Source organism: Lycorma delicatula, chromosome 12 (assembly GCF_047948215.1).
Source record: "Lycorma delicatula isolate Av1 chromosome 12, ASM4794821v1, whole genome shotgun sequence".
Taxonomy (NCBI): Eukaryota; Metazoa; Arthropoda; class Insecta; order Hemiptera; family Fulgoridae; genus Lycorma; species Lycorma delicatula.
This window is the reverse complement of record NC_134466.1, coordinates 25,247,021-25,528,104: the sequence shown is the minus strand read 5'-3', so window position 1 is coordinate 25,528,104 and position 281,084 is coordinate 25,247,021. Positions and strand designations below refer to the sequence as shown.

The 281,084-nt window shown below is 32.4% G+C and overlaps 5 protein-coding genes and 2 long non-coding RNA genes across 7 annotated transcripts; 5 read left to right on the top strand and 2 right to left on the bottom strand.

Annotated features, from left to right (window-relative positions):
* Positions 1-59,321: 59,321 nt before the first annotated feature.
* Positions 59,322-126,735, top strand: LOC142333065 (alpha-tocopherol transfer protein-like). Its single transcript, XM_075379887.1, has 7 exons — positions 59,322-59,445; positions 88,019-88,120; positions 102,925-103,084; positions 105,697-105,952; positions 116,189-116,299; positions 123,795-123,900; positions 126,112-126,735. The coding sequence occupies exons 2-7, from the start codon at positions 88,039-88,041 to the stop codon at positions 126,252-126,254; spliced, it is 858 nt and encodes a 285-aa protein (XP_075236002.1). The 5' UTR covers positions 59,322-59,445; positions 88,019-88,038; the 3' UTR covers positions 126,255-126,735.
* A 16,448-nt stretch (positions 126,736-143,183) lies between these two features.
* Positions 143,184-202,682, top strand: LOC142333220 (uncharacterized). The gene is made up of 8 exons (XM_075380204.1): positions 143,184-143,342; positions 163,786-163,908; positions 173,256-173,385; positions 177,285-177,376; positions 178,049-178,155; positions 178,877-178,961; positions 192,419-192,576; positions 198,732-202,682. Exons 1-8 carry the CDS (start codon positions 143,283-143,285, stop codon positions 202,504-202,506), a joined length of 4,530 nt encoding a protein of 1,509 aa, XP_075236319.1. The 5' UTR covers positions 143,184-143,282; the 3' UTR covers positions 202,507-202,682.
* Positions 202,683-221,719: 19,037 nt separating this feature from the next.
* LOC142332703 (uncharacterized) lies at positions 221,720-235,653 on the top strand. Its single transcript, XM_075379272.1, has 4 exons — positions 221,720-221,880; positions 224,359-224,518; positions 227,878-228,308; positions 234,907-235,653. The coding sequence occupies exons 2-4, from the start codon at positions 224,360-224,362 to the stop codon at positions 235,463-235,465; spliced, it is 1,149 nt and encodes a 382-aa protein (XP_075235387.1). The 5' UTR covers positions 221,720-221,880; position 224,359; the 3' UTR covers positions 235,466-235,653.
* Positions 235,654-236,962: 1,309 nt separating this feature from the next.
* Positions 236,963-237,566, bottom strand: LOC142332704 (putative HIT-like protein Synpcc7942_1390). Its single transcript, XM_075379273.1, has one exon. The coding sequence runs from the start codon at positions 237,564-237,566 to the stop codon at positions 237,186-237,188; it is 381 nt and encodes a 126-aa protein (XP_075235388.1). The 3' UTR covers positions 236,963-237,185.
* Positions 237,567-246,127: 8,561 nt separating this feature from the next.
* Positions 246,128-246,958, top strand: LOC142333372 (uncharacterized). Its single transcript, XM_075380393.1, has one exon. The coding sequence runs from the start codon at positions 246,128-246,130 to the stop codon at positions 246,956-246,958; it is 831 nt and encodes a 276-aa protein (XP_075236508.1).
* Positions 246,959-259,499: 12,541 nt separating this feature from the next.
* LOC142333072 (uncharacterized) lies at positions 259,500-276,637 on the top strand. The gene is made up of 3 exons (XR_012758511.1): positions 259,500-259,616; positions 271,657-271,727; positions 276,313-276,637. It is a non-coding gene; the product is annotated as an uncharacterized LOC142333072 (long non-coding RNA).
* LOC142333071 (uncharacterized) lies at positions 266,918-276,707 on the bottom strand. Its single transcript, XR_012758510.1, has 3 exons — positions 276,625-276,707; positions 274,054-274,152; positions 266,918-267,207 (listed from the first exon to the last, which is right to left on the bottom strand). It is a non-coding gene; the product is annotated as an uncharacterized LOC142333071 (long non-coding RNA).
* Between the last annotated feature and the right edge of the window lie 4,377 nt (positions 276,708-281,084).

The window sequence follows — 281,084 nt, the reverse complement described above, 5'->3', positions numbered from 1 at the left end:
TACTATACCATCGCGAATTTTTAAGTGCTCTAAAAGCTCGGCCATCAGATATTTGTAATGTTTTTAAAAAATGGTTTTTTACAAACATTTATATTGTCATCTGCTAACTGGATATAGTACTTGACACTTATCCCTTTAGTATCTCTTCTACCATTTCTTGGACGATGTGGCACAGTTTGATGCCAATAATGTAAGCATTTTGAGCTTGAAAATTTCCCGTTTTGTAACGCATTAAACAAAGAATTACTTTGCTGGCCAGTAATTTTCTCACTGCATTTTAATTTATATAGGCATTGTGAATTACAAAATTCTTTCTCAAAAACTATTTTTCCTTTGTAAGCAAAATACTCTTTCAGAATTATGATTTCGCTTACACTGTTCTTTGACATTAATATTTCTTTGCCGCTTTTGGCTTTTCGTTCAGTTCATCTGTTTCAATAAACACTGTTAGGATTTTTATTTAAATAAATAACTTTATTAAAATTAAAATATAGTAGTTGGATATTAAAATTAATTTACAAGATTGACACATTAACACCTGATTGATACAGTAATAAAGACAGTAGACAGGTGCTCAAAATATTTTAAAAGCTGTGGTTCAAAATACTGATGTAATAAAAAAACTATTTTAAAATTAATAGTTTTAGCACGTTAACTTTTTTCTTTAAACTCTCACCATATCTTCATTGCCACAAGCAGGTGAGTGTGAGAATCTGCTAAAAAAGCCAATTTGACGTAATTGATAGAAATATAGCCTACTTTTATAGTTAAAACAACAATAAATAATATGAAGTACAGTTTCATAGTAATGTAACCTGTTTATGTGAGATTAGCCAGGAAAACCTTTGAGGTCAACTGCATTGACGCTTTCATAAGTTAAATAATTATTTTAGTGCTACAAACGTGTTTTACTCACAAAATAAAACAGATTGTATTCGAAAAAACTTACCTGAATTTTCATTTTCTGATCATTTATATTCTGAGCCAGAATATTGAAGAATAGAAGGTTCAGACTCGATACTGCCCATCTCATAAAATATATTTAATGTCCATTATATGTTTATCAGTTTAATTCAAAATAATATTTAAATATAAATTTGTTACCCAGTTGACTCCCTAATGTAGGTTAAAGAAAGAAGAAGTAAGTTAGAGTTGCATCACCATTCCTTAAGACAAAACAGCTGTTATCTTCTATAGCATAACCAATGCCTTCTATAATAAAAAAATGTATATTGATCTTTAAGGTACATAATTACTATAGTAGTAGGAACTTCAAAATTTTTGACTTGACGTTTTCTTTCATTGGCTCAGTTAAAAAAGAGTAATTATTATACAATAGGAAAAAATGATACATAAAAAATAGAATCATTATTTATTACATTAAAATATAACACAGTGAGTTTCTGAACACTAAACATCTTTGTATTTATTATTTAAAAAGATATATATATATATATATATATATCATATGAATATATATATATATATATTCATATTGCAATTTCTAATAAAAAATTCTTATTAATTACAGAATACATATTTGTAGGTAATAGGTTGTGCATATATATATAATCAGAAATAATAATCTTCTTAAAGATTGTCTTAGTATTTTTATGATTAAAAATTTAAAAAAACAAATATTTTTTTAACCGTTTAAAGTTTTTAACTAAATATTTTAGATTTTTTAATGAAGAAATATTTTTAAGTAATACTACATAAAAAATAAAAAAATAAAAGAAAATTTAAAAAATTTTGAGATTTCATGTAACACTTTTTGAACTGTTTATTAATATAATATTTGATAGTTTGCAGAACTTTACAATTATAAATTTTACTGATAATAAATTGTGCTATTAAAGAAGTTTGGGTTTTATTGACGAACTATATTCATCCAAAGTAGACAACTGAACTTGGAAGAGAAAGAGATGCTTAATCATTTGCTATAATATTTTTTGTAACATTTAATTCATATAATAATTTAAAAAAGTACAACTCGCTCATACAACATATTTATTCAATTTGTTACATTAATTTGAGAATTTTAAATCATTTTTTTCCCTGTAAACTGTAAAGAAAAGGGAACTCTATTTAAAATAAGTATATATAAATAAATAATTTCTTATTTTTTTCATTTGTGTAGAGTAATGGTAGCCTCTCTGTTTTTCATCTTGAGGATTCAGGATTCAAGTCCCAATCAATGTGGCATTTTTCATACTATAAGAAATTCATTATCTTCAATAATTAATTATTTAGAGCATCAACATATTGGTGTATAAATAAATTATCATCTAGAGCATGTATAAATTTATAATTTAGAGCATGGATCTTTGAACTACGATTAACATAAAGGTCTGGACTGTGAATAAAAAAAAAAAAATAAATTTTTTTTTAATTTCATTCACTATTTGTAGAGTTTGTAAATAGCACAGAACTGAACTTAGTGAATATATAACTATTTAAGGATTTTGTAGTTTTCTTCTCAGATAAAATATTTTAAATAAACAATAGTATAATTATTTATAAATAAATTATATAAAATAAAGGATTTAAATACGATAACATAAAAAAAATTTAGAAAATCTTCCATAGCTTGAAAGTTTGCATACTGAGGTGTAAATTTTTGGCTGAAGACAGCACTATAGACCCGTAAAAGTATTATAAATATTTGTATATTCGATAATTTACACAGGTTAAAAATATTGGCCTGAGTGTGAATACTACTAAAGTTAAAAAAACCTCTAATCTAAAGGCTTGGCAAGCCATAAAAACTATCATAATTACTGTGCACTCGTGTTTACAGATTGGTTATCATTTTATGGTGAGATTAGTTAAAATGAAATCAATAGCAAACAAATTGAATTTTTCTAGGAAAGAAAAATAAATATATAGGGACAACAGTCGGTTTCAGTATTGGTTATTGTGGATTGATGATCAAATAAGTAAAGTAATAAAGAAAATCAAACCAAATTTGGTTGGGAGCAATTAATATTATTATAAAATAGGAACAGTTGACTCATTGCATTTATACATTATTTCAGTGGTTTTTTTTTTTTTTTTAGTTAATTTCACATCAGATATTTTAGTCATTAATTTTTACTAAGTAATTACTATTTTTTTAGTAATACTAGAAAGAAAGCGGGTCTACAGACCGCCGAAAAAATGTTACATGGCAAAATGTTTACGTTTCATGACACATGATTTTTTAAATGTTTTTGTCAAAAATTGTAACTAAATAAAGTTCATGAATTTAGTATACTAACAAAGCAAAAACGTTTACTACGAAAGTTTCAAAATGTTGAACATTTTTAGTTTTTTTTGAGTTGTGATTTTTAACACGGCTCCTTTTTTATCACAAAATACAAATATAATTTTAGATAAATTGTTCATATCAAGAAGTATAAATTGTTCGAACTAATGAATCATTCATGTGCAGCCACCCAGTGCTCCACCATTGGTCCCCTCTGCCCCAATAACAGGTAAAATAAAAATGTTAGTACATACAACAAACAAACCCACACACCATCTTTTTTTATGGGAAAGACGAACTAGCTTTTTTTCAGTATTGTTGTATACTTGAACGCTTTTCATAATTATTACTAAATCATCAGATGTGTTGTATATTTATTAAAAAAGAGATTAATTTTAAAATAGGGGACTAAATCTGTACACTTCCTATCATTTAATAACACTACTTTAGATTATCTACTGTAGACAGTAATCTATGGTAAATTATCAGAAGACAACAGACATCTTTATATATATATGTGTGTGTGTGTGTGTATTTTAGTATAATGAACTTTAAAAATTGATAATAATAATAATTTATAAAAGATCAGGTTTTAATTTGTTTTAAAAATAAAAAAGAAACCACGTTGACTGACAATGTTAAAACTTTTATTTTTTAAATTAAATTAAAAAAAAAATTGATTTCTACTAAAGGCATCTCCAAAGGATATTAAATGATTACTTTAATTTTAAAGTAATTTTAGGTAAAATTTGCTGTTTAGTTAGTCATAAGAATCTATACATGTTATAGAAGTCAAAGAGTCTTCTATGTATTATCTTAAAACACAGAAATCATTGGACAGTTTTTGATACAGTGTTCACAATTCTGTAGAACATTTCTTAGGTAATATTTAGATGTATGATAATGTTTGAAAGCCAGAAAAATTATACAGAGAATATAACTTTCCTAATTGAGATTGGATATTTTAAATTGATTACCAACATGAAAAAACTGTAAATTGAAAAGAGACTGTGTAAACATAAATCCTGTAAACTCTACCCTAGATTTTAAAAAAACTATTGAAACATATTGGAAAGAACAAATAATACTGATTGTCCTAAATGAAAGTATGTATATACTAAACATATTGAATTTATTATATTAAAATAATAATGGTAGAAACAAGAATAATACTTACTATAATGAATTTTTATTTAGATGTGCTTTGAAATGAGCCTATCCCCAAAATTTTCACATAGCAAATTTAGTGAAATACTGGTGGTGTGTGTTGCTCCATATTGTTCGAAGTTCCCTCTCGCAGTTTCTTACTCATTTAATCAGTCAATGAAAGGATTACAATATCAAAAAACATGTTAAGTTGAATTTTATCAACTGAGATCTAAAAGCTTTTGCTTAAGTACACACTTATTTTTGGAACATCTAAAATCAAACATTTTCTTGTTTGTGTCCGTAGCAATGATTGTGCCCCCAGATAAAGCCTAGTACATTGTATTGTAATTATATTTTTACACTATCAATATGTATTTTCTGTGTTTGCATTATTATTTCAGTTGTTTGTTGACTAGTTTGTTCTTATTTGATTATTGTCAGTTTAATTGTTGGTTCTACTTCTTATAGGTTGTATTGATAATATTCTCCCTATTTACTTTTTTATTTCTTTATAATAAAAAATTACAAAACATTTTATAAAAATTAAATAAAGCAGTTGAAAAAAACAACACAAACTACAATCAAAACTGATCTCAAAAAGATAAAATTGTGTCGACAGCAAGAGCAGCAGAATGTAGTTGAAATTTGATATTTTGTTACAAGAAAAAGTGTAAAAAATAAAATACACTTTAAAATCAAATACTACAGAAAATAATTTCAAATGAGATCAAATCAAAATTGGATTTATATAATCTTATTAGAAAACAAATACAAAGAATAAACACTTAAAATTTACAAAAATACAGTTTAAAGATAAAACAAACATATATTACCCAAAATAAAAAAAAAAAAACAAATGAATAAATCAATTCACTGATGTATTAATTTAAAAAATCAAAAACTTATTAGGTTGTAACAGTATTTAAATGATACATGTCACAATGCCCTACCAACAACCAATTATAAAAAAAAATTAATTTTACAATAATAATAAAATTTCTCATATAAACTGTGTTTATTTTAACCTCATTCACATTTACTGTAATAGGTGATTTTATGGTGAAGATATGAAAAAGTATCGATTTCAATACAGAGTACTAACAATAGTCTGCTGGTGGTATTATTGGGACTCTTTTTAAACAATGCTTTCCTACAGTTAAAGTAATGTTAGCTCTTTTTAGAATGTAAGTAGTTATATATGAAAAAATACAATAGAAGTTAAATGAAGTTTTATATTTATACGCAAGTAACAGATTTTTAATTTACAGATATTTTAAATTATTAATATGAAATAATGAATAAAGAGATTGTTTCAGATAAAGATATGGTTTACATAAACATATTTTTAACAAAGTACTTACTGACATAATTAGAGAATGTAACATTTGTTTTCTAAATTACTGCAAATGATGATAATAAAAATTCAGCTAGAGCATAATAAACCATTCTTAGCTATTACCGACAGATTTTTGTGTCATCTTTATTTCTAATAATAATATTTTGCATGATTTTTTTTTTATGTCCTGAATATGTGTGTAAATGTTTTTCATTCGTTATTTTTTAATTTCATTTTCTTTAAAAATTCTTGTTTAATTTAATGCACATATAAGATAACAATAAAAAATATTTATGATCATTTGAAATTACAAAGTTCTGCCATTATCAAATTGATTGTTATAAAAATTCAAGTTCAAGAAACAGAGGAATATCTCAAAATTTTTCAAAATGTGTATTAAAATTAAAAATAATTTTTATTATCATTAATTATTTTTTATATTATTATTCTCATGTTTTTTTTTTTTAGGTAGAGAGATTAATAGAACGTAAAGTTATTCTGTTTACATGAGTAATTCAAGAATTTTTTATGTATATTTAACCAAATATTTTTTAAATATTATATACTGAAACTCTTTACTAAAAAAAAAAAAAAGTAGCACCAAGTTTTGTTGACTGTATTCTTATTTCACATTAATTCTTACATAAATTAATTTATTTTTCTTTACTTTTACATTTAGCAAGAGTTATATAAATTACTTCTCCGCATCCTTCATCCCAAATGCCAGTTGCTATCCTACACCGTCTATTCATGTCTTTTTGGGATAACCTCTTCTTCAGCACATTTTTAGATAGTAGTCCAAAATCTTCTTCTTTCACTCTCTCCTCCATCCTTCTAACATGGCCGTACCACATTTATTGGCATTTTTCCACTGTATGAATAGCAGATCCCTCAATTCCCGATCTCCTCTTTATAATCTCATTCCTAATGTCCTAAATGATTCTAAAGAGAATCTTAAATAATCCATCTTAAAGCTTCTGGCATCTTAGTCCTATTGGAATGTGCGATATTCAGATTTCATCAGTCTTGTACAACAGTTTATAACTAAACCTCATTTTAGTGGACTGTTACAGAAAGTTCAGCCCTCCAGTTGTACCTTTGGTGTTACTCTCCAATGAATTTCCATTTCGATTTTCCATCAGATGTAGTAACAGTTCCAAGGTATACTCTTGCTGATATCTTACAATCTCTCTATCGATATCATCCAGAACATCGAAGGCTGTCCCATCAATAATTATTCTGATTTTCCCAAATTTACCTTTAATCTCCATTTTTTGAAATATCAGCTTGCACTCCATGTTCTCAACTTCCTCTTCATCATTAGTCATTATCACCTGCTTGTCAGCAAATAACAAAGTTCACAAGTAATCAGTGATCTCGGTTCCTATCCTTACACAATCTTACAACCATTCCTTCAATACTGCCTTTTCATGTGTGTGTTGTAGGACAGGAGAAAGACAACATCTCTGTTTAAGATAATTTTTTCTGTGTGAAGGGCTCTGTTCAGATGCTATCTTCATTGTACAAATATCAGCTTTGTACATGTTTTAAACAGCTATTACAATTAACTTGTTAATATTACTGCTTTCCAACACATTAAACAATTGTAGCGACGTATGACTGTGTCATAAGTCTTCTCAAAATTTATAAACACCTTCCTTTAAGTACAAAGGCTTTTCTCTGTATCTTCTCAATGAGAATATATTGTCAGTCTAAGATTACCAGTGCAAAAGCCACTTTGCTCTTCTATTTCTCTTTCTGTCCTCTTTTTTAGAGTTCAGCTGTACAATAATATATATATATATATAATATACGTGATTAACATTTTGTTATGAACAGTGCTGATTTTAATTAATAGCTTTCAAATCAATATTAATTCATCTAAGCAATCTTGTTTTTTTATTGAATAATTTTTTTGTGATACATCAGTTTTCTGTTCTTTTTAAATACCAATAACTTTTCAAATCTTACATTTGTTTCATGAAATTAAATTTTTAATTTAAAATTACCATATTTTGTTGTGAAATTTAATTACACCATTAGTATTTATTAAAACTCAATGTGAGCATTATGATAATACTTATTAAATTAATTCTTTTTTATTTAATGTTTTTAAATAATTCACCTTGGCTGTTAATTCATTAATATGGCATAATTATTTTTAAGAACAATCAGAATCGTGTGCCATATTAAGATGAGAGTAAAATAATAATAGGGAATTATATAGGAAAAAACTTTTATTTATTTTTTATTTTATGGTAAAGGTTTGCTGAAATTCTTTGTTTTTTAATAAGGAGCAGAAGCTATAGTTTGAAAATTTTCATTATTTTTAGTTTTAGACCATCCTGTTGGTGTAGTGTTAAAATCTGTTATCGTAAATCAGCTGATTTCGAAGTTGTGTCCAAAGTTCAAATCTTAATAAAGGCAGTCACTTTTATTTGGATTTGAATATTAGATTGTGAATACTGGTGTTTGGGTATCAGTTAAGCACATGATTCGGGTATGTTTGGTCCGAGTCTGTACAAAACTCACATGTCACAAACAAGAGACATGGCTACCCATGAGCCCTGAATCTAGAAATCTTCATGGGATATCTGTAGACTTACGGAATATTAATAAGTAAATAAATTTTTAGTTTTTGGACCTTTATTTAATATATTTTACTTATTTATCTATAATACTAAAGTACTCTTATCTAACATATTTTGCACATGTAAAAATTATGTACCATTTAGAAAATATCTGTCGGTGTTATTAAAAATCGCTTTCATAGATAAATTAATTATTTTTTTTTATTTTAGTCTCCAAAATATTTATATAAGCAATAAATTAAAATTTAAATTTTAAATTAATATTTTAAAATAAATCCTTTAGATATTTTTAACTTTCTTTTCTTGTCGTTTGCCTTAGCTACATTAATATTTTATTCTTTTTAGATGAATATAAAGTTAAGTATGTTTAATATGTATAAATAAATAAATGTGATCATTCATTTACATAATTATATTGCTACTTTATCGGTCTAGTACATTTGATAAGAAGGATGATCCGGCCGAATAATCCTGCTAAGCCCAAAAAATATAAAGAAAAATGGGTATTGAAACAAAAAAAAAACATATATTTTACATAAAATAACTTTTCTTGTTGCAAAATAATAATAAAACTAAAGTTTTAAATTATGTAAAAAAAGGGAAAAAATTTGTGAGAATGTATTTATTTATTTATTTTTTAACAATTTTTATTATTAAGCATCATTGGTTTTGTTGCATATATAAAAAAATGTTGCAACTTATAATTTTATGTATATATATATATATATATATTGATGAGTTGTAATCTCTGTTATTTAAAAATAATTTTTGTTCTTTAAGAAATAAGTAGTGCGAGATATAAATTATCTAATATGAAAATGAGATATTTTGTGATATTGGAAATTTATCTAAATTTATTATTTCATGGTTTTATGTATATACATAATGCATACCATGATATGTTACATGAATTCAATTTTTAGAAATATGTAAAAAAACACAAAGTTATTTATATTACTTTCAAATTTGTATTGTAAAAATTGAATTTGGTTTACCATTTATAACTGTTTTGCAAAATTTTGTAAATTGTTAAAGACACTTAATCGATTAATTAACTGTAAATCTTCAGTAAGCTTATTTTATCATACAGCTGTAATTAGTGAAAAATCTGTATTTATTAAACCCACTTTTCTAAGAATATAAATGTTTTTTTTTTTTTTTTTTTTATTTTGGAGGACGCCTACTGTTACTTGTTAGATATTTAAATTGCTGGGCTTTTTGAGTAGTTACTAAATAAGAAATGTTGAGTCTGTTTTCAAGCAGTCCGTTTACCAGATACCAAGGATATATTGCCTTCTTAGGTCTTGACAATCTAGTACTGGGTTACTTCACCCATGACCTAAGAATCATTTATAATGTTTGAGAATTAGATTAATCTTTAATAAGATTTTAAAATGTTTTGTTCAAAAAGTAGTATTTAAAGTTTATTGTCGTTGTTAAAGTTTATTGGAAGTTTCATTTAAGTTAAATATCAAAAGTAAACAAAAATTGTTATGTTTGATTTAGCTTTTGGATATATCTACTTTTTTTTGTGTAGGAAAATGCTTTTTTATTGTACTGTTTGAGTAAAATTCCTCTGTCTAGGATTTTAAAACTATAGTTTTGAACGCCATTCTTGAATTATTAATACAATCATTCAAGAAAAAAAAATTACTAGGTTTTTTCTGTATTAAAAGATATATATTGAAAAATAAGTATATTTATTTTTCAAATGTATCCTAATATAAAAACAAAATATAATAAAAATTGTTTTCAATAATAATAACTACAATAATACTTGATAGAAATTACTGATCTCCATGGCAGAATGATAGAATCGTGATCTTTTATCCAGAGATCCCAGGTTTGAATCCTGATCAAGCATGGCATTTTTCATATGCTAAAAAAATTCCATTTCCATATTACCATGTACAAGTTTCGCAATATTTACTCAGTATAAAAAGATAAATAAGATATATGTATAAATAAAGGTAAAGTATATAAATAAGGTCAAATCATGCCCATGGTCTGGAGTGAAGATTTTGTAAAAAAATTCAAATTTAAAGTAATAGATGTGGTTAACTCAATGGAAAATTAGTAAAATATCTATCTAAACAGTAAAAGAATGTTATGAAAACTATAAATAGTTCTATGAAATAAGAAAAAAAAAAATTTAATTATCCCCAGCAAGAAAAGTAACTAACCAGATTTTAGTTGTTTTTTTTTAATTTTTATTGTATTAAAATAATACTAAAAAAATAAGTTGGACAGAAAATAAACTCCTTTTTTAAAAACAAATATTATTTGGTTTCAGTAAATGTAGAATACATCTTCAACAAATGGGCTTGTGTTATATTACAAAGTATTACCATGTTTTATTGGTTCGACAAAGGATTACATAAGTTGAAATTCTTAAAAATTTACTATTTCTTTACTCTTTAATACCTAACAATTTACAAAATAAGTAAATTATATATGACAAACACTAATTCTGATTCTATTAGGAAATTGCAATATTTAACTTCTTTATTATATATTAAAATAATTAATGTACTTTCATACATTTTAGACCGTTCTGTTTCTAGTTCAATAATGTAATTAGAGAAATTATATGGCAGCCCAAATTGTTTTTTTATAAAATATTTTCAAAATTTTTCATAAAAATCATCTATTGCTGGTAGCCCCATATTTAAGCATGGTAACAAATGGATTTGGGAATAGCCAAAAATTTTGCAAAACCTGTCTTTACTACTAATAGTTTCACATAAGATTCCACCCAAAATTTTATTTTGAAGATAAATTAACTTCCATATGATTTGACACATTCAGTTTTTAAAAGACGCCTTTACCCATTGTAGTCAAAGACTCATTGTAGTTTGAATGCTTTCAGTTATGTACATTATAACTTAACGTCAAATTGGTAAGAGATTTTTTTTTTAGTTTAAAATTATATATATAAATGAATATTACAAAAGCAATCTTTATTTTGTAATATTACAATGTCTTTTCATTAGTTGTTCTAGATGTACAATTATGTTATTGAAATATAAGTACTTGAACACTAGGTGATAAATCTGAGCTATTATTAAATACTTTTTATTTAAATTATTATAACAAAGCTCGAATTATCAACATGGCATTATCTGGGTTAAGCATTATCATGTACAAAAATGATACTAGGGCTAAAGCAGTGGAATAATGTTTTATAAGGAGTTTTAAATTCATATATGAATTGTTTTTCAGAATTTTGTAAAACAAACTAATACGGTTTCTCTTTTGTCCTTAATAATAATAATAATATCATATAAATCTGTTAATATTTTGCTTTTATATTAATATTTGTTGTAAAGGGAAATGCAGTCCACTTTAAAGATGTTTTTTTTTTAGTATTTCAGTTGTTGAAATATCTTCTTTTTTAAATGTATAATTATCAACTAATATTTGGAACTAAGAACTAGATTTTAATTGCATTTCTCATTAAGTTGATTTTTTTTTTTTTTTAGTAGGTTGAGAAATGGATAAGGTTATATCTTTACAAGTAAAATTTATTGATGTTGAAATATATTATCTACTACGTACATGTATATAAAAGTTATAATATTTGTTTGTTTGTTTGACTTTTTATTTTATTCACATTTATTATTTCTGTTATTAATATAAATTTCTTTATTATTATGTGTATAAAATATGTATATTTTAAAAATATATATATATATATTTTAACATTTATTTTTCATTTATTTATTTTATTTTTAAATTATCCAAATTACCTTAAATTTCCTTGATGTCATAATAAAATTAGTCAGATGGATCAGTTCATAATATTTGTTACAAAATAAATAGATTAATTTTGATTTGTTTATTAAGTTTTACTTTCCGATGTCCTAATATAAATGTACAATAGAAGAAAGAATTGCTGATGTTCAAGAAATAAAAACTCTTATTATTTTGTATCTCTTTATGGTTTTAGGTACTGTTAATTAGCGAACAAAAATTTAGTTTAATTTTTTTGTTTGGGTATCACAAAAACCAATAGAATCACAAATCATTTGGATGTATTATCTTTCTCTGTCTAACTCATACAACTACTGCTTGTTTTTTGCGATAAATTTTTATCTTTAATGAGTCCATCTGAATAAAGAGTATTGTGGTGTGAGATATAGAGAATGTGAGGACTACTCATTGCTATCTCTACGTGTGATAAAATTGTTCACTATATTTTCATGTAGGTAGGTGTCATATCATGACAGTAGTGAATTCCACCAAATTATTTGAAAATAAATACTCCCTTGCATATCTAAATTCCTCATGATTTAATCATAATATTAATTCCTTTAACATTTTACAATGGAAAAAAAAAATGATCCAATTAAACTCTTTGCAGATAGACTTGCTTCATTGTAACTCCTGGTAAATTAACATATATCCCTCTAAAATTATTTTGTATTTTCTGTATTATTGTGTATTTTCAAAAGCTCATTAGTTACAATTATAGCAATTTAAATGAACCACTCAATTTTAATTAGAATTCACCCACCGTATTACAAAAAGGTTTTGATTGAAAACTACTTATTGTGCAAATTTTTACTAACTACCACTTCAAGCTTCATTCTTTATTCACAATCATCATTGATAATCTGGATTAATACTGGAGTATAATTTAAAAACTTTTTCCAATACATTGGTTTCTCAAAAATGTTTACTGAATAAATTTTTATTAAACTCATAAAGAAATTATCAGAAATGTTTTCTTATTTTCTTTAACATATGTTGTTTTAAATACTCCTAGTGGAAGTCTTGATTAATTTTAACCACTTCTAATTGAATAATAACAAATCACATAGTTGAAAAAACTCCATTTAAAATTAATTAATTTCTTACTTAACATCAAATGTTAATTTTTGAAATAAGTTTCATGTTAATAAGAATAAAAATTAAGGCAGTCATAAATTTTTATTAGTATGTATACATTTTTTTAACATTATATCTAAATTTTTGGTAAATCAGATTATAGTGGATACTAAATTTTGAGATTGATTGATTTCATATCCTTGTAACTAACTCCAAAATTCAATTTTGGAATGTTTCTTTAGCTTATCTAGAAAAAAGATAAGTTTCATAAAAATTAAAAACTTAATTTTTATAAATTTGTTGCTGTTTCGACGTATATCTGACTTGTAATTTCTTTCTCTTATTGTACTTTAAATGAAACATTATCAGGGTGAAAATAGTCGTCTACTGTTATCATTCATTCATAATAACTGTATAATTTTGACTACTTCTCAAATTACGTTTTTAAAGATTAATTCTTTATTTAAGTTTTATATAAAAATTGAAATTATGAGATGTTTTTACTAAATTTTAAATGAGTTTTTGCTCATTTCTATAGTTTAACTCTTTAAAAAATATATTTTAGCTTGTTTTATTATATTTGTATTCTTTAGTTAATAAAAATAAATATGGAAATTAGTAAAATGATAAATGTAATAACAATTTTCAATGTTGTCATTGAGGATGGTTAAATTTCAAGCTGTAGACAAATTCCAGGAAATTTCATCAACATGGCTGCCAGTTTAATCACTAGTTTTCAAATTTAACCTTGTATTATTACAACCTATGCGTAAAATTCATTTATATAAATGTATATTATTAAGAAGTTTTATCAAACCTTTTCAAGATATCAATATATCTTATCACGTAACTTCAGAATAAACACTTATATTTACATAAAAATATATATCTATTAATGTTTCAACTATTTTTTATGCATTTAAAATAAAAGAATTCAGATTAAGATATAAACGAACTATCATATATAGAGTATAGAACGACACATATCGAATATTTAAAAAAAATATTTATATAAAGCATTTTAAAAATTACTCAATTGGGTACTTTTAATTTAATTTTTACATTTAAGATTTAATATTAAGAGTGAAAATGAATACTGTTTCTAACAGGGGGACATTTCTTTTGATAGATATGTATGTATCTGTTTATCAGTCGGAAGTTTTTCCTACTTCACCATTATTTTGAAAAAAAAAAATAAAAACTTCAATTGGTTCTTCTAACTTTTTTTTAGTATTGAATATTTTTTCTTTTTTTTTAAATTAATTATGTCTTCTTTTATTAAGCATTTCTTTGTTTTAAATTTCTTGCGAGTAATTCAATATCAAAAATTTAATCATAATTAGATTTATTTTTTTATAATTATTATTTTTCATGTAATATAAATTGTTATACATATTAAATGTGGAGGTAAATTGCTCACTCCAAACAAATCCATTTTTTAGTCACTTAGTTTTATTAATTTAAAAAATAAATTAAAAACATTCACATATATAAACTATGTGATACAAATAATTATACAAAAAGAAAACAAGTAGAAAATAAACACAAATAAATTTACATATATAGATTATAGAATAAATATGTATTGTTCTTTATTTATAAAGAGTTCAATAAAAAAAATATTTTTTAATGTTCACCAAATACCAATAATGGCTAAATGTGAAAATTACAGATAGGAAAACAAAATATTTTCGGTAATTGATAACAGGAAAAAACATTAACTAACAGGAAAAATAAGTAAATTAGTGTTTTTAAAATTATATATGGATTTAATTTAAGAATGAAATCAGTTTAATATTATAAGAAGCTTTTTAAAAATTATAAATGAAAATTAATCTTTTTGGGAGGTCACCAGCAGATGTGACACTTTGTGTTAGAAAAAATAGACCGTCCATATGACACACATTTTATTTTTTACAAATTATGTTTAACCTTCTAGTAGGAAAATTATATATTTTCATATAACCAGACAGGGTATATAAAACAAGTGTATATAACAATTACATTAAATTACCTATAATTAGTTGTTTGCTTTGAACTTTGGTTTTGTACTATTAAAGACTTATTCATATTTAAAAGCAATTAAAATATTTTTAGCTTAAATATACTGAAAATTATAATTAAGAGAAAGAACAGGTTTTTTTTTACATTCAATCAATCTTAACTACAAAAAATACACACCCATCATTCTTTTATAGAAGTATACTTAATAGAAAGAAGACCAAAAATTTGCCTCTGGCATCGACCCTAAAAGAAAGGACTCTCTCTAAAACTTTGCTTTCAGCCCACTTTGGCCAAAAAGAGAATGTATCATGGTAAGATTGGCATAGTAAGCACATCAGTCCATCAGAATCCTGTCAACTGAAAACTGTAATCTCTTTTAAAAAGCAGAACAATAGTCTATCATTCTCATTCTGATTATTAAATTAAAATTGCCCAACAGTAAACTAGACACGTGTAAGAATTTATTATTGAAATTCTATTGAGGTATTCTATTATTATACCTGGAAGTGATCATTGACAACAGACTGAACTACAAAAAGTATACTGCATTTTTGAACTATAAGAATTAAAAAACAAATTTACTTGTTTAAGTAAAATATTACGTGGGAGTAAATAGTGCTAATGATATTTTTAGATCAGTACCAAATTGTTATATGTAATCCCCAAAAAATTATGCTTAATCTGTATTAAATAAGAACTGATGATGTCCATCAGAATTAATATTTAATGAAATGAACAATAAAATTTGAAGTTTATGAGTAACACAACTTGCCTGATCTGACATTCTACTATCATTTTAGCACAATATATGGTTCTGTCTTTTTTTGTTATACTGTCCATTGTTCTGCTAATTTACTGAACAATAATTATTTGCAGTAGTAGTAAATGTATGAATACAGTAATTTTACAAGTAAAATGGTACTAAAAATTAAAACATTTAATTAAATTCCAAAATAAAAATTAAATATGTAATGCACACAATACTTTAATTAGATTTACACATATTCCTTGTCATCTAATTATCACTTTATTTATGTATATTATGAAAGTGATTTATTTGTGGGGTTCTTTTCATTATTCCCATATTGAAATAATCTAGCTCTGTGACAAAATATCCTTGTACTTCATGTTCTGCTAAAAGAAGAGGAAACCTCCAACAGGTTATGATGTAATTTTTTAAATTCATAAATCTTTTTTTTGTTTCCCTAGTCTCTGAACTCAACATCATGATACTTTATTTGCAACTGATATTCTTTCTTCACACTTCTGAATCAAAATAATATGCCGATCACCTTTTCACAACTTTCTAAATCTATCTGGTTATTTTTTCGTGAAATTGTACATGTTTATTGATTATCTCATAAGCTTGCAAATTTAATTTTTTATACTTCACCAACAGGTTTAAGTTTATTCATTTTGTATGAAACTGAAATAAAAATACAAAAAAATAAACTAAACACTTACTTTAAATAAATTCACCCTATATATTATACGCTTATCACAATTGTTATAACTTGTTAACTATTAACTTGTTATGTCTAATTGTTTTACAGATTCTTATCTATATGTCAAACTATTATTTTTTTTAAATAATAGATTTTGTCTAGATTTTCCATTTACTACTTTTAAATACCGAGTAAGTAATTTGATTAATGTATTATTTTGCCTAACAGGTTTTTGTGAAAACTGGTTTAGGGAATGTTATTAGAATGGTGATACACAATGTAACAGCTATTGAGCAGCAAGCATCAAACTCTATACACCTGTTCTTCTGGTGCATATTATCAAAAATTGGGGGGGGAATATTTGTGAATATACAATATAAACATTTTATACATTCAAGTTACTGTTCATAAGATTAATGCTTTTACATTTCTAATTATTTTATAAAAAAATTACCATGTAACTTGATAATTACTGGCGTATTTATTGTGGAGTAAATTATAATTATTATTACCTAAAAGTATGAGAAAAATATTGAGTTTTGGTAGGAATGGGGTAAAAGAATTACTGGCTCTGAATGTATTTAAGAAATTTATCTGTTGTTTTTTTACTATATTATTATTTTTATATTTTACTTAAGTCAATAAATACAAGTTTTAGAAGTTCCTGAAATATAACTTTATTCTCATTACATTTTTTACTTTTTTAAATTTTATATTACAAATATTTTATTTTTTTTATTTTGAGTAAATTGCATGTATATACATTAAAATTTATAAAAGCATAAGTGCTTTTTTGCACTTATGAATTATCTTACTAGAAAAAAGGCGAGCCTGTGGCTCGCCGTGAAAATGTTTATGTTTCATTATATGTGATTTTGTTAAATGTTTTTGCCAACTGTAACTGAACAACGTTCATGAATTCAGCATCTCCCCCCAATGTTTTACAACAATAAACACTTTTACAACCAAAAGCTTTGAAATCTTTAACATATTTAGCTGTTTGTTGAGTTGTGATTTTTAACACAACTCTAACCCCAATGTTTTATTTTTTATACAAAAACGCTAATATAATTTTAGATAAATCGTTTGTATAAAGAAGTATAAATTGTTCAAAAGACTGAATTGTTTGTGCGATGTGCGCACCTGCCTGGCGCACCACATGGTCCACTCTGTGCCAACAGCAGCTAAAATAAAAAGGTGAGCACATACATCAAATAAACAGACCCACGCACCATTCTTTTTTATGGGAAAGATTTAATAATTCAGTTTTTTTTCGATTATGATAATTTCTGTTGTTATTACAAAATTTTTATTTATAATATTCTTTAAAAAAGGTATTTTGTGGATGTAAAAAGTAATTTCCACCCTTAACAGCCTGAAGCTCATGTGGGAGTTCTTTACTGTATTACATTAATCCGATATTTGTTTGAAATAAGTAAATGCTAAAGTAAATGCTCTGTTTCATACAAACATTTCAGGTTCAAATCAATTAGGCACTGTATTTTTGAATGTTACAAAATTTCTTTATTATCCATCAATAACTGTTATTGAATGTCAGTCTGTTGTTGCTGTAAATATTACCATACAATTTCAAATTTATTAAACATTTTTACATTCTTAATGTACATATTTAATTTTTCATTTATTTTATTGGCCTAGAATAAAAATGCCTTCTTTTCCATTTTAACATAAACAATTTTTTTATATATCTGATGAAGTAGTGATCACTATAAAAGGGCTTATATAGGCAAAATATAATTTTTATCATTGATGATAATTTTTACTTTCATCTGTTCCATCACATACTCCCTCCTTTCCAGCATTACTTTTATAACACTTTTATTTATAATTTTTATAATAAATCTGATAATTTTACTGTTTACAAAAAGCAAAACATTTCAACAGGAACCTTTTTTGCTGTAGGTCTAACATTTGGAACACAAATTAAAATGCTTTCCCTTAGAGTTTTAAAATTTTGTTTAACACAGTTAATTACTACTCGCTATTTTTATTTATGATTGTCAATAATGAAATCAAATTAATTACCTTTTATAATAAAAAGATTAACCAAGCAATATAATAAAATGTTTTTAGAAGACATCAGAAAGCTTTCAAGTCACTTATAATAAACAGAAGATAGCATGGTCATAACGATGATTGAAAATATTTTGAAGCAAGGTTTATTTTTGTAAAATTTTATAAAGTTGAAATTAATTTATATGTAATTTTATGGTGTTCCATATTTATCAATTAATACTCCTTGTGTTGAATTGCTTGTGACTTAAACTTGTACCACTTACTTAAATTATTTCCTCATAATTAAGTATTTCTGTATGACTTGACTACTTCAATCAAATTTCCTTTCAATATACTTTATAGACATGCCAATATTCAGGCATTGTTTTCTTCCACAGAGAGCCTTTTTTAAAAATCATTAAACATTTCATAAAATAAATTTTAATATATGATAAAAAAATTTTAAATAATATTTGAGTCGTTTAGTTTCATAACCAGACACATCACAATAAGAAAATTTTTCAGGAAACAAAAAAAAACATTTTTTTCGATTATCTTGCGAACTCAAAATTTGGAATTATGTTACCTTATTGAGTTTTGTGATCACTATTATTTGGCTAAATTTTAAGGAAAGAATTATAATTATTTTTCCAGAAAATTGAAATTTTGTGTTTGACGTGTCTGGTTTTGAACCTAAATAATTGATGTGTCTGGTTATGAAACTTAATATGTGGATTTGTCTGGTTATGAAAGTAAAACACTGTTCACAAAAAGAAAATGTTGTAATATTATTACCGTTGAAAAGATTATAAAACATTACAGAAAAGTGAAAACGTTTAACTGAAATATCTTAAATATATTATCATGAATTAGTCGTTTTTGAAAAGCTTAAAAATACAATATAAGTATTATAAAAGAAAATGTTTTTCATTAGATTCCAATTATTATAAAAAAAAGTTAAACAATTAATTCATCCACCTCACAATTAAAATTATCACATGAATAAATAATTTCGTCCTCAACATAATCTTCCTGTAAATTGTTATTTTGATTTTCTATAATATTCTTATAATACTTTAAAGAATTTAAATCAACACAGGATTCATCAAAGTGTTTTGCTAGCAATTTCTTAACATCATCTAATTTTACTTGTAGTATGGCCTTACCAACTGGTATTTTCTTTGGAAATACAATGCTTTAAATGTTTTTGAACGTTTACACACACTTTTGTACACTCCTTCTTGTTCTATAATGAACTTCACCTTTTATGAGGACATTATCTCTCTTATGATTACGTCTGAAAAAAACCGTTTCGAAGGATTAAATTTAAAATGCCACTGACCAGGAGGGAGCATTACTTCAGAGACGGACTGCTTCCAATCAAAAACCTTATCGTGTAAAAGTATTACAGTTCCAAAGAGGGAAAAAATATTTGTGCACTCGATTGGGTTTAAAATAATCCTGAATTTTTTAATTACCTTTTCAATTCGTCCGAAAATTCTATTCGGTGGTAGGAACGAATGTCCAACCGTAGGAAAAATATATTCAATTAATTTAATATTTTTTGGAGCATTATTTAATAACCAAGCACTAAGCATTCCCATCATAAAATGATTTTTATTTTGGCCGCCACACCCATCTGACGCAAGGCGGACAACTTTGATGTGCTCCGGAATTTCAATGATTGAAAGACAATGGCATACAGCTGAACATATTTCAGTAAAGCTTTTTTCATGTTCACTTTCGTTCCACTGACAGACAAATGCATTTCTGTTAGTTTGTCTGCTTTTTGAATCACCCAAAACTACAGTGAGATTGTAATTATAAGCTGTCGTGAATAATAAGCGCTTTGGTCTGGGACCTTCGGTAGCACTTGATTTTTCTGCATATCAAATGTTACTGTCAATAGGTCAGCACGTTTTTCTTTTAAAATTGAATAAAACGCTTTGGCTTTTACTTGTGACTAACTGAAACCGACTAGAAAAAACAAGAGCTTTACCGACAACTAATTCACAACTGTTGTAGATCACAGCACTGTGAATGGATGTGTCTGGTTTTGAAAAAAACAGCTGATACTTGTCTGGTTATGAAACTAAACATACATTTTAAAGCCTCTTTACAAAGCGATGTGTTTACGTTTGAAAAAAATGATTTTCACATATGATATAAAATGTTATAGAGATACTAAAACTGTAAAAATCCAAATTACAAAAAAAAATGATGTGTCTGGTTATGAAACTAAACCACTCATTTATAATAAAACAAATTTATATCTACATTCATAAATATTACTATAAAAAGAAAAAAAATTAACAGTAAAATGTAATTAAACAAAGAGACCATTGCAAGTAATAAACCACAAAACATCTATATTCAAGTATGTAGGATGTAAGAGACACTTAAGTCATTTTTTAAGTATGTTTACAAACTGAGTGATATGACGCAAACTGAATGTAATTGTGGATCTTCATGTTCTTGTGGAATGTATATACCCTAAAATATTGACAGAGATTGATCATTGACTGTGATTTATAAAAAAATCATCAGAAATTTTTTTTTGAACCCATAAAGCTCTTTGAAAGGTTAAAACATAAAATATTATTTTCTAATTTTCCTTAATTATTCAAAATTTTTATTTCTATTATTTAAACTTAATGCAAAATCAAAAACTATTATGTAGCAAAAAAAAGATCAGTTTGACAATCTTATTATTAAATCAAACTATAAAATATTTTTTTTTTTTTTTTAGTTACTAAATAACATTTAAAAACATGGACTTCCATTACCAATTTATATAGCAAATTTATCAATAAAATAAAAAGTTTCTCTTAAATTGTAGTTAAAAATAGGTAGACTGATTAAAAAAATGTTTGGTATGCGAGTATAAATATTTTCTTAGGCTGGAAATAATGTTTCACTTATCACCATGGTGGAGTGGTAGCGTCTCAGCCTTTCATTCGGAGGTTCTGGGTTCGAATCCTAGTCAGGTTTGGTATTTTTCATATGCTACAAATTTACATTCTCATAAAGCAAAATGACCAAAGCAGTTGATGCCCGTCATCTCATAAAAAAAGAAAATCTGTTTTTAAGTTAATACGAAAGCATTTTTTCTTTACTTATTTTTATTTTTAATATTGACTAAGATTATAAACCGCATTCAGTGTAACAGTTCCACAACATTTGGAACATCTCAGGGAGTAGTAACCTGGAAGCTGAATTGTGTGAAGTAATAAAAAATACCAACAACCAGAATCATGATCAATGAACCATTCTTACAGATCACCAAAATTAAGAACACCTGGTGCAGTTTATTTTATACTATTACAAGTTCCTAGTACTATTGATCATAATAATTTAACTTTAGAAAAAAAAAGGAAGAAATGCAGAAGCTGAAAGAGTCAGAAATGAAGAGATGCAGGATTCTCTTAAGAGTGTTAACAATTTCTTTGAAGATATAAATTTTTTTAATGTATTAAATGACCTAAACATAAAATGGCATTTCCTAGTCAGGAATTGAATCAGAGTCCAAATGTCGTAAAAGCAAGCACATTAACCACTACAATATTTGGATGATCATATTTCATAGACCACTAAAAATAAATGGAATCCTGGAAATATTGGAAGAGTAGTGATTGTGATGACAAGACCTTAACCATGAGGTAGGCCAAGGACAAGATGGAAAAACATGGTTAATTCTTGTACTGGTTTTACTGCTGATTTTTGAAGTCGAAGGTTCTGAGGTTCAAATCCTAGTAAAAGTTAGTGACTTTTAAACAGATTTGACATACAGGTATTCTTTAGTAGTTAGGGTTCAATTAATCACACATCTCAGGAATGATCAGCCTTAATTTATACAAGACCTACATCTCATTTACATGTCATACATATCATCCTCATCTCTTTGGGCTGTTTGGAGGTTGCTAATTATTCATTAGTTGAACAGATTGCAATATACACACTAGGAAAAACATTTTAAAAATTCTTATATGTATTTCACTGAGGAAAATATTTAAGATCAACTACAATGGTAAAGACTGATCAGGCAAGTACATGTTGCATTAACATATCTTAAGAAGTAATATTGATTAAATTTAAAAAAATTAATAATAAAATAATTATAGATAAAATAGTAATATTTGATAATAGTAATTAAAAACTGTTCTTATTATCTCTGTATTAATTTTTATTTTTATACAATCGCATCTATAAACTGGATATTTATAAATTAAATTTATTCACATCTATAAATTTCTGACGATATAATAAATATACATCCAGAAATAACATTACTTTCATTTAGATGAAAACAGCAAGATCAATCATTGAAGATGACTGCTTTATAATAGAATTTTAAAAACATTATATTTAATAATTTTGGTTTTGTGTATCATCTCAAAGACGTTTATAGATTTTAACTAATTTAAACAAAAAATATTCTGTAAATAATTATTTTCTTTATTATGTCATTTTTTAATAGAGTTTCATATAGAATTGCATGCTTCAAAATTAGAAAAAGAAAGCTGGCAACAATGTTTCTGAAAATTTCTTGGCATTTGTATTAAACTTAAATTTTTTTTATTTTCGTGATTAATTTAGAGAGAATTATTTATTTATTAACTTTTTGCATGATAAATAATTTGAACTTGTACTTGGGAATATAAAAAATACAATGAAAATTTGGGATTTGAATCCATTATTTCTGGATGAAAGACCAAGATGCTATCATATCACTCTTCTATAGAGACAAAAATGGTGGTCCTTGCTTTTACATATCTGTAGGCAAATTGTGACAAACCCACCGGGTTGGTCTAGTGGTGAACACATCATTGCAAATCAGCTGATTTCAAAGTCAAGGGCTAGTAAAGGTAGTTAGTTACTTTTATTTGGATTTGAATACTAGATCGTAGTTACCATTGTTCTTTCGTGGTTGGGTTTCCATTAACCACACATTTCAGGAATGGTTGACCTGAGATTGTACAAGACTATACTTCATTTACATTCATACATATCATCTTCATTTATCCTCTGAAGTAATACCTTACAGTAGTTTCAGAGGCTAAACAGAAAATAGAGAGGCAAATTGTGACAAAATAAGTTGTTAAATATCAATTCACGAAAAAAGGTTACATTTGACATGAAAAAGATAAGTTTTACTTCTTATCAATGTAAACATTAAAATGAATATGTATCTTTCATACTGTTGTAATGTAGCTAGTTGCCTGTGGCTATAAATAACATTTTTGTGGACTGCTATAATACATAATCAAACATTCCAATAATGGAGAATTTACTAATACGTCCTTATACAAATTCAATTTTTTTATAAATTAGGTCAGGACACACACACATACATAGAGTTAAGTTTGCATACAGACATTTACAACCTAGGTTTTATTATTTTTAATGAAAGGATCTCAAAATATTTTAACTGATCATAAATATCCTTTCTTTCACTCTCTCTCTCTCTATCTATCTCTTAATGGTGGTTTAATTTTTTCTATTTACATCCACTAAGTAGTTATAGTCTCAACTAACTCGTTGAAACAGTGAGCAGAATTATTAACGGTTGAGTAGTACTGTGAAATTTTATTGAACTAATTATTCTATTAAAAGTGCAATTAGTTTTTGTTTTTACTGGATCAAAATACCTAAATTGCAGATGTTTTGTGGTTGTTACCCAAAAACTGTGACTGTCATAATAATGCTAAAAACTAATGTACTGTTGATAAAATTAAAGATATGCTATGTATTTGCTTCCATTCTGCGAGAATATATTTTTTTTAATGATAGATTTCTTACCACAAGAAAGGATGTCTATTTTATATTTAACAGAATTTCGATTTATTTGTGATTTTTTTTTTCTAATAATAAGTCATAAACTTTGTATTATAATATTTTACAACAAAATTATTATCAAGTAAAATAATCTGTCGATAGTTCAAGGCAGCTCTTAATTTCTATTTAATGTTAAAACATTTTTTTAAATGTGTATTGCTTAATGCTGTTAGCAATATCACATTTGTTTCAACAAAATTACTATTATCAGAAAAAATATAATAATAAAAATAATTATGTGGATAATTTTTTTATCTGTTAAAAAAAATACATCTAAACACTGTAGTATACATTCAGTATTGAATTTATGCTGTTACAGTAACTTACAGTAGTTAGTTACACTAACTAAAATTATGTTGTTTGGATATATTAAAAATACATTAATTAATAGAACTGGATATATTTTAATAAAATAAACCCTCTGGTGTTGTAAAAAAAAAAGTTTAATTAAAATTTTACTTTTTTCAATATAAATTATATTACGATAGTTGATGAAATTTTACACATACATTTTACAAAATGAAAACTTAGTTACAAGTCGTCTAAATATCAAGAAATAAATAAATATTTTATTCTGACAAGTAAATAAGTTATATAGATCTTGTTTCAAATGAGTAGATATGCCTCCATGGAACTGTACCGATATTCAGTTGGATGAATTGAGGGAAACCATAGTAAAACCTTGATCATTCATCGTGTTAATACTGCACAATTATAAAATAAGAAATAGAAATGATTAATTCTACATTAATCATTTAAAATATAAATATCTGAAATAATGTTTATGTAAATATATGTAAACATTAAACAATTTTCACTAATATCTTCTGAATTATGAATTGTTTTAAATTATATTTAAACACACATAGTTGAACAAAAATGAAAAAAATTCTAGATTTAAAAAAAAATTAATTAGTTTTTCTAAAAATTCATTAACAGAATAATATTGTTTCCATAAAAGAGAAAAATATTTAATTTTATTTTAAATAAATTCAGAAGAATATTTTTTTTTATAAATAGTCCAATACTTTATTAAAGGCCTTTTTCATCGGTTGAAGTATTTTTGTTGAGTTATACGAAAATAATTCTGTTGTCTACAGGTAAGTTTTTGTATACTTAAAGAATAAATGACTATTCTTTTTAGCAAAAATATATATGCATAAATATAAACAACACAAGGATAAATTAATATTTTTAAATTTTTATAGGTTACACGATTTGTACTTATGAGAGCCAGATAATGATCTGACAGCCCATTTTAGTGTCTTAAAACTTGTTCAGATAGTCTAAACAAACCCCAAGAGATGATGCTATTATACTTATATGAGAATAAATGTAGGCATTATAAATGATGACATGTTTAATGTTTTATTAAAAAATTTCAAAGTGAAAGAGTATGGTTTGACTTTGTTAAAAAAGAAATCAATTTGATCATTTCAAGAGAATTTATCATCCAATAAAACATTCAGAAATTTTGCTTTGTGGTGAACAGAAGTACTATTGTTATCATGAATGAGAATTCTATCCAAGTGATCAAGAGAAACCATGGTGTACCTTGATCAGAACAGCATCATAAAATACACAATTAATTATAAAATAAAAAAATTGATGTAATTAAAGTTAATTATTTAAAATATAAAAATACATGAAGATATGCTACATATAAAAAACAATTCACAATTAGATGATATTAATGAAAAATTTTCAAAATTCATCGACATAATAATATTGTTTCTGTAAATGAAAATTGTGTAATTGTACTTTAAAGGATTCTGTAATTTATTAAAAATGACAACCAAATTTAATTAAATTCTATTATAATATAGTAATTTACAAAATATATATTAAAAAATCTTTTCAAAACTGAATAAAATGGAATTTTTTATATGTAGAAAATTATTTGTAATTATGTTATCAATTTAGTAATATTTAAATATTAAAAGAATATTTATGTATATTTTAAGTTATATTAAATAAACCACCTAGTACAGAATATTGAGATAAGAGATTCTTAGCTTAATTTTATCATGATAAAATTAACATAAGATATGTCTTATCTCAATATTCTGTACTAGGTGGTATATTTAATAGAATTTAAAATATAATTTTACAGTTCAGAGGAATAATATGAATCTTTAAAGATTAATTTCAGTGACATATTTATGTATATATAATTTAATATAATTATTTTTATTATATTTAATGAGAATAATAATTACATTTCTACGCATACATTATAAAAAATTTTAGTATAATTAATAGAAATAGATTAATTACAGTTTATTGTTTATAATTTGAATTAATTTAGTAAACTTTAGTTTTTTTGTTTAATTATTACTGCTAAACCAGTGTGATGACATTAATCTTCATGAAAACATTATATTATGTGTTACAGTAGAATCTAGATAATTATTGTAAAAAAAAGTCTGGCAAAGTATTACATGACTTTCATGGCTACAATGATCAAGTCATACAATACCTTGCATAGCTTTTTCAAATATTAAAGGTCTGATTTTTATTTTTGTAATAAACGTTTGAATATGAGTAACAAAGTTTTTTTCAGATTTTTTATCATTTTGGGGCCCCTGTATCAGCATGACTTTTTATTGATTATAATGATTACCAAAATAAAATTTTAGCATTAAAATTTTCAAGTTTTGAATAAAGAATTTTTGATTTTTTGGACTTGCTGACTGTGTGGGAAAAATTTAGTAAAAATCTATTTATTAAAAAGTGATCCTTAACAAAAAAATAATTTAAAAAAAAGAATTGTTTAATAATATTGAAAAAATAAGGTATAATTTCTGTGATTGTTACAGAAAAAATTACTTCTTATCTTGAATCTGGGGTATATTATAGGGGTCAAAACTACTAAAATTTTAATTGCCCTTAAAGAAAAATAAAATTTTAAATAATTAAAATAATTACAGAATATTATACTTTTTAGAGGTGGGGAATAAATTTTTAAATAACTTTTTCCAAAAATATTTGCATAAAATCTACTATAAAATTTTATTCTGAGTAATGATAACACCAAAACATTTTTCATCCACAAAAAAAAAATAGTTGTTGGAAAAGTAAAAAATTAGTTCATGGAGTAAAATAATTGGATTAGAAACAACTGTAAAACATTTACTGAAAACAAAGATAATTATGAAACAATTTTTTTTTTTATAAAAAAATATCTCAAACATAATATATATACTGGTTTTTTTTTGAGGACGAATGTTAAATATCCCGTGTAATTTTTTTCTCATTAGTTTAGTTTTATCATTTACTCTTTCTTACCATTCTAATTTAATTAATCCCAAATAAATTAATATATGGCTCTCCAACATACACATTTTTACTTTCCTAGCTATATAATATTGTACTATGTAGCTACACATAAACAAAAGTGTGTTTAATCAGGTCAAATTTTGAATGTCAGAGTTTTTATAGATTTCTATTTCATGACCCCCTTTTTTGGCCTTGAAAATATGGCACAATTTTGGCATTGAAAAATTCTGGAATGCAATTTTAGCCTGTTTTTGCTCCAGTCTGGATCAACCAATGCAGATGAAATTTTCCATAATGATTTCTGTATATGGGGCAGCATGTTAAAATTTATGGTTAAAATTGTTGAAGGGGCAAAGAAATATGATCACTATGAGTGTTGTATCTTAAGTAGCTAAGATATTTTCTTTGATATTTGGTCTTAATCAAACTCTCACTAAGGGATGGAGACAAAAACCTTTCTTTTTTCTGGACTCAAAGTCACACTATTATATTAATTATATGAATCCATTACTTTATTGTATCACTTCAATTATGTATTTGGGTAATTTCATTAAGAGTTGGTGAACAGAAATGTAATTTTTTTTTCATTTTTCATTAGTTGTTTTACTTCATATCTTGATACTGGATTAACCAACTTCTATAAAATTTGTACAGTAACTTCTGCATTTAATTTTGGTTAGTCAGTCAAGAAGATGGAGCGATACAGTCACTATGGGTACCATGAGTTTAATCAGAGTAGAATAATTGTTTTATTTAACTTTACTAGCATACTAAATATTTAAATGTTCCACCAAATTTTACTCTTATATAGTAGTATGTTGAGAGTGGAGTCGGGAAAGTTATGCAGCTCTTTTAGGGGTTTTTACAAGTTTTTACTGTAAACTTCTTCTCATACAACACCATAATGCAAAAGGCATTACTACTTTAATTATGATTTTCGTACTGTTTAGGTTTTGAGTGTAAGTGTATACTAATACTCATATTTATAAAGAAATGCTTTTAATTTTGACATTTTTGCGTGGTTACAGCATATTACTTAATTTCATAAATAGCTACCAGATTCTTTTTACTGTTTACAATTAGTGTTATATTTTTTCATGACTCTACATTTTTAAAACTGTTACACTTGTTATAGTTTGGTTAGGTTAGTTTATTGTGTACTTAGCACATTTAAACAAAAGTGCCGACTTCCATGGAAGAATCATTGCACTTTTTTTCATCTGCTAGATTCTGGGTTTAAATCCATTAAGGGTTGACGTTTTTCAATTGCTATAAAAATTCGTCTTTTATCTGTGCTATAATTGGGAGGTTATCCTGCAGTAGCTTGAAAAAGGAATTAAATAAATAAGTTGTATACGCTATATATCAAGCACAGAAACTAAAGATCAAGTAGGTGAAAGAATTTTAACTGTATAATTTTAACTCTAGACCTTTTTGGGGGTATCAAGATTCTACTGTAATTGTCTTAACTACATGAGTGTGTGTGATAATTATAATACTGCAATTTTGTTTATTTTTTCGTAAATGTAATTAATATAGCTTTAAAATTAATGTGAATATTATCCGAGTACTTCTTAATTGGAAATTTTAATTAATTACCATATCATTATATTAATGTATTAGACTAAGCTTTAATTTTTCAGTAATGTACAAATTGTTGCTTTGCTACAATACTAAAGAAGTTATGACATACGATTTTATTGTTATTATTTATGTAATGTATACTTTTCTGTTGTTTATTGAAATAACATACTTTTCTCCATAGAAAACTATAACATTTTTGTTTCTAACTTTATTCACTCTATAATGAATAATAAGAAAAACAAATAAAAATAGAACAGCGTGTAAGATAGAATAAGTAGAGTTACAGAATTCTGTTTCAAGCAACAGATTTTTTTACTTTGTCAGAAACTGATTAGTTCTATGCACATGAACTACTCCCAGAAATGGAATCTCCCATCCCTGTAATAGTTAACATTTAGTATGACTTACGTATACGGTAAGATTTGATTGAAAAATACCTTTTGTTTATCGGTCAAATGAAAAACCTTGCGATTCCTAAATAATGTACTTTTAACTTGCCCTATGGTGATAAAATTAGTAAATTTTACAAAAATTAATCGAATGCAATTACTTTATTGGAATACATCCGCAGGGCAACCTGAAGCAAGTATAAAAAAAACGTACGATGAATCATACGCGTAGACTGGTTATTCATGTATGATTTTAAGTGTACTGTGATTTTTTTTTCTTTATAAATTGTATTTCTATTCATGAATCATTCAATTTCAGTACGGGACTAAGATTATAGATTTAATGATTGACATTGTCTTATAAGCAATAAAACGTAATTTTTTTTATTTTTTCTTGCTAAGAAATGTGAACTAATATTCGAATTTTCATAATTACATTATTATATATATTCTTTCCGAAGCAATTAATACTGCAGTACAATAGCAATACTGTCACACAATCTATTAGTAAGTGAACATTAAAAAATAACTGATTATTCATATAAATCTACTGTTAAGTAAAAATTTCAAGAAGCATTTTGATTTATATTCAATGTATAGGTTGCACTCTCTTTGTCTTTGCTTATTATTTGGGTATAGTGCGCGTCCTGGCGGTGAAGTATGTTAAATGTTGATCGTTTGACCGGTGTGAGGCTAAACTTGGTGTTTCGCGCGTTTCCCTGTTATCTGATTATAAATGTTCTCGGTTTTAAACGGCGCCATTTATGCGTTTAGTTTGTTAGTGTATTATGTTTTTATGATGATGTTTGTAATCACCTAAGATGTGATATAGTTAAGAAAGAAGATGATTACCAACTTGTGTGGAGAAAAGCGTTTATGATTTGTCAAAGTAAGAATTTTAAGTTTTAGTTGCTAGGTTAATTTTGTTATTAAATAATTTTGAATTACAACTTACTATTTGTGAAATTCGTAATTTTTTCAGGTTTATCTTCCTGTTTTCATAAGTGTACCTAATTTTTATCTTACAATTATTATTAAATTATACAAGCCTTTAAATGAAATAGAGGAGGGTGTCCATAAAGTCTTTCCATGATTATGGAAATGTATTTCAAAGAAACTATTACAGTTACAGTTGTGTGGTTTGTGGCAAAAGAAGGAAAAAAATTGTCAAGTTTTTTTTTTACTGTCAATAAACTTCAACAAGTGTGCCTTGTTTGTCGCTTGTAGAACAAACTGTCGCTTGCCCAACCTGTAATCAATTTTACATCATGTGTTGGTCAATATTTCTTTGGTAACACTAGCAACAGCTTCAGTTATTTTCCGTCTCAATTTGTTTAGATCAGATATGGGTGTTGCATAGACTCTGCCCTTAACATAACCCCAGAGAAAAAAGTCTAAGAGAGTTATGTATGGTGATCATGGTAGCTAGGGAGTGGAAGCATCACACCTAATCAATCTGCCATGAAATGATTCATAAAGAAAATCCCAGAACTAGTAATCCCTAATGCGGTGGTGCGCCATCCTGCTGGAAAACCACCCTAGGTTATAAATCATTTATAGCAAAGTGTTGCAGTATATCCAGGTAAATGTTAGCTGTTATTGATTGCTCAATGTAAAGAAGGGACCAATGATTCTGTTATGCATCAAACCCCACCATACATTCACTTTAGGGGAATCTGTAATTTTTTTTTAGTGGTAAAGTATGTATTTTCTGCGCCCCATATTCTCACATTATGTCTGTTTACTTTCAACACCTACTTTCCACACCTGAGGTGTGGAAAGTAGCCTTGTCTGAAAAACACTCACTGCAGTTACCCGTTGTTATCAATCCATTGTAAAGGCAGCATGACGAGGGCTCTCATCTGAGTAGATGTTAAAATATCTTAACTTTTTACGCATGCAACCTTAGTTTCTTGTGTAAAATTGTATGCACTGTTGACTGGGGAATCCCTAATTCATGAGATGCACGATTGACAGATTTGGAAGGCTATGTAGAAATGCTTGCTGCACAACCTCAACCTTCTCTTCACTAATGGATGGCCATGCTGTTTGCGGAAGGTTGACTACACTTCCACTCTCCTTAAACTTTGCATACCATGCAATGATACTCTTGCTAACAGGTGCTGGTCAAATGTATTCTCTTCAAAAATTTTTGTTGCACAACAATTTGTGATTTTGACTCATGATACCACAACACACATTCCGCTTTCTCCTAGAGTGGTACAATTTTATAAAAAATTGATCACAGTGCTCTCTACTCTGCCTCAACCTACAACACACCAATATAAAAAAATACTTGATAATATTTTTTAAACGCTGATTAAAACAGCATTTGTTTATTTTTAACAAAAAAAGAGCTTATATGTTAATTTTTGTGTGGATGTGCACTTTTATCATCATTTCAGAACAGATAAATCAATTTTTAATGTGGTTTTTGTTTTAAATACAAGATATATATATATTTTTTTTTTTGAAAAGGCGTGTTTTTTTTTTGAAAAGGTCTCAGTTTATTATTGTGAGTTGACAGAATTATTGTAAATTTTCTTCTGTAAAATGGAACATTTTTTAAATGAAAAATTATTTTTTCTTCATGACGGTTAAATATTTTTAATGTTTTTGTTGCTTGTAATTGTATAATGTCATAATGATTTTATACTATTTTTATGTAAAATATAACAAAATTAATCATTAATCAATTAAGTAATTGTATTTTAGATTAAATTAATTCAAAAATATGTTAATAAACTTTTTAAAAAAGTAAAACGGCTTTAAAACAATGTACTAAAAATCTGATGTGGACACTACATGACTTCCTTGTACGCTTATTAAATTACGTATACACATTTTTTGCTGCACTTCATTTAATTTCATTTGAAATTGAGATAAGATCCTCCAATTCTTTAATAAAGTGAACAGTTGCAGAATTGCTTTGTGGTGTACACCACATTTTTTTGTGGTGTCCGTATCAGCATTTTATATTAGTTGTATATTCAATTTTGTTTCATGTCACTTTAAGTAGTTAATGGTGTAAGCGAGATGTGTCGGATCCGTAAACATGCGTACATCTGTTCTAATTAGACTACACATATTTTTTTTTTTTTGTAGTTTAAATATATTGATTTATTAATAATTATTAACCGTCGTAAAAATTTTTTATTATTCAATTATTGTTTATTGTAATTTTTTTTACAATCAGATGTTAATAATTATTAATAAATCAATATATTTAAATTTAAAAAAAAGTTAAATAAAAGTATATGTACATGAAGTTGGATTCGAACCGATGTGCTTTTCCCTTGTAAGATCCACATATTTCATTAATTAAAACTTTATTTGGCTCCAAAAAATTTTTTTATCCAAAGTTTTTGGATTTTGGGCTTTTTTGGACATTTTTAGTCACCTAGATGTTACAACAGTCATAAGTACAAAATTTCAACATTGTACGGCCAATAATCGTTTTTGAGTTATTCGAGATACATACGTACGTACAGACGTCACGCCGAAACTAGTAAAAATGGATATTTCCGTTGAAATCTGAAAACCGAAATTTTTCGCGATTACAACATTTACTTCATTCAAGGAAGTAAAATTTAGAAGATAATATTTTTTCAGTTGTTAACAACTGAAAAAACCTTAATTAAAAAAAAATACAATTTAAAGAATTGTTGAAGAGAGTTTATTTTCTATTAAACACATTTTGAAATTTAAAACATAGACATCTTATAATAAAAAATCTGGAACACTTAGCAAAATATTTTTAGAAAGGTTGGGTTTTAGCTCTGCAATGAGGAAATACATTGTTGGTAAAATATTTTATTTATTATGTGATTCAAAAATAGAGTTTAATTGAGTGGAAAGTTGGAAATGAAAAGTTTTTTTAGATAGAATATAATTATGTAATGTGTAGGTAACGTAATAAAACAAATATAAAAAAGGTAGTTCTCTGTAATATGGTAAGGATTAAGAAAAACATAAAAATTGACCAAAGTAAAGAATAATTAATGAATAGAAAAGAGAAGAATTTGTAGTGTTTATCTATGCAATAAAATTGAATAATTATACAAAATGATGTAACTGTGTAAAATAATGAACAAATAGAAAAAGTATAGTTTTTTTTTTGTCTTCAGTCATTTGACTGGTTTGATGCAGCTCTCCAAGATTCCCTATCTAGTGCTAGTCGTTTCATTTCAGTATACCCTCTACATCCTACATCCCTAACAATTTGTTTTACATATTCCAAACGTGGCCTGCCTACACAATTTTTCCCTTCTACCTGTCCTTCCAAAATTAAAGCGACTATTCCAGGATGCCTTAGTATGTGGCCTATAAGTCTGTCTCTTCTTTTAACTATATTTTTCCAAATGCTTCTTTCTTCATCTATTTGCCGCAATACCTCCTCATTTGTCACTTTATCCACCCATCTGATTTTTAACATTCTCCTATAGCACCACATTTCAAAAGCTTCTAACCTTTTCTTCTCAGATACTCCGATTGTCCAAGTTTCACTTCCATATAAAAGTAATAGATACAAATATAAAAAGTATAGATAAAAATAAATTTTGAAGGTGTTAATTTTGAAATATTTACTGATGTATTTGTCTGTACTGAAGTACTTGTTAAACGTATACAAAAAGATCAGGTGATATCTACCTAATTAATTATTTTTTATTTATTTTTGTTTTCTTTACTAATAAAAAAAAAAACAGTGTTGTTTTTCTATTCTCTGCTTTTACTTATCAATCTCATCAGTATTCATAATATCAAAATATGTCATCTATTATGTGGTTACAAACATAAAAATATGTAAATGAAACAGTGCAAAGAATGTAACATAAATAATTTAGTTTAGAAGTCAGGTTCATCATCAGAATTAGGATTATTACTGACAAGTAGTTGTTCTTCCATGGGTGGATTATCATTATACCCTTGTCCAATAGTTTTAAATAAATAGTGAATCCTTTTTTTCAAGTTATTTTTTCTCTGGAATGTAAATTCTGCCAAATGCCCTATGAAGTGATGTAAAGATGTTGATGTCCACAATCTTTTAATGTGCTGAGCACCTGAATTGGGGTGTACAAAATTGTAGCTATGGTTGATAGTAAGCTGTGTTGGTATCTTTCAAATTGTTCAAACTGAAGGCAATTGTACGTTGTTCAGCAGTCTGAAGTAATAGTTGTTACGTGGCATATTGATGAATGCTAAGAAGTAATGTTTCATGATAACGGGTTGCAACACTAGGATAAAAAAAATTTGTTTCCCGTTCATAGTTGCTGAACATCTTCAAATCACCCAAATTTTTACTTTGTTGATTTTAACAGTTTGGCCTTCACCTTCGACTACTTCAGGTTCCTGCAAATAGTTGATCCAATCTACAACTGTTGTGTTGGCCATATCAAGTTCATTTAGGAGCAGTCTTTGTCTAGGAGATCTAAGCAATGTCTAATAAATGACAAATCTGCAAATAATTTTTTTACTTAAATTATGGTGTTCAAACAAACTATATTTAAATTATGGAAATATAATTACGACACTGCACTCTCCCTTTTTTTGTATTTCTATTGTTTGAACACAATTAAAATACCGAAAACTAAGTTTTTGTTTATTTAATTTCACATTTGCATCACAGTATGGACTTTTTTTTTATTTTGCTTTAAAACTATGTTATCATAGAAAAAATTCAACTATTTATAATCACTGGATAATTCTATGAAACTTATTCTATTCTCACAAATATTACACAGATACACATTTTGATCTTAAAAGCATATCATTCCACTAGGAAATGACAGTATTTAATAACAAGAAACCACATAAAAAAGGTTGACCTTTAAAAGATCTAATGCTTGACACTTAGAATACTTTGCAAATCCCGGTCAGGCATATTATTTTCACACGCTACAAAAAATGGCATTCATCTCAGCCTCTGAAGTAATACCTAATGGTGATTCTGGAGGTTAAAAAAAAAAAGAAGTAATTTGCTGCGTCTAAAGTATAAAGAGACAACATATTTTGGTAGTAAGAAAATTGAGGTTGATATAGTAATAATAGAGAATTACCAAAATATTTTTTTTTAAATCTATTTTTAAATAAATTGATCAAAAGATATTTTTGATTATTTTGTAAAAAAAAAGTTACTGAAGCACAATAAGATAATTTTTCAAGGCCAAAATATTACGCATTACATAATATGGGTATGTATGTATCTTGGTGCTACAGCCCGGCATGGGTTTTGGCCTCGACAATTTGCCTCCAATCTTCGCTATCTCTCACCACCTCTCCATCGTCAGACCCTGATCTTATTTGTTTTGACACATCCACTTTCGTTATTTTGTTATTCATAATTCCAATCCTGATCAGAGGCTCATCATTAGTAAAAATAGTTTTATATAAAGGAAGGAAATCATATTAACAGTTAAGTAAAGAGAGTTTAATATTTTTAAGATTTGGTATTCAAAATAAAAAAAAATGAAATCAAATAAATGTAGTTACTTTTACTCAGATTTGAATACTAGATCGTGGACACCGGTGTTCTTTGGTGGTTGAATTTCAATTAACCATACAACTCAGGAATAGCTGGCCTGAATTTGTTCAGGATTACACATTTGCTGGTACAGTTGCATTGCATTAATAAGTTGCTAATGACTAATTGTTGTTGCAACTATAAATAAAAGTATTAAAAAAAAAAATGAACAAAAATAAAAATAAAAAAATTGTTAAATTTAATTTAACTTTTTATTTCTTTATTTATTTGATAATGAAAAATTACAAAACTGTTTATGAAAATCAAATAAACAGTTCAAAATAAATTACAATTAAAGATGCTCTCAAAAAACAAAAAAAATGTGTAACCAGAGTGTAGTTCAGAGTTAATTAAATCTTTCAATAAACACAGAAAAAATAAAATACTTTCAAATCAAAAACCACATTGAAGAATTAAAAAATTTTCAATTAAGATAAGTCAAAAATGAGTTTTTATACATAATGAAAAATAAATTAAAAAAAGGTACAACTAAAAATCAAACAAATAACAATACTAGGGTGCCATGCCACATGGTAATCCAGTTAATCATTCATTACCTAAACTCAAAAACAAATCAGTTCACCAACCAATCGATTTAAGAAAAATATCAAAAACTTATTAAATAAGTTATAACAGTGTTTATTTAAATGATGTACCTCACAATGATCAGTCATTATATAAAAAACTATCTAATATTACTATAATAATAAAATTTCCCAAAATGATTGACTAGACATTATTATTGAAATAACTAATTTATTATTCAATAAACATTATTTTTCTTGACCTCATTTATATTTTTACTAATAATATATGATTTTGTGCTGAAGATTTGAAAAAGTGGATTTTAATGTAGAGTTTTAATAATAGATGGTATGGTTAGGTAGACTAATGTTAGGTCTTTTTAGAAATGAAGCAGTTTTATTGGAAAGAATAAAATAGAAATTAAATGAAGTTTTATTTTTATTAATAAATAACAGATTTTTGTTGTACAGATATTTTTAATTATTAACACAAATGGTGAATAATGTGATAGAGTCAGATGAAGGTACGGTTTACATAAACATATTTTTAACAATTTACTGACATAATTAAAAAAAAAAAAAATGTAATTAAAAAATGTAACACATTTATCTGAATTACTCCAAATGATGGTAATAAAAATTAAGCTAGAGCATAATAAACCATTCTTATGATTTTTTGTGTCTTATCTTTATTTCTAATAATAATATTTTGCCTGATTTTTTTATGTTGTGAATATGTGTGCATATAGCTTTAATTCATTACTAATTTCTTGGTTTTACCATTACTGCTGCTGCAACAGCATAATTATAAAGGAAAACTATAACGATTGACTAAATTTTTTATTATCAGGATTTTTGCAAATTTTTTCAATGTTTCAAGATCACATTAATTCAAAAATTACAAAAAAAGGTTACATAAATTTCTGGAAGCTGATATGTACATATGTTTGCTGATTTTGGTTAACACCAGACTGATTCAACATAAATTTTTCAAAAATGGTTCAAAAAAATTCTATATATGGAGCATTGGTGCATTAAATTTTGGACAAAATTAAATTAAAAAAGAGGGTGGACAGTATTCGTAATTTTTTACTTTTTGTATAGTGTTAGAAGAAAATGACATTTAGTACAGTAAAATATTCATTAACTTATCTGAAATCCCAAAGTTTTAAATACAACAGATTTAAGGATGGGGGATATTCAAAATTATTTCTAAACAGGTTTTGAAAACCTGGTGAACAAAAAAGTTGAAATTTGGCTGTATATATCACAGCTTTGGCCTGATTTTTGACCGCATCAGACAAGGGAGCATCTTGGTATCCTAATTATTATTTTTTTTTTTTTGTTTTAGTTTTGTTGAATAGAATCGCACTTAATCTGGCCAACATGTTGAAAAGTAAATAATTATTCCAATAAATTAACTTTTAACCTCTCGAAAAACAAGGGGGTTGAATGGAATTCATAATTAAAATATCAAATTTTTAAACTTTTATTTTAAAAATTGCAATCTAACTACTAGTATTAATGCAGACATGGGAAATTTTTTTAAAAAAGGGATTCCACAGGACCTAAATTTTGATTTTTTAGCAATTATGAGTAATTTGTAAAGTAAACACATTATTTGATCAAGGAGGTCAATTTGGATCTAAATTCTTTTTCTTAACATTTTGATTTTTTCCCCAATTGATCTCCAAATATTCTATAATTGTTATAAATGTCTAAAAACCCTATGCTAGGTTTTTTCAGGTGGAAAGAAATAAAAGTGATCTGATTTTTTTGTAAAATACAAGAGTTTTGTAGATATATTTATATAAAACAAGTTATTTAAAAAAAATATATAGTGAAACTAGCCTTTAAAAATAAGTTAACACCTTTTATTCCTTATTTATTGCCGATTAATTTGTAAAATTAATTAATTAAATTTTTTTTCCATATATATAATATTTTACTTTTGCATTTAGTGGGGATCACAGATTCTTTCATTGTCTCCTGCTTTTTGATTGCCAGAGGCACCTATTGTCTCACTTGCTATCCTGTAATATCTTATCCTGCATTATTTCCTTTACATCCTCCAACTATGTTTCTGTAAGATGATTTGTGCATTTTTCCTTACTTTAGGCCAATATCTAGATCACTTCCATCTCAATTTTTCAGACAGAACCGTATCACATTAATTTGCATATTTTTTCTTTCCTATATCCTGCATCCCGAATGCCAGAATCACTTATCATCTGAATTACCATCCTCTAATTCCCAATCATACATGGTATCTCACTTATTAATGTGAATTGAATTTCATAATTTTATTGAATGTAATGGCAAAATATTTTATAGAATTTGCAAACTTTATTTTGTTACAAGTAGCCAATGAATTCAGAACACAATTGTTATACTGAACACAATTAAATTATCAGCGTTAGGTACTGAGTTTTAATCAGTGGTTAATCTTTATTTATAATACTCTTATTATCTAATGATTTTGTTGTTAATTTCAGTTATATTGGATGTATTTTTATGATTTTTTTTCATTTCATTCATGTGTCATAGCTTCTTAAATTTTAAATGTCATACATGTTATATTATATAAATATACATATATGTTTGTAATGATGGGAAATATTGGCTGTGAAATGATTTGCTGTGAAAAAATATGTTGTAAAATATATTCTTTAAAATTTAAAATGTTTTAAAGGTTAAAGTTTTATAATTTGTATTTTTAAATATTTTTTTTTCTGTCTAATTAATTTCTCATATTTTTTTTTTATATAATAATTTTAGTTAATTTTCTTATTTATTTAATTAAAATAAATTACTGATTTTGTAATATCTTGATCTGCTCGAAGTGTAATTATTAATAACTGCAGTGTAATAAGCTTAGATTTTGAATATATATGCGTGGCTTTTATTTGGTATTTGTTTCGATCATTTAAAGTTGAGCTTTTAGAGACTATTAAAGATTAAGTTCTCAGATAACATTATAGACAGATTTCTATTTTATCAAGCTGGGTTCTGTTTTTTTAATATTACAAATAAAACTAATTACAGTAGACTTATTTATTGTAATAAACGGAACATCCAAACTTTTAGAATTAGAATGATTTTACTAGAAATCAATATCAGGAAAATTGTACAGTTAGAGAGGTCCAATCAGTTTCATATGGAGTCTTGCCCAACGCAGTTATAAAAATATGTATTGATTTCTTAGTATGCAATTATGGTTGTGATATTAATCTGTATTACTTTTGTTCCCTTTTTATTTTTTATTAGTGTTTTGATATATTTATATTGTATTTTTCCTCCATAATTGTATGTGCTTTCCTATTTTCAGTAAGTTTTGATCTGATTTACAACACAGTCCCTTTTTTCATTTACTTTTGGATCTTATCCTTTTACTGAATTGAATTAGATTACATTTTATGAGGAATTGGCTGCATATCCTGCTTTACCTGTGTTATCCTTCACCTACATCCTAAATATTGCTACAAATTTATTAACAGTTTTCTTGTTGTAACCGGGCTGAAATTAATTCCTGTCATAATAACCTCACTTAGGGTAGTCAGTCTCATTTATTCAAATACTTTTTTGATCAAAAAGTATTGTTACAGCCGACATCTCTTAAAGAAATTTGAATAGTGTAAATTTGCACATCTAAAATGATGGACTGAAAATTGCATTTAGCAGCTTAGTTCATATTTGTTTCTATCTGCTAAAATTGCCTCTATAAACTACACGTTGGTCATCTTTGTGTACTGGAGAACAAATAAAACAATTTTCTCTCTTACTCTTTCCTAGAAGTTTAATCATAGTTATTAAAAATATTTAAATAAATACAGTGGATTTTACATTTAGTATAATTTTTTTTATAATATGCAGTTTATACCTGCAAGAATGACAGAAACTTTTGCTAACTTCAAATAGAAAAACTATTTCACATTGTAATTACAATAAATTTCATAAGGCAAATATTTTATTTGAACATATCTTACTTGATACTAAATTTTTGGAATTTTAAAACACCCTTTCCCTATTTTGTTGCCCAGAGGTTTGTTGGATTTAAAATATAAGAATCAACAGTTTAGGTTGTACTAAATAAGTTTATAAAAATGTAGGATCAGTCGGTTTATAGTTTTCAAATGTTGAACTTTTTGGAACCCCTGAGCACATTTTTGAAATTTTGAATGCCCTAAAACCTAACTTGGTTCACGTTAGAACCGTCTTGTAAGTTTCATAAAATTTGGTTGGATGGTTCAAACATGATACTCTAACAAACAAACTTTCATTCTTATTAATATAGAACAGGAAGCTCTTCGTTACCCTGTAGACTTGTAAGTTTATATTATGGCTTTTTGTGCAATCTTTGAATAGGAATCAGAATCGTTAAAGCGTTCCAAAGTCAGGGAGTTGCGATCTGATTGAGCTATAATGAAGAACTGATTGCCCTGTTGATTATTACAAAGTGCCATTATAATGCTATAGATAGAATCAGGGTGGCTGACCCTATTCCTGTTGTACATTCTAGAAAAGATGAGAAGATGGTTGTCAGTCCAACAGGGTTGTGATAGTTAATGTTATGCTTAGGGATTCTTTTATTACCAATTTACACCAAGGATGCTCTAGTCCTTAAGAACCTAAGGACCTTAATATGGTACCTGTTCAACACCCATAGAATCCAAAAGAAAATATTCCAAAGTCAGGAACAACCCCAGATTTAGACACAGAGGATTCAAAGCATAAAAAATAACTCCAGTTTGAGAAATGCTTCAAGGTTTCTTTCACATCAAAGGTTCATTCGACCTGCAGTCCTTAAAGAGATCATGGAATTTTTAGCCAGAATGAGAATAGAAAATTACTGTCAAATGATTTTGTATTGATCTTCTTACTTATATATGCTGAAATAAAAAACAGTCTTTATTCCAGAAATTATATAACTACTTGAGAACAGACCCAGTATACTCATCCTTGGAATTGATTGGGACCTGGTAGATAATATCTGACTGAACTATTCAACCAGATCCTCTGAAAGAGCCATCTATTCTTATTTGATATTTGGTACTTCGTTATTATAGATACATCAACTGTAAATTAAAGCATTCTACTGTTGTGCATCCTACTGTTGTTTCTTATTTATTTTGTATTGATATTCTCTCTATTTCTGTGTACTATTTCTGTGACTATTTTCTGTAACTATTTCTGTGTATGGCTTTCTGGAATTTCTTTCATATTTTTAACTCCTGCCTGTTCTTACTGTATTTCTTCCTCCCATTAATATTTCGTTATCCTTTTTTTTACTAATATTTTGTGTTACATTCTAATTCTTGTTTTGTTTTGTCTACATGTACTTTTTTAGTGTTTCTTGTTTTTATTCTTTCATAGTACTCTTTTTTAAAAGATTGGAATAAATATTTTTTGTGCAAAGAAAATATCTATTTTTAAAAATTAAATACAAAATATATGTATATATCCACCCACATATTGCTAATGTATTGTAAGATTTTATATATATCTTTGTTTTGTTATGTATGTGCTGTAACATTATATATATATATAATGGTATAATTATTAATATATTAATTGCTGCTTTTTGTTTGGAGTAAAAAAAAATTAACTATTGTACTGTATGTACACTGCATGTTATCTTTTAATCTAGGTATTTACTGTTAACTCCAAATGGACTTATTGTTGTTTCATTGCCCTTTAATTGAATTCGTTAAAGATTAACTAACTGGTCTGTCATTGTATATTGTATTTATCAGACAGTATTTCTAATCAATTCCACAATATGATTATTAATGAAGACAGCTGCTATGATTAATGTTGTCTCTATTTTGTGATCTAAAAAAAATATTTTTAATAATAAAATTCTGTCTTTTTTTTGTAAATAATTACAAATTTATGAATAAAGTAACATTAAATGAAAATATGTTATGAAATGCTTTTCTGGATATAATAAGGGGTACAAGAATACGTATTTCTCAAGAAAAAAGATTAATGTTGAAATTTTCAATAATTGAAATGTCTTTTTTTGTTGTGATGTAGCAATTTTCTTCTCTTTTTAGATTAATGTGTTGCCTCTAATCAACAACCATATGATTACGTAGATTTATTGTAAATGTCGCATATCAAGCTTCACTCAGATTTCTCAAAACAAGGGATTCATTTTAATTAAATTTAAAAAAAAATGTTATTAAACTTAGTGTAAGTTTAAACAGAGTTAATTTAAGCAGTTTTCTAAAAACTGGATTCAATATTCATACATGAAATGAATACAGAGAGAACATCTAACTTGATGTACTAACTGATGTAGGCAGTTGAATATAAATTAGACTTATATTAATCCTACAGATATTGAAATTACACCAGTGGCTTATTGCAGCTACATTCCATGTGGTTAGTAAGATGCATTTTTACAACTACTTCATAAGAATACCAATATATTTACAAACTATTTATTTTGAAACCGTACAAGTCCATGATATGACCCGTGGCCCATGCATAACATCTTGTGGGTTGTAGTCATCATATAGCAGGATGGAAGGTGAAAAAAATGGTACCATTTTTCTTATAAAAATAGTAATTGTACTAAAATGTGAAAAATTAAAAAAAAATTATTGGCCGACATTTAGGTAGTTTTTATATCACAGACTGAAGCCCTGATCCTGTAAGATTTTATCCGATTTAGATGTATTTACAAGATAATAATTTTGTTAACTTATAATTGACCTAAGATAAATCCCCCCCAAAAAAACAATCTGCTGAGATTTTGGTTGTTTTTAATATCAAAAGCCAACAGATTGTGTAAAAAAGTTTTGTTTGTTTTTACGTTTACTTAACAATCTTATAATTTATCTAAAATAAAAAAAACAATCACCAGATTTTTTTCTTGGCTAACAAGAGTACTGGTGTGTCTCATCTGCCTTTGCTCCTTTGGGGGTTGGGCCAATAATTTTGTCTGAATTCATTTAATTATTTGCTCTTAATACAACCCCAAAGAAAATCCAAAATCTCCCTTCCAAGCAATTACATGCTCGTGCCTCCTTCATATAACTTTTATCTAAGTAAAGCCAAACTTAACTTTTTTCTTAACTTTAAACTATATCCTTTGGCCAAAAATAATTTTTTCTTAATGATACTGTCATACCTAACCACTACAAAAAAAATCAACCCCAAAAACTGACTACATCCCTGAGGTTTTAATTCTAATGACAAACTTTGAAATTTTACTATAAGTTAAAAGATACAAATACTTATAAAAAAATTTACTTAAGTTGGAGGATCAAGATAAGAAATAACTTAATCGCTTAGAAAAATTTAAAACAAAGTATGTCGAAGTTATTAAATACTTGGATGTGTCATCTTCATTATTTGTCGATAAATGAAGTTAATACAAAGATGGAATTCATATATCTCTGTACTTGTATGTTGTACTTCTCAGTACTATTGCAATATGTGTTCTAATTTCAATTTACCATAAAATTTTTTTAAAATTAGTTTTGGTAATAAAATATATTTTTTAATGATTATTAAAAAAAAATTAAAACTTCTTATCAATTCAAATATCTTTTGAAATAAGGCATTGATAACCTATTTAATAAAGCTAATGAAAATTTTAAAACAAACAAGAAATTTTTGAAGAGATTTTTTTTAAGTTGCACAACTTAAAAAAAAAAAATTATTTTTTTTAGCTTTTGTTTACTGCTCTTGATTTTTGTCTAGTATATTTATAATTGAATTAAAACAATCATATAAAACATTAAACTCCATCTGCTTTTGAATTTAACGATTGTCTATAAAAACTTTAAAGGATCAGGATGTGTGCCTGTGATCCTGAATTGACCAAAGTGTCGGTCGATTGATTGTTTGTTTTAGTTGATCAATAATTTGTTAAGAAAAAGAATAAATTTGTTATAAATAAATAAAAAAATCACACATATTGTTAAAAATTTATAATCCTATTATTGATAAAAGCAACTGCATCACAACATTTTCGTATTGACTTTTTCTGTTGGCATTTACTAAACTAAAAATTTAATATACTTCCATAATGATATAAATTAGCTGTGAAAATGTTCATTAGCTCCAGGACAATCAGGGTTTCATTCTATTTACTATATGATGTGTGACAATTTAATTAAAAGACACACCTGCAAAAAACTTATTTTTAGAACTGAAGTTACCATTATTGTCTTCAAAGTATTCCGCTTGAGGATTTTCGTATTGATTTAGATGATATTTTGAAAATGGACCTGGGATTTTTTGAATTACAGTACTTTTAAGTTTTTTTATTACATGTGTTTTCAATATCAGTACCGGTGAAAAATTTTTGTCCTTTTACTGCAGTCTTTAATTTTATGAAAAACTAATTTTGTTGAATAGATAAAACGATCTAATTCGGTAATCGATTTTCAGCCAGAAATTCTTGTGATGATTGTTCTCATTGTGGTGGTCTTTTCCTCTTAGCAGAATCTTATAAATTTTTTTTTAATAGACATTAATGAATGCATATCTCTCCCTCTGTCCACCACATTTTGTATCTATAACTTTTTCTCTTTTTTCTGTCTACTGAGGATATAAAAAAAGGAAAAAAAAAATATTTTTGTTAGTTCTAGCGTCATTATTTACAACTTCTTACTAATCTTTGAATCCTTATGTGTTTACTTTTTTTGACTGCTAATAGTCTAATGCTCTAAAACAGCTACTGATGATAATAATTAAATTATATAGCATTTAAAAAATTGTCGTGTCTTATTGGAACTTGAATCTGGAACATTTGGATGAAAGGGATGCTGAGGTTCCATCAGAGAAACCTCAGAACCTTCGACTTCGAAAATCAGTTTTAAACAGTTGATTTAATTTTAAAATTGATCTGCTTACAAATGTCTGTCTGTTTATTATAATTAAACAATTGATTTCATACAGGACCACCATTCTCTGCATAATGAATGTGAATTATGATTATTCTCTAGAATATCGGTGTAAATTTTATACTGCATACTGTGTTTTCAGAATAACTGTACATTTTACATGTTAATCTTATGGCATTTTGTGGTAAATGGCCTGTCTGTTCAAATATTGTTATAAAGTCTTAGAACGAGTTAATAAATTTAAGTACCTTAATTGCAGATTATGTTATAATTTAAAGTATAGCGTAGTAGGGAAGAATAATAATTTAGTACAGTATGTTGAATAATAAATCGCTATCTTAAAAGAATAGGTTAAAAAATATCTGTTCAAAATTTTATTACACGATGGATATTCCATGATTGTATCCTACGTTTATCAGGCAAGTATTTGTCGTTAATTAAACGCCAATTATAAAATATGAGTAGTAGACAAAATTTAAAAAATTAAATGGATGAAATTTAACCGGTATATCAAGGTCAACTTTCTGCATTGAAACGCTTCTACTTCTGTCAGTTTGTGCAGAACAATTAACTGGAGTAATTACATGAATTGGTAATAAATTGTAATAAAGTTAACTAAAATTATGGATTTGAAACAAGAACTTTGTGATCACAGAACGATTGTAATAATATCTGATATTTGGGATGCCTAACAGAGACTAATTTTTTTTTTTAAGTATGAAATTGTTTTTTTTTTTTATCTAGAAGTATAAATTAATTTTTTTATTATTATTTTTAAAAACATTTCTGTATCAGCATTTAATTGACCAAGGTCTACGTCCATATTATGACTGTTTAATAATTAAGATAATTAACTTAACTTTTTATGCAAATTAATAATATGTAGTTTTCACTATAAAAAAATTTATTATTAAAAAGCAATATTTTTTAGAAATATATATATATATTTAATTAATTTGTAAATTAGTATTTACTGTAATTCTTTTAACATTTATTTTTAGTATTTGTTTTAATGTAGAATTTACTAAGATTTTTAATACATGTAAAAATTTATCTTTATTATATATATGTATATATATATATATATTAAAGATAATATATGTGTTTACTACAAATACGACCTTAGAATTATAGATAAAAATAAATTTATGTATGTTTTATTTACAAAAAAGTTCTGGTTGTATGTATAAATGGAAATTGAAGTAAATGAAATGGAAAAAAGTTATGAAAGATAAGATCATAAAGAGTTTGTTATTGGTTCATCAGAAATGAAAAATTTCTATGATCGGTGGTTGAAATGTAATGTACACTAGAATGTAATGGGAGAAGATGTTGCACAAAGCGACAGATACTGCATTTTGTAGTTTCATTCCTGTACTACCGACATTCCGAAACATTTTGATCCATTCTTATGTCTACTCTCTAAAACCAAGTGCAACAAATGAATTTTTAACTGCGGGGAAAAGTGAATGCTAATGATTTTCATTAACATCTGAAAGCCACTTATGATCATGAAACTGTTGATCCAAGCACGGAGTAGGTGGATTATAAACTGTTATGAATCAGGTGTTAAAATGAATATTGAGGATGAATCTTGTGTTAGCCTGTTTCTGTGACTGATGAGAAGTCCCAAAGGGAGGTGGAAACAGATTGCATGTGATTGTTGAAGGTCCTTGTAAAGTTTAAATTTGAACCCATAATCACCATATTTGATTCTCTTGAGATTTTCATTTTTCTGCAATTAAAGTAAGATATTAAGTGTATTCATCTCACCGTGGATGATAAACTGAAGGTCGTAGTGAGGTTGTGAATCTAGGAAAGATAACATACTTCATTGATGGAATGATAAAATTGAGTTACTGTTGAGAGAATGTGTAACTGTAAATAGTAGCTACATGGAAAAATAAATGTACGTTTTTGTAGCAATTAAAGTATACTTTTATGCCATATTTGTTTCATTTGAATATTTCTCTTCATTTTTGAGTTATGAGTGACTATGCATTACATTTCAAACACCTGTCGTACATTTTTTTTTCTGATAGGAATTTTGTTTACAGTTTATGTATTAAGAGTGGTTTTATTCAATGAACATCTGAGCCCCAGGTTGGGCATTTTTGGTCGTTCAGAAACAAAATCCTCAGGTATTACTTAGTCTAGTCCAGTAATTCAAACATCATCATATATAGTCAAAGTAAAAATTTCAATGACAAATATCTTAGGAAATGTTGATTAGAAAGAAATGATTATTATGTAGCACGATGGAAGTTAAACTTGATAATTGAATTCAAATAAGCCATCACAATTTTAGCGTAAATACTGATACTCATACATTCACTTAATAATCATAGATCACTGTTATGGAAAGGACTAAAGAAGGATAAGGAAAAAGAATGTATAATGCGAAAGAGATAATTAATTTTTCCTGAATCCAAATGCGGCTACAATACGAAGGGGTTAGGTAGATTGATGTAAAGTTATATAGATTGATGGTAAACAATGAGTACTGTTATTATTCATATTAAAAAAATTATTTGATGATTTTTTTAAAATTAAACATGTTTTTACTTCCTTTGTATTCTCTGAAAACAAAATTATTGTCTTTGATGTAATCTTAGATTAAGATTTATATTTAAAATATATATCTTAGATTTTGTTAACTAATATGGATTTCTGTTTTACTTGTCAGTTATTTTAGTGTTTTTTTAATACATGATTTATTAATGAATAACTCCTTATTCTGATTGGGTTATAATAACATGTTAATATTATCTTAACAAGATAAATTATAAATATAAAAACAAACTATAAGACAAAAAAATAGATGTGTTTAAATTTCATATTAATTATTTAAATAATTATATAGTCATGAAATAATGTTAAGGCAAATTTGTTAAATTCTAAAAATTTATTACAAAATAATTCACAGTTTAGAAGCTGCTATTGAAAACTATTTTGAACACAATTATATACACGATGAAGGGGATGCTGATAAATCTTGTTTTTTTTTTAATTCGTATTTAAAAATTCATCAATTTTTACCTGAAAAAAAATCTTTTAATTATATTTTAAATGAATTGGAGGAAAGATTTTTAAAATGGTTGGATTATTTATTAAATCATAATAATGCCATTTCTTGTAAGCTGAAGTATCAGGTTATTGAATTGTACGAAAATAGATTCATTGTCTGGTTTGATAAAGATGATTTTTATTACATTTTAAGAATAAGTGACTATTTTTGTTTTCTTAGTGAAGATTGCACATTCATAAATATAAACCACAAGGATAAGTTAATGTATTTAATTCTCTAAATCTAGATTTACGTGATTTGTATATATGAGCACCAAATAATATGACAGTTCATTTTTATTTCTATCTTATAAACTCACCGAGAACAAATGCAGGCGTATTAAATATTTAATAATGATGACAAGCTTAGAATTCTATTAAGGCGCTTCAGGGCAAAACAGTACAGTTTGATTTTGTTACAAATGAAATCAATTTTATCATCCCATGAGAACTTTTATAAACACCATAAAATTTTAGCTTTGTAGGCAACAGAAATATTGTTATCATTAATGAGAATTCTATCCTCGCGATCAGTAATTTACATCTATCTGAGAAGCATAATGATTTTATCCATATTTAAAGTTAAATGGTTACAATCCATCCAGAATAATTTTTTGAAATGCAATCATAAAATTTTCAGTTCTTTTTAAATAATTATTGGGAAATGTTAATATGTTTTTTCTAAGGGTTTATTCAGTTAAAAAACTTTTTTCGTTTAATTTCCTTTTTAGTTTTTAGGTTTTATTAACTCACTTTTCATGTTTCATCTAAGTTATTACTATTTTTAACTGTATTTGTATCTTTATTTATGTTTTTATTAGGAACATATATTGAGTTTGTATGGAGGGGCAACAACTTGCTCTGTTAAATCTTTTCTTGTAACAAAGTCAATGAATCAATCAGTTCCATATCACAGACGCTTGGAAAGATTTCTTTACTCAGAATTTGTTCCACACTTGACTACGAATAATTTTTACTTATGATTCCAAAGATCCTCTTGGGAACAGGCTAAATTTTTGATAACAAAATTCTTGCCATTATTATAATTGTCTTAACATGTTGAAAGATCTAGCCGATCAATAAATTGTTCTATCAGACCTTGACTAAAAAGAGTTTTCAATGTATAAGAAGATGAATTTTTCAAAATTACAATGTGTAATAAATAATTATTATAAAAAAAAAGTGGTGTTGCATCCTAAAATTCAGTATTTTTTATTTTGTAACCTAAATGGATGTTTTAGTGAAGACTTTCTATACTGGAAATAATTAAATTTTTTTTAACTAATCTCTGTAAAATGGTTAATTATAAAACAGAAAAAAAAATTGTTTTTGTAGTTGCAAATATTTTAGTTTTATTTTATTACAATTTATGATGTATAAGCATTTTTTTTAATTTCATAATGTGAGGTTAATTATGTTGGTATTAAGAAGTATATTTGATATACAGTACGATTTGAGTTCTAAATCTTGGAATTTGCCCAGAAGTATCACAGCGTGTGATGGGATATGAACCCTGAATCCTTCCAGGTTACTTTTATCCTTTTATCTGCTTACTGTTATACTCGTATATTTTTTTAATTTTTAATAGTAAATAATTCAAAATGGGATCATCAGAGAAGCAACAGTTTTTCAAACATTTTTACAAGGGTTTTTTTTTGTCTTCAGTCATTTGACCGGTTTGATGCAGCTCTCCAAGATTCCCTATCTAGTGCTAGTCGTTTCATTTCAGTATATCCTCTACATCCTACATCCCTAACAATTTGTTTTACATATTCCAAATGTGGCTTGCCTACACAATTTTTTCCTTCTACCTGTCCTTCCAATATTAAAGCGACTATTCCAGGATACCTTAGTATGTGGCCTATAAGTCTGTCTCTTCTTTTAACTATATTTTTCCAAATGCTTCTTTCTTCATCTATTTGCCGCAATACCTCTTCATTTGTCACTTTATTCACCCATCTGATTTTTAACTTTCTCCTATAGCACCGCATTTCAAAAGCTTCTAATCTTTTCTTCTCAGATACTCCGATTGTCCAAGTTTCACTTCCATATAAAGCGACACTCCAAACATATACTTTCAAAAATCTTTTCCTGACATTTAAATTAATTTTTGATGTAAACAAATTATATTTCTTACTGAAGGCTATCTTCGTCCATCTTTAGTAATTCTACTTCCCAAATAACAAAATTCTTCTACCTCCATAATCTTTTCTCCTCCTATTTTCACATTCAGTGGTCCATCTTTGTTATTTCTGCTACATTTCATTACTTTTGTTTTGTTCTTGTTTATTTTCATGCGATAGTTCTTGCATAGGACTTCATCTACGCAAGAAGTATTTACTATTTACAAGGGTAAATCTTTTTAATTTTTTCATATTTAAACTTATTTTTAACTTTAAATATTTAATTTCTTTATGATTATGCTATATGGCAAACAAAACTGCCATGTTGTCTTCATGTAATGGATAACATGAGTATTTAGTATTCTATAAGCTATTACAGTATTGTGTGTATATCGTGAGACAAAATTCAAACAGTATCGTCATTCAAAGCTTTAGGTCCCATTGCATGTGGGTTTGTAGTATTATAATAATATTTTGTGTTGATTTTTTTCTGAATACTGTTACAGTGCAAGGTAAATGCTATTCAGGATCATTTTCATTTATCCTTATTATTCAAGAAAAAAGATTTTGCCCTTCAATGTAATTCATCTTCATGATGGCAGTAGACAATATGACTCGTATAGAAGTTAATTTTTAATTTCTTAAAATCCTGAAAATGTAGAGTTTAATATGTAATAAGTAAATGATGATTTTCTTAAGATATTTACATGATTTTTTTTTATATCTAAAACTTTTATTTTTATTTTTCTGGCTATATACCGTGTAGATATACTGTATATAAAGTATACTAATCAGGTCAGATTTTTTGTGTAGGGGTGTTACAAATCTTAATATTTCTTGACCAACTCTAACCTGCAATTTGTAGCATTGAAAAATTCCAGGATTATATATGTTGGCCTGTTTTTTGCTTTTTAACTTGAAACCAGATAGACCATTCAGATGAAATTTGACATGGTAATTCTACATATGGAGCATTGATGCTATTTTGATCTTTATCGTTGAAGGAAGCAGGGAAATATATGTATAATCTAACGTTCATATCTAAAAATTTTACTCAAAGGATAAGTAAATTTTGTCATATGATTTATTGCTGTTTTGATAGCTAAGATATTTTATGATGGTTTGTAATCTTATCCAAATCCCTATAAAGGAGTAGAGTCAAAAAAGTGTTTTTTTTTTTTTTTCATTTTTGTACTGGAAATCACATTCTACTAATTAGATGATTCCATTATATTCAAATATAACTTTGATTGTGTATTTGGGTGATTTCATTCAAGGATTGGAAATAATAAACATAATTTTTTTCTATTTTTTCTCTTTACTTATTATTTCGCTTGGTATGCTCAGAATCGATTTACTGATTTTTAAGAAATTTTGTACAGTGATTTGTAATTGTAGGTTATTGATGCCGTTTAACATCTGTTACAATTTGTTAAGGATGTATAGAGATATGATCATTTTGGTCCTTTATCTCAAAATTTTTCAAAAAAAGTAGATTAATTTTTCTTTTACATAATTCTCTGTTTATATATTTACATATTTTAATATTCCACTTAATTTTCTTCTAAGTAATAGTCTGTTGAGAGTGAAACCCACAGTAACTAGAGTTCTTTATTATACTGTTTGTTCCAGTAGAGAAGTTTTTATGACTGATATTTCTAATGAAGGATCAGTACCAATATATAGGTTCTTGAGCAAAATATTTTACAATTACTTGCCCCACTTTCATTTTCACTAAATTTTTGTGAAATTATTGGTGATTATTAACATCATTATTAAAGCTATAAAAAAAAAAATGGAAATAGCTGTTTTTAATAGTTGTAAAATGAATTACAGATGATATCAGTAAAAAATATGATTTTAGCTAATTGAAATTTAAAAATAAAGTTTTGCTATGAAAGGTTACAATCTTTTTTGAAAAAAGAATTGGATATATATATATATAAGATGTAAATCTCCTTCTTATATATGTACATTTCCTTTCTTATATATATATGCCCATTGCAGCTTCTCCCATGCTACAAGTTGTTTTTTCTCCTGCGTAGTCTCCCGGAATCACCATCAGGTTTTACTTCAGAGGATGAATTTGGATGATATGTATGAGTGTAAATGAAGTGTAGTCTTGTACATTCTCAGGTCGACCATTTCTGAGATGTGTGGTTAATTGAAACCCAACCGCCAAAGAACTCCATTATCCACGATTTAGCATTCAAATCTATATAAAAGTAACTGCAACATGCGAAGATGCATTCACCACTAGGCCAATCCATGCTACATGGGTGGGTCCCATGCTACATGGCTATATGTATTTTCCATCACAGTCAGGGAATGCTGAAGAGTATTTGCAGATGCCCCAATGAAGTGAATATCTTTTTAATGTAGTTGGAAGTAGGGAAAATTTGCAGTCATTTTTTTTTAACGTTTTTTTAATCTTTCTTCACCCTGTTCCAAGTCAAAGTTCAAAAAATTTTAAAATTGGTTTTTACATATTCTTATTAAGATTAAACAGACAAAAATCAAGTTGATATTTTTATTTGTTACTAAGAAATTAAAAAAAAAAAAAATTGTAAATTTCATTGTTACTCCATTTTAACTTTTTAAACTCAGAATTTCAAAAAAATCCTTTCTTAGTATGTATTTGCACCATAAGAAGAACATGTATAAAAATTTTCATTAATTTATCTTCGGTAGTTTTTGCTGATCGTTAATTATGAATCGCTTACATGTTCTTTTATATGTATAGATATACATTCTTAATGTAACTCGCTGTGATGAGGTTGTCTTGTCGTATAATAATAGCATTTAATGTTAATACATGCATTATTAATATTATAAATAATTATTTATTATAAACATATTTTATAATTGTAAAATAAAGTATTCTAATTAATATATGTGTTTATATTATGTATGTTAATTGTAAGATTAATTAAAAAAAAAAGCTAAATCAATTTAATAATGTTATACATGATGCTGTATCCTAAAATTATCTGTAAATATTATGTATACAATATTAAAATAAAAAGTTTTATTAAAATTTGAATGGAGTAGTTATTGAATTACAGGTGAAACTGTAAATAAAGTTACACAGAGTAATTACTATGTACGCTTCTGTTTATTGATTAACGTGATAATTACAATTTATAAAAATATTATTTAAACACCATCTCGAGATATCTCAGTACTGAGTACAGGTATCTCAAAAGTTAAATGTGATATGATTCATATGTATAATTTATTGGTAATTATTTAAAAAGATATGATTCACAATCAAAAGTCAGTGATCTTGATGACGTATGTTGATTTGGTTATCATTAACGGACAACATAAAAATGCCCTCTAGTTTACTGTAGTTTTTAAATTTTATCATCTTTTGTTGTAATAATAACGATGGATTTTTTTACTTCTTTGTATCTATGAGATGAGAATAAAAGTCAGTTATGACAAACATTATTATTCAAATAATTATATCCTTTACTCTATTCTAATGGAAATGATTCAGATATAGCATTTGAAAAGCGTCAGTTCAATGCTTTCACCTAAATTACAACCCTGTAAGTTACACAGTACCCTCACCGTGAATTTTGTAATACAAATGTAATATACATTATTTTCAGACTAAATAATCGGTTATTAATACAATTACTGATTCAGCCTAACGATCAGCCAATTTAATATTTAAGATTAATTAGATGAGGTTAGTGACAAAGCAAGCATTGGGTTATATTTGCTGATACTGTACGAAATTCAGAAATTTGTTTAAATTAAGTTTGTTTAAGAATGAATAATAAACACTCGTTATGGATTATATGAAAAATAAAAAAATAGAATTGTATCGATACAAATTCAAAACATTACCCTCACCGTTACGGGGATATGTAATTTTTTGATTTAAAAATTTTTATAAATCAAAAACTACTGTAAAACGACACCACTTTTTTGTGCATTTACAATCAGTGTGGTGAAAACATCATATGCCAAGATTATTGACTTTTAAATGAGCCATCATTCTAAATGATTACAAATTTATTTACTTTTTTTTTCATTTATTATTTTTTTTCTATTGAAGTTTTCAATATACATGTGCCACCATTTATCTTGAAAACTAGAATAGCCAGAAAAATATTTAAATGGGGAGAGAACTTTTCATCGATTTTTGAGTTCATTAGTAAAACTACTGTACTGACTTATGTTTTCAAATCTTTCCAGTTTTATAACATCAACATGGCAATTGTTATAAAATGTTATAACCTTATTTCCATTTGTATCTGTCGATAATATGCACACTATAAGTTTAACCAAAGTCCACAGTGTTATCATTTTACTATTTTGTTATTTTTTTCAATGGAATTGCATTTTTTTTTTTTTTAGTTGGCTTTTAAAAGCATGCACGTTTGCCTTAACAGTTAAAAAAAAAAAACTAAATTTGCGATTTAAATTTCTGCAGTATTCTTGTTTTTATAGTGAATAAATGAAAACAAAAAAATTCCTTTCGGAACGCCGGAAGGCGGAGGTAGATTTCACCAGGGCAAAATAGGGGTAGGCAAACTCGGATTGTACGAGCTCGTATCAAACATTACTTTCCATGTTTTCTCATTAGGCTACAAGCTATTGCTAAATCTATCAAGACTTCCTTATGGTTTTTTTTTGAACTGCTTGACAATTCACCTATTTCAGGATTAGTGGGAGATTCTATGTTTGTCTCTTTGTATTGATGAAAAAAGACAAGGTTTTTAGAAAGTTTTATTTAAAGACATGTATAAATGTAACAACAGTAATGTTGAGAAGATGATTTAAAAGTACAATAGGCCTACATTACTAACATTAAGTATTACAACTTACTTTGACACCTACGTTGTTTGAATTTACCGAAAAGAAAAATCTATTATCCTGTCTTCTTATCAATTTAGGAACTTTAAACGAATTCAATATTTTACTTGATAATAAGGTGATAGCGATATTTTGTTTTTACTGGTTTTTTTTTTTATCCAAATTCTCTTCAGCATGCTACTACGGTGCAGGAGCCGTTCGCATACGAACACCGTGTGTTGTGCGGAATCCTCCTCCCCGTAATAATCGCTTCGCGGACGTTTTTGGCGTCCGCGCGCACAAATATGCCTAAAAAACACTCCTAATTGGGTTAACTGGTACCACCTCAGTTCCTCTGTTTTTGGCACAGCCATCTTTGAAGGTCCAGGGTCAGTCTGTAGTTCCATCTGCCTCTCGTCAGCTGATCCCATCTCTCCTGACACCTCCACATCCGCCTTACCCACTCTCCTGTAAGTCTTTTCCCTTTTCCTATTGAGGAGTGTGTATGTTACTACTCTCGTCTATTGTTGTCAGTTGTAAATTGTTCATGCTACTTGCAGTACAGCTTCGTTCATTGCAGTTGTGTTTTCCTAAAATGTCTTATTCGATCGAGGAAAGCGGGTGCTATAGCGAAAGCTTATGTGCGTTTTGGATCCTTTCGAGGAATTCATCAAGTATTCGTGGAAAAATTTCCGAATATCAGTATCCAAGTAAAGAATATCGTACACGATTCGTTTAAAAAATGGCGTGCACGGGATCCGGTTTAAGCTTGAAACGAAATAGGCGATCTTTTGTTAGGACTTGAGAGGCATATCCGATATTCAAAGAAGAATTTCTGCCGGTTCGAAAAAAGAGTATACGTAAGTTATCACAACAAATCAGTGTAAAATACATCTTGCTTAAAACTTTTGACGATTTAAATTATAAACCGTATCGTGCAACTTTAGATAACAAACAAATCGAAACTTATACTAATTATTGCGATCGACTTATCAAAAAAATTGCCAACGGACAAATAGACCCGGTGGTGTATTTCATGTTAGAAGAAGTACGGTTTCATTTATTTAGGCATGTTAGTTCGGCTAACAGTCATTGTGTGGTTGAAAATTCTCACCGGTTTTTTGAGCGTTCACTCGACGATGTAAAAATCGGTATGTTTCTGGTAACGTTTAGCGGAGGGCCAATATTTCTTTAGTGTCGAATACAGAAGTGTACCTTTTAATTTTTTGTGGAATTCTATGCTCAGTTAACAGATCGTGAAAAAGAGTACGGCTTCTTCCAACAAGACCGAACAAAGTGTCACACATCAAACGATTCACTAGCACCGCATTCATGCGGCTTTTACAGAATTACGAACTGTCAGCAGAGGGTAGTGGTTTCCGCGTTCCCCAGATTTTTCTAGTTGACATTTTTTTCTTCGGGATTATTTGAAGGATGAAGTTTATGAATCGAATCCCCACACTACGGATGAACTTAAGGGGAAAATCATCAACAAGAAATCGATGTCATTGACAACACATTTTTTGCATAAGGTGACAAATTTTAAACGTCGTAAATGTGTTTATTCAGTAGGTCGGTTTTAAGTTATTGACTCAATACCAAATTATACTCTTTTGTATCTGATATTCGAAGATATTGTTTACCGTATAAATAAGTTATATTGCTCGTTTAAAAGTGATTGTGTTAATATTTTAGTGTACAATGTTATGTAATGAATAGATTTTTCTTGTCTCAGTTATTTGTTGGTGTAAAATAAAATAAATTCTTTTTGTTTCATTGTTTTGAAATAAAACTTGTTATTTTATTAATGAAACGCAATGAAACAATAGAAAGTATCTATTTAATTAAAAAATGAAATTTTAGTTCAGTTAATAAAATTATCTGTTATTATTTTCTTAATAACAACAGATTTTTATTTTGTATTTTTAATTTGGTAAATTGTTTTTTACTTCCTTGTAAATTATTAAATCACCAAATAAGTTCTAAGCTTGTGCGTGAGAATATGGAATGTTCATTTTTACTTGTACGAAGTAAAGGAAATATTGTGATCGCGAAAAATTTCGGTTTTCAGATTTCAACGGAAATATCCATTTTGACCATCCCTGAATCCATTTTGACTAGTTTCGGCGTGATGTAAATATGTATCTCGCATAACTCAAAAACGATTAGCCGTAGAATGTTGAAATTTTGGATTTAGGACTGTTGTAACATCTAGTTGTGCACCTCCTCTTTCGACTGCATTCTACGGGACCAAAAGTGCCCAAAATCCAAAACAATTTGAATTTTGGACTTTTTCTTAACTGCAGTAATAAGCTCTCATTGAGAGCTTTTCAACGGTATGTCGTAAGTGGTATTTATTTTTGTCGGTTCCAGAATTGCAGCCAAGTAAAATTTTAATTAATAAAATATTTGGATCTTACAAGAGAAAGGCACATTAGTTCAAATCCGACTTCATCTCCCTTTTTTAACTCTTTTTTTTTAATTTAAACATATTGATTTCTTAATAATTATTAACCTCTGATTGTAAAAATAAATATCTGAAGTTATTAATGAAATAAAATTTTATGTACTTTTCATTTAAAAAAAAAAAAAAGTGTACATGTTATTTAATAGGCGTACAAGGAAGTCATGTGTCCACATCTGATTTGTTTACAATCAGAGGTTAATAATTATTAATAAATCAATATATTTAAATTAAAAAAAAAAAGTTAAAAAAAAGGAGATGGTCGGAATTCAATTGATGTGCCTCTCTCTTGTAAGATCCAAATATGCCATTAATTAGAATTTTATTTTGTTATAACTCTGTAACAGATGGAAATAAGTACCGCTTATAATACATTGTTGAAAAGCTCTCAGCTAGGGCTTATTACTGCAGTTAAGAAAAAGTCCAAAATTCAAATTGTTTTGGATTTTGGGCACTTTTGGTCCCGCAGAATGCAGTCAAAAGGGGAGGTGCACAACTAGATGTTACAACAGTCCTAAATCCAAAATTTCAACATTATACGGCTAATCGTTTTTGAGTTATGCGAGTTACATATTTACATCACGCCGAAACTAGTCAAAATGTATTCAGGGATGGTCAAAATGGATATTTTCGTTGAAATCTGAAAACCAAAATTTTTCGCGATTACGATACTTTTTTTACTTCGTACAAGGAAGTAAAAATATTAAAACTAAATTGAGTTAACGAAAAGTTGGTCTTGCGCAAGATCTTTTATTTAATTATTTTTTTCTACAATGATTTTATTACTACACCACATTTGCTAACCAGCACATGTGATTGACTTTTGATATGGCGGGTTACTGAAGTATAGTTTTTAATGTGTTTATTTTTTATAAATTCTTTGTAACTTAAAATAAAATTAAAAAAAAAAAAAATAGAAAAAACAGAAAAAAAATCTTCAAAATTATTGCTGAATTTTTATTTTTATAACTTTATTATGTCGAGATAATAGTTTTTAAAAAAGACAGGCAGGCTTTTTCATTTTACTCACTATGTAAACTGTTTCTCGTTTAGTAGTTTACGTTTAACGTTATGCTACAAGTATCTAAAATAATGTAATATATTACAGAGGATGTTGAAGATGTATGATAGAACTGGTATATGAAAACAGTTTCACTACAACATTTTTTTTCTTCTACTTTCACAGCGGTAGAGCGGCCTGAATGAAGTTGTATTCAGTAAGTCAGTCAACGAAGTGGCTGCGTGTCAATCCTACACGTTTGGAATAGTACATTTCTACTCGTAGTAACATCTGATTCATTTTACTTGTACGAATATATTAAAAACCTGTACATCCGTTGTTATTGATTTGGAAACATCTGAACGTATATTCGGTAAGAAAAATATATTTTTTATAGATTTTTACTTTTATTTATTTATGAATAAATCATGTCATTTATCATAAATTAGTTTTCATAAACAATTTAATTTTTCTCGTAAATAAGTCACGTTATAGATCACGTCATTTTTGTTTGTTTGTATATATCTAAAGCTTACAAACTGTTAGACCGATTTAAATTATACTTTTATTACCGTATTTATTGAACTTTAATATAAATTTTAGATTTTAAATTTTTACGAAAGCTTGATCATTTTGCATAAGATTTAAGGTTTAAATTGAGAGTATGATGTCGAATTTGTACATTTTAAATTTTTTAGGTGGATTTCATAAGAAAACTACCTATGGGTAATGGGTACCATGGTCGACTTCCGGAAAATTGATAACATATCTTCGCGTTTCACATCCCCCAGACCCCAAAACCACTGTCACTTCAAATTTTATATGTACGTTTATATATATATATATTTTTTTTTTTATTTATTTATTGTGGACAAGATAACTGCCGTAATTTTGCGCTTGTTACTTTCAAATTGCTCCTTAAGAATAACTTGTCCCAAAATCTCGGTCCAGTTCGTTAACGGTCAAACTCGGAGCAGGGGGTTGAAATGAGGGGGCTTTTTCGAAAAAAAAACAAAATATCGAATTCGTTGAAAGTCCCTACTGTTTTCTGGATAAGAGCCTAAAACTTAAGTAAATAAAATTTTTTGATATCACCAACCATTGGCCTAGGGGATGGAAAAAATGGGGTTACGAGGACAAAAATTTCATACTTCCATTAATAGGCACAGTATCGAATCGGTTTAAAATTGTCGTTAGTCCTCTAAACATTACCTAAATCTTTTGTTTGAAACAACTTTTATATGGCCAACCCTTACGGCAAGGGATGATGAAAATGTTGCTGGAATTGTAAGAAGATACAATTACATACTTTTCGTATGCTAAACATGTGAACATTTTTTTTCATATGCAATTATTGTTTTGAGTAAATGTGAAGTTTTTCTTAACTTTAATTTGAAAATCGTTTTTATCATTAACTTAGCACCGGTGAAATCTAATTCCGCCTTCCGGCGTGCCGAAAGGGATTTTTTTTAATTATATATATTCTTGAATTTTGAACTAAGTCATTTACTATGAAAAAAGGTGAAAAAAAAGTTGTAATATTTTCCTGACATTGGTTATTTATTCTAATCGTATAATGAAAAATAATGATACATGAAAAAGTTACCTGAAGATTCTATTTGGAGTGGGGGGGGGGTATGTATGTGGTAAAGTTTTATAGTAAAATTATATCATATCTTTAACTAAATTAAAAAATGTTATAACGATTTTTAAAAAAATCTGTATTTTTTAATTTTTTCTGCTGCCCCAGCTTCGAAATCACCTTCCAGAATTTTTATTTTTTTTTTTATGTTTAGTATTTTAAATGGAAGAAACTAAAAAATATTCCCCTGTAAAATGCATACAGCCGATAAAAAGTTACCTAAGATTACTTTTTTGTGGGTGGGAGTGAATTATGATGAAATTTTATTGTAATATTACTACTGAAACTTTAAACAAAAAAAAAATTAATTCAAATAATCGTTATTTTTAAACTTCGATCAGCTTTCCCGTCTGCAATATTGCCACCAAAGTATCGTTTTGGGTCATTTGCACTACCACTATTCCTAGAAGATATAAAAAAATTCGTTTTAAAAATATTCAATAAATAAAAAGATAGCTTTTGGATTTTTGTGGAAGGGAAAGAATTTGGTTATACATTTTTTTTAAATTGTAAGATGAACATAAAGCATGTTTTTGTTTTTCTTTAAACATTTTTGCAGTTACTGCCGGGTCTGGGTGTGTGTACATGCGCGCGCAGACGTACACGTTGTACATACATACATACACGTTGTATGTATGTATATATGTGCGCGCGCGCTTGTGCGTGTTTGTGTAGACATATACAATTACTGCTACCGGCTTGCCAAGCTTGACGTAGATGCAGATGTAGTGCAATGCAAGTGTAAATGCATCGGTAAACATGTAGTCTGGTACAGACTCAGATCGACTACTCCTTGAAACGTGTGGTTAATCGAAACCCATCCACCAAAGAACACGCCCTCTAGCATTTAAATCCATATAAAAGCAATTGCCTTTACAAGAACTCGAAACTTAGAACTCTCGACATCGAAAATCAGCTGATTTTGCGATGATGAGTTTAATTACTAGACTAACCCCACGGATTCATGTACGTACGTACTAAGTTTAATATCAAGTGATTTAACGTATATTTGCAAAATTTTGAGAAAATTGACCCCGGAAAACGTACCCCCTTGGAGATATTGATTCCAAACTTTTACCAAGAAATTGTTCTATATGTATATATAAACCGATTTTGACAAAATTTGGCACATAGACTCGCGTATATATATATATAACCTCAACTTCATCCACAAGGGCTAGGGCCTTGGTCTATTGCTTAAAACCTTCCCTAAAATAACATAAATGTATTCTGCTAATTTGAAAGCATTCGGTTGGTTGGTTAAGCGTGATGCGAGAACAAACAGAATTTCAACTTTACATGAAAGACATCAGATTAACTGTTGTAGAAAATACAAATTTAATAAAATTTCTTTTTTACATTTTTTGTTACGTAGTCGAAGGTCTAATATGAAATCAAATTGTTTGTAGTTTATTAGAAGGCGTATTGTTTATTGAAAAAAAATTCTTTTTTTATGAATTTTGAGAAAAAAATGTAAAAAAATGTCAGTTGTACATTTGTAAGCTCAAAATCAAGAGCCTCTTGCTTTTTTTTTACATGCGTGTTTGAAAGTTAATAACTTTTGACTTGAACCGATTTTTATGAAATTTGGCTCAGACTCGTATACTTGGGGGAATTTGTTGGTAAATTTTGAGGTCACTCTCCAGAGGGGTATATTTGTGGTCAATTTTCTTAATATTTTTTAAACAACCCTAATTTGTATTAAGCTCAGTATATGCAAAAGTGCTTATTTCTCTCTCCAAGGGGTCGGGTAGCCCACCGGGCTGGTTTAGCGGTTAACTCGTCGTCGCAAATCAGCCGATTTCGAAGTCGAGAGTTCTAAGGTTAAAATCCTAGTAAAGGCAGTTATTTTTACACGGATTTGAATACTAGATCGTGTATTCCGGTTTTTGTTTGGTGGTTGGGTTTCAATTAACCACACATCTCAGAAATGGTCGACCTGAGTCTACACTTCATATCATCATACATATCATCCATATAGTCATACATATCATCCTCTGAAGTAATACCTTACGGTGGTTCCGGAGGTTAATAGAGAAAAAGAGGAGGGCGTCGGGTAGACAGTGTCTTTCAGTTCAATTTTCTCAAAATTTTATCACATAATTCCACTTTATATTAAGCTCATTAAGCTGCATTCAGGCTTATTTTACCATTTAAAAAAATATTTACTCCAAAATTTTTACTCTTCCCTAAAAATTAAAAAAAAGTTTTTATTTTATTTTTATTGTATATTTTTTAACCGAACTTTTTCTTTACGTCTTCTTAAGCACAGTAGATGTGCGAGTGGCCCCCCAAAAAATAAATATTGGCGGGAGGGAAGAGCCGCCCAATGTTTGAAAATATAGATCTTTGGAATTTTTTAAAACTTTTTTCAATGTATAATTATTTCTCTACTATATAAAAATAAATAACCAATATCGGGAAAGCGTATAACTTTATCATAGCTTTTTTTTGTAAAAGATAAACATTTAATTTTATTTTTTACCCACGATGGAACGAAGACGGTATATGCGTTTGGGGTAAGGGGTTTTGTGTGTGTGTGTGTGTGCGCGCGCGTTACCATTTTCCTCAGAAACTACTGGACCTATTTCAATGCGGTGTTTTGCATTACATAGGTATTCAAAACAGGTTCTGAAATAGGTATTTCAGAGCAGGTTCTTAGTCATGTTTTAGGGTTATAGGCCACCAGGTGGCGCTGCAGCAGATGTATTTCTCTAAAACGGCTGGACCGATTTTGATGCGGTTTTTTTTAAATACATAGATATCACCTCAGAGCAGGTTGTTAGATTAGTTTTACGGTTATAAGCCGCCAGGGGTCGCTGCAATAGATATGTTTCTTCAACGCGGCTTCGTGGGGTTTTTAACATTTAAAATTTTATCACTTGTAATTAAATTTTTAAAAAAAGTGTTCGGTAATTTATTACAGTCCTTAATAAATTTATAATTTCTTGTAAGATAAATTATACTAAACAGTTATGTTGACAGTTGTTTGATAGAAGTGATTGTTAATTTTTTTTAAACTTTAAATGACTATTCTTTTTAGCAAAGATTGCACATTCATAAATATAAACTTACGGGTAAGTAAGTTAATGCATTTAATTTTGTAAATAAATGATTACATGATTCATCCATATAGACATCAAACAGTAGATTTTTGTACTTCTAAAACACGTTTTAATTGAACTTCAAGAGATAATATTTATATACTTCAGAAGAATATACATTAGGTATAAAAAATATTTAATAATAACGATAAGCTAGCGGGTTTATAACGCGGTTCAAGGCAAAACAGTACGGTTTGATTTTGTTAAAAACGATAATTTGATCTCTACAATAAAATGTAAACTTTTCGTTTTCGGTAATAAAATGGCCCCCGGTGTTTCATCAGGTTGCTTGGTTATAGTATATTGCATTACATGTTTATATTAATTAGCCGTTAACTAACAATATGAAGTCAATGACCTTTAGTAACTATCGCGAATAACAGTAATAATAACGAACATTAGTAGAATATGAAAGAAGCTGATATTATCTACCGCAGGATTTTATAATTATTTAAGTTATTTCGTAACATTTATAGTTGTGATGATAATAATAGTAATTACTGTTATTAGAAACCAAATAAATCTACAATTTCATGTTTGATGATTAAATTTCATAAAACAAAAATAATTTTAAATGTGTGTTGTGTTCATTTTATCACGATGAATCTCTCTGTAAAGATTTTATCCGTTGTTATTATTTATACGCCAACAACTTATACAGGATACTTTCTCAACAGATATGACTTTCTTCTGGTGTTATTTATTGAGGTAAAAAAGATTAAATTATCCGCATATCGAATTCAAATATCCATGAATTCGGTATAACCAACTTTATTATTAAGACGATTTCAGATATCGGTTGTGATATTTAAGAGAAAAATTTTTAGACAACTATTTTTAGTCGCTTTTCTAAAAAAAAAAGAGTACGGTATTACTTTGAATCGCATGGTGGGATTGGGGTGTGAAAATATATTTTCTTTACGTTTTGAGGTATGAGGTGTAAGAAAATACCGTTGACTTAAATTTTTTTTTGTTTTTTTTTGTTCGGGGGCGAAAAACGCCTGAGCGTTATTATCGCCCGGAATTTTTATTAATAAAAGGGTAAAATAGCTCCAAAATAATAAAACTTATAATGTGTAAAATTAATATTAATCATATAATAAAAATTTATTAAAACAAGAGTCAAGAAGGTAAAATAAAACTCAAAACTAATTCCGCAGACGAAGTCTTTGAAATATAAAGTTAAAATAATCGAATAAAGAAACTATATAAAACTTACCTAATTCCGATGGGTTGTGCAAAAGGCTCCCTTCTCGGATAATAAAATTAAAGACATAGAACCAAAAAAATCAAAATTGAAAGTAAAGGTTAAAAATTATCAAAAACCCTTGTAGCATAAAAATATATATGCTAACATTAAATTTTTTGCACTAACCTGGTACTATGCAAAAACAGAAACATCCGGTCCAAAATTTCTTTATTATTATACAAGATATCACGGATGTTTCTAGGTACATTAAACTTACGACGCAACGCCGCATAACAGTTCACGAGAACGTGGTGCACAGTCATGCGGCAGTTGCATCGTGTGCATAATGGTGCGGTTCCTCCCGACATTAGGTACTCGTGTGTGATCCTCGTATGCCCTACCCGTAATCGGCAGAGGACCACTTCCTCACGACGAGTTTTCTTGCAAGAGGAGCCCCATGGCAGCACTGAATCCTTAATCCGTCGGAGTTTATTATCGACGGTAGTCGCCCAGTCACTTTGCCATCTTGCTCTCGGTGATTGTTTTACACGATTGATAAAATCAAAGGTAGTAACTCGGGTGGTGAAAGGAGGTTGAAGAGGTTGAATACACGCTTCTTTGGCAGCATAATCTGCTTGTTCGTTACCTAGAATCCCTACGTGGCTAGGGACCCAGCAACAATTTACTTCTCTGTTACGATTACCTAACTCAGCGATTGCATCGTAAATTTCAATGACGACCGGATGTTTGGAATAAAAGTTTTCTAACGCCTTGAGAGCACTATACGAGTCACTGCAAATAATAATGTTTCTATATTTAGGGTTAACGATATTTAGAGCCTTATGTATAACGAGTAGTTCAGGGGTGAACACACTCGTAATACCGGGTAGGCCAAATATATGTTATTTCATTGACAACAAAAGCACAACCAACGGTATCGTCTTGTTTCGATCCATCAGTGTATATCACCGCGTCTGGGTTCGTATACACTGAAACATTTGCCGGAAAAGAGTAGGTGATGTTGATTGTTTATCGTATGTTGTAAGGTCAAATGTAAAATTTACACGTCCACGTAGGATATGAGCACGCACATGATGGAAAGAACGAGGGAGTGTCAACATTTATATGCTGCAGCAGATGTCGGGTACGGACACCCACAGGCGCAGTACAGCCGTTCACTTAAACTGGGATTTCTTTATAACTGGGTTTCTCACGAAAAAAAAGCGGAGCAAATTTCAGGACATGTTCTACTGGTGAAAAAAGTTCATATAAACATTAGTTTGGAAACGCTTTTTTTTTCGAGTTATGGGTAAGAGAAAAGATTTCGTCCGGATTTCAGCTCTTCTTATAAAAAGAAGTCCTACTGTAATTTTTGGCACTCAAAAAATTTATTGGTTTCTCCAGTAGTTTTTATGATATTTGACGTGAAACACAAATTTCGTTATCGAAGAACTAGTTTTTTGTTTTTTTAGGTTTGTAATACAATAACTTTGTTAAATGATAATAAATGCGGAAGATTTAGTAACAAAACTTGTAGAGAATTAAATTATGAGAAATTTAATATAAATACAGCCAATAAAAAGTAAATAATTTTAAAAATCTGTTTTTATTGAAACAAAATAGACGAAAAATAGACAAATATTCTTTTTTTAAATGTTTAAACATTATTCATATGACATAAATTTTCAAATATTGTATTTCTCGGTCAAGCGACTTTTGGGACACCCGGTCTATATATATATATCATTACTATATACATATATATATATACACGCCAATGTATAGAAGTCTCTGTGACTCGAAAATCTCCAAAAAACACTCGATCAATTTTCTTGAATTTTTTAGATATTCTGTCGTAAAAATTTTAATTATTGACCCATCTTCTTTAACCAGCAACATTTGATAGGGCGGGTTACTGAAATATAATTTTTAATGTGTTTTATCATTTGTAAATTCTTTTTAGCTTAAAATAAATTAAAAAAAATAGAAAATTAAAAAAATTAAAAAACTTCAAAATTACTCTTGAATTTTAAATTTTTATAACTTCATTATTTCGAGAATAGTTAAAAAAATAAAAAAAAAAAAAACAGGGCAGGCTTTGTCTTTTATTTTACGCATTATAGTAAATCTAAATATAAACTGTCTGTCGCTTAGTAGTTTAAAAAAGGAAAATATGTTGAAAATGTTCGTTTTTGCACTTCATTTTAAGATTGACCATAAACTAACACAGGTGGGAACAAAAATACGTTTACTTCTAAGTATATCAGTTATCAGTTTATCAGTTTACTTCTAAACTATGCTAAAAGTAATACCTGTCAAATACCAAAACAAAAATAAATCGGATGCGGCTGTGTCGGGGCGCACAGCCGTTGGATTAACGTGAAACGTTACAGATCTTGGATGAAGTTCCTCCGAGCTACAGACCGATCAATGGGAGAGCCACCAACGCATTTTATGAACAAAACTGAAAGTCTTCGATGGAAAATTTTAGTTCCTTTATTTGGCCAACTCTACGGATGAATTGGTCGATCTGTATGTCAGCGAGTCACTTTTAGCGTATCGGATTGAAATAAAAACGAGATATTAACTGCGTACTAAATTTAATTTTAACATAAAACTGAGACTAAATGATACATGATATTTATTTCGACTAATATTCGACAAAAATTTTGTTCGAAATTGGTCTGTGATATGAGGAGTAAGAGGCATAAAGCATAATAAGCAGCGATAGAGGGGCTCGCGCGTCGGCGTCGTTCACTGAGTGCGCTGTGCCAGCTTTTTGACACTCCCGAAACAGTTTCGCTCGCACGACACCGGACATCGGGGTACCTGTGCGTGGTCCATAACGTCCTCTTTCCAACGATATGCGTAATTTATATTTCCGGTTGGTTTTTGCGCGGGCTGAGGCTGACATATTGAATTTTTATACTTTTTTACACGTTTACTTTAATTTTTTACATATAAATATTGTCCAAAATATTATTACTTAAATCGATCTGTCTCGGCAAATTCTAAACACAAACACCCGAATAATCGCGGTATCACGTCTAAGTCGTGATCTACTTTGAATGGAAATGAGCGAGAGCGCCAGTTTTGGTCGATCTCCGCTGTGTCCTCTCCCCGCCAACCCGCTCTACAGTAACGCAAACTCAAAGTCTTATCGGCGAGCTGATCATGTAAGTTATAAAATGACACCGTATGAGACTAATAGTTAGGGAGTTATTAAGGCAGGACGATATAGACCTTTTCGTCACGTTACAAATTTCTGTTCTGGTACCCGTATGTTTGGTGTGATTTTAAAAACGTTTCACGTCAAACTTTGACAGAAGTCCTTCAAAACAAACATAAAGTTATTTATTTATGAAAACCGAAAATACTTTCTTACCAATTCCAATGCGTTTAATTTTAGAATAGAATTTTTCTTACCAAAAATAATTTTTAACATTTAACAGGAAGGGCTTAACGCCTTGATGATTAAAAATTAAAATAAAACAGGTGAACAGGAAAAGCTATGTTATTTTGATAAATGGTTTTCCTTTATTTTTATTAATATGAATTTGTTATTTGTAGAATTGCCGAGTTTTCGAATCGGTTGTTATAATTTTGTAATTGTAATTAAAATGTTACATAAAAAATTTGCATTTAATTATATTAGTTGACTAGTTGAAAAGTCAACTAATACTATTTGACCGGTTTTAGTCAATTTAGTTGGTTTGACAACTTATTTTAGTATTACTTAGTTATTAAAACTAGTTGAATAGTTTTTAATATTTGTTGAAAGTAAAACGAGTTAATTAATTCTAAAATTTTATTAATAATTAACTATTTCCCTTTTATCAAAGAAGGAATTTTATTTTATTTTTAAATATATAAACAAGGTCATTTAAAAGAGACAGTCTTTTGTCAAACGATTTTTCTATTATTTTCTTTTATATACAATTTTTACTTTTCTGGTTGTAGTTTTTTTAATACTGCAGGAGCATAGCTATAAAGGTAAACTATAGAAAATTATAGCGATCGAGTAAAAGGTTTGTTTATCCGGATTTTGAAAATATTGAGGTTTTAAGACTTGCTAAGTAAAAAAAAAAAATTCGGCAGATGTATATACATAATAATGGACATCTGTTGGCTTGTATTTTGATCAATATATCCGCCACAATAACTGCCACAATCTAAATTCTTTGAAAATTGTTAAAAAAATTTCACGTATGGAGCACTAAATTTTGGAAAAAATTAAAAAAAGGGGAGAGGTAGTTTTCACCATCTTTAATTTTTAATTTTTTTTTAATAGTAGTCGTGGAAAATTGAATATTTAGACGCTGCAACTATTTATTCACTTAACAAGAGATAAATATTACAAATTAAAAGCCACGACTGCAAAAAAATACATTACTATTTAATGTAGGATAATTAAAGAAAATTCGGTTGACAATTTTGTATGTAATATAATTTTGTTTTCAATTTTTAAAAATCTATTGAAAGATTTATGTAGCTTTTGGAACTCCCGGTAACGTAAGTAATCCAACGCGGGGTCATACATATAAATCGGTTCAGCCGTTGAGCTGCTACGGTGGAACCAACATAAATACACCCTAAATACATTACACTCCTTTTTGAGCAGACAATAAATTATACTAGCAAATATTCCTTTGAATTTTTGAAATCGAACGATTGTTTACAGAGATATTTTAAGTGCACCCCATTGCTCCTACCAAAACAGTACACTAGGGGCACCCCGTTTGTTACCGGTTGATGGAGATTCTTGGTCTAGCCTCGCACGAGTTGTTCGTATCACCTCACCTCTCTAGCCTCACGTACAGTCACCAGGGGAAGCCCATTATTATTAAACAGAAATTTATTTAACGTTAATTCAATTCTATTATTTTTATTATATTATTCATTTGATTCATTCGAATCATTCAGTTCAAATCCAGCTCGCACAGTCATAGAGGCTCACACATCACACAGTTCGCAGAACATTATTTCAATTAATTATATTTCATATTCATATATATACACGCGCGCGCGTATATATATATATATATATATATATATATAAATGTTAAGTTCGTTTGTGTACGACTTCAAAAACTCAAAATGTTCTGCACCGATTGAGCTCAAATTTTAGCACGATATATAACCCGCATCAAAGATTGTTTTCATCTATTTTTAATAAATTTATCTATCTATTTTTAATTTGGAAATGTAAACAAAGAAAAACCAATCATTTCAATGCAAGATGGCCGCTGTCCATAACGACCAATCACAAAGAGCCCGTATGGCCGTTGCCAATGTAAACAAAATCACAACTGATTAAGTAACAAATTTCTTTGAATTATATTTAACAGCTAAAACACCTGTATTTTATTAAAAAAAAAAAAAAACACCAAAACAAAAAGAAAAGCCACCAAGAAGGATGACTTACAGTAAATAAATTAAAACACCCAACTTTCTTATAGCCCAGATAGACTTAAGACTATGCAAACAAAAAAAGTCGAAATAACCAAATACACAGAAAATAATATCCCTACATAATGACCAAAATATCCTTTGTTAGGTTATTTTTTTACATATATATGACCAAACAATCGTTTATTGGTCATTTAGCGTTCTTTGCTATGTAAAAGCAAAGAACAAAATTCACAAATAGTAATACTGAAACCACACAACTAAGTATTCGTTTTTTTTTCTGACCTCCGAAACCACAGTTATGCATTGCTTCAGATGACGATATGAATGATTTATAGCGTATGAAAATGCCATGCCTGACCGGGATTCCAATTCGGAACCACTGGATTAAAGTCCGAGACGTTACCACTCGCGCCACGGAGGCCGGCAAACATATTCGTTAGGAGCCGAATAAAAACACGACTTACCAATATGGCGTTGTGTGTCGAACCAATTTTATACGGACTATAATTACTTTTAATACGCGAAACCCTTTGCAATGATTGAACATTAACTTAAACCTCTTCAAAAATTATTCCTTTTGAACTAAGCCGCATTTTGATATCATTGTTTTTCTATAACAGGGCTGGAATTCTTTTCGTTTAATGATAAGAAGCGTTGTCGAAGACAATAACCGAATTCTCTTCCAAAGGACATAATACACCGCTAAACTATTTCTAAATAATTCAAATTTGTGTAATTTTTTTACGAATCACGTTTTTATCAAAATCTCACCTTTTTCTCAATTGACCTGCGGGGTTTTGATTTCTTTGGAGACCGTAATTAATTAGTAGATTCATACTCGAGAATCACGTTGTACACTGAAGCAGCACAACTTCTACTTACGTTAGCAGTTAATTAACATCTGAAATCAATTTGATTATTCTGTAATTTGTAAGCATTACTCTGCTTTTGTAAGCATTTAAAATGATGTGTTTTTTCGCACAACTTAGGGCTTTTTTCGCACCCCACAAATCTTTATATATAAAAATGTTAAGTTCGTTTGTGTACGCTTCAAAAACTCAAAATGTCCTGCACGGATTGAGCTCAAATTTTAGCACGATATATAACCCGCATCAAAGATGGTTTTTATCTATATTTCGCATCAGTCACATACCCGCGACCGCGAGAAAACAGTTTTTTTAACAGTCAGCTGTGTACCAGTGACCGCGCCATCTGCCGGAAGCGAGGGGAACACTCGCCATACTAGCTAACGACAACCGCAGTCACATGTGAAACAATACCTGTTCCCAATTACATTGTTTATTAACAAAAAAAAAAAAAAAAAACCGTATCTACTTGCATCTGATTCAGATTATTATACAATCTGAATTAAATATTCACTTTAATCGAGGTACTATTGTGTGATCGTGTCGTGATTGAGCTGCGCCTTTCACCAAGCTCTGAATTTATTAGAAAACGACCAACAGTGGGATATATGTATTAATGACGCGTGCAACGCTGCACATCCAAACCAAATTCGCGCATTATTCGCAATTATATTGACCGCTTGCTTCCGTTCATCTCCCACAGAGTTATGGGAAAGATATCGATCGCATATGGCCGAAGATATTTTGCATAGAGTACGCCTAGAAAACACCAATATGACCGTGGAATTTACAGAAGGCATTTACAACGAAGCATTGATAAATATTGAAGATAAGTGCCTAGCTGTTGCAAATAAAGTTCTTAGTCAATTGGGAATGCCAGCACCCACCCGAGCTGCGATTTCTTCATTTGATGTGGATTTACGCCGTGAACAGAGTTACAACATTGGTGATCTTCAGTCATATGTCCAATCAAACATTCCCAAATTAACGCGTGAACAGAAAGGCATTTATGATCGCATAATGCAAATGATAAATGACGGAGTTGCGGGGAGCTTCTTCTTGGATGCGCCAGGAGGAACTGGGAAAACATTCCTCATTAGATTGAATCTAGCAACGGTTCGATCAAAAAATGACAATTATCCTGTTGCGGAATATTAATCAGCCAAAACTCTGCAACGGCACGCGACTTGCAGTTAAGAAATTGATGAATAACGTAGTGGAAGCAACGATTTTAACGGGGCCTTTCAAAGGTGAAGATGTCCTCATTCCTCGAATACCCATAATCCCGACCGATACATCATTTTAATTTAAAAGATTGCAATTCCCAATTCGATTGGCATTTGCAATCACAATCAATAAAGCTCAAGGTCAATCTTTAGAATTGTGTGGTTTAGATTTAGATGCGGATTGCTTCTCACATGGGCAACTGTATGTTGCGTGTTCCCGAGTCGGCAAACCAGATAGCCTTTATATCTACGCAGACAGTGGAAAAACAAAAAAATATTGTATATCCACAAGTATTGCAAAATTAAACTTCTATGAAACGTATGCTTTGTTTTGTTTCTCATTTGTCATCCATGCAACCACAATGTGCCACAGCGATGCGTGGTGGGTAGAGCTAGTATATATATATATATATATATATATACACACACACACAAAGAAGGAGCAGATTTTAAATATTTATTTCTAATGAACGGCAATAGATAAAGGAGACACATAACAGAAGAGACATCACTGAATAGAGGAAAGTTCAAAGTTTTAAGTGTTAGTTACATTCAATGCCTACAGAGGCGTTGTAGTTTGTTTACAAGAAAATGGCGAACTGGAAAAGTCGTTTTGTATGCTGCAGTATGCAAAGAGTGAATCCATTGTTTCGGTGCTGCGTGCATTTCATTGAAGTTCAACAAAAAGCCGCCTCGTCATTAACAAATTTAAAACTGGTACAAGAACTTCGTAGAAGATATGCAAAGGGAAAAAATTGGTTGTTCTAGCACGTCAGATAAAAATGTTGAGCGTATCCGAACTGCTTTTGAACGTAGCCATAGGAGATCCACAAGCAGAGAACTTTCTTTCTTTTTCCTGTTTAGCCTCCTGTAATAACCTTTCAGATAATATTCAGAGGATGAATGTGGATGATATGTATGTATGTAAATGAAGTGTAGTCTTGTACCTTCTCAGTTCGACCATTCCTGAGATGTGTGGTTAATTGAAACCCAACCACCAAAGAACGCCGGTATCCACGATCTAGTATTCAAATCCGTGTAAAAATAACTGACTTTACTAGGACTCGAACGCTGGAACTCTCGACTCCAAATCAGCTAATTGGGGAAGACGCGTTCACCACTAGACCATCCCGGTGGGTTACAAGCAGAGAACTTGGAATTTCCCTAACAACGGTATGGTGTGTGCTTAAAAAACGTCTGCATTTGAAACCGTATAAGTTGCATTTACTTCAGGCAATGCATCTTGGTGGGTATGAAAAAAGATTAGGATATTGCAAGGTTGAGATGGCAAGATGACACGTTTTCTGAAAGGATAATTTTTTTCTGGTGAATCAACATTTCATATCTCTGGTAATGTGAATCGCCACAATGTCTAAATTTGGGGGACTGAAAATCCCGGCGTAGTCATCGAACATGAAAGAGACTCTCCAAAGCTGAATGTGTTTTGAGCCATTACTGTGAACAAAGTTTACGGGCATCATTAGCCGTTTGAATTAGCAAGAAGTTAAATACTTTCTTGGTATAAAATACTTTATACAATTATTAGTCTAAAGAAAATCAATTAATTGCCAAGATAAGGAGACAATCAAATGAAATTTTCGATAAACTGCTGGTGCGCCATCGTCAAATATCAAATTTTGGCCGTGGATTTCTTCCAGGAAATCTTACAGGAGTTTGATACCGACAATTGCTGGAAAGACTTCCCAGCAATTTATTTATTGATGACTTCTCTTTAGATTTGCGATTGCAAATGTATTTTCAAGAGGATAGAACTCCAGTATACAACTATGGCGAGGTAAAGGTATTTTTAAAAGCTCATTTCTGAAACAGGGGGATCTACTAACCAAGGAAGGATTGCTTGGCCAGTGAGAAGTACAGACTTCCCCGTTAGATTATTTTTTGTGAGGATACGTGACTGTCCGGTTGTACACATCTCAGTATGTTTCAATGGAAGAAATAAAATCTAAAGTTTACATAATATCCATCACAACACGTTTCCGAAAGCTGTTAATGACGTTTTCAGGAGAGTAATTGTCTTCATTTTTATTAACGGTGGCCATTTTGAAAATTTTCTATAATTTACACTGCAATTCCGTTGTAATTCTGTCTTAATCTTACCCTTACTTTATTTTCCGCTTAACTTAATTTTTGAACTTTAAACATATTATTTGCCAACCAGGTATCAATACATTAGGTTTATATTTAAAATAATACATATAGCAACCGTATTTGATTTTGCAATCGTCAGCTCGTAGCTCCGTAACGTTTAGTAAAAATTCCTTAGAATAAAAATGCCTTAAAATAATATATTCTACTCAAAAATGCAATAAAAACATGGGGTTTCCATTTAAAATAATGAAGTTGTCCGCCATATTGGAAAAAGGGTGAAGATTTCAAAAAGGGTACCAGTAATACTGTATTTTTAATGCAAGGGAAAATCTAGGGAAGGTTCCCCATTTAAAGTTTCTTATAAAACTTAAGTTTAACTTAAAAACTCTTAGTTTCTAAGATCTCAGTGGTGGTCAACTTAAATTTATCAATATATATAAATACTAGGATTCCAGCGCGGCTTCGCTCGTGCTATCTGATTATTTGCGTTTCTCTGCGCAGTCAGGAGCCAGGATGCTCTGTCCTCTGGACCCCTGTGTTCATTAAACGCACGCTCGTGAGAATAATAATGATAAATAAATTAAAGCCTGTTCAATTTATAAAAACGATCAGTGTACTGTAATTTCTTCTGAGCAACAAATAAAGAACCCGAAACATTGAGTGATCTGAAGATTGCGGGTTTCAAAATAGTCGGAAAATAATCTCCATCTTAAAAATATTTGCTATAGCTGGTTACCCGTTCTTCAAAGGATAAAAGTGAATTTTCCCCGTTTCGTAGCGTTACCCAACAAAAACCACTGGGAGATGATGACCTTAATTCGTTACTAATTTTGTAAATTTATTTTGTTTTATAGTCAAGTAACCGGAGGCAGGTGCATCCAGTCGCGTCTTACGTACAGTAAAAATGGCCGATGGCTGGTTTGGTTGAGACGCCGTACCCCTTAAAAAATCGAATTAAAAAAAAAACCGAAAATGGTTTTTAGATACTTATCTGATTTGCAAGCCCAAATCTACTGAATGTTTCGCGGTTAGTATAATCGGAAATGGGGGAAAATTTGCAATCATTGTTCGAAATTTTTTTTAATTTTCCTCACCACTTTCAAGATCAAATTTTAAAAAAATCTATAAATTAGTTTTTAGATATTTACATGAAGATTACATTTATCATAAATCAAGTTGATATCTTCATTTGTTACCGAGAAATTAAAAAAAAAAAACTGAAAAAAACAGTTGTAGGACTTTCCCGTCACGTGGCTAAAGCCGCTATTCGGAAAGGTCTTGCAACTGTGGATTATTTCTGAAACACGGCTTACACACCCAATTTAATTAAAAATATTTATAATTTTATATAAATATGTTTTTCGTTTAATTCAATGATTCTAACTAAAGCGCGCGCGCATACCGTATTTATTACGCGTGGGTGTGGCGGTACTAGCGGCGACGGTCGGTACTAACTAAACTAATGTAATTTCACAACTTACATAAAACAAATTTCGCGTGTACGGTCGGCAGACTGGTGTAGTCTCAAGGCTTAACGCGTCAGGTACCAAGTCAACCGGGCGATCGAGTTCGAGACTTAGCCAGACGAGTTACTTTTTGACACTTAAATATTATTTATTTAATTCTACCGTTCACGTGTGACGTCACAACATAGCGGACGACTGCAACAGCTGTACGTCAGTGCTACACTAGCGCTCCTTGTGGTGACAAGAAGTACTATTAACGCAAGATGCTCACTTAGCCACTAGTTTAAAGCATTTTTTGGGGTGGGGGAGCGATTTTGAAAGCTTATCTTTTTACAGATATTTTTATTTTTTAATTGTTAACAAACGTGCCTAATAAAAATGTTATCTTAATTGGGCGAAATCTCGAGATACTGAGGGTGACCTTGCTATACAGCCTCCCCCCTTAGACCTTTTAAGTTGAAGATTTAATGGCATCAATGCCCTGTATTTAGAAGTAATAATCTGACCAAGTTTGGTCAAAATCGGTCGATTAGTTCAGGAAATGTAAGGTGATTTAGAGGGCGACACCGAACGTACACAATTACGTATGAACATCCGGAAAATTTCCATCTGGTTTTTTGGGTCCCTTAGGTGTCAAAACGTCAAGATCCGGTGAAAACCGTATATAACCAAATTGGACCGATTACAACACTTTCCCTTCTAGAGCTATAGTTCTGCTATAACGCTAGATGGGTAAGCGATAGCCGGTTTTCAAAAAAATCCTTTCTTAGTATGAACTGACACCGGAAGAAGAACATGTATACAAATTTTCATCAATTTATCAGTAGTTTTTGCTGGGCGTTGATTATGTATCACTCAATACATGTTCTATATATCTGTAGATATGGGGCTTGATCACATTATTCTTTTTTCAAAATTCGTTAAGGGGAGGATGTCGCCAAAAAAATTTCGATTTTCTTCACTGGCACTTTAGAAAAAGCCTTGGCAGACTTTTTACATACAGTGCATAAATAAATTATCCAACAATTTGTTTTTCTTCAAAAAATCAACTCCACCTTTTAAAACTGAAATGTATGTTTTTGTTCATTTGCTCTATCCCTTTGGTTTAAATATTTTTCAAAGATATTTTGAAAGTTTATACTTCATATGTAGAGCTGTCAAGAGTAGATATAATATGTTCCTTCTAGCGCAGTAGCCAATCAGAGAGCAGCATTCAGATCACGTGACTTAAGCCGTGCACACTCTGTTTTAGAGAAAAAGTTACATATATGCAGCATTTACAGGCAAAATTCACATATTTCACACTCTTTTGCAAACACCATTTTCTCATTAATGATTCTAATAATTATTTAATTATCTAATTAACTAATAATTAGTAGAGACGTCAATGGAGAATACACGATTACGTTACCATCTCGTACATGAACATTTTATACCGCTCGCAATCAAATACAATATCGAAGCGATTTAGCAAAACAGCATTTACAGGCGAAATTCACATATTTCGCACTCTTTTGCAATCACAATTTTCTCATTAATGATTTGACTGGTTACATGTTTCGATAAAATAGCCCATTTAAAGCAGTAAGCATCATTATTGTTAACATTAATCACGGCCTTTTTTGTTTTATTTTATCGGGTAAATCTATATATGAAGAGCCACGTAACGGTTTAAATTGATTGACAGCGATTTTGACAGTTACAATGTGTCAAAATAAGTTTTTGACTTCAAATTCGTGTTCTCCGACCCCCAAAACCCTTATATACGTTATTTTGTAAGTTTTGTGATGAAACATGCTAGCGCTATATCGTCACGACTTGAAAATAACCTAAAACCCACGTTAAATCCCCTTTAAAATTCAAGTGGAGTGGGGGATGGCTTTTTTCGAACGGAAAGGGTTCATCAACGCGTCAAAAATTTTGTTTTTGAGAGTACTTTTAAATCAGGGGGTGCACGTTTTTCGACAAAAATTTTGCCCTATTTGGACCACTCTAATATTTAAATTAAAAAAAAAAGTTAAAAAAAGGAGATGAAGTCTGATTCGAACCGATGAGCCTTCTCCGTATAAGATCTAAATATTTCATTAATTAAAATTTCATTTAGCTATAACTTGGAACCAATGAAAATAAGTACCACTTATGATATATCGTTGCACTCATTGATATATCAATGAGGGCTTATTACTGCAGTTAAGATAAAGTCCAAAATCCAAATTGTTTTGGATTTTGGGCTTTTTTGTTGGACACTTTTGGTTCAGTCGATTGCAATCAAAAGGGGAGCTGCACAACTAGATGTTACAATAATCTTAAATCCAAAATTTCAACATCCTACGGCTAATCGTTTTTGAGTTGAGCGAGATATTTATACATACGTACGTACAGATGTCACGCCGAAACTAGTAAAAATGGATTCAGGGATGGTCAAAATGAATATTTTCGTTGAAATCTGAAAACCGACATTTTTCGCCATCACAATACTTCATTTACTTCGTACAAGGAAGTAAAAACATACATAAGATACGAATTGTGAATCTCCTCCTTTTTTTCAAATCGGTTAAAAATGGGCTGTCAGTTCGTTCTCAATACCTAACCACTGACAACAGAATTGCTTTCGTGTAATTCAGTAACGCAAATGCCTTATTATGTTTTAATAAATTACATTTTAATGCAATTAATAAATTTTGTTTTATAAAGGTTGTATTACTTTATCGATTAATTTCTAAATAATATAAATTCAAAATTTGTTTAATATTCTAAATTTTCTGAATATTTGTTCAACGTTTACATAATATATACTCAAATAATAATATTTATTAATCCATTCCGAGTTGTGGGCATTTTTTTTAATACAAATTTCTTCATGTACTAGTGTTTTTATTTTAAATAATTAATATGGGCTTTAATCACATTTATATTTTATATTAAAATTAATAGTATAATTTGTGTTGCTGCTCTGATCATGGTTTCCCTTCATCCAACCAAGTAAATTCTTTGACAGTTATTTTTACTTTCCTAACATCATAGCTCTCTAGATGTATGCTGCTAAATGGAAAGTAATCAGTCAAAAAACTGGATATGATTTTTTTTGCATTTTATAACCCAGGTACCCCAAAAAACAAAAACAAGTTGGGATAATGTTCATACATACGTGTGTAATAAATTTTTACTGGATAAATCGATCTTGATGATTTTATACTGAGATTCGTGTATGTTGGGCATTTTGTTAGTAACATTTTGGGGTCAATATATTCACCGGGTGGAGTAAATAGTTTTCGGGGTCAATTTTCTCACTTTTGGAAACATAATCCCGCTTTATAAAATTCAGTACATCCGTGCATACTTATTTTACCATTTTTTTTTAAATTCTCCCTTTCCCAAAAATTGGAAAATTACTTTTTGTTCATTGAATATTTATTTTTTAACCGATTTTTTTTTAATTTTAGGCGTAGTAGTAGTGTAAGTGACAAAAAAAAATACTTTGGGAGCAATATTGGGGGTGGGGAGTCGATCAAAGTTTAAGACATCGATTATTTAATTTTAAAAATATTTCGTTTCTTTATTTTCATGTATCATTATTTTTCCAGTATATAGGAATAAATAACCGCTGCCAGGGCAGTTTAACAAATAACTTTATTGTCTGCTTTTTTTCCGTGGAATACCATATCTACCAATTCTTTTATGATTTGTATAACGTATTATTATGAATTGATCAGAATAAAATATTTGTTTTATTTAAACCATTATTATTTATGTACACCTGTATTTTGTAAGAATTTAAAGATCTATGTTGAAATTCTAATTTAGAAATCCTTCGTTTATTTTCTAAATATGTAAAAGCCTAATGAATTAACAACTTCTTACTAAATGCAGAAACATTAAAAATATTAATATCTATTTCGTAGTCGATCGATAATAATTTTTAACTATTAATAGCTAATCGTTTAACCACTTATAAATTTTTATGTAACATTAAATTGACAAATTTTAAATATTACATAATAAAATCAAAACCAGCGGACCTCGGTGGCTGAGTAAATAGCGATTCGGCATTTCGCGCGAAGGTCCCGGGTTCGAATCCCGGTCAGGCATATTTTCATACGCTACAAATTTTCACCCGACTAATAACCGTAATTGTTGATGCCCGCTCTTTTAAAAAAAAAAAATTACTAATTCAACAATAACAACAACAACAAGATTATACCCAATAACAGTAACTGATCTAATAATAAATTTGGAAGTGAAAAAATAAAAAAAGGTACCTGACCGAGTTTCTAACCTAGTAGCTTGGGGTAAAAGGCAGATATGCTGTCACTAAATCACTGAGATAATTGGCATCATAATTAATAAATGATTGGTGTCTTATGTAAGACAGCAGAAAAATATTTGGTAAATGCCCATGAGTTTGAAAATTAATAATTCGCTTTAAAATTACGGCGATAATTGAAATAAAGTAAAAATCGCTTAGTGAACGTAAATGGTATACCGAAAAGTACTTTTCAGAAATGTTTTTAAAATTGAACGAAACGCTGGCATAAGTGTTGTAGCATCTCTGTGATATTATTTTTAGTAGGTCGATATAAAAATATAATATTGTATTTTTTATATCGCATCGCGTACGTATACTTAAGTGAAATCGAATAAACGCTAAAAATCGATTATGTATTTTTATTAATAAGAGACGACTTATTGTTAAATATTTAAATTGAAAAAAAAAAGATTTCGCCCGGATTTCACCTCTCCTAAGAAAAGGAAATTCTACTGTAATTTTTACGACCCAACTTGGGGAGTAAAATTGGTGGTTTCGTATGTAATTTGAGGTGGGAAATAGGATAAAAAATCCTAGAACTTTAACTCCATTTGTTTTTAAGATATCTGACGTGAAACATAATTCGATGTTGAAAAACAAGTTTTTTTTAGGTTTGTCAGTAGGTTTGTTAAACGACTAATAAATGCGGAATACTTAGTAATAAAACTAGTAGAAAATTTAATTCTGGGAAAATTAATGTAAATACAGCTTATAAAAATAAATAAAACCGTTTAAAAATCTGTTTTTTATTGAAGCAAAACAGATGAAAAATAGATAGAAAATTGTATTATTCTTTTTTATACCTATTAAAAATTCTTTTTATTATAGCAAAACAAAAAAATAAAATACATGAAATGATAAATGTTAACAGAATAACAAACTTCAGTTACACTAATTAATTCCCTCCTTCACAACGTAGTTAGCGATCTGCTCGACGTAAAATATATCCGGTGGCTTTTTCCGTATCATCTCAGGATAGTTTCGTATAGAGTCATTAGCATTTCGTAATTTAATGAGTAACTCTTCTTTATTATTAACTTTTTGTCGTTTTCATATGGCCAAAAAATGAAGTAATCCAGTGGCGTTAAGTCAGGTCGTAATTAACAAAATTTAATTTCAGGGAGTATGAGTTCTTTCTTTTTAATTCATGAAAGTCTGTAATAGCTGTAAACGATTTGTACGCACATGTTAGCGTTTCATGAAATTATTCAACAGAGTCATCATCGGCATTGACAGTTTGCGCCCGATCCTTACAATTTTTTTTAGAACCCGCGAAGGATTCCCTGATACGTTCAGCATTTTCTTCTGACACCCTCGGTGGGATCTTTCCTTTACACAGACGTGATCTTTTCAAACCGATAATACCATCGACGCATGTTACTGTCACTCGGAAAATCACAATTAAACTATCGGAACGGAACACACGTTTAACTGTAATCGTAGATTCACATTTAGCAAACTGCAAAGCAGAATAAGCTTTCTGTTTTATATTTCCTTTTGAAATGTCCGAACAAAAACCCTTTTAACATTCATCTTAAAAAAAATATTTTTTAATACAGAATGTCCCATATAAAACGCAACCCATCAATCACTCGTCCATGAAATTTCAAAAGTCAAGCTTACTCCCCTACCCGTTACTGAAATGGACTCGTCCAATATCTGAACATCGCGGCGACGCTTTAGAACACTACCGATAGTAACAACAATGCAATCATAACGTTCAGTGTATTGCTAGAGACAAGATGGTGTTTTCTCTAGATGAACGTGTTTTCATTGTTGAGTCGTACTTCAGTACGAAATCAGCGGTCGCATGCAAGATTTGTTTCGCCGTAAGTACCCAGATAAACCAGCTCCTAACAAAACATCAGTATTAAGGTTAGTTGCAAAATTTTGAGAGACCGGTTCTGTTAATAACAAGGAACACAAAAGATCTGCGTCAGCGTTGAATACATATACAGTCGCTGAAATCAAAGACCGATTACTCGCCTCGCCAAATAAATCGATCAGACGTTTGTCTGCTGAAATTAATTTGTCTTAATCGACTGTTCATCGGGCGACCAAACGATTACAATTACGACCTTATCGCATTCAAACGGTTCATCGACTTCTTGAGCCCGACAAAGAAAAACGGCTACAATATTGTTAACGGTTCCGTCGATTTCTGCGTGAGGGAATTATTATGGATTCGTTATTTTTCACAGATGAAGCACGGTTTCATTTGGATGGCTACGTAAACAGCCAAAACAGTAGAATTTGGAGCGCTGAAAATCCCCCACGTTTATCACAAAAAACAATTACACCCGCAGAAGTCGGGCGTGTGGTGCGCGATATCGCGGAAGAAAATAATCGGTCCTATTTTTTTCGAGTACACCATTAATGCAGAACGATATCAGGATATTTTATTTCAGTTCATCGCACTCTTGCCAGAGGAAGACAGACACTGCTGGCTACAACATGACGGTGCGACATCGCACTACGCAGGGTCAACTTCTGATTTCGTCGAGGGATTTTTTGATAATCGTGTTATCGGTCGAGGCTTGTGGCCACCAAGATCTCCAGATTTGACTGCGTTGGATTTTTTTCTACGGGGCTTCCTCAAAGAAAAAGCCTACAGCAACAAACCACGAACATTTGAACGATTGAAAGTCAATATTTAACAAGCTGTATTAAATATCCAGCCACAAATTTTGAAAAAAGTTGCAAGAAACGCTGTAAAAAGAATTGAAGCTTGTATTCAAGAAGATGGCGGCCTCTTCCAACATTTACTCTAAATGTAAGGTAATGGATGGTAATAATAAAAATTACATTTACATTTACACATGCCTTTTTATTATTTCAATACCTACTAATATGAGGTTGGGTTGCGTTTTATATGGGACACCCTTACTTAAAATTTGATGGAAAATGATTTTGTATTACATCGATCCTGTACGTTTGAATTATTTATAGGTATTTTTACATCAAAATTTCACAAAAAAATCCTTTTTTTTTTACGTCATCTGATGTTCTGCCTGGCAGCAGGTCCCTTACACCACACTTCCTCCATCTATTTTTGTCCCAAGCCTTTTCCTTCGACTCCTTGTAGTCTCCAATCTTCACCTCATGTAATACCTTTATCCTCCTTTCCAGCTTCCTTTTTCCTTCTACTGACCCTTCCGATGCAATTATCAAGATTCCACTTCATCTAACCATAAGTTCTAACCGGTTTCCATTTCTTTTGTGTACTTCCCGCATTAATGTTCTTTCTTTTTTAATCCTTTTCATTACTTTCTCATTCCTCGTTTTATCCGTACGCCTTATTTTTTCCATCCTTCATCATATCCACATCTCAAAAACTTGAATCCAGCCCCTCTCATTCTTCCTTACCGTTCATGATTCATTCTCATTCAACAAAACCCTCCATACATTCCGTTTGTTTAACCTCTTTAAGTCCAGAGTTTTCTACATAGTAATTCCTTCTTACTGAATGGTTCTTTTGCTTTATTGCTATCCTTCCTTTTATTTTCATTGCGCTCTTCCAATCCTCTGTTACCGTATTCTTCAAATATCTATAATCTTTAACTTTTTCTTTTCTTCTTGAACTTATCCTTGCCATTAAACCGGCTGTTTTTGTTTGACTCCATTTCTCTAGTTTTCTTATATTTCTTCCAGGATTTTTAATAATCTGTGAAGCTTCGTATATAATATTTATTTATTGTTAATTGATTAAATATACAATTTTATTCAACTTATTTATCCTTGACGCAGATAGCAAAAGAAACCTTGAGCGCTACCCGCGAGTTCACATTGTTATAACAGGATGAATAATAAAATAACTAATTAAAAATACGATATTTAATTAAATAAAAATACATGATTTTTATAACATGAAACTTAAAAATTTTAATTGAAAAATTAAGTTAAAAAAAACAAAAAACATAGAACTAGAATGTAAAATTATTTAAATTTATATTGAAATAAAATAAAATAAAATAAATTCATAATCAAAAAAAAAGAAAAAAAAAAATAATTTCATCGGAGAAAAAAAAAACATTATAAGATAACGTATGATAAAGCAACAAGAAATATTCAAAAGATAAGCCAACTGAATACTATTATGAATTTATACTGCCTTAGCATTCACTTAAACATTCACGGTTTTATGTATGTAGATTATGTTTAATGTATTAGCGTGGATTATTTTTGTCTTTCAATTTGGTAATGCAAAATATATATTATGTTTCACCCATTCGTCTATTTCTTTGATTAGATTAATATTTATTATTTGGACGTTAAAACGATCGGGGTTTTTGTTAGAATAAATATTAAAAAGGAGAATAAATATTTTACTAAAATGGGTATCATATGTTCCTACCCATATCTCGATTCCATATTGAAAAAATGAATCGGCGTATGGAAAATATATAATTATTATTATTATTTCGAGATCTTTAATTTTATTTATTTTGTAAACAGTATGAATAAGATATTTTAGTATTGATGTTAAATACTGTACGTGGACATTCCATTTCATATGGTCGTCCAATATTAATCCGAGATATGCAGTTTTAGTTGAAATTCACGATGGGGGTGTGCCGGTTTCAGTGGGCGAAAGTGACATATATTTCGTCTTATTTAGGTTGAGCGTAAGAATATGGCTTTCAAACCAACGTTTTACCATAAATAATCAACGGTTAGCGCTGTTATATACTTCATCCCACGTCTCGTCCGAAAAAACCAAAGCTGTGTCATCGGCAAAAGATACTACGGTACCGTTAGAAAGGTTCAGTTTTAAAAGATCTTGACATATATTCGATAAAGTATTGACAAGAAAACAGTACCCTCTGGTAGTTGGAAGGATTTTCTGTGATCAGTTAGAACTTAAGTTCTACTCTTCAAACTGTTCTTTTACTGAACCTTGTATACCGCAGTTACTTTATGTATTAAAATTTTGTGTGGAATCGTGTCAAATGCGTTAACTAAATCGAGGAATATTGCTGTAGTCTTATTGTTTTTATTAAAATTATTATTTATTCTAGTTAAATGTAAAACCTCATCTTTTGTTGATTTTCCAGCTTGAAAACCGTACTGATTTTTATGAATAAAATTATTTTTTTCAAGAAACTTTATTATTCGGTTTTCAATATTTTTCAATTATTTTGAAAAAGTTACTTACCAGAATTTTAGATCTGTAATTTGCCGGGTGGTTTTTATCTCCCGATTTATGTATTGCGATTATTTTGGGTATTTTAAATTTATTAGGGAAATATTCTTCAATAAAACATTTATTTGTTATGTGTTCAAATGGTTTTGCTTTGTAGTTACTTATTTCTTTTAAGCAAGATGCATTAAAGTTATCGATTCCAGGTGACGAGTTATTTAAAAAATTTTTTATTTGTTTTAATATTTCAGTAATATTTGTTGAGATAAGAAACGGGCTATCATTAAGAGGTTGGGATTAACGAAAGAGGCAGATTTAAGTTATTAGTATCCATTTGCATAATTTTCTCCTACATTTGTAAAGAATTTATTATGTTCAGTGTTCGGTTGTGTAATTTATTTTTTCATATCTAATATTTTGTTAATCATACCCACGTTTTCTTAATATTATTTTTATTTTATTGGAACTTATTATTAAAATAATCAGTTTTTTCTTTTTTATTATATTATTTAATGTGTTGCTCTATTTCTTATAATAATTTTTTAATTTTGTATTAAACGGTTGTTTTAATAATTTACGGTGCATTATGTCTCGTTTGTAGCAGTTACCATGCTCAGAGTGATCCATTGTTTTAGCGGTTTATTTTTATGTGATATTTTAATAATCTGGTTACGTTTATTTAAGTAGTCGGTAAGTTTATTAATAAAATTCTTTACTGATGTATTTGTAGTATCAGTGTTATCGCTTATGTCGTTCCACTTTTCTTTATCTAAGCTAGATTTAAGTTCATCATAATTTATTCTATCGACAATATTATCGGTTGTTGTCGTATCTTTTACTAAGTTTGTAAGTTTCATATGAAACGAAGTACAGTAATGGTCAGTGATAGCAGTCTTCAGGATCGTCTCGATCATATCATTCTACCCAACGGACCACTCTAAAAGAAAATATGGTCGATGCAGCTAGTCGACTGCATTTCGCCATCGAGACTGTTTTGTAGTAAAGTTTGTTTGTATATGATTTAAATCCGTATAGTTTCATAATACTAAGAAATTAATTTATCAGATTATTATTATCTATAATGTTTAAATTCGTATCCACCTATTAAAATTACGTTATCATCCGTCTTTATACTCTTACTTTGTCGATAAGCATCTAAGCTAATCGGGCAAGAATGTATGTTATGGGAAGGCGATCGATAAACGGCAATCTGTTTATGGTCCCCGTTATCAATTCTAAAATTAATACCAATTTCTTTCTTTTTCCTGTTTAGCCTCCGGTAATTACCTTTCAGAGGATGAATGAGGATGATATGCATGAGTGTAAATGAAATGTGCAGTCTTGTACAGCCTCAGTTCGATCATCCCTGACGTGTGTGGTTAATTGAAACCCAACCACTAAAGAACACCGGTACCCACGATCTAGTATTCAAATCCGTGAAAAAAAACCGACTTTAAAAATGAATACCAACCGAATTCGCATTTTCTAATTTTACTTTCATTATCTCGTGTTTAATATTTTTATCTATAGATGAACGTATACCGTCACTGTGAATTTATTATTTTTAATGACTACGTATAAACTTCCAAACTGAAATTAAATTCAATGTCATCACCGATCCAAGTTTCGGTCAATCTAATAATTTGAACTTAACTTTACGATTACTTAAGTAAAAAACAAATACATCAAATTTTTTTCTTATATACTTCTTATATGAATGATATTTAGTTCATACTTATGGTTAAAATATAATTTAGGATTAAAATTAAAAAAGTCATTTACTTTTATTGTATCGTAGCAGTCATACGCTACCAAATCATCTAATTCATTATTGAAAGGCATAGTAGGATAAATAATTAAACAAACAAGTTAAAATTACTAGAAAGTCTGATGAGAAATGAAAACAAAACACAGTAATAATAATAACACAAAAAAAATATAAGAAATCTATAAATTTAATTTAAGAATTTATAAACTTCTTTAATTAACCTTCTGACTTTCCATTATACTTTTTCTCTTTCAGAATCTTCATAATTTTCTCTCATTTGACTTTATTTAATAGAGGAAGAATAAAGTAAAGACCTTATAAGTTTAAATATCTCTCTCATACCATCCTTAGTAGCCCGGTGGCATCTCTGATTCCTTTCCATTTCCGTAAGCCAAACTGTTCCTCTCTTGCTCTGGTTATGCTTACCGATCTCCGGCTTAGGATTCTTAACAATATTTTAACGGCGTGGATTATTAAATTCATTCTTCTGCGTTCTGCATATTTTCTGGTATCCGTCTCTTAAAAATCGTTATCACTACTGTTTTTTTTACACTATTTAAGCCATACTCCCGTAATGTATATCCTATTATCCTGTTCAGCTAATTCTTCCGCTTCTTCCTTCTGTAAGCATTTATTGTTGTGCATGACAGTGAATAATATAAATTGTTATGTATAATAGATATCCGGATTTATTCTCAGTAGTGTTTTTTTTTTGCAGGCTGAAAATACAGGAAGACAATGGTAAATATATCACAGGATGATATTGATACTGTTAGGTCATGGCTACAAAAACAAGAACATCTACCGAGCAACAGCGTGGGTAAGACTAACATAAACTTTCAGTGTAGATAAATTTTTGTTTGAAAAATTAACCTTTTCTTTCTCCCTCTCACCCTCACTCTATGGTATAGGTACTTTTTTTCCGTTTAACCTCCTGAACCACCGTAAGGTAATACGTCAGAGGATGATATGTATGAATGTAAACGACATGTAGTCTTGTACAGTCTCAGGTCGACGAGATCTGAGATATGTGGTTAATTGAAACCAAACCAATGAACATCGGTATCCATGATCTAGTATTCATAAAGTCACGCAACACGTATGTAGAACAAAAAATGTTTATTTAATGACAAGATTAATTTAATTATATGAAACGTAGGAAACTAAAACACTATTTTTTTTTCCTACTTACATGTCAAATAAATTTTTAAAAGGCTCACCTTTAGTATCGATGCGTCAACTCGTTTCTTCATGTTCTCTGTAACTTTCCTTGTTGCACTGATGTTATAGATTGTATCTTTAATACTTTTTTTCGATTATCATCGAAATAATTCGGTTTTTTTTTTTAACAGTACTTTTCAGAGGACCCCCATAAATAGAAATCTAATGTTGAGCGTGGAGGCTATTGTCTAAGGAAAATTACCTATCATGGGAAAATTCACGTGACAACCCCATAATTGTATCGGCAGCGCGGCAGGTAACACTGTCATATTGTAACCGACAGTTTCGTTCTTCAGCTTCAAGCGAGGCTACGAAATTTGTAATAATTTCTGAATAACGCTGTATAGTTAATATTTCTCGAAAAAACTGGTCGGACCTCTTTCTCGCAAAATGGTGCACCAAAAACCAACTTTTTGAAAATGTGAGAAAAAAAAACACCAACGTTTTACGAACCTTTAATAATACTTGTGAGATTACGTGTCGAAAACATTAATACAGTTTCGAGTTGAACGTTTGAAGTAAATACACTGTTGAAATCGTCTATTAAAAGTCAGGTTTTAAGGTCAACTTCTCGAATTCGATACTGGCGGTAATTTTAGTTTTTGGTAGCTTTGTGAACAGCCCTACCGAAATTGCAGTTTGTCTAGAAGGTTTCCAGAATAATTTTCCTGGGTTACGTAAAAGCGGTTGATGAGTATCGTGCACACTGCTATCATGTAACACTAATGCACGACCGCTACGTTTACGATCAGCTGCAATTCTCGATTGACGAATTCCAGAGCCTAAACGAAAAATAATCGATTTATTTGGTACATTATTATTGGAAATATTGAAAAAGCAAAATAATTCGCATTCAACATAAGATCGTGAGATTAAATAATGTTCTACAATAAATATACGTTGGGCTTGTAAAGACATTATGCTTTTTATGCTGCTGAAAAATTACTGATAATATTCTACGTTATTTATGTGCTTTGTTATTGTCTAATACTGTATTGTATAATACAGCAAAATATCTGCTTCGCTGGGAATTCTATAAGAAAAAACTTACAAACGTCGGATCGTTATCCTTTTTTGATTGCCTTCTTTATGAACGCACTCACCAAGAAAAAACTGATTACATTCATTCCCTTTGACTAAACTTTTGAGATATGAGACTCAGCATTCATATTTCTTCACTCCTAAACTGATTTTAAGCAGAATTAAATGACATCAATGCCCCACATACTGATATCAACTTTTAAATTTCATCCGAATCGGGTTATCCATTTCGGAGATGTAAAGCAAAAGATAAGCCAAAATCGTCGGTAAACGATCTTCCATCTCTTCAGAACTCCAGAATGACTATTTGAGAGGAAAGCTGTTGATTACTAACAAAAAGCGTTATTGAATCTGAATTATTTATCCGTTTAATAGGTTTAGTAGGGATTTGACCAGAGACTGTGAAACCAAGACGAGTTTCTTGAAGTATAGTACGATTAAAATTACGAGTTAACTGGACAGGCTTAAGCAAAGAAAGATAATATTGAGCTCCTAGAAGAATATCGACTTGCCCAGGGACATTAAAATTAGGATCGGCAAGAAAAAGGTGACAAGGAATTTCCCAGTCGGTTACGTCTATAAAATCATTCGGTAACAAACCTGTAATCGATGGCAGTATATGACATTTCAAGTTAAAATTAAAATTTTCATACCTAGAATTAATATTTAAATCAACACTTAACTTAGACTGAATAACAACATTACTAATACCGGCAATAAAACAGGTTTGGTTTTTAGCCCAAGTTTAGCAGCAAACCCTTCAGTAGAAAGTAAAATCCTGGCTTGAATTAAATTACCTTGTTATCCTTGACATTAGCTACAGGTGTTACAAGTAAAACAGATTTGTTAGGTTCTGATTTTAAGGTACAATACGAACTATTATTCGGAGGACCGTGATTCGGCTTGGAAGATTTATTTCCTGCCTCTTGCAGCGTTTTATCTAAATGAATCGGTGTATGATGCTTTTGTGAGCATTTTTTACATTTACGATTGCTCGGGCAATCTTTTACGATATGCTGTTTACTTAAACAATTAAGACATAATTTTTCCTGAAATACAATTATTTTCCTTTTATTAATATCATATTTTAAAAATTTATCACACTGATACAATTGATGTTTGCTAGTTTCACATAATGCACATATAAATAGAATTATAATAAAAATAAATGCATAAATTCTGCATAATTAATATTTAGATTTTTTAATGCATTAATATTTGAATTAATTTGATCGATGAATTTGAATAAATTTTCAGAATTTTGCTTTTTTAATGGTTTTATATTAATAATTTCTATAGCATGTTTAGCTGTACTTAGCCGTTTGTTGTCATAACTAGCTTTAAGTAATTTTATCAGTTTCATAATTTTCAGATGTTACTGATAAATATTTATTATATCTAGAACATTACCCCTTAAGAAATTTGTAAGGTAGAAAATCTTTCAACATCAGATAATTCCTTGCGGTTATGGACGTAACTATTAAAAAGATAAAAAAAACTTATATCTCACATCACCATGAAAGGGCTCAATTTGTATAGGTTTTAATGTAATTTTATTGGGTTTGTTAATTATTTTATTTGAAACAGTTATATCTGACTTTTTGAAACGATTTTTAAGTTTTTTATGTTTTAATTTCAATGAACGGCATAGATGAAGTCCTACGCAAGAACTATCGCATGAAAATAAACAAGAACAAAACAAAAGTAATGAAATGTAGTAGAAATAACAAAGATGGACCGCTGAATGTGAAAATAGGAGGAGAAAAGATTATGGAGGTAGAAGAATTTTGTTATTTGGGAAGTAGAATTACTAAAGATGGACGAAGCAGGAGCGATATAAAATGCCGAATAGCACAAGCTAAACGAGCCTTCAGTAAGAAATACAAGTTGTTTACATCAAAAATTAATTTAAATGTCAGGAAAAGATTTTTGAAAGTGTATGTTTGGAGTGTCGCTTTATATGGAAGTGAAACTTGGACAATCGGAGTATCTGAGAAGAAAAGGTTAGAAGCTTTTGAAATGTGGTGCTATAGGAGAATGTTAAAAATCAGATGGGTGGATAAAGTGACAAATGAGGAGGTATTGCGGCAAATAGATGAAGAAAGAAGCATTTGGAAAAATATAGTTAAAAGAAGAGACAGACTTATAGGCCACATACTAAGGCATCCTGGAATAGTCGCTTTAATTTTGGAAGGACAGGTAGAAGGGAAAAATTGTGTAGGCAGGCCACGTTTGGAATATGTAAAACAAATTGTTAGGGATGTAGGATGTAGAGGGTATACTGAAATGAAACGACTAGCACTAGATAGGGAATCTTGGAGAGCTGCATCAAACCAGTCAAATGACTGAAGACAAAAAAAAAAAATGTTTTAATTTAAGTTTATCAAAAATATTATCATATATGTCCCTAACCTCTAAGTCTTTATCTGTTGTATCTTTGTGCAATTCTATTTCAGACTGAACTTCAAAAAAGGTTTTTTTCATATTCTAAGAGCTTATTAAATTTTATAGTGAACAGATCACAATCGTCTCATTCAAAATTAAAATTATCAATGAATGTTTTTAATTTTGCTATACGGTTTTTCATAATATTTGTTTTCTTAATTAGATCTTTGAATTCCATTTTGACTGGAACCACGGTATTGATAGAGATAATATTAAATAAATTGATAATAAATTAAATTATTATAAAGTAATATTATTAAAAATAAATAATATGGAATATTAAATAATACTATTAAATTATTTTCGATAATCAGAAGTTGAGTTGAAGTTGTTGTTCCAGTTCCAATATATACTTGATATGAGGTCATCTGTTGATGTTGGCCTTGCTTCAGGTCAAAACAAGACGATAAATGTAACATGAACTGCGACTGCGAGTGCGAATGTGTAACAGTGTAGTTCCAACACAGTGAAGCTCACAAAACCGGTATTAGTGCAGACCCGCAATGCGTATAATCATTATTGTTATAATTTTTTGCGTAACTGCATGTTACAGGCTATTTATCTCTTTTTTCTGTTTAGCCTCCGGTAACTACCGTTTAGATACAGAGGATGAATGAGGATGATATGTATGAGTATAAATGAAGTATAATCTTGTACATTCTCAGTTCGACCGTTCCTGAGAGGTGTGGTTAATTGAAACCCAACCACCAAAGAACACCGGTATCCACGATCTAGTATTCAAATCCGTGTAAAAATGACTGGTTTTCCTAGGACTTGAACGCTGGAACTCTCGACTTCCAAATCAGCTGATTTGGGAAGACGCGTTCACCACTAGACCAACCCGGTGGGTTTAATTAATGATATTTAACACTGTTTATAAATACCGCAAAATCATAATAGTGTAAGATCCGGTTCGGAGACACCACAAACGCTTGTTAAGTCTTTACAGCTAGGATGGACTGTATTGATCGTCGATTAAAATGAACCCGTATTCTTCTACCACAGTTGAATTTATTTTGTACAATACTAAATAACACTAGTCACATTAGATCAAGAAACACATGACCGCGCCAGACGGGATTCTTCACTCGAGTGAATGTATAAAACTGACTCCCAGGCCAGCGCTAATAGAAACTAGAGCGCAGAACTAACTGGTTCAAACTAGGAACGGAACAGAAATTGATTCAGAAATATTTGTTAACAAAAAACAAATCATCTGTAAACTCCCCCCTAAACAATGTCTTCCGGGTACAAAAAATATATTTTTCGATGACTCTTTAAATATCAGTATTTTATTTTATTTGTTCAAATAGTTCAATAACAAAATTAACTCATATTTAAACCTCGCCGTATCTTCGTAGTGGCCAACTCAAACGTTTATGACGTACTCTAACCTTAGTCACATAAAAACACCAAAAAAAAAAGAAACATGATTTTTAGGTACGTATAAAAATATTTTAAAATGGACTATTATATCAAAACGGTTTTGGAAATACACCATATTGTACTTATAAAATGTACTTAAAGTAATTTATCTTATATATATATAAATGAATGTTTGTTTGTCCTGTGTGCGTTCCTATACCATTCACCCGATTGCGATGAAACTGGTGAATAGTGCGTACGCCAGCGAAGGTTTCTGAATTAGTTAGGACCCACTAGGTGGCGCTGGGAGTCGAAATATTTCGAAAAATGTTATTTACTATCCGATTTTGTTCACATTCAGAATATGTTTTACTTAGATGGAAAGAAATACCTCTGCAAAAACTGGACCCGCTAGATGGCGCTAGGGTTTACGTAGTTGGAAAAATTGCATTTACGGTCCGATTTGGCTCATATTCAGAATATACATTAGTTACATGAAAAGAAAAAAATTTGCAAAAACTATACCAACTAGGTGGCGTCGATCTCGAGATATTTACCAAACAAACAAATATACAAAGACTTTCTTCTTCTACATATATAAATGGCAATGTTCGGTTGTTGTGTCCACTATAGACTAAAATACTACTGGTCCAATTTACGCGCGGGAAAAAGGGGAAAGGGGAAAAAGAAAAAAGGAATGTAAATAGGAAAATTTTCTTACAAATAGAAAATATGTTTTAATTTTAAATTAAAAAAAAATCCCTTTCAGTACGCTGAAACGCAGAGGTAGATTCCACCGGTACTAAGTAAGGATGGAAAGGTTTCCACTTAAAAGTTAAGAAAAACTTCAAATTTACTCAATACGACAGTAGTTGCATGTGAAAAAATGTTTCACATGTTTAGCATACGATAAGCCTCATCTTCTTACAATTCCAGCAACATTTTGGTCATCCCTTGCCATAAGGGTTGGTCATTTTAAAAATTGTTTCCGACAAATGTTTTAGGTAATGTTTAGAGAAATACTTTAAACCGATTTTATACTTGCCTATAAAGGGAGGTATGATTTTTTTTGTCTTAGAAACACCATTTTTTCCACCTCCTGAGGCAATGGTTGATGATATCAAAAAGCTTTAATTAGATAAGTTTTAGGCCCTTATCCAAAGAATAGTAGGAACTTTACATGAATTTGATACTTTACTTAATAGGAAAATTATAGCGATAGTTTGTTTTTCGAAAAATCCCTCGCATTTCCACCCACATGGTCCGATTTTGCCCATTAACGAACTGGAGTGAGATTTTGGGTCGTTATATTTTATGTATCAATTTGAAAGCGACTGGTGCAAAATTACGGCAGTTATCGTGTCCACAAGAAAGTGAAATAAATAAATAAATATATATATATATATAAACTTTTGAGCTGACGGTAGTTTTGGAGTCTGGGGGATGTGAAACGCGAAGATATGTCAAAATTTTCCGGAAGTCGTATCATGATACCCATTACAACAGGTAGCTTTCTTATGAAATCTACCTAAAATTATACCGTTTCTATTTTCTCATTTAATCTATTTTACATATTTTTCTTAAGCAAAAAGTTATACAAAATAATTTTACAAAAAATATTATATAAAATAACGAAAAGTCGGTCTTCTTGCGAAAAACTGTGCAAAAGATACTTTTTTTAAACAAAAATTATATATTCATTATAAACAAAAGAATAAATTAAATATTTTAATTTACTTGTTTAATTATTTGGCACAGCTATCTGTTTTTATTTTTTTTACGTAAAACATATTCGTATATGAAGGAAATAATTGTGTAATTAAATAGATAAAAATATGTAATTAAGAAGTTTTAATGTACCAGACAGTAATAATTTTTCATTTAAATAAGTATAATTATGAAAAAAGGAAAGTTTTTCTTCATGAAATCAGAAAGGACAGCAACTGAATCTAAAATAAAATAACGTAAAAGATAATATATTGCAGTAAAATAAATAAACAATTACAGTACATCTTTCTCACTCTCTCTTCGTGTATATATATAATAACTTGTTTGCTACATTACTTTCTCTTTTTTTTCAGTTCGTTGTCGACAACTAATAACTCGTCTATAATCTTTGTAACATAAAAACGTAATCATTCATAAAAAGGAATCTAAAGATATAAAATAAAGTAAAAAGAGTTATACAACCTAAAAAATAGATGATAAGTACTTTAAATTATGTATAAAAGTTTTATTTTATTTTTTCTACGATTTTTTTTTAATTTTTTGATACTATGAAAAGGCAAAAGGAACAAATAATAATTAAAAAAAAAAAAAATTAACTCGGTACCGGAGCATTTAATTTTATATTATAGCAGACTGCAAGAATATAGTCCACAGCCAGAGGCGGCTGGTTACATGACAATATTATAAAAACTTTGTCGTCATAATTGCATCAGAAGGACGAATTTCCGGTTTTAGTTAACCTTGAAATCGTACCCAATTTGTTGCTCAAACTCGTTTCTGTGAACCAATTCGCCTGAGAATCAATAGGGCTCTATTCCCAATAAGTTTACATCACCCCACCAAGTTTCATCAAAATCGGTTCGGATTTGTGTCCGGTAGAGCATACGAAAAGATTATATTCATACATCTATATATATATATATATATATATATAAATAAAAATGAATGTTTGTTTTTTTGTTTGTCCCGTATGCGTTCTTATACCATTCACCTGATTGCGATAGTAAGTTGTTGTGCGCATGCCCACGAAGGTTACTAAATTCATTTGGACAGGCTATGTGGCGCTGGAGTCGAGATATTTGGAAAAATTGATTTTATGGTCCGATTTGGCACATATTCAGAATATATATTAAATGTACCCGCCAGGTGACGCTGGGGTCGAGATATTTCGGAAAATTGTACTTATCGTCCGACTTGGCCCGCATTCAAAATATCTGTTACTTACATGGAAAGAAATACCCATTTAAAAAATGGACCAGCTATGTGGCGCTGAGGTTGAGATATTTTGAGAAATTGTATTTATGGACCGATCTGGCTCACATTTAGAGTATACTCGTATATTAGTTAGGTGAAAAGAAAAATGTTTTTGCAAAAACTATACCCGGTAAGTGGCGCCGGTGTCGAGAAATTAAGAGACAAACAAATATACACACAGACTTTCTTCTTCTATATATATATATATATATATATACATATATAAAAGGCAATGTTCGTATGTGTGTCCGCTATATATAAAAAACTACTGGGCCGATTTACGCGCCGGTTTTTGTAAAGTGGTCTGCATTGTCTGGAGAAGGTTCAAAACTATGAAATCCTTGATCTGACCAATAGAAAGAAAGTTAGTGGTATTTTGAACCGACTACTGTGTTTAGAGAGTAGTTTGAATTAAATCCGATAGGTAGTGCTGTAGTTTTGCCAATTAGATTTATTTACATTCTGACTTTTATAAAGTGAAAAGTTAAATTTTGTGAAGTTCCGTAATTTTCAGTTGTGTCAAACTTTCAATTGTGTTCATTTAATCTCTCTCTATATATATACTCAGTATATATATATATATCTCAATATATATATATACACACTCAAATTTAGCAATAGCGAAGCATAGCTGGGTCTGCTAGTATGTGTATAAACATGACCGGGCGCAATAGCGATTACAAAAGTTTTTGAAAATCCGCTAAAAATGCACATTCATTTTGATATTTATACTGATAAGAAGCAAATCTTACATTGTCTTACTTCAAAAGCAACACATCTCTAAATTACTAACATCTACATGTAAATTTTTATAGATTAAATAATAATAATATTTAATATTAAATTTCTAAAGTTTATATTTGTCATTGTAGTAATTACATTTCATCTTGTCTTATTATAGTTATACCGCTTTGGTCACTAGTCGATGCAGTCAATTATTTCAATACTGTATTGCGTGTATTTGTCACTATTCATTATTTTTAATTCGGTGTGGATTTTATGGAATTAATCAGTGAGGTGCCAGATACAGCATGCTGCTTTTTTTTTTAACAAATCAGAAGAATTTTACATAATCCTAGGTTTAACGTACAAGGTCATGAAATGTGTCTTCCTAATAGGTTTGGAAATTTTCGAGCCACAAAATTACAGTTTTTTTTTGTTTTTTTTATCAATTAAGCTCAACTCAAAAACGACTCGACCAATCTTCATAAAATTCTTACATGCACAACTTCAGATAAACTACTGCAGCATATCCAAATTACAGTGAAATTGATTTTGTAGTTTAGGAAATTTCGAGGCACAAAATTTTATACATGAATGGTTATTTTTGTAATCCTCGTACATAAACAAAATTCATTCTCATCCCCCAATCCCACAATGCAACCGAAAAAATACCACAAATTAAAGTTATGTTGTCTGTTGTCGACCTTAAATTGAACTTAATTCAGGAACGACTCGACCAATTTTCACATGCATAACATTAAATACAGTTGTACAGTTTATCTAAAGTTCAATGAACGTGATATATAGTAGTTTAAGAAATTTCGAGCCACAAAGTTTATACGTAGGCCTATATTTAAGGATATTGTATTCTAAGCGAATGACCTAAGAGAATGTATTCCTCATACCTCAAAACAAAAAAAAAATTCAATTTAACTCCACTTCCCATCATGTAAACGAAAGTATACGTATTTTTCTTTAAAAAGTCGGTAAAAAACCACTTGCTTTAAACCAATGATAGTAGAACACTGGTTTCATGTAAATCAATAACAAATACTTTGGCTACAATAAAAAGAGCCTTATTATGCTTTTAAAAATTAAATTACTGAACCATTTCCAGTACAATTAAAAGATTTTCTTTTACAGAAACAATATTTTTGTATTGATAGATTTTTAAGTAATATTAATAATTTTTTTTTTAAATGATTTTTTGCATCCATTTTAACGAATACGTAAATATGTGTTCAAATAATTTTCTATTAACGCCTTCTGAATTGTAAATTATTATGTATTTATCTCAGTACTATATAATAGGAAAGCAGAACTTTCTTGAGAACTATGCTGCAAGAAAGAAAGTATGGTAATCAATCAAAAAATAGGTTATCGGTTTTTTTGTGCATTTTTTGACATTTCATGACTTCGGGACTTCCAAAAAAACAAAAAAGGCAGAGGTAGTGTACGTATGTACGTTTGTTAGCGTTTTTGAGGCATAATAAGTTTTCAGGATAAACCCATTTTGATAAAACTTGGCACAGAGAATTGTGTAACTGGGGCAGTTTGTTGGTAAAAGTTTGGGGTTAATATATCCAAGAGATGGGGTAGATGCTTTCTTTGAGATCAATTTTTTCAACATTTTGCAAATATAATCCCACTTTATATTTATTATTCTCAGTACATAGGTGCATGCTTATTTTACTATTTTAAAAAAAAAGTTTGCCCAAAATTCTCCCTTCTCCAAAAATTGAAAAAAGCTATCTTTTTATTTATTGTATATTTTTTAATAGAATTTTTTTGTGTCTTTCTAGTCATAGTTGTAGTGGTGCATTTGAACGCAAAAAAAATACTTTGGAGGTAAAATTGATATTGGGGAAGACGATCAATCTTTAAAAAATATTCATTTTTTGAATTTTCAAACATTTTTTTGGTTTATTTAAACTTCTAATAATAATATTACAATAAAATTTTATTATAATTCATCTCCCACCCTAAAAAAAAATCTGATGTGAGCACTACATGACTTCTTTGTACGCAAATTAAATTACACATACAGATTTTTTAAAATGAAAAGTACATAAAATTTTATTTCATTAATAACTTCTGATATTTTTTCATATATATATTTTTTAATTGTTATTATTGTAATTTTTTTTTACAATCAGAGGTTAAGAAATTAATAAATCAATAATATTTAAATTAAAAAAAAGTTAAAAAAATATATGTAATGAAATCGGATTCAAATTGATGTGCCTTCCCCTTGTAAGATCCAAATATTTCATTAATAAAAATTTTATTTAACTGTAACTTTGGAACCAATGAAAATAAGTACCACTTATGATTTTTTAACTTTGGTTGGCCCCCCAATTTCCCTTCCCAAATATTGGCCCCAGTATATCTTTTTTGAGCTTGTTCTGGAAGAATGGGGAGTCTTGGAACAATTTTTTTTTTTTAATGGCAAGATAAGCATGCACGCATGTACTGAGCTTAATATAAAATGGGATAAATTTTGCAAAGTTTTGAGAATATTGACCCCAAAAAAATTATCTACACCACCCCCTGGAGATATTGACCACTAAATTTTACCAACAGATTGCCCATAAGTCTCTGTACAAAATTTCATTAAATTCAGTTTATCCAATCACAAGTTATTAAGTTTCAAACACACAAACATTGGCCCCAACGTTTTTGGGGGTTTTCTGCACCATGAAACATCGAAAAAAAATATATATGTATTCCATTTTTTGACTGATTACCATTTTTTCCATCTTGCAGCATAGCTCTAGAACTAGGATTAAAGAAAAGTAAAAGTACAGCTATCGGTCAAAATCTTGGATATCGGGTTTTTTGCAAATGTCGACGTTTCAATACTGTTTTGTTTTTTAAACTAAGTAAACAGACAAAAACGTTATAGAAACTTCTGGGAGATGTATAGTATGTATGTACGTACCTAAATAAGTACGAGAGTTGGCTTGCTTTTTTTATATTAATATCTCCGTGCTAACTAAACAAAATCTTCAAAAATGCTAAAAAATTTTCTTTCTCATAAAAAGGTGCATGGGTTTGTTTGATGTATATGCTCACTTTTTTATTTTAGCTGTTATTGGCGTAACACGTGGTGCGCCGGGCAGCTACGCTTAGTGCACAAACGATTTATGTCTCGTATTTCTTTTTCCTGTTTAATCTTCGGGACCACTGTTAAGTATTGCTTCAGAGGATGAGATGAACAATTTGTAGCGTGTGTGAATATCTAAAATTATATTTGTGTTTTAGGGATAAAAAAGGAAAAGATTGGAGTTAGGGCTGTGTTAAAAATTCAGAACAAGAAACAGCTAAAATGTTTAGGATTTTGAAGCTTTTTGTTGTAAAAGTTTTTATTGTTAGTACGCTAAATTCATGAACGTTATTTAGTAACACTTGGCAAAAATATTTAACAAAATCAAGTGTAATGAAACTTAAACCACGTATTTTTTTTCTCGTCTTCTAGAAATGGAACATTAGGACTTAACGGCATTAAATTTTGGAGAAAATTTAAAAAAAGAGGAAGTATAATTTTATTATTTTCATTTTTTGTATAGTGGTCATAGAAAATTGAGTTTTAATACGATGAAAGTACTTATTAAGTTACTCTTATTAAAAATTCCAAAGTTGTAGGTCAAGTGGATGGAAGAATGATGAAGTATTCAACATTATTTGAAATAGTTTTTACCTCATCTCTCAAAAATTTGTTGACAAAAAAATTGAAATTTGGCAAATATATTTGGTTGTATATATACCAGTATCAGCCTGATTTTGATCCCATAGGCTAGCTGGTATCACGGTGCCCATATTTTTATTTTTTATGAAAACTATAATTTTTTAGTATTGTGGAATAAAATTGCACTGGAGCGGAACTGAACATGAGATATTTAAAATATGAAATTTCTTTTAACTTTACCTTTCAATATTGAGGTTCCAACTATATCTAATATTAATGTAGATGACAAAGGAACTTTTTAAAGAAAAGGAAGTCTCATGGGATTCCCTCTTCAAAAATATTTTTTGAATTTTTTAAAATTTCTGATACTTTATCCGTTTTCAAACTTTTTTATTAAAAAGTTTGATTTTTTTTAAATTATATTCTAGATGTCTAGAATATAATTTTTAAGATTAAAATGTCATTTAATAAAAAGGATCAAATTTGGACCAAATTGTTTTACTGGACATCTTATTTTTTTTTCAATTGCATCTTAATATATCATAATATCGTCATTAATATTTCAAATCCCTGCGGCATGTTTGAAATAAAAATTTGTCGAAGAGTAATACCAGGAAACGTATGGCATCCTTTGCCAGCTTTTTCTTTATTATCCATATAATAATACATCCTTTGCCAGCTTTTTCTTTATTATCCATATAATAATACATTATAATATATCGATCAGAATAAAAGATTTAATTATTCAATATAACAGAAGATTTTATGTAAGAAGTTATTGTTGCATTTTATTTAAACAAAGTAGTAGATTTAACTAAAGAAATGCTCAAAGTAGGAGGACAAAAACAAAATGCTTTCAAGAGGCAGAAAAGAATCTCAAAAGTTTAAAAAATTGATAAATATCAATATTTGAATAGAGATAAATACAGGAAAACATTAATTTAAACAACGTTTCCAGAAAAAGAAAAGAAAAATAATAATAATAATAAACTTAAAGTGGTTTGGATTGAGGAGAGAGAACAGCAACTCAGTCACAGGATGAAAGAAATTTGGTAGAGAAAAAGTTATAATCCTATTTAACATGATTCCCAGTGACCTGTATGAAAAAATAGATTATCAATTAATTATAAATATACAAAATTATGATCCTGAGATTGATTACTATGGACCAAATCTCCAAATTTATTAATTAGATTAAATTTGTTAATCTAATCAAAAAAATTTTAATTTTAAAATTTAATTAATTAAATTTAGTAATTACCGTATTTATTCGAGTACCCCCCGCTCTTTTTTCTTGGAATTGGAGAGAAAAAATAAGGGTGGGAGACTTACTGGAAACATAGCCTTTAGCCAGGATTATTTATGTAAAGTAAACGTTTTCTTAGAAGTACCTAAATTCAATCACATAAATATAGTTACATTAGGCTTTCGTTTATCATACATCCTTAATTATTAACATCCTGTTCACATTATCGATAGGAACGAAGTTGCGGTATTTTTATAAAACTTGATTCTTTCTGTGTAGGTTGCATCCGGTTCTAATGACACTACAGTTGCAGTATCAGTTACCCATCGTCGTCTTGTGTATTCGCTATAGTAATATGTGTATATATAATATGTATATATTCGCTATAGTGTTTGTATATGTGGACGGTTATGTGCATTTTATCTGTTTAGTATGTCTTGTAAAGTTTAATACGGTGATTTATTTTAATTACGGCATTAAAATGAGTACAACAGGACACCGTCTACAGTAAATGAAAAACTGTATCTTTACAGTAAATGTTTACTGTATCTTTACAGTAAATGTTTACTGTATCTTTACAGTAAATGTTTACTGTATCTTTACAGTAAATGTTTACTGTATCTTTTACAGTAAATGAAAAACTGCGCATTATAGACGAGGCTGAAAAACTCGGAAATCGGGCAGCAGGAAGAAAATTTAACGTAGATGAAAGCTGCAATCGACACTGTGGCGTAAGAAGAAACAACTTCGGGTGAAAGGCACTGGTAATAAAAGGCCTTTTCGTGGCTTAAAACCAAAATAAAAACAAAAATTATTTTGTATATTTTTTCTTTTAGGATAATTTGGAACCTGATTTGTTATTTTGGTAGTATGCATCTATGTTGAATCACATGTTATAATTTATCATTTTCAGATGATAATTTGTTGGCAAGATTCCTTCACTGCTGTGAGAACAATGTAGAACAGTGTAAATCAACAATGGAACATTTTTTTAAACTGAGAGCTGATGCACCAGAATTTTTTACTCAAAGAGACCCATTGGAATCTAATATAAAGAACGTATTTAATGTTATGTAAGTACATATCATCTTAATTTCCTGCATTATTTTAGATTTACACATGTCAAAACTGTACAATCTGATTGTTCCGGTGTTTTCTAGGAAGTCTGGATCAACCTCTTTATCCAATTGATTTACATGCATATACCATCTCAGGTAATAAATAGGTTTTTCCAATTAGCCTAACAAATCTAGTTTGGTTATACCTGCTGATATCAGCAGGTAACATTGTGTTTTACATCTGTAATCTGTTCGCCATTTCAGTTTCAGATGCTGTATGTAGTATATTAATGTAGCTGTTTAATTAAAAAGTACTATTTCCCAAAAATAAACAATAATGCAGTAAAAGGTTTTCAAGCAGGATTATATGTTAAATAAAAAAAAGGAAATACATAGAGACTCAAGTATATTATGACTCCATCAACAGAAGAAATGTTTAATTCTGATGGAAGTTATGAAATTTTATAAATGATTTTTTCTCATTTGCTTTCCTTGATTTCCTGGATATAGCTAACATCACCAGCATAGCTATAAATGAAAATTAAAAAATTTTGGGTATCAGATTTTTTGCAAATGTCAATTTTGTAAAACCATTTTGTTTAAAAAATCGGATGTGGACACCACATACTTCCTTGTACGTCTGTTAAATTACATATATACATTATTTTTAAATGAAAAGTACACATTTTATTTCATAAATAATCTCCGATATTTTTATTATTATTATAATATAACCTGCTGTACAAATCTTTGGTGAGGAGTCGCTTGGAGTACTTGGAGGCAACTAATGTTGTCTCCAAATTACGTTTTTTCTTTCATTTGCACTACTACTGTGCCCAGGAAGACATAAAAATTTGATTAAAAAATAAGCAATAAATAAAAGATACTGTTCTCAATTTTTGGGTAAAATTTAAAAAGAAATTGTAAGATAAGCATTTCACGCATATAGCTTAATATAAAGTGGGGTTGATTGCAACATTTTGAGAAATTAACCTCAAAAAATTATCAATCCCACCCACTGGAGATATTGAGCCCAACATTTTACCAAAAAATTACCCTACATACATGAATCTCTGAACAAAATTTCATCAAAATCTGTTTATCCAGTCAAAAGTTATTAGCTTCAAACACGCCATCATACAAACATATGTACATTACCCCCTCCACATTTTTGTTTGTTTTTAGGAGTCCCTGGGTCATGATACATCAAGAAATGCTAAAGAAACCAAGTCTATTTTGACTAACTCCATACTTTCCTTCTTGCAGTATACCTCTAAAGCTATGACGCCAGGAAAGTAATAATGGAAAACCAATAGGCAATTGAACTAATAAGGATAACTGGAAAAATATTAGGGAAAGAGAAAAAGGAATGTATTTTTTTTTTTCATTAATAAATAAAGAAAATTTGATTGAAAGGCTGATTCAAAAGTTGTATGCGAGACAAAAAATAGCTATGAAAATGAAAATTACAACAGATTTGGTACAAGATAAGTATATTTATTTATTAACACATTATTATTAATGAGAGAATATGCTTTTATTTCTTCCATATATATAGAAATACAAATATTCCTACCCAAAGTGCTGCTTTCCATCACTCTGCTTGTTCTTGAGATGTACACTGGTATTTGAGAAGTCTGCAAAATCGAGAGTTGCTGCTCTTATTTGTGATCATTCTTAGTTTCCTGCATCTCTCTAGGAGCATACACCTAGTTTTATTTGTATATAATTTTGTTATTTGGCTGTCATTTGAGTCAATCAAGTGTTGTGATATTTAAAAATATAAAAGTGAATTAGATTGATGGTCAAAAACATTACTTTTTGAAAGTCAAAACCATACAGGAAACTAAAGCCACACGAAATAAATATTATGGTTAACCACTGTCATTGATTAGAACAATTTATTAGTAGTTTGGTTATTTTCAGAGTGATCACATAAGCATAAATCATGCTGAACATTCTGGACAGACTGTTGAGATTACTGTTGCAGATATTATTGAAAAAATCCATGAAATGGTGGGGATGGAAAATTGGAAGTGCTTGAGATTGCTAAAATGAAAGATCTCAAATAAAAACAGTTGTATTGTATTTTACATGAGTATTTATGTATTAAGTATATATTTATGAAAGATGGTTGTTACAGTCGCTCACAATCAATTAAAAGGGTAAATATCTTTTGAACTACCATTTGGGACTGCTTACACGTAATCGAAAGGAATTTTTATGCTATTTCGTAATAGTGTATGAAATTTTGATGCAGCATTACCAACCTGAACTGAGGAACAGTAAAAAAAAACAGTGAGTTGCAAACTCCTTCCAAAAAAAGGCAAAATGTTTTAGCAACAGAAATGTGTTTGTCACTTCTTTTAGAATTTTTTTACAATAAGGAACTGCTGAAATATGTGCCTGTTTGGAAAACTTGGATAAATCATTATAAAATAATGGAATTAAGAAATTTTAGCACAATTGGACTACATATATAGTCTTAAAAGGAGATAATGTTGAGAAATAAAAAATATTTTTCTTTGAAAAATTGTGTCTGTTATTTTTGTATAGACTTATAAAATAACCCTCATACTTTAAATTATTTTTCATACATATTACTGTTTTTTTGTTTTTTTTTTCAGTGATATTATACCGTTGCCAAAATTAACTGCAGAAGGTTATAAAGTATTCCTGTTCAGATTATGTGATCCAGATCCAGATAAATTTAATTATATGGATTATTTAAGGACATTTTTTATAATAGCAGATACACGAATAAAGACTGAGAAGGAATTTCCAACAGGAGAAGTCCCAATTTTTGATATGTCAGGTTTCTCATTTAGACATTTAACTAAGATGAATCTAACAGCATTGAGAAAACAAATGCAGTATGTACAGGTATTTATATATATATTTTTTAATTCTTATTCTGAATTAGTTATATTTAAAGTGATTATCTAAGATTAGATAATATATAATGCAGTAACTTAGAGTTGAGATTTTTATTTATTAGTTCAATTTCAACATTTCAAACTTTTTTCCAGTGCCTACTATATATTTGTGGTGTGAGACTTTACTATTACCTACAAGGCGTGTTTTTAAACTAAAGTCCATTTTGTATTTGCCACCTTATATACAATGTTAACATATGGCACTTGCATAGCTTATTTCAATCGATAGTCAGTTGCTAACAACAATAGTTTAGACATTTTGTTACTAGTTGTTTATATTTATCCATTTATAATTAGTGCTACAATTTGTGATCCTACCAAGTGTGATATATGAGGAGTAATATAATTTTTGATGGTAAAAACAATTGTACTGCTGAAGTTCACAAGAAACTTTGTGACATTTATAGGCTGAATATTATTGTGATGTTAAAGTAAGACAGTACTGTTCATTTAAAGAAGGTTGAACAAATGCTAACAATGAAGAATGGAATGGCTTGCAGTTGTTTAAAAGATGATTTCACTGAAAAAGTTGAAGACAACCAGTAGTGCTTCACTGTTTCACAATTTTCATTGATGTTTCACAATCTTCAATTTATGAAGTTTTGACTGAAATATTGAGCTATAAAAAATTGTGTGCCAGATGGCAACTGAAAATGATAACCAACTCACTAAACAAAAATGTCTTGCTGCAGGCACCACATGAGTTTTTGTGGCATTACCAAAATGAAGATGATGAATTGTTTGATTGCATTGTTTCCAGAAATGACACCTGGATTTCTTATTCAGTTGTCAATGCGATGTTCGCATTCATCATCTCCTAGATGAAGGAAGTTGAAACAAGAATGGTAAAGAAGGTTCTGCCTACATTTTTTGGGACGAAGAAAGTATCTTGCTTGTCAAATTTAGTAATGGTGGAACTACTGTGAATGCTGGTATGTATTGCGAAATGTTAGAAAATCATACTAGAACTGTAAAAAACAAATGAACATTGCAGGATGATCATCCTGCAATGCCATTATGACGATAATGCTCAGCCATACTTGGCAAATCAGACAGTAAGGCGGTAACGAAAGGCTTAACATTTTAACTATAAAATATATTGTGATAAATTAATTGATATGTAGATTTACATTTTTTTTTAAATTGGTTTGGCAACTTTTTGAAATTTTTAAATATGTTTACACTGCAATTTTTATTTGAGAAAGTTGGTATTATACACATCCTTTATGGGTACCAAATATTATAATGATATTAATCTGAACTTGAGATACAAGTTTTTCTTTAAAAAACACAAAATAGGCAGAAGGAAATGAAAAGAATATTTCATTTAACGTTCATAGATATAGAATCAAACATTGAACATTATCCAAACATGAATATTCAATAGAATCAAATAATGGATACTATGAATGTATAGGCAGGTATATATATTTTTTTTATTCATTCTGTTTATACGTTAATGAATTTTTACATAACATTTATTTGTATTTATTATTAACTAGAGAATAAAGAAATGAAGTTGGTCACCAACTTCAATATTGTTTTTAACTTTGAGGACACACAGCTCCTGAATGGTTGCATTCCAAACTAAAGAAGAAGAAAAATGTATTTAAAATTATTTGTATCTGAAAATAAAATAAAAATTGAGATTTTTATTTAAAGAAATGAAGTTGTTGACCGAAGTGGAAAAACGACACAGATTTCAAACTTACAAATAGGGTATTTTTAATGTCTCAATAATTGATATACAGTTCCCCATTTAAAGATCTTTATAGCTACTAGTCTACAAGATTTCACACCTAAAATGAATGTTTTCTGTTGTAATAAAAAGTTTTGATTGGTTTTCCTTGTGAATAACTCAGATTAAATGTAAAATGGAGCAGAATCTCCGACCAAGAGCCTCAGCATATATATATATGAATATTTTTAGAAAAAATATTTTAAAAATTTATTCCCCTACCTTTAAAAAATGTAATATTCTACATTTTGTTTTTTTGTCTGTAACTTAGTTTTTTATTAAAAAATCTTTTTTTTTTTTAGTTTTTCTTAATCACTTTAAGGACAATTAAAATTAACTATTTTAGACTCCTATAATATACCCTCTCACTCATTTAAGAAACTCTTTTTCATTACTATAAAAATTATATTTTTTCAATATTTAAAAAAATTCTTTTAATTTTTTTGTGTTTTGTTAAAGATCTCATATTTATAATTGTTTTTTTATCTGACATTTGGAAATGTCACTGCTTAAATATTATTTTGGTAATCATTACCTTATATATATATATATAAATTATTAATTGTTTGTTTCTCCCGTATGCGTTCCTATACCACTCATCTGATGGCGATGAAACTTTCATGTTGTGGGCATGCCCATGAAGGTTTCTGAATTAGTTTGGATCCGCTAGCTGGCGCGGGGCTAGAGATATTTAAAAAAATTGTATTTATTGTACGATTTGGTTCATATTCAGAATATGCATTATTTACGTGAAAAGATATATTTCTGCAAAAATATTGGACTCGCTAGTGGCGCTGGGGTCAAGATATTTCGAAAAATTGTATTTACAGTCCGATTTGCCTCATATTTAGAATATATATTAGTTACGTGTAAAGAAATATATTTGCAGTAAATGGACCTGCTAAGTGACGCTTAGGTCAAGATATTTTGAAAAATTGTATTTATGGTCTGATTTGGTTCATATTCAGTATATGTATTAGTTACTTGAAAAGAAATATTTTTGTGAAAAACGGAAGAAGGGTAAAAGCATAGCAGGGAAGTGGTGAAGATTGGAAGAGGGAAAGAGGAAAAAAGGAAAGGTTAAATTTTCTGATGTTCCTTAATGTTCATTTTTGTAATGTTATGCCAAACTTTCATTTGTGTTAGTTTAATCTCTCTCTCTCTCTCTCTCTCTCTCTATATATATATATATATATAATTTAAATCTAGCAATATCAAAGCATTGCCCAGTCAGCTAGTAATCAATAAAACAAAGTCCTGTTGATCCGGGGCCGCAAAATTAAAAAAAAAATTTTATTATCTATAATTTAAATATATATTATATTAAAATTAAAATAACATTTTTTATAATTGAATTGCAAAGACTTTCAGGCTTCACTGAAAAGGTTCTTTTTCTCAACCTACAAACACAAGTTTACATCTTGAAATAAATAAAGTCTCACTTACTGGCATAGATCCTACATCCGGAATAAAAGAGACTATAAAAATTGAGGTTCTTCTTTATTTGAAGCTCCTTTATACTCCAGTTACATATGCCCATCAGTTTCATTATTCTGTGATTGTAATTTACAAATAAGATCTTCTCAGATTTGTCCTGTAGTTTTTAAAGGAGTCCTAAATATCCCATGCCCAGTTATAAAACTATTAGTTAATAAACCAATTATTATTAGACTATCTCTTTAATACTTTGCCAATTTAATCATGATAGAGAATCAGAAAGAACAGTACAAGGATTCTAAATAAGAAAACTGTAAACATTTGTTACAAGTTTTTACAATTTTTTTTACAGATTTACTTTCATTGTTATATTAGATAGACTTATAATAATACTGCAAAAATGTTCAGAACCAATATATGGTATTTTTGCAATATCTGGTTTTTGGCTATTTATAATTGACCTATCTTGTTTGTTATAAGTTATTTAAAAATAAATAAATTGTATTTGTAAGAATTTTTATGTTTGCTATTTCTTAATATCCTTGTTGAAACATGAATATGCGACAATATTATTATGCTTAGATGAAAGAACATATATAATGCTCAATGGAAAATATTTTCAAAGAATGATACTAAGACTAGTTTTGAATCTGGCAAGATAGTGAAAATCCCGACCTGCAAAGTTTGTCATTTATTACCTATCATCCACTACTTTTCCTTACACTTGAACTTTTTGTCCCTATTATTGATTCAGTGAGTGTACATCTGATACTACTTTGTCCTTTTTTTTTTGTCTTCAGTCATTTGACTGGTTTGATGCAGCTCTCCAAGATTCCCTATCTAGTGCTAGTCGTTTCATTTTAATATACCCTCTACATCCTACATCCCTAACAATTTGTTTTACATATTCCAAACGTGGCCTTCCTACACAATTTTTTCCTTCTACCTGTCCTTCTAATATTAAAGCGACTATTCCCGGATGCCTTAGTATGTGGCCTATAAGTCTGTCTCTTCTTTTAACTATATTTTTCCAAATGCTTCTTTCTTCATCTATTTGCCGCAACACCTCTTCATTTGTCACTTTATCCACCCGTCTGATTTTTAACATTCTCCTATAGCACCGCGTTTCAAAAGCTTCTAGTCTTTTCTTCTCAGATACTTCGATCGTCCAAGTTTCACTTCCATATAAAGCGACACTCCAAACATATACTTTCAAAAATCTTTTCCTGACATTTAAATTAATTTTTGATGTAAACAAATTATATTTCTTACTGAAGGCTCGTTTCGCTTGTGCTATTCGGCATTTTATATCGCTCCTGCTTCGTCCATTTTTAGTAATTCTACTTCCCAAATAACAAAATTCTTCTACCTCCATAATCTTTTCTCCTCCTATTTTCACATTCAGTGGTCCATTTTTGTTATTTCTACTACATTTCATTACTTTTGTTTTGTTCTTGTTTATTTTCATGCGATAGTTCTTGCGTAGGACTTCATCTATGCCGTTCATTGTTTCTTCTAAATCCTTTTTACTCTCGGCTAGAATTACTATATCATCAATATACTATATCAGCAAATCGTAGCATCTTTATCTTTTCACCTTGTACTGTTACTCCGAATCTAAATTGTTCCTTAACATCATCAACCGCCAGTTCCATGTAAAGATTAAAAAGTAACGGAGTTAGGGAACATCCTTGTCGGACTCCCTTTCTTATTTCGGCTTCTTTCTAATGTTCTTCAATTGTTACTGTTGCTGTTTGGTTCCTGTACATGTTAGCAATTGTTCTTCTATCTCTGTATTTGAACCCTAATTTTTTTAAAATGCTGAACATTTTATTCCAGTCTACGTTATCGAATGCCTTTTCTAGGTCTATAAACGCCAAGTATGTTGGTTTGTTTTTCTTTAATCTTCCTTCTACTATTAATCTGAGGCCTAAAATTGCTTCCCTTGTCCCTATACTTTTCCTGAAACCAAATTGGTCTTCTCCTAACACTTCTTCCACTCTCCTCTCAATTCTTCTGTATAGAATTCTAGTTAAGATTTTTGATGCATGACTGTCCTATATGTTAAATATCAAGACCAGCTATTGCATGTTTGGTGTCTATTAGGAGGTTTCTGCGAGGACTGATTTCAGGAACTGATGCCAAATAGTTGTATAATAAGCCTAATGGTTGTATCCATCATATAAAGCCTATTCCTCCATAATAGTGTTGAGTGTCTTATCATAAATTCTGTCTCCAGTTTTGCCGGTAATAAAAAAACCATTTGTGTAAAATACCAATTAGTTTTTTATCAGGTTTGGTTAGATTGTACTTCAGACGAGTTGTAATTTTGAATGTTTTAATCCTTTGATCATGTATTTTTAGAATAGGTTTTTTGATATAGCTGCCTTATTTCTGCATTGAGATATTATAGAATTAAGGTTATCCTATGACAAAAATTTAGATAACGTATTTTATTAGATATTGCCTTTGCCTCAGGTAAAATGCTTAAGTGAAATAAATTAGATTTGAAGGTTAGTTGTAGGTGTCACTTTTCAGAGTTCTAGAGATAAAGAAGATTGGTTAATCTTTCTTTAGCTACCACTTTTTAGGCTTTCTTTCAACAAATATTTACTCTATACATATTGTGTTTTAATTATCACCTTAAGATAAAGGTACTGTAAGCAATTGCAGTAATGGTGTAGGATATAGTACAGGTGGAGGTATAGTTCACAGTGTGGATATTGGCAGAACATAGCAATGAAGTGATCTACACTGCTTCAGTCATTCTCGATGAAGCACCAAGAACATCAGTAATATTTTAATCATGATATGTAACACTAGTGATGAGATGTTAGCAACAAAATGGTTCTTAAAGGTACCAATTAACAGAAGACGGCAAGAATTGGGTGAATATCCGATAGTATGATATGTTCCTTCTAAGGAACCCTGCCGAAAATTAATAACCACTGTTTTATTTACTGAAGATCATGAGATGTCACAACTAACCTAACTTAACCCATGATGTCACCTGTATCTTGTCAGCTATGATGCCACTCTAATAGTCACTGGCACTGCAATAAAAGCGAAAGATTGAAATGACCCGCTTTATGGTGGGTGATAAATTGCAACTAATATACGATACCTTTTATCATCTTTAATGATGCATAGAGGATCCCACCAACGATTTTTCCAGTAGTCCACCACCCCTGCTGCTTCTAAGCCATAGGCTTTTGTTAGCAGTCCTCGTAAGCCCTCATATCTTTCTTGTACAATACTGCACTTGGCACTGGGCAAAGATGTCCCCTCTCAGCTTTCATCAAAACCTCAACTGATTTACATGCATATCAGCTGCTGATTCTCTGGCTGCTTGGGTATATTTATGCTTTGTATTGTGCTGAAATTTTGCGTTCTTTAAGACTTAAGACTAGAAATGTCTCTCTTCTTTGTCTTCTCTTCTTCGGTCTTCTTAATGACTGGCATCTTCTCTGTACTCTAACTCCTAACTTCTTCTGATACTCTGACTCCTAACTTGCTGTGTGGTCCATTTACAATTTTTTTTTTTTTCATATCCTAACTAACTAAACTGCTATGGCTCGAACAGAATCCTTACTCTACACTTCCTGTATACGTTTTTCCATTGTCACAGTATCTTTTTGTCCGTACACACCCGATTTCTCAACTCCCTAGCCCTCTTCTGTTATTTCACATCCAGTGGCTTATTGTGTGTGTAGTGATCAGATACACCAAGTCTCCTGATGTAGTTCTATATCCCCTGATTACTGAGCCTCGCAATGGAAGCAAGGTAGCTGGAATGGGACACCACAACCAAGGGAAGATCCCTGTACAAGTTTATACAGGTACTAGGGAGATGGTAAGCCTCAAGTTCATTTTTAAGGGCAACAGGTGCCCAGGTGCTCACCAACCATGTTAATTTGAACCAATATCTGTTTCGGTTCCGCCTGGCAGCTGATGAGCTGCGTGTCTGCAGGGAAGTTCAGTAAAATGAACACCTGATGTTTGACTGCCCTGCTCTTGTAGGGGGGGGGGGGCAGAGATTGGGCCACCCTAGAACTTAAGAGGTCAGGGGGAAAACTGGCCACTCACAAGCAGTGAGTCAGTGTGGCAACAGCCGCATTGTCAGATCGTGTGGGAGTTCCTTGATGCGGTTGTTATGTTCAACTGACATCAGTAGGTTACTTAAGGAAAAGACTTAACGCGCTGCTGTGGGAAGCTAACCTAGAGATATACGGCTGACCACCAGCCAATTAGCATGCTCCAAGTGCTTTAATATGGTGGGGTACTTGCTGACATTCAGCGAATTGCTGTCTAGACAAAGAAAATTTTAATTTACTGATGTCATATATATATATATTTTTAGTAGTTGACGGGGTGTGCCTACCCATTTTAGTAAATATGTGACAAGTGAGCAGTTGGGACATGTAAGCCAGTGGTGTGTGGCACCGTGCTTAGTCCACTTATGCTGTTAGGTAAGCTCTAGGAGCTGTTTAGGATACTGGTCACTAAACTGTTTTGAGACTCAGTAGCTATTTGTAGCACAGACATTCGGTCTTATGCTTTAGGATGACTGATTAGGGTGGTGGCAGGAGAAATGCCAAGCAAACCATCGCCTGATTACTATCAAGAGAATGTATGTACAATGGAATCGTCTAAATTGTTCCAAATCCTTTCTGTGCGTTCAGACTGATGCGCGTATAACATAATTCCATCCGCTAAGCCTTTGTAGAAAATTCTTATAGATACCCAAACCCTCATTTGCTGTTAACAGTTATCCTTCTAATCCTATTAAATGCGTTAAACCCTCATCCACTAACCTGCATCACATGCTCCTTGTAGGTTCTTCTTTCATCGATCACAACACCCAAGTGCTTCTGGGTTTTGGCATACTTGATATTTTTTTTTTCCTGTTTAGCTTCCGGTAACTACCGTTTAGATAATACTTCAGAGGATGAGTGAGGATAATATGTATGAGTGTGAATGAAGTGTAGTTTTGTACATTCTCAGTTCGACCATACCTGATATGTGTGGTTAATTGAAACCCAACCACCAAAGAACACCGGTATCCACGATCTAGTATTCAAGTCCATGTAAAAATAGCTGGCTTTACTAGGACTTGAATGCAGGAACTCTCGACTTCCAAATCAGCTGATTTGGGAAGACGCGTTCACCACTAGACCAACCTGGTGGGTTGGCATACTTGATATTGCTTTCCCTTATCTTCACCAACAGTTTCTGCTGCAGGGAGCCTTTGAGAATCTTCATCGTTGTCTTTTCTGTACTAAATATTGTTTTATGCTGCATGCTCCATTTCCTTAATATCTCTACTACCTTCTCGCACTTCTAGCTTCATCTTTGAATTGGCTTCTACAGTCAGCTGGACATCATTTTTATAGGCTTTGATCTTACATCCTTCAGGTAAATCTAGCCATAGAAATGAATCAAATTCCATGATCCATATCAGCAGTCTCATCACACTCACTTGTGGACACCCTTTGCTGAACTGCTTCTTCCATTCTGCTGTTCCATGACTCAGCATCACCTCTCTTTCGTAGAAGTAGTTCCTCAGGAATCAGAACTCTTCCCAAGTTACCCTTTGCCTAATAAATTGGTGCAATACTGATAACCACCACATTCGACCAATCGCTTCTGAGACATCAAGGAAAATTCCCATGACATAGTTGTTCTCTACCTCATCAACACCTGTAAACAACAATGACACCATGTCTTCTGTGCCCCTACCAGGGCAAAAACCATATTGATGATCCAATATTGATCACCAACATTCAACCTACTATAAATTCATGTAAAAAGGATTTTTTCGCACAGCTTACCCAATACTGGCAGCAACGTAAGGGGCCAATACGACTTTGTTAAAGTTTGAACCTTGTCCCTTATACAATACTTTTACCACCCTGAATTTCCAGCAAGCTGGAAACTTTCCATTTTTCACCAGTACCATTGTATAATTGCTTCAGTTCTTTGTTTTTCAATAATGCCTTGCCATTCTTGAGAGTTGCATTCACCCCACCTACTTCCTCTTCCATGATCTTGTCATAATGTATATCCATCTGTGTATTCCTACACACTCCTATGAATTCTTCTGTGATATAGACCTTCCTTGAACCCATCATCCAGCAGCAGTTCATCTAACAGCTGTTATTCATGGAGAATTGATTTCTCTGAAAACAGTTTGGAGAAAGATAAACCGATCTTATATAAACGAAAGTTTGGATCTTATATAAACCGATTACAGAGCTGGATTTTGGTAAAGCAGCGATGTAAAATCAAATTAGTTTGATATTCAAAGTCATCACGCTGTGCTTCCAAGCAGATTATGAGTTACACCTACATCACGATCTGCTCAGTATATATTTACATTTAGGTTATAATAATGATGATGATTTACAAAGCAGCGGTTAACTGTGCCTTGCTCATCATGTCCTTACCCTTATATACCTGCATATTAGTGGTTTTTCGGATTGTAAGATGTATTCTCAAGAGTTTATTTACATTAATTTATCTTGACCTTCCATAAATTTTTCTAAATATCTTAAGAACAATATTAATTATCTGTCTGAATTGCATTCAGTTTGCATGATTAACTTTATTATACGATGATATCCTTTCTGTGAATTTATTAAATGTGGTTTACATTTCATCCTTGTTTCACATTCTAGTATTTACAGATACTATTTTTATATAGCTACAACATTATATTTGGATGTCACTTAAACATTTAGTAGAATTAGTGAAGTCATGAAGAGATACAGTTTGTTTTGGACCAAGAAAGATTGATTTATTTTTATTGAATGAATATGTACTAGGAAATATTTCTAAAAGTAATGTAAATTCAAAAATTATAAATTTTAATCTTAAGTAAATTATTTTTTTAACTGTATATTATTATTATTATCATCATCTTCATCATCACAATCACCACCACCACCACCACCATCATCAATCATCATTATTATTATTACTATTAATTCTACTGTTTTGATTATTTAGGAAGCACATCCTGTCAAATTGAAACAAGTACATATTATTAATACTCTTCCCATATTAGAACGAGTTATGGTGTTCCTAAAACCATTAATTAAAAAAAATGTGGCCTCAATGGTAAGTATAAGTTTAGTACTTTTCTGTTAGCTGAACTTTAACTACATAATCATTTTCTATTAAATTATTACACAAAATTGGAAGTAAGCAGAACTTTTAACTGCTGAAGGTATATGTTTTTAGAGACTGAAAATCATAAATAACAGTGAAAATGGTCTTCAGTTCTGAGCAATTGATTGTGCAAGAACACTTCTGCTTGTGATTTCAATTGCTGGATAATGGTTCCGCCATTTTCATTTCACCCATCCCCATAATCTCAATATATTTTGAGAGTGTACACTGATTTTTGGGTCAATGAAATTACACCAATGGTTAATTTTAAGGTCTTCAAAATTTAAGTATTACATATGAGCTTGAGTTGTTCAATATATTGTTGAATCTTAAACAATGTTTTTAATGGTTGATTTATTTTAAAGGCTATATTTTACCTGAATTGGTGGGCCAACCATTCCAACTATAAATTTTATTGAATGTGGAATTTTTCCTAAAAAGATAGTCAAGTATTCTTTAAAAAATAACTATCCAATTCTATCGAACCAGACAATGGAACAGTTTTTGTAGAACTCAACGAGACAATCCAAAAATTGGTTGAAATTTAAAAACACACTGCAGTAATTGTTAGGATGACTTGTAGAACTATGAGGCATTTTTATAAATACAGCAGATTTTATTTAAAAGGCTTTACATACTTTTCAAAGTATGATTTTATTAAAAAGGCTCTCAACTACGTAAGGCTCTAACTCGTTAACTGAAGCTCATAATGAGTTAGAGGCTTATTTTGGTTTACTAAATGACAGAGTCATTTGAAAAATCATTCCACCAATTTTTTTAAAGAGAATACAATTAAACAATTTTCTTTTATTGGAAAATTATTACTGTTGATGAATTTTTAAATAATAATTAAATATTTTTAAAAAGCTTGAGTATTCTCCATTCTCTTCTAAATGTACATAATTGTGAATTACTGTAAAAAAACTTTTGATTTTTAATGTATTTACCACAATACTATTTTATGTTTACATTAATTTTTTTTTACATAATTAAACATTTACAATCTATTCTCTTGGAACATCCCAACCCCGTAGGGGAAGACACCCGCCTAGTGATGTTCTGGTTGCCACACTGCCCCTCTCATTCCGTTCAATGCCCTGTTGTGCTTTAACAGGAGTCGTCTATTGCCCTCTGACTTTTTACATCTCATAGTAATAAGCCTGGCCTCGTTGGGATGCCACCCATTTAAATGCCTCAGTAGAATTTGCATCTGTGATTTAATAACAGCTTATTGCCTTTGTTGTAGGCCTTGTTCAGACATTTTGAATGTCCTACATCGTATCCCTCTGAACTAGCTAACCGAGCTCGTGGAAGTGCGAACCCCCTGCGCCTGGTTCTACTTATTATTATGAGCCAATTTCGTGAATGTCTCATAATTCGAGGCAAAATAACAACATACAACAAAATATGTTGATCGCAACAACGAAAATTTAGTCCTAGTTCCTCTAGTGAACTCAACTTAGTTCAAACCTCAGACTTAGGTTAAATTATGGACCCCAGTCTGGTCCAGTAGGGAGAGGTGGACAGACCTCCTACTCCCACTTGGCTCCATCGCAGAGTCTTGCGTGACATTCACCTCATAAACCATTGTCGAGATGCCACTACACCTCATGGCTGCATGGTGTCCATGCCCATTGGCAGTGCACTCGCCGTTCCGCCAACAGCTTATTATTTTATTCACCTCAATTCTAGCTAATCGTGGCTTGCTGCCTAAGCACCTATCTTCGGCCAATCAAACTGTTCAGGCAGACCCTAGCCACCCAGGTTCCTACTCTACCAAATCTTTGGGCAATCCTGTTCAGGGTAAGGAATCAAAGGAAGCCAGCAACAATTGCCCAATTTCTGTGAGCCCTCCAATTGACCCGCAGACCAAAGAAGGAGTTTACTCTCTCAAGTTCCCTAACAATTCTGGTACGCTCAGCTTCGAACTGGCAACAGACATACAGGACATGGTCCACTGTGTCATCGACCCTACACTCTGGACACAAGCCAGAGTCAACCAATCTAAACCTAACCAAACTATCCCTGAAAGCACCATGTCCCAAAAGAAATTTAGTAATATGCTGATGGGAGAAACCCAGCTAATCGCTCGCAATTCCCTAAAATTTGGAAAAATACCATGCATGTATCGAACAGTAGAAGAATCGTTCCACCTAGCTTGCCAAGAATCAAAACTTGGTCTTCAATTTCTCGCATACACCCTGACGTTAGAAGGCCTCCCTTCTTGAAAATATACCGCTGGCTGCGTTCCGTAGCAGAGATGTCATGGGGTTTTATGTTGACGATCACAGTGACTGCCTCTCGCAAGACAGTTCTGTAGCCACCGACAACAGCTTACAGTAGAAGACGCTGGGCTTGTAAAAAAATATCCCTATAACACGAATTGTAAACAATGAGCCCAGATGGGCGCAGCATAAAACATTATGGCCTCACAGACACCTTTGTAAAGAATATGCATGGTATGATAGTTCAAGGGATGAATTACCCTACGGACAACAAAGAAAGCATCGATGACTTTCTTCATTGGACCCTGTCTAAAAGTTGTCCACAGTAGGAAGCCTGTCTAAAGGTTTTCTACTTCCGAACTGTCGTCACGAAGGACGACAGTCCTGTCGCTGAAGTAGCTCGAGAGAGTTCTAATCTCATTTAGCATGCAACCACGCTGCTGCAGTTGAAACAAGGCAGAGGGCCACCACAAGTTATTGAAAGCCCCAGATATGTCCAAAAAGACACCAAGTACATACTTGCACTTGCTGGCTGAAGCCAAATCCACGACCCTAAGAAGCGCGTCTGTGCCCTTGCCAGGGTGGAAACCATACTGGTCACCCATTAGCATGTGGTTAGAAGTTAACCTACTGTTAATGTGGAGGTACAAGACTTTCTTGAAAATCGTACCTACTACAGGCAAGAGCGTCAGAGGACGGTAAGAGGAACTTACAGTAAGATTCTTGTCGCCACATTTGAAGAGCAATTTCAACACACCACATTTCCAACACGCTGGGAAGTGCCCAGCCAACAGAAACCTATTGAAAACCCTAGTCATAGGACCAACAATCACAGGCAATGTGTGAACAAGGAGCTCCGCTGTGATATCATCATATCCGGAGGCTTTATTCCTGGCCAGGCTACAAATTACTTGACGGACTTCAGCCACAGTAATTTCTGAAGACATAATCTCGGACCGAAAACCTACAACTTCCCTTCGGACACATTGATGATACGAGGTCTCACCAACCTCGGTATCATCTGGAAGTAGAGCGTTCATCAAATGAGTGAGGACATGATCTTTATCTATAATAACACCATCCTGGGTCAACAGAAGAATGTCTTTTTTCCACTTATGTCCAAGTACTTGATAAACAACACCCCACAGGTCTTTATTCCCTTGCTCTTGCACAAAAGAGCACCAGGAATCATGTTTAGAAGACCTAATCTTATGAAAATGCTCGGTCCTCTTCCTATGATAATCTGCATTCTCCTGGAACAATGAAGATGTGTGTTGAATGGAAGGAGAGAAAGAGAGAGTGTCTCTTGACTGGAAGGAGAGAAAGCCCAGCACCAATTAATTCCTCTATACTCTGTTTATTCTAGTTGGCATTGAAATAGCTGGTGATTGATGATAATGATATATGAAGTTTATGTAGCTTGTGGAAAATATTTCATGCCGACTGGTAGTTGAACCCAGAACCTCCAGATGAAAGGCAGAGATGCTATCATTCCACTTCAGAGCATTTTTCAAAACAAAACTAAACAGAATTTTACTTTTTTTAACAGACTTGATTTTTATGCACTGTAAAATGAATACAAAATTACACTTCTTAACAGTTTTCTGAAATTTTTATGATAAGAATTCGATGTAATACTGCAAACATGATTGATCAGTGAAAGGTTATTTAACATATTTCCACAATTAACTGACAACAATGAGTAGTATTTAAATAAATTGTGATGAAAAAATCAGTGTTGCCAACTTGTTTTCCATAGGTCTAAAATTATTGTACCTACTAGACACATCTGTTTTCTTTTTTTGTAACATTTTCTTCTAAGTTTTCATCAGTTTTGTCGTTAATAAGAGTCGACATGTTTAAAATTTTATTTGTTTTCTGTTGACATTATTTACATCAATCTTCTTATAATTAAATTCCCTACAATTTATGTTTAGAAAAATGTATGATTTATTGCCAATTTAACAACGTTATTGTACGTCAAATGTAAAAAAATTTGTTTTGACCCTATTTTTGGCGTTTTGCATGGGATATCTTAGAAACTAAGAGAGATACAGTCCTGAGACCTATTTTTTTCGATTTCCCAGCTCAAAAACCATAAGAAACAATTGAATTTGCCCCTTAATTGACCTTCCCAGAATTTAATTTACTCGGAGGAACTGTAACTCGGGCGAAATCTTTCACCCTGTATAACTCGCCAACGAAGCGTTTTCGGAAGTATGTTTATATGAAATTTTTTCTTATTTTTAGTCTCTAGAATGAATTGTCAAAGTATTGCCCTATCCTCCTGAATCACTCTGTATATGTGTGTCTTGTGTTAGTGGGATAGTTACAGATAAACACTACGTAGTTAAAGACTGGCCAAAAAGAAATCAGTTTACCCCAGGAAAGGAAAATGTTGTCAATATTCCCCTTGAAGCAGATCGTATTATTTTAACACCTCTACACATAAAATTAAGCCTGCTAACGTTTTTTTCACAATTAAGTGAAGCCAGATTAAAAGACGAAATATTCATCTGGCCACAGATAAGAAAATTAATTTGTTAAAATATATTTGACAGCAAACTGAATCCTAAAGAACTAACAGCATGGAAGTCATTCAAAGATGTCGTTACTAGTTTTCTTAGAAACAAAAAAGCTAAAAACCACGATCAGCTCTTAGTGAACTACAAAAATTTAGTCTGCAGAATGTCATTGAAAATTCATTTTTTACATTCTCATTTGGACTTTTTCCCTTTACACTTGGATGACATCAGCGATAAACAAGGAGAAAGGTTCCACCAAGATATATTGCAGATGGAACAATGTTATCAAGGCAGATGGGATGAATCTATGGTGAGTGACTACTGCTGGGATGATAAAAAGAGAAGACTTCACTGAACACAAAAGGAAAATAAGAAAAAAGTAATTAAAATAAATGTAAATATCTGCAAAATATAGGTAGGAATTTTAATTTAACTATTATTATTATTTTTGTATTCATTTATTTAAAAGGTTTCTCAATACTTTAAAGGATCATAACTAAAAATCTGAGGATGATGAAAAACTGATTTCATTTTAAGATTCAGCATAAAAAAAAACATTCTAATTCACCTACTTTTATCTCAGTTCCAAATTATTATTTTTTTTGTTGACATATGTAATCTGACAGCCCAATTTTATATCTTGAAAATTCATTCTGACTTTCTGCAGGAGCCCCAAGAGTAACATTATCCTTTTGATAAGAATTCATGCAAGCATAAATATTTTATAATGATGTCAAGTTTAGTGTTTTATTAAGACACTTTAATGCAAAAAAGTAATATGGTTTGTTTTTATTACAAATGAAATCATTTGGTCATCCCAGAAGAACTTGTCTAAAAAAACAGCCAGAAATTCAATTAGGGCTAATAAAAATTCTATTGTTATCATTAACGAAAATTCTATCCATGCAATCAGCAATGTTACATCTATCAGATAAGTATAATGCAACAATAATATTCCGTAGCATTTTAAGGTATGAGAGAAATTTGATTGTATGGGAACTTAGATTTTTTTATTAGTAGTATGTATGCCTTACCGCAATGACTTCTGGCCATTTTTAAACTTTATTTTGTTGCAATAACAGTTTAATTATAATCAGTTAATGTTTTTAAATAAGCTACTTCAAAGATTTTGTTTTTTTAATCATCGTCAGTATAATTAAAATTGCTGTTTTATTACTTGTGTTAATTAAAATATGATGTATTAAGAATATGTTTGAAAACATATGTGTGATTTTGAATTGTGTCTGTTCATTTGGTTTATCATTATTATTGTTTATATTTCATTATGTGAAGTATGTAATGACTCAGTTCTTTTTTGTCTGTATAAAATATATCAAGGTTACTACCATTGTTGGTGGATTGGTGATTTGAATCTATGTAGTAATATTGTGTCTAATAAATGTTAATTTTATGTTACTGTGATGGACGTTTTCTTTGGTGGTTGAAATATAAATGAGAATTTCACTTTGGATCCCGTAGAAATGGAGTATGGTGATGCAATCTTAAGCTGAATTTGGTGGGGATATTAGGCGGCAGTCCCTAATCTGAAGAGCATCAGAGAATTGATAGGGCTGTCTGCAACAGGATGAGCAAGAAAAACTACGAATTCCTGATGAAGGAGAGGGTCCAGCCGATCAAAATTCACCAGAAATTACAAAACCAAATCTGGGAATTCACCCTCTTACAGTCTAGTGTGTTTTTTAGCATAAAAATTTTCTCTGAAGGGCAAAAGAGGATTGGAAATGAGAGTCACAATTGCTGATCCAGGAGAAGTTTGACAAATGAGAATATTTGTACAGTTCGTGACCTTTTTGAGACAGTTACCTTTGATGTCGGGGTTCATCTGGAAATCAAGTAGGAGAATATGTAATAGTGAAAAAAAGATCAGCTTCCATCAAGGTCAAAACTCTATTTTCTGAAAGGAAAGTTTTGGTCACTGTTTTTTCATTCCCAAAAGCCCCTTTTCTTCTGGAGTTTCTCCAAAAACAAAGAACATGTGGTGTGCTGCTGCCAATTCCTTGATCAAGTTATGGCTGTTTTTTTCAGACCAAAAGATGATGACATCCCAAAATGTAGGTTAGTTTGCTCTGTGAAGATGGCAGGTAAAAGTTGAAAAAACAGGATGTAAAAAATTACAGGAAATCTCCAGGGTTGCACTGGAACACCTGCTGTATAGCCCAACCTATTTTGTTTGCTACATGTTTATGATTTGCTGCATGACCGCTAAAAAAGGCAGGATTTCCTCCGCAGTGCAGGAAATCCATTAGAAGTTGGCTCATGACATGCCCCTCTTAACTTTATAGTGAAAGCATCAAAAAACCTTCCAATCTGATGAGAGAAATGGGTTTCCGAAACAACTGAATATGTAGAAAACTGATGTAATTTTTTGTACTTTTATTTCATAGCAATAAAATTTGAAAAATAAATTCTTGTTTATATTTAACCAACCTCCCTCACAAGTATTCTTGTAACTTTGATTAAAACTGCAAACATTATGCAGTCAGAATAGTTTTAATATTTATCATAAACCTAAATTAATTTATGTAGTTTGTGTTTATATTAAACAATAATTGTGTTATTTTAGGAAAAAGATTGTGTTCTATTAATTGTTTTGTTTGTTGCTGCTAATAATAAAAATAAATATTTATCATAATTTTATTAATGCTTAAAAATAATATTATTTCTAACTTTTAGATACATTTTCATGTTCCAAACTCAAATACATTGGATAAATTTGTACCTAGAAGTATTTTACCGGATGAATATGGTGGACAGGCTGGCACTATAAAAGAATTAAAACGTAAGTATGTATAAAGTACATAACATTGTGGGTGTGTAATATAGAAATATTTTATAAAATACATTTTAATATTGTTCATTTTTATTCTTTTAATACAATTAAATATGTTTAATTTGTTCCCCCAGAACAATGAATAGATGTGTTCAATGTCTGTTACTGACTTGAAAGGTAGAAACTCAACAACAAATAGCTCCTCTATATTCCATTTATTCTGGCTGAGACGCCGTAATAACTGCCAAATGATAATTTCATTATCATCAATTGGCAGCAAATTTAATAGTAGAGCAAGCTACGGGGATCAGCATATAAAAATGCACTTATAACTTTATTAACTTTATAAAAAATACTTGTTAAATTAATTTAAAAAAATAGAAAATTAAATCAAACAAATCACTTAATCTACACTGAACTTATGTTTTATGAGTTCTTATACATAACTGTAAACAGTTACAAAATAAATATAAAAATTTAAACAGTAAATCAAGTCCAAAAATTACTGTTATTACCAAGAGTAAACTTAAATATAGGAAAAAAAGGTTGCTATTCAAATTCTATATTTTATAATGATCTTCCAGAAACTCTTTAGAAATTGGATACAGAGAATGAAATTGTTAAGACCAATTAAATAAGTGGATATATGATAAAATGTAAATTTAAAATACCTACAAAAATTGTAAATAATGTTTTTTTTTTGTCTTCAGTCAATGACTGGTTTGATGCAGCTCTCCAAGATTCCCTATCTAGTGCTAGTCGTTTCATTTCAGTATACCTCCTACATCCCTAACAATTTGTTTTACGTATTCCTTCCAAATGTTGCCTGCCTACACAATTTTTTCCTTCTACCTGTCCCTCCAATATTAAAGCGACTATTCCAGAATGCCTTAATATGTGGCCTATAGTCTGTCTCTTCTTTTAACTATATTTTTCCAAATGTTTCTTTCTTCATCTATTTGCCGCAACACCTCTTCATTTGTCACTTTATCCACCCGTCTGATTTTTAACATTCTCCTATAGCACCGCGTTTCAAAAGCTTTAATCTTTTCTTCTCAGGTACTTCGATCGTCCAAGTTTCACTTCCCATATAAAGTGACTCCAAACATATGCTTTCAAAAATCTTTTCCTCTTGTTTAAATTCATTTTTGATGTAAACAAATTATATTTCTGACTGAAGGCTCGTTTCGCCTATGCTATTCGGCATTTTATATCGCTCCTGCTTCGTCCATCTTTAGTAATTCTTCTTCCCAAATAACAAAATTCTTCTACCTCCATAATCTTTTCTCCTCCTATTTTCACATTCAGTAGTCCGTTTTTGTTATTTCTACTTCATTTCATTACTTTCGTTTTGTTCTTGTTTATTTTCATGCAGTAGTTCTTGCGTAGGACTTCATCCATGCCGTTCATTGTTTCTTCTATCCTTTTTACTCTCAGCTAGAATTACTATATCATCAGCAAATCATAGCATCTTTATCTTTTCACTTTGTAAATAATGTAAATAAACTATTATTAACAGAGACATGATTTAAGTTAGGCATTTAGGTTTAAGTTAAGTTTGTAATTTCAGTTAATGTGTAATCTAGTCTGCGTACCAGTAAATAATACTAACTGCAGAGCTAGTCTTATTATTATAAGAGTAGCTGATTAATTGTTGGTACCTGACAAATTAATGTAATTAAACAAATTAAATTAAATGTAATTAAAAAATTAAATTGAATTAAATTATTATTTATATAGTATCATAAGTTATTTGTGAATAGTATATTTTTACATACTCATATTTGTATAATTATTGTACTGTACATTGTTTGAAAGTTTAAATTACATGTTCTTTTTTGTAACTCCTCACGTTTTTATTCAAACTGCACTATTGTAGGATAATAACAGGCTAGATTTGAAAGATTAAATTCAACAAGAAGAAATTCAAAGGAGATTTATATTTGATGTGTAAAGTTAGTGACAGTTTTTATAAAAAAGAAATCATTAGCCTATGAGGAAATTATGATCCTGAGCGACATTGGGTATATAAGTTAGTTTTACATAATTCTTTATCTCGTAGAAGACTTCTACACTTTTGGTTAGTGTAATATCCTGTTGGATCCTAAATTAAATGAGAAGAAGAGTAAATTTCTTTCTTTTTTTTCTAATTTTTTCATTATTGTAAAATTGTGTCCTTGCCAGCTTTTTGTTATTCATTTGTTTTAATTTTTTTTCCAGAACCATGGATAAAAAAAGCTGAAGCAGAAAGAGAGTGGTTAATATCAAATCCTTGGCATGCAATTGATATCAAAAAGTCTCAGAATAACAAGAATGACTTAAAAAATACAGACGAATCATTTAAGTCACTATCAATAGATTAATTTATGATATGTTGGTTTGTTTATAATATTAAGTACTTAATCATATTAATATTGTCTATTAAATCTAATTTTACAAAGTTGTTATCATAAATCCTTTATTTTTAAAAATTATAATAACGTAATCAATTTGAAGTTGTCCTCTTTATTAATATTTATATTAAAACAACTATCTAAGGTGTTTTTTTTTGATCTAGCAGTCCTGCAGTTTTTAATTTACTGTTAAATGTAAAAAGGCTATATTAAAGGTGAAATTATGGTGACCATGTGAAAAATTGAGTATTGCATTTTTTGTGAATGTATATGTTTTAAAGCCCAACTACTTCATCTGTAACAAAACAACATGTGTATATACGCACATATGTACAATAGCCTCCATATAACGGCAAGCTTGGATGATCAGCTCGCACATCACTGGTATACTATTGTTCTCTGAAACATTGGCATGCCATGATTTGTCATCTCTTAGAAGCATAAATATGATGCAACTGTTGCTTACAAAGCAATGTATTTTTGTGTGTTTACAGTATTAAGAAAGTGATGTGATGTTTCAAATACAAAACAATTATTTTTATTTTATTTTATTTTTGTAGTTTCTCTTTTTTTCCTTGTACGTAAAGTTCAGTTCTGTGGTTTTGTCTCACAATATGGTTATTTTGGCATGCGTTGATTATTTTTTTACATAGTCAATTAATGTACAATACAATATTTTGTAAAAAGTTTTTATCATGGTTTACAGTTCAAACTTTTTAAAGTAGTTCATTTTAAGTCTGTTGTGAAACTTTGAAGACAGCCATGTGAAATTGTAAACAACATTTAAGATTTCATGAAGAAAGAATCTTTAACTGTAGGAAAATTAAAACAGTATTTAATCGCTACACAGAAGTGTGAAGAGAAAATGCAGCTGCCTGTGACATTTCCAGGACTCGGGTCCAAAACCTAAGAAAATAAAAATAGAACTTCTTTGATCCGAGGGGCCATTCTAAACCAGTTACTGGATTAGATGGTTTTGATAAAGGTGTGGTTAGGCGAACTGTGAATGAATTTCCCTCAACGATAAGGGAACTTCCAACAGTTAACAAACTCTATAAAGAATTGAAAATTAAAACTAATGTTAATGGGAGTGAAACTAGTTTAAGAAGAGTTATGAAAGAATTAGTTAGGTTTTAAGTGGTGGAAAACGAAAGGAAAAGTTTAGTTGAAAAACATGATGTTAGGTAGAAAATGATTTCATAATTGCAGGCAATCAGTGCTTTAAAGAATTTAGATGTTGTTTTTTCTTTTTAGAAAATGTAACCGGGCAATCGTGTACTTAGATTCAACATTTCATTCAACAGCAAAATCATTGGATGACAGTGATACAGGACTTCATTTACCAATATATAAAGGTGAACACTTAATTATAATTCACGCTGTGAAATGGGCTTTATTCCAAACGCAATGTTAACTTGGACAGCTAAATCAAAAGGTGTCAGTTACAATGATAGCATGAATACTAAAAATTATTTGAAATGGAGTGGAATGTTTGTTGGTGATCGAAACCAAATCACTAACAGCAAAATTTTGTTTGGGAAATTGCCATTTATTTCGTTGCTGCAAATAATAATGCAGATATAAACGAACACTTCCAAATAGACTGAATAAATTTTTGCAACAGTTGTCAGTGTCCTAAACGATTGACTTGAATTTTCTCATAACTGGGCTCAGGCAAGGACATAGAGACCCAATGAGAAAATGTCCCGGTGTTAAAGGCTCAGGTTCTCTATGGTCTGTAGAAACAGAGAATAAGGAATGGGAGTTAAGGTAAGCTTCAATCTGCATTAAAACTGTATATAATTCCTCAAAGTTAAGAATCATTTGACACTTAACTGCATCTTCCCACAAACCACCAAAATGAGATGTGGGAGGAATGAATGACCAATTGAAATCTTGTTTTGTTGAAAATGATTGAATGTTTGATTTAAAGAGTTGATATAAGTTATAAAGTATATTTTTAGCAGAGCGAAAGTTAGTACCATTTTCAGAAAAGATTTGCTTAGGAATATCTCTTCGAGGTATGAATCTTTTTAAGGCTGCAATGAATGACTGCTTAGATAGGTAAGAAACTAGTTCTAAATGTACTGCCTTAGTTGCATGACGTATAAACTTTAGTGAAAGACTTAGATCGCTGCCCGCCATGACATCATAATTGGACTGTCATAATCCACTGCACAAGCAGAGAATGGTCGTGAAGGAACTATTTTAAAACATGGTAGTTGACCAAGTTGTTGAGTTTAAGTTCTTGCATTAAACTTGAAGAAAGTCAAACATTTATTAGCAATTGATGAAATAGTTCTTTTGGTATTTAGTATCCAATACTTCTGACACAGCGAATGATATGTTAACTAAGTACCAGTATGTAGAAGCCGCAAATGTTCAACCTTAATGATTAGTCTTGTGATGATAGCATCAGGTTGGAATATGATAGGATGTTTTACATGGTAGTATAATAAAGAGTGTTACAGTCTGCCTCCTACACGTAGTAAACCTGAGTTATCCAAGAATGGATCCAAAGAGATAAGTTTACTATGTTTAAGAATGATTATTTTTAATACTATGTATCTCATGACCATAATGAATGAACTGCAATTGTTGTAAGAAAAAGGTAAGGGTATGGTTTAATCCCTGTGTAGTCAAAGGACCTGAATTTCATTCTAACTGATTAGACTTGACATTGTAAATGAATCTAAAACAGAAGCTAAATATGCGGAATAGCTTGTGTAAAGATGATTATTTTTGTTTATAATCAGGTATAACAATGGATACACATGACAATAACATAGATTTGTGTTTTTCTGCTATTCATTCTGGATTTGAATTGCAGTTTTAAACGTAAAATTATTATTAATTGGCCAATGGTTAGAAGATCTTGAAAGTCAATTTGGACCATGCCAACAGAATGACATATCAATTAATTTGCTTGAAGGACAATCCCTACACAGTATATCAGCAGGATTATCTGAAGACTTTACGAAATGCCAAATAGCATTTTCCGCATTATGTTGGATTTCTGAAACTCTATTGCTAATAAATATCTCCCAAATAGATGGTTGTCCGTGAATCCAGTAAAGTGCAACCATAGAATCAGTATTCAAGTGTATTTCATTAAAATTTATCTTTAATGCATTAGTTACCTTTATTAATAAGTGAGTAAGTAACAAACAGCCACGTAGTTCAAGTCTTGGTAACATTATTTGTCTTAGAGGGGCCAGTTTTGATTTTGAACACAGTAAATTACATGAAATTGTACTGACAATAAAAAATGTTTGTATATAAATACAGCAACCATAGCCCTTTTTTGAGACATCGGAAAAACAATGCAATTGAATTGACTTAACCTTAATATTATTACAGATCTATTTATTTTTATAGATTTGTTAAATATAACTAATTGTAAAGATCTAGCCATTGAGATAATATTGTTTTGGGTATTATTTCATCCCATTATATAATTTTGAGTAAATTCTTTATTAACCTTTACACGTATGTTCAAAAAGTAATGAGAATTTTTGGAAAGAATTTTATTTATTTGTCTACATTAATGTTATCCCCTTCAGAATAGTCCCCATTAGATATTATACACTTATGCCAGCGCTTTTTCCAATCCTGGAAACACTTACGAACTCGATCTTTGGATTAGCACTTTCAGGTATTCGCTTTTAATTTCATCTATGCTTGTAAAACCACCGCCCTGTAAGATTCTCTTAATCTTTTGATAGAAAAAAGTCACACGGGACCATATCTGGGAATACGGCGGCTGGGGTATCATTACAGTATTGTTTTTGGCTAAAAATTAACGAAAAAGCAATGAAGTGTGAGCAGGCGCATTATCGTGGTGCAAAAGCCATGAATTGTTTCGCCACAAATCCGAGTGTTTTTTTCATATTGCTTCACGCAAACAGCGCTGAACTTGTATTCTCCTTATTAATACTTCTTGTTAATCGTTTGACTTTGTGGCAAGAACTAAGATGTACTATGCCTTTTCTTCTTATCTGTTTAGCCTCCGGTAATTACCTTTCAGATAATAATTCAGAGGATGATATGTATGAGTGTAAATGAAATGTAGTTTTGTAGTTTCAGTTCGACCATTCTTGAGATGAGTGGTTAATTGAAACCCAATCCAAAGAACACCGGTATCCACGATCTAGTATTCAAATCCGTGTAAAAATAACTGACTTTACTAGGACTCTGGAACTCTCGTCTTCCAAATCAGCTGATTTGGGAAGATGCGTTCATCACTAGACCAACCCGGTGAGTTAAGATGCACTATGCCGTTAAAATCGAAGAACACGGTGAACATAACCTTCACATTCGATCGTAAATCTCAAGCTTTTTTCGGTCTTGGTGATCCAGAATACCTTCGCTGGGACGCTTGCGCCTTAGTTTCGACATCATATCCGTAAACCCATGTTTCATCACCTGTTGTGACAAGTTTCAGTAGTTCTGCATCGTTGTTGACTTCATTTAGCGACTCCTGAGCAACTTCCATTCGCCGCTGTTTTTGTTCGAAATTTAACAATTTTGGAACAAATTTTGCTGTCACACGTTTCTACCCAAAACATCCGAAAAAATTTCATGGCATGAGCTAGTTGATATCCCAACATCATCAGCGACCTCTCTGATTGTGATTCGGCGATCATTCATAATCATTTCTTTCACGGTTTCATCGGTTGTTGACGTGCTGGGGCGTCCGGGGCGCTCGTCATCTTCAATGTCTTCACGACCTTCTTGGAAATGCTTACACTATTCGTAAGCCCTTGCTTTACTCATAGCAGACTCACCAAAAGCAATATTTAACATTTTTAAAACATTACAACACTTTATTCCATTCTTACAGCAAAATTTATTACAAATTCTCTGGTTAATAAACAAAGGAGATAGGACGTGAAATAGCTGTGTAATACGTTACTTGGCAACAGACGATAAGAAATCAGCTAGGCTTGACCTGCCGATAAGCTAGCGACAGTTTGCTCTATGAGTCATATGAAGTAAAATTATACAACCCATAGACAAAGTATTAAAATCTGACCAATATATACATTTTTTAAAATAAATCTACGCAGTAAAATAACACTAGCGCTTACATTGCCACTTATAACAAATATACGAGGCATAAATACGCAAAATATTAAGGTCACGTATGTAAAATTCCTTAAACGGTTTTAACAGCTCGCATATTGCGATTTTTACGTTAGCTTTCAGTCCGATCATGAAAACAATAAAACAAACGTCCGTACGGTAATTAGCAAACGTACACATAAATGTACGAAAAGTCACGGAAATTCTCATATCCGGCCCGGAGGACCACAAATAATGTGGGATTAGGAAATCAAAGAAAATAATGCGGTCCGTAGGACCAAAGAAGGACGTGGAGTAGGGAACTAAAGAAATAATGAAGTCGGTGGACCATAGAAATGCTGGTTATAGTGAATGACGGTGATACCACTCAGGTAGAAAATTTATGTTGATTTGAAGATAGTGGACTGTATAGGATAATGCTATTACTGCTGACAAAATAATATGTGGAAAGTCCCTTTTCAACTGGTAGTATGAAGCACAGTAATTACAGCAGATCAGTTTAGCACAATGTTGTCTTTTGCCAGCAAGCATGTGAAGTCAGTAAGTGAACAATTACGTACATCTTTTGTTTTGGCTTTACATACATCTGTTGAAAAGGACTACAGCAGGGGATGTGCTGTGCGGGTAGCGTGGCGCCGTACGTAGAGACTGATGTTGTCTCGTGGGCTTGTGCTTGTGCCACCGTGAGCCACCACTTCGAGCCCCATTGCTTATTCGACAAGCAGAGAGTCTCGATCAATCAGAATGTTTGCCGGCTGTTGCAAACGCTAAGTCTGTTGCCTGTTGAAGGTGACTATCTGGTATCTCCTTGTAGTGCCGTTACGATTTTCTTACAGTTCTGCTGTTGCAGTGAAAGTTTTTGTTTTGTTTAAAACGTTTAAAATATTTTTTTTAAAATGTAACTTGCTTCAGTTCAAATCATATTTTTAATATATTCTAGTGCATTTATTTTCTAAGTACTCAGTTCATTTAGTATAATTTTGGTTTAAAGATTGGTTATGTTATATCAACCAAAAAAATGGATGGATGTAAAAGGCTTAGCAGTGCAAAATACAGAAAAGTAGCAGCGAGAGGAAAATTAAAGGGAATGAAATAACAAATAAAAAAGGTAATTAGATAATGTTTTTAAAAATGAATCCTAGTAAAGGGGAAAATCTTCCTGATTTAATTCATCATTTTGTAGTCAACATGTGTAGTCAAAACGACTTTTCTTGATCCTGTTATGTCTGCTGCCAAACAAGAGGCTTAAGTTGTCAAACAAGCCAAATGGAGGTCCAAATAAAGTTGCATCCTATGCTGAAGAAAAAGATAGACATCATTTTAAAACCTGATGCTCTTATTTCTATTATTACCGATAACTTGAAGCCAAGTAATGATGTACTGTTGTTAGGGATCTTAAAAGAAGTGAAATCCTAAAAATAATTTTCAATAATAGTTGAATCAACTCCTGATGTTACACATAATGACCAGTTATCTTTCATCCTAAGATATGTGAATGACTCTGGATATCCTGAAGAATGCTTTGTAGATTTTTTCTAAAAATCAAGGCCATACAGGGAAAGAACAGGAATGAATTTTTTAAGGCTTATACATTCAGAATTGTCGGAGACAGTTCAATAATGCTTCAACTACATCAGGGAGTCTACTTTGGATTACAAACTAGAGTAAATAAAGTAAATCCATTGATATTTTATGTGCTCTGGCTTTTCCCTTAATTTGGTGAGATCTAGTGTGGCAGAATGCTCAAATCTTTCTAGATCATTCTTTGACTTGTTACAAGGCTTCTAAAATTTTGTTTTTCATTGACCCATCAATGGAACATGCTAGAACCATTTTTCAAGCCTGGTCATAAGAACCTCTCAATAAAATCACTGAGCATAACAAGATGGTCAACCAAGAAAGAGGTATGCAAAAGCCTCAACAGAGATTTTGGGGAATTTCAAAGGTGTGACTAACAGCCAAAATGGAAATGAAACAAAAAACAAAGCCATAGGGCTTTTAAAAAACTTGTTTGCATTGAAACTTTGATTATGGCAGCCTTATGGGTGAGATTTCTCAATAAATTGAACTCTTAGTGAAAAAATACAATCGTGCCTTACGAATGTAGTTACAGTTGTGATGCTGTACATATCTCTGATTGCATTCCTGGATGAAATAAAAGGTCTGTTTAACTTCTATAAGATGGCTGGTGAAAAAACTGAAAAATGTCCAAACTGTTCTTGAAAATGAATTCGATGGTGAATGTGTTGAAAATAGGCCTAAAAGATCAAGAAAAGGAAGAAGTTCTTTGATGAATCTGAACTAGGAGAAGAGAAGAAAACACAGACCATAGTTTTCAAGAAAACTTTGGTATGATCCTTAATAAGCTTCTTTCAGACTTGAACAAAAAATCACTTTCTATATTGAGTTTCTCAACAGACTCTTCTTCTTAACAAGTTTATGCAGCTTGAATTCTGAGGAAATCACCACAACAGTGTCTGCAGAAAATTTATGCAATTGACATTGAAGAATCTTCATTTGTTTTTAAGTGTCTTTATTTAAAAGGAGTTTTAACTCAAGACAAATTAGACAATGCCAATACTGAAGAAATGTCACTCACTGTCAGCAACTTAACAGATTTTTAATTTTGAAACATCTTCAGAACTTATGTAACATAAGTATTTGCCTTATGGTATATTTATGTACACCAGCAACAAACGGTGCAGCTGAAAGATCATTTTCTACACTACCAAAAATCAAAACTTATTTTAGATCAATCCTTTATCAGAAGAGATTGGTTCTTCTAGTTGTGTTAGCAATCAAAAAAGACTAGACTATGAAACTTGATTTTCATGATGTTTTAATGAAAAATAATTAGTAGCTCATATCAAAGCAAGAGATAAGCAGTTTTGACGTACTATAATTTCAATTGTTTTAGAAATTTCACATATATAAGTCAGCTGTTTAAGTAATATAATCTATATTATACTTGAAAATTGTTGTTATCTGTTAATACCTTTTACACCATGTTTTGAAAGGTAGATTTTTTACTTTTATAGTTATGGTAGTAAAGTACAAAATGATAACGTAGTGAGTACGTTATTTTAAAATTTTGAAAGAAAATTATTACAAACTTTTATGATTTATGAAGGTGATTTAGTAGGATAGTTGGAATAGTGTTGGTTAAAAATTGGATCCAGGATGAAGATAGCTGAGGGCAAAAGATGAGATAGGCGGGGAGAATGTAGGGATGGCAATTCAGCCTTGGCCTATTGACGCAAAACATGTAAATCCAGCTTTGTGTATATGAACATAAGAAGCATTTAATAATGATGGCAAGTTTAGCATTTTATTAAGGCTTTTCAAAGCAAAATAGTATGGTTTGATTTTGTTACAAATGAAATCATTTTAATCATCCCAAGAGAACTTATCTAATAAAAACACCCAAATTTTGTTTTGCAGTTAATAGAAATATGATTTTTATCATTTATGCTAATTCTATTCTCATGCTTAAGATATAAACATATTCTGATCAAGATATGAAACAGTCGCAACCAGAGGAAGCCAATCTCTGATTTGATTGCCTCTTTATCCTTTATTACTTCTTCCTTACTTCCATGAGGATATTAGGTCAGCCATACTGGTTTTGTAAGTAGGACCTTCTGGTAGTCGAGCTGAGTGACCACTCTTTATTGAAGATCAGTGGGCAATGGTAAATTGTATCTTTAGAACTTGGGTAAATAAAAAGCTAAATTCATCCTTTTAGGATGGATTAAAATTCCTTTTCCCCTAATTTTATATCCAATTAAGTTTCCTTTCTTCCTTCTGATAGTCGGAAAAAAAACGGAAATGAGTCTGTTGAAGACGAGCAGTGTGCGGGACGTCCAGTAACCTCAAAAACAGTTGAAAATGTGCAAAAAGTGGAAACAATGGTTCGTTCAAACAGGCGAATGACTATTCGAGAGCTTTCGGAAGACCTTAACATCTCGTACGGATTCGTTCAAAGCATTTTAACTAATGAATTGCAAATGAGACGAGTGAGTGCAAAATTTGTTCCCACACTTTTGAATGATGAACAGAAGGAAAATAGTGTGTCAATTTGCACGGAGTTGAAGGGTCGTCTTCATGCAGATCCGGACTTCATGGCCAAAATTGTAACTGGAGATGAAATTTGGGTCTATGGCTATGACCCTGAGACCAAAATGCAGAGTTCCTAATGGAAAACCAGTTCATCTCCTCGCCCTAAAAAGGCACGTCAGTCAAAATCCAACATCAAGGTCATGCTCGTTGTTTTTTTCGATAGTGAGGGCATAGTGCGATCAGAGTTCGTTCCAAGGGGAACAACTGTAAACTCTGAATTTTATAAGGGTGTACTGCAACGTTTGCGAAGCGACCAGAAAAATGGACCAATGGCTTCCTTTTTCACCACGACAACACGCCGTGACACCTCGCTTCTCATTCGTGAGTTTTTGGCCGAAAAAAGTGTTCCTGTTTGTCCACATCCGCCATACTCACCGGATTTAGCGCCATGCGACTTTTGGCTCTTCCCAAAAATTAAAACTGTGCTTAAAGGAAAACGTTTTGACACCATTGCTAACATTGAGAGGGCCACGACCGAGCAGCTGAAAGCCCTTCCGAAAGACGCCTTCTAGAAATGCCTGCAGTCATGGAGTCAACGTTGGGATAAGTGCATTGCTAGCCAAGGACAGTACTTTGAAGGAGATTAAATCGAATTCTATGTAACCTTATTACTTTTTTTAATAAAAAATTATTCACCATATTTTTTGATCACACCTCGTATATTGCTGCAAATTAGTTTTTACTTTTTAAAAAAGGCATCATATGCCATTGCAATTTTCATCTTTATCTCTTATTTACTCCTCCAGTCTTTAGTTAGCATTATCCTGAGATACTTGTATCTGTACCTTTTTACTTGTTCAATCTTTTCTTCTGCTGTTTCAATATTCATATCCTCCCTTTCATTTTTATCCCATGTTCTTTCATCCCTACTTCCAATGCTTTTATAATTCCTTGTAATGTCTGAGTGTCTTTGGCTACAATCAGCAGATTGTAAGCAAATCTGACTAAATTTAAATTTCTTCCTCCTATGCTTACTCCTTTTTGGCCATCCAGTATTTCTTTCAATATTTCCTCGACATAAAGTGTGAAGAGTGTTGGACTCTACCTAATTCTAATCAATTTGTGAGATTCTCATTTATTCTTACAGCCAGTTTTTCCTTCATACACAATTTTCTGATCTCTCTTTTCTTTCAGAATGTCAAATAACTTTTCTCACTGCATTTTCCATATCTATAAAACACAAGCCCAATCTTCTTTCACTTTCAAAACATCTTTCTCCAATCATTCTGATCAGTCCTACAACTTTTCTTGTTCCTTTTCTGAATCCAGACTGTTCTTCCCTAGCATTCTCCTCTGGTTTTGTAATCAACCTTCTATTCATTATTTGTGTTAATAGCACCTAACGTAATAATTTAAAGAATGGTAATTTGTTTGTTTTCTAGGATAGTTAGTGAGTTTTTTGGAATTAATTTGGTACTTTATATTCAATAATTGTCATACAGTATGCATATATTAATTATGCTTATCAGATGTATTACTGCACTTTTTAAAAAAAGTGCAGTAATACCAAGGTAGATGAAATTTTGTAACCCACCGGGTTGGTCTAATGGTGAACACGTCTTCCCAAATCAGCTGATTTGGAAATCGAGAGTTCCAGCATTCAGGTCTTAGTAAAGCCAGTTATTTTTGCACGGATTTGAATACTAGATTGTGGATACCGGTGTTCTTTAGTGGTTGGGTTTCAATTAACCACACATCTCAGGAATGGTTGAACTGAGACTGTACAAGACTATGTTTCATTTACCCTCATACATATCATCCTTATTTATCCGCTGAAGTAGTATCTGAACGGTAATTACCGGAGGCTAAACAGGAAAAAGAAAAAAGATGAAATTTTGCAAATAAAATGGTGCAAAAAAACAGATCCTTGGTGTAATCAAATACAAACAACATTGGCAGTTGTATTAAAATAGACCATTAAAAATTTAATATTTGCAATTGTTGTTTGAGTACAAATAGTGATGAGAAGATTTGAAAGAGCACTACCTGTACTTTCACGGAGAGAGTTGACCAGTGTGATTGACGTTCTCTTTCCACATGATAATGTTGTTAGTCAGAGAGAAATAGTTGCCAACAGTGTAACTAGGTTTACAATGGAGGAAGTGCTATACACAGCGGTAAGATGATGATATGTATGAATGTAAATGAAGTGTAGTCTTGTACAGTCACAGTTCAATCAATCCTGAGATGTGTGGTTACTTGAAACACAGCCACCAAGCACCGGTGTCTACGATCTAGTATTCAAATCCGTATAAAAGTAACTGACTTTACTAGGACTTGAACGCTGGAACTCTCGACTTCCAAATCAGCTATGAAAATATGGATATGAAAATCCACGTCCCCGTCTTTCGTATTTGAAACGGCTCTCCTATCATGAAGATAGTCGTTAATCGTTCCAACCAGGTAATCGTTCAGTCACCGAACCCCCAGTGCCTGTACAATCACCCTCCATGGGACACTATTGAACGCGTTCTCTACGTCCAGTAGTATCACAAGGGGGATCTGTCTTTGGCGCCAGGTGCCGGCCGCCCGTTCCATGGCCCAGTTTACCACATACTTGACGGCATCAACTGTTGATTTCCCTAATACGAAGCCGAATTGGGTCGGAGAGAGCCTTCCACCATCCCCAATTTCACTCCACAGTCGTTCTACAATCAGGCATTCATAAAGTTTGGCCAACTCTTTAAGGAGGCAGACTGGTCTGTACTTTCCTTCTGGTTGGTCTCCTCTTCGTGGTTTCGTTATCAGAACCAGCCTAGCCTCTTTCAGACATCGTGGAAAACTTCTTGTCGCCAGGGTCTCGTCTAAAACGGCCCAGGGATGATGGCTCACAAGGTTCTTAATAATAACTCCAGGGACTATTCCTCACTGCCGCCCATTGAAGTTCATCCTCCGTGAAAGGCCTGGGTGCTGCGCCCAGAATCTCCTCCCAGTCCAGATCCATAGTTTGGAAGAGACTCCTCACTGCCTTTATGGTCTGATCTCTAGATAGGAGAGAGTCGCTTACCAAATCTCTTCATTACGATCTGGTAAACCCTCCCCATGGATCGTTGTTCAAGTCGTCAGTCAGGCAGTCCCAGGCCTTCCTGATCTCGTTCCGGAGTCGTCGTTTCACTTGTCGTAAGACCTCTTCAGCTTCTGCCTGTCCATCCCGTTGCCTCCCCCTGAATCGTAAAAGGGTCCTCCGAGCCCGACAGGCTTTCGCTTTCATTGCAGCAATGCCATCGTTCCACCAGTATACTGGCCGTCTCTTCCTGGGCATCGCATTTGCTTCCATGCGACACATGACTATCAGGAATTCTTCCATCTTATACTGACTTGGATCCCCTTGCAGGGCCACATCTGTCGCCGTGGCATCTACTATACTGACCACCTGCCTTTCCGTAGGTTTCCACCTTTTGGGTATGTGATTGTCCCCTGATATACCCAAAAGTATATCAAAGGCTATGGCTCGGTGGTCACTTCCCTGCTCATCATCAAGCACCCTCCAGTTCACGATTCTGGAGGCAGCGTTGTCCGTTACAGCCGTAATGTCTATAACAGACCCACTATCTCTCCCCAAATATGTAGGGACCCCTGGCTCGTTCATTGTCACTAAGCCCAAAGATGCAAACATGTTCGTTAGCACATATCCCCTAGCAGTGGATCTGTCCCTCTAACTCTACGCACTCAGAGTTCAGCTCCCCAGCCACGACAACCAGTTTCCTGATCGTCAGGATGCGGCGCTCCAAGCCCCGAAGAACCTCCAGGAAGTGAACCTGGGTGCAATTCGGAGATATATACGCCGCCACAAAGCTCGTGAACTCCACGATGACGAAGCCGTCTCCCTACTCCGACCTCAAGACGGCTTAACGTCCTTGATCGCCGCATCTCCTCTCTCGTCCTCGTACCAGCCAATATCCGAGGATTAGGCTCAGTGATTATGATAAGGACTACATCATTATTCTGTGCCGCCTCCCATAGAAGGTCATGGGCGGTTACACTCCTGTTGGTATTCAGGAGGAGGCATTTCATTTTCGAGTAGTACATTTTCGTCCTCCGGTCGGATGTCCAGGTTTATTGCAGTTGAGGTATTTCGATTCAGCCTTACAGGTCGCCCTCCAGTGTCCCGATTTGTTACAGTTATAGCAGCACCTTCTACGGTCCGGCCCAGTGTATGCCGAGGCAACGTGACCACTACCCCAGCATCTGCAGCAGGTGGTGTCCGGCTGCCTTATCGCAACCCGACAGGATTGTCAACCGATCAGCAGTCTTCTCGAAGAGGTCAGTTTTGTCGCCTCCCTCTGCGGCAAGACCACTATCGCATTCTGCATGTCCGCGTATGCCGGGCGTAGGGAGGTCACCCGTACCTGGGTTTGCTCCCCAATTACCCTCACGATAGCCCGCAGAATCTCTTCTTTGGTAGCTTCGCTGCGCAGGTCGTGAAAATGCACTATCGTCATTCTATTCTGCCAATCTCGTTCAGCCACAACACCGTCGATGTCACCTTCTGCCTGATGTTTTGGACAGTCTCTGTACCTCCCTGACCTTCACCTCGATATTATCTCCACGGCCTTGTCTTGTCTTACGGACAAAATGTCCGCAGCCATTTCGACACTTACCGAGTTTTTGACAATCTTCAAGAGGCTCGCGTGAGAGACCCCTGGCTGGCTGAGCACCACCATCTTGGTCTTGGTCAAAGGTTGTTGCACTTGTCTTGGTACCGGACCGTTTCCATACAAGTATAGCGAGACGGTTTGCGTGTTCCGTCTAGCCCAGTACTCAGCTGTTTTTCTCATCATGTCTCCTAGAGTACCCTTAGGGGTCATCAGTATAAACGGGTCGTCGACATGTTTGAGGACCCAATCCAGTCCTAGGAGTAGGTGGTCAACCGCCTCCGTTCCTTCATTTTTTTACCAGGAGCACATAATTTTTCCCTATTTGTTCGAATCTCCTAGAAGAGTGACTGCCCCCATTTCTCTGGCTACGTTTCCCGGAGTCCGCGGTTCTTTCATAAGACGTGTGAAAGCCGCAGGCGCCGCCGTCTTCACCTTTTCATCGTACCGACGATCTGGTGTGCCATGAATGTCGTAGACAAACATCTTATCTTCTTCATCCTTTCAGAATTCCGTCAGAACAGTAAGTCCGAACAGCCCGCCGCCGTTCTACCATGGACTCCACCGTGCCTGACTGCAGCATCCACTTAATTTATGCCTGTCCCGAAGGGATTGTCTGAGCACCACGCTCAACCGACGGTCCTCTTTCTTTAATTTCCTTCAGTAGAGGGGCTATTCTCTGCATCCAGCTGCGTACTCGCGACATCTTGTGTTTCAAGTCCTATCGTCCTCCTTTAATGGAATTAATAAAGTCGTCCAGCTCCTCGATGTCTTCTAGATTCGTCATGATGTCTAGCTCTTCACTACCGTTCGAACTACTACTGAAAGGTCTCCTCCGCTTCCGCAGTTTATCCAGCGTAGTCCCGGCAACGTCCTCGCTGTGAATGATCTCTTCATGTTCTTCTATCGGAGGGGGATCAGTCTCCGTCTCGGAGCTGGTCTCAGCCTTCGGTTTATATCCTTTTCCCATATTTTTCGGGAAATAAGTCTTGTGGACCCGCACTAAGGACTATTAGATTTTTTTTCAAGTACACACCGTTCAAAGATACGAGTTGCTAGACTCACTGCCAAAAGAAGCAAAGATGTATAACCTCTTTCAACAAGAGGTTGGCAGATCTGCAACAATGGCGGGTTCCGCTCTCTGACCACGTTGCAGACAAATACTAACAAAACTTAAAATTACATTTAAAATACAAAACAAAATACACAGTTTTCAATCTTGAAATCAACATAAAACCGCCGTCTATAATTAATAATATATAAATATATTTTAAAACACCGTTAGATATAAATATACTAGCATAAATGCACTCACAATTTTGCTGCCACCACGTGGTCTTATGCTAATAACACAAAAACACTATAAATAAACTTATACTTTAAATCTGTCACCCGAATTCGTAAGATTGTCAAACACACCGATAAGAACAAGTCCACACACTTTTAACATTCAAAATCACGAAAAATGCCACTAAAATAGCGATATGGAGAATGAATTTGTTTTGTCATTGGTTTAATTGTTATCGGGTTTCCTATTCTAATTAGATAGTTACTGAAGTAATCTATGTAGGCAGTCAATTTTAAGAATAATTTGCGATATAGAACGGTGAATTTGTGTTGTCATTGGAATGGATTTTATCGGCTTACTGGTTTACAGCAGTCCTACTAGTGAAGGTGCAAGAAGAGTAAAATGTGGAGGACTAACAATGGAAAAGTAGCCTGTGTTGGGTAGAAGTAGGGAGGGGATAGCCTGAACAGAGAGGTAGTTGGGTGTCCAGTATCCTCAGGAGTAGTCAGCTACTGTTGAGGTGTCTAGGACTTCCTGAGCTAGTCAAAAATCGAAATTGAATTATTTATTCAAATTAACCTAACCTAACCTGCAAAAATTTAACAGTTTCTTCTACACAACGTGGGAGATCCGAAATTCTAAGAGCACACATTTTACTTATAAGTTCACTTAACTTTAACAATTATTTTTATTTTATCGACTTACTGGTAAGAAGTAAAACATAGTTATTTAACTCGTCACCATTCGCGCTGGTTATAACCTTCCAACGATAAAGGCGCCGTTATAATTCATATGAACCAAAAAAATCTGAGCTTCACATATAGTGTAGGACAAATTGATTTGTACATTGTCACTTGGTTGTCGCCTACACAGGGTACAGATTTCCGTACGCCAGATAGCAAATGATAATCCGCCGGTTTGGTCTATTGGTGAACGGGTCTTCTGATTTCTAAATAGAGAATTTTAAGCTTCAAATCCTAAAGTAATCCTGACAGTGGTTCCGGAGGGTAAACAGAAGAAAAAAATAGCAAATGATGTTTTTTGTACCGTCATTACATTTTTATGATGGTATCAGTATTTTTACTTTTGTAATAAGGAACAAAAATGTTAACCAATCCTTTGTTTTACATTAAACTTGTTAATAATAATCTGAATTATTGCTGCTGCTTAACATGAGTAACATGTTTTCACCTCGATAACATTGAACGTTAAAATTTTTGTAAGTGTTCATTGTTATCATTTAATCTCTTTAAGGATCATAACTACTTTCTTATACTTCGTTTGCATTTCAAGATTATTTTTATAATTTTACGTTTCATTTCATTTTTAAACGTTAGGTTTATGTTCAGGTGTTACTCATTGATAGAAAGGTATAGTTCAGACATAAAATGTATGTAAATATTATACATATTTTATTATAATTTATATAAATTTGATTGTAGTACATTACTCGTTGTAATTTAATAAAATAAAATTAAAATAAATTTTTTAATTATTTAAAAGTCGTTTCATGTTGATGTTTGCGCATCATCACTCACACAGACCTTGTTAAAAGAATACGATAATGCAATTAACATGAATTTTTTAACAAAAACGTTTAAGATGTAATATTATAAAACTGATAATTTTATTCTCTTACAAATTTTTTAAATAATGAAATGAAGAACTATCTCTTACCTACATGAAACAAACAAAATTCATATTTCAGGTAGGTACTGCTAATAGCGTTGATATATACGAATTATTTGTTTTTGGTAGCTTAGGTTGGCAACAGGGTATTCTTCTATTTTGTAGTACAGGTTTTGAGTTGGATGCTTTTTTTTCAACTATTTTGAAATTTTCAGCTGATTTTGTTACTGATTGTTTCTTCATTGTACATATCCTTAAAAAACGTTTGTAGTTTTATTAGTTATGTCTGGGCATATAATTCACGATGTTATCGCGGTTAATTGTGTTCAAAATATTAAAAAGGTAATGTACTAGTTCTCTGAAATTGTTATTGTTTAGACAGATCTTAGAGGTTAGTTTATGAAAATTTTTATTCAAGCTGGTAGTCAGTCGTGAATTCCATCAAACAAGTTCGACTACATTTTTTATAGGTTATATGATTAGCATACATATTGGAAGGTTATAAACAGTCTGTATTTTGAAATTTTTCTTACTATTTTTCCTATTACCATTATTAGTAATGTGCGAAAATATGAAGGATTTTGAATATGTATATAAAAAAAAAAAATAAATAAAACAATTTTTTTTGGAATGAGTAGAATTGTTTCTATTACTTGAATTGTCAGATTTATTTCTGATAGCCTTTTATTTGATAATGTGGTCTATTAAGTAAATTTATATACATGTACAGACCTGAGAGTGGACATTACTTTTCCTTTCTTTTTCCTGTTTAACCTCTGGTAATTACCGTTCAGATAAATATTTAAGAGGATGATATGTATGAGTGTAAATGAAGTGTAGTCTTGTACAGGCTCAGTTTGACCATTCCTGATATGTGAGATTATTTTGAAACCCAACCATCAAAGAACACCAGTATCCACAATCTAGTATTCAAATCCGTGTAAAAATAACTGATTTTATTAGGACTTGAACGCTGGAACTCGACTTCCAAATCAGCTAATTTGGGAAGACTCGTTCAACACTAGACCCACCCGGTGGGTTAAGAATGTATATTACTACACTTCATTTACATTCATACATGTAATCCTCTGAAGTAATGCCGTAAGGTGATTCCGGAGACGTAAGTAGAAAAAGAAAAAAATTTGTGTGTCAAATCTATATACTCTTGTGTACAGAATTTTTATGCTAATTATGTAAGTAAAAATTATTTGCTTGTCAGATTAGTTTTGAAAATTTTTGTTTATATTTAAGATTCATTTTATAAAACGATGTTATCTGTTAATATAACTTTAATTTGAGAATTTTCAAAATCTGCCTGATAGCCATATAGATAGATAAAGTTAATTTATTTTTTGTGAAGTGTCTAATTTAACATGTTTAATCACGTGTTTAAAGAATTAAATTTGATTTTCTTATTTTAAAAATTATTGTTAAACTAGTAGGATAATAACATGTCAAATGTTCGATGTTTTCATATTATTCATACTTAGGAACTAGCTTAAAATCAGAAATAGAAAACCTAACTACCTGACAGGCATTTTAATGAAAGGTTAATTATGTTGCTACGAGTAAAGAGACAAGGATTGGTTCACAGGTACTGCCACCAAGATGTTAGATTAGGTTAGGTTTGGTCTTCAGCATATTTTTAATAAGTTTCTTTTAAATGAAATATTTTGTAGGTTCTTATAAAAACAAAAATTTTTATGCATGTGATCATGGCATGAATATCATAGAGGATCTTTATTTGTATGTATTTAACTCATTATAAGTAATCAATAACATTTTCCCTTAATTTAATTAATCAATAATTTTTCAATTTTAATCAATCAATAATTTTTGTTTATAAACAACAGGCTTGTTGCTGAATAATTATATTTTATGAAATGAATTGTATACAAGATGTTGTAAACAACCATGTGGTTCAGTTTCATATTTAAAGAATTAAAATCTTTTGAAGAAACATTTGAGGAATTTCTTCTTAATTTTCTGGAAAGTGTAGTTTTTGACGTTATATAAAAAAAATTAGGAATAACAACAATATGCAGTAATGAAGTTCTGTCGATTTAAATATTTTAAAAAGATTTCTGATGATGGGTTTCATTACCACCATTTTTAAGAACCAACCATTTTAAAGAAAAAAAAAATTTGCTATTTTTTTTTTTTTTTTGTGTTAAGGTAGTTATTTTTTATTTTTTGCAGAACTCTGGGTTTTAATAATACCATAGTTGTATTCTAGTAATTTGAAAATTACTTAATTTTTTTACTTGCCTGTACAACATTTTCAAATGTTGTACAGACAAGTAAAAAAGTACAAGTTCTGTACAGTGTTCTATGCTACTGGGAAAGAGTTTAAATTTTTTTCTTAAAAAGTAGTCAAGATTGTTTTTTAACCACCAGAAATTTTTTTCACAACACAGAATATTTATTACATATTATGGTGCAATCAGTTTCATATAAACAACATTTATATCGATGATTATAGATTGTTTATTTTCATCAATTTTGAAGATAATGAATCATATTTAATAGCAATATTGGTATGGAATTCTTCTTGGCTTTGACCTAAAACACCCTTAATTCGGCATTGTATAGGTTTATGGATATTGCTTCTCTAATTTCTCTACTTGTACATACACTTTAGCAGTTTCTTATTTCCTTGGCCATTTTTGCTGAACTCTCAGGCTTATTCAGAAAAATAACCCCTGGCTGCTTTCTCCATAAGCTACCCTCACACTAATCCTTCAAAACCTCTGCATATTGCTGCCGTTGAGGCTCCATAGGCCTAAAAATTACAGAGGGAACTGTTATTGTTTCCTTCACAATCACCTCCTTTACTTCAGTTGGCTTGGAAGCCAACATCTCAAAACCCTGAGCCAGAGCAGAGAACAATGCCCTAAATTTCTTTATCTTTGGAAAAATCCTACTCCTTACCAAAGCCGAAGTGCTTTACAAATTCTCTTTAGAAATGATAAATTTAACGTACTTTTCCTCTAAGTGCCTAACCAGGAGGTTTTTGAGTTATTTCTTGACATTTGTAAAGGATATGATACAGTTAAGCATTTACATTTATTAGATAAAATATATAGTGCTGGAATTAGAAGTCCATCTTTAAATTAACACCTCATAGGAGACCATTTTGGAACAGTAGAAAATAAAAAGAAATGTAATCAGCCATCTGAAGGATATTCTGGTTTCTGAGTTCCAATACTGCTATGAAGAGTGGGAAAACTATTTGAAGCATTGCATGGCTTCCCGAAGGTACTATTTCAAAGGTACCATGTATAGTTGGATTATAAATAAATGGTTTTTCTGAACCAGTCTCGTTACTTTATTTACAGACCTCATATATATATATATATGTATACATATACATGTATAAAATGTCTAAAAGCAGGTAAATGTCCAGGTATTGATAATATCTCTGTGGTTCTGGTTAAGAAAATCTCTGTTCCTGTGATCCCTGTATTTACTATATTAAATGATATAGTCTTGTTATGGGTAAATCTTCTGCCCTGAAATAAGCAAAAATTGTTCCAGTTCATAAATCAGGCTCTTTAGATGCAGTGGCAATTATCGGCCCATTTCATTACTTTTCAAAATTGATAAAAAATTAATTAAAAAATGGCTGGTTAATTTTTATCCAAAAATACATTGTTTTACTGAATCAGTTTGGGTTTCAGAAGAGTCTGAGTACTAATTTTATTTATAACAGCTACTTATTCTGAATTTAATTCAGCAGGTAAGCAAACTGTTTTTGAGTTATTTCTTGATATTCGTAAAGGATATGATACAGTTAATCATTTACATTTATTAGATAAAATATATAGTGCTGGAATTAGAAGTCCTTCTTTAAAATGGTTTGCATCTTACCTGAAGGGCAGAAGTCATTACCACAGGGCAGGGCATAGTTGTTGGTTATTGTGTGAGCAGTATCCTTCAGGTGAAGGATATTGTAGAAGTCCTCAGTCTAAAGCTTTATCTTTTGTAGATAATACTGCTCTAGTATATTGATCTCAGATTTTAGCTAGGTTGCAGACTGATCTGGATAATTTAGACTAATGGTTTGGTTTTATGTCAATAAATTAACTCTTAATCTTTAAAAACCAAGTATCTAATTTTTATTTCATTATCTCCTTCCAGCGTATTAACTCCATTAATATACCGTAATGTAGATTATGCTCATTTCAATTACAATGCAACTATTCAGTCACATCTTAGGCGAATTTAATTAAGTACTTAGGGTTGATGGAAGATGAGAAATTATCATGGAATTTGAATATACAGCATTTGAAGAAATATTTCTTTATATGCTTTAAAAAACTTTTATCATATAAGGTAGTTTTTTCCGGTAGATGTTCTTCGTCAAATCTGGCTTGTTCCAGTTCATTCAAAATTAAATTATGGATTGCTTTGCTGCAGATCAATCTATATCAGTTATCTTCAACCAATTGTAATTTTGCAGAAAGCTATTGTACAGGTAATATGTGGTGTGAGTACAACTCATACCTTCCCTTTTTTCTTTTTGAGAAAATGTCTGTTTCCCATTAGATCTCTTTTTGTTTATAATGTACTTCTAATTTTTTAGAAAAGAATTAATGGTGATAGCTAAGAGTGAAAACTGTTGTATAACTAAGCCAATTTTTAGAGGATGTATTGTTGTTCCAAGGGTGTATTGTAAATTGTTTCTAAAGACCTTTCTTTTTCTAACATCAAAGTTCTTTAATTGCTTGCCTGGAAATGAAAGAAATGTCAGTAATCTGAATCTGATTAAATTTAATTTAAAGGAGTAGATTTTCTCTTTGACAATTGAGGTAGAAGCATTGTATTCAGTAGTTATGTAGTCTAAATGAAACTATTGTTAATTTAAATGTGTGTGTGTTGGGGGATATTGATCTGGTACTTGTACTTGTGGTCAAGCTTTTGCTTTGTAGGTTGTATACTTTCACATGCAACTACAGTATTACCTTTATCAATATCAGGGTGCTAAATTAATTGACTAAGTGTTTTATATTTTATATAATACATTGTATTCTGTTACTTCTGTCTTTTTTTTATGTATTGTTATAATTAAAATAAATAATTATTTCTAAAAATTTGCTGCTTCATGGTCTTACCCTTTCACATTTTGAGTACCCACAATTTCAGAGAGCTTACCAGAATTATGCAATTTACAGAGTGAGGAATCAAAGTATGGGGACGAATCTAAAATATGGTTGAGCAAGCAAATGAGGAATGTGGTATAATTGATACAGTAGTGAATTTGGTACAGCAGGATAAGGAGATAAATTCAAGAAATGCATATTGTATTGATGGCCCAGGTGAGACTGGAAAAACATTTGTCTGAAAAACTGTTTGCAGTAATTTATGTTACGTGGACTGTTATTGCTACAAAATTATTGCTTAATGGGAGAACATCCACACTTGCTTCAAGTTACCATTAAACGTGCATGAACATTCAGTTTCAGGAATGAAAGCATTAGCAAAGAAGCTAGTCGTGTATGCAGTACAAAAATGATAATCTGGGATGAGGGCCCTATGGCTAATATGCATTCACTAATGTGTATTAAAGGCTCCTACAGGATATAATGGGAAATGATAAAATATTTGGTGACAAAATAACCATTTTAGGAGGAGACTTCAGACAGCTTTTACCAGTGGTTTCACATGACTCAAGATCCAAAATTATTCAAAATTCTCTCCAGCATTTAAAACATTCAAGTTGAAAAGAAATATGAAAGCTTATGGTGAAAAAAGTGAATTTGCTTAATTCTTGCTACAAATTTCTTTGTTATGGAAAATATCCTCATCAGACAAATGAAGTAGTCAAAGAAATCATTAAATTACCTAGTTCAGTTATATTCAGCTCAGATACAGTCACAGAAATTTATGGAAATCAATTCTACACTCTAGAAGGTGCTCTCAGGTTTTCTAAGATAGCAATCCTAGTACCAGTACATAAACACTGCCAATAAATTAATAGGAAAGTTACCTCTTCACATCTTGGAACTAAAAAAAGGTTCAGTAGTCATGCTGTTGAGAAATTTGAATGTTGCTCAAGATTTATTAAATAGAGCAAGACTAATCGTTTATAAGTTGTACAATAATGCTTTGGATTTGAAAGTAATAACAGTGGTTAAAAGTGGGCAAAGAGCACTACATCCTAGAGAATTCTGCTTTCAGTAGATTCAACCATTCCATTTTCATTCAAGTGGAGACAATTTCCTGTGCACCCAGCTTTCTGTATGACCATAAGGGGAGTCCGGTACCTCCTATACTGTCAGTGTTAAAATGGCAAACTTTATGTTCCTTTCTCTCAGAAAATACTTAAGCTAAGCACTAGAATTTTTTTGTGGTGTTTTATATGTTCTTTTTAATGCGCTGAAAGTCTAAAGTCCATACATTAGTTTTGATAAAAACAAAATTCTTTATAATTGTTTCTTGTTTCTGGTCTTTTTTCAACATTACTTTTCAAAGTAGCTAATATACAATATTTATTTCCACTTAATTTGTTATACATAGATGTGAGTAAAAAAAAAATTGAAGAAATCACTAGTAGTATTTCAGAAAAAGGCTCCTACATTATGTAATCGCAAATGATAAAATATTTGGTGGCAAAATTATCATTTAATGGGAGACTTCAGACAACTTTTAAAAGTGGTTTCACATTACGCAAGATGCAGGTGTTCCGTATCAAGAGAGTTCTTGTCGGAACACAATTCCTTCCAGGTTTCACACCAATCTCTTGTAGTTCCTAACATTTTACAACACTTCCCTCATTAAAACTGCAAATTGATTCAGCAACACCAGATTCAAGGGATTTCAATGCAACAAATGTTACTTTTGGTACCCAAAAGTAGATAATACAATTAACAAATTCATTATGATTTTGAGTATTTTCATCCAAACACTTTTTTAAAAGACAATTACTTAAATTGCTGAATATAGTTTTCATTTTCCGCATACTTGTGTTTGGAAGGTGAAAATGTTGATTATGATGATAAATTTCACTTCTGTTACACTTTTATAAAGGTGTGCTATGTTCCTTCGTCTTTCGGACACATATTATGTTTTGGATCATCATTGGAAGAGGTAACTTGGAAATACATAGCCCAAATATATTTTTCTATATTTTCAACAAAGTCACTTCTTCTAATAGCTAAAATCCGTAATATTTTTATTAAGAACAGCAACGTCAATCAGTTAACCACGACCTGGCGAAGACTTTCCATCTGCCAATTTCTGTCCAAACTTTCTTGTTTTATTGGTCTCAAATGTCTGTCCATGCGCCTATGAACATGGGCAATGCATTCCAGTTTGGTCACAGAACAGGAGTTGCCATAAATATTTTAGTCGTGGATAATATTAAAAGCTTTTGAATCACATAGCCAAACATTGTAAAGACTGATGGACCGTACATAAGTAACTATTCTGACGCTTACAAAGACTTCAAAAATGGAAATTTTTCTATTTTGAATTAAGGTAAAACCATAAGTTTGGGAATATTTTAAAGCTACAATTATACAGAATGGAATGGCATAAAAATCAAAAGTTGATTTTTTTTTCATTTTTAAGGAACTTGAACCCCATAAATAAGGCACATTGACATACATTGGATAAAGTTTCAGTCTACTTACCAGAACCAGTCTTCAGTCATGCACCACCACGTGGCTGTCTTATGTGGAAGATCTTTAAAAATGTTAGAGTTCGGGTAAAACCAAAGGATAATAGACTTAAAATGTAGTTTAGAGAAAGTTACTAGTGTAATAAATTATACTTCCGCCTACATTAATGAAAAATTTTACGAAGCTACATCAAGCGGTAGTTACATATAAAATGACTTGTTTGATTGAATTTTAATATTTCAATTTTTGAAGTCAAGATGCTCAACAGAATAAAGCAATAAACAAAATTTTTAATATTAGTCAGCATTACATTTTCAAAAAAATATGTTTTTGACTTTTTGAAAACCTGGGAGCTTATACAGCAGAGAGCGTTTTTGTTAATTAAAATATTCGCTAAAATTGTTTAATCTCGAAATTAAAAAGAAAATTTCTATTTTTAGAATAATTTCGGAGCTCTCTCTCATCAGAGAAGGGGTATTAAGCTATTTCAGTGATTTTATTGTGTAACAAAATACGTTTAAGCATTTAAAAAATTGATATTTCGACATTTTTTAAAAATTTATTTTGTGGGTTCTATTGCTCAAGGGGACTCATTTGGATAAAATTTATTTTAAGAGAATAATCCCTGTGACGATAATAAATTCAAAAAAAGGCTTTTTAATGTTGTTTAAAAAAATACAAAGATACTAAATTAATTCTAAATAAACTAATGTAATTTTCTAGGTATGGGTGAACATTTGTGGTTAATCTTTTTTTCAAGAAATGTTAAAAAAAATAAGGGCTATCAAAATGTAAGATTTTTGCATTTTAAATGCAACGGGTAATTTGCGAGATGGATGAATTTAGAATACATTTAAATAAAAATTGTTTTGTTACTAATGGATTGCGATGGGTAAAAAAAAATTTTATTGGTTAGAAGGCCTATAGATGTAGAAAGTATAGATGAAAAAACTCATTACTACTTTTCTAAGCGAAAAAATAATTATTTAAAGTCATTTTTTTGGGTGAATATTAAATAAAATCTTTTTTTGTAGTTTTGATATAAAAGACTTCAACTTTTGTAAGAAAATGTTTTGCTAAAATGCCATAGTAAAGATTTGAAATCTTATTTCGGCCAAAAACCCCCACCCCTTTTCCCAATTTTGGCAAAAATGTAATATCTTTCCCCTCGAACGTAGTATCTGACTACCAAGATTGAAGAAAATTGGTCATCTTCAGAGTTATAAGACCAAATACAGGCCTGTGTATGTATATATACATATGCACAAATATCTGTCTTACAAAAATAGATTTTTTGGAAATTTTTTTTTGGAGAAGGGGAAACCTTTTAAAAGTAGTGCGGCCCTACCCGCTAAAACCCCTCCTCCTCTACAACATGGGGTGCTGGGTCCACCTTACGGTATTATCACAGTATTCCATGTGTTTTGTTTCCATCCGCGCCTCCATTGCTGGTCCCAGTCTCAAACTTGTCGGGATCCTGCGATTTTTTTTGTTTTTTTTTTTAATCTTTTTTATTTATATATTTGTTTTTATATTATATTTATATTTTTTAACTTACACTTCTTGGGGCTGGTAATGTGCTCCAAGGGAGACTCAAGGTAGTTAGTCACCGCTGGACACCTTCCGCCAACTTGGTGCGGATGATCTTAACCAGGTTCTCAAGAAGTAGCGCTAATATGAGACGAAGAGGATCACTCCCCTTAGAGGGATCATCGCAGGGAGCTTCTAGCTCACAAAAGGTTACCATTACTAAGAAAACGGAGGGTAAATGTAAAAAGAGACCCCGACATGGGTCCTCAGAAGAAGAAGAAGGACCGCCGGAGAGCCTTAGCAATCTGGTTTACCAATTGGGATTAACTATGGTGGCGCTGAGACAGCATATGGGACCGGGTCTCTCAAAATACATAAGTACACATGAGCAGGAGCTCAAAGGCATATATGATGGGCTTAATGCCTTGCCGCAAGTCTCGTCCCCTTTATCAGTTGTTACGCAGGCTACTCAGACGGACCCTATAGTTGTGTTAGATGAGATGGAGCAAATTCTTACTAAGGAGCTGACAGATGAGCAAATAATAGATCTACTGCCCAAAAGGTGGCCAAATAGTTTGCGGAACAAAATTAGTTTGATTAACGAGTTGCCTTCTGAGGTGGTGGACTCTTGTACTGTTAGTGATTTAAGTAAATCAAGTCGAGGGGATGAAAAAGAAGGTATTAGTACCAAATACAAAGTAGGCGACATTCGTAAAGATGTACAATCAATTCTTGGAGACTGTGACGACATTAAGAAAAGTAAATACAAAATCTACTATGATGGTAATGCTACTGAGAAGAGCACAATGGGAGCTATATTGAGGGCTTTAAGGAAGATTATTCCTCAGGCTGGTAATTTAGTTTTTGTCGTCCCCAATAATAATATTGGAAACTACATGAAGAAATTACTATCTTACTTGCGGAGAGACGAGGAAGTAGCGGATCTTTATCCGCTGCTTACGATCCCAGTTGAAGGTAAAGCTATACAAGGCAAGCCTGGACAAGCCCATATTAAAAAGTCGACACCACCGGCAGTTGACAGTCTTACTGTGGTTATCAAAGCAGCTGGAAAATCCTATTCTGATTTACTTAAAACGATGAAGTCTGCAGTAAGTAGCGAAGATGCAAAAGAGGTCATCTCCTTATGTAAGGGCAGGAATGAAGAACTCCACGTGAGAATTCAGGGAGCGCAGAAAGCTGCTGAGTTTACAAGTAACCTACGAGATAAGGCGGCAGATTTGCATGTTGACCTGCGTACAAGAGCGGGAAGGCGCACAATAGTTCACATCAGAGATGTAGAATATGACACCACTGAGACAGAAATTTTTGCTGCAATTACTGCAAGAGTAGGTACTGATGAGGATATCAAGATATCGTCAATTAGAAAAGGGTACGCCGAGACCCAAAATGTTACAGTTATCACCTCGTATAAGGGCTGCCTGTAAGCTTGTGGAACAAAGGTTGAGGATTGGCTGGGTAAATTGTCGGGCATATATTAGGGAATCAGAGGAAAAGTGCTTCAGATGCTGGAATACTGGATATCGTAAACATGAGTGCAAAGGCCCTGACAGAATGGATCTCTGCTTCAATTGTGGAGGCAGAGACCACAAGATTGCTGAATGCCGGGAGCATTGTAGCTGCCTGGACTGTGGGAGCCAAGAACACCGCACCGGAGGCTGGGGGTGCTCAAAACATTTAAATGCTTAGGGTGATAATGGTTAACGCAAACAGAAGCACCATGTCTCATGATTTGGTTAGTGAACTGGTCATAGAGCAGAGGGCTGATTTATTGATAATCACGGAGCCGAACAAGTACCTTGTTGCTAGATCAGGCTGGATGGTGGATACAAATGGTGACGTGGCAATTATGGATGTAAGTGGCAGGATAGCATGGAGATTGACGTCCAGATCTGGAGGCATGTTGGCGGTGGAGTCGGATTCAACACTAGCGATTGGTGCCTATGTGTCTCCAAACTGTGACATACATGAATTTACTAGAAGACTAGACATAATACAAGGAGTAGTAAATAACGCTAGGAAGAAAGTCATTATTCTAGGTGATTTCAATAGTAAAGCGATTGCAGTAGGGAGCGCATACACCAATCGCAGAGGTGAGATCCATACGGATATGACGGGGGCAATTAGCTGTCATTGTGTAAATGATGGCACCCCTACATATGAGGCGAGAGGACACTCGTCAGTCTTGGACTTAACAATCATAGACGATAGATGGAGTAGGGAACACTGGGACTGGCGAGTGTTACCACATGATGTGGCGAGTGACCATCATGCCACTACGATTACCATAAAAGGCTCAGACTATGTGACTAGAGAGAAAATGCCCTATAGTAGTTTTACAAAGGAACAGATCGAGATCATAATCGATAGAACGGCCGAAAGGATTATCAACATAGAGAATCTGACACCAGTTGCCCTGACTAACGTTATAAGACAAGAAATGGGCAGAGTAGCTCACAGAAGAGCCAATAGACACTCAGTGTATTGGTGGAATATGGAGATTGAAACACTGAGAGGGCTCCTACAATCGCGCAGAAGAAGGAAGCAGAGACTCAGAATGCGAGGCGGACAGGAGTACGAGGAGGAATGGAATGCAAAGTTGGCAGGAGTCTATTACTCCCTACTTTATCGCAGAACCTGGACAGAGTCCCTTGCTGCTGGATCATTCTAATCGGGCTTGTTTTTAAAAGGGTTATTTTTTAATCTCGGATCTAATTTTTCAAGTTTTGTCTATTATTATTTTAGTGAATTTAAGACGGATTTAATTGCATTCCAATCCGTTGTTAAACCAGCGTTATCGAACCCATTTCATGGGCCGACCGCGGAAGGCTAGGCTTATAAAGCCTGTCCTCCCGACGTAATTCCCCTTCAGACCATCCACTGAAGTCCTTTCGGTGCTAACTCTTTAATAGGCTAGCAGGAATACGCCACAACGGGGCACTAGCTATAAGGAGGGAGCAATGCGTCCCCTTTTCCGGAGGAGTCGCAATTGCTGGGATATTTTGTATTACTGTAAGTTTTTTTTTTTTAAATTTAGACCGCGTTTTTGTTTTATGCGCGACTTACCGTGTTTGACGTCTTCAAACTATATAACTCGCGAAAACTTTTCACTCGCGACCCCGGAAACGCGTCTGACGCACTATTCCGTTTATGGCTCATGCGATATGGAGGCCCCTAAGCCTGGTTTGTCGATTTTCGGCTACCACACCGCACCATCACGGTGGTTCGTCCAGTACGGCGTGAGGCCGCTTCCTTACAACTGTCGGAGTTGGGTCCTCTCGGCAGATGTCCCGAAGATGACTGTGTTCGGACACAGCCGCTCTCCCGAACAGTCTGCGCGCCTGCGCCACCCCCACCTCGGACACGGATTGAAATCTCGCATCAGATCGGAGAGTGGCGTTCCTGACGAACCACGGAGCTCCAAAGATCGTCCGCAACGCGATGTTTTGGACGGCCTCGATCTTCTTTTGAAGCGAGGAGCTCAACACTGCCCCCCATGCCGGGTAAGCATATGTTAGAATCGGCAGTACGTACAGCCGAAAAATGAGGAGCTTAGTTGCCAGTGGGTACGGGCTGGCACTGTTCAGCACTGGGTATAGCGAGGCTCTGGCGGCCTTAGCCCTCCGGGTCGCATAATTTACATGTTCGCCGAAGGTAAGCCGCCTGTCCAACACCACCCCCAGGTACTTAACTGTTTTCTCAAAAGGGATTTTCTCCCCTGAGATTTCCAGCTCTCTGGTCGGTTTTCGTGTCTTGCATGTGAACATCACGGCCACCGATTTTTCACCGTTGACCCTGATTCTCCACATGTCGAGCCACGGTTCCACTAAGTCCAGCTGCCTTTGGAGCCTCCGGACCGCGTAATCCACATTTGCGGATTCGTAGAAATATGCCGTGTCGTCTGCATAAAGGGCCGTTTTGACCCCTTCCGACAGCGGCATATCGTTCACGTACAAAGTGTACAAGAACGGGGAAAGTACTGCTCCTTGGGGAACCCCAGCGGCTATTTCTCTGGTGGAGGAAATCGTTTCCCCTACGCGCACGACAAAATGTCGGTCTAGCAGATATGACCGCATCAGTCTGACATAGCGGTAGGGGATCGCCGATCGCGCTAGCTTATAAAGCAGCCCGCTATGCCAAACTTTGTCAAAGGCCTTGGCCACATCCAGAAAAACGGCTGCAGTCACCCGTTTCCTGTTCAGGCCTCCGACAAGGTCGTCTATTATTTTTACCAGTTGGAGGGTGGTTGAGTGACCCTCCCTGAACCCAAATTGCTCGGGCCGCACTTCTCCCTCCATGTATCGCCTCAGTTTTTCGAGAAAAATCCTCTCGAACAACTTAGACAATACCGGTAACAGGGAGATTGGCCTATAATTCCGTGGGAAAAGTAAACTTTTCCCCGGTTTGGGTAAACATACGACTTTGGCCGTTTTCCAACAATTCGGGAAATATCCAACGTACAAAATGGACGTGAATATCACCGAAATTGCTGTAATCACGGAGGCCGGTATGTTCCGGAATGCACGGGCGCTGATCCCGTCGACACCCGGGGCCTTGTCGGGGCTGACGAGGAGGCATCTCTGGCTTATAAAGAGACCAGACGGGCCTTAAACAAAGCTATTCGTATGTCTAAGAAAAAACAATGGCACAGACTCTGCGAGGAGTTAGACGGAGACCCCTGGGGACAGGCATACAAAATAATCACTAAGCGATTTGGAAGGCGTCTGCCCGTATTAAATAATGAGCAGGTAAAACAACAATTTAATGAGCTATTCCCCGGTAGAGTAGAAACTGCAGGAAATGTTACAGATTGCGAACACAGACGCTTTACGTTCTCTGAACTGCACTTGGCTGTAGCACAACTGGGTAATAGGAAGAGCCCGGGTCCAGACGGAATTCCAGCGGCACTCCTTAAAGGGCTGATAAAGAGAATTCCTTATGAAATGCTTGATGTTGCCAGCCATGGATTAGAAAACAAAACATTTCCAGGAATCTGGAAGGAATCTAGGGTGGTGTTTATCCCAAAAGGCACAAATGAGAATGGAGAACCTTTATACAGATCATTGAGTCTTTTAAATACCATGGCGAAGGTAGTGGAGAAGATGCTCGCTGGCCGAATCTTTAAGGAACTTGAGGAATGAATAGGCATTAGTGGAAATCAGTTTGGATTCATGAAGGGTCGTTCGACGATACAGGCGGCGACAAAGGTGATCGACTGGGCTAAGGATACTAGGAGCGGCACATGGAGAACGAGGCGTATTCCCCTATTCATAGCTTTAGATGTAAAAAATGCATTCGGTTCTATTAAGTGGGAATCAATAAATAGGGCATTAGTGGAAAAAGGTCCTTATTTAAGAAGGCAGATAGGGGAATACCTCTCAAACAGAGAATGCTTGGTGGAGACGCAGAGTGAGTGCCTACGTTTCAATATTTATGGCGGTGTGCCACAGGGGTCTGTACTGGGACCCTTACTCTGGATACTGGCCTTCGATGGGATATTAAGACTAGATTATCAGGATGGGGTACAAGTAATTGCCTATGCCGATGACCTGGCGATACTCATCAAGGGTAAAACAACTGTCGATGTACAAGAGAGTGCTAACAACACGTTACGGACGATAGATAATTGGTTGAAAGAGAGGGGACTCCAGCTGGCAATAGAAAAATGTAAATATATTATGTTCACAGGGAAGAGGATTTTAGACAGTCCGGCCATCCAAATTGGAAACCAACAAATAACAGAGGTCGAAAAGATTAAATACCTGGGTGTGACTTTTGAGAGGAATTGCCGGTTCACCCAGCATATAATAGACATATGTGCCAAAGGTGAACAGATGACTAAGAATTTGAATATAATAATGTCTTCGCAGAGAGCTCCAAGACCCACTAAGCGAAGGGCGATAGCGTCCACAGCGACATCTATGATGTTATATGCAGTACCAGTGTGGTGGCACTCAGTCAGGGTTAAAAGAAATTTGAACAGACTGGTTAGTACTCATAGGAGGCTGTTGCTGGGGGTTGTTTCAGCTTACAGGACGGTCTCCTATGAGGCGTTGTGCGTGTTGTCTGGGGTGCCACCAATAGACTTAATGGCCCTAAATAGAATCGAGAGGGCGCAAGGCCTCGAAGCAAATGAAGCAAAAGATAAACTTAGACATAGATGGCAAAACAGATGGCAGGAGGATGGACCAGCCAGACGCACGAAGGAGCTGATTCCAGATCTTACACTATGGTTAGACAGGGAACATGGTGAGTTAAATTATCATATCACGCAGTTTTTTACAGGTCATGGAAATTTCAATGAGTACCTCCATCGTGTTGGAAGAAGGCCAGGTCCAGAATGTATGTACTGTGAGAAAATTGACAATGCAGAACACACATTTTTCTGCTGCGAGAGGTGGGCAATTAAAAGGAGGAACTGTGGCATAATAGGTATGAGCCCAGCAGAGGTCCTAGAGCACATGTTGAGGAGCGAAATAAACTGGAAGAAGGTTACGGAATTTATAGTAGCAGTATTAACAGAGAAGGATATAGATGAAAGGCGACTAGGTTACTAGTGTAGAATAGGGTAGGGTGGACAGCCTCAGTGGTGAGAGATGGCACGCTGAGGTGTGTCGTTCTCAATGATCCACTGAGGACTCCAAGGGTTTAGATAGGTTCCGATGAAGAAGAAGTGTAAGAAAAGACCCGGTGCCACGGGTAGTCGTGGGTATGTCGTGGTTTCCAAATGGGCAAACAGAAAATCACTCAAAAGAGCTGACACCGGCAAGCCGACCTGCCATGCCGGACGTTCAGCCGGTAGGCGGAGAGGCTCGTTAGAGTTTACCAGACACTCCCCTGGGTGGCGCAATACCAACCAGTCGGACCGGCCCGGGGGAGTAGAGTGGAAAAAAAAAAAAAAAAAAAAAAAAAAAAAAAGGTTCTCAAGAAGTTGACCCATCGGGTTGGTCTAGTGGTGAACGCGTCTTCCCAAATTAACTGATCTGGAAGTCGAGAGTTCCAGCGTTCAAGTCCTAGAAAAGTCAGTTATTTTTACACGGATTTGAATACTAGATCGTGGATACCGATGTTGTTTGGTGGTTGGGTTTCAATTAACCAACATCTCAGGAATGGTCGAACTGAGACTGTAAAAGACTACACTTCATTTACACTCGTACATTTCATCCTCATTCGATTTCTGAAGTATTATATGAACGGTAGTTACCGGAGGCTAAATAGGAAAAAGAAGAAAAGGCCCCAAGAGGTCGAAGTTTAAAAATAAATATGTATTTTTTTTTAAACTTCCACCTCTTGGGGCGGGAACGTGCTCCAAGGGACTCAATGTAGTTACTTACCACTGAACACCTTCTTCCAACTTGGTACGGATGATCTTAACCAGCATTGTAGACACCGCCTGCCAAGATCGTTCGGTCTGAAGCATAGTCCCAATGATGTTTTCTGGGGTAAGCATGCCGAATTCTCCCTTACATGCTTCCCTATGCTTCAGGAACCGATCACACACGAACACCGTGTGTTCCGTCGTGTCTTACTCCCCGTAGTAATTGCAATCCAGCGGCAGCTAGGAAAGAACTTCCGCGCAATTCAATAGGGTACCCTCGAGTACTGGACGACTCCTACCAAATTTTGTGGTAACAGTTTTGTAACCGTCTTCCCAGATATCCTTGAAGGCATCGCAGAGTCCCTTTCAGTTCTGCCGTTTAGTCCTGGAGATTTTGTACTTCAGATCCTGCATAGTCCTTTTGAGTTCGTCCCGCCAATAAATATGGAGTTCGATATTACCCCTTCTATTGGCTTTCAGTCGTCTTCGCTTGGCGTTCATGCAAGATGTTCGTACAGATTCCGGCAATCCCCCAATAGGCAGGTTTCCTATGGTGGCCTGCCGAACCGCTCAGTTGAGTTTCCTTAAAGATATCAGCTGCAATGCCTGAGAGACTCAGGGTCCGTGAGGTCGATATCGCCTAGATGAGCCAGGAATTTGGCCTGGAAGGAGACCAAAATCTTCTGACAAACTTCAGGATGATGGGTCTTCTACTGCCTCCTCTCGAAAGGACTGATGGCATATAAATTTTCTGACTTAGGAGCATTGGAGTAGGATGAAAATAGTTGCCGAGTGTGGTTTACTAACAATAACTTAGTAATTATTTCATCCTTGGGTTTATATTTAATACAATAAATAAAAATTTAATGTAATTTACTTAATGTTAGAAAGAAATCCGTTGTTTAATTTTTAAAAAAATCATTTTATGCATTTTAATCATATTCAGTCAAGTTAAATAATGTAACTAAATATCTTAAATATCCTGTTAAAAATTTAGGTGTAAGTTTTTTTATAAACAAAAAGTTATATCACACCTGAAAAAAAAATCATTTTTTCATTTATTCTTAATTAAGTAGGTTGAAATAACACTAGTTACAGGAAAAATTTGCTTTCCTAAAGACTTTACTTTAAACCGTTTTAAATAATATATTTAAATATTTGGTTTTGTGCGTTTATCCTCTGAAAGCAGTTTAATTTTGTTACTGACATATAACATGAGTTTGCTCACTAATAAACACGATTCCATTGAATTCCTGCAGTTGCATGGGATTGTATCGGAAACCTGAAGATGTCGAATGAACATGCTTTTGAAACTGATAGTGTATGGTGTTGCATCAAATGAACTTGCATGTTGCATGAATGAACTTGCATCAATATGCATGTTTGGTACGTGGCTGAAAAATTTGAATCTCAGCTTCATGACAGTCATATATTTTCTATGTGGTTGGTGGCGTGAACTATCAAGTATTGCTCGATATCACCGTGAATCGGGTATAGATCTGAATACAGTAGTGTTTGACTGGAATGATTTCATCAGACAATTGTGTGCCAATTATATTGAATACTTCAGGCAAGGTAAAGTTGGAGGGAAACAATCAGGTCGTCAAAATTGATGAGACTCTGTTATCAAGGCACAAAATCATGCTGGTCACATCTACCCTCAACAATCTGTCCTTTGTTGAGCATATTTGCCCTGAAAACGGCTAATATTTCATTGTGAAATGTACTGACAGATCGATTCAAACCTTATTAACATTAATTACAGAATAATATTGTATTTGCATTGCTGATGTGCATATCAGAGATGCACTGGAAACAGAAGGGTTCTGCCATTATATTGTGAATCATCAATACCATTTCGTTAATCATTACTTTGTGAGTTAAATGAAATTGGGACTATGCTTCTGGGACCACTGAAATGGTGAAAAGCAAAGCTATGGGGAAGTCCCTGATACCACATGGAAATCCTACTTCGTTGAATTCATGTAGCATCACATGAATAATTATTATATAGGGGAGGAGAACCCGTTGTAGAGAATACTCGATGCAATAAAGAATATCAGGGTCACCTGAAGTGTCCATGTAGCTGTCTGTAAGTAAATTTTCTCTGATATTTATGTTGAAATAATGTTGCAGTATGTAAATTAACAATAAATACAGAAATTTGTTTGAAAAAGTCACTGATTTGATGGAAATAAGTGGTGGCACTGGTATTTGATACAAAAAGATTCTCCTAAAAAATTATATTTTCTTAAAAGCTGTGAGAAAACTAAACTTTTCTTTTTAATAACAAAAATTATAAATTTGCTTTAGTTGTATTTATTAGTTGCTTGAGTATAGTGTAAAATTTCTTTGTACAATATTGTTTAAAAATGTACAAGATGATTAAGCAGACAATATAGCAAGCAAGATGTTAAAAAAATTGATGTATGTGTGTGCATGCACACACACATACATACATATATGGGACATGTTTTTTTTAAGGAAGGGTATTTCATTTTTTAGGAAACATGAAGTGTTCGTGTAGGACATTTATTTAGATTATTAATCATTTGTAAATAATATTCCAGTCATATTCACTTTAAGTAGTTGTTTCTTAATGGCGTAACAAATCTTCTCAAATCCACAAAGAATTTGCATACATAAAAAGTGTTATGAGAAAAGATAAAATTTGAAAATTGTGTTATTTGTTTTGAGAAGGCAGGGCAAATGTTCACAATGAAGTATGTACGGGGTTGCCCATTTCTGATAAACATTTGTTAATAAAAGTGGATGAGAAATTCGTGAAAGTGATTCCACTATTACCAGATGAATTTCCAAACATTGTGGGTTAAGTGATTTACAAAATTTTAACAAAGAACTGAGAGTTACAGAAGGTTGTGTGCCATATGATTGCCTAAAAGTTGACAGATAGACAGAAGGAAAACACTACACCTCTAAACATTTTCTCTGGACTATTAGAATGAAGGAGAAGAACTTCTTAACTATTTTCTGACAAGATGAGACTTGGATGTTGTATGGTATTCCTTTTAGCAAAAGAGCAGTCAATGCAGTGATGGCATTATTTCTTTGACCCAAACAGTTTAAACAAGAATATTCAGAAAGGAACCTATAGCCATTAATTTCTGGGACAACAAAGTGATATTACTTATTGAGTTTCTTGATCATTGAAATTCGGTCAGTATACAATTATAGTGTATTGAGCAATGTTTAATAAACTTTGATGTGCTATTCAGAACAAAAAAATAAAAAAAGGTCTTCTGTTTAATGTAATAGAATTTTGTATCTACTCAGAACCCTCAATTGCACGCTGCAACAAAAGTGGTTTAGTTATAAAAGCGACTTGGCTGGGAAATCATTGAATATCCTCTGTGCAGTCCTGACCTTGCGTCTAGTGATCATTATATATTTCGTAATTTAAATCAATGGCTTTGCATTGCAGAGGTTTGAAATAATAAGGAACTGGAAAAGAAAGTAATTATTTGTTTAAAATAATGAAGGGGAAATATTTCAAAGGTGAATAACAAAGATAGTAGAACATTATGAAAATGTTTTGTAGTGAATGACAAAAAGATTGTAGCAGAAAATAAGACAGTTGTTTTTATAGCTACAGTGTAGAAATTCAATACTTAATCATCACAGAGGGTGGGTAGGGAAAGGTTCACCGTGGTAAAAAAAGCTCACATGAATCGGGCAAATATGAAGGGGATGCTAGTGATATATTTTTTATTTTGGTGGTAGAAAGATTTATCCCATTATGAATTCGTTCCACATGGTCAGAAAGTAAACAGGAAGCTTTAAGTTTGAGGGCTGGTATATGCACTAAAAGTTTTGAGCTGGAAATTGAAATTTGGAAATACACCATGATAATATGCTAATGTGTTTCTTCCTATATGGCATTATCTGACAAGACACGTGACAATCATGTCTCCCTCATCCTACTCCATAGAATTTTTTATTTATAATAATTTTTAAACCATAAACATGATGAAGAAAAGTATATTTCAGCAGCTGTGCATCATTCAAAAAATGTTCCGAAAGTGGAAAAAGAGTTGGGAGTAGTGTTCTGTGTTCTGTGAGTAGTAATAAAGATTACTTTGAAGGAGACAGGGCTGTATAAAGCTGCACATATGTTAATAAAGTTTTTGGTTGTACAAGTTCAATTTTTTTTTTTTAATATCTATGTCTAGTCTGAAAAATGGGCAATGCTGTTGCAGATACTTGAAGCTTGATACCATTATATTAATTAAATCTGCACTGAAATTTTTTTAAATGTATTTTTCTTTATTTCTTTCAGGAATATTTGCACTTTTTGACTGATATAGATTGGAATTATGAATGTTTGGATGGTATTACAGAAAGTGGTACCACAATTTATACTTCTGAATTAAATGCAAAATATCTGAGAGATCATTGTACCGTAAGTATTTATAATAAACTAATATTTAAAAATAGTATTAGCTTAAGTAACTTAGACAAACTTTTCTTTTTGAAATCTACATATTTGTCTTTTTTAAAGATTATATCTGTTTTATTCTTTCCTATCCTCTGAATTATATTGGGTTAGCCATTCAAGCACATAGTACCAAGTGTTGATGTTTTGTAACATTAACTCATCTAGATTTGAGTTTTATTGTCGTTTTCTATATTTTTTCCATATTTAAAAAATATTTGGATTAGTACATCATCAACTTCTTTTATTGATGTACAAGGTTCATTCAATAATAAGGAGAAAAATAATGAAGAAGAGGAGGAGGAAGAGGAAGAAGAATATGGCTTTGAGTTTGAAGAAGGATATATAGTATTCAGATACTTTGAAAAGGTTAAAAGAACTGCAGCTATTCTGTGGCAAAATGACTGGTATACTTAGTGTGGTTTCTCAGGGTATTTTGTTTGTGAAAAGTCAATCAGCCAAGCAGCAATGTTTGCAGAGACTCTCCTTGACTATTGGAAAAAAATAAAGAAAGACACTCTATACAATATTTTTTCTGTTCATTGTAAGTTTTGCATCTATTAATTCTTAGCAGAAATAAAGACAGTAAATGAATAAGGTAATACAGTGTTTTATTTTATCTCAGTATGTCCATTATATGCCTATTCATGGTTTAATTCTTCTTTAGTATAGGCTTACCTTCATTAACTGGAAATTTATCTTTAACAGAACCTTTTGCAAGACTTGTTCATTTCCACTAAAGAAAGGTTTTACTGTACTTTTCTGTACTCTAGCAATCACAAACTTGTGATCTCATATACAAAATTAATTAGTATTAGTATTACAAAATTAATTAAGCTGCATAACAGTATACACTATATCAAGAACACTACACAATTTACTCCCCATATTCCCTTACAAAAACAATTAGAACAACATATTCCCTTACACAAAAACATTCTACACTATAATTTCTTACACATACACTTGGTGATGTGACACGTTATGAAACAAGTGCAACCCAAGGTGGAAACTATCATGCCGAGGGGTGAATGGCTCTATGTAGTGAGTCTCAAACGATGTCCTCTGGCCACTTGGTGAACCCAGTTGTATTTAGCTCTAGCTCCAGTACACGTGCCCTCTGCTGGAGTGGTTTGTTATGTCACCATCACTCATGGGACCAAAATTTCAACTCCACAAACAAATTTGATGATGGTTGCTGGTCCATCTGAAAAACCATAAAATTTTTTGTCTAGTGAAAAGGCCTCGGTCAGCTTTGTCTGACAAGGATAATAATCCTGCAGAAGAGACTACATTAAATTCTAAAGCATCGATTCTAAAGTATAAAAACATTCGTTTTGTTGTTCTTTGGAATAATTACGAGGGTGGATTCCTCCAAAAGATGTCGCCTTTACTGATTAACAAAGTTGTAACCAACCAGTTCAAGTGGTTCTTCGAAGAACATAGAAAAATTACGAGATGAAACGATTCTAATAGAAACTTTTAATGATGAGCAGAGCTGCTCTTTGTTATGTCTTAGCAGTATGGGCAAACATAAGTGCCATATAAACATAAGTGCGGGATGGTATAAGACCCTAAATACCAGCCAGGAGTAATTTTTTGCTGTAATTTTCTGGAGATGGATATAATTGAAATAGCTGATAAACTTCATAACCAGGAAGTTGTGGAGGTGAGAAGAATAAAGAAATGACAGAACAGAGTGGAAGAACCTATACCTTCCCTTATATTAACATTTAATCTTCTGGTACCACCAGAGAAAATTAAAGTGGGTTACTTGTTGGCTCGGTTGCGACCTTTCATCTTCAACCCATGATGATGTTTCCAATGCCAAAAATATGGTCATATCACATTGTCTTGTTCAAAAACTGCAATTGCGCTCAATGTGCCAAAGAAGGTCACGACACTAACTGCCAGGAGGAAGAAAGATGTGCTAACTGTGGGGGTACACATTCAGCTCGATTTGAGTTGCCCAGCTTTTAAAGAAGAGAAGGCAGTGTTAAAAATCTGTACTGAGCAAAAGCTTTCTTTCCCAGCTGCCTGAAGAGAATATAAAAAGACACTTAGCTCTCGAAATCTCGTTAAACCAGATGAACCTTTGCTGCTGTGACATCAAGTAAAGCTCCTGTAAATGCATGCATCCAACAGTGAGGATCCTGGAGTGAGCTGGAAAAGATTGTTCAGATGTGATCAAGTGGCTTTACTTACTGAAACTATTTCTGAGTTAACGAAGATAACTAAGAAGTTGGTAGTTACAGCTAGTGAAACTTCTAATACTAGTGGGATCCCTCTGAAAGTTCCTGCCCCTAAAGTTTTACCTTTTCATACAGGAATAAATACAGTTGGTGGTAAACCACCAAATAAGCTCCCTGTTAAGTGAACTCACACAACCACCTCCTCTGCGATGTCGTCTGTAACCAACTACCATCTTTCAAAATCTCCCCCTCCAACACCACGCATACTGAAGGATATGGTAGAGGAACCGTCCGAAACCAGGGCATCGGAGTTTTTTAAAACAAAAAATTCAAGAAAGAAAAACTGGATCACCTATAACTAATTTTTTCATATATTTATCATTATTTCTGGGTCTCTATGTCTTATCTCTTTAACGTCATCCTCTTACGTCCCTGATACTTGAAAATGCTAGTAGAATATATCCCACAAACATCAGGAAACCCTAGACGTCCTTCTGTTCGTTGGTGGATTGATGATTGCCAAAATGCTATTAGTAAATGACGGCAGGCACTGCGCAAATTTAACCGCAGGCCTACAAATGAATATCTAGATTTGTACCGTAAGGCTAGAGTGGTATGTCGTCGGGTATTCTTGGATGCTAGGAGGAAGTTATGGAAATACGTGGACACCATCTCACGCACTACTCCCACGTCTACTGTGTAGAAAAAGAAACGTGCAGTTTGCAGATTACGAATACAGTCTATTCTCAGCCTTATTTATGAAGGAGAACTCTTTTCATCACGTTCTGCCATAGCAAGTAACTTTGTAGAAGGTTTCTGTTCGGTGTCCCTCATCTCATCATACAGTAATGAATTTCAGAGGTACAAATTACAGATACTATAGTTAAACGTTGGTGATCGCTTCTTGGTCCCTGGCTCCGTACTGTGAACTTGTTTTGCAATATCGGTGCGATTTTTTTTTGTAAGAACAGTGTTCTATGTATACGTCGTTGGGGATGTACAACGATCGGTCCTAAGTCAAGGGTTTATTTAAGCGTAAAGTTGTGTACATAAGAGAACTAGGACTAAATTTGGTTGTTGCGATCAACATGTTTGGTGGTATGTTGTGTTTATTTGCCACGAATTTCGAGACATTCATGTAATTGGCTCATAATGTAGTTAAGTAGAACTAGCGCGAACCCCGCGGCCTAGTTCTACTTTACTAGACGTGGGGTTCGCGCTTCCGTGAGCTCGGTTAGCTAGTTCAGAGGGATACGATGTAGGACATTCAAGATGTCCGGACGAGGCGTACAGCGAAGACAATAAGCTGAGTTATTAAATCACCGATGGAAATGTCTACAGAGACATTTACATCGGTGGCATCCCAACGAGGCCGGCTTATTATTAAGATGTAAAAAGTCAGAGGGCGATAGATGACTCCCGTTAAAGCCCAACAGGGCAATGATCGGGGGGGGGGGGGGTGTCGACTGGAACGTCACTGGGCGGGTGTTCCCCTACGGGGTGGTTAGTCAACCTACGTTGCTGCGGAGTGCAAACAAAACAGCGATGTAGTGTGTTGCAGTAGTGCCACCGTCGCCTAAATAACAACGTTTCGTTTGTATATCGGTGTCCCTATTCGTAGTTCGTGAGGCCAAGGAAAGTTTCAGATCCTCTGGCAGGTTCGAGAAGCGATATCGCTCCAACGTCGCCGGTGGTCATATAGGAGATTTTAGCTTTTGACTTCTCGAGTGGGTTGTGTGAGAACGGACGGCCCATCTCAAGGAAGAAATTGTAGAACGCGCACCTAGGTGATAGATTCATTCAGACTGTGAACGTAGTGCCTGGCATCACGTTACAGTAGGTGCTTTTTATTTTAAGCTGCGATGGAGAAATCCGGGGGAGGTTGCTTGGAGGACTTGGTTGATCTTGGCAAGGACTTGGTAGCCGAGGAACCCTTCCAGTTGAGAAGGTCAATCGGCAGGTCTCCGCCGAGGCCCCGGTTCTCCGCAAAGAAGGTCTCCGCAGGGGTAGTCGAGCGCCTTAGTGCTGCGGATTGCACTAAATATCCGGCCGAAACCTCTGTCACGAGTTGTGCGCGGAAGACTGCGGTCGGATCCGCACAAGGAGTGCGCGGTAATAGGGGGAAAGCCAAGCTCGAAGGGCGGCTTCCCGCGATGTCTGGGAAGGCAAAATGCAGCGGTACGGTGATCTGCTCTGAGTGGGAGGTTGCCGGAGGGAAGCTTTTTTTTCCTGTTCAGCCTCCGGTAATTATGCACGGTCAAAATTTGTTAGTGGATATGGCCGTCGAAGATTTCTTTCGGGAAACCAAGCTGGTTCAGTAGCTGGAAAGGAAGGAAACCCTTCCCATTTATTGACTCATAAGCCTCTTGCCTGATCAGTAATTGCTGCTCTGGGAAAACATCGATGTGAACTGTTTTCTAAATCGAGGTCAGTATGGCTTCAGGAAAGGGCTAGGCACCGAGGATTGCATCTTAAGTACTAGTGCCGAGGTGGAAATCTCCGACTGTAAATATGTTCTGGCAATCTTTATTGGCATAGAGGCAGCATTTTCTTCCTTGTCTTGGAGTTTTGTTCTCTATGATTGGTTTGCTTGGCAGTTTTCCCGCCACCATCCCATTCAGTCGTCCTAAAACATAAAACCGAATGTCTGTACCTTTACCTCTAAGTTCAGGGTGGTTCGGTCTTTGGTGCCCCATAGAGCACGGCAGTCAAACATCACGTGTTCATTTGACTTGACCTCCCCCCATACGCACATCTCATCTGCTGCCAGGCGGAACAGATATTGGTTCAAGTTAGCGTGGTTGGTGAGCACCCGGGCACCCGTTGCCCTTAATAATGAGCTCGAGGCATACCATCCTCCAAAACCTTGTATAAACATATATACAAGGATGTTCTCTTAGTCGTGGTGTCCCATTCCAACTGCCATGCTTCCATCGCAAGGTTCTGTAGCCTCTTCTGCTGGTGGGAGATAAGCAACTGAACGAAATTTAGATCTGATGCTTTGTGATCACCGTTCCGCTCCGGTACTGGACTGACGCGAAACCATATCCTAAATACCTTGACCTATCGGCCTCTTCGCAATCTCCACACGGCTGCCTGAACTTTCACCACTAAATCGGGAGAGCCTTTCCCATTACAGTGGGGGCCTCGTAGGTGGTTGTTTTAAAAACACCAGTGCATACAATTCGAAGACACCTCGGTACACCATTTACATTTGACGGCCCGACCGACAACTCATAGATTTTCCGAGCAACCTCCTAAGTTTATTCATCACTGAGACAGTGTCCGCCGCTACATGCCCAATGTGGTTGCTAAACAGTTACTTTTCATCAAACAAAATACCTAGATACTTATGAACTCTAACTGGGCTGATTACACTGCCTTTATATTTAATATAGGGGTTGCGACTGTACGATAATTTGTCTGTTCCCTTGAGAAGCACGTACTTCGTCTTGGGCATCTTTAAATTTTGAATGTTCATCCTGCCCTCTGTGGTTGACACTGCCTTCTAAAAGGCCGTGACCCTTTCTGGGAATGTCAGTCCCAGAAATCCGTCGAATAATAGATTCCATAGCAAGGGTGTGAGAACGGAACCCTGCGGGCTTTCTCTGGTGACTGCTTTTTCCACAACTAGGAGTGCATCCTTAAACAGAGCCGTTCGGTTAGACAAATAGTCACGTACCACGTCCTGCAGGACTACGGGAGCATTGCGGCGTTCCAACTCAGAGAACAGAACTCCAACACAAGGAAGGGAATGCTGGCTCTATATCAGTAAAAATTGCCAAAACATATTTACATTCGGTGCTTCTCGGCCTCTGGCCCTGTACTGTAAACTTGCAATTTGCATTTACTGTAGCGATTTCTTGGGTAGGACAGTGTTCTATGTACACGCCGCCGGGGCCGTACAACGATCGGTGGGAATTAGTCAACCTGCGTTGCTGCGAAGTGTTTCACGAAACAGCGGCGTAGTGTGTTGCAGGAGGGCCACCGTCGGCTAAATAAGGACGTTTTCTTTGTGTGTCAGTGTCCCCAATTCGTAGTTCGTGAGGCCAATAAACTTTCTGGATCCTCTGGCAGGTTCGGGAAGCGATTTCGTTCCGACCTAGCCGATGTCTGACTTAAGAGGTTTTAGCATTTGACTTTCGAGCGGGGTTACGTGAAAACAGGTAGCTTTGCTCGGAAAAGAAATTTGTTAAACGCTCACCTGGCCTTGAGAGGTGTTAGTTTCTTTCATGATGTGGACGTAGTGCCTGGCGTCCCAGTCGGTGACTGGCTCCCCCGGATTGCTCCGGGGGAGATTGCTTGGAGGACTTGGTTGGTTTTGCCCAAGACTTGGTGGCCGTTGACCCCTTCCAGCCGAGAAAGTCAATCGGCAGGTCTCCGCAGAAGCCTCGGTTCTCCGCAAGGAGGTCTCTGAGGTTTTCACAGGGAAGGTGAAGGTGCTGTGCCCTCGTGAAGCGAATTGCATAAAAAATCCGGCCGAATTTTTGTGCAATTGCCGAATTTGTCACGAGTTGTGCGGGCAAGGCTGTGACCGGAACTGCACAAGGAGTGTGCGGCAAGGAGGGGTGAGCCAAGCCTGAAGGGTGGCTGCCCACGAAGTTGAGGGAAGTGGAGGATGGAGGTGCAGTGATCGGCCATCGGCCCTAGGCGGGAGTTCTTGGGAGGTAAGTCTTCTGAGAAGCAGGTGAACTCTGGGTCTGAAGGTTTAGGGTGGATCGAGGAGATGCGGTCGGAGTGGACCAAAATCTCAAAAAAGAAGTTGAGTGTCTGGAGATTCGGCAGCTTGTCGACTCATTTGATTCAATGTGCATTGTTGGTGTCAGGTCTGGCATTAAAATATGACAGACTCACTTGCCTTGGACTTGGTTGTTTCACGACTGTCCGGCAAGGTGGACCAGGTTGTGGAGGGAGTCAGGGGCTTCAAGCCGGTGACGGGTGAAGCTGTGGGTGAACTCCACAAGTCTTTAAAACGGGTGGAGGAGAAGGTTAAGAAGACTGTCTCCTTCGCCGTAGTAGCTGCCGCGCCTGTGCCTAACCGGATTAGTCCACCGCTGCCAGTTCAGGCGCCGGCGGCTAAATTTAAGCGGGCTACCGTTAAGGTTGTTTCGCTAAAACCTCGTCCGGGGGCTTCGTCGTTAGCGACGGAGCTAACTCTGAAGAAGGTTCTGTGCTGTGCCCTCGTGAAGCGAATTGCACAAAAAATCCGGCTGAACCCTCTGTCACGAGTTGTGCGGGCAAGCACAGGCAAGGCTGCGACCGGAATTGCACAAGGAGTGCGCGGCAAGATGGGGCGAGCCAAGCCTGAAGGTCGGTTCCCCACGAAGTCAAGGGAAGTGGAGGATGGCGGTGCAGTGATCGGCCCTAGGCGGGAGATCTTGGGAGGTAAGCCTACTTACCTTCCCCCGTTCTGGACGGGGTGAATGTTATTCATTCTCATGGGGGACGGCTGCTCTCCGCAGTTGTTGTTGGCTCAGATTCATTGGGTGTCTTGGGTGCCCCAACGGTCGAAAGAGCAATTCACCGTCGTGCGAGTCTCGAGGGGTACGCTCGATGTCGTACTAGTGTCGGGATACTTCCAGCTTGGATGGAGTATCGATGAATTGCTGGCAAAGTTGGGCAGATTCTGGACGGTCTCCGGGGCACCAGAGTGCTGGTGGCTTGGACGCTAATGCCAAGTCTCCCGCCTGGGGTTCACCACTCACTTACCCCGGAGGCGCCGGTCTCGAACAGTTCGTCGAAGCCAGGAACCACTACTTGATTGATGATGCAGAACAACCGCCAACTTTATCTTCCGAACTGAGGGAAAGTTACATCGATCTCACTTTGATGACCGGCGGCTTGCTGCGAAGAACAAGTAGTTGGACTGTCTGGCCCGAGGCCAGTCTGAGCGATCATAGGGTTATATGATATTGTTTACGGAGGCGGTCAAGAGCTCCAGATTCGGGATGCCGATTCGGGAAGTCCTGTGCTTTGGGTCGCTTGAGCGTTGGGCTTTACGACGGTTACGTACCATAGTTCTCTGCTTTTCCGTTAAGTCTTCCGACCACCAATAAGCTGTATGTTCCCTGCCAGTACTTCTTGGAATTGCCCATTCCGCCGAGCTCATAATCACACAAGTTAGACTTTCCACAGCAAAATCAATGTCCCCAATGGGAGGAGCTGCCTTCCAGACCGGCAATTTCTGTCGCAGACCACTCCGAAACATTCCCTAAATTGCTTTCCTCATCTAACATAATCCGGGTTCTAAATTCCCGTGCATAAAATTTCCTGAGCTACTCCTTACAATATAATAATACACCAGCAATCTGTGGTCTCTACTGGATACATCCAACACTCGCCAATTGCTTATTTCCACAATGACCTTCGTCAAAGTGACGAAGTACCTAGCTGTTCTGTTTGATGAGAAGTTGCTGTTTAACAACCACGTTAGACAAGTTGCGGCGGACGCCGTCTCTGTGATGCACAAGCTTAGGAGGATTGCTCGAAAGGATTACGGCTGTCGGGCCGTCATTTGTATATGGTGTACGAGGTGGCCTCGAAAGTACGACCTGCGCCCAAATGGACGCATGTATTGGTTATTTTAGGCGGGAATTCTTTTCCCGCCTAAACTAACCTAAAATATTCTAAGGTTATTTATTGTCCAAAAAGACTGCCGAATACTAAGTAAAACAATTAAATTATAAAAAGTATAAACTTAACACTAATTGTAAACAAAATGAAAAATACAGTCCATCCAATTAATAAAAATGTACTTGCCCATATCATCAAAGAGAAATATATTGTAAACACTTACACAATAATCAACTTAGGTTAAGTAACCATTTATACAAAAACTTCAATAAGTCCTGACACTTATGCTTGTATAAAAAAAAATACTGCCCAACTAAAAAAATATATCCATTTACACAACAATTGAACTAAAAAAAAAAAAAAAAACACTAAACAGCTATAAAGTCAAAGCATATCACAGACATGTCTGACTACACCAGTATCTTTTAACCTCTCACCCTATAACAGTTTAATGAAAAATTACTGTTAAATAGTTGTGAAACATAGTTTTCAAATATTACCCACACTGTATTGAATAAAATTAATGTGATTGGTGTTGTTTTGTTTTAGAAACATGAAAGCTGGTTTGTTGGTCTCTCAGAAGGAAAATGGCATTTATTGGCCACTAAAAGAAAACCCATTAAAGTAATGACAGCCATGTCACAGTACAGTCCTGGATCGGTTATATTTCTTTTTCAAGGTAAGCACCTTTTATCAGACAATAGTTTGTTTGCATTTTTTCTACTTGTAAAGCTGTTAATATTTTTTACTCTATCAAATATAGCATTGCTTAATGAAAGTGCTTTTGTGTGTTTGTGTTTTTGTACAGGTTGTTTGGTATTTATGTAATAGTTAGACTGGATGGTACTATTTGAAATTGTTGTATGTGGCAAAGTACCTTTGCTTTGATGTAGTCTTAGTTGATAGGTGTCCATAGTTTATTTTGGGAAAACACTGTTATTTGCAGAATTTTTATATATTAATCTTGCAAATATAAAAAAGATTTACTTTAATCATTTAAAAAAATTAATTAATTAATTAATTAATAAAAATTAATCTTCGTAATTAATTCATCATTCGCCCAAAGGTTTGTCAGTTATTTCTCTCTTTGTTATGTATATTAGCTCCTAATTTCTAAATGTAGTGTACACCATTGTTTCATGTTAGCTTCACTCATTACTCTCTGTAAAATTAATAAAGTTGGCAGTGGATTTCAACAGTTTTCTGACCGGAATCTTTTTATCGAGCATGCTTCATAGCTGGTAGGATTTTCAATTGCAGGACACAAGAGTTGTTCAGTGATTAAATAGATAAATAGCAACAGCAGAAACACTTTAATAGAATTAACTGAAACTGAAACTGTGTGTGATTTAAGTTTGTACTCCTGAGATAGAAAATATCAATGTTCAAAAAATAATTCAATTATTACTGTATCTTCTTTATGTTTGTTCAGCTTGTAACATTTACTGTGGAACAACAGGATTGTGGGATAAGATTTCTATTTTCTGAAGGTGTAAAATTATACTGAAATTAATATGCTATTAAATTAAAAGTAAAAAGTATATTAACTATGTAAATTTTTATAAATTGGTTGAACAGTTTAAATCGAACAAAACAAGTGTCAGTGATTTTCATCATAGTGAAGGTTTGGTGGAAGTTTCAACTACATTTTGCAAAATCGCATTGTTGATCTTATACCTGAATCCATTTTGACTAGTTTCAGTGTGATGTGTGTACGTGCATGTGTATGTGCTTATTTATCTCACAGAACTCAAAAACAATTAGCCATAGGGTGTTGAAATTTTGGATTTAGGACTGTTGTAACATCTAGTTGTTCACCTTCCCTTTTCATTGCAATCTACTGAGCCAAAAAAGCCCAAAATCAAAAAAAATTGGATTTTTGATTTTTTCTTTACTGCAATAATATGCCCTCATTGAGGGCTTTTCAGCAATATATCAGAAGTGGTACTTATATTCTTTGGTTTCAGAGTTAAAGCCAAATAAAATTTTAAATAATGAAATACTTGTATCTTACAAGAGGAAGGCACATCGGTTCAAATTTGACTTCATTTCCTTTTTTTAATTTTTTTTTTTTTTTAATTAAATATATTGAATTATTAATAATTATTAACCTTTGATTGTAAAAAAATGTTTTACAATAAATAATAATTCAGTAATAACAATTTTTCTTCTAAAATGCTGGCAGACAAGTATTTGGATGTTCTATAGTATTAGTTTTTGTATGATACAGAGTTGAGGTTTGGACATTCATCAGAGACATTGTCATAATACTGCGACTTATCTAGAAATTAAGTTCTAGTGAGTCTTTTAAAAAATCATTGCATTCCAATGTACTGGTTACAGTACATTTTATACATGTAGTTTTTTTTTACATCGATTTTGCAATTGTTTAAGCGTTAATTATAGCAGGGCATAAGGAATTGTATCCCTTTATTGTGGTAAGATACCATCTGTGTTAATGGCTTCATCGAAACCATATGTTGTTGGCATGTTTGATGTTTTTATCATGGTTGTTAATCACCAATGGAAGATTTCAGATGCTGGAATAGATTAAAATCATTTCTGACTGAAGTACATGAAATTTTGTATTTTGGCAGTAGAGTTGATGAACATTGTGATGAATCAACACAACAACCCGGTAAGTGTGCCATGCTGCTTATTCTGGATTGCATGATAAGCAGATATGCAGGGTTGGTTCCGTGGATTTTTTAATTGACACTATATATTTTGCACTCTTTCAAAGTCTTGTACAGTGCAACTGCCACATTGTGTGTGATATTCCCCTATAGTTTCCCTGGCATTTTGTAAAACACCTACAACAAAGAGATCTTTCTAGGTCCTATACAATGCAACTGCCACATTGTGTGTGATATTCCCCTATAGTTTCCCTGGCATTTTGTAAAACACCTACAACAAAGAGATCTTTCTAGGTCCTATACAATGCAACTGCCACAGTGCATGTGTGTGTGTCTGAATGGGGTGATGGATGTGTATGTGTGGGTGTGTGAGTGTGGGTGAGAGGGAGTATATATATATATATAAAGAACTTGTTTTTATTTCTGCGCTAGACATGTATATCATTATTGTCAAACAAATTTTTTTATATACACTAATATTAACTGTAGAAAATAAATATAATTGTCATATATTTTTATCTACACGCTGCTGGAGTCAGTTGTCAAAATGTCTTATAACATTTGGCAGCATGCATCCTGCTGTGGTGACCACATTAAATTACTGCCTTTTGTTCAGATAGTGAACATATGGTTTTCTAGCATATACTTAGGATTTTAAATAATCTCAGGAAGAATTCACATACCAAAAGATTGGTTGAACAGGATGGCCAGCTGATGTCCACATGTAAGGAAATTCATAAATTTCCTTAAAACTACCATCAAAAACTGTAGCTGTGAGGGCAGTTGCTTCATTCTGTTGGAACCGCAGTTCAATTTGTGATCTTCTGTGAATTTCTATACATCAAAAAGTACCATACCCATCTGCTGTGTCTGTTTAATCATTTTCTTTAAAGAAATAAAACCTAAAGAATTCTGTCTAGTCTGTATTTCTTTAAAGAAAATGGTCAAGCAGTCAGTGAATGAGTAATGGTACTTTTCAACCAATGTCTGATCTGTTGCATATGAAGTGAATCCTCATGAAGCTGTCTTGGATTTGTATAAAATTAATATCAGAAATTCTTTTTACAGTGGAAATTTTCTTTATCATTTTTGAGGATTACTGTTTTCTGTTATTTCTAAAATCTTTTCTTGAAAATTTGGCATTCCCAATCATGAGAGTCAATTCTTGGAACATCCATCATTTTGTATAGATGGAAATTGTAATGATAAAATGAGAATGCCATATTCTTTTTATAGTTTGGTTGTAAATATTCAGAGCAGAGGAATTTTGAGATGCCAAATGCTAACTTTAATTGCCTCCCTTATCTGTTCAGTGATCTCATGGATTTTAGTCTTCCCTATGATTTTCTTCTTTTTTGTGGTGATGTTGTCCTGACATTTTCCACCTAGTATTACATGATTGTGTAACAAGAGGTTGTGGTGCAAAAGACTGTGGTGCCCAGAATTTAAATGCTGATAGCCGTTCACTATGTGAGCTCAACAAAATCATTTTTGAAAACGTTCCCCCAGCCAAAGGATGGTGTGTAGTGTTCTACTGCTCCATAGTCTTGGTAGCTTGTGAGCTAAGTGAGTTTTCCACTATCCTTTCTTCCCATGTGCACCACCATGCATGCAATAACCAATCGAAAATCATCTGCTTTGCTGTTATAAAACAGAACAATAGCCTGTGTTAAAATGTGGATATTACACAGGTTTTATAATAATCTTTTTTAAATGAATAATGATCGTACAATGTACATATGAAAACAACATTGAGAAAACAATGAAAAGATGGTTTTTCGATATTGCAATATCATGATAAGAAATATTTATTGCTTGACTTGTCATGTACCAGGATTTTTTTTTAGTTCACAGCATTAATCATATTTAAATTATTTTTAAAATTTAAAAAGTATGTATTATTGTTATTGTTATATATATTAAAGTATTATTATTTTTTCAGGTGAATTTGGTTTTGTCCTCTACACCGGTAATTGTTGCATCAATATTGAATCACCAACTTTAAAAGTAATGGAAAATGTGACTTCAAAAAAAGTATGTAATTTTAATGCATTAAAAATGTAAATATAAGAATAGCCATGTAGTTTTATTTAAACAGCAGAACAGAAACTTATGAAACATTTTTTTTACCATTAACTAAAGAGTACTTTCTGAAAGGAAATAGTCATTTGCAATTACCTTATTGAATATTTGATCTGGATCAGTAAGTCTGGATTAATTGGAGAAACTGTTTATAATCTTCCAGTTTTTATTTATGGTTTCAGTATTCAAACTTTTGACTTAATAGATTAGTTTGTTGGATTATTTAAATAAAATTTATAGTAAATCTTATGTTTTTAAATCTCAGTCTACATTTATCCAGGAGTCAAGTGTAGCTAAGGAATGCTTAGAGGGAAATAAATGATAAATATCAGAAAATTTTTTTTCTGCAGTCCAACAGTGCATTCTTATCTTTTGGTAATTAAATTAGACATACCATACCACTATTAGGCATAATATGCTCTGCCATGTAGTAACTGCAGAGCAATTATTTCAATAAATTTTTTTTTCATAATTCTTTGAAATTTTTTAAGGTCAGGTAGGATTAAGTTAGTCGGACTCTCAAAGTAACAGCTTAGATGATCTAATTCACTATTCATAATTTATGTGCAACCTTTAATTACTATTGTACTTAATATTTATTTTTGTTTATACATTTTATTTTAGGTACTGAAAAGTATTTATATTGACTCAACTAATCTCCTTTCAAGTGATTCTTGCCACAACTGGTTAACTGTAAATGATGCATCAAAACAGACTAGAGAAATTATCAGGTAAAGAAGAATTGTTTATTTTACTTGTTTTTGTTATAACTTCTTTTTACATCTATAATTAATATATAATGTTTTTTAATCCATTTTATGGTATTACTATAGTTGCTTAGACTGGAGCCATCACACTTTTAATACATATTATGTGATCGTCATATACCTGTACTATACTAAGTGTCATATACCTTGGTGGATTACTGCCATATTACTCTGTTTTCAAAAAAAATAATAGAAAATTTTTTTTACATACTGAAATCATTAATTAAAAATCATTTTAAGTTATTAAATAATTTATTAAAATTAAATTATTTATTTAAGAATTAAATGATTTATTTAAGTTGTATATCATTTTCCATTTTATTTTATTGGTTGTAGATCTGTAGGATAGACCTAGAAACCATAGTGTGAAAATAATGATAACGGGTTTTTTTCTTTAGATTTTTTTGGTAACTGTAATATAAAAAAATATATGTCTTCTTGAAAGGTTGTAAGATCACCTTATATTTTAGTATAGTGGTCTTTCTTTGGATGATATTTTTTAAAAACTGGGTGTTCTTATTGTTCTAATAGTTTTAACAAATTGCAGACTAAGGATTAATAAAGAGGTAAAAGTTATAGTGAATATAAACGAATGTATATGAACGTGGCTCCTATCTAGAGAAGCAAATGATTTTATGGATGTGTTAAAATATTTTTTATTCTATTTATATCATTTTTTTTTTAGGAAACATATGAATTTTAAAATTGTATTGGCATCAGATCAATTAATGCGTAGTGAAGTAATTGAAAATGTGATAAAAGAATTCAAGGTAAGTAACTGAAAATAATAACAATGTATTTTCATCATTTCTTTTTGACAAATATTTTTGTAATTTCAATAGGAAAACATAAAACTCAAGAATTTCAAACAAAAGTGTACTGTCTGTGCTTATAAGGTAAGATTACTACTGCACTTCCATTACCTGTCTAGGTATTACCTGTCTAGGTTGCAGTAGTGGATTTGTAGATTAGCTTGTTTCCTTATATGCTTCCTTTTAGCTTGTTTCCTTTTATGCTGTGTATTTGATGCTGTTATCTGTTCTTCTTCAAGTTCGGTCTTCTGTTCTTCTTAATTAATGGACTTTTTTCATATGTATTATTGTTATTATCTTTTATGACCACATAGAATCACTTTATTTAGTCCATTATCCAAGTCTCTTTGATGGAATTGTTTGGGTCTTGCGGCCTTAGTACTTTTTCATATGCTGCAATTTTTGTGCTCTTTGAAAGTAAAGTGTTTACTTTCAAAACTCACAAAATAAACGTGTTGCGAGTTTTTTCTTGTGAATGTGAAGCATTTTTTGTTCTTGATTTTTTTTGTTTAATTTTATCTTATGTGTGGTGTCTTCTGATGTAAGGCCAATTTTCTTCAGATCCTTTCTCTGATCCATCTGCATCCTGTCTTGGTGTTTTTCAAATCACATTGTATTGTAATAGCTGTTTCAGAAGTCTTGAATCTTGCATCCTCATGATATTTCCAAAGAATCCTAATCTCCTCTTATGCATGATGTCAGTGATGGGTTCTAACTCTTTGTACATGACTTTGTTGGCTACAATCCACCACTGATACCATTCTAGTATTTTTTATTGATGCAGGTTCTTCCAGTTCTTGTTTTGATTTTCTCCAGTCTGTCTGTCTTTGATTGTTCAGGTGGAAGAGTATTTTAGCTGCATAAGTGACTTCTGGTTTTATAACTGTGTTGTAGTGCCTTATTTTTGCGTTTATAGATAGGAATCTTTTATTGCAAGTGTATAGAGTTAATTTTTGAGATTTAGCTAGTTTTTTCTTATTATTTGAATCAAGGTTTTTTTTGTTAGGTAGTTTTTTATTATTTATTTATTTTGTTTGTTTTAGTTTAAGATTTTTTTTTTGTTGAGTATTTAAATTGAGTTACTATTTTGATTTATTACAGTTTTTTTTTAGTTCTTTTAAGTGTGTTGGTTTTTGGGGCATAAATTCTGTCTTTCAAATTATATTTTGAGGCCAGTTTTATTTGCAATGTTTTGAAGTTCTAATGTCTGTAATTTAGCTTCGTCGATGTCATTTTATAGCAGTGCCAAGTAATCATCGGCGAAACCAAGACATTTTGTTTTGATTTTTTGGCCTATTTTTACTTTTGGAAGGCATTTTTGAGCCATTCACTCATTACCATTTCTAGAGTGCAGTTGAATAATAGAAGTGAGAGCCCACCACATTGGCACAGTCCTGTTTTGATCTCAAATTGTTCCAAGAGCTTACCTCTGAATTTTACCTTCCAATTAGTTCTTGTGAGGGTTGTTTTATCATGTTTAATTATTTGTCATGTAGTATGAGGTATCATAAAATTTTAGTATGGATATTCTGTGGATGTAATCATATGCTTTGTTGAAATCTACAAATATCATCATCATGTTGCTGTTTCTTTTCCTGTTGTAATCTGTTATTAGCTTGAGGCTTATGATCTGATCTGGACAGCTCCTCTAGGGCCTGAAACCTCCCTGGTATTCTCCTAGCTCTTTCTCAAGCTGTGAACCAATCCTGTTGAGGATGATTCATCATATGTATTATTTCTTAAAAACAACTTGTATCTTTTCAGTTTTTTAAATACAGCAGCATGTAGGTTGTGTAAGCTTCTATACTACACCAAATTTAAATTTATAAAAATTTAATTTTTAAAGAATAAAAAAAGTGAACTTACTAATGTTGGGATTTGTGAAACAGTGTACTAAGACTATCAGACTATGCTGCTTGATAAGTTTTTATCCTAAGCTTGCTCTCTTGAGTTTTACATAAAACCAGTTACAGTAACTCAACACAAAAAAAAATATTACTAACAGCAATGAATAATTATACTTTATTTATTCGTTATGAAACTATATATATAAAATAAAAAAATAACAAATAAACATATTTGACTTAGAACATCCATTATTAGTCTACTTGAAATTCGTAGAACCCTTATTATTTATCTACTTGAACATAGTAGAATTTCACAAATCATCTTATTAATACTTATTCTAATACAGAATTGGCCAATTCAAAATTAATTCTAGTTATAATTTTGAATGTAATTTATCATTACAAGTAAAACTTTTAATAGTTCTTTATAAAATAGTCGATGAATTAGTAATTTTGTAATGGATCCATGAAGTATTTTTCTGGAGAGGCCTTTAATAATAGTTTCTCATACCTGTATCCAGAATAAAACATAAATTGCAAACCTCCTGAACAGTTTTTTGAACAAAGTTGCTGCACTCAAAACTAACACCAACAAATCTGAACACAAACTGCGTCTTTTTGATGGTCTACCAGTCCATCACCACCACCATTTCTGAGAAGTACTCAATCTGTGTGTTTATGTGAAATACTCAGTGTGAAAGTATGTGAATTACTCAGTCTGTACGCACACTAACGTAACACTTTCTGTGGGAAAAGTTTGTTCCCATTGCAAGCATGATGTCATACTATGATGAAATTTTATTTTTAGAAAGAATGTGCGATATGAAATGAATCATGACACCATCAGTGATGATGTGATTAATGATTATCCACAATCAGTCTTCTCTGAATAAATTCAATTAACCTTGTGTTTTAAAATCGTTCGTCAATGTAATAAAAAATGTATAAAATAAAAAGTATAAAATACAAATAAAGTAACCAGCTTAATTAAGCCCTATGAACCTATTTTAATCAAAATTTATAATGGTGTCAGTTATGTTAAAATAGTGTGGAAATCTACTTTGCGTCCTGAATTATGCCATCTTTTATGGGAGTGTGAATGAAAGTGTCATTGACTTTTTAAAGCAAGAGAATAAAATTTGAAATCTTTTGATTGTGAAGGGACTTGAAGTAAAAGTGTAACCCTTGATGAAGTTGTGACAGAGAGAGTAATTAACATCAGAGGATGTTGTTAGTTCATGAGAAATTAATGAAAAATTTTTAAGTCTGAGAATTTTGTGCTTGTTCTATTATTACCAATAATAATTTCTATTTTTAGCTATTTTTAATTTAATTAGAGAAGGAAATGAAAGTCCATTTAATTTGACTTTTTAAACTGGGATCATTCATAATTCACTGAAGCATTTTGTGTTGTGGTTATATGTAATTTAAGCGAGGTAATCATAAATCTTGTCATTAACTATTGTCCAATATCTTTCTTATCTAAGCTTTGTAAAAAAAATAATGAAAATGAAGGTATTAAATTTTTTTGAATCTAATGTTCTTGTATGAATCGATTCAGTTTTTGTAATAGTCTGATTACAGACATTGTGTTATATGTTTAATTTTTTCTATTGGTGAGAATAGAAATAAACGAATTGGCAGCTGAATAATTTGGAAGTATTATACTGTGACTTACAATTTATTTTGTTTCAAAGTGAAAGAAAAACAGTTTTAAGTAATAAATTTTTGCGTTAAAAATGGAATAAAGTGCTGTTGAAGTGGTGAGAATGTTAAAAAATGCCAAGGATGTTATATTAACATGAATGGTTTGTGAGCAGTACAAATGGTTTTAAGAAGATAATGAAAACAACAAAAGGTTTGGATATTCTAACACAACAATTGATGGGAATAATGACAAAATAGACATTATGTGATGCTTATCGAATCACTATAAGAGAATATGAATATGTAAAGATTGGGTACATAAAATTACATCTATGTTCAACTGTACGTTTTGATTCTGCAATGATGCTTTAATTTTCATTGGTTTGTATTTATATATATATATATATATATATATAGAAACTGTTTCGTGCTTCATGTACTAAATGTGATAAATTGGAACATGAGAAGGTTGGGTGAACAGACACTGGTTATTATTCTATCTGCTTACAAAACTGCAGTGAGAATCAAATGCTATTCATAGTATCAAGAAGGAAAGTGATATTGAAAATATAGATGGCAGTATTAAAAATATAGACAGTTTTTACTGTTGTCAGAAAAAAATTCTTCGGAACGTTCTTTCTCAGTTGCTCATTGAACATTAACAACTTTTGTAGCAAATGCTTGAACATCAAACATTTAATTAATAGCTGCCGGGTAGAACTCTAATAAGAATTTTTTTGTGGTGGGCTAATATCTTTGATACAAATCCTTAATATCAGATTTTTATTAAAATACATGCGTTAGCTTTGTCTGATAGGTAAGGGAAGGCTATCCAAATGATCAGATTGTAATAAAAGAAATCAGTTATTTCCATACTGGATACTTTACCTTCTTTTCCCTGATTAGGAAAACATTGCTAAAATTCCTTCTAAGGGAAATATAATACTTTCAAAGGTGTTAAAAGATGTTTTACAGGAACACTGTTTTAGTTTTAACACAAAGGCAGAAGTAACAGCCTTCACAATAGTTACTGTTCTTTGAGAATTTGCGTTTCAGTTAAAATAACAGAAAGAAAACCGACCATTTTGATTTCCCTCCCCAAGAAAATCTACAATAAAAAAGATAAGATAAATTTACTATAAAAAATACATATTATCAATACTTGGTCAAATTCTTACTATAATATACAGTCTGCAACTGTTATTTGGCAGCAAACCAAATACAAATTCTATTTGTTACTACCCACTATTCTATTTGTTTCTATTCTGTTTTTTTTTTTTACATATATGAGAACTAAGTCTAAGTTTTGTAAACATAGTCTTTGTATGGTTTAAAAGGAATATTTAGATGCAGGCAAGGGGACTGTACTGACCCACCAGGTTGGTCTAGTGGTGAATGCGTCTTCCCAAATCAGCTGATTTGGTAGTCAAGAGTTCCAGTGTTCAAGTCCTAGTAAAGGCAGTTACTTTTATACAGATTTGAATACTAGATCATGAGTACCGGTGTTCTTTGGTAGTTGGGTTTCAATTTACCACAAATCTCAGAAATGGTCGACCTGAGACCGTACAAGACTACACTTCATTTACACTCATGCATATCATCCTCATGCATCCTTTGAAGTAATACCTGAATGGTAATTTCTGGAGGCTAAACAGGAAAAAGAAAAGAAAGGGGACTGTATTGATGCAGTGTTAGAGTGATTGAAGATTAAAGATTGTTTTTTACCACTTAATGGTTTATTCCCCCTACCCTTTATACTCCCACTATATCCACTCATTAATAGCAACACATTTTTCCTGTGTTGATCAAAACCAACTCTTTTTCCTGTTCAGCCTCTGGTAATTACCTTTCATGTAATACTTCAGAGGATGAATGAGGGTGATATGTATAAGTGTAGTCTTGTACAGTCTGAATTCAACCATTCCTGAGATGTGTGGTTAATTGAAACCCAACCAACAAAGAACACTGGTATCCACGATCTAGTACCCTCTGGTGGTTTGTTCCCTGTCTGGATTCATCCCATGTGTATAACTTGTCATTCACCCTTCTTCAGAAGCATCTCCACTGTTCTTTACTCATCAGATTCCTTTATCATAATATTCTGTGCTTCTTCTGGCTGGAACATGGCCTCGACATCTAGGGCGGTCAGCATTTTCCTGTGTTTGCTCCTGAAGTGTGGACAACAGAAGTACACATGGGAGGGGGTTTCCTCCTTGGCTCTTTCCGGACAGAGGTCTGAATAGTCCAGACTGAATTTGAACAAATATGTTCGGCAGCCACAGTGGCCCACCAGGAATTGTGTTAAGTTGTATCCCAGTGAGCCATGGGTTCTCCTTTACCAACTCCTGATGTCTCAGAAAAGGGAGTGTGCTATCTGCTTTTCAAATTCCCCCACCCCATTGCTGTTGCCAAATTCTTGTCATCTCGTCTGCGATTTCAGCTATTAGTCGCCTTTTATCTGTAGGGGACAAAGGTCCAAGTCTTTTTTCCTAGTCTTTTCTTTTGCAATACCATCAAATCAATCGACGTAAGCCCCCCCAGGACCTTAGCTGCTTCCTTGGAAACAGTACGATATGCGGATATTATTGTTAGACAGCATATTCTATACAATGCCTCCAGTCTGTCGAAGTATTTGGCATATCTATTCACACTGGCCCACACCTCGACTCCATATAGCATCATAAGTATGCCGTCTTGACCAACAATCTCCTCCCCAATTGTGAAGGCCTGCCACAATTAGGTAGGAGACCAGCTGTCAACCTCATAGTTCTTTCTGCCTTACTAGCAGCCTCTATGACCTGGATTCCAAACCTCAACCTTACACATCAACCCAAAGCCAGGTATTTTATCACTGATCTCAGGATAATCCGTGTATTTTCGAGTATTAACTTCAGTCTCTTTTTTGCATTCGCTTGGCTCCAGCCATCTAGCCTTTTATTAATTATATGCCAGGAGTCGCGTACTTTATTGATGACTTCCCATTTTGTGCACGCCTCCACCACTAAGGCAGTATCATCAGTGTTGGGTAAAGTTAACAAAAGTAAAAGAACACACAGCTCGTATTTGCCAAAAGAAATTGGACTTTAATTAGAAAGAAAACAAATGAACTTATATTAAATCATAAAAATAAAAGAAATTATGAAATAAACGTAACTTAATTCTATATAAGAAATATCAGCAGAATCAACATATGAATAATGATATTAAATGAGAAAATATATGAATATACATTTTTCAAATACACATTTTGAAAATCTACAATTTAACAAAGGCTGAAAACAAGAGAACATAACACCTTTTTTACAATTAGATACTTATAAACATAACATAAATAAAAATAGTGTAACTGGAAAACTATTGCATTACTGACATATGCTGTAATATTGAAAAATTAGCAATGAACAAATGTCATTAACTTAGAAAAATAAACTACAGTAAATCTTATTATTGGCACTGGCCTTTTCTAATTTATGAACAGCAAACTTAACATTAAATAATTAAAACATGTAATTCTAGTTTAGTGTGGTAAAAAGGTCACAATAATGTTCAAAAATACACATAACCGTTTAATAAAAATAATATTGAATAATTTGAACTTGCCTGTATCACACATGAAAATTAACAAAGGATAAACTCGTGAATGCAAGTACGAATATATATAGAAATCCTAGGCGTAGTCTGCAATGGTGTATCAGGAGTACAGAGGTGAAACGTGGTTTAGAGGTTGAGCAGGACGTGGCGTCTCAGATTAGTAGCAATGAGTTTGGAGAAATTCTGCATCGATTAAATTGTAGTAAGCAGCTGGAGCAGATTCAGAGTCGATGGAATTGGCTGGTTTATAGTAAATGAAACACATTCAACGTAGATGTAATATACAGAATTTGAAGATTAACTTAACAAAGAAACGAGGCAAAACAAAACATAGAGATCGGTGAAATCACGAAACGCTGACGAGTAGAACTAGAGAATATTTCGACGGAGAAATACCAAAACGTTTATGAGAGTATGAATACAATGAAAATATTTAAACATTATACGAGACAGAAAAATGCAAGCTGATCCCTCAAGGCTGGAGGATCAGCCTTGATGACCCGCACAACGTGAAAGTCTGGACTAGAATGTCAAAATGGTGGCGTAGTTAGAAGTAGGGGGAAGCAAACCTAGGCAGTGTACAGGAGAGTGTGTGTGTAAAAAACAAGAGATGTGTGCATGTATTAGTATGGGAACGAAAGAAAAAGGGTGCGTGAAGGCAGCAATAAATATGCGAGAAATGAACACGCGGTCACTATTAAGATGACAGCCCGCGCCAGGTCTCGAATAAACCAAACAAAATTTAATCAAACAGACACACATACGACAAGCCGAAAACGATACAGAGTAATAAATTTACCAAACCTGTTACAAACATCAAGATCCAACCCTAACTTTGAATTCATCGGAAATAACGCAACTTTACGCAATGGCGTAAACATACTCGTGGGGGGGGGGGGGGGACGAGCGAGCAACATCAAGAAGAAAAGACGAGAGGGTGAAACACATGGCTTTCGAATTCAGCAGGAGAACTGGACAATAATGAGAGGGAAGAGGAGTGATCTGTGTCAAAAGGAGAGTTTTCCATTGATGAAGATGCGGTGTTGAAAGAACAGTCTGACGAATAGTTTCAGCACGAAAGCGACAAATGAGAATGCGCAAAGGTGAGAGAGAGAATGCCTACGGGCGACAAATGAGAATGCACAAAGGCGCGAGAGAGAGAATGCCCATGGGCGACAAATGAGAGTGAGTCGCGAGCATCCACACATCGTGGCGATTTGAACTGAACCTATACTAGAGAGAGAGAGAGTGACGAGGATGATCCACATGTCGTGAAAGTCAGATCTGAACTGAACTGAAGAATTAGGTGGCAAACAAGCTGAAGAGAAATAGGCTTTTCTGGAGTAGACGTGTGCAGAAACAAAGCTGCAGCAAATCACATTGATGAAGCGTCACAAAAATGGAGAAATAACTTGCTTGGAGCTGTCTTAGTGCGAGTTGTCTTTTTTTTTTTTTGAATTAAAATTACAATAAATATTTAAATAGAATAAGATCAGATACTATATGAATTTCAAGTGCCACTCTTAAATAACTACTTAGTTTATACAACATAATAATATAAAATCTAAAAAAATTTTTTAACAGAAAATTGATACATAAAATATTTGTTATATTCAACTATCATCAACAATAAGGAATTATATAATTACTGTACTCGTAGTTGTCAATTACAACCTTCATAACATCATTACTTTCAGTAACAACATGCTTAAAAGCAATCCAATATAAGACATTCTAAAATTGACAGAACAATCTAAATTATTTAAATAATAGAAAGATTAGATCAGAATAATATTTGAAAGAGATTTTATAAAAAATAAGTATTGCTTTAAGAAATATAGCCTGGACTATTTATCCGGAATTATATATCCGGCCCGGAGAATTAAAAACAACGAGCTATGTTGGGTAAAGTTAACAAAAGTAAAAGAACACAGCTCGTATTTTCCAAAAGAATTTGGACTTTACTTAGAAAGAAAACAAATGAACTTATGTTAAATCATAACCTTAAAAAAATAAAAGAAATTATAAAATAAACATAACTTAATTCTATATAAGAAATATCAGCTGAATAAACATATGAATAATGATATTAAATGAGAAAATACATGAATATACATTTTTCTAGTTTAGTGTAGAAAAAAGATCACAATAATGTTCTAGTACCAAAAGAGTTAATTACAATAATCAAATTGAAATAAGTAAACATATAAATAGAGTTCCTTTTAGAAGTAAGCTTTCTTGAAAATATAAAATTGTAAAGAAGTCCAAAAACATAACTTCACATCAGGAGTAAATTTCTTTAGATTAATTTAAGAGAAGTAATATGAATTCAGTGGATGAAAAGATAAGAATTAATCTCGGCGATTAACAAGTTAAATTAGATTAAATGATAGAGTTAATTGCAATAAACATTTCAAGTAAAGGTAATTTACTCTGAGTAACTGACGTTTGAACACAAACTCTTGATGAACAACCCGAAATATAATAATAGTTATCAATAATAATACATGAAATATATCGCACATATGTTTAATAATTCTGAAGTAATTTAAATTACAAGTAGATTTGATAAGAACGATAGTTGGCATTTAATACCACATAGAATGTGCTACACATGAAAAAATGATAACATAACCGTTTAATAAAAATAATAATGAATAATTTGAACTTGCCTGTATCACACATGAAAATTAACAAAGGATAAACTCGTGAATGCAAGTACATATGAATATATATAGAAATCCTAGGCGTAGTCTGCAATGGTGCATCAGGAGTACAGAGGTGAAACGTGGTTTAGAGGTTGAGCAGGACGTGGCGTCTCAGATTAGTAGCAATGAGTTTGGAGAAATTCTGCATCGATTAAATTGTAGTAAGCAGCTGAAGCAGATTCAGAGTCGATGGAATTGGCTGGTTTATAGTAAATGAAACACATTCAACGTAGACGTAATATACAGAATTTGAAGATTAACTTAACAAAGAAACGAGGCAAAACAAAACATAGAGATCGGTGAAATCACGAAACGCTGACGAGTAGAACTAGAGAATATTTCGACGGAGAAATACCAAAACGTTTATGAGAGTATGAATACAATGAAAATATTTAAACATTATACGAGACAGAAAAATGCAAGCTGATCCCCCAAGGCTGGAGGATCAGCCTTGATGATCCGCACAACGTGAAAGTCTGGACTAGAATGTCAAAATGGTGGCGTAGTTAGAAGTAGGGGGAAGCAAACCTAGGCAGTGGACAGGAGAGTGTGTGTGTAAAAAACAAGAGATGTGTGCATGTATTAGTATGGGAACGAAAGAAAAAGGGTGCGTGAAGGCAGCAATAAATATGCGAGAAATGAACACGCGGTCACTATTAAGATGACAGAAACAGACAGTCTAGCCCACGCCAGGTCTCGAATAAACCAAACAAAATTTAATCAAACAGACACACATATGACAAGCCGAAAATGATAGAGTAATAAATTTACCAAACCTGTAACAAACATCAAGATCCAACCCTAACTTTGAATTCATTGGAAATAATGCAACTTTACGCAATGGCGTAATCACCATAATCTATCAGCATTGCGTCTGGTGAAAGGATAACCTGAAAGACCTCATTGTCCACCAAATTTAAGAGGATCAGTCCAAGGACTGACTCCTTTGGCATGTAATATAAGGAATGACTTATAGGTAAAATATAATCAAATGTAGTGTGTGAATAGAGGAGTATGTGTTGCACAAATTCCTTCACTAGCAACATGCCAAGTCTTGTTGAACTCATTTACTTATTCTTTCTCAATAGCTGTTGCCATTGACAGTTGTGTTTATTATGTTAGCTCATTTAAGGCTATATACAATGTTTCAATTTTTCATTATTGTGTAATGATTGTAATGGAAGATAAAGGCATGAGAAGGCTGAATTAACTAACACTGGTTATTTTCCTATCTGCTTAAGATGCTTCATTATTTTCTAATTAGTTTATGCTTTAGAGCATGATTATTTTATCTACATTTCCATCTGCTTCATAGTTGCATCTTTTTGAGCAAGAAAGGTGGAAAAGTATATAATACTGGTACTTTGGTCTGTCATAGTCCAGGAAATTCACAGCACAACCTTCTTTTAAATGTTCTCTGAAATACCAGAGACATATGTATTGGACATTGTATCTTGAACTGGGAAGACTGGCTTCATGGTTCATACTACATGTTACAGAAGACTTGTCTATTGTATATTGAAAATCTAGTGACCTAATAGTCTTGCAGGACAATAATGTTTGGTCACACACATTGCAGAGGTTCTTTTGCAATTGAAATTTGAACCCATTCTACATCCTCTATACTCTCTGGATTTTGGTGCCCTGTGATTTGTTGTCCCAGGGCAGCGTATTGGGTCCTTTGTTGTGGGTTGTAGAATTTGATTCTCTTCTACGACTGAGGTTTAATGCGGGTGATGATGGGTTCTTGCTGGTCGAAGGATGCTCACAAAGAAAGATTGAACTTCGAGCCACTCCGGCTTGCAGGATACTTCAGCTGTGGGATCATCAACAAAAGATAATGTTTAGCCCAGAGGAGACCACAATAATGCTCCTCAAAGGCCATCTGGCAGTGAGTTGGCAAGCCCGTGTTTCAATGACAGGCCAATGTATAAAGTATGTTCAGATTCAAAAGTACCTAGGAGTATTTCTTGATGAGAAATTGCAATTTAAGAAGCACCTTCCATACATCCTGGTGAAGGTCTGTAGTGCCTTGTTTGGTATTCGACTTGTGGTCAATCCTGATTGGGGTCTTAATTTCAATACTATGAGTATCTTGTTTAAGGGCATGCGAGGCTATTATGCTATATACAACAGCTATTTGGGCAGACAGGCTAAAATTTAAATGCTATCAGGATATTTTATTTAGGGCTCAATGTCTTGTATTGTGAATGGCAATGGGTGGTTACTATACAATTTTGCGGGAGGCAGTCTTGATGATTGAGGCATGAAACCGATAGATTTGATTGCTTCAAAGAAGCAACAGCCTTGTTTTGCAAAGAAGTCCAGTAAACTGACTTGAGAGAAAGTTCAAGAGATTGAACAACATTGTGATGTTTTGTGGGAGACCAGCTAGGATGAGGCAGAGAGTGGGCATTATACGCGTGATCTCTTTCCAAATGTTATTGGTTTCCAGGACTCCTCTTGGGTACACTGTAATAAGTACTTAACACAATTTTTTACTGGCCATGGCGCTTTTGGGGACAGACTGCAGAAATTCGGCCTGGTAGATTCTAGGATTTGTCCACAATATAGACAACATGATGATGCTTACCATGTGTTATATCAATGTGCGAAATACAAGCTGATGCGCACAGAAATTATTTGTTAGCTTGATATCATTGGGTCAGCGTTAGGTCTCCTTGCTAATTGGAGGAACTGGGCCAAATGGACGATTGTGAAAAATCTTATAACTTATCTTGCAAAGGAAAGGATTGCTAAGGAGGTTTAGGGTTCTTCTTGGGGTTTTCCACTTTAAGTTTTGTTATTTGTGTTAAGTTGTAATTTTTTTGTTTGTTACTGTTTTGTTATTGTTTGTTTTTTGTTACTGTATTATGACAGTAATATTGATTATTTTATAATCAATTTTATGCTTTAGAGTATGATTATTTTATCTGCTTCATAGGGCCATCTTTATGAACAAGAAACGTGGAAAAGTACACAATACTGGTATTTTGGTTTGTCATTGTTAATAGTACACTAACGGGAATGACACTTGTGGCATTCGCATCACTGGCATCCCAACTTAGGCTAGACTGAAAGATGTCAGTGCTGAGGTATTGTAGATAACCTCTTGTAAAGCCTTTAAGGGCTAGGTATGGAGCGAGTGGCACAGCAACTAAAACCGTCACATGGAGGGTGTCTTTTCTTACGGGGTCAGGATGCCCTGAGATCTTATTTTTTCCTATATTTGAAGAATGATCTTAAGAGTGTTAATTTTACTACAGACGATGAAGTAAAAGATGGTAAAGTCATGGATCAAGGTAAGATTACGGGAATACTTTGTTTATGAGATAGGAAAACTGGTTGGGAGAAATTTATTAATGATTACAGTGAAAATAAATAAATGTTAAGAAGCCCTTGAAGATATTAAAATGCAGGATTATCACTTCTCTTTTTATTGCATTTGAAGATCTTTCAAATTTCCGAGTTAGTGGTAAGTCTGTGTTGTTTTTTCAGCCTCCTCTTGTATAAGGTAATTTTTATTTATTTAGTTTTTTTATCTGGTATTAAATCTTAGTTCGTGTTTCATTCTTTTTTTGTATGCTACTTTTTAATTTACTTATTTTTACATTTTTTTCAGTGCCATGTTGTCGTTTCTGATAGAAGATATTCATTAATGAAATATGATGAATTTCCTTACTTAAAAAGTATTGGTTATTATAACAACATTGATAGGTATAAAACTAATGACAAATATAAAGTTCGTTGTGATGAATTTATCAAGTTCGAAAATGCAGTGTAAGTACTAATTTATTTTTAATTCTGTGCTAACATTTTCACTTTCCCAGCTATAGTACTATAGCTATAAAGGGAAAGTATAAAGATGTCAAAAAAAGTTTCTAAAAATGTAAAAAAAGTCTTGTTCTTTAAAAAACAAGACTTAGGATACATTTAAAAAACCTTTTACAGAAAAGTTAAATTTAAATAGATTATAAATAATCTGCAAAAAAAATGTTTATTCCAACCCTCCCAAGTCCAAAAAATGTATTTTTGTCAGATGGATGTTTGTGCATGCGTATGTACATATGTACGAACATACATGTATAGGAGTTCTGTTGAAAAAACTGAACTTTATTTTTTTAATCTTTATTATTAATTCGATAGATTATTGGTCCTTATCCCTTTCAAAGTACTTCCCTTCCCTATTCTCACACTTTTCCCCAGAGTTGTTTCCACTTTTTCCGCAGTCCTAGATAGTTTCATTTGAAATGGCCTTTAAGGTTAGTGACAAATTTGCTTTAATGTCATCAGTAGTTTCAAAACAGCATCCTTTTATCACTGATTTTAATTTAAAAAAAAAAAATAAGAAAAAGTCTCACTAAGGCACATCTGGTAAATAGGGCAATTATCTGATTTTTGGCACAAAACTGATGAATTGACAAAGGTGAGTGTGTGGGCGCATTGTCACAATGAACAAGCCATGAATTGTCTTACCACAACTGGTCTCTTTTTATGGATTTTTTTCTTGTAACCATTGTAAAACACCTTGATAGTACGCATGGTTCACTGTTTTACCTTTAGGTAAGAATTCAAAAATGCACAATTTCATTAAAATTGACAGAAACAGAGAGCATCACTTTGACATTAGATCAAGACTGATGTACTTTCTTGGGGCATGGAGATCCTTTGCCAGTCCATTTTAGTGATTGAAATTTTGACTCTATGTCGTAGCTGTAAACCCAGCTTTCATCAGCTTTCCATTATGATCCTTTGTATGAATGTTTCATCATCATCGGCTTGTTCAAGAAGTTGCCAAAAAATGTCCACTCTACGTTCTTTCTTCTCTTTGATCTTTAAACAAGGGACAAACTTTGCTGCAACTTGATGCATGTTCAATTTTTCAATCAAAATGTCATGGCATGATCCAATTGAGATGGTCTTCTCAAGTTCTCTTCTGCAAGTTCTCTGACAGTGCGACTTGCATGCACCAGATCGTTGATTTTCTGAACGTGGGTATAATCAGTTGAAGTTGAAGGCCTCCTTTGGTGAAGGGTCATCTTTAATTGACTGACCACCACTTTTAAATCATGAAAATCACTTGTAACATAGCATGCGACCCAGAGCATCACATATGTAAGATTTTTCAAAATTTGAAATGTTTCTTTGAAAGTTTCCCCTAGTTTCATACAAAATTTTACATTGTATCATTGCTCCTGAAAATTGCACATTACAAAAATTGCTAATAACTCTTAAACATGTTGCACTCAAATAAAAATAACACTAAAACGAGCTGTTAACAATCCAAGAACAACATGTGGTATCATAGGAGTTATGCGGAAAGCTATGCTGCCAACCGAATGTCACTAAATATCTTTGTTGGCGCATAATTAAAAATTTCCAATTATTTTCTGAATAGATCTCTTATGTATGTTAGCTTGTATTTTTTCTTATAACTCTGGGCCTCATTGATCAATTTTCTTCAATCTTGATAGACAGGTACTACCTTCGGGGAGGAAGAAGGTATTAAATTTTTGTAAAAATTGAAAAAAGACATGGAGGTGGCTTAGCTGAAAAAAAATTGAAGTTTTTATTGAGAGTTTTTAGCAAAGACCTTTTCTTACAAAAGTTAAAGTTGTTTTATCAAGAACACAAATTACCAAAAAAAATTAATATTCACCCCCTCCCCAAAAATTATTTTATAAATTTTTTTTTTAGCTACATCTTACTGCAGTAAAGGAGTTAATGGGAGTTTTTTGCATCTATATTTTCTACATCAATGGACCTATAAACTACTAAGACTTTTTTTGCCCTTCCCAGTCTTTGGTATAACAATCTTTGGTATCAGCAAAAATGTTTTTTAAATTTAAATCCACCTTACAAGTTCTCCATTTTATTTAAAATGTAAAAATTCTAATTTTTTATAACCCTTACCGTTAAGACTTTCTTGAAAAAAAAATAGCCAAAAATTTTCACCCCTTCCTAGAAAATTACAACTTTGTTTATTTAAAATTGCGGCTGTATCTTCTTTCTAAACAATTTTAATAATTTAAAAAAATATTTAATACAATCACTTGGGGAGTATTTTCTTACAATTAATTTTACCTGAATGCTTTCCCTTAAGTATGGGACCCCCAAAATGAAAAAAATTTGCAATTTCAAATTTTTAATGCTCAAATTGTATTTTGTTAAACAATAAATTTACTAAAATAGTTTAATACTACTCGCCTGATAAGGGGAGAGCAACAAATTAAAAAGAAAAAAATTGAAAAGATTTTTGTGGCCAGAAAGTGTTTTAAAAATAAATTGCATAACTGGCTGTGCTAGTCAAGTTATGCGATTCAATGCTGGCCTTTTTTTTTTAGTTTAATTTATTCTACTTTAAAGATAAAATATGTATTATCTACTATTTTCTTAATTGTAAATAATTGATATAGATGTATATACAATAATTTAACTTAAAGATAATTAAATTGCGGCATTTTATTGTTATTTCATTAGTAAAATTATGAAAGTTGGCCATAATAAGGAAGGTACCAAAACTAGATTGGCATGAGGAAGATGACATTGATTATTGTGCAAATGAGCAAGTATTATTAAAAATTTGGTTTGTAGTGTTCGTTCCATATATAAACTATCTTTCTATTATATAACCTACAGATTGGTACAACTGTATGTCATCAGCTGATTGTAATGGTTTTATTTACTCAACAAAATGCCACTTTGTTGAGAATTTTATATTATTTTTGTGTTAGAATTTTGATTTTTGTAATATTAAGTTAAAATTGTTCAAGCGATTATTCAGTTGGAGAAAGACTAGGTTGCTCGTCTGACTGACGGTTATCATCAGTTATTACTGATTGAGCATCCTTCTGTTTTCCATTTTCAGAGTATTACAATACTCTATTAAAATATATGTGGTGCAAAACATTTCCATCAGGTCAGTTTTCAATTTGAAACTATCTAGACATCCTTTCAGTCAGATGAGTAGCATTGTTGTCATTGAGAATCCTGTTTATTATCAGAGCTAAATATTCTCCTAAATAGGTAGTTAATGCTCCACATTTTAGGTTGTGTCGAGGCAGAGCTCCTGACTGTTCACTCAGTTCCGCATGATTCACTCAGCTCCTGACAGTTCACTCGGTTCCATCTATACTATATAAGCCAGCTTTGCATTAGAATCAGGCAGTTTCATCTCGTTTCAGTAGATTGCTTGAAGATTCACATTATCTTGTATAACTCATCATTCATCATTGATATACGAGGGTTATTTTTTTTCAAGGTCCGATCGGTCGTGAAATAAAAAACCACGCAAAAATCAGATGAACCTTTGCGCAGCGTCTAGTATGGCCTTCAATCACGCCGATTGAAGGCCATACTAGACGCAAAATATGTATCACTTGGTTTAGTTCTGAACACGCAGCTAGCATGTAAACATGTCTACAACAATAGCATCTCCCGCCAAGTGTGAAGTGCGTGCGGTAATTCAATTTCTTCAGGCTGAGGGGTGTAATGCAGCTGAAATTCATCAATGAATAAGTAATGTGTATGGTGAAACTTCAATGAGTGACAACAAAGTGCGACAATGGTGCAGGAACTTTAAAGCAGGACGTACAGATGTTGATGATGCAGGCGGTCAGGGAAGGAAGAATTGTCAACCGATGATCTCGTTGAGTGAGTAGATGAGGCAATTAAAAAAAATCATCAGTTCACAATTTCTGTATTGAGCGATTCGTTTCCTGAAATTTCTGTACACCATTGTGAGTGAGAGAATTCAGTACTGCAAACTATGTGCGAGATGGGTTCCCAAGATGCTGTCCGACCATCACAAAACAATGAGAATGGACGCCTCCCTAATGTTTCTCCAGCACTACCACAATGAAGGAGAAGATTTTTTTAACAAAACTGTCACAGGGGACGAGACACGGGTCCATTTCGAAACTGAAGAAACAAAAGAACAATCTAAACAGTGGATGCATTCTCATTCTCCCAGTAAACCAAAGAAGTTTAAGCGAACCTTCTCCAACAGAAAGTGTATCTGTTCTGGGACCGGAATGGAGTTCTCTTGGTGGAATTCATGGAACGTGGCATGACCATCACTGCAGCCTCATACTGCATGACTTTTCAACGTCAACGAAGTGCAATTCAGAATAAGCGGAGAGGAATGTTGTCATCAGGCATTGTCTTTCTCCATGACAATGCTCGGCCGCACACTGCAGCTGTAACAAAGAAGCTCCTGCAGCATTTTCATCGGGAACTGTTTGATCACCCACCATATAGTCCGGACTTGACTCCATCTGATTTTCACTTCTTTGCTTACATAAAACGCTGGCCAGGAGGACAACATTTTGGCACAGACATCGAGCTGCAGACCAGTGTAGAAACATGGCTGAAAACACAGGCGGCTATGTTCTATGACGAGGGAATTGGAAAGTTGGTATCATGCTACGACAAATGTCTAAATCGGAGTGGCAACTATGTAGAGAAATAGCATAACTATGTAAGCACTTGTTACAAATAAATTTTTTTTTATTTTTACTGTAGTTTTAATTTCATGACCGGATCGGACCTTGAGAAAAAAATAACCCTTGTATTTGTGAATTACATAAACAAAAACTATATAATAAATACAGTTTCTATTCATAACTAATTCAAGGCTTTTTATTTAAATAATTGAACCAGCACCTAATCAACTACATGAATAATTCAACCTAGCCACGGTACTTCACCAAGGCAGCAGTTATTCGACAGGTAGTACTGAAAAAAAGATTTTAGATTTAAATTCTTTAAGCTTGTTTATGTTAATGAGCTTTCTGATTGGGATCTGACGTTAAGGAAAATTTTTTTACCAAACTCTTCTAAGCCCTTGTGTATATGAAGAGGGTTCTTATACAAGTAGGAATTTCATTGTGATCATTTATTTACTGAATACAATGTAGTGAATTAGAAGTACCATTAATATTCTTTGTTTTAGTCTTCTGCTGTTGTGATGTAATTGTATTGATGCTCAGGAAGATATTTGATGACTAGAAATTCAGTCACATTGACTTGTCCTAAAATAAAATTTATGGCCTCCTTGTACAAGTTTAATCCTTTTTAAAAATTCTTTAATCAGACTAAATAATTATAGTTTGAAACATTAAATTTTGGCTATTTGAAAGAATAGTTTAGGGGTAGCACATCCCACTTCAACTGTTACAGTAATTCTGCAGTTAAAATTGGCAATATGAGAGCAAGCATTGTCCTGTATGAAACAAACAGAAAATTGGCTAACTTATCACATCACCTTCTAAAATTTTAACATACTGTTCATTGATAGTTCTTTGTTATGTGAGAAAGTTGAGATATTTTGAATCCCAAAAGAATGTCACCATTATTTTCTCTTTGAAGATGTGTTTTTCTACTCTTTTATATCTTTTCTTTATAACTATTCTGTACTCTTCATATATCTACGGAATCTGAATGGTAACTAAATTTTATCAATTTAAGATTAGTTTTATACTTTTAACACTTTTTACAAAGATTTTTTTAATACTATCTTACATATATTTTCACAATTAAATGCTTTAAGTTCATTAACTAAGGATTTTGGCAAAACAAGTGCATTTCATTTTTAATTCTTGCCTTGTTTCTCTTTGAATTACTTGCAAATGCTTTATACTTTTTTTGTCTTTAGAGAGAATGAGATGAGATAGATGGAAAGCCCTAAACTTGATTTTTAAATCTTCTTTTAATATAAAATGGAATTAGTGTTATTCCTGCACAGACTTGTTGATTGATTTCATCTTACAAAAGAAAGATCAGTAATTAAAGATGTGTTCTAACATGCAATTGTTTGTTCAATGAGTAATGTCTTCCTTGCACTCATTTATATTTATACTTTAATCTTTCTTATAATTTGTTTACAGTGTTATGCATGTAATTGTTTATTTATATACTGCTTAATTCTTTTTCAGACTTAAAAAGAAGTGCAATGAAATATTAATATATTTTACCGATACGTGTATTAACAGTGATTTAAAAAGCACGGACGAAGATAAATTGATTAATAAATATGCTGAAAAAAATGTATATTTAATTCATTTAAATTGTCATAATACAAAGGATGAATTAAAAATTTTATTACAAAAATTTTACTCAAAGACTATTATTTTACTAAACTCGTTTAATAAACAGTATAGAAATTGTTTATTACCAAATTTGTTTAAAAGAATAGAAAAAAAATGTGTTGAAATTACAGATGAAAGTAATGCTACTTCTAATAATAAAATTCATTGTGAAGAGGTTATTGGAACGGATAAAAAAGAAAATAAAACTGTAAGTGCATCTAAACCACCTTCAGATGATTGTAATTATCCACTTACTAAAAAACATATTATTTGTAATGTTGAACCAGTAGAGTTAAGAAATTATTATGAAAATACATCGGTTCGTAAGTATAATAAGAAAGATGAATCTAAGGTTTATGGTGATCACACTTATGCTTGTAAAAATAATAATATTGAGGATAAAAAAAATGAATTTGAAAAGAACGATGAAAAGATAAGCAGATACAATAATGAAAATTCATTTTTAGCATTATCTGGTAATAAAATGGCAGAAAAAATTGATGATTTAAAGAGTAGACAATGGTTAAAAATTAATACTGAACATCTGTATACAAAAAAATTATTGGATATTAATAATAGCACTGATAAAGTAAAACAAAAATCAATCACAGTTTCAAATTGTAGCAGTAGATCTATGTGTAAAAAACAAATGATTGACAGTTGTAATAATAATAATAATAATAATAATAATAATAATAGCAACAACGACAACAATAATAATAATAATAATAATAATGATGATAAAATTAAAAAATCTGTTCTAAATATTTATAAATATTCTAATAGTGATGACAAAAAGTTTATATGGCAAGCAGTTAGTGGTGGCAACAGTGATAATGTTTTAGTAAAATATTTATCATCCAGTGATTTAATGAAAAGCGTAAATAGTACTTGTAAATTAACAAAAGATGTTTTTGTGAAAATTAGAAAAATTGATAGCAGTAATGATATAATAAAAATGAATAAAAGTAATAAATTAGTAGTTAAAAGAAATGAAGATCATAAAAATGATTATGTTTTAAATAAAACTAATAGTTTTATTGAAAGTAATATTCCAGATTTGAAAGAGAAAATTTTTGATATTGGTAATGAACAGTTGACGATAAATGAGGGAAATAATATAAATGATGATGATGGTGGTGGTGATAATAATGTAAATTATAAACAACAACAATTCGTTAACAATGAAAATATTAATTTAATAAAAGCGAACCAAAAATGTAATAATAATAATAATAATAAAACTGTATTATCAAATATTTTTTTAGATCATACTTATACGACCTGTTCAAGTATAAAATCAGGTCCTAAAACTTATATCAGAGGTAATAATAAAATTAATGATAAAGAAATTGAAAAATCATTAATACCTTTATGTAAAAAAATTGTTTTAAAAAAAAAATTAAATAAAAAACATAATAAATGTTATAAAAATTTTTCTAAAAAACAAAAATGTAAAAGAATTAAAGACAATAAAGTACATTATCGAGATAAAATATTATTAGATAAAGAATTTTGTTCTTTTAGTGATCAAAGTAAGCAAGTCGATCTTCCATTTAAATATTCATCGAATAATGTTGCAAGATGTGCATTATATGATATTAAAAAAAGTGAACAATTGTTTAATCAATATCTTAATCAAACACAGCATACTAATAATGATTTTTCCGTATTAAGTACATCGAATCCAGTTTGTTCTACAAAACGTATGTATGTAAATCCTATTACAGTACATAAAACTCTTTTACCTAAAATTACTATTGATATTACATCAAATAAAAAATCTATCGAAAATCATTTGATTAATAATAAGAATACTTCTGAATTTGTCAGTAATTCGTCAGTAATAAATGATATGAAATATTTAATGAATGCAAGAAGTGATAATTTATTGCAAAAATCGAACTACGATATCGCTATTATTAATGATAAAGAAGTAAATGAAACTACTTCATCGATTGTTCTTCCATGTTTATCTGATAGTATAAAACTGGATGAAAATGATAAAATCAGTACAAATAATAACTCTTTAGATGTTACTAAAAAAACAAATAAAAGATGTTTTTGTAACAAAGTTGTAAATCCAAACGAAAAGCATTTTTGTAATTTTAATAGAAAAAATGTTGAAAAATTATCAACAAATAGTTATTGTAAAAGAGTTAAATTTAAACATATGCATTACAACGATGACAAATGTATTTCATCTACAAATGATTCTACGGTTTCAATGAAAAAGCCAGTAGTCATTAATGATTCTGATAAATGTGCTAATAATAATGATATAAGTAAAAATTTAACAGATAAAATTAAAGAATTATGTCCATTTCAGTGTTTTGTTCATCTTAATCGAATCGATGATAAAAATTTATTTTTGGTTAATAGAAAAAATATTGTTAAATTTAACAATGATAGTAAAATGGATGTTGTGTCTATTCAGATGGAATCTAATGATAATATAGTTCCTACAAATAATAATAATAATAATGATAATATTATTGTAACAAATGATAATACTAAACCATTGACAAGATTGGAAGTAAAACTAAATAAGAAATGTATTACGATTCATGAACCGCATTTAATTAATAAAGATGATTCATTTTTAAATCACGATAATCATTCATCATTTATTGATTATAAAAAAATTAATACATCAAATTCAGCAAAAATATCAACAGATGAAAGTAATGTTGTCAGTTCAAAATCAACTGATAGTCATTTACGTAACAAAACATCAGATATAATCGATAGCGGTAAAAACATTATTAAAAGTAATCATCCATTAAAATTATATCGTACGTTAAATTTACAGCATTTACCTGATAAAATGAAATTAAAATTATCTCATCAAGATTGCAGGTTTAAAAATAATCGTGCTTGTCGTATATCTAGTCGTTTAACAAATAGTGGTAGTGCTAAGTTTATTAAATTAAGTGATTGCGTTTCATCGTCAGACATAAAAAATATTAACAGCAATGTAATACCTTCCTTGTCAATTAATGGTGACAGCGAACATTGTTTAGTAGTTAAGAAAAATGACGATGTGTTTAATGAGATGGAGAAACGAATAACTTATAAAAATATTGCAAAAAATGATGATGATGTTATAAACTTAATTAAAAGGGATGATTGTAAATTAAATATTAACTTCAATGAACTCATTGCACCATCGACTTCAGTCAATTTAGAATCCTCTTTAATGTCGCCATCATTTGATTGTCAACATAATAGTGATTCAGGTACAATTAAAAAACACTTCATAAATTCTGAAATAGCATCATCATTAAATACATTACAACCGAGTATGTGTTATAAAAATATTTGTACCATTAGCGATAGTAATATTAATTGTAATAATAGTATACTACATTCTAGTAATAATAATAATAATAGTGTGTCAGACTCAAGATTATTAGAGTTAAATGTGCCAACGATGAATGACAGTCCATTTAGTTGTAGAAATAAATTAAAACAACCGATTCTTTTATTGACTGATATTATTAAGCAAGCAAATTTTTTATTGTATTTTAATTTATGGCCAAATTGGATGATTAGAAGTGTTAATAAGAAAACAAAAAGTAAAAGTAGATTGTGTACATTTAATAAAAGTTATAGAGAGTAAGTTAATTACAATTAAAGAAAATTATATATTCAACTATTATTAATGTTCAGTGTAGAGTTATAATTTAATTTTGTTTACTAAAAAATATAAAATATAATATTTAATAAAATAATTAGCAAAATTGTACGTGGCTCAATAGTTTTTAAACTCGTCTCCAAATTTTGTTGCAATTTGATGTCAAGATATTAAAGAATGTTTATATAGAGTTCTGATTTTGGTTTGTTTTTTTTATTTTGGTTTTGGTATAAGATCAAATTTAAAAAATAAAATTGAATGAATACGATGAATATAAATATAAACGTAATATGTATAAAAACGCATCGATTTTAAAAATTAAATCTGATTAATAACGCAGAACATGTGTAACAACACTAGATTGTCAAAGACAAATAATAATTGTGTGTACTCTGGTTTACAAAACAACTGACAAAGATGGCCTTGTAAAGAACTGTGTGGTCAGTTGCTGTGGAATTTAATTTACTTATTTATTTATTGATCATTACCAGATTACAGAATAAAATACAATACATAATTACATAAAACATCACATAACTACACATTAAACCCTGCAGAGATGCTTCAGGATCTGTACGCAGCCTCGAAAAGCCTAACGGCCAACACATAATAAATTTTACATTAATTAACCTATACTAAACTTAATAACTAAAATATTTTTTTCTTAATATTTTAATTTTTCCTTTATTTCAAATACACCGCATTTTCATTTAGTGTTTTAACCCAAATTTCCAATTTATTTTTGAAGCTTATATTTTTGAGTCATGTAATGACAACTTGAAATAAAATACTGATCTATATACGTGTTTTTTGTTTTATCATTGTTAATTGTACTGAAATTTCCCTCTGGGTCAATCCGTTCCAAGTGATTCAGCACTGCCACACTATCTCAGAAAAAATTTGTTAATTGAAGTTGTAATGCGTGGATTGTTGTGGTATTATGTTCTAGATAATCACTTAGGACAAAAGCTAATGCTCTTTACTTTCTCTTGATATTTATAATAAAACAAAAATAGATGAACTATAGCCTGCTTGTTTACTCAGAGGTGCCCTTATGCTTCATCTTGTACAAAGGAATAATTTTCTCAAAAGTCAGCTAGAACAATGCATTCATCATCTGACAAGATTTGATTTTTGTCTAAAATTTTTTCCTTGTGAATTTGCAATAAAATGATGATTGTTTATATTTTCTGGTTTAACAATCAATATTTCAAAGAATTTTTCCATGATTTTACAATTTTCGTCATTTCAGTTCTGTCTTGTGTTCATTGTTCATCTCAGTTCTTGTTATATTGTCTGGCATTGAGTTTTCTTCAGACCTGTTTGCCTGGACATTCTTGACATTTTCCCATCATACAATCATAATTATCTGTTTTGCATATCAGAATTTTCAAAAGATTTTTATAATCAACTTTGAGATTGGCACCATCAATCATCAGCTTTACGTTCTTGTGATATAAACAAACATATGCATTATGAGTGCCAGATGCCTGTGCAGCAACGCATCATTTTGGTCTTAACCTACAGAATTTCAGTCTTCCAATTTTAATGTCAGGGTTCTTTCTAAACTCAGAAAATAGCTCATTTAAATTACAAAGCACTAACTATTCTTTGCTGTGAACCTTAGTACTATTTCATCATCTTCATAAAACCTAACTTTTTGTTTTGTGTCTTCACTTATTACACTTTATGTTCTCCTTTTTTGTAATTCAGATAAAATTCCCTGTTGTTTTACTAGATTTCCTGTTAATTTAATAATATGTTCTGACAGTTAAAATTCATTGCTTCCTTGAGCTTGGCTTCAAGAATTTGGAAGTAAACTGATAATTTTAATTTTATTCTCTTTGTTAAAAATGTGAGTTTAGTTTGTCTATCAGATCATCATATTCGGTTTGTAAATTTTGAGAATTGTCATCTGGATCAGAAGTAGGAATTTCCTTTTGAAATGAAACTTCAAAGTTTTTTCTGACGCGATAGAAATCTTTTAAATTTTTGTTTTCAAGGCTTGCAGATCTTTCTCTTCACTTAATTTCCTAATTTTACAAGCAGATGGTAAACCTAGAATAGCACAAGCTGAATCTACTTTTTTTTATAGTTTCTGATGAATCATAAAATTCTTTACTGAACTTTCACCATCCTATTCTTTTTCCTCAATAAATATTTTAGAGTAACATTTTGGGCACAATGATTTCTTGGTACAGGAACACTTGATTCATAGAATAACATTCTAAAGTTATTTCTCTTAAACCTTTTTTTGTAGACTTTTTATCTTTTCTTGAAAGGATCAGAGCACGACTGGCCATGGAGATGATGAAATTTTTTTTAGTATTTTATTTCATGATATTTATAAGTTGAAGTAACTTCAGAATTCATTAAAGAACACAACATTCTTTCTTCTTCTATAATCTTTAATCGATTTAATGTCTTTAAGGAAAAACTTCATACACAGTTTTATGGAAAGCTTCATTAGAAAAAAACACTATAGAACATTGATACTTCATTTTGATTAAAGGTCACATAACTGTACACTTTAGGACAGAATAAAGTGAGATTAAAATTTTGTGTAGGGGAAGACAACACACAGTGTAGGCACAGACTTGCAGATGCTTGAGTGAGTCTGTACAATCCTGAACCTATCTACAGGAATTGTGACTCATTAGCACCATTAAGTAACAAATAACTATTAACCGCATACATTGTGTGTGAGTATGCATGTGTGTGCGAGTGCACGCCCACACATGTACATTTACATGTGTGTGTGAGCGCACGTGTGTGTATTTTATTTAATCATTTACATGTCTTTCAAAATTAATATATTTATTCACTTCTATAATTTAATTTGTTTTCAATTGATTTACAAATGTAGACCAATTTAATGATTAAATTAATTTAGGATTATTTTTAATAATGAATTAATTTATTATATTTTACAAACAATTTTTCATAGGTCCCAACTTCATGATAACATTATTTTTATACAGAAATTTTGTATGTAAAATAATCTGAAATTTTATATTGACGGTCTACATGCATATTTATAATAAGGTACTTCATTTATCTTCAAAAAATGTTGTTTTCTTAGTTTAAAATGTCTTAGAAATAATAGAATAACATGTTCAGTTATCCCGGATGTGGAAATTAACAATTTTTTGCTCGAATATACAATTTTTTTTATACTTAACTTCGAGTTTAATCTCAAAGTTGAAATTTATTTTGAAGTTTGATACCATAGAATCCTTTTGTGTGCAATTTACAGATTTTTATCTGGTTCCCAAACAGAGATATTGCCACTGAAAAATTGAAAAAAAATGCAATTTTTAAATGAGCAGATGATGAACGGAACAAAAATAGTTACTGTAATGTTTATATGTATGCTCAAAAGAACAAAATTTTTTTGAATTTTTATTAATTCCAAGTAATTTTTTCGATTCACATCAATCATTCATTACACAATAATTACAAACTAAAATACAAAACTACAAAAATGGTTTCTCACATCATTAATCATAAATTTAAAATTTTTTCTAAGCAAAATTTTAAATTGTTGAAATTTAAACATTGAAAAATACAGTAATTAAACTTATAAATCTCAAAATTAATTATAATAATAAGTTAACCTTACTTTTCTTACTATTGACATCATTTGCAAGACTTTTAATTTCATTTCCATTTATTTAAGCATTTATTCTAATTTATTATATACAAGTAGAAAGCTTGTAATGGTTTTTTTTTCTTTTTACCTGATATATATATATATATATGTTGACCACATTATTCATTTCAAAATTAATTTATGAAACATTCTTAGTGAAATTAACAGCAGTACTTTAAATTGACTATTGTCATTTATCAATATGTAATGTTTTAAGGATGTATGTTAATTTGATTTATTACCTTTTTCCATATCTAAGATTAGGCATATCATGTACACATACACTCAAAATGGCATCTATGTATACAAGCAGTAAGTTTTGTCATACATTTTTTGATAGTTATATGTTTACCCACAAATTGTATTTTTTTTTTTTTTAAATTATCACTGACAAATTGAAAGTAAAGCATGAAAATATTTTTTATAATTCTTTGTCGTTAATTTATCTGCATGATTACATGTTGGATCTATATGTATACACTGAGTGTTCTACCACGAAATATCTTTGTCGTTATTTCAGGAAGTGATTCTGGAAAAAAATTCATATAATCATAGTTCCAAAAATGTTTTATTTTTGAGTTATAGAGGGTTGAAAAATTCCACTGTGATTTTTTTTTTTTCTGTAGGTAAAAATAATTCAGCACAAGTTTTTTAGTCATTAATTATGGTAAAAATTAATATATTTGTAAGTTATTTGACTTAAAAATTATTTTATTTTTTTAATTGGTTCTCAGAACTATTTCTAACTTTTTTGTCATTTAAAACTAAAAAAAAAAGTCAGTTAAATGAAAAGCATTATTTTTAGGTCTAGCATAAAATAATAATAAACTTTTTATTTGCATTAATATACAAACTTAGTCTTCCTGAAGTTAAAAAAAGAATTGTTTACATGATAATCTTTTCAGTTAAAAATTAATATCAAATGATCACAACAATAATATAAGATAGTTCACTTAAAAGAACAAGAAATGTATTTACAGTTCTTAGTTCATTTTTCAGGGATTAAAACTTTCTTTCAAAATTTTTATATCACACTTTTCAAGAGACAGACATATTTCTTTACCACTCTAACCTATCTCAAGCAACTCTCAGTCAAATTCTCCCTCCACTGAGCCTTTTTCTCATTTGTGGCGTAAAATATCTTTATTAATTACCAATTAACAAATAAAATTATTTAATTTTGAAGAGAATTTAATTCTTAAAAAAAATTTATAAATAAAGCCATTAAAAACAAAACATTTTAGAAATCCAAATTTAAGGACATTCAGAAATAAAAAATTCAAAAGGAATTTTGTGTGTCTGTTTCTTATTTTCATTGTGAAGTAGGATGGCTTTCAAACATGTTTTAGAAGAATCTATAAACTATCTCTATTTTGTAGGAATGTGATGTCCTAGTAAACCCAATAAAGAATTATCGTATTTGTGTAAATCATTGTAACATTTTTTCTCCGTGTGAGTAGAATTAACTTTTTAAATCTCAAAATTCTTTGATGTAAAAAGATTAAAAAGTAATTCTCCTCACACAGAGAAAAAATGTTATGATGATGTATACAAATACGATGCATGTTGATATAAATTACTAACAATATATATAAAGCACAACAAAATCTATCAGAAAAGTAGGAATAAAACAACATACCAAAATTATGATGGTATTTCACATAAAACCCAGAATGAAACTGATTTTTTGGTCTGCGAATCCAGAACGAAATTAAATTTTTTGTCTGTGAATGCAGAACGAAACTGTTTTTTGGTCTGCATTTTTCTACAGTAATAACAACGATTGAGATTACAACATCAATTACGATGTCATAATAAAGGCCGTTAATTAAATCATGTTACTATGACAAATTTATTTTTTCTAGAAGGAATGAGGATATTATAGAGTTTAGTATCAATCTCATTCTATGATGTAATACATACCAGTCGTATTCGTCATTCTTATTTTTATTTAAAACTTTTTTAATGGTGAAAATTATAAAAAAACTTAACCCGTGGGACAAATTTTTAAGATGTATTTGGATTCATCATCAAAAAATATACAGGAATAAGCAAAGATTATTTGTGCAACAAAATACTTATAGACCGCTTAATATTCAAATTAGCAAAAATTAATTGATTTTCTTGAAGTTAAAACAAATATAATTTCATTACCTTCGAATAAATTTTCAAAAATTGTATCGTTAAAATTTATGCACTCATATCTTATTGACTTTTTTTTGCTTTTAATTGAAGTTGAATTATCTACACAATTTATTAAGTTTTATTTGTCAATTGGCAATTTAAAAAAGCTATTATTTCATGTTGTACCGGCCAATTCTGTCGTTTAATTAGCATTTTTATAATTTTAACACTAAATATATGGTAAAAATGTACCAACATTTTATTATAAATCAGTTAATAGCCATAACTTAAAAATAATATTTTTGGACCTATGTTTAACTTTTATTTTTTTTCTTCTACTAGAAGTACAAAAAAAAATAATTTTCTAAATCTGATCTTTTGCTAGTTGAAAACCCTATTCTATATTTGTATGTGTATAAGTAATTTTTTTTTTTTGAAACTGATGTAAGATGTAGATGTTATATGTTGTATTCAGTTAGTGTCTGAATTATTAATGTATTGCATTTTAATATTACAAATAAGTGAATGTACGTTTGGTTTAAAGAATGTACTTTACAAAAAAAAAAAAAAAATCAGATTAAGCAGATGTTTATTATTTCTGGTGATTAAAGTTAAAGATTTTGTTACATTATATTTATTGTACTATTTTTTTAAATTTATTAAGATTTATTATTAATTTATTTATTTATATAGTAGAACTTGTTAATTAAAATTTTTCAATTTTTTTTTTAAATCAAAAATAAAGTTTTCTGTATGAAAATAGAAATAGTTTGCTTAATGTGTTAAGAATAATTATTTTATTGAAGAAATTTCTCAATTGTTTGTTATAGTATAAAATTATAAATTGCTCAAAACTATCTCATGAATGTTAGAAAAATCAATGTACTTAACTTGGCATTATTATGTTCATGTTTCTTTATATTTTTATTATGTTTATTAAAAAAAAAACCATTGAGACTGAAAAAGCTCAAATTGTTAGGCAGTTATGAAAAACATATTGTATTCAGAGACAAAAAAACCTATTAAATCAAAAAACAGAAGTGCTTAATCGAATAATATGATTAGCAAAATGAGTACAAAATAGAATAAAACTTCTTTTTTTTTATCAAACTGGTTTTTTTTTGCAAAAAGATTTAATTTTATGTGTAACATGTTGAGGAGATAGTGATAAAAATACTGCACATAATAAGGCCTACATTACAAAGGGGTTTGATAAATTCATGTCCACAAAGACAGTTTTTCACACAGAATCTTTAACTTCTTCTTTTATGTCTATATATTAAGTCATAAGGATGCTCCAAGTTTTTCAATCTCATCCTTATGGTATAATTTATCAGAATCTTTAAAATTGGCAGATGTTTTGGCAATAATTTCCATAGTTTTGTGTAAATCATTTGCTGGAGAGAGAGTGGACACAAACGGTGTTTCCACTTTTGGAAGAGACTAAATCAAGGTAATAAGAGGAAGCGTAGGTATTTTGCCAAAAATTTCGCGTTCGAGAACATTTGATGAGCATTGTCGTGGTGGAGGATCCAAATTCTTATCAGATTACAGGCCTTTTCTTCGTTACATTTTCATAGCCGTTGAGCTGGGTGCCTGGGGAAATTGTGTACATTTGGGTAAGAGATAGCCGATCTTTTGTACCATTAGTCAAATAATTTTGCTTGGCCATTCGCAGAAGACTTTTTTCTTTTTTTCTTGTAAAATGTCAGTCTTTTCTATAGTTACTTATTTAGGCGATCCAGCAAAGATTCATTATGTTACCTTGCTATATTTATCATTCTCCAGTCAATAAAATAACCACGAGCAAATCAAAAAGATAATACATTTACTGCGTATGAATTTTTCACCTTATTTTGGAGTTAATTACCTGACCTCAATCTACTGTTTTAACTGTTCCTTGGTTTCAGGTAGGTAATGTTGTTTCTTAACTTTCATCGATTATTATGAAACTGCAAAAAATCCTCTCGATTATATCAAAACAGGCCCCTGTTTCTAAACTGCGCTTAGAAATATTTACTTGTTAATGTTTTTGATCAAAGATAGATACGACCAAATGCTGCACCCATCTTACTGATAGTTTTCATATATGTAAATATTCTTGTAAAACATGATGCATTCGTTCATCATCTTAGCAATATTTTGCTTTTAATCTTCTAACTGTCGTTGATCATTAGTTTCCGCAGTTGTAACCAAGACAGGATGTGCGGAACAGTCAACATTGTTTGACTTGTTTTCTAATTGATAAAGCCGGAGTCACCATTATATTTACCCAACGGGTCTACTTATCTTGCAGATTTGCCTTTCAAAATGTAATGTTTGATCGGTACATGAAATCCTTTTTTATCTGTTCTTTGTAAATCGCTAAACTTGATCGATTAATACAACTGCCAACAACAGAATTATAAATGCTTATGCTGAAATTTGGTGCACACTTAGTGGAGATGCAGCAAACTACCAGCGTGATCCTTTGACTTTATGTGGACTTAATCAAACACCTCTGTTATTAAATAATTGTATTGTTTTGATTTTTGTGGATATTTCTTATAAACAGATATGTATGGAGTTTACATTAAAAAGTCACCGATTTGATTAGAAATACAGTAATACCTCGTTTAACACTCAGGATTAGTTCTGCCAACCATTTTACATTCGTAAATTTTCGTTAATTTTACTGTTTATAGTATTTTTTTTTTTAAGTACAATTATTTATATTTAGAATAGAATTATTTGTTTTATTAGACTTTTCCAAAAATACAATACGGTAAATTGAATTACGTAAGAGTACAGTTTAATTATAAAAAACGAACAAAAATTAGTAGGCCTAAATGTAATAAAATTATAAAAAATTACCTTAAATTATAAAATAAGGTGATAACATTTATTAAATTAAAAATATTATTAGTTTGCAATAAAAAATGATTAATTTTCAAATAAAGAAAGTCTGTTTTAAGATAATGATGGTCGGGGCTGTGGTTCTTCGACCGCTTTCGTTTTCTTAGAAATGTAGTTTGTCAAAGTCGCCTAATCTTTCTCTTTGTTTTCTTTCATTTAATAATTCCTGGTAACAAGACAAAGCTGACGTAAATCCTCTCTTAACGTTATCAAGAAACAATAAGGTCTTCGGCTCGAAGTTGTTTTATTCGCAGTGCGTTACTGTGGGACAGAAATGCGAAATAAGCCGATCCTGAAAAACGTCGATTGTAACCCGTTTTTTTTTTGTTTGCTTTCCAAACGACTGGTATATCAGTTTTTGATGTACCTTTCATTATACGCGGTGGTATCTGAGAAAGATACACCGGTATCGGTTTCAGTTTAAGATTAGCATCGGCACCTAACAACAAAGTTAATCGGTCCTTGCCTGCCTTGAACCCAGAAGAACGCTTCTTCACGGGAGATGAAAGTTCGAGACGGCATCCTTTTCTAGAATAGGCCCGTTTCATCTACATTGATTATGAGTTCAGGCTGATAATTCCCGCGTTTAATCGTAGATTTTAGTGTCGTAGGGAATTCTGACGTATCCTGGTGTTCTGCATTAGTCGCTTCACCGGTGATTCGAATGTTAGGCAAATTTTATCGTTTTTTAAACTTCTCAAACCCTCTGTTGGCCGTAAATGTTTCCGATTTGCCTCTTACTTCATTTTGAATGTAAGCAAAAATGCTTTTAGCTTTCAACATGATTATTAGCCGACTTAACGGCACGCTTCGCTGTGTTTGATCATCGATCCAAATGCTTAGTCTTTTTTCCATTTCTTCTAGTACGCTGCTTCTAGATCGAGTTATTTTTGTAGCGAAGAATTTTGTAGATGTCAAAGCAGACTTTTTTATTTTTTTTAAATTGTTCTAATTGTAAACGGTGCCAAATTTAAAGAACGGCCTATATCAAGTTTACGCTCACCAGTTTCTAATCTTTACATCAAAGTTGATACTTTTTCTGGGCTGTTTATTTTTTTTATCAGGCTTCGATTTCGACATGATTTTTGAAAAATACAGTATATTAAATAAAAAACAATAAATTAATAAATTTACGGAATGAGATATATTAAACGGAAGAAAATTACATTGAAAAACGCGCTTAATTGAAACGAGAATTTTTAGCACGACTGCTCAGCTCAACTGTTCTTTACTGTTTGTTTTAAACTGTAAAACGGTGTCACAGGAAGTGATGTGTTAGCTACTGGAGTGTTCGTCTACGCTTTGAAATAAAAGGCTTTGTCCAGTCACATATAATAACTGCATCGAGTACATACAGTATATTGTATCGAAGAAAAAACATTTTCTTCCCCTTCCAGCACGGTTAATCAACCATCCGGTAGACGATAAAGAATTATCCTGTTAGTACCTACGTACTGTACTTTCAATACTATAACGTTTTAATAAAATAATTTACTTGAAATTCCGTTCAAGAACTTGTATAATAGCATCAACTGATTTGTTTCGTGTTTGAGAAGAAGAACAGGCACCACTAAGCCGCATTAGAGGTAGTGTCAGATTTACACTGACCATAAGCCCTTCTCCTCAAAACACATGGGACCGGGGAATTATATAAAGGTATTATACAATCCCCATAGTTATTTTTGGCAATAGTGTAACATAAAATATATATCTAGGTGAATCTGTTATTTGTTTTAAAGACCCCTGGACTCCTACAGACATCATCATCCTGCAACAGCTACCCTCACACTGAAGATCCTGGACACTGCGGACTAGTCTTGCAGGTTGTACGGTCTTCCCTAAATCGTTTCTACAACTACTTACACCGATCCCGTGCTTTTTTTCCATTTTCTTTTTAATAAAATTGCTGACTATTTGGTTGACCACCTTCCGTTTATCTTTTCCCTCCAGCATCCTCTCAACAATATTCCTCGAGCGGACCTGATATCCAGAGGCCTTCCGACCTGGCTGATCTCATCCCGAACAACAAAATATTGCGTGTTCTACCGTATGTACCTCGCCACAGTACTTGGATGTGTCAACTGATTTTCTCGAGTGGAGATAGGACAAAAACATCCGTGTTCGGAAAGGAACTGTGAACTCGAGATTGAGCTCACCACGTTTCCTATTAGATAGCTTCCACCTTGGGTTACGGATGCCCTTCGTAAGGTGTTGCAATACTACCGATTGTAAGTGTAGGCCGTGGGGATGCCAACCCCCAAAATCTTAGAAAGTTACTTTTATTCGGATTTGAATACTAGATCGTGAATATCTGTGTTCTTTGGTGATTGGGTTTCAATTAACCACACATCTCAGGAATTATCGACCTGAGACTGCAAAAGACTACATTTCATTTACATTCATACATATCATCCGCTGAAGTAATTCCTTACGATAGTTCCGGAGGCCAAACAGAAAAAGAAAAAATCTTAACGTGTAAGACTCCGCGTTAGGGTTAGTAATATCAAAGGTGGACTTGAAATTATCTAATAAAACGATTCTTTTAATTCCTAACGTCGGTCACATAGTTCTAAAAATAAGAAGTTATAAATTTAAAATCACACGGGAATGAACTTCGTTCGTCAGACGATTCGACTTAGTTGCAATTACCGCGCCATCTATCAGCTGCACGAACGTTTATAAAATTCACTGTCTATTCACTGTTAGAGATTATCTGAATAAAACTTACTAGCGATTCCGCAAGAGCTGAGACTTCTTCAACGTTATTTGTATTATTTGACCGAAGCGACTTCATCGAGGAATTTTCATACCGACCGGAGAAACGGCTCTAGCCACCCTGCCTTGCCGGCGCCAAGGCCAGTTTTCCCACCGGGCATGAACTTGCAGGATGATATTCCATAAAGCGTACGTAAACAGAACGGATAAAATAATAGACAAAAGTCGAGCGAATACAGAGGCCTCTTTACCGGTTCAACGTCTAGGAAAAATTACTCGCTTCAAAATATTATAATACGATCAGTATATCAGAAAAAAATCAGTTCTTACAGAGATTCTGATGTAATACGAGGCGCGACAATAAAGTAATGAGACTGATTTTTCTTTGCAAGATGTGGCAACCCTACAGTTTGCGTAGGCACACCATCTTTGACCTTGGTCTATAAACTACTTCTAGTCCAAGCGGCACATTGATGCAACTGCTTAGTCGTGAGTTGTGCTGTAATAAGTGAACACGTGTTTGTGTCCCTCGTCACAGAAATGAAACCGCAAAATATTGCACAAAGGTATGCCATTTTTTTTTGCGTTAAATCGGGTGAAAACGCGACGACAACTTACGGTAAGCTTCAGAAGGCTTTTGGAGAGGAGGTTATGTCAAGAGCTCAAGTTTTTCGGCGGCATAAAATTTTTAGTGAAGGCAGAACGAATGTTGAAGATGAAGACCGCAGTGGACGGCCATCAACCTCACGGACAGATGTCAACTTGACCAGGGTGTGTGAAATCGTACGATCTGATCAAAGATTATCCGTGAAAATGATTGCACAAGAACTCAACATCGATCGAGAAACGGTTCGTCTAATATTAACTGAAGATCTTGGTATGAGAAAGATTTGTGCAAAAATGGTCCCCAAAAATCTCACACAATAGCGAGAAACACGGGAAAATGTGGCAGCCGATCTGTTAGAGCAAACGGAAATCAATCCAGATTTGTTGAGCCGTGTTATCACTGGTGATGAAGGATGTTTTTCAATACGATCCAGAGACAAAACGCCAAAGTTCGCGATGGTGCTCAAAGGGATCACCCAGACCAAAAAAAGCTCGCATGTCAAAGTCAAAAGTGAAACGCATGCTTGTGTGCTTCTTCGATTCCAAGGGAATTGTTCATAAAGAGCGGGTGCCTCCTGGACAAACAATTAACCAATATTTCTACAAAGAAATTTTAGAAAGACTTCGTAAACGAGTTCTTCGTGTCCGTGCCAACATAGCTGATAATTGGATTATGCATCACGATAATGCGTCATCCCATACTGCTCTGTCAGTACAGCAATTTTTAACCTAAAAACAAATTTCAGTACTACCACAGCCACATTATTCACCAGATATCGCTCCGTGCGACTTTTTTATATTTCCAAGAGTCAAAATGGAGGTCAACGGACACCATTTTCAAACAACACAAGATGTCCAAAAAGATGTGACGAGGGTCTTGGAGGATATTACAGAAGATTAGTTCCAGAAATGTTACCGTCAATGGCAGAAGCGCTGGAATAAGTGTGTGCAATCAGAGGGGAACTACTTTGAAGGAGACAACACTAAACATGAATAAAACGGTAAGCAACATTTTTTTTCACATCAGTCTCATTACTTTATTGTCACAACTCGTACTTCCTTGAAATGCATTTTCTGTGATATCATTAAATTTTTTCTCCCAAACTTTGGATACTGCAAGATTGAATTTTCACAAACTTCAGCGATAGAAAACTTCTAAAACTCTTAATAAGATTCTAATTTATTGATGTTTAGACGAATATTAACGCAGAAGTTTCCTAAAGCTATCGACAAAAAGAAATAAGTATTAATATTAATAACATACATAAAATATAATGTATTTATTCCCTATAATACACCCGATATAAATTAAAAGTTAATTTCGGAGATTAAAAATTTGTATTTTATTTCCGGGAAAGTAGAAAAATTATATTTAGGGGTCTGTATCTCATCTTACACGACGAATTAAATCGCCGAAAACTGTACAACGTGAAGAAAAATAATAAAAAATTTATTATTATAAAAATTATATTTTTTACTCCTAGTGAAAAAAAAGAGAATGAATATTCAGCTAATTTAAATGATCTTATAGAAACCCCAGTAAACAACAATAAACATGTCATTTTAATGAGGAAATTTAAATTCTACGCTAGTCCGTAATATTATTTCATTCACTACAGCATCTTGTTTATCAAACACAATTAAAAAAACAAAATACGCATTTCCATATCTTTCGTATCATGCTTTGGAATAAAAATTAGTATTCTACTGAATTTAATTAATTAATTATTAAACGATTTTAATGTCATCATACGCGAAACTTTTTAACATTTAAATTATTTTTTTTTTTTTTATAAAAATGTAATGGATAACTTTACAAACTTAGCAAAGATTTTTAATTACTTTTATCTGGCAATCTATATAACCTTTATCCAGATTCTGAATCAAATACAAAAAAAAAATCCCTTTCGGCACGCCGGAAGCCGAAGGTAAATTTCATCGGTGCTAAATAGGGAATAAAAAAGATTCCCACCTTAAGTTAAGAAAAACTTCAGATTTACTTAAAACAACAATGGTTGCATGTGAAAAAAGTTTCACATGTTTAGCATACAAGTCCCATCTTCTTACAATTCTAGCAACATTTTGGTCATCTCTTTCCGTAAGGGTTGGTCATATCAAAAATTGTTTGAAACAAAAGTTTTAGGTAATGTTTGAAGGACTAACGACCACTTTAAACCGATTCGATACTGTATCTATTAAGGGAGGTGTGATTCTTTTTGTCTTCAAAACCCAATTTTTTCCATCCCCTAGGACAGTAGTTGGTGACATAAAAAAACTTTAATTAGGTAAGTTTTAGGCCCTTATCCAAAGAATAGTAACAACTTCAAACGAATTCGATATTTTACTCAATAAGAAAGTTATAGCGAGATATTTTGTTTTTTTCGAAAAACCCCTTCCATTTCCACTTTAATGGTCCGATTTTGGCCGTTAACGACTCAACCGAGATTTTGGGACAAATTATTTTTAAGAAACAATTTGAAAGTGATTGGCGCAAAATTACGGCAGTTAACGTGCCAACAAAAAAGTGAAAAAAAAAAAATCTTTATATATATATTTCTTGTGTGCGTGTGTATGAAAGTGAACTCCTCCTAAACGGCTGGACTGATTTTGATGAAATTTTGTGTGTGTGTTCAAGGGGATTCGAGAATGATTTAGATTCACAATTTGGTCCACTGGAAAATGTTTTTTTATTTATAAGTAGTTGTTGATTTTGGAATGTTTTACATTGGATTCGGCAGACTGCGCTACCATCGCAGTATCGAATATTCAATAATATTTATTTTAATTTCAGTTTGTCCCGACAGTTGGTGCTGCGATCAAATTGAGAAAAATATTTCGTAATTTTGTGTTATTATTGTGTTACAAATAATCGCGAGAAAACAGTTCTTTAATAAATAACAGGCTAATAAATCAGATGGAAATGTAAACAAAGGAAAACCAATCAGATCAATGCAAGATGGCCGCTGTTAAACACAACGACCAATCACAAAGAGCCCGTATGGCCGTTGCCAATGTAAACAAAATCGCAACTGATTAAGTAACAAGTAGGCAGCACTGCAATCGCGTTTAGAATTGTGCGCGTATTGATAAATATTATATTATTTATTGAAATAACGTTTTAAAGTGTAATTAAAAAATATACATTGTGCAAATTTGTAAGGTATTGAAGTGAAAATGTTTTTTTAATTTATTTATGTGTTGTTGATCTTGGGATGGTTAAGGTTCACAATTGGGTCCGGTAGGCAGAGCTGCGATCGCGTTTTAGAAGTTTTTGTTAATTTTTGGATTATCAGTCAAACCCGGTAGTTGGTGCTGCGATCGGATTCTAGGATTTTTTTTTATTTTGTTGCTTTTTCGCATATCAGTTACTTGCGTCGTAGCTTAGTGTTGTTCTTACATTAAAATTCGTATTTTTAACGTACTTGTCAAGGGTGACAAGAAATTAAATATAACGATTCAAGAAGAACATAGCGTTGCGTTCATTTCATCATATACCATCTCATCAAAAAATACAGTCCACACTAGCTGTAAATTGGCCATTTGCCCAATGATCATGCGACAAGATAAAAAACTCGGGTACCTTCCACCTCTTAATTAGCGAAGCCATATATGACGTCCACCCTTTTGAACACATCCTTCGGCCAACAAACGTTCATGATTCCAGTTCTCCAATATCACCTGATTCCAGGATGTTTTCTACTTACTCTCTGATCTCAGCTCTGTTCGACCTTTGTTTATTCTCAAGGTATTGTCCGCGTTTCGTCTGAGTATCACTGCTCTGGCTAAACATCGGGTTTGGTATTTCGTATAAGGTATACATCGTAGTTTCTTCATCCTTAGCAAATTCTAGTATCCGATAAGCGCAATCTTTGATTTCGCGCTTCTTATTCACGTTCTTTTTAATATGCAAATTTAACTCTTCAATTTCTTGCATAAAATGATCCATATCGGTACCGTCCGTAAGATCCCCATCGCTGCTTATCGTCTATTGCATCTATTTTCGTCTTGGGGACTCGCTTCTATCACCTCCATCGTATTGCTCTTGTCGTCTTTATCACCTTTGATACCTTTCGCTTTTTCTCCCTTCGTTTGAGTTTTATCGCCTTTCTCCTTATCACCTTTCGCTAAAGACGGTCCGGGGACCGAAACGTTAGATCTTTTTGATCTTCGTTCCGCTCGCCGAACACTGGAAAACGGGTCAAATTTCTCGTCGCTTTGAAAGGCTGTTCTGCCATTTTCTCAATAACGAGTTACGATAAACAAAAAGTAACCGCAGATTCTTACTCAGGATCGAAAAACAGTTGAAATCGACACCCCATACGGTAAATTCCGAGGGGGCTGTGGCAGGGGACGGTGGGGAAAACGTTTTGGGGTAGAGGGTAGGTAATTTGTATGAGTCCAAAAATGCGGTCGGAAATTTTTTTGGGGGGTTTGGGGCAAAGGTTAAAATGGTCGGGGATGACGTGAAACGTCTAGAAACAAAATGATTTGGCCGGGAAAGGATTTTTTGGGGGGTTTTTGGATTGGGGGTCAGGAAGGAGGCCCGGATCAGTGGAGATCCGGGATGATTTGGGTCTAGAAGGAACGGGTAGTCAGAAAAATGTAAAAAAGGAATCCTCCTTATAATTGAGACGGCTAGGACTTAGATTAAATACGACCAATTTCCTATACTACAGTTTAGGAAAAAACGAAAAATCGAAATAACTAAATACTCCGTCGTCCGAAACTCACCAAATTACGTGTCCATATCCATTAATCATACACCAACAAACTCCAGTCCAAAGAACCTTAAAGATCCTCAAAAAAACCAGTCCAAAATACCAAAAACAGAGGAGCAAAACTACACACGTCTGATCACTTGTGCAATCTCAACTCGACTATGAATTGATTGACCGTATGCGACCATACATAACATACACGCTTGAGGGATCGTGTCGACCCTGAACTGTTTGTCTGACCCCCATCAAATGTGGTTTGACCAACGACTAACGTGAGTAACATATTTAAAGGAGCTGAAGGTGTTTAAAATGTTAGACATCCTGAGAGTTGTATCTAATACTCGTTGGAGTGCTGATCGAGTATGCATGTTGCACTTCTACCGAGCTGTGATCCGTTTCCGCTTAGACTATGGCTGCATGGTTTATTCGTTCGCACGAACTAGCGTCTAAAGATGTTCGATGCAGTCCATCATGTATTTATACGTCTTGCTACAGGTGCGTATCGCTCAAACCCCGTGATAAGTCTGCTACTGGAAAGTGGTAAGGCATCTCTTTGAAATAGACGGTACCAAATGATATGCTCATATGTAGCTCGTATTAAAGCGTAACCAAATCATCCTACCTTTGATGCGGTATTCTCCAACCAGTATGGTAATCGATATGAGGAACGGCCAAGACTGCTCCTCCAGCCATAAGAGCTCATCGACTTTTCTTAGCTATAAATATACAATTGACTCCAGTTTTTACTATTGCTCCTTGGCATTACCTCCGTTGACGGCCTTCTCTAGTAAATTATTCCTTTAGTCTTTGTCGGTACCGTAAAAAGAACACAAATCCAGTTAAATTACGAGAAAAATTGTGTAATCTTATAAATTGTGTGAATTCTAATGCTATAATTTACACGGATGGCTCTAAAAATGTTAATTCTATTGTAGTTGGCAACAGACCATATTTGGCCTTCCCAGCATCGTCAGCGATTTCATTGCGGAGCTGTATGCTATTAATAAGGTTTTAAATATAATTAGCCCAACATTTCGACACGTACTTCTCTGTTCAGATTCCATGAGTGCCTTACGACGATTAGTGACATGTATTCACAGCCTGTGAGATTCAGTGTGTTATTTCTCAAATGACTCAACGTAATACAACTGTGAGCTTCTGCAGGATCCCCAGTCATATTGGAATTTCAGGCAATGAGCGCGCTGATAGTACGGCAAAAGTGATTTATTTCAAGCTTCCTTTCACAAAATCGCGTTGTTTCAGTCGATCTTGCTTGTGTCTGATTTATCATGAATAGCAAAGTGAAGAGAATGCTATATCAACAATAAACTTCGACCAAGTTAACAACAATGTGTCCTGTGGAGCTTTTCATGCAGGAATAAGCGTCAAGAAGAGGTTATAATTTGCCGTTTTCGAATAGGACAACATAAATGCCGGTTGCGAATATAGGCTCACTCATGGATATCCGATGACTCAAGTAGATGCACCCGTTTGTGCTCACTGCGACTGCCAGTTTTGCACCACATCCTTGTGGATTGTATCTGTTATGCGGCATTGCTTCGCAAGTTTAAACTAAGGGCCGACAAGCGAATTTTCTGGAAAACATTGTAATGATGTTATCGATTATCTCGCGATTTATAAGTGACGTATGCATCTTGATTCAAAAATTTGATGATTCATACGGTCTTTATCGTTTATGCCGTTTAGCGTATGCCGGATTTTATTTTTCTTCTTTAAAGTTACTTTTTTAATGTTGTATTCACTGTGATTTTATTTCGATTTTCGCATTCATCATTGGCTTTTTCCATCTATACTGTGTTTTTATACTACTGTTTTTTAGTATTTTAATTAATTTTTAATCGTTTCTTTTTTGTATTTATACGTTTACTATGTAAATTTTGTATCCAAGCGCTGATGATATTTTGTTGTGCGTCCAGAACAATAAATCAAAGGTCGATATAATTTATAACTGTTTTTTTTGCAATAGTTCAAATATACATCGTAAAAATTCGGGTTGTATCTTTTTTTTATTTTATATTATATTTTTACTCTTGAATTCAGACGAAATATGAGCTACCATAATTTTATTTTTTTATTATTCTATATTATTTTTTGTAGTTTAACATACATATTCAAACGAAAGAAAGTGCTCTAAATATACACCTTCGAGTTTCATTTTTTATAAATATTAATATCCATCCAAGATAATTATAACTGAATTTATTCTAACACAATAAATTACAAGTATACTCAGTTAAATTAATTAATATTAACAACCATACACACACATATATGTCTATATATAAATATATATGTCTATTTAAAAACATTTTCGTTTCAGTGCTTTCATAATAAAAATATTAGTTTATTTGTTTTCTCATCAAGATGATTAGTCATTATTTAACAAACTACGCTTGCATCATATAATATTGTTTATATATATATAGACACACACACACACACACACACACACTACAAATATTTTTCTGTAAAAACATTGTTAACAATGTTAATGCGATTTCATGATTCTATTTTTTTATATTAAAGCTACAGGTATATAATGAAGTTTTTTTAATAATCTACTACCTCGTTTCTTAGAAAGCAACGTGATCTCTTCCGTTATCGTACTTCAGTGGAGAAATATATAAAGTAAGTATCTTCATAATTTTCAACTAAAAAATAAAAAAATTATTAAATAACTTTCATTTAACATTTGTTCTTATCTCGGGAAAATTGGGATATACATATATATATATATATAAATAAATAAATATATATATATATATATATATAATTTATACATGTGTACATATACCATATATATATATATATATATATATATATATAGTATTTAGAACATATACTACTACTGGAATGTATTCCTGGATATGCAATAATTCTAGGAAATATTATAATGTTGAGAACTTTTTCGTTTGTATAATTTTTTTTTTGGTCCTGTACTTCCACTGTTAGAATGAGCATCTAACCTAAGTCGTAAACTCAATACGTTAGGAGGAACATCTAATCTAAACTTTCATTCTCGAACTCACACTGTTTTTTTTTAAAAGAAACTTCACTAAGAATAGACATAACTGGCGCAGTCGGTAAGACTTCTTCAAGTAGAATTAAAGCAAATAACTTTTCATCGGTTTTCACCGTTAGTGAAGACAATCATCATATCGGGAATAAAAGCATATTGTTCAAAATAATTATTTAATTTTTTTAGTGTACATTTCAATAAGTTTATTTAAAAAAGGTAAAATTAAAAAAAAATTAAGTAAAATTTTCAAAAAAGCCGACACCGGTGCGTGAGGCTTCGATAAGACCCACATATGGTAAGACCAAGAAGTCCACGAACTTTCTATCCCGTCGAGGAGTGAGAATACTAACAGATAACAATAAAGTTAAGATAGGCTGGCATTCATGCCAAATCGAACCCAGTAGTGAAGTGATGAGGTTCTATCATTATTGGAGTTTTGGACATGTAGCGGCGAACTGAAAAATAAATAATTTTTACAACAAATTTTAAAGAAATCTTTAAAATGGATCTTTGGTTATATTTCATTTTCGCCACATATTTACGTGTAGTAAAGCAGGAAATATCTGTTTCGATGATCTTTGTCTATGTATTGCAGAAACAGGATAAGGTATAAATTATATTTGGAGAAAATATTACACAGAAATGCGAGGGTAAGTCAATTATTATCCGCTATATAGTTATAAATTTTATTGCAATACAAATAGGAAACTTACATGTACATCATTTTTCAACATAGTCCCCTTGCATTTCAACGCACTTGGTCCATCGTTGCACAAGCTTCCCGATGCCCTCATAAAAGAAGGTTTTCGGTTGAGCTGCGAGTCAGGAATGCTTCTTTCACTATTACGTCCGAGGTAAATCGACGGCCCCTTAATGCCTCTTTGAGTGGACCAAACAAGCAGTAGTCAGAAGGGCCAATATCAGGACTACACAGAGGATGAGCCGGTACTTCAAAGGCGAGTTTCTGGAGCGTTTCAGTAGTGTGGGCAGCAGTATGTGGACGGGCACTGTCGTGCAACAACACAACACCTTTCGACAGCAGTCCTCGCCGTTTGCTTCGAATTACAGACTTCAGCTTGGCAGTAAGCATCTCACTGTAACACGCACTGTTTATTGTCGTGCCCCTTTCATCATAATGTTCCAGTATTGGGCCTTGTGCGGCCCAAAAAACCGTAAGCATTGATTTTCCTGCGGACGGTTGGGTATTTTTGCAGGACAAATTTGGACGTTTCCATTTCATACTCTTCCGTTTACTCTCCGGCTCGTAATGATGGATCCGTGTTTCGTCACCGGTGATGATTCTATCTAAGAAGATGCCCGCCCCTTAGAAGAAGAAGAAGATGTTCGTTACCGTAGCTATCCAAATGTGTTTGGCAGATGTCCAAGCGCGTTTGTTTATGCGACTGTGTGAGTTGTTTTGGGACCCGTCTTGCACAGACTTTATGAAACCCAAGTCTGTTGTGGATGATTTTGTAGGCAGAACCGTGACTGATTTGCAGACGATGTGCCACTTCATCAATAGTTACTCGTCTATCTAAGAAAACCGTGTCACTTGCACGCTAAATGTTTACCTCGTTTGTGGCGGTAAACGGTCGTCCGGCTCCTTCGTCGTGCGTAACACTTGTGCGACCGTTTTTGAATTTTTCAATCCGTTCGTAGACACTCCGTTGCGACAACACACTGTTCCTGTACAGTACTGAAAGTCTTCGATGAATTTCGGCCCCTGATACACCTTCCGACCATAAAAAACGGATCGCTGAACGTTGCTCTTCTTTGGTGCGAACAGAAAGCGGAGCAGCCACGGTTAACGGCAGAGCAGCGATAATGGAACAACTTAGCAGCATCAAACCTGCACAGACATAACGACAATTAAACCACGCATGCGTCATCTACGCAACACGACAGTACTACCAACATAAACAAAAATATAACTAAATTGTGGATAATAATTGACTTACCCTTGTATTATCAAAATTTTCGATACATATAATTTAATTTTTTCTATTATTTTATGTTTATTTATGAGCATGTAAATGTTTTATTTAATACAAATTTTTCTATAAAACTGTTATAATTAACTGTTGCAGTATGGGTAAAAGGATTATCATCGGGATATTATCATGTGTATTTATTTTTAATGTATGCGGTGAAGACTCCTGTAGTTATATAAATTCGAGAAAAGAATGCGAAGCAAAAATGTTTGATTCGGAAAGAAAAGTTTATTCTAGTGCAGAAAAAAACGAGAAGGTAACTTATTAAGGTCTTATTGTATATTAAGGTAGTTTTTAAAAAAAAACTACAAAACATATTTTCTAACATTATGCAATATAATATTTGCATAATATTTTAACATTTTGCAATGTATGGGGGGCTGCTAGTTTCCAACAATTTTTAACAAAATTTATTTTTACCACGGACCTAACAAACAATGATTTTAAAAGTCAGAATTAGAAGACTGGCCGGACAGGACTGACTTCGATCACCCTTCCCGTCTAGCCAAAATCCCCGCTATGTTTGTTATCATCATGGTTGTGAAAATAATACTGATAAACAACAATTAAAGCCTGTAAAGCTCTATTTCCTTCAACTTTTCTCTCATTCTATTCATATTAGTATGTATTATTTGCATCGTCTACCCGTACCACATAACCGGTCTCCGATCCACTGTCCGACTTTGCCACAATTTAAACATTTTTGTGGTTCTAAACATTCTTTTGCTTTGTGTTCTGCACCTCCACAGTTATAACGCAGTGAATTGCGATTTGGACCATTGCAATTCCTGGACAAATGCCCTGCGCCCCAACACTTATAGCGTTCTCTGAAGCATGATGTTAATATCGATGAAAACATTATTGTTGCTGTTCAGCGTAGTCCCGGTGTCGGTATTTAACTAAATAATTTAGTTATAATTATTCTAAGTTAAACTATAAGACTGTGCAAGTGTACTATGTCACGCAATTCTAGTAAACAAGAATTTTGAGTCCTCACAGAGACAATTATAAGGGGATCACTTTTTCTCTTTTTTCTGACTCCCTGATTGTCGCAGATCAAAACCCCCCCGGATCTCCACCGATCCGGGCCTCCGCTATCTCCTGACCGCCCAACCCAAAAATACCCCCCCCCCCAAAGAAAATCCTCGCACGGAATATTTTTCGTCTCGAAGACGAAAAATTTTCAAAGTCCTTGTTTACTTCATTTGCGTGACGTAGTACACTTGCACAGTCTTGTAGTTTAACTTAGAATAATTCTAATTAAATTATTTGGTTAAATACGTCCAATTCCCGTATTGTGACATAGGAAAAACAGATAACTCTAAATATCTAATCAGTCCGTTGTCCAAAACTAACCAAATTTTGTGTCCATGTCCATCAATCTTTCACCAACAAAATCCAATCCACTAATCCAAGAAAATCACCAAAAACCAATCAAAAACACCGAAAACCAGCAGAGCAACTACACGTCTCTTACCACTAATGCAATCCCATGTCGATCCAATCAACTGATTACAAATAATCCCACATATGCATTAATGGAAAATGTTATTGAAAGTTACGATCCACCGTTGCATGAGGGTTCACTTCTGCGCACGAATGTTGGTTTCTCATGTTATTTGTACTACCACGAGTGAACTGTGACTCATCGGTAAATGAAATGTATTTGAAGAATTGTCGATGAAATACTCATCCCACGGATGAGTATTGCAGAACGCTAAGCAAAGAGCAAGGTCTCCTGCATGTAGATGTTCTTTTTTTTATGATACGCATAAAGGTTCCTAAGTGTTCTCCATGATATTTAGTTTGTGAAATTCTCAACCGGTTAGAAAGACTTCTTGTATCGACACCAAGACTACGCTGAACAGCAAGCATAATGCTTTCATCGATGTTAACATCATATTGGAAAGAGCGATCATAAGGGATATTATTTACTGCTAGGAAGAGATCCTGTTTCTCGTAACATACAAAATGCCGCACTAATTGTTGTTGTATTTGCAATCCTGCGATTATGATAACGTTTTCGATATTCTTCAACAGCGGCCGTAGCACTGCCTTCACGCACATCGTAATTAAACATAATATCGGCATAGCATATTCTTCATTCGAAAATAAGTATGGCATTATTACTTCAATAACCAGATTCAAAACGGTTATGCAGTACTACTTGTACTGCATAACTGCATAAGTCTACTTGTACTAACAGGAAAATTGCAATATTGCGCTAATGAAATGAAACTCAACTGTAAGCTTGCAAAATAGCACAATTACAATTTTAAAAAAATTCATTGTTAGACAGTTGTTATATTGCCAACTTAAGAAATAAAAATTTCTCCAAAAAAGTTATTCCTTATTTTAAATTGATTTTAAAAAAATCATAGTTTTTTAGAAATACTTAAATACAACGCTACAATCGTTGATTCAGTACTATCCCGTATGGAATAATTTATTTTGGAACTTCATTTATTAATTTTGAATACTAGAAATTTCTGTTTTTTATCATTTTTCCCCAGTTTTGAAAAATAAATCTGCTATCGATAAAAATCATTTTCCTTTTAAATTTAGCTTTGTATTGCTCTAAATAAAAGTCCGTTTTATTTAACTGTTATTCGCTTTCTGTTTATTTAATTATAATACTCTGTTTAAAATTAAATTTCCAACAAGTTTTATTTGTTTATTGACAATTTAACAAAGTTATTACAAGGCAAACGTAAAAAAAGTGTGTTTTTCGCGTTATCGCGGGTTTTCTAAAAAAAAAAAAAAAAAAAACTGCAGAAGTTACAGTTCTCGGACTCATTCTTTTCAATTTTTCAGATTAAATTTCATATGAAACGTAAGAATTTCTATATGGTTTCATTTTATTGGAGGAGATGAAATCTGATAGAAATTTTTCGCCAACCGTAACTTATTAACGAGATTATATTTATATGTACTTTTTTCTTTATTTTTACAAGCTGCCAAAGTATCTCTGCATAATCTGGTACATCACCCAGTATAAGTCGACCATTGTAGCGTCCTTATTTTTAATACCTTTCGAGCCTATTTAATCTTAAACTTGTTTATCAGTTCTTATCTCTTCTTAATCCTCCATAACATACTAGTCTAAATAATTTCTACAGAATTTAAAATGTGTTTTAAAGAAACATATTTTTAAGTTCAAAATAATAGCTATAATATAACTTTCACTTGATTTTTATAAGTATTTGAAATCTTTAAAACATAAAACGTCGATGCGGAGTCCTTCAACATCTAGGTAGGGAAAATCTGGCCTGCTTTATATGAAAAAAAATTATGAATCCTTTTTATTTCAGTTTTTTTCTAAATAATGATACGGGTAAATCCACCAAAACAATTTTCTATTTCTACTGATTAAATCTATATCGCCAATAATAGCCAGAATGTGTTTAATAAAAGTAAATATGGTGATGATAATTCCTTAAGGCTGTTATTAATTTTAACTTCCTTGAAAACAACTTTCCGTTAATTTTCAAAGTACTTTTCATATTTCTCGAGATAACTTTTACCAAATTTTCCAACGTTTTAAAAAGTCGATTGTAATATTTAATAAAATATATTTTTTTATGTAATATAGTTTTATGTACTATTCCGTTTCAGGTGTTGCTAGCACTTAGAAATTCAAAATATGCAGGCGATAAAAATCTTCAACTACAATTTATTCAAATATTAAATATACATAACTGGGAAATAAGTAATTTTGAATACTTATTTAATACCGCACCGGATATCACTCTGCAAGAATTAATAAGTATCTTACACTACGGTGATGGCGGCTGGTGGGAACCGTTGTTAAAGCCAAAATTTAGTGAAGTATTTAAAACTGATGAATTAATCAAGGATATCAATAATAAATTCGAAAATTTAATCCCTTACAAGAAATGGATTAAAGAATTTGTATTCTGGCAGGAAAATTCTTATTCGAATTATTGTAATTATAAAATTGTTAAACCGATTTTTAAAATGTTTGTGTTTTATGAAAAAAGATTAAAATTAGAAAAGGAGTTGCTTGAACCACAATATTTACAAAGGTATTGTTTTGTTACTTAAGTAATAAGTATAATATAGTTTGATTTCTTTTCTGTAAGTTAAAATAATTATAAGAAAAAGCGGGCGATTCATTTCTGAAAAAATTCAAATCGTTTTAAGCTATTTTTATATCTTTATAAAAAAATAGGCTCTTGTAATTGAAAAACAATAACCAAATTATTAATTTTTTTACAACGTACTAATGTGTTTATAAAATATTAACAAAAAATTTTCAATTATTTCTTCAACGTTATATCAGAAGAAAGACATGTATTGTAATGAATTTTAATGTTATTGATTTTAAAAAAATCTGATCTGGACATCATATGCATGACTTCCTTGTACGCCTATTAAATTACATTTACACATTTTTTTAAAAATTAAAAGTACATAAAATTTTACTTCATTAATAACTTGTTATTGAATTATTGTAATTTTTTTATAATCACGGGTTAATAATATATCAATATATTTAAATTAAAAATAAAAAGAAGTTAAACAAGTAGATGAAGTCGGAGTCGAACTGTTGTAATATCCAAATATTTCATTAATTAAAATTTTATTTGGCCAATAAACATAAGTAGCCTACCATTCATTATATATCTTGTAAAGCTCTCAATTAGGGCTTATTAGTGCAGTTACGTAAAAAATCCAATTTATTTTGGATTTTGAGCTTTATTGGACACTTTTGGTCTAGTCTTGCAATCAAAAGGGAAGGTGCACAACCAGATGTTACAACAGTCCCAAATACAAAATTTCAACATCCTACGGCTAATCGTTTTTTTTAAATATGCGAGGTACGTACCGTACATACGTACAGACGTAACGCCCAAACCTCTCAAAATGGATATTTCCGTTGAAATCTGAAAACCGAAGTTTTTCGCGATCACAATACTTCGTTCATTTCGTACAAGGAAGTAAAAACGCTTTAATTAAATTTCGAGGCTAAATATAATTTTTTATTTTTAATAATATTACAAGAAATCTAATAAAATGAGAAATTTTGAAAGACCTTTTTCACTTTCCCTGTAGAAACCTAAAATACAATGAAGATCTCATACTCATAAATACTTTGGTCCAATATAGTGCTTAATGGTTAAGCCGGTTTAGATTACTTGAATCCCGTTGTTAGATCGGGACCAAAATTTAACAGAAGTTATAACTTACGGGCGAATATTTTTCCGAGTTTCATAAGTTTATAGTAAATCCGTGATGGAAATATTTAAAAAAGACTAAAACAGTTAAGCTAATTATATCGTCACCCCAAATCCAATTGTTACAGTATGAGTTGTTTATAGTATACAGTTGTTTACAAGTAAAGTTGTTTAACCCACCGGGTTGGTCTGGTGGTGAACGCGTCTTCTCAAATCAGCTAATTTGGAAGTCAAGAGTTCCAGCATTCAAGTCTTAGTGAAGTCACTTACTTTTATACGGATTTGAATACTAGATCGTGGATACCGGTGTTCTTTGGTGGTTGGCTTTCAATTAACCACACACCTCAGGATTGATCGAACTGAGACTGTACAAGACTACACTTCGTTTGCACTCATACATAACATTCTCATTCATTCTCTGAAGTAATATCTGAACGGTAATTCCCAGAGGCTAAACAGGAAAAAAGAAAGAAATCGCAAACGGCAGGTAATAAATCTCCTCTCAACGGCTATTTCTGCATGAGTAGCTCCACGCTGACAAAGTGTTCTTAATCGGGCAAAGTTTTTTGCTGATGATAGCATCCCATTCACTTTGCCATTCATCATGAACCACACTCTTTAGAAAACAAACTAGATCGTTCAAAGCGATGCAATTACTGAAAGGTGGCTTTAGAGAGAAAATATGGGTACCATAAGATCCCCCTGTCCGATGAGGTCGAAATTTAGGCGAAAGCTGGATCTGATCTTTATATATATATTTCTTGTGTGCGTGTGTATGTCACTGAACTCCTCCTAAACGGGTGGACCAATTTTGATGAAATTTTTTGTGTGTGTTCAAGCGGATTCGAGAATGATTTAGATTCACAATTTGGCCCACTGGAAAATGTTTTTTTAATTAATTTTTTATTTATAAGTAGTTGTTGATTTTGGAATGTTTTACATTGGATCCGGCAGACTGCACTATCATCGCAGTATCGAATATTCAATAATATTCTATTCTAATTATAGTTTGTCCCGATAGTTGGTACTGCGATCAAATTGAGAAAAATATTTCGTAATTTTGTGTTATTATTGTGTTACAAATAATCGCGAGAAAACAGTTCTTTAATAAATAACAGGCTAATAAATCAGATGGAAATGTAAACAAAGGAAAACCAATCAGATCAATGCAAGATGGCCGTTGTCAAACACAACGACCAATCACAAAGAGCCCGTATGGCCGTTGCCAATGTAAACAAAATGCAACTGATTAAGTAACAAGTAGGCATCACTGCGATCGCGTTTAGAATTGTGCGCGTATTGAGAAATATTATATTATTTATTGAAATAACGTTTTAAAGTGTAATTAAAAAATATACATTGTGCAAATTTGTAAGGTATTGAAGTGAAAATGTTTTTTTAATTTATTTATGTGTTGTTGATCTTGGGATGGTTAAGGTTCACAATTGGGTCCGGTAGGCAGAGCTGCGATCGCGTTTTAGAAGTTTTTTTTTAATTTTTGGATTATCAGTCAAACCCGGTAGTTGGTGCTGCGATCGGATTCTAGGATTTTTTTTTATTTTGTTGTTTTTTCGCATACCAGTTACTTGCGTCGTAGCTTAGTGTTGTTCTTACATTAAAATTCGTATTTTTAACGTACTACTGTGTTAGAGAACAGTTTGAATGAATTCCAATAGGTAGTGCTGTTCTGACAATTGAATTTATTTACATCTGAATTTTATAAAGTTAAAGGTGACATTTTATAAGGTTCCGTAATGTTTTGTAAGTTTCTTAATGTTCAGTATTAATTGTAATGATTTTGCAGCCACAACACTTTTCGTTAAAAAATTATTTTCCACCAAATACTGTGATTAGAGAGTGGTGTGAATTAAATCCGATAGGTAGTGCTGTTGTTTTGCCATTTGGATTTATTTACATTCTGACTTTGATAAAGTGAAAAGTTAAATTTTGTTAAATTGCTAATGTTCCGTTTTTAAGGTTTTTATCAAACTTTCAATTGTTGTCATTTAATCTGTATGTTTACTCAGATCTAGCAATAGCGAAGCATTTCCGAGTCTGCTAGAATTGCGCGCTTATTGAGAATATTATATTATATTATTATTTATTGAAATAACGTTTTAAAGTTTAATTAAAAAATGTACATTGTGCAAATTTGTAAGATGCAGTATTGGAGTATTTTACATGAATTTTAATGATGTATACGCGTGCATTTAATAACAATCAACGTAACCTACAAATTTAAATTGTCGGTTCTCATTTGATTCTATGCAACTTATGAAGTATTGAACGGCTCTTTGAAAATAAAAATTTAAGTTTGTAAAATAAATTATAACATTTATAAAATTAAAATATAAGTTACTTATAATATAGTTTAAAAAAATATTTAAAATATTGAATTTATAATGTTTTAGCTGATTAATTTTATAAAAATTTTTCTAATATTATTTTTAATTAAAATTATCTAAAATTTGATAAAATAGATGTTAAAATAAAGAATGAGAAAAATTTCTACTAAAATTTTAACTACGTTGCTTTTTTGCAGTGCTTTAATTTTTTTATTAATTGATTAATTAAGCTGTTACATGGTTATGAAACATCAAAATTATTAAATAAAAAAAAAAATATGTAGAAGGTACTTTTTTAGAATGATGTTAGTGAAAATTAGTAGTAATGTGGATGAAAATTTATTATTAACACTAATTATTAATTTTACGACGTTTCGGCACAAATGTAGACCAAATATTCTACTGAATTTTAACTTTCTTGATCAGCGGATTTTCGAGATGCAAATCAAAATCTGTTTAGAAATAATATTGAATGTATTTCTTATTCCCTAAATACCTTTGATTAAAAATTTGGAATTTTAAATGAAGTAATAAATTCTTTCAATTTTCTACGACCCCAATACAAAAAATTCAAAATAGCGAAAACTACACCACCTTCTTTATCAATTTTGTCCAAAATTTAATGCAATCAATGTATATAGAAATAGTTTGAGCAATTTTTGAAAAATTTATATAGAATCAATCCGGAGAAATTAATTAAAAAGCACGCCCTACCTATACACTTACCTACTTCTATATTCTAAAGGAAGCGATATATTCTTAGGAAGCTTTGACGAATGCATCTGGGTTGAATACGGTATCGTTGCGGGGTTAATCTTTTGCTTGGGAATCACTACTTTAGTCCTAATACTAGGCCTGAGATCATGTCTGATTATTTTGACAGCCTGGCTAGTAAAATTGACATTAGTGCTTATTATTGGCCACTTAAATGTCCCTAATATTGAGTGTGAAAATACAACTGTCAGCAGCAACGCTCAATTTTATTTCAAGAAGAAAGCTGATGTTTTATTTATCTCATGGATGAAGTAAATTTATATCATTATAATTCTCATTTACCTGTCGATGGCTCATCCATTCTAGATCTTGTTTTTTTCCAATGGTATTTTTGATGTTAATTTGTAGGCTGACCATCTTTTCCTTCCTGACATACCGTACGTACACTTTATATACACATGACATACACTTTCTATTAATGTCCCTATTAGTGATCTAGTGTTTTGTAGCGGTACTACTGAATTCCTAAATTACAGTAAAGGCGAACTTTCCTTATATCAGTCTATAGATGGGATTAACTGGAAAGATGCAATTACCAGTTGACGCTGTCGTCTCTGTTTTTAACAACATTTTTTCTTCAGCTATACTTAAGCATATTTTTTTATTTAGACCAGAACCTTAAATATTTTCCCATTTGATTTTTATTTAGCCTGATCAAATGTCTTAAACAAAAGCATGTTTTTTCATAAGTAATAAAATAAAATTTATTATCTTATTTTAATAACAGGCATAACTAGCCTAATGATTAAGAGAAAGCTATTTTATAAGAACAGTAAGATAAATAATAATAATCAACAATAATAATAACAATAAAATAATAAACGACAATAACAATAATAGTGAATTAATAGCATAAAAATAGTATTTAGAATAATGACAAGGTTCGTTTAAAGGTAGTTACATCATAAAAACCAGAATACAGTCAAACCAGAATACAAAATTGAGTAGACATTACAATGACCACTAATATTAACACCTAATATTGCATTAACAACAAGATAAGGCTAGACAAGTCTAAAAGTCATTCAATTCCATTCTCTGCAAATACCTTTGCTGTTTACAAAATCTACCCTAGACTTATGAATGAATCAGTAACTCACCGAACAACTTCCTGCATTCACCCACTGTCCATTCTGGACAGTGACGTACTCACTGGACTCACTTGAATGGACTCACTTCACTCAACGAGTACTCGTTGTGACGAGTACTCGTCACTGAAGTACTCGTTGTACACGTCGACTTATAACGCAGTCTCTCAATCGCAGCATTCGTTTATCTCGCTTGATACTGACCCTGAATCACTGGTCGGAGTAGTATTTAAATACCCTAACTTGCAGAACCACCTCGTTCCTTAACTGTTGAAGCGTGAGAATTATCGTCTTCGCCATTACATTTTCCCATAAATTCCTACTCCGGTCCGGAATCCTTCTCGTCGACAACACCTGTTGAGGGTGCACCTATTGTCAATACTGCAAAGAACGATTGTTAAACGGACCTTTTTATCTGAGAAAAGGATCTGTTTTAGTATCCTTCTAGATTCCTTTCATTATTATTCTCTCATAGTTTCTTCTTAACTGGAAGGAATCCCTTACTCAGGTCCAATATACTGGTCTTGTTACAACATCATCCAAACACACATTTCAGTCTGGCGACCGCGTTCAGGTAAAAGGAATGCAACTAAAATATCATATATTTTTAGCATTAACAAAAAAAACCCTACAATCGACTGAAAATGTTGTGTTTATTTTGATCCAGTGATGAAAATATAGACTGCTCTTATAATCTCTCTTTTTTCCTGTTTAGCCTCCGGTAACTACCGTTCAGATAATTTTTTCAGAGGATGAATGAGGATGATATGTATGAGTGTAAATGAAATGAAGTCTTTTACATTCTCAGTTCGACCATTCCTGAGATGTGTGGTTAATTGAAACCCAACCCACCAAAGAACACCGGTATCCACGATCTAGTATTCAAATCCGTGTAAAAATATCTGACTTTACTAGGACTTGAACGCTGGAACTCTCGACTTCCAAATCTGCTGATTTGGGAAGACGCGTTCACCACTAGACCAACCACTAGAGGTGATAATAACTGTTCTAACGTAGCCTATATATGAGAGTATATAGGCAGTAAAGTAGATCGAAATATTATAACTACGCTTTATCGGACACAGATTTGTATTACTCCAAGTAGAATTAAATATGTCTTGAATTGTATATACGTTAACTAGTTAGTTTCAATAGAAAATAAATATATTTTTTAAATGATGTATTTTGCAAATTTATGTTTCATATATTAACCGTAAAAAATAACTTTTTTTTTTTTAGTGATCTACCGCAGAAATCTTCTCGTCCGTTTTATGACTTTTTGTGCTCACAGTCAAAGCTAGTGGAGAATGAAAAAATCAGACAAGCATTATTTGAGTTGTACGATTACATTTTAAAATCAGGAATACTAAATTTAGATTTAGAAAATTCTCAATGGTCTGTGGAATCTGTAATAATATTTCTTGGAAACTACATTGAAGACGGTAAAAAGTTTAAAAAGGTGTATTCACCTTATGCGGAAGAATTAGTTAAGATGGCTATTACATTAAATATTAAGGAATATGTGCTAGAGGAATTTATTTTTAAATTACCATCGCTATCTTTTATACCAAAAGCTGCCAAAGCGCTTAATTTTGTAGTTCCGTTTTTAGAATGTCCATGCACTGAGGATGAGTTAAATGATTTATATATTATTGTTGATAAGTACTACAAAAGGTTTCCCAACTCTGAAGATGTAAGTGACGAAATCGGATATATATTAAAAAAGAAGAAGACGGGAATAGCTAAAATGATCGATGAATTAAAAAAGCACCTAAAAGAAAAAAATGATATTCTTTGATTATAAAAAAATTTTATTCAACATTCATTATTGATCTTATAGTTCAATAAATAATAGCAAACTGTTTTACTGAGATCTGACTACTTTAATAGTTATTGTTTTATATGATTAGTGTCACAAAGATCTATATAATAGTAATTTTAAAAAAAATTTAAATAAATCAGTATGAATAAGCAAATAGAAAATAATATTTTCATTAATATTTGTCCACACTTTTGTGCACGTTCTTAAACATCCATTTCTCTTATACATTTAAATTCAAACCTATGTAAATATATATTCCACATTTTCATTCCTCCTTCGTCCAAATTTTAATACTTTGTACCTGAATTATTTTTTTTTTTCAATACAAGATTCAAATTACAAAAATATTTACATCTTACTTATAATTTCACAAAATATGTTGACAATGAATACCTCTAAACCAGACGCAAATTTTTACGAAAACGAAACGAACAAGAAACGTTCCATACACAGGCGGAGTAAAAAAAAAAAAAACTACCTTTTACCAGCACGCCAGGATCAGCAATGCGGAACCGACAGTGCTCTATCCCTCGCAACCTCGCATACAGCTTCCTATATACGCATGCGTACAACAACCAAACACAATGTCGCTGGAACTGTGAAGCGACATACAAAGATTTTTCTATCTTTTTCATAAACCGGGGATGGCTACTGACATTAAGCTTAAGGATTATATATTGTACAAGTACAAAGAAAAAATTAAGGAGAACAGGATTCTTTATATTAAATGTTATTGATAATATGAAGTGGAAATAGGGAGTGCTGCAATTCGAAAGTGCCTATACGCGAGCCGCCACTGTTCTTACCCTCTTCTCTGTTCTGGGTACCCCCGATATATTACTCTGGTAACAATAAATATTATTGACATATCATTAATTCGTTTCTTTTGGTTAATGACAATATAGATCGATGATATTAGATCCGTAATTCAGGATGTGCAAAATATGACTTTACATTCTCTTCGTTCTCCACAGGCTATTTCATATTAGTATGTCGATGGCATTAGTTTTGTATTTACTACTTTGTAATAGAAATAAATGTGAGCTATTTAAAAATAGAAAATAAAATGAAATTTTAAAAACAGATCAATAAAAAAAAATTAAGCTAATTTAGATTCCAGATGTTTAACATGTACATAAATCAATCTTTATATTAAGAAACACACACACACACCCACACATATATATTTACTAATATCTTTGCTGTATTACATATATCAGATTGTATTTCGCTATGTTAAAAAAAAATAAAAACTGTTTCACCTATTGTTAGTCAAGCGGTTAATACCTGACTTATAATTTTTTTCTAAAATCTACTGCAAAGAAATCGATTAAATCATAATTTATATAAAGACATTCAATGGTAGGAAAGTAAATTTTATTATTTTTTTTTACAATGAACCCTACCAGAGTCATTTATGGCATAAATAAAATTAAAAAATATCATTAATATCTTGCTATTAACTCCTATTAAAATTCATGTGATAAATAGTTAATTCACTTAAAGTTACCTGGAAAAATGTCTTGAACAAGCACTTTGCGTTAACTGAATAAATAACGTTAATGAATTTAAGTAAATAAGTATAATTTTAATTATAAATTCAAATTATTTTAAACGCCATACAAAAATATCGCAGTTTTAATTTTAACAATTTTATTAAGTACACCAAACGTTTCTTTAAAAAATAATTAAACAATTAACCAGGAGGCCATTTTAATTGCCTACCACCAAGAACATGAACGTGTAAATGATAAATAGATTGTGCACCGTGAATTCCATTATTTATAACAATTCTATATCCTTCATCTAATCCTTGCTGCTCAGCGACATTTTTAGCAACGTACAAAATATGCCCTAGTAAAATAGAATCAGATTCTTCAGTATCGGCGATACTAGTAATAGGTTTACGCGGAATAACTAAAAAATGTACAGGCGCTTGTGGATTCGTATCGTGAAATGCAACGCAAGTATCATCTTCATAAATAAATTTACACGGTATTTCTTTACGTAATATTCTACCAAATACTGTATCGCTAAAACGATCAATAACTTTTGCTTTTTCCACTTCAACAGACATTTTTTCAAATTTGTTTTAAAATATTCACATAACTCTTACAATTATTTTAAATTTCTTTATTAACAATGTCATCAATTTATCGTGTTAATATATACATCAGCTGTTTTTAATATAACGAAATTAATCTTAATATAAAAAAAATAATTCTTATGAATTTTATTACAGGAGTAAAAATGTTTTACAAGAATAAAAAATTATGGAAAATAAACCACGAAATTTTGAAAATAATATTCTGAAAAATACATATTTAATTTCCTAAGCATTTGGCACCGTTGATATTAATATACTCGTAATTTGTATAAATTAAAGTTTCCACTTTCCAACAATTTTCTATATATATATGTCCTAGTAATTTCGGAGTCACCACTCCATCATCAGGTACTTCATAGAAGCTGTAATTCACTAATACACGCAACGTGTATAATTATAATTATAAATTAAAATTGTTAGGTTCACAATACTTGATCGTCAAAAAATTAAAAATAATTTATACGTCAGTAAGAATGTAACGCCATGTCCGTAAGATGTTTACGGCTATTATATCGTATAATAGTAAATTATGTTGTATAATAGTTGTAAACATCTTAGGGACATGACGTTACAATCGTATAGACGTAAATTATTTTTAATTTTTTGACAATCGAATTGTGAATTAACAATTTTAATCTATATAAATAAAAATGTAAATGTTTGTTTGTTGAAAATCTTAAATCTCCGAAAGTTCATCACCGATTGCTTTGAAATTTTGACACAACTTTGCGTTCGAATACGCGCGTGTTTTTATATACCTAAGATGTCACACCTGTGACAGGTTTTTTTTGTTTTTTTTTTAAAAACAGCCTTAAACGTCTCTGTTGGACGTAAAAGCTATACTAAATATTTTATGATTCCATTTCAATGTTTCTGATATGCGTGTCGCGCTAAAAAACTAAAAAAACTACTGGACCAATTTACGCGGGGGGAAAAAGGGAAAAATCGAAAAAAGTAAAAGGGAAGAAAGGGAAAAAAGAAAAAAGAAAAAAAGGGGAAAAGAAAAAACAGGAAAAGAAAATGGAAAGAGGAAAGGAGAAAAAAGAAAAGGGGAAAGGAAAATGAGGAATGAGAGGGAAAGGGGGATTAAACGTGGAAATAGGGAAAATGGAATATTGTAAAAATAAAAATGGGAAAAGGGAAAATGGAAAGTTAAATTTTGTTAAGTTCCGTAATGTTCATTTTGTTGACGTTTTATCAAACCTTCAGTTATGTCGATTTCATCTATATATGTATATATACACGAGGTGTGATCAAAAAATACGGTGAATGAATTTTTATAGGGGCAACTGCCGACGCTTCATCCATATGCTGTAATTTGTCCAATAACGTGATAGGCAGGGACAAGTTGCAACATGTTCGAGCTTGCCAGTCAGCTGCCAGAGCCGCTAGAGTGAGGTTGTGTTTATCGTGTCTGTCGCGCAACATGGATTTTGAACAACGCATTAACATTAAGTTTTGTTTTAAGTCGCAAAAGAGTGCCAAAGAAGCTCACGAAATGTTAGAATCGGTGTACGGCGATAATGTGCAGAATTTTATAAGGGTGTACTGCAACGTTTGCGAAACGACGTACGAAGAAAGCGACCAGAAAAATGGACCGATGTTTCCTACTTCACCACGACAACGCGCCGTGTTACACCTCGCTTCTCATTCGCGAGTTTTTGGCCGAAAAAAGTGTTCCTGTCTGTCCACATCCGCCATACTCACCGGATTTAGTACCATGCGACTTTTGGCTCTTCCCAAAAATTAAAACTGTGCTTAAAGGAAAACGTTTTGACACCATTGCTGACATTGAGAGGGTCACGACCGAGCAGCTGAAAGCCCTTCCGAAACACGCCTTCCTGAAATGCCTCCAGTCATAGAGTCAACGTTGGGATAAGTGCATTGCTAGCCAAGGACAGTACTTTGAAGGAGATTAAATCGAATTCTTTGTAACCTTATTACTTTTTTTAATAAAAAATTATTCACCGTATTTTTTTATCACACCTCGCATATACACAAATCTAACAGTAGCGAATCATGGCCGGGTCTGCTAGTTTAAAATATAATTATACACGGAGAAGTTACGTGTATTGAATTACATCTTCTATGAAGTCTCTGATGATTGAGTGGTGACTCGGAAAGTACTAGAACATATACATTGAAAATTGTTGGTAAGTGGAAACTTTATACAAAAATACTAATTATTTAACAATACTAATTATTATTTTTTTACAATGATCTATAGTTGCCCCAGCAAATCTACAGGCTTGTGACGTCACGCTGACATCTCATTATATTACTGTTTTCCAAAACATTATTTCAGCGTGTAATTATTATTCTTATTTCATTTTTCGACGTACAAACAATACGGGCACCCAAATAATACATTATGTTGTGTATTCAATTCTTTCCACTTGAGTTGATTTGTAGTTGGAAGCAGGATAATAATCTAATTCTACCCTTTATCACATTCAAGAATACGGTTTAACCGAAAAAATAATAAAATGTCAATACAAATAATACTTTTTTAGTATTATTAAAAAGATCCGATTAACAACGGTATTGCCCAATAATTTAATTTTCTATGTACACAGAACCAAATACATAATTACTTTTTACTAATTACCTTCTCTTTCACCCTTTCAGCATGTATTTGGACAGATTTGGCTACACCTAGTACAGATATCAACTATGGTTTCATTCAACTGTATAACTTTGCTCGCAGATCTGGACAAACGCATCCCACACAAAATTTAACTTAAAAATTTAAACTCTGGTACCATTGGGCCCAGAGTATTCATCACCAAAATTCAAATAAAAACAAGCAATGCTGACAGAATATATCAGAACCTCTTTATTTATAATCTAGACTTTTCTAATAATAAATTTGAAGAGAAAGAAAAATGGTTATTGCAAATGTTCACAATGTAAAAGTAAACATCCACACAAGCAACTTTTGCAAGCCAGGGGTGACCCCACTGATGCTCACTTTAGTTTTATTTCTTTCCCAAGCTCTGGTCGTCTTTGAACATATTTAAGCTCTTGTGCTGAGTTTATAGATAAATGGAACTGCATGAACAGTTTGTAATGTCAGTGCAGCCTGGCATGGTACAATATGATTCTTGTAAACGAAACCGGTTCATTGTATGTTATACTGGTGGGCTATTTGAACCGGACAGTATTATCGATAGCTAGGAAGCCTGCCAAATGAAATTTGACAAATATGAAAACCTGTTGCTTCTATTGTTCATTAGGTAAAATTTTCTACTATTCACTTTATCAAATGTAATTGAATTGTTACAGCTTGCTTCTCTACTTGCAAAATTAAATAATAAGTTTACTGCAGCTTGATTCTGTTGTATTTTGTTGAATGGTTTTAGACCAAGCACTGATTTTTCCTTTCAGACTGTGAAATATAATGTTATTCATTAACATTATATTTCAGATACATTGACCACATAGATGGTATATTATTCTGCTTCTCTGAGTTGCTAGCCAAGCATAATTACAGACAGATTTGATTTTTATAGTTTTTATATACATGTCTTGATTATTTTATAAATATTAATTTTTCTTCTTTCTTATTGAATTTATTATTTTAAGCTACAAAGTAAAAAATCATTTTCATTTAACAAATGAAATTATGGGAAAATAATTACATATTAATGAAAACATCCTTTTCAGCATGTCAGAAGGCAGAGGTAGATTTCACCAGTGCTAAGTAGGGGATAAAAAAGATTTCCACCTTAAAGTTAAGGAAAACTTCAAATTTACTCAATATGACAATTGTTGCAAGTCAAAAAAGTTTCATAAGTTCAGCATACGACAAGCCCCATCTTCTTACAATCCCAGCAACATTTTGGACATCTCGTGCCATAAGGGTTGGTCATATCAAAAATTGTTTCAGGCAAAAGTTTTAGGTAATGTTTAGAGGTCTAATGACCATGTTAAACCGATTCAATACTGAGCCTATTAAGGGAGGTACAATTTTTTTGTCTTCGAAACCCCATTTTTTCCACCTCCTGGGCCAATGGTTGGTGATACCAAAAAACTTTACTTAGATAAGTTTTAGGCCCTTATACAAAGAATATTAAGAACTATAAATGAATTCGATATTTTACTAAATAAGAAAGTTACAGTAATATATTTTTTTTGAAAAAGAGCTCCCATTTCCACCCCCATGGTCCAATTTCACCCATTAACAAACTCGACTGAGATTTTGGGTCGTTATATTTTATGTATCAATTTGAAAGTGACTGGCACAAAATTACAGCAGTTATTGCATCCACAAGAAAGTGAAAAAAAATAAATATATATATATATATGTATATATAAACTTTTGAACTGATGATGGTTTTGGGGTCTGGAGGATATGAAATTTGAAGATATGTCTAAATTTTACCAAAGTCGAATCATGGTACCCATTAGAATAGCTAGCTTTCTTATGAAATCTACCTAATAATTAGGCAAATTGCATTCTCTCAGCAGAATATAATTATTTATTAGAATGAATTTCTTTCATTTTTTCAAAATCATATTTGTTTTTTATTTTAAAAATTTGGTAAATAATGCTAAAAAGTATCAAAAGTAAATCAATGATATATTATGCAATGACAAAATCAACACAAATACGTACTACAATCCATAAAAAGTCCAGTAATATGCATAAAACCACAAGATAAAAGAAAAAGTAACATAAAAACTGACACCAAAAACATTATAATACACATAAACATAAATACTTAGATGAAGTACAACTTAAGACTAGAAGCATCTTCCTGGTTATCGCTGATCTAATATGTCTAGCTGTTTTAATCATCTTAATATCTTAAAAGATTAAGCGAGGTTCGTGTGGTCATTACGCTTTATGTTGTACTTGGTTGCGATCCATCTTATCTCTTAACTGGAGGGAATTGAGGCAACTTCATTGAAATTTCCTCTTGGCCTTCCACAAACAGTAGTTGTCCATTTTTGAAGGTTAAGATAAGCGAGGTAATTTTTAAATGTCTCCTCCTTGAAAGACTTCAGCACCTCTGTGCAACCTTGTTTAAAGACATTCTACTCTCTGGTCTGCTGTAACACTACCATCTCCTCCTGAAACGATTCTTCACTGAAATGAGGTCCGTTATTGGAAAGTCTGCTTCACCTTGCTTCTCATGCTTGTCTCCAGACATGAGTGCTAGACTGCGTTCTGTAATACCAAAATTACGTGTTTGGTCGAACAGTTTATATCAGCCAAACATTTCAACTCAATGGGTAAGCCAGTTCAGTCTAAAATTTCAATTGAGGTCATTTAGATTTAATTACTAAAATTCGATAAGTGATATCTTATCATACTCCTTATAAGCAGCGTCCCCATACAACCTGCCTGTTTGGTATCGTTCGTGTGTTTGTGCCTGCTGATGTATGTATGTGTGAGTGTGAGGTAGTGGGGATTCTTTGGTGTGTAGTTCAGTGTGTGGTGAGATATTGTGAAAGACGGATGTGTGTGCCGTCTTAAGCATTCATAGTGTTAAATGTTACAATATGTTAAATATTCAAATGTTACATAGTATTACGATGTCTTAGTATTCATTACAATAAAAATGTTATACAGTCCACTATTGTGTGTGTTCATTTAGTGAAAAAACAAAACATTTTTTGGTCATCCGCGGGCCGGATATCTGAAACAGTGAATATAGTGAAATCACAATTAACCAGAATGAGCACGGTCAATGAGCAAATCATTACATGGTTTTTTATTCAAGTCATAACAACAAGACGTGGGTTCGCGTTCGTCTGTCGATGCGTAATTGGCTGTAGTAATGTGATTGGTGTGCAGACTTGGAGACGGCGTGCAGGCTTATCAGTTAGTAGTCTGAGAGATAAGTAGCTAATTATTAGTTGTTTTCATCACCAATTTATTTATTATTCCATGTTATCATTTTAATTCTTACTTTATTCATTTTCGTATTCTATTTAATACAATACACAATCACATTCCTGATTGTTTTCTTTCCTGGTTAGTATAGTGTGCGTAAAAAAAATGTCAGATCTGGTGCAATTAAAAAGGCATCGTGGAACACTCAAGGCCAAGGTCACTAGATTTAACACTTTTTTGTTAGCAAGGCCAACAAAAAGGAATTAGGGCAATTAAAATTAAAATTTGAATTATTTAAAAACGTGTTGCAAGACTTCGAGATTATTCAAACAAAAATTGAATCCCTTGATTCAGAAGGTGCTGAACAGGAACGGGAGGATTTCGAAAACAGATATTTCAGATTAGTTGAAGATGTTCAATTGTTTATAGATCAAAATTCAGTTAAATCGAGTACACAATCTTTTAGTGAATGTGTGCAAGCATCATGCCCGGTAAAACTGCTTCCAATTAACCTTGCAATTTGCCATGATCAATACGATGAGTGGGCCTCTTTTTCAAGTACGTTCTCATCAGTTATTGATGAAAATGTTTTACTCTCAGAGGTGCAAAAATTTCAGTATCTTAAATCTGCATTAAAAGATGAAGCATCTTCGATACTTTTAGATATTAGAAGGGACATTATTTTAGCTTTAGAAGGGACATCGGACAATTATAAAATAGCGTGGGAGCTTTTAAAATCCAGATACGAAAACAAACGATACTTAGTCAATAAAGACATGAAAGCTTTGTTTAACCAGGAAAAAATTGAGAAGCGACTGCACATAGTATTAGACACCTAATAGATAATACCCAAAAACATATTAGGGCACTTCAAGGTTTAGGCCAACCCATTAAGCACTGGAATACTGTAATGGTTCATTTAATGACTAAACAGCTACACAATACAACTTTTTATGAGTGGGAGGCATCAAATAGAAGCAATGAAATTCCTACATTAGCCGAGTTAATAAATTTTTTGGAACAAAAATGTCAAGTGTTAGAAGCAATGGAAGATAGAAACATAGTGAAATGCTCTCAGATTATGCCTAGTTTCGATCATGGTAGATTGAAGTCATCAAATAAGAATAAAAATTTGTCAGTAAATTATGTATCCTCTTTAAAAAAATGTGCGTTGTATGAAAAATTCCATCCTATTTATTCGTTTGAGAAGTTCTTATCTTTATCAGCGTCAGCTAGGGAAAAAGAGGTGAAAAGATTGAAACTGTGTTTCAATTGTTTATCAAGCAAGAATTGGAGTACTGAATGCACTTCTAGTTGCTGTAAAACTTGTGGGAAAAAGCACAACACTTTATTGCACTTTCCGCAGTCACAGATACTTGGTAAGGTAAAAATGTCAGGTAACCACTCGTGGCGATATACAAGGGGGTTAGGCAACCAATGACAAGGTTCAGCCTACAATTGTGGCTCATTGGAATTCAAATCAAGAAAATTTTGCTGTACTATTATCCACAGCAGTAGTGGGAGTTGTTGACAAACGAGGTGCTCCTCATTTATGTAGAGTTCTTTTAGATTCAGGGAGCCAAAGCAATTTTATAAGTGAAAAATTGGTAAAATATTAGGTTTGACACAGAGTAGGAGTAATATTGCAGTAAGTGGCGTGGCTTGTTCTACCACACAAACGACACAGTGTACCTGATGTAAAATTAAATCGCGGGTAACTCCTTTTTCAACAACTATTGATTGCATAGTTTTAAAATCAATAACCCAACCAATTCCAACATTTTCAATTGTTAAAAATGAGATTAAAATTCCATCAAATTTGCAATTTGCCAACCCAGAATTTCATAAGTCATCGGACATTGATCTCCTTATTGGAGCAGAACATTTCTTCAATCTATTATGTGATGAAAGAATCAAACCGACTGGAACAGCACTAGTATTTCGAAATACCGTGTTCGTGTGGGTCCTGTCGGGAAGATCAAGGCAAATCAGATGGCTGGTGCAGCAGTATGTTGTAATCTGTCTGTTGAAGAAAGAGTTGATAAACAGTTGCAACAATTTTGGAAGGTAGAAGAGATTGATCACACTGTCAATCGTTCCCGATCAAATGCTGAAATTGAATGTGAAAACCATTTTGTAAGAACAGTCAGTCGTGATGCAGATGGCAGATTTGTTGTAAGCTTGCCAATTGAAACTCCAGAAAAGTTAGGCAACTCTCGAGAAACAGCAGTGTGTCGATTGAAGGCTTTAGAACGACGATTCAATCATAATGTCGATCTAAAGAAAAAATATAGTGAATTCATGAAGGAATATGTGAAGTTAGGTCATATGAGATTGTTGTCTGAAGGCGCAGAAAATCAACAGCTCATTTCGTCATTTTATTTAATCCTTCACGCTGTAATAAATGTATAGAGTCCAACCACCAAACTCCGCATTGTTTTCGATGTAAGATGCAAGACTTCAAGTGGAGTCTCATTAAACGACATCCTGTTGGTGGAACCAACAGTGCAGGATGAATTATTTGACATATTACTGAGATTCAGGAAGCATCAATTTGTCTTCACATCCGACATAGAGAAAATGTATCAGCAGATAAGAGTGAGTGAAAATGATGTTGATTTTCAAAGGATTGTGTGGTGAGTAGATTCAAATGAAGCGATACAAATATATCAACTAATGACCGTCACATATGGAACAGCAGCGGCTCCATATTTGGCAACCAGGTGCTTACAACAATTGGCAACAATTCAAAAGAGATCCAAGGGTATCACAAGTGCTTCAATCTGATTTTTATGTGGATGATCTGCTCTCAGGTGCGGATTCACTAGAAGAGGCAAGAAGGATTCAAGATGAACTTATCACAATGCTACAAGGTGCAGGATTTCATTTAAAGAAATGGTGTGGAAATCATCCACAACTGTTAAATAATATACCCAAGAAGCATAAACAACAGCATTGCATTGGTCCTTGGGCAGATGAATCTCAGCCTATTAAGATGTTAGGTGTCATGTGGGATGCAAAAGGTGACAATTTCATGTTTATGACTAAGGTAAATGTGGAGCGATTAATTACCAAAAGAAATATGCTTGGAAGAATATCTTCGTTGTTTGATCCATTGGGGCTGTTAGCACCAGTAATAGTGAAAGCAAAGGTTTTCATGCAGCGACTTTGGGAGCTGAAGGTTGGATGGGATGATCCACTATCAGATCAACTGCAATTATCTTGGAACAATTTTGTATCCGAATTATCATTACTCAAATTGTTGCATATACCTCATAAGGTTTGTGCAGCCAATGCGACAAACATACAGATTCATGGGTTTTGTGATGCCTCTACTGTGGCTTACGGTATATGCATTTATTTGCGATGTGAGTTAGCTGATGGCACTATCTCCACTGAATTAATTTGTGCAAAATCACGTGTGGCACCTATAAGACAAGTGTCCTTACCACGACTGGAATTGTGTGGAGCAGTCCTGTTATCAACTGGTCGTAAGGGTAATCTCAGCACTCAAAATTGACTTCAACACCTCAGTGTTTTCTCTGGTCAGACTCAACAGTGGCTTTAGCATGGATAAAATCTTCATCTAAGCAGTGGAAAACTTTCATAGCAGTTAGAGTAGCTCAAATCAGTGAATTAACCGGTCATTGTGAATGGAGACATCTGAGAAGTGAAGATAATCCAGCAGATTATGTTTCATGAGGGCTAAGCCCAGGCAAAATTGCTGATGTAGTAATGTGGTGGAAGGGCTCAACTTGGCTTTCCAAAAATAAAGATAACTGGCCTCAGTCAGAATTGAATCAAAATGATGCAGAGCTCAACATGGAACGGAAAAAGGAAAAGTTGATGGTTATGGTCACAAGGCAAGTAGAATTCTGGAATTTATGTTCATCTTTATCAACGTTTCAACGAACAGTGGCATACTGTTTACGATTCTCTGACAAATGTAAAAAGAACAAGAAGGAGCGTGTCCATGGTTGATTATCCCAATCAGAATTGAATAACGCTCTAAATTGTTTGATTAAACTAGCACAACAGGAAAGATTTGAGAAGGAAATCAGACAGCTGAGCAAGGGGTTACAAGTAACCAGCAAAAGTGTTTTACATACGTTACATCCATTTTGTGACAAAGATAACATAATCAATGTTGGTGGAAGGTTGAGGCTTTCAGATTTAAAATTTGCTCAACGACATCCAATTGTGTAGCCTGCAAAACATCAATTGACCAATCTAATCATGAAACACGAGCATGTCAGGCAACTGCATGCTGTCCCTCAACTATTGCTTGCGTCAATTTGGAGAAGGTTTTGGCCTCTGAATGGACGTAATACTGCAAGGAAGATTGTACACAAGTGTGTCACCTGCTTCAAGGTCAAACTTAAAAATTGCAACCAGTTAATGGGAAAACTCCTAAGAGAATGTTTACAGCCTACTCGGCCATTCCTAAATACTGGCGTTGACTATAGTGGGCCAGTTATGGTACGAGCAAGCAGAAGGAGGGGAATTACTCCAGACAAGGCGTATATTGCAGTTTTTGTTTGTATGGCAATAAGGGCTGTACATCTAGAGTTAGTAGGAGATTTATGTCAAGACGGGGAAAGGTGTCTCAATTGTTTTCGGACAATGCCACCAATTTCATTGGTGCCAACAAGGAACTTGAGGGTCTTAGAACTTTAATTAACAGCAATGATCACAAGGAGAAATTAAAAAGGTGGCTAGCTCAAGACAACATTACATGGAACTTTATACCTCCATGAGCACCCCATTTCAGTGGATTATGGGAAGCTGCTGCGAAGTCCCTAAAATTCCACCTGAGAAGAATCATAGGCAATGATACCCTCACATATGAAGAAATGTACACTATACTAGCAATGATAGAAGCATGTTTAAACTCCCGTCCTATTTTTCCTTTATCCAGTGATCCAAATGATTTACTTACATTAACTCCTGGACACTTCTTAATTGGTGATGTAATAACTTCTCTTGTAGAGCCAGATCTACAATCAACATCAGTGAACAAACTCACCAGATGGCAGGTGGTGCAGCGAATCTTCAACACTTTTGGTCTAGATGGTCAAAAGAATACATCACTGGCCTTCAGCATAGAGTAAAGTGGCAATCTCCATCTAAAAAATTGGTAGTAATTAAGGAGGATAACTTACCCCCACTTAGATGGAACATGGGACACATACTCCAACTTCATCCAGGGAAGGATGGATGTGTCAGGGTTGCAACAGTTAGAATTGCAAATGGTGTTAAAAGAGCTATTACTAGACTCTGTCAATTACCACTTCAAGAATAGACTACCATACAAATTTACATAAATATTTTTTCATATTTTTTCTGTGTTCACATGCCTTTACATGTGTGATTTATTCAGTTTTCTCTGTTTTTTTTATATCATTTATTGTGTATGGGCATTTCATGTAATTGAATGACTATTGTGTAACAGTTTAATTAAGTGAATGAATAATTGTTTAATTTGTTTTTCATGTGTATTTGAGTTTATTATTTTTACAGATTTATAATCATTAGACAGGTTTTATTGTGTTTATTGCAGACAATAATTTAACATCATGTTTAGAGTACAGATTTTTTGAATTGTACCATATTTTAATTGACTTGTTATTGATGAATTTACAACTTTTGTATGCATTTTTTAGTATAATTCTCTTGTATTCTTGGTTTAGTTTGGTTAATATGTACTTTATCATTTAAGTAGAAATCTGTAACTTGCATGTATGTTCGTTACATTTTTTGATCATTTGAAGGTGGCCCTTCAAGGTGGGGGGTATGTTTGGTATCGTTTGTGTGTTTGTGCCTGCTGATGTATGTCTGTGTGAGTGTGAGGTAGTGGGGATTCTTTGGTGTGTAGTTCAGTGCGTGGTGAGATATTGTGAAAGACAGACGTGTGTGCCATCTTAAGCATTCATAGTGTTAAATGTTACAATATCTTAAATATTCAAATGTTAAATAGTATTACAATGTCTTAGTATTCATTACAATAAAAATGTTATACAGTCCACTATTGTGTGTGTTCATTTAGTGAAAAAACAAAACATTGCCCTACCATCTGGATCTGTACTCATGTATTCATCTGTACTTGCTTTTACGAGTTCATCTCTTGCTAATATCTGTGTGTGATACAGGCAAGTGCAAATTATTCATTATTATTCATATTAAACGTTTATGTTATCCTTGTTCATGTGTAGCCCATTTTAGGGGTTATTAAATGCAAACTATCATTCTTATCAAATCTACTTTTAATTTAAACACTACTTCAGAATTATAAAACTTATGTGCGATATATTGCATATATTATTATTGATAACTATTATTATATTTCGTGTTGTTCATCAAAAGTTCGTGTTCAAACGTCAGTTACTCAGAGCAAATTACCTTTACTTGAAAGGTTTATTGCAATCAACTCTCTCATTTAATCTAATTTAACTTGTTAATCGCCGAGATTAATTCTTACCTATTCATGCACTGAATTCATATTCTCTTAAATTAATCTAAAGAGAATTACTCCGGATATGAAGTCATGTTTTTGTGCTTCTTTGTAACTTAATACTTTCAAGAAAACTTACTATTAGAATAAATTCTATTTATATTATTGTGTTTATATTGTGATTTAACGCCTTCTATACTGAAATTATTGTAAACAACTCTCTTATTTTTCGACTCTGTTACACTGTGTATTTATAAAGGTTTATTCATGTATTTTTGTATTTAACAGCATTATTCATTTGTTTATTCAGCTGATATATTAAGTAGTATTAAGTTATGCTAATTTCATAATTTCCTGTTATGTTTTAAGATTATAATTATAACATAAATTCATTTGGTTTCAATAAAGTCCAATTTCTTTTGGCAAATACTAGCTGTGTGTTTTTTGTTAACTTTACCTAACACTACCTGACATAACTTCTTTGTATATGTTGAAGATATGATCAAAATATTTAAGATGATGATGAAAAAAATCATAAAAGAAATGAGAATAAAGCGTACATACTTTACAGATTATATTGTATTTTTATGTTTTTTTTAGATGAGCAGATGATTTCAAAATTAGAAGATAGGAAAAACTAGAGTACGGGTTGAATGGATGGAAGATCAGGCTGGTGATGACAAAGAATACAGTTATTTATTGGTCCTGCTAGACATCAGGAATGCCTTTGGTAGTGTTCCATGGCCAATGATTATCGACTCGCTGCGTGCTCATGTATATATAAGTGGATATTTGCTGAGCCTCATTAATTTACATGAGACGAAGGTGTCAACGCAGACTGAAGATGGAATATTCTCCTTTGACATGTTTGGTGGGGTTCTGCAGGGGTCGATCTTGGGCCTGCTCTTGTGGAACCTTGCCTTTGACCAGTTGTTACGCCTCAATTTTTATGGGGATGTTAAGCTAGTCGCCTATTAAGGCTGCAGGCATTTGAAATGTGGACATGATGGGAATTGGAGATATTTACATGGATAAAATGAAAATGAAGAGAAACAATGCAGACAATGAGAATAGACGCTTAATCATAACAATTCAGAAGAGAAAATCTAACTGGAGGTAGAATATAGCATGGAAGAAGGATTTTTAATTAAAACGGTGATACAAGGAGCAATAAAAGATGTAAAAAAAGAGCCCAAAAGACAGTAAAGGTTACAGAAAATCTAAAAATAAACGGACACAGTGGGAGGGACCTGCCTCAGGACAGATAACTAACTACATTTTGATAATTTTATAACTTTTAATTTTTTTGGACATTTAAAAGAGATATCTTGTGCCTGTGAGATTTCCAAGAGAAATAATAGGTATAGGAAAAGATACAAAATTCATGAGTTCATATTATGACAAATGATAGCCATCATGAGACCTAGCCTTTTCCATCCTTGGCTCTTGTAGTGAAAGATTGTGTCTTATTGTGCTCTGTTGTAAAATTGTCAGTTGTAACCAGTCCAGCCAGGTGTTCAACAGTTCTTCTACCTGCGTCGCCAGACAATGTGAGAAGGGTCTGCTAGGACATCAGCCGGGCGGCCAGCTACCTGGATTACAGGCCAGTCACATTAAGAAAAGGATAATCCTTTTCTTAATTTTATTTTTATTATCATTCAATATTTCTAATAATGTAAAGTGAACTCTTGTAGTCATTACAAATACATTAAGTTAATAGCCTATTATTATAGGACTATTGTGCTAGTCTTAAAATAATTTTATTTTAAATTGATTTTTCTTGTCAGTGATTTTGTTTTGCAGCAAGTGTAGACTAAGAAGTGCTAAATTAATTTTAATTTTAATTTTAATTTTTAATTTTCTGTTTTATTTTTCCTCAATGGAAGGAAAAATAAGGCCTCCCCCACCCCGTTCTCCCACCCCGGAACTGTCCGATGGTGGAGAGGAAAGCGGGTCTGGCGCTAGGAAGCGCCAGAAACGCCGGGACTCCGCGCCTCCTATGGAGACGGAGCCCGTAGCGGGCTGCAGCAAGGCTGCAGCAGCCGCCAACCCGCAGGCTGATGATGGGGCCCCATCACAGCCTGCTACCGTCAGGCGGGAGAAAATCCCGCCAATAATGCTGGACTGCCCGAAGGAGTGGCCAGCATTAGCGCGCGACATTAAGTCGCGGATCGGGGGACGCCTGGTGGCAAAAAGCACCGGGCTGTCGATCAGGCTGCAGCTGGGCAGCGAGGCGGATTACCGGGCGGTGCAGAGTTTCCTGCACTCGAAGGGAATCGCCTTCCACTCCTTTCAGCTCCCGAAGGACAGGGAGCTGAAGGTAGTCATACGGGGGATCCCCTATGGGGGGATCCTCCTCCGGGGGCTACCCCGGAGGAGATAAGGGAGGAACTGACCTCCCTTAGCTTTAAGGTGACTTCGGTCAAGAAGCTCCTCACAAGGGATGGTCGGGAAACCCCAACCTGCCTAGTGGCCCTGAAAAGGACCCCTAACGCCCGTAAAATATAGGACATCAGCGATATTTTTTATTGCAAGGTCGGAGTGACTGCGTTTGTGCACTCGTCCAATTACTGCCAGAGGGCCCAGCAATGTGTCAAGTGTGGTGGGGACCACGACACTGCCACATGCGTTAAGCCGCGTGAGGAACCAGCCTCATGCGTTAACTGCAAGGGGCCTCATCCGGCTAATTACCGGGGTTGCCCCTATTATAAGGAGCAAGTCAATAAGGTCAAGGGCATTAAAAAGCCCGCGACTGTTGACGGCCGCAGCTGGGCCCGTGTTGCCGGTGGGGGAATATCAGCCTCCAAACCGGAGGTGCCAGCACCTGTGGCCAAGGCGGTAGTGAAAAAAGGGGAGGTACCCTCCCCAACACCCGCCAAGCCAAAACCGGCGGCGACCACCAAGAAGGTGGTGAAACAAAAGGCGGCGACAAAGCCGGCCCCGGCGAAGAAGGCCAAGCCTTCCTCGACGGGAAAGGCAAAGCCTGCTCCGGCTGGGAAGGCCAAGCAGGCTGTTGAAAACACCGCGGCCCCTGTGGCCCCGCGCCCCACCAAAAGGGCGGCCGCGCCAAAAGGCACCTCCAGCGGCAATCCGAAACCGGCTACCCCGTTGGAGACCACTGGCATGGACTTCCTGTCGCAGGTGACAGTGAAGGATATCCTGCCAGATATCATGATGGTTTTTCCACGCCTGCTCCAGGCAAAATCTCTCAAGGACTGTATTCAGTCCTTAATAGAGTGCCTCATGGCTGTACTGTCCAGGTATGGTTAGGCCCACCCTCAGACTCTTGCAGTGGAACGCCAACTCAGTAGTAGGCCGGACGGAGGAATTATGCCGTCTGGCCGAGGATCTACTGATAGACGTGATACTGTTGTCTGAGACGTGCTTGAACCCAAACAAGCAACTGATCCTTCGGAACTATTTTACATGTAGGACGGATAGGCCAGTTCGACCCGGAATTCGCACCTCTGGTGGAACTGCGGTTTTAGTCCACAGACGCCACATGCATACGCGCGTTGTTCTTCATACAAACGTGATGGAGCAAACGTGTGTGCATGTGGAGCATCTGGGCACGGTGTATCGGCTGGTTTCGGCTTATAGCAAGCCGAACGACGCGGTAACCGGCGCAGATCTGGATGCCGTGCTGGAAAATTGGGATGGGCCCATGATACTCATGGGCGACCTCAATGCCAAACACGTGTCATGGAACAGCAGTCTGACAAATCCAAATGGCAGATTGCTGTACGAAAGGGCGAGAGCCCGCCGCTTGGTCGTCGTAGGCCCTGAGGTGCCCACGTTCGTGCATCGCTCAGGCAGATTTAGGCCTGACGTGCTGGATATCGCAGTCATGAAGGGGGGTACCCTCCCATTCATGATTGAAACGATAGAAGACCTCAGCTCGGACCATTCCCCTGTCCTGTTGGAACTAGGTCAGGCAGGGGGTGGCCGAGATCCCCCGCCTATACCCCGAAGGTCAGTTAACTGGAAAAGGTTCTAAGAGACCCTCCAGCGGGAGTACAGGCCGGTAAATCCTGAGCTCCTAAACACCCCGGAGGAAATCGACGACACTGTCGGGCGCGTCACGTCGTCAATGACCGAGGCCCTGGCAGGCAGCTCATCGGCCAAAACTCGATTAGTTGTTCGAAACGACCTCCCTCCTCATATCTCCGAAGCCATAACGGAGAAACGACGACTGAGGAGGAGATATCGAATCACCCTGTCCCCCGCTGATAAGCGGGCCTTTTATAATCAAACGGACAGGGTAAAACAACTGCTGACAAGCCATCGAGAGAATTCGTGGAACGAATACCTCGCCTCGGTCTCTGACGACATCTCCTCGGTGTTCAGGTTGAACAGGAGACTGCGAGAAGGGAAGAAGCCTCGCCATCCGGTTGTGGGGCAGCGAGGTTTTCTTGCATACTCGGAGGCGGAGAGGGCCGAGGTATTCGCCGATACCTTGGAGGAGCAGTTCACTCCAAACCCCCCTCCCTCCCCGAACGACGAGCACACAACCGAGGTGGAATCCTTTCTTGTAGATTATTTCTCACAGGTGGAGGACGCCCCTCTAGAGATTGACCAAGTCACTGAAGTGGAAGTTTCCGCAGCCATTAAGGCCACAAGGCCCCGGGTGTCGACGGGATCAGCGCCCGTGCATTCCGGAACATACCGGCCTCCGTGATTACAGCAATTTCGGTGATATTCACGTCCATTTTGTACGTTGGATATTTCCCGAATTGTTGGAAAACGGCCAAAGTCGTATGCTTACCCAAACCGGGGAAAAGTTTACTTTTCCCACGGAATTATAGGCCAATCTCCCTGTTACCGGTATTGTCTAAGTTGTTCGAGAGGATTTTTCTCGAAAAACTGAGGCGATACATGGAGGGAGAAGTGCGGCCCGAGCAATTTGGGTTCAGGGAGGGTCACTCAACTACCCTCCAACTGGTAAAAATAATAGACGACCTTGTCGGAGGCCTGAACAGGAAACGGGTGACTGCAGCCGTTTTTCTGGATGTGGCCAAGGCCTTTGACAAAGTTTGGCATAGCGGGCTGCTTTATAAGCTAGCGCGATCGGCGATCCCCTACCGCTATGTCAGACTGATGCGGTCATATCTGCTAGACCGACATTTTGTCGTCCGCGTAGGGGAAACGATTTCCTCCACCAGAGAAATAGCCGCTGGGGTTCCCCAAGGAGCAGTACTTTCCCCGTTCTTGTTCACTTTGTACGTGAACGATATGCCGCTGTCGGAAAGGGTCAAAACGGCCCTTTACGCAGACGTCACGGCATATTTCTACGAATCCGCAAATGTGGATTACGCGGTCCGGAGGCTCCAAAGGCAGCTGGACTTAGTGGAACCGTGGCTCGACATGTGGAGAATCAGGGTCAACGGTGAAAAATCGGTGGCCGTGATGTTCACATGCAAGACACGAAAACCGACCAGAGAGCTGGAAATCTCAGGGGAGAAAATCCCTTTTGAGAAAACAGTTAAGTACCTGGGGGTGGTGTTGGACAGGCGGCTTACCTTCGGCGAACATGTAAATTATGCGACCCGGAGGGCTAAGGCCGCCAGAGCCTCGCTATACCCAGTGCTGAACAGTGCCAGCCCGTACCCACTGGCAACTAAGCTCCTCATTTTTCGGCTGTACGTACTGCCGATTCTAACATATGCTTACCCGGCATGGGGGGCAGTGTTGAGCTCCTCGCTTCAAAAGAAGATCGAGGCCGTCCAAAACATCGCGTTGCGGACGATCTTTGGAACTCCGTGGTTCGTCAGGAACGCCACTCTCCGATCTGATGCGAGATTTCAATCCGTGTCCGAGGTGGGGGTGGCGCAGGCGCGCAGACTGTTCGGGAGAGCGGCTGTGTCCGAACACAATCATCTTCGGGACATCTGCCGAGAGGACCCAACTCCGACAGTTGTAAGGAAGCGGCCTCACGCCGTACTGGATGAACCACCGTGATGGTGCGGTGCGGTAGCCGAAGATCGAAACCAGGCTTAGGGGCCTCCATATCGCATGAGCCATAAACGGAATAGTGCGTCAGACGCGTTTCCGGGGTCGCGAGTGAATAGTTTTTCGCGAGTTATATAGTTTGAAGACTTCAAATACAGTAAGTCGCGCATAAAACAAAAACGCGGTCTAAATTAAAAATTTTTTTTTTTTTTTTTTTCCGCGTGTTTTGTTCTGTTTCTCTTGTTTCAGAAACGGGAGAAACGTGGATGTGGAACGACTCGTCGTGCCGTCTCATCCTGCCAGTCGAAAGGAAAGTAAAAATTAAATTTTTTTTTTTTTTCTTTCTCGTGTGTGTGTTCTGCTTCTTTTGTTGCAGATACCAACAGCCACCACAAAAAAACAAATGGTTTCTTCACTGCGGCCACGCGGTCCCCCCAACCCCTTCTCAGACACACGTGTGTCTGAAGGTTAATAATTACGTGGAGTGAATAATTTCTGTTTACTTCTTTCCAGAAAATCGCCGCCCCCAAACCGCGATCGCGAATAGGTGTCACCATTGTAAGTTCCCTATTACCTTCCTTTCCTTTCAAGAAAGAAGAAAGAGGGAACGAGCCCAGCAGCCATCAGCCCAGCAGTCGCAAGCCCAGCAGCCACCTGCCCAGCAGCCACTGACAGCAAAGAAGAACGAAGAAACCTGCACTTTCCCCCGTTCAGCCCTTCGGGGCCTCGGGAATTTCAAGGTTAATGGTATGTAACTTCGGTTACTACCAATTCTTGGAAAGTGCAGGCCAAAGAAGAACGAAGAGGTCTTCGGAAGAAGAAGAGGGAGAAGAAGAAGGAAGACAAACCACTCGCCTCAACATCACGGACTGGAGTCCGGAACAGAGCCCAGCAGAGATGCGTCCTGAAGGGCAGCCATACCAGAAGCGGATGAAGAGCTTCTACACAACCTCTCCTATTTCAAAACTTACAGTAAGACAAAATAACCCAGCAATTGCGACCCCTCCGGAAAAGGGGACGCATTGCTCCCTCCTTATAGCTAGTGTCCCGTTGTGGCGTATTCCTGCTAGCCTATTAAAGAGTTAGCACCGAAAGGACTTCAGTGGACGGTCTGAAGGGGAATTACGTCGGGAGAACAGGCTTTATAAGCCTAGCCTTCCGCGGTCGGCCCATGAAATGGGTTCGATAACGCTGGTTTAACAACGGATTGGAATGCAATTAAATCCGTCTTAAATTCACTAAATTAATTGAAAAACTAGATCCGAGATTAAAAAATAACCCTTTTAAAAAAACAAGCCCGATTAGAATGATCCAGCAGCAAGGGACTCTGTCCAGGTTCTGCGATGGAGTAGGGAGTAATAAACTCCTGCCAACTTTGCATTCCGAGACCTAGCCAGGCATTAGTAACCACAACGATGACTATGTAGAAATATTATATAATGAAAGGGTAATGAAAAATGAAAATATGTTTGAAAAATAAAATAAGAATAGAAAAAATTATCCACTTGCAATTACCAAAACTGACTGAATTTAATACACATGCGTGCATACACACACACACACACACACACACACACACACTACTGGTATTTTAAATGATGTTTTCAAATTGCAGTAACACATGGATACAGAAGTTCTACTGTACAAGGTCAAGTTACTGATCATATAGTATAAGAACAACAATATTTGGAAATTTCTTTACAATTGGCAAAATTTAAAATCTTAAAAACTAAGATACAAATACATGAATTCCATACAATTATAGTCTGGCACCACAAAATTATAATTATTATTAAAAATACATGTACAATATTAATAATTACAATTACATTTTGTCTGTATTACACAGTATTTAAAAAAAAATTTCATACAAACTGAAGAGAGCAATTTAACAAAATCAAATTTGAAAAGATATTCTTGTGAACATGTATGTTTACAGTCTAATCCTATTTAACCCACCGGGTTGGTCTAGTGATTAACGTGTCTTCCCAAATCAGCTGATTTGGAAGTCGAGAGTTACAGCGTTCAAGTCCTAGTAAAGCCAGTTATTTTTACACGGATTTGAATATTAGATCGTGGATACCGGTGTTCTTTGGTGGTTGGGTTTCAATTTACCACACATCTCAGGAATGGTCGAACTGAGAACGTACAAGACTACACTTCATTTACACTCATACATATCATCCTCTGAAGAATTATCTAAATGGTAGTTACCGGAGGCTAAACAGGAAAAAAGAGTCCACACAGTGATAGACACTCGCAGTTCACAGTTAATTAATTCAGTTCATTAAAGTGCGTGCTTTGCTCAGCAAATCTCCACTACTATACACATAATTTTTTTTCGAGATGAAATACATCTAAAAACCTTCTCGGTTATGCCAAGAAACATGGATAAAAAAATTTGGTCGTAACTGATTGAGTAGTTACTTTGAGTAGTATCCCGAACAAAAAAAAAACCTCTTCATCTTTTTTATAATAGTATAGATAGAGTACAGTATCTTGCATCTCTTACAGTATTTTAAATGCAATTAAAAAAACTTTTGAAGAACTAATGTTACTTTATCGATGCATTTTTAAATAATACAAATAAAAAAAACTTAAAGTTTTGCATCCTTCACAGTGTGTATATATATGTCCTCAATTACATTTTGTTAATGCCTTCTGATTTGAAGCTCATGACTTTTTCTTTTTCTTTCTATCCTCCGGAACCACCATTAATTATTACATCAGAGAATGAATGAGGATGATATATATGAATGTTAAGTGATGTGTAGTATTGTACAGTCTCAGGTCGACCGTTCCTGAGGTGTGTGGTTAACTCAAAACCCGACCACCAAAGAACACCAGTATCCACAATCTAGTATTAAAATCTGTATAACAGTAACTCCCTTTACTAGGATTTGAACCTTAGAACTCTTGACTTCAAAATTAGCTGATTTGCGATGACGAGTTCGAAAAAGAAGTTGCTACTAGTAACTTCTTTTTTGAACTTTTTTTCAATGTCACTACTAGTGACTTCTTTTGATTTGTTATGACGAGTTCACCGCCAACGTTGGTCTAGCGGTGAACTCGTCATGACTTGAAAGCTCATGACTGCTACACCATACGTCCAACAATGGACATGTTTCAAAGCAGCAGCTTACTGAGCAGTTCGTAAACTCCAACAATTCATTTGCTGCATTATATTAAAATTCCTTACCATTCATAACAACGGTTTAAAGAAACCGTCTGCAAAATTTTTCATTCTTTGTCTTGCACAACAAATAAGAGACAAAAGAGATCACATTGGCGGCTGCTGCAACTGCACCAGTTGTATAATTTTCATTGCGAGGACTACTGTATTTGATAGAGACTTTGCATTACCATCAACGTTTAACACGCGGTGAGACAAAGCATAAAATGGCAAACATTGAAGTTAATGTTTGAAACAAATTTGAGATCAATGTTACATTTGTACATTTCTTATTATAACCCGAATGGATTCTGAAAATTTAAGTAAATTTTTATTTTATTAAACTTATTTAACTGTTACGTGAATGAAAAATTATTTATTAAGTCTGTTGTGCAATATCATATGTGTGTGTGTGTGTATATATATATATATATATATTTATTTTTTTCATCATTATAACCAGATATCGTTTGTATTGAAATATACAATTACATGTGTTGGCGTCACTGTTTAGTAGATTGGGATCATTTGTTTATAAGCGTTGTTAAAGTGAAATTTGTATTGTAATATCAGTATTATTTATTTGTGTTCACTTTTGTTGACCAAGTAAGTAATTTTATACCATTCTAACATAAATTAATAGAATTTAAGTTTGAATTTTTTGTGTTTATGAACTGATAGTGTAGCTTTAACTTGTGATGAAAATTTATTTAAGTTCGACGTAAAATCGTTTATTTAAGCAGCACATTAAAAAATTATTATATCGTGGGCATATTATTATTAGTCGTTTTTTAATTAGTAATTTAGGCAATCAAGCAGTTTGTTCCACCTTAACTTTTGTATCGTATACATTATTACTCACGTGGTGTAAGGCAAGGTTAGCCTGCGTAGGTTAACCCACCGGGTTGGTCTATTGAACGCGTCTTCCCAAATCAGCTGATTTGGAAGTCGAGAGTTCCAGCGTTCAAGTCCTAGTAAAGCCAGCTATTTTTACACGGACTTGAATACTAGATCGTGGATACCGGTGTTCTTTGGTGGTTGGTTTTCAATTAACAACAATTCTCAGGTATGGTCGGACTGAGAATGTACAAGACTACACTCATACACATCATCCTCTGAAGTATTACCTAAACGGTAGTTACCGGAGGCTAAACAGGAAAAAAAAGAAAGAAAAGCTTGCGTTAGTTTGCGTTAGCTTGCGTTAAGTTTCGTTGAATTATATTTTTAAAATAAATAAATAACAATGGTAATATAATGGTTATATTGGATGATATTAACTATAACCCAAAAGTTTGCTGTTTATAATTATAGATATAAATTAACCAAATTTAACCTCTGAATCTTAAGTCACTCTGAGGTCAGAGCGTAAAAAGTAACAACTTTTTACTTGTCTAGAAAATAAACTCCATAACTGCAGTCTGCATATCTAACCTTTAATGATTTTACATCAAATTTTCTTCTTTTTTTGTCTAGAATCCAAGCAAAACATTCAGTTCAAAAAATTCTGAGGTAGTTGATATTCACTTCCCTTTTCAGAAACAACTCAACAGAGGCATTTCCTTTCATTTTTGTCAGTGCTGTTCTATTTATTGTATATGTAGCAGAAAGGACTGCTTCATTACTTCACCCCTAAGCAATTTGGGTAAGTTGAGTGCAGAATGCAACCAGGATCTTGCCACCTCACAAATGATTCTGTTTTCTTTCTCAGCTACTCTAGATTGTTGGGAGTATAAGATACCGTCATAAAATGTTAACACTTGCATTAATTTTTCCAAGCCTGATTCAACTATAGCAAAGTGTTGTTTTATTAGATGGACATTCATTTGATTTATGCCATATAATTTGCTTTTACAACAAATAAGTCCCACTTAACAATTTTTAGAGAGATGACCTAATTTTCTACAACAAAAACATTTCTTGCCATTGTGATTAGCCTTAACATGACTCCCTTTTGCTAAAGTTTGATCTAGAAGCATGCTTCCTGGGTTGACTGACAATCAATCCTGAGTTAAAGATGTTTCGTATCATAATCCCAACTCGTATTTAAAAGTAGTTTTGCAATTCAGACCGTGTCTTCTGTTGGCAAGTCATGCCATGTGATGTAAATGGGGTAAAACACATGAGGCAATGTTTATTAAAGCCTTGCGCACGCCATTCTCATATATTGTTTTGCCTAGGAGTATCATTTCATTTGAAGTTCACTGTACTTTGCAAGAGGAGTGTCAGATTTATTTTAATTTCAACCATACTTTGTGGGCAGTAGGATGTAACTCTACCCAATAAAAAATTTCTATCTAGAGAAAGAATAATTCTTTCTTGACTATTCTTCTTTTTTCTATTTGCTATGATCCATTCACCAGTTTCTTCTGATAATCAACACTTCCAGTCTCAGGCTTTTCAAAGGTTCTATTAACAACTTGAACAAAAATATGTTGCTCTAAACATGTCTGCACAATAATATGCCCATAAGTTTTTCAATTTTGTTTTCTTCTGATGTCTGTAAATATTCCATAATTTCCAACTAGATGTAGAAAAAAAACACCCCATCGCTTGATAACCGTAAACTTATATTTACAACAATATAAAGGAAAAACCTCCACGTCAATTTTCCATCTAATGTGTTTACCGAAAATTGCCTGCTCACCTACTATATTTGGTAAAACTCGCTAAAAAAAATCTGAGATCGGTTACAAAAAACTATTTCTTTAATTTTTGATTGTGAGATCCATGTAATCCTTACAGGGATCACTTGATAAATTTTAATATTATTTACAAAGTATTCTTATATATAAAAAAAAAAAGAAGTTATATTTATAACCCTTAAGGATACTACCTATGTACATCTCTTAACTACTACTGCTATTATTACTTACATCATACTATGTTATAAAAAACTATTTACAGAAAACAATAACATTTCATTATATCTATCATTTAATTATGAATTTTGTTATAAATAATTCAATACAGATTTGTTTACACAAAATCATGATCAACAACGTTTCAATCAAAAGTTTTATGAGATAACAAAATTAGTTAACAGCTGAAGCAATTAAGATAAAATAAAGCTTCAAACACATAACATTTTGTCATTACCCTTTTGATAGTTTTTGCTGAGGTTTCTCTGTCTTCTGTCTGCATCTTTATTTTTTAGTAGCCACTGCAGCTCTGTCTTGCTGTTTTGATGACTTCTTACCTTCAGTGTTGATAAGCCTATATACTGTTGCAGTCTCTTTTGTAGCTCCATCTTGATTGACTTAAATTTGCATATCATTGTTAAATATTTGTAAAAAAAATGTAAAGTCAATTCTTCCCTAAATATTTTGGTTCTCATTGGAAGTTTCTGTTGTTCAATAACAAGGTTGTATGAAAACCAAGCGCTGGCAATTGAACTTCAAACAGTATTTAAAAAATGATTTTTTAATATCACTTGATTGAATGTCGAAGGCTGTTGGAATATGAGCTCATTTGGTCAGACAAATGTCTGAAAAGTTTCCGAACTAAATTTAATAAAAATACGATTTAAAGATAAACGAATTTACTCACATTGCCCTTTACATAGAACCCTTCTCTATTTATACACCTGTTGCAGTGCCGGTAGAGCCTGTCAAAACGCTTTGGAGAAATCACTTGGGGGATGCCCTCCAACTGCTCAGTGCAAGCCCATTGGGTGGCTGGAATGTCGTCGAAAAGCGGTCTTTCTTCTTCAACTTGAGTTTCAGGAACATTTAATAGTCTGGTGGCGCCAAGTCGGATGAATAGATGGTGATAAGACAGTGATTTGATTTGCAGCGTAATAACATGTTAAAACTGTTGCCATGTGTGCCGGGACATTATCGTTTCAAGAGATTCCAACTGCCTGGATCCTGGTACTCAGGCCACATTCGATGACTGCAGCAGATCAGGGGTTTTATTACTTCCAAACAGAGTTTAGAATTCACAGTTTAACCATTTACAACAAATTCATGATGAATCAGACCCTTAAGTCAAAGAATGCAATCAACATTGTTTTTACTCTTGATTTTTGCTGCCTGACTTTCGCCGGTTTTTGTGCTTTAGGACTCAGCCAAGCAGCAGATGATGCTGCTTTGTTTGTGGTTCATACAAGAAGCATCAGCTTTCATCTCCAGTTACAATTGTTTGTAAAAAATTTGGGTCACTATCGGCAGTTTCAATGAAGTCTTAAGCGCAACAAAGATTCATCTATCTTTATTTTTTGGTTAAGAAATGTGGAACAAAACGAGAGCACATCTTTCAGCAGTTCACATTTTCTGTTTATGGTTTTTTTTTTGAGGTAGAAAAAGAGATGAGGTTTTTCCAGCAGGAGTGCATGCACTTTCGTAATGTTTTCGTCATGAACAGCTGTGATGGCCTCCCGCTTCGTTCATCATCTTTAAATGGTTCCATCATACAACGACCATAAAGAGATCCGACATCATAATATTTAATAGATTTCATCGGTTTATTTTCATCATAATTATCTACATTTGGATCATTTGCCAAGGCATAACGGTTGGGAATCATCAACACCCCACCACGAATGCCTTTTTCAAAAAATAAATACATATCCGGGTCTGTAACAAGTTCCAATTGTACTTTCGTAGCCTTGAGTGCTGCAAACCATGATAAATGTGGCCTTGTCCACATTTATGTCCACTGTTTATGTCAATCATTTGATTACAAAAATTTTCAAATACACAACCAACAGCATAACGTCCAATTTCATATAGAAATCATGGTATTCACCAAGCGTGTTAATTTTAAAACTATTCCAAACATTTTGTGCGTGTTTATAATCGGATTCAGAGATATTTTCTCTCTTTAAATCATCATAAAAAGCCTCGGTGGGTTTTAATTGTGTTTCATTGAAAACAGAGCTGATGTAATATATGTATAGGGATAAACATCTTTTTGTCGGATTAACATATAAAACAAATCTTTTTCTTTATTATTTTCATCACAATTACTTTGTATACTTTTTCAAATTGAGAGTATGTTGTTTTAAACAACTTCTTTTTAAATGAACCATCACAATCAAGTAAACTATACACCAAATCATCTAAGCTGTAAGATAGAAATTGATAGGAATCTATAAATCAAGATGATATTTCATTCTTGAGAGTTAATAGATTCGAGTTTTTCACTGTTGTTTGCAATACAAGAAATTTCAAATTTATCTGTCAATTCATCCATCGCCAATACAATATGATGTGAATCGTATCCACATAAATTATGAAATACAACTGGAATAAATGTTATGTGTTTACAATTTTCATGCGCAGGGCCAATAAATTTACCACTTGTGTGAGAAAGATGTCTTACACGATTCCCATCAATCTCATCTCCACATATAATACATTTACTATGTTTTTCAAATTTTTTTTTTGAACTACCTTTTATCATCATCTATAGTAGTACTGTGTAATTCAAAATCATAACAATATCCAGATGGTTTATGAGTATGTGTTTTTATAGTATTACTAGTGTCTGGTTCAGAGTTTGCAATTTGATTTGGAATGATAAACTATACAAAATCTGCATATATAACAAAAGGCACGCGTAATGTTGAAGAATCGTCTTTAAACGATACTATATTACCTCATCTATGATTCTCTCCTTTGCCAATCCATTCATTTGGCATTCTAATTCTCTGAACCTTTCCTTGTTTACAATCTTAAATATGTTTTGCTAGCTTTTCTTTAGTTTCGCTTTCACTAGTCCAAGATTTAAAACAATAGGGGTAATATTCACGTTTTGTAAATCTTTTATTATTATCACTCAACATCTTTGATAAACCATTATGCTTGTTTGTCATATTTATTAGAATATAATGGGAGCGATCAGTTAATAATAATAATAACCAAATGACGATTCTTCGATTATTATTCACACGTTTTTATATATACATTATAAGGGTTAAATGATTCTTTGTCATCTTCGATATCATAACACAACACATTTACACCAATATCTGGGTTTTGAGTTTCATAGTTATCAATGCCTTTTACACAAACAGGATATTCTATTTCTTTCGTTTAAACGATTTTCAAATTGTGTATAGAATGAAACACGATAATTACGATTATTGTTAGGAAATAGATGTGCTAGAATAGACCATAAAAAACATTTTTGATCATCATTTTGTATATTTATTATAGCGCGTTTATTTAATAAAGCTTTTGTTGTTTCATTTTTATAGCTGATGAATGGGCCTGTAAATAATACTTTGAGTAGTGAAGTTCTACCTCTTAAATAAAAATATTAAATTAGAGATTGAACAGGATAATGTAGCAGAAATATGTTTTTTGTTACCACATCACATGACAAACTGATAACATCACATGGCATGTAAGCTTTTTTAATTTTTTTTTTTTTTTTTTGTACATTTGAGGCAATATTTTACTTAACATTCATTTCTCTTTCTTCTGTGCATTTTTTCTTGGTTTTCCAACAGTTCATTATTTTGCTTTATTTTTGCCTTCTCTCCTCTGAACAAATGTTATTTCTTTTTTTACTTTTCCTTGAAATTTTTACTGGTTTTCTGAACGTTGAACTATCTCCTTCAAATATTTTCATTTCATTTACAACCTTTGAAATCTATTGATATTCATTCTTTTCTCTGTAAATGTGGTTGAAAATCTGTTTTGTGAGATTTGACTCTTCATTTACTGATGAAATTGACATTTTATCGGTTTCATTGTATTTGTAAATGTCTTTATTACTTCTAGATTTGCATCATTTTCTTCTTGTATTGTTATTGATTTTAGAATCTTTCTCAAGTTTTTACTCTATTTTTGTATTGGATTTATTTAATCTGATTTCAAATGGAAGATGCATCTGATGCAAACAGGTCCTCTGGTTTGATTAATGTATTTTAGTGCCTGATTTTGGCATCTGCTGAGAATGTCCTTTTTGTTGAAAATATTTTTGTTAGTCGGTAGGCTAATTTTCTTTTATTCTTTCTTGTTTCATTGGTTTTTTTATCTAAATCATTAATTTGTATTATTTCTTCCATATATTTAAATTTGTTAACTTTATTGATTTTTGCATATTTCATTTTTAGGGACTTGGGGTATCTTGGTTGGTTGTGAATTCTGCCTTTTTCAAAGAAATCTTTACGCCTTATTTTCTCTTCAAATTATTTTAAGTATTTTACTTGTTCAGCTGCCTTTTTGAGGTTCTCCAAGAAAATTGTAATATTGTCAGCATGGGCTAAGCACTTAGTAGATCTATTAATACATTTTTCTAATTTTCATGGGATTTTTGAGTTTTCCATATCTCTTCTAGCAAGTTCTTCAGTATTTTCTTGGGTTTTTCATGATTCTTTCCATAATTCCATATTTTTCAAGCTATCACCTGCTATCTTGTTATTTAATTTCTGGCAAATTTTGTCTCTTTTCATTTAATAATTTTTTTTTTAATTTTGCAGTTTATGTTGTTAGATTTTGGAATTGAAATCTTACCTTCTTGGTAGTGTAATAATTTTTCAAAGTACTTGCTGGAATTTTACAGTTGTCTTTGTTGTTATGGCCTATGCTATCAAATCATACAGCTTTAATAGAAGATACCTTTTGTATTGCAGTATTATTTTGTATTATTCAGTTGCACAATATATCGGCATTTGCAAACCTTCAAAATTGAGTATGAAATCAATTTTCTTTTTGTAATTTAAAAGAAATACTAAAAAAAGACAGATGTGAGTAGCTTATGAATAAACTGTCATTTATAAATACTATGAAAATTAGAGAACCGAAGTGCATGCCTTGTCGTCTTACTCCACATCTAGCATAAATAGACTTAGAAATAAAATTATCAGTTTTAACATAGGGAATTCTGTTTGTACAAAAGGAATATTTTATGGGAAAAACACATCGTTGTAATCATTGAAACAATTTGAACAAGATGACTATATTTTGAAAATAAAGTATTTAATATTAAGCTTTTTATTGAGGTCAGAAAGTTATAAAAATATTCTTCCAAAAGTACAGCCGCAACTAGTAGTTTGCATGTATCCTGTTTGTTATAATAACCAGCGACACACAGTCATGGTTTAATAATGCCTTTCGTACAGTTTTATCAGACTACTTTATACTTCATTGACATTAATATTATTATTATTATCATTATCACATTATTATTATTGTTATCATTATCATCATCATCATTATTATTTGCAATATTTCTGCCAAAGACTCATCTGTGTAAAAAGAATAACAAATTTAAAGACATTAAAATCATATCAGTAAACATTGTACAATTTAATATAATGGTGAAATTTAAAAAAAAAAATGTAAACGCAGTTGCAAGCAACCACTTTTTCTTAAAGCCACTGTTTGATTTCAGCTTTCCTTCAGTTGTTGTGGTAACTTTATTATTTACAACTTGTTTACACACTCCACAAAGTACAGAATGAAAGAATATTCATACCTTACTTTTTTCACATTAAAGCGCTTTCGGGCATAAGCCTTTTTTTTTCTTTCTTTTCTTTTTCCTGTTTAGCCTCTGGTAACTACCGTTTAGATAATTCTTCAGAGGATGAATGAGGATGATATGTATGAGTGTAAATGAAGTGTAGTCTTGTACATTCTCAGTTCGACTGTTCCTGAGATGTGTGGTTAATTGAAACCCAACCACCAAAGAACACCGGTATCCACGATCTAGTATTCAAATCCGTGTAAAAATAACTGGCTTTACTAGGACTTTAACGCTGTAACTCTCGACTTCAAAATCAGATGATTTGGGAAGACGCGTTAACCACTAGACCAACCAGGTGGGTTTTGGGCATAAGCCTGTCTTCAGTAATGTTTACTGAATTTACACATAGGTAACATTTGTTAAAATTTGTTCAGTCAATAAAAATTTCGTTTTAAAAATTTAAATGTTATTAAAATTTACTTTAATTTGTGATCTTATGTTAACATATTACTGTACTGATTATCTAATTTATATAAAATTGCTTATAAATTATAAATTACCAACTTAAATAATATTTATAAGAATATCCCTAGTGAATTCTGTCTGCAGATTCATTAAGCTAAATTTACATTTGTGTCTGGTTTAAAAGTATCTAATTGTACAGTGTTAAAGTGTACAGTGTATATTTAGAGAACAAACAACTCTCCCTGTTTTATTATAGGTTATTCAACTTCAATGTATGCACCTTTTGTAGCTTGGCAGATGTCTAGAACAATAATCTAACTCTTGGCAGATGTTTAGGAGCATCTGCGGCATTATTAGACATATGAGTAGTATAGAAACCTCGGGTTCAACTGTCATTTTGCTTTCTATGAAAGTAGTGATTATTTGGAATTGAACCCGATGTCATGTTTTTTAGATGAACATGTGTTTGTAGTTAAATTTATGAGCTGAAAGAGTGGATTTACTGCAAAATATATAGCCAAACGTGGATTTTAGATGTCCCCCAAAATTACAGTAAATAACCAACAATCAAATGAAGTTTGAACCTGAGGGTCTCTTTTCACGGGTTTATTAGATACATTAAAGAACGGCTACTCACAATGATGAATGTGTGTTCACGTTAAATTTACATGTTAAAACAGTTAATTTATTGAAAAATTCATAGTAAAACAATTGTTTTATTCATTGAATAGTTTGATGCTGTCATGGGGATTCCCCTGTCTCTATTAATAATGATTTCTCAACTATAAAGGGAACCACTGTTTTATTATATTCTCATCGAATTCAATCTTTCATTTAACTGCAATCACCATGATTAAGTGCAAATTGTATTATGATATTTGGTCATCATTACTTTTAGCGATTGTGTAATATATCATTGATTATTATTTAATGTCTATAATGTCAGTTTAAACTTCAAAATCATTGTTAGTTCCTTATCTCGAAAGTGGTGTGTCCTAGGCCAATTCTAACACGATTTTGAATGGGTTAACTGAATGGGTACTTTCCAACTTCCTGGAACAATAGCTGCTAGTTTCATGCGTTTAGGTCCAACCATTCTCAAGATATGCTTTTTCTTACAATATTTTTTTGTATTTGATGATGAAATAAAATAAAAATATGTTTTTATTATCTAGCAGTCAACAGGTTAACTGTTCTGATCACTTTTAAATTTATTACTATGTTTTGAAAAAATCGGTCATCATTACTTTAAGCGAAAGCGGGATGATATGTGATAAAGGTTGTGGATTGTTCATTTTTTTATTGTTGAGATAGCTAATGACATTATCTTATGTATATTATACATAAAAAATTGATATCTATTATATTAAATAATGATTTCTAAAAAAGGGCGTATCTTGAAAAGGGTGCGTCCTACACAATCTTTGATGCGATTTTGAAAACCTTAACGGTTTAAAAGAGTACTTTCCAGAACAATAGGTCCTAGTTTCATGCATCTAGGTCCAACCGTTCCCGAGATACTTGCGCGAGTAGAATTCGCTAATGTCAGTTCACCTCAAACCTATTTCATTATCAGTTTTTCAAATAATCTTCTGTATAGTATATGTTCCTTCAGATTTGCAAGGCTAAAATAATTTCATATAAAACCGGAAAAAAACAGTAAATGCTGAACAAACTCTATAATGCTATATTGAACCCGACGTTGAATGTGAACGTGTTCAGTGTAGCAAACGTGAATAGCATAATATTTATACTCATCATTAGCTTGTTGTTTATTTAAAATTACAAGACAATTATCACTTTCATCATGTGGGAAATGTGTGATGACAAATATGGTGTGGGCATGGATTTTTACGTTACCATTTCGTTAATTTGCAACTTGCGTTTTAAATTCTCATCTCCAAGTCTATTATTTTCTATATATTACAACTTTGAATGCAGCTGAATATTATCGTTTTGATATGAAAGTCTTTGATGAAATAATCTTTCATATCATAACATTTATCATAATACTCTTTTGATAACCATGAAGCAATATCGAGTAATAATAATATTTTATAAACATACGTGTACCAGTAGTAATTGTAATAGTTTTATTTTATTATCACCCGTAATCTCATACAAAGCCGATCCAGGATTCATTTAATTCTTTAGATTGTTTTTTTTTGTAACAAATTATCAAACTGTTTCCCTTCATCATGATATAACTTTGTCGCATTAAAAAAAGGGCCGATGAGATTTAATGTAATAATAGTTCTTTAGATTGACTCACCTTAACATTCTTCTTTTACTGTTGCTGTGATTTACAACTTATTAAACGTTTTTTTCATATAACATCTAACTTTTATATGTACCAGAAATTAGTAAATCTAATTGATTTTTATTACATTTTAGACTAACTTCATATAATAGTGTTTGACTCATCGGAATTCTGAGTAGCCAAAGTTTCTGAATAATAATCGATTGCGGAATCCTGATTGCGGCTTTTCTATTATAAAACTCAATTAATTCTTTTGAATGAAATCAGCTTTAATGGACATTCCCCTTCTAAAAATAATAATATATTAAATCATCTAATTCTTGTTTTAAACTATCAATGTCGATTGCTGTATCAAAATGATTGCCTTTCCTTTTAAATTTAAGATCATGGCATGCATAATTGAAAAATTTAATACTGTTTGGCTCTTTTACTTTTCGATATAGGATTTCATAATTGGGATCTTTTTTTTAGTTTAAAAGAATCATAGAATAATATACAAATCGTCCGGTTGTATCTATAATTACAATACAATTATCTTCATTATCGTGTGTAACTGGTACTGCCATAGGTTTATGTCTCTGCTTTATTGTTTAATCTATCATTTTCAAACATATGATTTGAATTTTCATGCACAGTTGTTTTCTTTTTCGATTTGATGTAATCAATCCTCGATATTTTCAAGTTCTTTTAATTTTGCTTGTAACCGAGTGTTACACTCAGATATATGCATCTTGATATAACTTAAAATTTTTGATGAAAAAATCGATTAAATTTTATTACATTTAATATAAAACTTGGGGATATCCAGGAAGCTATTGATAGTATTAAATTATCACAAACCTTTTATGACATTCATAAGACATTCTCTTATTACATTCCTCTTATGATTTCACACTTTGACCAGTGACTTTAGACATTTCCACAGCAGCCGGAATTCCGGCTGAGATCAGTGTTGTAGTTCCATTCATGTCATGATATATGCAACAAATATTTATTACCATTCATTGCTTAATATGAACTATTTTATTGTAATTTCAACTGTATGTAAAACATAAATTATTTATAAACCTCATTTATAGTTCAAAAATGATTTTGTAATTTACTTATTACAACAGTAATTATAGGTACTTAGTATTAACACCATCACAGCTATAGCTTTATTTAAAAACAAAGTAGTCAATCGGATTTCGGTGGAAAATGGGCTGAAAATAGAGTTTAACATAAATAAATATTTATTTTATAAATATAATTTAATCAAACTTAATCTACGCTCGCTAACCTTGACTAATTAACACCGTAATTTTTGGAGTATTTATTTAATAAATTCAGTAATTATTGCAATTTGATTATTTAAATAATAAATAATTGTAATTACTGAATTTATTAAAAAAATTACGGTGTTAATTAAGTCAAGGTTAGCGAGCGTAGGTTAAGTTTGGTTAAATTATATTTATAAAATAAATAAATATAAATAACCATTTATATTCTGTTTTGAATCTGTTTCAGCCCATTTTCCACCGAAATCTGATTGACTACTTTGTTTTTAAATAAAGCTGTAGCTGCAGTGGCGTTAATACGTGAGTACCATAATTATATATTAAAATGATCTCATGTTTACAGATTGCAGATATTTTAGAAAAATATGATGATTCTACATACAATATATCTGAATATCTTACATTGTTATATTCAAAATTACATGAAACTGTAAATGTTATTGATTATAAACTTAAATGTAAAAATAAAACTAAATATAAATTATATTGAACATGGAAAAATTGTCCAAGTTTACTATACATAATTTTCAATATAAAAACACAGCGTCAAATATATTGCATAATATTGCTTTTGAATTGGTATATCAGAAAGAAAATTTAGAAAACGAAAGAAATCCTCTTTTAAAAAGAAGTTTATGTTTAATGTAAATCAAAATGATTATGTGTATGAAATGGTAGTTGAATTATATAAAAATTTAAAACCTATAATAAACTTTTGTATAATAAATATTCTTTATATATTAGATTATAAACAATTATATTCATATATCCAAATTTGTATAAAGAAATTTACAGTTCTAACCATATAATGCACCTACATAAACTATCAAGTTTTGTATATAACCAGTTTCTGATTGAATTAGCATACGTCTTAATGCCAAAGGGTACCGTTTTTATTTTACTAAACTAGTTCAGCCTACCTTTCCAGTAAACTTTAATCAATCGCTAAATTTTTTCATGTGTATATACTTCTCTGAATCTGTTAACAAGATAACAGGTTTTATTTTTTGGAGATGGTTAAGTATTATTATCATCAGTAAGGTGGAGGAAATGTGACAGAAGTTTGGCTCTTATGGGATAATTTTTTTTCAAATCCAAGAGTTGTAAAAAGGGATTTGTGTCATAAATTTGAATTTTTGGCTTCCAAACAATTGCTGATAGCATATATACAGCTGCAAACAAAGGCATCTTATAATTATCAGTCTTTTTCCACAGGTGAAACCTCAAAAACCGGTTTAGTATTTTTTTTAAAGAAATTTTTGACGTGAAGATTAGTCTGCTTCATAGAATATCAACTAATTTATTCGTAAAAAATCTAAATAATGAATACATTGAATAATATATTGTTAGGGTCATCAATTGGAAAGTTTATTCCTGGAGTTCCAGTAAATATTTGAGCATTACAAAGCTTTGTGGTAACATCGTATGTCAACCATTCTAAACCCAATGTTTTGTCTCTTTTTTTTTGGCAACAGATATTCAAGGTCTTTTACCTATTTGAACAGGAGGCTGTAAATCCTGTCCCTTATCATGCTCATTATCGGTAATATCCCCAAGAAAAAGAGCAACTAACATCAGCCATGTACACAGAACCCTTCTCTAGTTATACTCGTTGCAATGCCAGTAGGGCCTGTCAAACTTTCTGGAGAAATCACGTTGTGGAATCGTCTTTCTACTATTCGATACAAGCCCTTCGGGTGGCCGGAATTTCATAGACAAAGCAGACATCCTATCGTCATCGAAATTTACAATGCAATCGCTGAGTTGAACCATCACGACACGCAAGTGAGTTTCTGTTGGATCTCTAGCCATGAGGGGATTCTGGGTAATGAATGTGCAGATTCCGCTGCTATAAAGACGCATTTAGTCAACCCTCTTTCACTACTATTATTACTACATCCTAATTTATTAACTGTGTAAAACTCACACTTTGCGCAAAGCGGCTAGATGAGTGGATTGCTACAGTAGACAACAAACTTTGATATCAAAGATACTGTGTTGCTATGGGACTCCTATCACAGGAAAAGTGTGAGGGCAAACGTGTTGTTTTTAAACTTCTGTGATATCTGAAATACATGTATTTTAACTTGTCGATAAGTTGTTTAAGTTTAACTTGTTCTCATTTTAATAAACTCTGGGTAATCGGTTGTTAATTGTATTCACTTGTCATATTTGAATATTTATCAGATTAGTAATTAAAACTTGACCTGATACAGATTAAAGACAGTTGTGACATAATTTTATTAATGAAATGAAATTAATTATGTATTTACATTAGGAAAAGTTAACTATCATATTTACCATATTATTACAAAAGATATTTGAAGTTAGTGCCCTGCAGAGCTAATGCAGCAACGCTAAAGTAATCATACTGAGAAACATCTGATGCAAAATGTTATCAGTGTAAACGTTCGTTTTTAGTTATCGATAGTGCAATTTCAAAAGTATGATAGTGTAGAAGGTTTTATATTTGTATAGTATTATAATGTTATAAAAAGTATATATTCAAAAATAGTAATTTAAAAGTTTTTTTTAACTTCTGTATAAAATTCCCATATTCTTCTAAGGTAAAAGGATTAATCTATTTTTTCCTCAATGAATATGTTTAATTTACAACTTCACCCACCTTGGGGGCGAAGAAATAATGAATATTTTTAATATCTTAATCTTCAAAGGAGTTAGGGCCTCTGTTGAATGGCTTAAAACCTTCTCTGAGATAACCTTCCTGCAAATTTAAAAGTAATTGGTCAGTTGGTTCTCTGGTTATTGCATGTTGCATTAACAAACAGACAATAATATATATATATATTTGTTTTTTTTTTATTAGATCAACCAAAGTACAGAATAAATAAAGTAGGATGACTTAACTTATTATACTACAGCTGCATTATATATTCATCTCAAATTACATTACAAACTTCGTAAAATATAACATATCATGCATTTATTTATTTTATTTAAAATTTAAAATCTTTAATCTTTTTTTTAAACTTATTCAGTTAAATTAAAAATTAAAGAAAGTTGTAATTAGTAAAGTAGTTGGTGAAGTAAGTTCAGTTAAATGGACAACATGCATAATTAATTGCTTTACTTAAAATCATTTTTTTTAATTTTAATTTGATTTTACACCTTGATGTCATATTTTTAGATATGTTAAAATGTTTAAATGTTAATTTTAATTTTTCATATTTTAAGTTTTGTTTAATTTTTAATTTAACCGAATAAGTTTAAAATAAAAATAAAAGGATTAAAGGTTTTAAATTTGAAATAAAATAAATAAATGCATGATATGTTATTATATTTTACGAAGTTTGTAATATAATTTGAGGTGAATATTTGCATATATAGTGGAATAAGGTAAGTTATTCTACTTTATTTATTCTGTACTTTGGTTAATCTAATAAAATAAATATATTTATATATAGTGCAGAGGAGTATAATTCTTAAAAGAATTGTTTAAAACAAAAAATTTATATATATATACATTTCTAAATAATTGTGTTCTGTTAGATTTTGAGTGTACTTTGTGCATGCAAAAGTTAGCCTTTAACCTTCTAACAAATACCCCATTTGAAAATCAAATGATTGTTTGCAGACATATTATAAGAACACAACTCTGCCCTCCCAAAACAGTACCCCAGGGACATCCCATTTGTTACCAGTTGATGGTAATGATTGGTCTAGCCTCCCACGAGGTGCGCTCATATATCTCACCACTCTAGCCTCACACACAGTCCCCACGGAAAGCCCATTATTATTGTTAAACAGAAATTTTTATAATTTATTTAATATTATTCTTATTATTTTCGTAATATTATTTAGTTGAATGATACGAATAATTCAGTTCAAACCCAACTCACACAGTGATAGAAACTCACAGTTTAATTAAATTCAAACTCTAATTCAATTCATTAGAGTTTGTGTTTCAACCGGCACATCATATACTTATATACTCATATATATATATTTTTTTTTTTTTTTGAGATTGGTATAATATCTAAAATCTTCTTAGTTATGCTGAGAAATGTGGGTAAAAATCTGGTTTCATTGATCAAGTAGTTTTTTTTGTGTATCTCGAACAAACAAAAACCCTCTTCCTTTTTATATAATAGTATATAATAAATCTTTATGACTAAGAATATACTTTGTTCTTAAATAATTTTTGATAATAAGTAGATCCATATTGTTTTTGAAACCTATGGAAGTTTTTCTTATTAAAAATTGTGATAATAAGTTCACTAGAGAACCGCTTTGAAAATTACATATTTTTATGAATATTTTTGGTATGTACCAAAAATATTATAGTCATGTGACTAAAAATATTGAATAGTCATGACTATCAATATTTTGATAGTCATGCGACTATCAACAATATTATTTATTAATACATAGTTGCAATTCCTAAGCAAAGATTTCTATATCATGATCAATATCAAATCTCAGTCAGGTGAGATATTTTTCATATCCTGTAAAATTCCGTTTCTATGTTTCACACATGAGCTTCATGCTTATGTGGTGATATAAAAAATAATTATTATTTACAATCAAACTCTCATTAAGTAAATGCTGTATATTACAAAATGAGTTTTTTTATAATTTGGTAAGTATTTATGAGAAATAAGATAGAATTCAAAATCTTAGATAACGTTATCTGTGATGATGTTTGTGATAAATGAAAAATTTCACCATAAGCAATATTAACACTAATGTCAGTAAGATGAATAGCAGCATTTTTTGATAACGTTTAGCGAAACTTGGCATATTAAAGTCACCGAATAATAATAGTAAGCAAATTAGAGATACAATTTATTTTTATTTAATAAATTTTACAAAAAATCATAAACATATTTACTTTATAACATTCATGTTTTGCTTTTTATTACAGCAAGTAAATTTACTACAACTGGAAGAGGAAGTGCTTGATATTAGTAATGGTGATATTGAAAAAGATCCGTTAGCAATTGAAGAGACTGACTTAGTTAAATCAGAAAATTGAAAAGATGAAAATAAAGTGGTAAGGGTATTAGATTTTACATACAGTGGAACACCAATTATTCAGATGGACCTTTGCAAGGCCAAATTTGGATAATTGTAAAGGACAATTTAAAAAAGTTTCGTCATATATACTGCAGATATCATTTTAATGTTTTTCCTTCACTTCATCTGAAAAAAAATATATATATGTATACATAATTACCTGTTTTAGAAACATATTTTATCACCGTATGTAAAATCTTTCTAAACAGCTGTAATTGGAGAATGAGTTGTGGTATAGCATATGCAATATTAAATAAATGTTTTATGTAAAATTTACATAATTTTCATAATGGGATTTGTTTATGTTTTATCATTTTTACTTTTCTGTCATGTAAACATATTCATGTTGTTCTTTAATGTTGTTAATAAATAATATTCAAATTTTATGACTGTAAAGCTTATTTAAAAAAAACAACTAAGTTTTATATTTTTAAATGACTCATCCTGAACCATCCTTAGACACACACACACACACACATATATATATATACGAGCTATATCAATATATTTATGTAATATATATTTATATAATTTGGTAAAATACTGACTTTCCCAGCTACAAACCCTCCCTTAATGAATTTTGGTAAAAAATAATATGATCAATGAACCATATATAGAAATATTTGAGCCAGTAGAAAATTAGTTTGGCTAATCCTGAGATATAAGGCCAAAAGCAGTGTGACACATATAATTACATATACACAAAATTACACAATTATGTTTTTTGGTCTAGACAAACACACACACACACAAATATATATATATTTATATAAGTAGATAAATTATTACATGACTGTTTGCTTCACCAGTCAAGTCATACAATATCTTGCACAGCTTTTTTTTACACTATTAATAATATGTAATTAATGTTATATGTAACAATTATTAATAGCTTGTATTAATTATTATCTTTATATAATTATTTAATAAAATTTTAACTATATGTAACATTCATATGTAGGTTAAGCTTCTCAAATGTACTTAAGTAAAGTTTTCTGTTAATCTAATACCCCCTTTAATAAAGACTAAAATAAGAAAAGAAACATTAAAAAAAACCTTTTCTGCATTTTAAATTCATGGTCCATAATTTAAAAAAAAGTTCTTTAAACAAATGAATCTAAGGGAGATAGTGTAAAAGAACAAAAGAATAAATTTCACTTTTGATTTGAGGGAGTGTGATTTTTCAAAATTAATTTTTTTTTGGTTTATTTATATATGCATTGTACGTAACAAATTTTCTTTAATAAAATTTTTCATAAACTTTGAATAGATGAAAAAAATTCCCTGAAAAAGATTGAAATTGGTTTTTATGTGATAATTCACCTTAAGAAATTAAAAATAAAAAAATTAATATTATCAGTGCGCCATATATAGAAAAATATATGAACCAAATTTGAAGAAAATCATTTTGTTCAGTACTGAGATAGGCCAAAAGCAGTGCGATATTACTATTACTATTATATTATTATATTACTATATAACTAATATATTACTTATTATATTACTATTATAACATGTATGTGCATACCTATGCAGTTACATGTTTTTTTGTCTAGATGATCTTTTTGTTTTCCTGTTTAGCCTCCGGTAACTACCGTTCAGATAATACTTCAGAGGATGAATGAGGATGATGTGTATGAGTGTAAATGAAGTGTAGTCTTGTCCATTATTAGTTCGACCATTCCTGAGATGTGTGGTTAATTGAAACCCAACCACCAAAGAACACCGGTATCCACGATCTAGTATTCAAATCCATGTAAAAATAATTGGCTTTACTAGGACCTGAACGCTGGAACTCTTGACTTCCAAACCAGCTGATTTGGGAAGACGCGTTCACCACTAGACCAATCCACCTGGGTTGGTCATGATGATCTAGTAGATTTGAATATTACAGCATCGATATTCTTTAGTGTTTGGATTTCAGTTCACTTCATTTACATTCATACATATCATCCTCATTCATCCTTTGAAATAATACCTTACGATGGTTCTGGGGGCTAAAATGAAAAAAAGAAAATGAAAGATGAACTAGCTGGATCTTAAAACATACAGATCTTGCAAAAAAAAACAAAAAAAAAACAATTTTTAACATGATCACCATACTTTTCTGTTTAATATTCTAGATACATTTTCCAGGAATGTTTTATGTATATATATAATATATATTAAAAAAAAGTTATTATAAAGTTAAGTTTATATATATATATATATATGTTACACACATTTATATATACACAAACGCACACATAAACACAATTTATTAATTCCTTCAATTTTGCTGTTTTGAACATCTAGACAATTCTTTAAAATTTCATGAATAAAATTATTCACCAGTATTAAATGAATGATTATTTGATAATGACACATGAAATAGTGGTCCAATTGCTAACAATAACGACTGACCCAAATAAAGCAATTTACTTATATTAATTTGAAGAGCCTTATCTGATATGATTGAAGGTAAAAGAACGATGTAAATTCTCGAATCGTTCAGACCAAAGAAGTTTTTACAAGAACAAACAACTATTTACATTCAAGATTATACCACTTTTAAAGAAAAAATGCAATTTATAAAAGTTTTGTATAGAGTTTATGAAATAAATACCCTGAACCAATAGCATAACAAACAACAAAATTTGAGGAGAATAGAAAGAAAACTATATATATATATATATATATAGAAGCTTACAATGCAGTTGTAGAACTTTCAACAGGGTAAGTCCTACAACTGTGGGCTGTTTCTGATGCACAGCTTACTCACAAATATACCAGATATGCACATAACTCAATTTAAAGTATTTATCATTTTACTTAAATATAATATTTTTTCGTTTATTTAATTCAATGATTCTAACTCTCTTTATCCTGTTTAGCCTCCAGTAACTACCGTTTAGATAATTCTTCAGAGGATGAATGAGGATGATATGTATGAGTGTAAATGAAGTGTAGTCTTGTACATTCTCAGTTCGACCATTCCTGAGATGTGTGGTTAATTGAAACCCAACCACCAAAGAACACCGGTATCCACGATCTAGTATTCAAATCCGTGTAAAAATAACTGGCTTTACTAAGACTTGAACGCTGTAACTCTTGACTTTCCAAATCAGCTGATTTGGGAAGACGTGTTAACCACTAGACCAACCCGATGGGTTCAATGATTCTAACTAAAGCATGTGCACATAACCATATTTAATTCACGCGTGTATGGCGGTTCTATCAGCAACGGTCAGCACTAACTAAACTAATGTAACTTAACAACTTTCATAGAATAAATTTTGCTTGTACGGTCAGTAGATTGGTGTAGCCGCGAGGCTTAACACATCAGATACCGAGTCAGTCGGGTAGGTGTTCAAGTTCAAGATCCAGCCAGATCGAGTTACTATTTTACACTTTAAATATTAATCATTTATTTAATTCTACCGCTCACCTGTGACATCACAACATAACAGATGACTATAACAACATTTTTTTGGGGTGGGGGTCCGATTTTGCAAATATTGCTATTTTTTAATTCTTAACAAATTTGCCTAAGAAAAATATGACCTTAATTAGGCAAAATTTCAAAATACTGAAGGTGACCTTGCTCTATAGGCTTACCTCCTTGACCTTTTAAGTTAAAAATTTAATGGCATCAGTGCCCCATATATAGAAGAATCTGATACAGTTTGGTCAAAATTGGTACAGTAGTTTCTGAAATATGAGGTGAATTAGAGGCCAACACCAAACAGATACATGTACATACAAACATTATCATCTAGAAAATTTCCATCTGGTTTTTTGGGTTCCCAGATGTCAAAACCTCAAGATCCTGTGGAAACCGGTGTATATATATTTAGACTAAAAGAGAAGAGGAACAATTTGGTCATTTAGTTTATCATATATCCTGTTGTATCTCAATGGTATAACTATGTAGGTAAAGACAGAAAAAGGATAGCCAAGAACAGTGTTCCTAAACATCAAAGGGTGACACCATGTTATTAAATCAAAGGAGATTTAATTTTTGGTGGATGATCACACTATCCATACTTCAATTTCTACCATCTCCAGCCCCAATACAATGACCTTCATGAATTCTGACCTTACTATACCCACAACTGGATCATAGATATTAATTACATACAGTGTATCTTAACGTCGATATGAATGAAATAAAAAATTACACAACAGTATAGAGAGAGACTTTCAAATCACAACTTTGGATGTGTTTTACAACACGTTAAGGAGGACATGGAAGTATATATCATTGTGCATTCATGATGGTGGTGAATACACAGATCCACTCAACAAATAATTTGTACAAATACAAATTTATATTAATGCTCATAATATATACTACGTCTGCAACATATATTTCTATAGCGGTATGGAGGCTTCTTGTACTGTGTGTTTGTTAATTTTCAATATTAAATGTATGCAAAAACATTTACGATATGCACGTACATAAATATATTTTTAAGTTGCTTTATTTACTATTGCACTACTAATTAACATTTTACAAGCTTTTTTATATTTTTCTATTATTTCACATCACGTATTATTTCAGCATAAAAGTGATTTTTATTCTTCTGTTCTAACGTTTCTTTAAGCTAAAATATCAATAAAAAAATCTTTCATCAAAAA

What these genes read in the sequence shown, in the direction of transcription:
- LOC142333220 (XM_075380204.1), top strand. Translation starts at nt 143,283, where the DNA reads ATGTCTGGGCATATAATTCACGATGTTATCGCGGTTAATTGTGTTCAA. An exon ending in GGTTATATTTCTTTTTCAAG is followed by an intron (nt 173,386 to 177,284) that starts GTAAGCACCTTT and finishes TTATTTTTTCAG; the next exon opens with GTGAATTTGGTTTTGTCCTC. An exon ending in AAAATGTGACTTCAAAAAAA is followed by an intron (nt 177,377 to 178,048) that starts GTATGTAATTTT and finishes ATTTTATTTTAG; the next exon opens with GTACTGAAAAGTATTTATAT.
- LOC142333065 (XM_075379887.1), top strand. Translation starts at nt 88,039, where the DNA reads ATGGTAAATATATCACAGGATGATATTGATACTGTTAGGTCATGGCTA. An exon ending in AAGAACGTATTTAATGTTAT is followed by an intron (nt 103,085 to 105,696) that starts GTAAGTACATAT and finishes TTTTTTTTTCAG; the next exon opens with TGATATTATACCGTTGCCAA. An exon ending in AAAAAAATGTGGCCTCAATG is followed by an intron (nt 116,300 to 123,794) that starts GTAAGTATAAGT and finishes TCTAACTTTTAG; the next exon opens with ATACATTTTCATGTTCCAAA.
- LOC142332704 (XM_075379273.1), bottom strand. Translation starts at nt 237,566, where the DNA reads ATGTCTGTTGAAGTGGAAAAAGCAAAAGTTATTGATCGTTTTAGCGAT.
- LOC142332703 (XM_075379272.1), top strand. Translation starts at nt 224,360, where the DNA reads ATGGGTAAAAGGATTATCATCGGGATATTATCATGTGTATTTATTTTT. An exon ending in GTGCAGAAAAAAACGAGAAG is followed by an intron (nt 224,519 to 227,877) that starts GTAACTTATTAA and finishes ATTCCGTTTCAG; the next exon opens with GTGTTGCTAGCACTTAGAAA. An exon ending in GAACCACAATATTTACAAAG is followed by an intron (nt 228,309 to 234,906) that starts GTATTGTTTTGT and finishes TTTTTTTTTTAG; the next exon opens with TGATCTACCGCAGAAATCTT.
- LOC142333372 (XM_075380393.1), top strand. Translation starts at nt 246,128, where the DNA reads ATGGAACAGCAGCGGCTCCATATTTGGCAACCAGGTGCTTACAACAAT.